This window comes from Callospermophilus lateralis, chromosome 11 (genome assembly GCF_048772815.1).
Source record: "Callospermophilus lateralis isolate mCalLat2 chromosome 11, mCalLat2.hap1, whole genome shotgun sequence".
Classification (NCBI taxonomy): domain Eukaryota; kingdom Metazoa; phylum Chordata; class Mammalia; order Rodentia; family Sciuridae; genus Callospermophilus; species Callospermophilus lateralis.
The window spans coordinates 118218313-118506670 of record NC_135315.1 but is presented as its reverse complement, the minus strand read 5'-3'; the positions used below and the strand labels follow the sequence as shown (position 1 = coordinate 118506670).

The window sequence follows — 288358 nt, the reverse complement described above, 5'->3', positions numbered from 1 at the left end:
CATTGCTACTAAATCAAATTCTGAATTCTATCCATTAGATTTAACAGGTAGGCAGAAAGAAAAGAAAATAATACCATCAAAAAATGTTATTAGATTATCAAGCCAAACACTACATTATTAATGTTGAATCTTAGAAAAATAAAATAAAAATTATAAAAAGATAGTGGGATTGCAATATTATGCCTAGTGGAAGGGAAAGGTTAATAAACATTTGAATGAATTAATGATGCAGCTGAGAGAGTCTTTATTAATTTAACCAACAAGAATATACATACAAAGGGAAGAATGTGACCACTTAGTTCCAAAAAGAAAAAAAAAATCCCACCTCTTTAACCACTTTGGCATAGGTTGTATAAATATTTGCCTGTCACAGCTTGCATCCTTCTTTTGAAAGCTTTAAATATTTTGTTCTAGTATGAGGAATCAACAGCTATTTTTAGAAAGGTAATTGAACCTATTGCACTTTGGGAATGGTTTGGTGAGTTCATTGCACATAAGTCAAAAGTGTGTTTTCTATGCTACCCATTTTGTATTTTCTCATAGATTCATCTTTTAATTCGAATTTTCCTATTCTGGACTCATGTTCCTGGGAAGAAGCTCAGCTTTCCTCACAGCTCTACAGAAATAAACAGGTATGTGTGGATAGTCAGAACATTGAGACTGGCCGTGCATCCTTCAGTCCATTCTCCACTTGCATCCTCCCTTAATTTCATGCTGCTACTTTTTCCTCTTAAAATTCACATTAACTCACTTTAGAACTAAAATGACCATATGTCGAGAGAGAGAGAGAGAGAGAGAGAGAGAGAGAGAGAGAGAGAGAGAGACACTTGGGAAGCCACTTGCTTCCCAAGACAATAGTGAGAATTAAATGAAGTCATAGTTAGCACTTAGTGCCTAGTGAGTGCTCCATAAGCCAGGGGGATGAAAAGCCTTTGTATTTTTTCTTTGTGGGCACCAAGCTTTAGCTCTTTAGGCAAAGCCTTGAAAAACTTAGCAAAACCCTGTTTCAAAAAAAAATACAAAAATAGGGGATGTTTCTCAATGGTGAAGCATGCTGAATTTCAGTCACTGGTACCAAGAATGTCATTTAATTTAGGACATTGTAATTATTTTATTAGTATGTTCATTTGAGACCTCTACATATATGGGCATAACATCATTGACCAGTCTCATTTCTCAGTGCCTGAATCATCTCTCTTATTATCTCTTCCATCAGTTTAAACTCAATTATTCTTCCTCTAATTTTTTTTGAGATCCACTTCTTTTTTAACTCCATTTTTCTTTTACCTTTCTCATATGAGAGAAAACACTTGACAATTGACTTTATGCATCTGATTTATTTCATTTAATTTGATGTTCTCCAGGTTCATTCATTTTCCACAAATGATATAATTCCATTCTTGTTTATGGCTGCATAGAATGAGTAAACTTGTGAAAATATGTGTAGATGCTATTTTCTGGGGATGTCACCTGCCAGCACACAGGACCTTCAGTGTCCAAGCTCAACCTGCCATTGTGTGAGCCAGGGAATGAAGATGCAGGAAGCAAAAGGTCTCATGTGAACCATTTGAGGTCTTCCAAACTGTGGCTCTGACTGCGTGTACATTCCACCAAACCGCCTGGTAACATCCAGAGTGTCCTTTATTGTCTGCATTGATGACTAACCTGTCTAGTGGGTCTGTTTTCAGTACACTTTTGTTCTCAAGAGAGTCAATATGAAGATAAAATCTTCTAATTCTCCAGGTGTCAGATGTAGGATTTGGCTCCTTCCCTCAATTCTTTCCTTTTTTTGTCCATTCATGAAACTGCCTTTATCCACTTTACATTAGTTCTCTCCTCATGTGGCACCTTTGTATTCATCCTGGCCCTGAGCTCTGGTTGGGGGCACAAAATCTAGAGTCAAAGCAGACCTGGGCCCATTGGCCCCATGAACTTAATTATTTTATTTATTTATTTATTTACTTTTCAAGGATTCATGTTTTCCATTTTGTGAAGTGGGATTGGCAGTTAGTAATGGTGACACTGTAATGATATCAGGAGCCATTGATGTCCATGTACTGGACTATTGTTTTTGAGAATTTTATCCCTGACCTCTTCAATGGCAATAAGAACTCCATGAGAAGAAGCCATGTTTACACCCATCTTGCAGGTCAGGAATGCTCAGCTGTGTCGAGTTAACTTGCTTAAGGTAACACAGCTAGCAAATGGCAGCTTCATTGTTACTGTGGGAACAGAGGAAAAAAATGCACAGATGAGCATGGTAAAGTGTTGGCAGATAATGATCAGATCATAGAGCAGGAAAATGAGGTACAGGTCCAATGGAAGGCCTGGCTTTAACCAGGATACAGACTGGGCCACTGAGGAGGTGAGAGCAGAGTCCATAGTAAAGAGTAGAAGGAGGCTTCTCTCCTATTTTAAAGAGGTCAGAGAGTAACACCACAGGAGGCCTGGGCCTGCCTTGCAGGGATGGGGCCAAGTGGGTGGTTCCCAAATTTGACATGAAAAAATGCAGAATATGAGGATTGGGCTTGGTGGAAAGCCCCAAGCTCCTTGCTGTTGTATGTGCATGTACATAGGCACATACATGGAGGGATGCCCAGAGAGTTAATAACCTGTGTAAAATTCAAAGAAGTGTTCATATTTGAGGAACAATTGAAAAGACAGAATTATCATTTAAATATATTTTAGTCTGTTTGGACTGCTCTAAGGGAGTACTAGAATCATATAACTTATAAGCAAAAAAAAAAATTCATTTGTGGACTTCTGAAAGTTCAGATGTCCAAGATCAAGTTTCCAACAGGTTTATTGAATATTGAGAACCTGCTTTTTTATAGACAGCTCTACTTTGAAGGTTTGTCCCCTGGGGTAACTTGGTTGAACTCCTCCCCATTAAGATGATGGTATTAGAATGTGAGTCTTTAGGGAGGTGTTGAGGTCCTGAGGCTGAAGACTTCATCAGTGGAGTTAATGCTCTAATGAACAGTGCTACAGGCTAGCTGGCTTCTTCCACCACATGATGACACAGCCAGAAGCTTCTACCTCTCAGAAATGTCCTATCCAAACATTGAATTGCCTTGTGCCTTGACCTTACATACTGTGAAAAATGAGTATCTGTGGCTTATAAACCATCTAGTCTACCATAAATTATTAAAGCAGCTTGATGAGAGTAAGAAAGTACACCATCTCTGTCCTCACAGGATAAATTGAGAAGTTTCTTTTCAGCTATCTTTTAATAAATGACAATAATTCTATTCCATGACTTAATAACCTGCAGGACCCCACCTTTGTCTGACTAGGCTCATGATAAACTACCACAACATTAAAATACATACTCACACAGGGTCTAGGACTGGTCATTTTCACCCAAGTGTGTATAGCCAAGCTTCTGAAACCTGGACCGGAAAGTAACTGTCAAGTGCTCTCTGTGTTCTTGGCATTAAACTTTCAAAGAATTCTTCAGTGTATATTAATAGTCATAACTATGTATTCACCAGGCTGCTCATACTAGATAAGAAGTGGCTGCTGCTCTTGTAAACTCCAGTCTAATGGAGAAAGCATAAAACCCATCTTGTCCCTTGCTGTGCTGACACTAAACATTGCATATGAATCCTATGATCCTTTATTGCCAATTACTGATCAGTAAATGTTACATCACAGCAAGCATTGCTACTTTAGGTAAACATTTTGTTCACATTGGAGAAAAGATCCTGGAAATCATGCAAGCTTAAGAAATTAATTAGTCACAGAATAGTATGGTTCATGTTTGTGTTGTCAGACTCTTACCTGTCTGTTGGGCTTGATTTTTGTCCTCTGATTTAATTGTATGTTTTGAGCATGGTTTTTGTTTATGTGGCTCAAATATAAACCCATGTTAAAATACACTGAAGACTCACCTATATTCCATCCCCACTAATCTTTAAACATTTCCCTTCATGAACAACTGATTTAATTGTTTCTAGTATATATTCTTACTGTTTCTTTTTTTGGTAGGAGGTAATAGCAATAATATGTTATTATGTAAATTTCTTTCTTACCCAAAAGGGAGTGTTCCTGTATATGCTTTCTTCCCCTTATTTTTCACTCAATGAAACAACCTGGAAAACACTCCACATATGCAAAAATCTTAACTTTCCATGAAATAGATAGACGAAAGTTGGAACTAAACAAATGATGGACATTCGGGATGTTTCTGAATTTCATTACTTAACAATATTTCTGTATTGAATAGCTGTGGGAATCTATTTTATAATCTTGCAAATGTACATTCAATGTTCAGTCCTGCAAGAAATATTGCTTTATCAATGGCTATTTTTATACTTTCAAACAATAAAGCTCAATTCACTGGAGGGTTGCAACATTTTTCTTTCTCCCAGCACGTATACAAGTTCATGCTTTCTGTAGATGCCCCATATACAGAGGCCACATTTTGGATATTCTGTGTATTATCACAATGTGCTTGTACTTTCTTTTTATTCTGAGAGAACCATTTCCTATTTCTGTTATTTTTTTTCTTTTTACATATGATTGATACCATGTCATGGTTACAGAAGAAAACAGCAGTGTCCTACCCAATGATGAAAACAATAATTTCTTCCCAGTACAAAGATCACCAAGGATACAATGCATTTTGGTATTCTGTGTCTACCACCAAATTGATCTATGTTATCTAAGTCCTTACACCTATGGCCTGAGAGTTTTAAATATTGTTTATTTATTTTAATGTTCATGTATTAATAGTGATAACATCAATTATTTTTTAGTTAGAGTTTTATCTATTTATTGACTTTTAGAAATACTGGAGGACATAAGCCTTAGAAAAAAGACTTCCTGGAACACCCCCAATATTTAAAATAAATGCCATAGAAAGTAATACATTGGTACAATTGTTCAGCATACAGTAGTGAATACAAGATCATGTTTGGTCACATTGATGATGGCAGTAGAAGAGAATGAGAATCAGGCATTCAAAAACATGTAGAATACCCACAAAGAACAGGGAATCACAGGGTCTGATGTGAGAATTGATGGTTGAACTTTGCCAAGCAGGAGCTTCTGGGACTGAAGGTGATGTCATAGAGAACACTCAGTGGGCAGGTGGTACAAATGGAGAAGCACCCCAAAAAAACTGTGAAAGTAGATTATTAATTTTTATTTGATGTCATCTCCAAAATTATGAGAAAAAAACATCTGTAACTATGAACCCCATAATTATTAGCAAACCTAAATGTATTAGGGCCAAGATACCGATGGTAAAGTTCTTGGGCTAGATCTTGTGCTAGAAAAGGAATGTAAAGTTTCAGAAGAAAATTATGATGTTAGCTGAAATCTCAAAATAAACTTCAGAGGAAAATGTTTCTTTTATTAATAAAATAATATAGTTTGTTGATCTTTTTCATCTTTTTTTCATTTTCCATATTAATAGTATATATCTTAGGAGAAAATGAAGAAGAAGCCTTTGTTTCTTCATCAATCTCAGCCTATCCTCTTACCAGGGATATATGTGGATTCACCCAAAACACATTTTTCTCACTTCAGTTATCAAGTCCCTCTAATATCCTCCAGGTGCCATTCCAATATTATTACCAAATTATGTCTGGATTATGTAATGGTAGTTGTGCTTCCACTGTACATAGGCTTTCTTATAGATTCAGAATTACCATATATTATCAAAATAGTTCTTGATATAATCTCATCTTGAGGTTCTCTGTGGTAGTGTGTTACTTTGATTTCATCTTTCTCTTCTTGATTAAGCAGTAGGAACATATTGAAAACTCTACAATTTTCAGTGAATTGAAATGGAAGGATTGCAAAAAAGTAAATAATTGCAACCTTCTCAAAAATGCATCTTAATGTAGTAGGTGTACACATAGATGCATTTTTCAGTGCTGACTTTTGACATTTATTACAAGAACTAATGCCTTTAATAAATTATCTAATATGACACTGAAAATCATGCCCTCTAGTGATTTTTTTTAATTTGTATTTATAATCTTTTATTGAGATAAAGTGTTACCTTGATGCTAAATCTGATCATCATGTATGACATATAAGGAGTCACATTACATATATTCTAGAGCTATTGTGTATGAAAGAATAACAAGTATCAAATATAGATGGGTTTCTGAAATAAAAAGTCCTCATTAGAAATGCTGGCCATTATGTTTTAATTATGCAATTCCTTATATATGTGATTTAATAAATTTAAATCTTTTCTTTTAATAATGGCTACATATGTTTTTGCTTCAAATTGTTTTCATAATGTTAAAATCTTATAGCAATTTGTGTAGAAAGCTCTTTGGCAGTATTTTAGGCCTGTCTTTGAATCCCCAATGTAGCTATCCTCCTTGCATATATGTTATTATTATGATCAGAAAAAAATATCTTAAGTGACCAAAGTCTAGCTATTGAATATCAGTAGAAATATATTATTATTGTCTTCTCCTCAATCATCTGGAATAAAGGATGGTAATTAAAGTCACAGTTCAGATAGACTCAAAGTCATTTCATTGTAATGTTATTAATTAAAGAACAAGAATTTGGCCCAAGCCTAAAAGATGAACTTCCATAAAATCCCAATATTCATCTGCTTGAAGGAAGCAATGTATTTCTTCAGTAAAAAAAAAAAAAACACACATAAAATTGATACAGAAAATTTGATGTTAATCTGATAGAACACTTTCTATACAAGGCATGTTGTGTTTTAAGTCAAGTGTCTGAAATAGTAGGTATGTACTTTAAATTTTTTCAAGCCACATATTAAAAAATACCAGGCATCAGGGCTAAGACTGTGGCTCAGTGGTATAGTGTTTGCCTAGCACATGTGAGAAACTGTGTTCAATCCTCAACACCATATAAAAAATAAAATAAGAAAATAAAGTGTAAACAAGTTTTGAAAAAAGAATAGCAGTCATCAGAAAACCATGTGGATGAGGCTAAATCATTCCATGACTATTTAGACCTTTTAGATATAAAAGACAGGATAGTAAGAAAAACCAAAATAGTAAAACATTTATGAACATAGGATACCATTTTAAAATCTGAGGTGATGCAGATATTTGGTTAAAACATCAAAGAGTTGATTTCTGTTTATTTAAATTTTTAACTGGAATCTACTATTTGTACTTGGATATGAGACCCATTATTGTAACGCAACATGTGTAAATAGTGTGTAATTATCAGATCAGGGTAATTTTCATCTAATTAAAATTATTATTTTTTTAAACCTGCAAATTTCTGGCTATTTTGATTTGTTTAAGAAGTTATTATAGAACGTAATCACCTTATTGTGCCATAAAACCTAAGAGTTACTTTTTGGTCTTAACTGATTTTGGCGCTCCTTACACACAATCTATCTCTCATTCTTATCATAAATCTGGGAAGCATTTCTGCTTCAGTTTATGTGTAATCAACTTTTTAGCTTTAACACATAAATGCCACATGCAGTATTTGTGGGAAAATAAATGTCATTACTAGGAAAAAAAATATTATCCTCAATTAATAATTTTGGAAATTGGCAAAATTCTTTGCATTCACTCATTCAGTGTTTTAAACTTGTCTATAATAATAAATCTGGAAAAAGAATAAAAATATATAAATCAAATATCCATGTTTTCAAGATATCATGGGTCACATTTGGTCAATGGGAGTAATTTTTGTGACACCTATTTTTATAAAAATGGCATATGCTAATTCTTAAAAATTTATTTATAATAAGTGAATATATTATATGTATTTTTTTGATTGTAAGTTTAAATAGATCCATGTTACCATGGAATAAATAACTTTAAAAATTGTATTAGAATTGGCTCAGTGGCACAGGCCTTTCATTCCAGTGGATGTGGAGGCTGAGGCAGGAGTATTGTGAGTCCAAAGCCAGCCTCATTAACTTAGTGAGTTCCTGAGAAATAATTTAACCCTTTATCAAAATAATAAAAAAATAAGAAAGAAAAGGGGACCCACACACAGTGGCACACACCTGTAATCCCAGTAGCTCAAGAGGCTGAGGCAGAAGGATTAAGAGTTCATAGTCAGTCTCAACAATGATGATGAACTAAGAAAATTAGTGAGACTCTAAATAAAATACAAAATGAGGCTGGTGATATTGCTCAGTGGTGAAGTATCCAAGAGTTCAATCCCAGAAGGGCAAAATCAAATAAATAAACAAAAGGTGCTAGGGATGAGGCTGGGCCTGTGGTTCAGTGGTAGCACAATTGAATTGCATGCCATGTGTGAGGCACTTGGTTTGATTCTCAGAACCACATAAAAATAAACAAAATAAAGATCTATCAACAATGAAAAAATATTTAAAAACTGGTGATGTATCTCAGAGGGTAACCACCCAAATGAACTCACTCTGTACCCCTTCTCTATCTGGGATGACCACCCTAACACATATGAAAGAACAATATCTCAGCCTGGCCACCTATCCAGCATTTCTCCTTTAACAGCCCATGAGGACCCATTCCTCACTTGATGCCCATTCTTTCATGCCACCGTGTGACTATGCACTGAGCCTGCACCAAGCCACCCGAGCACAATTGGTTGTTAAGGTCCAGGTCCAGGTATCACTAATTTATTTCACTGAGACCTTATATTTTATAAAATGGGTTTCTAATACTTCAAAATGACAGGTTTAGGGCTGAAAGTTCAGTTCAGTAGTACAACAAATATTTCCCATGTGACTGGCTCTGGGTTTCTCTGCCACATGACCAGCATGAGCTTCATGAAAGATTTGGTGCATAAGAAATTGCTAGTGAATTTTAAATTAAAGAGACTCTCATTACCTTTAGCACAGCTCCAAGAGGGTTTCTCCTAGTTCCTGCCTCCAGCCACCTAATATGGTGGTGAGGTTTACAGAAGAGACTAGCGAGAGAGTGCCAGGGAGTGAGCTTTTATTGGGGAAAAAAAAATTCAAGGGAAAATCCCATCCAATGAAGGATAAGGGGGGCAGCATCCCAAGTTCAGGGCCAGAAATTGGGTCTTCAGGTCAGTGGCCAGGCATGGCTCAGCACGGACAAGCCCTTGGACTAGGAAATCGTGGGGAAGGCTTTTTAACACAGGCTGTGTTTAAGCACCTCTCACCCAGGCAGGGAGGTAACTGAAATCACGTGTAAGGATGGCCTCCCACAGGATCCAACTGCAGCATGTAAAAAAAAAAAGTCAGGCAGGCCTGGTGGCACATGCTTATAATCCCAGTGACTATAGAGGCTGAGGCAGGGGGCTCCCAAGTCTAAGGACAGCTTCAGCAATGTAGTGAGGCGCTGTCTCTAAACTATAAAAAGGGTTGGGGATGGTTGTTCAGTGCTTAAGCAATCCAGGTTTAGTCCGCACAACCAAAAACAGAACCAAACCCAAACTAAAAGTGAAAAACAAACTGTATTCCCCAATATTCTTTGCAGGTAGGGGTCTGTATAATTCTGTGCTGGCCAATGAGATATCAGTGGAAGCAACTTGGCCTCTAGATCTTTGCTTTTTCCTTCTTCCCTTTCCCCTGATTGCTATATTGAATATATTGCAAAATGAAAAACAGAAAGGGTTCTGGGGCATGATGGCATAGCTGGATAGCCATAGCAGCCCAGAATACCAACCACTGGGCTTCTTTGACTTTCAAGTAAAAGGAAATCTTTTTCAGTATTTTATGGGTATATTTTTCTTGTAGTGGAAAGAGAGATGCATTGATTTTTCTTTTCTTTCTTGTTTTTTTACATTCTGTTCATTATCCTCAGGTACAGGAATAATGTATGCCAAGAGAACCAGCCATCTTGTTCACCAATTATTATTCAGGTCTCTGGGGATGGAAAGAAAGTACAAGACAAAACCTTGACTTTACCTAATTTGAGCCCTTGGGGCAGAGTTAGGCCTGAGTCATCTCCAGGATCTCTCACCTGCCCCAGAATATTCTCAGAGACTGAGTATCTTTTCTTTTTATGCCAACACTCAAGTCCAAAATCTCAGGGCTCCTATGGCTCTCCTGAGAACTGTTCCACAACAGGCTAACACTGGTCCCAATCTCAATTCCTGCCCTGATGGGCCATTGGGAAAGTGATTTTAAGCAAGCCTTACTGTTCCCATTTTTTGAAGTGGATCTTCTCCAAAAAAGACTTGAATCTAAATGAACACAGAAGGAAAAAGCCAGGGTCCAAGGACTGAAGATGAAAACTGCCTCCAGAGAAACCTAGGATTTGAAAAAAAATTCAATTAAAGTGAGGTGGCAGGTAAAGTATAGACCTTGACATAAAACAATAGCCTGACAGCAAAATGTCAGGTGTGGAAATGGACATATGTGTGAGAATGGAAATGGACATATGTGCTGACTTTTCACAGCCTCCACTATAGGTGAAAATGAATGCTAAAATTGCAATATGTAACATAAGAAAAAGAAACAACACTTTTTTTCTTTTTTTTTTTTTTTACAAGAGTTTGAATCTAGGGGCACATACTACTGAGCCTCAGCTTCAGATTTTTTTTATTGTTATTTTTTAACTTTTGAGACACACTGTTAAACACAATATAAGTGTATTCTTATATCAAACAAGCACTTTGGTCACAAAATAAATATGTCATGTTAGCAACTACTTCTATTTTACTGGCTTTTTTTCCTTAAATTCAAGTGAAAATGGTTTATTTTCATATTTAATAACTTTTTAAAAATTTTTGCCATTATTTAATTTATTTATTTTTATTTTTATATGGTGTTGATGGTATAACCCAGAACTTCATGTGCACTAGGCAAGCACTCCTCAGTGAGTCACAAACCCAGCCCACATTTAACCCCATTTTAATAAAATTCTTTTCATTCTTTCTACTCATCCTTGAATTTTTATTTACCTTCCAATGTATGTGACTAAAAAGGCCTGAGAAATGATACTACCTAATGTTAATTCTGGTGTTTGGGGCTCTGGGTTTTTTTCAAGATTCCCACTTTTTGGCCAGTTTTTCAGTATTCTAATGTATATTTTGAATTCTTTATAGGTGCCTTTAGCATTGTTGAAGAACAATGCAAACAGTTTCCCAAAATATGGCACTATTTTTGAAAGGTTTGTGGACATTGAATGACATGATGAGAAAAGCACCTGGCATGGTGTGGTTGTGTGATTCTGAAAAGACACAAATTTCATTATAAGGTCAAAAATGGTGTTTTTACCTATAATGTCCTTCCATTTGTTCTTTACCGTACTTCAACTCATCCTTCAATACCTACTTTAATGTGAAGAATTCATACTCTCAGCCAATACCTATACCCAGCCAACCAGACCCCTTCTCTGAAGACTAAGAATCTGAGCAGCACCAAAGCAACAGCAGAAAGGCTTCCAGTGTGCTCATATATCTGTGGGTTCCAGGAAAGACTATAAAGGGGTTTGGGGCACTGAGATTATCTGGCATAACCCAGCTCCTGGTTTTATTGAATTTTGCCATCAGGTTCCCTTGACCTCTCCAGTGTCATCTAGAGCATTTTTTTTAAAAGCACCCAGTCTATTCAAGTGATCAAAACTAGCAACACCAATAACAGGACATATCAATATGACCTGTCCCTAGTGTGATAAACCTAGAAAGACATAATTATTCCAAGGTATCCTGGCAAAACTTGTACACTCTGAATTCAGTCATGAACAAATATTAGAGAAGTCTAGATTGAGAGACATGCTACAAATTAAATGACCAGTATTTAACCAATGAGAAGGAAATACTGAAGAACTTAGTTTGGAAAAGACTAAGAGATACACAACTATATGGAGTGTGCAATCCTAGATAGTTTCCTGGATCATAAAAGGATAGTAGTGAAGAAAATGATGAAACTCTAATATAGACTTTAGTACAATAGTTTCATGCCAATGTTAATTTTATAGTTTTGATAACTGATAATTTCACAATTTCTTAACATTAATGTAATCATGGTGAAGTGTATATGTGAATTTTCTGCACTCGTTTTGCAAAATTTGAATTAGAAATGCATTGCAATATAATAAGAAAAAAAAGAAAAGCAGAAGGAAATAAAATTATTTCGCTCTTACATAAATACATTTAAGTGAATAAAACTGCTGGTTGGGCTGGGATTGTAGCTCTGGAGAAGCACCTTCCTAGCACATGTAAGGCACTGAGTTCAATCCTCAGCACCATATGAAAATTAAATAAAGAAAGATATTGTGTCCATCTACAAGGAAAACAAAACAAAAACTGCTGCTCAATAGATCTCCTTTGGGTCATCAGGCCTTTTGATAGAGCAGCATGAGGTAAACTTGAATGTGCTTTGTTTTATTTAACAAAGTCTCTATTCCCATCATAGTCACTCCATAGATATGTAAATGATAGATGTGAGATAGATAAAGTAAGCAAACAACTCTTTAATTGCTGACCAATTTTTAGAACAGACTTTCTCCCTCTTTTGCTCAATCCATTTGATCCCTGAACTCTTGATGATAAATCCAATCTTTTCTTTAATCATGGTTTGAGGCAATTGAGCAAAATATCCTTAGAGACAAATTGAGTTCTAACAAATTTATAATAATGGTTTTCTTATCTTTTTCCAATTATCAAAGAAGTAAAAATATAATTAAATATTTTTTTTTAAAAAATGAATGAAATGGATTCTATCAGAGTGAGACATGGCAACAGTCAGTTTCATAATGCTTTCAGGACCTTGATAACCGAATGCATGATGTTTCATTTTGCTTCAAGAAGATCACATCTTGAAATTGTCAGAAGAATTTCAATTTTGTCTCTCCAAAGTATTCTGCTTCAGACCAGATCACATGGGTCTGACCACATATTCATGTGACATGGTTCTCTGGGGAATCTTCCAAGGGACAAGTAGAAGCAGAAGTTTATAAGCCTCTCTCTGCTGCTGTTTTCCATGGCACTGTAGGATACAGGAAGCCATACTGATTTTAAGCACATGCATATGCTTAACTGCCACCAACTAACCAGGACTCCTAGACCCTCAAGTGACAAATGAAGTTTTTTTGCACAGCACACATCTCCTCACATGTTCATCTCTGAATGTCAATTTAGCAGGTGGTAATGATGAAGAAATTGATCTGGGCTCTTGAGATCTCAAGCACTGGATGGTCAATATAGTCTGAAGAAGGAGTAGCTGAAGATATTAATGCAAAAGAGCCATCAAAGTTAAAGTTCAGGCTGCTTTGGGACATAATCATTTTGTCATGGACCTGTGAGGGTTTTAACTGCATGTTCTCAGTAAAAACCAAGATTACCAAAGAATACAGAAAAATCTGATTGATGTCCCTTAATTTTAACTGCATCTGTTGTAACAATTTCACTCTATTTTAATTATTCAAAATCTTCCTGAACTAAGAACTTTAGCTGAAGTTCTTTTCAAGGAGCAAAACTAACAAAGCTATTGCATTGTTTCGAAGAGACACTCACTTATAATCAATTAATTTAATAGCACTTGAGTGTTTAATTTTTGTGATACATAATTTATATCATAATTCCAAGTAACTTATTTTACAATCCCTAGGCCTAACAAAATGACCTCTTAGAAGGCATTGCATGTTTTTGTTCTGTTTTGTTTGTGTGTGTTTGTGTGTTTTGCCAAGAACCAATTTGTCATTAAAAATATTTTTCAAGTGGGGCATGTGGCACATGCGTATAATTCCAATAACTCAGGATACTGAGGCAGGATGATTGTGAGTTCAAAGCCAAACTCACCAACTTAGTGAGGGCTTAAGCAACTTAGTTAGAAACTGTCTCAAAATTTAAAAAGTAAATATAAAAAGAACTGAAGACTTAGCTAATACACACACATGCACACACACACACACATATATAATTATATGTATATATAATTATATATATAATATATAATACACATATGTATAATACACATATATGTATTTTTAATACACTATAAAAACTTTTAGTAACTTCTCTACTTTAGTGTAATGTAAAATTAGTGTATTGGAATCTTTATAACCTTTTAAAATTAAGTATCTACCAGAACCAATCAAATGCTTTCCATTCATGGACTTATTTAATCCCACAGTGGTACCCAACTGCAGATCTACAGAGTATATATTTGCTCAAAGTTATACAGCTGGTCAGAATCAGAATCAACATCTTTTGCTACACTATCTCCTCTTTTTACTTTTCCCATGATTTCCTATCTACATATAAAAAGCTGTAAGACTTCTGGCTGAAACATTTTTTTTTCCTAGACAAAAAATGCAAAGAGCAAACAAAAGGCAAATGAAATTATTTTCATGCCAACAATATCCTATCTTCCTCCTTCCTCAATCAGTTTCTAGGACAAAGTACCACTCCATTCCAGAGTGTTTGTTTGTGTTGGGAGATTCTTATATCACTATCATACTCTGAGGTTTCCCAGAGTCCAGAGGATTTGGTTGGTGAAAAGAGTGCCTACTGAAATCTAATTGAGTCGTACAAGTTAAAGGCTTGCAGGTGACCATCTCTAAAAGTGTATACATTCTGGGCTAATGCTTCAAACTTCAGGAAGCAAGAGTAGGAAACAAAGAGCAGGCAAATTTTACCAGGCCATTGGACCCATTGCTTTCAATGTATAGTATCATTTCTCAAAAATTGTGTGTGGGAGAGGGGAAGGATTATTGAAGTCTACAGACTTTAGTCATAATAAGATGCAAGTGACTCTTCCTTTGTTCAATGACATTCATTGCCTTTTCTTTAACAAACACCTATTGTTACCTATTTCGGCCATATGATTGCTTGGGTAAGTTTCCTTTAAAAGGGTGTTTGATTCTAATAAATGTGCAAGTGGTAGATTAAAAAGCCTGATGTTGCAGTAAATAAATACTTCCTGGAGAATGAGCTGCCTTTATCTTTGCAACAAATGCATGTTTGCCCATAAAGCTTCACTCAGTGGGGTTTCTGGCATCTGGAATTGTTTAGTTCATTTAATACAAAAGCGCAGTTTACTGTCATGGAGGAGTTTACCCACCATGTGACTATAATCACTACATGATTCTGATTCCTTAAAATGGAAATAAGTACATATAATATACTGTGGTGGAATTTTCTGTGTAAATATAAATTCTCAATACTTATTGGCTATTTCAAAGACAATCATGTGGAAGAAAAGCCAGCAGCTATGATGATAAAGGTAGAAGCACTTACAATAAAGAGGTGCTTAGATTGAATATGCAGGAGCTGAACTGATGATTTAAAATTTATCAGAACATGATATGAGTTCTCATTAACCACTCTGAGCTATTTGTGATAAATAAACTGGAGTAAATTTTGTCCATGTTATGCTTCATCATGTTGCTTTAATTCCTGGCAAATCCTCTTTGATTGTTTTGCTTTGCAACATGTTTTATTAATGTCCCTGTTAACATTATCCACAATGCTAGTGGCAATGTAGACTTATTAAAAGGAATACATTTCCACTTTTAGCTTTTTACAGAAACTTAATATTTGGATTCTAAAATGATGTCTCTGTCTAAATCTGCAACTTTGACACCTTTATCTAATCTGTCCCATGAAAAAAAATCAATCAGCTGAATTAAATTACTCTTTACAGGAAAAATGAATTATTAAATTCATGAGATCCCTATGTTATAAGAAACTATATATCATATCTATATCTCTCTGTACAGATATGTCACTTATAAGCAAACAAGAAAATAATACACTGTATGCTTAGAAAATATTTAATGTCTTTGCCTCATATTATAACAATTTGATGACATGAGAATAATTAATCTTAAAGATTTGGGGACAAATTTTAACTCTACCACTAACAAACTTGGTAAATTTAGGTATTTATCTGTTTATTCATTTTTCTATTTTAAGCATCAGATTCTCTTATAAGATTAATATTAAGCTATAATGTACAGTAGTATCTATGAATTACAAAATGGCACGAAAAATGTCTAGCACAGTGATTAGAAAATAATACAGCTTAAATAAGCTATGTCTTCTTTTCTCCCATTTTCTATGACCGCATAGGATACATGTTTGTCACTATGAATACTTCTTAAATGGCTTTACATCATTTACTAATCAGTTAGGTATATATAAATTGACCAATTTATTTGAATATGTTGTAAACGCATTTTTGCAAAAGAAATTTAGAAAAATGTAATTTTAACTTTCAATTTATCTCCCAACATCTAGCTCATAATTAATATGTATTGTCAGGAATTAAATAAGGTATAAAACCATAGTAAAAATATATAACATATATACTTACTCAACATAGACTGCATTATTTATTGTTATATACATATATTTCATAAGTTAAACAAAAGATAGTTTTACTCAAGATGAGAAATATAAGAATGTTCATTTTGACATTTTTATTAACAGTGAAAAATTGAAAATAATCTTAATATGCCTACAAAAATAGTCACCTAGAAAAGTTAAAGAAATATTATGGAAGAAAACATATTTTTATAGTATGTAGAGAATAGAATCTATTTTCTGTCATGTTTTTGTTAATACTAAAGATGAAAATATGTATAGAAAATATGTATACATATATTAAATGAAAACAAATTGAAAACAGACTTTGGAGTTGGGAGGTGATTAAGAGCCACTTTATCTTTCCATATTATTTATTTTTCTAATGCTTAAACCTTGTATTACATTGTTTATTGAAGTTTATATTAATACCCTATAAGAAAAAAACATGATTTTTCTGACTAAAAATAAATGAAATAATTTGAAACCTTGTCCATTAAGGCAAGAAACCAAGGTAATTATGTTACATATCTCTCAATTTTCTCATCTGACAAATGTCTAATCTACTTTATAGAATTATAAAAATAATTTGAAATAATAAGTGAAACAAGACTGGAGCCCCAATTAAAATAAGTATATTCCCTGCATATATAACTATATCAAACTGGACTCTACTACTCTAAATAACTAAAAAGAACCAATAAAAAGATAAAAAGGAAAAAAAAGTGAGAGATTCTGTGCGATGTTTAGTCCCATCTTAGAATTTGAAATCTGAAGACAAATTTGCTTTGAACCATTGATAAGATTATCTTGCCACCTCTAATTCAAGGAAGAAGACAGTGCAGTAAATGGCTCTCACAGAGATAAAGCATTCCCTTCCTCTACAGCCTGACCTAACTCCTTCAGAAACAGGCTGTCACCACCAATTCTCACTGCAAAATAAATCTCTCCCACTTTCAGATAGAAAAGCTGATTCACCATATTGCTTAGAATTCTAAAGTGTAGAGTTCCATCCAACAGTGACCATCTGATTTTTCTTTGTTACTCAATTGCCTTATCACACAAATGTATGACACATAAATATTCACATTGATGATCTTGAAAACTGGACAGTCATTCTGTGCCATATAGTTATATAGTTATTATAAAGTTATCTATAAAAGCAGAGCTAGACAGTGAAGAGCTGTGTCAAAGTAGGTTAGCACATTTCCAATGAATAATGCTTTGTATCTGTGCAAATGAAAAAAATAAAACAGAGCTGATAGCTTCCTTAGTAGGTTTGTGGCAGATTGAGGCAGTTAGGACCTAATAAGTATGTATCACATTAGTTGTACTAATATTTGCTGCCCTTCACTCAAGAAAATTTCCATAATTATTATCACATATTTACATCATCAAATGAAGTTCACTATTTGCATTGTGATTTAAAACGCATACTTATTGGGATTTGATTAGTCATTAGCATACCAACTATAAAAAATCTGGGCTTTAGAAAGGTTGGAAGCTAGATTTCACTTTCCTCACACTGGATGATTTGTATATTTCTTACACAAATGTACTCCTGATGACCTCCAATGTGTACATTTCTTGGATTTGTGTCTCCATCAGTGACAGTCTAGGTCAAGACAATAAGATGTTCAACATTTTATTTCAATGATCAGAGCAAAATCTTCCATATGTCATAATTTATACTTCAAGGAAATCTCAATTATGATCAGGAAACCAATTATAGCTTCCTTGATAGGAGAATAAAATTTATAGTATTTTCTAACGTACTAATATTTAGATGCATGCTATTATAATTGTATAGTTTGTTTTCCCAATTTTTCTTTTAGGAACTGGTAGGTAGTAAAAACAGAATATTTCTTAGAAACTTGAGAAGAAATGAAAACCTAAATGTTTATTAAAATGAAATTGTATCTTAAAATTAAATTTAATATAGTGTACAATTTTTGAATTTTCTGCACACAGAATATTAGAGATAAAAAGGGAGAAAAATTATATGTATTTATGCTTATATTTATATACAAATAGCTACAATTTATTAACACATAATTTTTAATATAGTACTATTACTATAACTTCTAAAATACCAACTCAAAGAACAGTAATAAAATTTTTTCAAAATATGTACTATGTACTAGGCACCATCCAGGGACTCTAAATAGTATCATTTTTAGCATGTCCTCAAAGAAACCTATGAAGTTACACACCTTATAATGACAGAGAAAGCTGAGACTTTGAGATGTTACTTTAACTAGAAATATTTTTGAAATCTGATTCTAAGATCCTATTGGATACAAAAAAACTACAAAATTATATATATATATATATATATATATATATATATATATATGCAAAAAATGATATGTTGTGCAAGAGAATTCAAGCAAAATGTATAAGTACTAAAACAGCAGGCAGCTTTATCTGTTTTATTCACTGATTTATGCCAAATTCTTAGAGCTGTATCTCACAAATAAAAGATCCTCAATAAATATGCATGAAATTTAATTAAATCTCATGAAAATAAGTTGGTATTCATCACATGTAGAGTTAAGGTGGGAGGTGGGAAGGGATTTGGAATGAGTTCTGAAGGCAGTTTTGAAGATCTCCCTGGCAGGGAAATGCTGTTAGTTCCTTCTAGTTAAATCTCCTGTCCACTGCAGCAGGTATAATTTTAAGGTGACCTTCCAAGCTCTCTTCAGACACTTTTCATGTAAAAGTTATCTTTGAAATTCCTAAAAGTAGTTGTATTTAGATCAGCATGGTTAGATCCAGAGTAAGAACATGTTAGATATAAGATACTATAGAATTTCAGCGTTCATGAACTTGGCAGGTTATAAGGTTGTGCTTGTGGCTGGTAGAAATTAAATTACTGGAGTGGATGAGGTTAAAGAACTGTGAAGTGATTGAATTATACCATACAGCCATAAACTTTGCAAGAGAAAAGGCAGGGGGTGAAAATGCAGACCAGGTGCTGAAATCACTGAGGACAGAGAAAGAATGTTTGGGTAGCTTGGTAAGGACAGAAAACAAACCCTGCCAACATGCACTGAAGGAAACAAGAAGGTAAATTGAGTGTAGTCTGGCCACTTGCAAGGGAGCAAGGAATGTGCACATGACTTCTGTGGCTGTATATTTCTGGGGAGCATGTGAATCAGCTAGATGTAATACTTGGGAAAAATGAAAAAAGTAGAAATGATATTCAAGGAAAAGTCCAAGAATAATTTCCTTCAGCCTGTACATACTGCTTAAGTGCCTACATTATTCCAGTCTCTTTGCCAAGAGGAATGAATGTAGAAATGTTTCTATTCTCAAAATAACAAGTATTCCAAAGGGAACAGTTAAGAAGCATACAAAGGAACACATACAAACTACTCAATTGAAAATAGCGAAAGCAGGAAGAGGAAACAAGTGATATAGGAAATATGAGGGTATGGGATGGACATGTTGCAATGGAAAGTGTAGAATTTGAATTCAAAAATTATTTAATATTAGCCACTTTCATTTTGTAGTTGGATTGCTAGTAGATGTAATTATAAAATTATTATCCAGTAAATACTTATAAGGCATAGGTGTTCAACCATAACAATATGATTTTTTAGAAAGTTAGTCACCTCAGAACAATTTAATTCTCTTTGAGAGTGATGCATAAGAACGAGCTAGACTTGTAATATAATGAGGTCTTAGCTAAGGCACCCGATATGGACTCACATGCCATTTTTCACCAGAAACTTGAAATATTGTGTAAGGTTATTATATAACTGGTGGGAAGATTGTACCCATAGGTGATGATTAATGAGTATGTGAAAAAGAAAGGTCATGTATTGAGAGCTATCTCACCAGGTCAGTTCTAAGACTCTTGTGTTTTTCATATCAATGGTTTGGAAGATAATTTCACTCACTAGTTTAATGAGAACACTATCTGTTCTAATCTTGAAGACTGCCAATACTACAAGGTAGAAGAATGGAATTCAAGTGTTCTTGCTTAATTGGGGATTGGGCCATGAAAATTTAGTGACTTAACTCTTAGGAACAGATCCTTCAATTTAGGGGCTGACCGCTAGTCACTTGAGTATAAGCATTAACACATTATCATAGGCCCAGACAAAAAAGACAAGGGAAGTCCTTTATTGTCCACCATGTAGTACAATTGGAGTCACCTTAGTAAGGGTACTACAATGCCCACTATGTCCTAATTGAAGCTCAGATTCCTTTTCTCCTCTTCCCCTTCCTCTTCCACCTCCACCTATTCTTCCTCCTACTTCTTCTTTAAAAAAAAGTCTATACAAACAGAGATATTCAAAAAATTACTAATTGATAGAATATGAAAATTAAGGTCGGATTTTATATTCTAAATAAAATGTTCGTATTCCCTTGCTTTATGTTTTGCACTTAATAAGTTCAAGCAATATTTGTTAAATGAGTTAAGGATTTGAAAAAACAAACTTGAGGAACAATAGGTAAGGATTGAAGAGAAAATTCTTCCTTTATATTCTTTTATTCATTTAAATGGAACTATTGTGCTTTTATTATTTACCAGATATGTATTAGGCACTGGAATTACAGTAATGAGTGAGTCACAAAGTCTGCTCAGAGGAGCAAACAGCTCAGTTAACAAAGAATAAAAAGAAAGGAAAAATAAGTGAATGATATGGTAGAAATATTCTAAGAGCTGCATAGCAGGACATTATGGTACAAGAGAGAATGAGACATTCTCTAAATTGAGACAGCATTGGTATTAGGAATGATCTAACTAATTTAAATTTGAGTAAACTGAAGTTTCAAAAATGAGTCTCTGTGTGTGTGTATGTGTGAGTGTGTGTGTGTATGTGTGTGTGTGTGTGTGTGCATGTGTGCACATGCACACATGTGTGTTTCTGTGTGTTGAAGAAGAGGAGATTTTCTGGCACAGAACTGGGAAAGACACCTGAAGGACACAGAACTGGGAAAGACACCTGAAGAATTTTGCTGAGGGATTTAAAGACAATCTCTTCTATATCTTTAGAAAGCACTACAGAGATGTTGGCTGAAATGAAATTAAATGGAATTTAAGTTGGGCATCAGAGTTTCTCTCAGTATTTTAACATTGAAATGATGTTTAGAGAATGTTGATATTTATTCTTGGAAGTTATTAAAAATAGATTTTTAGCATATAAATTTGCCCATTTTATTAATGAAGAAAAGGATTTAGGACCTAGAATTGGTATCTAAAGTCTCCTCTTGTTTTGGAATGAAATATGTCGTTTGAATTATGAATGAGAAAATGCATTTATTGAACATTTATTTGAAGTCTGGCGTAAATACAAATTTTTACACTTAGGATACTTATTTTAGTTTTCAAGTACTATCAGTGGCTTAATCTCATGAAAGGTTATTTCTCTCTCATGTGACCCACTGTCTTTTGCAGGTTATTAGGGGATGTTACTCATTGTGTTTATTTAAGGATCTAGGCAGAAAAAAAATTTTCAAGGTCATGGCTAAGAAGACAACACAGTGAATTCAGCCCCAGTTTTTCTTCACACTTCACACTTCACTGCTGCTCATATCTTGAAGCAAGTCTCAAGGCCAAGCCTATTGTTAAAAAAAACCCACAGGTGAAAAGTACAGGCCTATGTCCAGAAATGAGAAATGGCAAGGCTGGAAATATTTGATGATCACAAATTTAGAATTCAGATTCCTTGATTCCTGGTTTAAAGAAATACCTAAAAATAATCTGGATCAATTCTCCCCCTCCACCATCACTACTGGTATTAAATTCAGGAGCACTCTACCATTGAGCTATGTAGCTAGCTCTTTTTAAATTTTTTCCAACTATTTTTTTTTCTTTTTTACTTTGAGATAGGGCCTTTTTAAGTTGACAAGGTTGGTCTTGAACTTGCAATCCTCTTGCCTCAGTCTCCCATGTCTTTGGCATCACAGTTGTGTGCCAGTGAGCCTAGGAGATTAAAATATTTCTTGATCATAATCTTACACATTCATTTTTTTTCCTGAAAGTCATGGTATAATAAAATCACCCAATGTTAACTAAGCAGTAGTGTCTACTTATATAGGTCCAACATTTCTATATTCCACAAGTCTGGAGTGGTTAATTGAATCAGATTTTTTAATGAGGATAATTAGCCTCAAACTCAGAAGAGTGAGAAAAAAATGGAGAGAGAGAGAGAAAAAAAAAAAACGGCACACCATGCGAAGGAAGTAGATTTTGATTGAAGAAAAAGTACAAGAAAATACAAAACTTATATCCTAAAAATGTTTAATAAAGTAAAATTAAAATGAAGGAAATATATAGCCTTTGAAGAAGAAAGGAGAAGACCTTACAGTAGAGATGCTTTCACAGTCCAAGAGCATCAGAACAGGGGCAAGGAAGTAGAGTTGACCTTGAGCAGCCAATCTCTCTGGAGTGTGCCCCCATGGGGACTGTCCTGTCTGGACTGCTCTGGTCCTCCTTTAACTTAGCACAGCTTCTGTTCCTGCCTCCTGAGATCTCTAGGAATCTCACGAGGCCACAGAAGGAATGGAGAAAACTAGGTGGAGGAAGCAGAAGAGAAACAGGGAAGATGGTAGAGAATGGGAGGGAGCTCTAATCTGCCTGCCTTGCTGTTTTGGCAATGATTTCTTCTTCTTAATAAAATTGGGGGAGATAAGAAAACACCTTCATTGGAGCTGACAAATGGGAACAACTGGGTCTCTTGATGGTTTTTCAACTGATCATCAATTGTTCATCATGCAACATCATCAAGGTTATCTCACAATCCAGTAAATATAACCTTGCAAGAACAGGGGAGTAAGGAGTTGGAACTGACCAAGTGAAAAATAAAAGACTCTATAATTAAATTATTAATAGATACATAAATAATTCAACTTTTAACTGGCAGGTCACAGAACAAGCTAGTTTGCAGGTAACACACCATATCTGTTCCTGACTCTTAAATCCATCATACCCCACATATACTGACAATTAGATGATGACCTTGTTAGGAATTAAACAGAGCAACCCATTGTTAAAAGGCAGAGAATAATTGCTTCTAACAACCTTAATTCTCTCATTCCTCATGTGCTTAAGTAAGCTTACGTAAAATTTAGCATAGAAAAAAATCCCATTATATTTATTATATACTATATGTTAACTAGAAATGTTATATGTTTTATGTACATGTGTTCTAATATACAAATATATATGTAAATGTATATTTTCTTAATTACATTTATATTTATATATAGATAATCTTTGGAAAATCATATTCATGCATACATTTTATAAACATATTAATATTTTCTGAATATCAGCTTATCCCAACAGTGAGGACAGCTTCCTCGGACTATTTATCAAATTGCAGACAGAATAATCTTGCTGTATATATCTACAGTCACTCTATTGCACAGCAGCACACCAAATATTCTTGCTTCTCTCTATCTGTGACTTAGTACCCTTTCATCTACCTTCTCCATGCTCATCACACTCTGTTCTCCCCAGCCTCTAAAGGCCATTGGTCTATTCTCAGCTTCTGTGAGACCAGCTATTTAGGTTTGGCATCTGAGGGAGACCATGCAGTACTTGTCTGTCTATGCCTGGCTTTACAAAGTTAATAACCTGTAGTGGAGAAAAGAGAGTCTATTTGATAAATGTGCAGGGAAAATTGGATACCCACATGCAGAAGAATGTCTGTCTCTCAACAATTACAAAAATCAACTCAAAATGTATTAAATAATTAAATGTAAGACATGAAACTACTGGAAGAAAACTAAGGAGGAAATATTTCTGGACATTGGAATGAGCAAAGATTTTTTTTTTATCAAGACTTCAAAAATATGGGAAACAGAAGCAAAGCTAGACAAATAGGATTACATAAAGCAAAATAATATTTAAATCAGGTTAAACATATCTATTTTCTTGAACGTTCATGGTTTACTTATGGAGAAAACTTCAAAAAATGCTGCCTTATAGCTTTTTGAAATGTATTGTTTTGTTATCTTAGTATCTAATATAATAGTCTTCAGTTCCATACAAATTGCTACACATGACAGAATTTCATTCTTTTCTATAGCTTAATATTATTCCATTGTGTGTATACACCCTATTTTCTTTATCCATTCTTACTTGATGGACACTTAGATTATTTCGCTGTATTGGCTATAGGGACTAGTACTGCAGTGAACACAGGAGTGTAGATGTCTCTTAGACATAGTGATGTCATTTCCTTTGAATATATTCCCAGTGAGATTACCAGATTTCATGGTAGTTCCATCTTTACTTTTTGGAGGAAGCTCCATATTGTTTTCTGTAGTGGCTGACCCAGGGTTCCCACAAACACTGTGCAAGGATTCCCTTTCTCCATGTCTTCACTAATTCTTATTATCTTTACTCTTAGATAGTAGCCATTTTTACTGGGGTGAAGTGATACCTCACTGTAGTTTTGATTTGCATTTCCCTAGTGATTTGTTAGGTTGACCATTTTTCATATATTTGTTTTCTATTTGTATGTCTTCCTTGGGAAGTGTCTATTTACATACATGGCCGACTTTATAATTGGGTTATTTTGAGTTATACTACTGAGTTTTGGGAGTTTCTTATACGTTCTAGATATCATCCCCTGGTTAAATACAGTTTCCAAATATTTTCTCCAAATCTGTAGGTTGTCTCTGCACCTCATTGACTGTTTCCAGCGCTGTGAAGAAGCTTTTGTTCTATGTAATCCCATTTGTCTACTTTTACTTTTGTTTCCTGTGCTTTAAGGGTCTTGTTAAAAATAAATAAATAATATTTTTTTAACCATTTCAATGTTCCATAATATTTCTTCTAAGTTTTATTGCAATAGTTTCAGGTCTCACATTTAAGCCTTCAATCCATTTTGAGTTGTTTTTTTTTTAACTGGTGAAAGATGGGTATCTAGTTTTATTTTGCTGCATGTGGCTATACAATTTTCCCTGAACATTTATTGAAAAGGTTGTCCTTTTTCCAATACAGGTTTTTAGAATCTTTGTCAAAAATCAGTTGATTGTAAACTCGTAGGTTTATTTATAGGCTCTCAATTCAGTACCATTGGTGTCTGTATCTCTTTTGATGATAATACTATACTGTTTTGATTACTACAGCTTTCTAGTATGTTTGGTGTTCAGGTAATATAATACATCCTGCTTTGTTCTTTTTACTCAAGATGGCTTTGTCTATCAGAGTTTTATTTGTTGTCATTGCTGTTGCTGCCTTGTGGTTCTATGTAAACTATATGATTTTTCCCCACTTTTGTGGAGAACGTCATTGGTATTTGGATATGGATCACACTGGATCTACAAATTGCTTTGGGTTGTGTGAACATTTTAATGATATTGATTCTTCTAATCCATGAAAACACTACATTTTTTTTCACTTTTTTTGTCTCATCTTCAATTTCTTTTATTAATGTTCTATAATTTACATTGTAGAGATTTTTGAGATCTGATAATTTTATTCCTAGCCTTTTTTTTGGTAACAATTACAAATGGTACAACATATATAGAATTGAATGTACTTATGTAGGAATACATGTGATTCATTAATTCTTACATCAAACAGTATTTTCAAAGACATTAATTGCAAGTAAATTTATAACACACTATGTTACAAAATAATTATAAGCAATCTTTTCTTCCTTACATTCTTATTCCCATTAAGTGACTTTTCATGTGGTAATATTTTATCTCCAATACTGTCTGGATTTTGTGGGAAGCAATTAAAATAATGGGAGTTAGGAAAACATGATTTATAGTTTCCCTAGTTTCAATCCTCTCCATTGATAATCAACTTAATATTTAGACATGATATCTGTGAAAAATGTTTTAGTATATATGCATTTTTGAAAATGGAAAATATCATAGAGGCATTAAAAGTTGAAGAAATTACATAAAGTTTATATCTGAAATGATTTGTTTTCTGAAGAATATAATTATATGAAATTAGGATTGTTCTAGACAATGGAAACATACCATAGCTCTATGTATAGTCACTTATATGTTCCAGTTACAAGGATGGCCATGGACAAGAGTGACCACATAGCCACACAAAGAGAAAAGTCTCCTATTTTGTAGGTGAGGTTAATTTTTTTTACATACTTCACTTTTCTTAACTTTCAAAAATAAACATGCATACATTAGTATCCAACCCATATGTCCCCAGCCCCTCTAAATGTCAGTCTAGAAACAAAAACTGGCTCTTCATAGCTGTGACTCTGAATAATTGGCAAGAATCATCCTGACAGAAAATCCCTTAACCTATATACATTAGCATTTATATTCTTGGTGACATGACCCAAGAAATAAAAATTTAGGGGGTTAAAAGACTGAGTGACCCTGGATCCTGCTTCTAACAATTAAGAATTATAATGTGATATCCTCTAGAGATTTTCCTTGTGACCTATTACAAGTAGGTTAATTGTTTTATGCCTCAGTTTTCTTACTTATGAAATGTATGAAAATGAAAACAATCTCATGGGGCAAGGCTGTGGTTAGGTTTATGTGATGAAGTGTGATGTGCATGCTGAGTGAATCCTCATTACTTACATTATGGTCCAATTATGGTCAGGTTAGAAAAGTCTAGCCCATTTATGCATATGCAGAGGTACTGATTCACACCTCTAAAAATCAAAGTCAAAAACATTTTTCAATTGTTGATTTTAAAGAATAATTAAGCACTACAATTATCTAAAACATAGTTTTCAATGTTCTCCATTTTCATACAGAAACAGGATATTAGCTAATAACACACAGGATATGAGTCTGACTTTAATTTGTAATAAATTTTTAATTTAGTTTAAATTTTGCTGGGAGCCACAGCCAATTAATATGATTCATGGCATTTTTGATTGAAAGGTGATGCCAGCTAGCCATTGAGATGATATGATTATGTTAAAAATTACATTCATATGGATACCGGACTCCTGCTGCGGGACTCCTGGAGAGTTCCCATTGGTTGGGAAAGTGCAGTAGGAGGGAATTCCGGGGAGGCGCTTGCGCTAGAGTTCCGGGAAGGAACCGGCAGGACGCCGCGTGGGTGGATCGGGAAGCTTCCCGGGCACGGACGTGTTATTGGCGGTTCTTTCAAATAAAGTTTGTTCCTGTTTGAGTGGCTCGTGATCTTGTGCCCAGCCAGAGACTGCGGCAACTGGTGGCCCTGTACGGGGAGCGCCTGAAGCTTGGAGGTGAGTAAAATTGCTCGCCCCTGAGGGAAGGCGACAGAATGGGTGACCATTTCAAAAAACAATGTGTTCTTCTTTTGATTTATTTTGTTTTTGTTTCAAGCTGCCTATCCCTAGAACTTTCTCAGGCAAACTGGGAAAAATGGTTGGCTCAAGGCTTGAAGTTGTTTGGCCCAGAGAAAGAGAAAATTGATACAACTATTCTTTGCTCTGTTTTTGTTTCATTCTGTTTCGGTTTCGTTTTATGCTACCTTACTGGGTTGCGTTACCTTTATAGTAGATTAGAAACTAGTAAAAAACAAACCGAAAAACTGTTAAGTAAATTGTTAGAGGTCCAAACTGTGGTAGAAAACATGTCAGGTCAAGCAAAAGAGAAGGTCTCTCCAGCTAGTCAGACAGAAGAAAATTTGAAGAAAGAAAGCTTAGAGGAAAAACGACCATCAAGTGGGGAGTTACAACAGGAGGCTGCTACTAACTCCGTTCTATCACCAGAGGGCGTAACAGCTGAGCGGCCCTCAACTCCCGTAGTTGATGCACAAAATCCTAAAGCAAGATCCCAAAGACTAGCATGCCCTGTACTTGAGCAGGCAGGAGGGCATCGAATCCACCGTGCTTTAGATTTCAAAACAGTAAAGCAATTAAAGGAGGCTGTAACAACCTATGGCCCGCAAGCACCCTTCACCATAAGCATGGTCGAATCTATTACCAACTTACACATGACACCAGAAGATTGGGCTAACATGTGTCGATCTGTGGTAAATGGAGGACAATATTTGTTATGGAAGGTTGCCAATGAGGAATTCTGCATGGAGACAGCTAGGCGAAATACAGCAGCCGGTTACCCTCAAAGAAATCTGGAGATGTTGTTAGGAAAGGGACCTTATGAGGGTCAACCGCAACAAATTGAATATGATCCTGGTGTATATGCACAAATTGCTGCAGATGCAGTTAGGGCATGGAAAACTTTACAGGGGCATGGAGATTTACAAGGACAGTTATCTAAGGTAATACAAGGAACTAACGAACCTTACGCTGAATTTGTAGATAGGCTTATTCAGACAGCTTCTAGAATATTTGGAGATGTAGAACAGGCAATGCCATTTATAAAACAACTGGCTTATGACCAAGCAAATCGTTGCTGCAGAGAGGTCATTAGACCATGGAAACATGAAGATTTAAACACATATATTAAATTATGTAGAGACATTAATGAACAAGGACAAGTCTTAGCAGCAGTACAACAGGCTTTAGATGCCAGGCCAAAAACATGCTACAATTGTGATCAGACAGGACATTTTAAAAGGAATTGCCCCATAGGAGGAGGGTTTAACAAAGCTAGGTATCAAAGGAATAGAATACCAGGTATTTGCCCACGATGCCGTAGAGGGAGACATTGGGCTAATGAATGCCGTTCTCAAACCACCATAGAGGGCACTCCGTTATCAAAAAACGGACAAGGATCAAGTGTTTACCCACGATATCCTGGAGAAAGGCATCAGGCTCCATTGCCAAAAAACGGACTGGAGGGCCCAATGCTCCGGGGCCCAAAACCACAAATATACGGGGCAATGGAGGAACCCAGCAGCACCATCAAGGTAGTGCCCAGGACACATTATCCGTTAAATCCCTCATCAGACAAACTAGAGGGAGCACAGGGCTGGACATCTGCGCCTCCGCAAGAGCAGTACTAACTCCAGAGATGGGATTTCAAATCATTCCCACAGGAGTAAAAGGACCTCTTCCCCAAGGAACGGTAGGCTTATTATTGGGACGCAGTTCTTCCACACTAAAAGGACTTATGATAAGTCCCGGGGTAATTGATCCCGATTATGAAGGTGAAATAAAAATTATAGCTAGTTCTCCAAGAGGCATATCAGTTATCTCACCAGGGGATAGAATAGCACAGTTACTAATAATACCCAGCCTACATGATAAATTTTCTAGTCGTACTGTAGAAAGAGGTACCAGGGGATTGGGCTCCACAGGTGTAGATTGGGCTATGCTGTCTTTAAATTTAGATTCTCGCCCCATGCTAAAACTAAATATTCAAGGATACGACTTTAATGGGCTACTGGACACAGGTGCAGACCTTAGCATCATATCTAGTCAGGAATGGCCAAAACATTGGCCATTACAACAAGCCACTCAAACGCTTCGAGGCCTAGGAGTGGCTACTAATCCCCATAGAAGTGCAATGGTATTAGATTGGAAGGATCCTGAAGGATGTGAGGGAACTATACAGCCATATGTATTGGATCATCTTCCTATAAATTTATGGGGACGAGATGTCCTAGATCAATTAGGTTTAACGTTAACAAATAACATCAATCCTAATGCGCCCACTACTAGGGCTAAACAAGGTTTTAAAAAAGAAAAAAGATTAGGAAAACAAAGACAAAATATAGCAGCACCAATTCAAATAGATCAAGGAACAGACAGACATGGGTTGGATTTTCAGAAAGGGCCACTGAGACAATAAAAATTACTTGGAAATCAGAAAGACCAGTGTGGGTTCCTCAGTGGCCCCTGACTAAAGAAAAGATACAAGTAGCCCATGATCTGGTTAAACAACAATTAGCGAAAGGACATATACAACCTTCCATATCTCCCCATAATACTCCCATTTTTGTTATTAAAAAGAAATCTGGTAAATGGAGATTATTACAAGATTTAAGAGCCATTAATAATGAGATGGTTATTATGGGACCTGCTCAATCAGGGATTCCCCAATTGTCTGCTTTACCAAAAACCTGGTATGTTTTAGCTATAGATATTAAAGATTGTTTTTTTTCAATTCCTATTCATCCTGAGGATAGTCCACATTTTGCATTTACTATCCCTGCACTAAATCATGAAGGTCCTGATCAGAGATATGAATGGAAAGTACTCCCTCAGGGGATGGCTAATAGTCCAACTATGTGTCAAATTTATGTTAACAAAGCAATCCAACCACTTAGAAATCAAAATCCTGAACTACAAATATTTCACTATATGGATGATATGTTATTGGCACATAAAGATAAAAACACACTGCTAGAATGTTATGCCACACTTACAAATTTATTAAAAGGTTATAATCTAGAGATAGCAATAGATAAAGTACAATTAAATCTTCCAATTAATTATCTAGGAGTGCTGTTATCCTCAACCATGGTCCGTCCACCAAAAATTCAAATACGAGTAGATCAACTCAAATCACTTAATGACTTTCAAAAGTTATTGGGAGACATAAATTGGATAAGGCCTTATCTAGGCATACCAACAGGAGAGCTAGGACCTTTATTTGATATCCTAAAAGGTCCATCAGATCCAAATTCACCCCGCATGTTAACGCCTGAAGCAAGAAAGGCATTAAAAATCATTGAAACATATATGGAAAATATGCACTTGGATAGAATTGATATAAGTTTGCCTTTATTATTTATTGTACTACCAACAAAAAATATTCCTACAGGAGTATTTTGGCAAGAAGGTCCATTATTGTGGATACATTTATCTTATTCTCCTAATACTATTCTTACTAGATATCCTGAGGCTGTAGGACAATTAATACTCAAAGGAATAAAAGCAGCAAAGGGAGTGTTTGGGATTTCTCCCAATAAAATTATTACTCCATATACTAGGGATCAAATTGATGAGTTAGCCAATGAGTTAAATACTTGGGCAATAATCATGTGTAAATCTAATGTTTCATTTGATAATCACTTGCCATCTAATCCTTTGTTGTCTTTTTGGTCTAAACATCCTGTAGTTTTTCCAAAAATGACAAGAAAGACCCCTATCATGAATGCTCCAAATATATTCACTGATGGGTCAAATAATGGTACAGCAGCAGTAGTTACCCCTGATCAAACTTTTACATTTTTAGTACCCAAACAATCAGCTCAAAAGGTAGAGCTTAATGCAGTATTACAAGCTTTTATGATGTTTAAAGATTCTGTATTTAATTTATTTTCTGATAGTCAATATGTAGTTAATGCTATAGTATCCCTTGAAGATGCAGGTAGGATTTCCCCTTCTTCTACTCTTTTCTCTTTGTTTTCCACTATACGAAGTCTAATCTGGGACAGAAAAGATCCATTCTTTATAGGACATATCAGGGCACATACAGGATTGCCTGGAGCCCTTAGTTTGGGCAATGAATTAGCAGATAAATCTACACATGACATACATATTTTCTCCACAATAGAAGAAGCTATAAATTTTCATAAAAGGTTCCATGTCAATGCTAATACTTTACAAAAACGTTTTAAAATAACTAAAGAACAAGCCAGACATATAATAAAACAATGTCAAAATTGTGTGACATTTTTACCACAAGTTAATCTTGGAGTCAATCCTAGAGGACTGATACCTAACCATATTTGGCAGATGGACGTCACACACTTGCCAGAATTTGGAAAATTAAAATATTTGCACGTTACAGTTGATACTTCTTCTGGATTTTTGATGGGCTCCCTTCATGCCGGAGAAAAAACTAAAGATGTTATAGCTCATTGCTTACAAAATTTTGCCACTGTGGGCGTTCCAAAACAGTTAAAAACAGATAACGGTCCCGGTTATGCTTCTACCTCTTTTAAACAATTCTGCTCATCATTTGGCATTACTCACATAACAGGAATTCCATACAATCCACAGGGACAAGGCATAGTTGAAAGAGCTCATCAAACTATTAAAATGTACTTATTAAAACAAAAGGAGGGAATTGGAAAGGGGTATATATCCCCCAAAGATAAACTTAAAATAACCCTCTTTACTCTAAACTTTTTAAATTTGGATTCATCAGGACTTAGTGCTGCGGAAAGGCATATGTATCCAAAAAATGTGCATAAGCCTAAAGTTCTTTGGAAAGATATTCTAACAGGACAATGGAAAGGTCCTGACCCAGTAATTGTCTGGAGTCGGGGCTCTGTTTGCGTGTTTCCACAGGGAGAACAGCAGCCGATTTGGATTCCAGAAAGACTAACCAAAACGATTTCTACAGATCAAAAAGAAGATGATTTGACTCAAATCCATAACAGCTGATATCCAGAACTCCAGCTTGGCCATTCTTACATCTGCGACAGTGATTAACCAGAATGCCGTTTTCAATATCTATTTTATTATTGCATTTTTCCATATCATAAGGTTCTATTTTATTTTTGAGCTCATACAGACCTAGGTTGATGTTTTTCTGATCAGTTTTATTTTTTAACTGTGGAGTTTTTAACATTGCAATGGAGATTTCACCTAGGTGAAACTACAAGGCCTTTACTATTGTATTATGTGTTGTATGTTATATGTGCACACTTCTGTTTTGTGTTATGTGTCTATATGTGCGTATGTCCATAGATCATATATGAGGAGTGCTCATAAAAAAATGGATCCAAGTACTTTTTATTATTCACGTAATTTTAATGGTTTAATTTAAATTGGGTAAACAGCTGTTAAAAATTATTTTAATATGTGTACAAATAAGCAGGTTAACAAATCTGTTTGTTTATTTTCATCTTTCCTTTTCATTATATTTAATAATTCTGTTCAAGATAATGTAAATTGTTCTAAAAAAAAATGTTTTCTTAGTACCTGTTAAAATGTTACATTTTTTTACTTTCTCTCTTTAACATCATTGTCAGAATTCCTATTTTTTATCCCAGTGCCAGTGAAGACAAAGATGAAACCAAACTACAACTTCTTCGATAATTATCACAACAAACTGTATAAACTGATACATCAATGATCTTGGGAGGAAATGGACATATTGATAGATTCCTCCACTTTGAACTGCTTACAAAACTTGCCTGGACTATGTATCACTTGTATGCACTGTGATCTATCTGTTGATACAACAAATTATGGTAATGCTGGCGTATCTTTGCTGATGTGTCACCAGTGATGCAATTTTCCCTAGGAGTCGTCAATTGATGTGGTGTTGTGGCATTTCTGTATCCTCCTCCCTTCTACTAGTGATGGTCTAATTTTGGGGGCCAACAGAGGTGAGGCAAAGAACCTCACCCCCCACTGGCACCAAGGCCAAATCTGGGGGCCAACAGAGGTGAGGCAAAGAACCTCACCCCCTCACTGGTGCATAGGCCTATCCACAAGTATGGCTATATGCTGGACCGGTAGTCAGTGACGGGTATGATCCAATTGCAGTGGTATCAACCTAAGACAGGAGGCTGACGCCTAAAGGTCAGTTTTCCAATGACGGGTAAGAACCATATGTTGAATTGGACAAACCTAACAGGCACGGTCCCTAGCCACATTACTTGTTACTTAATTAAACAGAAGGGGGGAGATGCTGGGAGCCACAGCCAATTAATATGATGCATGGCATTTTTGATTGAAAGGTGATGCCAGCTAGCCATTGAGATGATATGATTATGTTAAAAATTACATTCATATGGATACCGGACTCCTGCTGCGGGACTCCTGGAGAGTTCCCATTGGTTGGGAAAGTGCAGTAGGAGGGAATTCTGGGGAGGCGCTTGCGCTAGAGTTCCGGGAAGGAACCGGCAGAACGCCGCGTGGGTGGATCGGGAAGCTTCCCGGGCACGGACGTGTTATTGGCGGTTCTTTCAAATAAAGTTTGTTCCTGTTTGAGTGGCTCGTGATCTTGTGCCCAGCCAGAGACTGCGGCAAAATTTTATTCATAATATTTTTTGAAAATTGTATTTTTATTTTTATTGCAATATCTGCCACATGAATGTATTGATTTTGGTGCCAATACCTGTTTTTGTCACAATTTTGGTCATGCAAATTAGGTTTTCAAAATTCAGTACTCTTGTTATATTTTCCAATATACTTGGGCATCTATTACAATTTGAATTTTATATCTTCAAAGGAACTGGGGCATTTGGGGACTGAAAACTCTATGTTGCACTTGTTTTTTCTCATTCATTTTCAACTTATACCTTACGTAAAAGTCTCTTTTCATGTTGTCATTGAACAAAGGTAAATCTAATGCAGAATTTACATTTTGAAGCATGGCTAAATCATCTTTTACAGAATGGTTAAACTAAGGCCATTTATTTAAAAGACAAAAATGACTAAAGAGGAAAACTATATCACAAGTTGAATAAAATCCAGGAGTCCACTTGAAGATAAAATAATTATTTGCTGCCAGTTCAGAAAGGTTTTGATGTAGATCATATTTAAATTTTTATAGGAATTTAATGTTTACTGTTATCAGACAATTCAAAAAATGAGTGCATGTCCACAGTTTAATAAAGTGTATACTATTGATTATGTTGGTCTTAAATTAATAACTGGCTTGGAAGAATTAACCCACAATACATTGTTCCAGATTGTCTCAATCACCTGGTCCTCTCTGTTTTATTTAAAGATATTCACGAAGCAACAATGTTTGCTGTGCTCTGCTTATTTATTTTCACTTATTTCCTTTAATTATTATTAGTTTATGTTTTGGGGATCTCTGTAGTTTTAGACATGGAAGGTTTAATTATTGCTGTATTGCTTTGGGTTTTAAATACAATAGTGAAATTCTTGGGTTAAAATTTATTCAGATAAAACAAAATTCCAAAGGGATATTATATGTACCCTAAAGTGACTGATTTATTCTGTTGCATGATGTTTAAGTGTCTTGTAACTTTTTTTTGTCTATTTGGTCAGCACTTTTCTTTTACTGTCCTCAAAGCACATGGAATAAAATGTAATTTAGAATTTCAAAGAGCATATTTACCATAGTGTTTGCTTTATTTTTCCCTATTCAAACTAAAATGAAAACATGCCAGGTCATTTTATTTTCAAATTAAATCCCCAAATAGCAAAGTTCTAAAGCTAGAAGTAATTGCTCAATTATCAAAACAAAATATAGTTGCAAGTTTTTACTAAGAAATCAATATTCAAAATGAACTCTAAAAAGAATAAATATGCTTATGGTCATCCATTTCAAGCAAGAGTCCAGGTCTCAGATCCCAGGGGAAGGGACTTATTATGCATTGGGCTATAAGGCTTGCAATTACCAGATAAAAATAATACGCTTTCAGATCTCTCTTGCACTTGCTTGCTTGCTCTCTCTCTCTTAATATCTATCTCTCTCTCTCTCTCTCTCTCTCTCTCTCTTTTTCTCTCTCCCCCAGTTCAAAACACATCTGACCTTGTGCATTATGGAAAGAGATATTCTACCTGCATCCATATCATCCTTTATGTTCTTCCTTCGTTTATTTGCAGGGGTAGGACACCTTGTTCTCAAATCTACTTCTTGGACTTTTAAGGAGTAGGTACTTTTTCCTATCTCTTAAATTTTCATGGGTTTTGCTTTATGAATCACTAACCATCTCACCTGTGACTCCAAATTCCCCACCTTATATTTCTTCCCTCTCACGAATTAAACAGCTCCACATTTTCATCACTCTCTTCCCCCCCAAAAAAGAATCAATTAAAAACTTGTAAGCTACAAGAGCTGCACCATCTTTCTCTTTCATAGCCAAGGTTCCAGACATTATTTTCTCTTATTATTTCCCCCTTTTCATTTCACATTCTTATTCCCATTATTTTTGAACTCATTATGACTTGGCTTTCAGTTCAGCTACTCAAAAAAAAAGTACTTTTCAAAAATTTTATGTGTCTTCCAAGTTAATAAGTCTCAAGACCAGTTGGGGAGTCTTTCCATGGCATATGGTGCTGCTAGAGTACATCATATTACAACTATTAACATATATTCACCACTGGCTCTCATGACATCAGTGTCTCATGAAACCACTATCTCAATATTTTTCATGTACATTTCTAGACATTCTTTCTCAATTACTATTCTGGGCTCTTCTTCCACATGTCATTTTAGTTGGTGTCCACAAAATGTTCTCTTTTTGACTTAAATTTCTTCTTATCTGCCAAATTTTCCATAAGTGATTTATGAATATTTATATATTATAAATATATTATCTATATCCCATAACCTATTTCTTGAGTTTAAGAGCAGCATATGTATATGTGCATATGTGTGCAATTTGTGTACGTGTATATACACAAACACACAAACACACATATATATCATATAGCTATAATTGAATTTCTTAAAAAACAGCTCATCTTCAGAATGTCCCAAACTGAATCCATCACCCCTTTTCACTCTCACTGTCTTTTCTCTCTTTAATAATTTCCGTTGTCTGTGTTAATAAGTTGCCAAGAAGTTCATGTAGTAGTCATTGGGCATCAGGCTGCTTGTTTCCTCATCCTTTGCCCTGTAATACATAAGTCTATTAGTCACATAAACTCGATTCCTCCCTAAGCCTATGACCATTTCCTTACCTCAGATCCTCCCACTCATGCCCCAATTAGCTCTGCAGGCATCTTTTAGATACTGTTCCTCTTGCCCACACTCTTCTTAAAAATCTTCTGTTGACATTTAATTGTTGAGTCTTTAACTACTAAATCATCTTCCTGAAAAGAAATGGAAAATATGGAATTGGAATCCAGTTGAAACATTGGGGCTGAAAGAAACAACCCTTATTGACAAGCACCCATAACAAGGAGTCACTTTCATTATATGATCTCATTTTAATCCTCAAGACATCCCAATGGACAAGATATTACGATTTTCACGTTTTGTATAAAAGGAAACTGAGGTGTAAAAATGTTCATTTTCACAGCTATGAACACCATTTAATAAGTGAAAGGACTCAGGATTCTTGGAACTACATAGAATCATTGAAACCACCACAGGTAATACTTTTGTTTTCATGGTTAGATATAAGACAGCAAAAACTATTGTATTACACTGTGCTTTGAAATACAGCTGTGTTCAAGAAGGAGCAGAGAAAGGAATAGAGATGTAGAGGGACTAGAATAAAAACCACAAATAAATCATACAGGAAAAAATTTCTTTAGATAAGGATGTGGTCCATAATATTAAGGATTCTAAAATGGTGAATACACAAAGGCTATTTTTAAAGATTTTTCAATATCTCTTAAATAAAAATTGGTGGCATTTGAAATCATGGTATTTGTAGGCTTGTTAGTGTGGGAATAATTCTATAAACTCTGGGTAACAGCATTTTAATATTTTTGTCATAGTTGATTATCTGCCAAAACCAAATAAAACAATAAGATTACCAATATTTTCAACATGGCTCTTTAACAATAAAGTTTTTTATTTGCTACTAAAATAGAAAAAGTAAATAAAGAAAATAGAGAAGCTGTCTCATATTATTTTAATAGCTATTTCAATATGAATGGAATAAAATATAATAAAGAACACATGTTTGCTTGGTGCTAATGACAAAATGTTTTGCAGTTTTATAGATAAAGCAAAATGCATAATATGAACCAGATGCCAAAATAGTTTAGGATTAGTATCTGAAGACAAATATTTTAGAAAATATGTGGCAAGGTAGCCACACATTTGCTACTGGGAGTCTTTAATGAAAGTGTCTTATTTTAGACTTGGTTTCTCAAAATTAAATTGTGATCTGTCCTCAATATTCTATATTTTAAAAAATCCCATAGGAGAAGAAGCAGTTAAGCAAACTGGTTAACAACTCCAGTCCTGTAGGGTATTTTTAGCTTTATCATATCTTGACTGTTAACTTCTTGGAGCCTGAAATTTCTCATTTGATGAGAATGACAATAGTTAAAGCAACCTCACATGGTCATTGGGTTTAGACCAAGGTATTCCCTGCAAAGTACCTTCTCTAAAACTTGGTAAGTGCCCACTAAAAAGTAGCTAGTACTATTTTCATTTTTAATACTAATACTTCCAATTTTAGACTAATAATACACTTTTCAAAATTATTTTGCATTCAAATAGTTTTTTTAGTTTTACTTAGTGTATACTAAATGTACATATTCATGGGATTCAGAGTGATATTTTTACACATGTACACAATGTGCATGACCAATTATATCTAGCCTGCCTTTATTTGCCCACCCTTCCCATCCACAGTCCCTTCCCACTTTCTATTAGTCACTATTCTGTATTCAGCTTCCATACATAAGAGAAAATATGTAGTATGTGTCTTTCTATATCTGACTTATTCCACTTATTATAATATCCTCCAGTTCCATTCATTTTATTGTCAATGACCAGGATTTCATCCTTCTTTGTGGATAAATAATAGTACATTGTGTATATATGCCATATTTTCTTTATCCCTTTATATGTTGAGGGCTACCTAGGCTGTTTCTATATTTTAGCTATTGTGAATGTGTCATAGTAAACAAGGAAATGCAGGGATCTTTTAATGATATGGATATGTGCCCCAAAATGGGATAACTGGATCATATGATAGATCTAATTTTAATTTTTTAAAGAACATTCAACTGTTTTTCCTAAAGTCTGAATAAACTTACATTCCAAAGGCAGTCTTTTTCCCCTATATACTTCCTAGCTTTTGTTATTTTTATTCATTTATGTATTTTCTTGAAAATATCAAGTTGCAAACTGGAGTGATGCAGTATCTTGATATAGCTTTTTATTTTGAATTTTCCTAATGGCTATTGATATTGAGCATTTTTTATATATCTTTTGGCCACTTGTATTATTTCTTTCAAAAAGTATTTAGATAATTGGCCCAATTTTTATTGGATTTCTTTTGCCATTGGTTGTTGTTAGAGTTCCTTACATATTCTGGATACAAACCTCTGTCAGATAAATAGTTGGCAAATATTTTCTGTCATTCTGTATGTGGTCACTTCGCTCCATTAATTATCTCCTTTGCTGGGTATAAGTTTTAAGTTTGATTTAATCTCTTTGTCAACTTCTGCTTTTGTGACTTGTATTTTGGGGATTTTATCAAAATAATCCATTACTTGTGCCAATGTCTTATAGTGTTGTCTTCTGATAGTTTCAGAATTTCAGGTTTTGCATTTAGGGCTTTGATGCATTTTTGAGGTGATATTTGTATGGTATAAGAAATTGCATGTGGCTCTCCAGTTTTCTAGCACCATTTATTGAAGAGGCTAATCTTTTTACAATGTATGTTTTTTGCGGCCCTTGTTGAGAAGCAGTTGACTATAGATACCTGTGTTTTTTCCGGGATACCTGTTCTGTTTCACTGGTCTATGAGTCTATCTCTAAGATACTACCATGCTGTTTTAATTACTGTGGCTTTTTTATATGTCTTAGAATCTGGTGATGTGATGCTTTATTTTTTGTGTTAAAGATTGCTTTGACTATTTTGATTCCTTTTGTTTTTCCATATAAATTTAGAATTGTTACTGCTTGTTCTGTGAAGAATGTCATTAGTATTTTGTTGGGGATTTCATTAAATCTATAGATTCCTTGGGTAACATGGAAATTTTACAAATATTAAAAACAATGAACATGAGAAAATTTGTGGATATTTTTGTATGTATATTTTTTTTCAATTTCTTTCATAACTGTTTTGTAATTTTTTTTGTAAAGTTATTTTGCTTCCTTGGCTAGAATTATTCCTTGGCATGTTATTTTGTAGCTATTTACAATGGAATTATTTTCATGATGGTTTATTCAGCATGTTAGCTATTAGTAAAAATGCTTATTGTTACATGTTGATTTTATATTCTGCAACTTTGCTGAGTTCTTTTATCAGGTCCAAAATTTTTCTGATATAGTCTTTAGGTTTTTTTTTATATATAGAGAGAGAATCATAATCTGCCATTGAGTCATTTATTTCCTCCCTTCTTGCTTACTTTTTATTTTTCATAATTTTCATGGCTAAAATGTCTACTATTTACAAAATAATATCAGTGAAAGTGGTTTGTAGTGAGCTGTCCCACAAAAGCTCACTTGTGAGACAATGCAAGAAGATTTGGAGGAGAAATGACTGGATTATGACTTTGACCCAATCAGAGAATTAATTCCTGATGGGATTAACTGAGTGGTAACTGAATGTAAGTTGGCTGTGGCTGGAGAAAGTGGCTCATTGGCCGATGGCTATGGGGTTATATACTTTGTATCTGGAGAGTAGAGTTTCTCTCTCTCTCTGCTTCCCGCTGGTCATGTGAACGGCTTCCCTCTGCTGCCCTCTCTGGCCATGATATTCAGCTTCACTTTAAGCTCCAAAGAATGGAGCCAGCCTTCTATAGACTATGACCTCTGAAAGCATGAGTCCTATAATAAACTTTGCCTCCTCTATAGTTGTAGTGGTCTGGTCTTTTAGTCACAGAAGTGAAAAACCAGACTTTTACATGGACACACTTATATTGTCCCTGATCTTAGAGGCAGTGTTTTCAACTTTTCTCTATTCAGCATGACGCTGGCTGTGGGTTTGCCATGTGCAACTTTTAATATATTGAGGTTAAGATCCTTCTACACCAAATGTATACAGCTTTATTCATTAAAGGATGCTGAATTTTATCTAATGCTTTTTCTGTGTTTATTGACATATTTATATGATTTTCCTTATGCTGATTTGATATATTACATTTACTGATTTGTATATACTGACCCATTGTTACATCCAGGTATGAAACCTACTTGATCATGCTGGGTCATATTTCTTGATGTGCTGTTGAATTCAATATGCTTATATTTTGGTGAGAATTTTTTCATTTATGCTCATTATGGATATTGATCTACAGTTTTCTTTTTCTTTCCTTTTTTTCCTCTCTTGTGTCCTTGACTTGTTTGGTTTGCAGGGTAATACTGGCCTTATAGATGAGTTTGAAAGGGTTATCACTCATTCAGTTCTTTGAATCAGTGCAAGAACAATTGATCTTAGTTCCTCTTTACAGGGATGGTAAAATTCAGCAGTAAATCCATCTGTCCTGGCTTTTCCTTGTTGGAAGACATTTTATGTCCTTATGTTTCAATTTTGATAAGAAATCTATCCATTTCTTCAAGTTTTCCAATTACTTAGTGTACCAATTCTATAATAAGCCATGATTATCCTTTGGGTTTCTATGCCATGGGTTGTAAATTCTCTTTTGTCATCTCTAATTTTATGCATTTGAATCTCCTCTTTTTTTTCTTGATTAGTCTAGCTAAAGCCTGGTCCATTTTGTTTACTTTTCAAAATACAACTCTCCTTTTCACTGATTTTTTGTATTAGTGTGTGTGTGTGTGTGTGTGTTATATGGTGTGTTTGTGTGTGTGTGTGTGTGTGCACGCACTCTGATATTTGTATTTCTTTCCTTCTACTAATTCTAGGCTTTGTTCTAATTTTCTATGTCTTTGAGACATCTTGCTAGATTATTTGAAATCTTTCTGTTCTCTTGAAGTAGGGGCTTTCTGCCATAAACTTTCCTCTTAGTTTGCTGAATGTATTCTTTTGAAATCATCATGTTTGTTACCTGGTTTGTTCATAGTTGTTGTAATCCTACATGGAGACATGACGATAAGTTATCTCTACCACTTTTAAGGCGTGGTCTTCTTAGTAAGTTGCTGAAGATAAATTCAGGGCTCTCAGTTTGCTATTTAATGCTGGTTTCACTTCCCACTGGGCACCAAGGTGTTTTTCCTAGATATAATTGATGAATTTGGGCACAGTACACACTACAGCCAAGATGAAGAGACCCACTGTCTCCACGAGTGATGCAGGGGTGCAGATACTCCAGAAGCTCAGGCAGGTGTAATACTGAGAGCAGCGGAAGTGGGTGCTAACTGTGTGACCAATCCTATGATGGTAATGGTGACCCCAGCCATGTGTTGGAGGTGTGTTTCCTCAACACTTTTGGCCCTGGAAAGTTTGCATCCTTAGCAACAATAAGGGGCCTACAGTGCCTTTCCTTAGACCAGGCAGTGGTATGTGTCCAGACACTGTATAGAGAGAGGTGGTCATGGAAGCCATAGAACCCACATTGTTGTGCTTTACTGCATGTGCTCAGATGTGTTACAAGGCTAGGGAGTAGTAGGATAGGGTGCTGGTGGGAAACACATGGGTGGGATTTCACTGGAAACTGCAGTATTTCTCTCAGCTCCTTTGCTTAGAACATAAATCTGGGGTACATCAGTGACTAAGCTTCAGGCATTCAGGCTTTGGTTGAAGCTATAGAGTTCCTCACAGACTGTCTCAGCAAGAATCTAGGGAGTGAGAAGCAGGAACCATGATATTGCCTCTGAGCCCCATTATACCACCCCAGGCATGGTGGGTAAGAGAGAGGTGGTAGGAACCATGTGGGTACCAATATTCAGTTCTGGCTCTAGAGCTTGGTTTCAGAGAGCAAGCATACCAATCTCCTGTCTCTCATGGGTTGTACCCTCCATTCTATCCATGTTTCAACAATGAGTTCCTCCAATGCAGGGCACCCAGCTGGATTGAGTATAGGGGTCAGTCATTCTTCTGGATCAAGTGGGGTCTTAGAGGCAGTAAACCCCTGTTCCAGTGCAGTGGAATGTCAGTGGTATCCCAGAGGTGGGAATACAGAGGGATTTCTGACTCTTAGACAACATGAATTTAAACAGTAGCTCACTTTTCATGATGGCACCAAGCTAAGGCAGACTAGGAGTTTGCCATGAGGTGATTGATGTAAGTCCTTCACAACAGCAAAAATACTATGCAGATTTCAGGTTGCTCACCTATCTGGGTTGCAAGTTTGTGACTGAAAATTTCCAATAGCTAAGATTTTCCAATAGTTAGGACTGTCACAATAGAATGTTTTGGGTCTCTCTGTTCAACCTTACCCCAGCAAGAGGTAGTTTGGTGTCCCATAATTATGGAGCTTGGGTAGCAGTTGCAGAAGTGTTTGTTATTTTAGGTCTCTGAGTCTTAATAAATTCTAGCCTCTCCCTTGCTGATTTCCATCATTCTCCCATGGTCATTCACCGTAAAATTCAGCTATATGGGCTGGGGATGTGACTTAAGCGGTAGCGTGCTTGCCTAGCATGCATGAGGCAGGGGTTTGATCCTCAGCACCACATACAAACAAAGATTTTGTGTCCGCCAAAAACTAAAAAGTTGCCACAGCCCGGCTGCAGCAAAATAACCGGGGGGGGGGGGGGGTGACGAGCAACTTGTGTACGTTGATAGAGCAGGAATGGGAGCCGTTTATTGTAGAATAAGAGCGGTATTTATATATTCCACACAGATTATCTAATTAACATAAACTAGATACAGCAGTCAACCAATAAGGAATCTCCACACTTAATGGCTAACTGGTGTTACTTCACAAACCACTCCCTCTGGCATTTTGCCAGGTGCCATCCAGACTTGTTTACAGACTCTAACATTTCTCTGGCAAAATGCCAGGCACCATCCTGACTTGTTTACAGACTCTAAAAAAAAATAAATATTAAAATTCTCTCTCTTTCTCTCTCTCCCTCTCTTTAAAAAATTTAGCTATATACTTGTTACTTTGGTTGTTTGTAGAGTAGGTAAGTGTCATCCTCATACTCTTTCAAAATTATCTACTTTTAATATGAGCGTTATTTCAGTCTCTCTCAGTATCAGTGTAACTGTTTGTATCTAACAAGTGTGTAAATTGTCTCTTTTAAGTTCCATGGCACTGAATCACTTTGAGTTTTCTTTGGATGAATGGAACTTACTTTAACAATATTTGAGATTTGAGGACGTACAGAAAACTAAGTGGCCTTGGAAGCCACCCTGGATCTAAAATGTCATTTCTTACAGTTCCACCAACAACTTTAGCTCCATTGGTCACACGCCTACAACTTTAGCTCCATTGGTCTGACTGTACTGATTCAGTGGCATCTCTGCCCATCATTTCTGCAGAAACCATATTGTGTGCACTCTATGGAAATACTTCTGCCAATTCAATATGCTATTGTTGTGCCAAACCTGCTACACCTATACTGACTGGCTGACAGTAGATAAATTAATTTTAATTCAGTCTCACCTAGTAAAGGACAAACACATTGATGGCTTGGCTAACACTCTCTGCCACAGTGTGTCCCTAGCATGTGGCTTTCTCCTCTTGGTCACCTATCTCTAGGCAATAATACCTCATAAATCAACTATGTAGTCAACAAAAGAAAATAGAATATGGCAAGATCACTATAGAGTTTGAGGCTTCTCAAAGGGATTAATATAACTGGTAGGTGTGTTGCTTAGCATTCTGAAACTTAGAGGAAATATGTTGGGCATAATAAGGTTCTGTTTTTAACTTTTTGGCTTCTCTATGAAATTGTTCTGTTGTTTCAAAATGCACTATTTATATTTATAATGGGTTTCTCAAAGAATGTCATAACAGTCTGGTTTCTCTAGGGTACACTTGTTTGGGGACTGCTTTCCATGCTCTACCACAGGATGTCAGTTGTCAACTCAGGCAGCTGTTATTAGATGACCCTGTTCTTTCACCTAGCAAGGCCAGATGGGGCCATCAGATTCCATTACCCAAAGAGGATCACCTAGTTTAAGCTAGATACAGTTCAGTACCAAGAATTTCAAATTAGGAAGGAAAAAGAAATCTGCTCCAAGGTGCAACATGTCACTCTGGGTTCCTAAGTGGCTATGTTATATTGTTGTTTTGATGCACAATCAGGAAAATTAGTTTTTAAGTTGAACTTTGAGAGGAGGTAAATTGAAACAGATGCAAAGAGAGGTATAAAAGTTTCCAGTTAGTGTCTCCAAGTAGCTCCAGAGAACTAAATTGATATCTATAGTTCAGTCAAATAAAATTTTCTTGCATCATTATAATATATAACCCATAATGCTTAAGCTAGTGCCTCTAGTATCTGTAGCTATAATTTGAAAATTAGAGTTCTCACAACAGTACAATTTTTTTTTTCTCACAGGCACAATCATGAGGCACTAAGATGGCATAAATTATATATTAACATTCCAAAAAAAAAATGTTGCAATCTGCAGTTGTAAAAGAGGAAAACTTACTTTACTGATAAATTCTGGGAATAATATGGTTGGTATAACTTGTTACTGACAAGTATTTTTGTTTCATCATTTTATTGAAATGTTTTGTTTTAACATACATTCTTGGTGAAACATATAAATAAATAAATATTTAACTCTCAAGGACTTTGATAAAAAAGTATCAAATGTTATTATGTAAGATGGATGAATGGATAAAAAAATGTGGCATTTATACAATCATTGGAATTACTCAGCACTGAAAAATGACAAGATCATGGCACTTGCAGGGAAATGGATGGCATTAGAGCAGATTATGCTAAGTGAAGTTAGCCAATCCCAAAAAATCAAATGCTGAATGTCTTCTCTGATATAAGGGGGGGGGGTGACTCAAAATGGGGTAGGGAGGAAGAGCATGGGAAGAAGTTACCTGTAGATAGGGAAGAGAGGTGGGAGGGAAAGAGAGGGAGAATAAGAATTGCATGGATGGTGGAAGGGGATCCTCATTGATATACAAAATATTTATATGAAGATGTGAGGGAAAAAAGAATAGTGTTAGGTAGAGAGAAGTTATGGGAGGGGAGAGGAGGGGATAGGAGATAGGAAGGATAGTAGAATGAAATAGACATAATTATTACTGTGTGTATATATGTGACTGCATGACCAATATGATTCTGCAACCGGATACTCAGAAAAATGAGAAATTATATCCCATCTGATTCAAATGTATGATATGTCAAGGTCATTGTACTTCATGTGTAACTAATTAAAACAAATAAAAAATATATGGATAAAAGAATATATTAAAAAAAATTTCCACTCCTAAAAAAGAATATATGTTTAAACAATATAAGTCAAAATAAGTTTGTGCTAAATAATGGATATATGCATGAGTTTCTTTAGTTGAATATGAATTACTAAACCCAAATGCAGTATGAATGTATTTTCTTGCAATTTGCATTGTTTACTATATGCAATAATTTTTAAATTTCCTATAACTAATGTGGCATACATATATTTGCATTTTGGGAAACAAATGCATAGCAGGCCAGGTGGATAATACTTGTGTCTAATGACTACAATCTAGCCTCAATCATCCCCCAAATCATAATCTTGGTGCCACTTTTATCTCCCACTAATAGCTGGTTTTGAACAGTAGGAATTTAATTAGGAATGATCTATTATTGCTCTTTGGCTTTGGATGAGCCTTGAAAACCATGGAGGAGAACAAGAAACATTTGGAACAGAACTTCCCCATTAAACTAACCTAGCTAAATTCTGTCTAGATCAGAGCCCACAGGCCTGGGTCTCCCCATTCCTTATGCATTTGTATACTTCCAAGGACAATGATGGTATTCACTGGGGCAGCTTACCTTGCACACCTCTGCTCAGCATGCCATTTATCCTCGTTTTGGAAAGCTAACCTCAAGCATGTTTTGCATGAATGCTTAAAAGAAGTAGAAATGCATGTCAGCCTTTAAAGCCATTGCTTGGAAATGATAAACTCTGCATCATTCTATTAATCAAACCTTCTCAAATAAGTCTTAAAGGGAGAGATATTCTGCCTATAAGAAAAAAAAAACTGCAACCATTTGACAGAGGGCAAGGAAAAAAATAAAGATTTAGAATTATTAATAAAAATATACCCTCAGCCTTTTCCATACCCACCTATATCAAATAGCACTACAGAATTAGAATGTTGGAAGCCCTTCTCATGGTCTCCTTTAGTTATTCTTTTCACCTTCTTCTCAGTAACAAACCACCATCTTCAGTTCTACTGGCATAGATTTGTTTTCTAACCATTATAAGATTGAGTTGTGGAGGGCTGGGGGTTTGGCTCAGTGGAATAGAACTTGCCTAGCATGTGTGAGGCACTGGGTTTGATCCTTGGCACCACATAAAAATAAAATAAATACATTGTATCCATCTACAACTAAAACAAAAGATATTTTTATAAAATGGAGTGGTAGAGTATATGTTTTTCTGGAGAGGGCTATTGTTTTACCAGAATTCTAGAGAGATTTATGCATATTTTAGGTTGCACTACCGAGTTCCTTTCTGTTGGCTATTTAGTATCATATTTTTAGGGAAAAAGCCACTATTTGTTTGTTAACTATGTAATATTGATGAATAATTGGTTATTTTATATTTGGGACAGTTACAAATAGTGCGGTTATTAAAACATGGTTTAATCAACCATAAGTGTCTCTTTTGTGTATGTATTAGTAGTGTATTTGCCACACTTTCAATTGCATCACATCTTCTCTAACAGTTTAAACAGTATTTTACATTTTAGTTATTATAGTGGGTATTCATTAAATTTCTTAAGCTGTATTTAATTTTTATGGTAAACAAATGATATAATTTTAAACTAAATTTCACTTGTTCAATGCTGGTACAAAGAAGGATAATTTATTTTTATGTACTGATAGTGAAGCTACTGATCTTTTAAATGCACTCATTAGGTTTACGTTCATATTCAGACTTAGTCATATATTTTACGTAGACAATTGTGTTATCTATCAATAATGACAGTTTACTACTATTTCTTCATTTTTACCAGTGTTATTTTTTTAATGCACTAACTAGTACCTCTAAGATAATGTTGACTACATTTAATACAGTGTTTCAAAGAAATGATACTTGAAGATATTTTTGCTCATTCGCAAACTGATGGGAAAAATATTTCATTATTTTACCAATATCTGTGATAAATGATGGTTTGGGATAGCTACCCTTTATTGATTAATTCCATTTCCTCCTGTTAGCTTATAAGTCCTGTTACCTTATAATGTCTATTTAGTGTTACCTTAGTGATTACAACATTGTTTGGGCTTACTAAAGCCCAATATAAAATAATAACATTACTACTTCTGTAAAATTATACACACTTTGTATTACTTTAACTTCATTTATTCTCTCCCAACTTTTGTGCTATGCCCATCATGCGATATGTACATTGCCATAATATTTTAATCATTGCTTCATATGATTAATATAAATTTATATTCATCTGTCTGTTTTAATTAGAATTACTTGCACCCTCTTGGCTGCTGTTTTTAAATGAGTCAAAACTTCAGGGAGAAAAATACAGCAAATGTCTAGAAAGAGTGTCTTCTGGAGGACATGGACTTTACTAATCTTGAGGATCATATTATAAACAATGACTTGCTGTCATGATAGCCTTCTGATGTGCGCCAACAGGCACAATTTTATGTATGTTTTTGCATCTTATCTAGCTGTTGTTATTCTTAATGAAAGATTTGTCTAAATCAAACTAAGCTCCCCTCTGCTAGAAGCACAAAAATATAATTTGTTTCTTACCTTTTAAGTTTCTAAAGAGTAAGAATTTCCATTTTCAGCAACACTGCAGACCAGAATCCATGAACTCTACCAAAATTGACAACATGATGGATTTAATGAGATGCCCTTCTAGCATGGAATTCTCTGATTACCAACACTTAGTAGAAGTGGATTCTCTCAAAGAGATTAGTGTAACATTGAACCAGATTTCAACAAAGTATTTTATTTTGTCTAATTTGATGATATTATAAGTTAATCTTCTTAGTATAAATCCTAGATGGTGATCATAAGGTTTACCAACTAAAATAATATAAATAAAATAACATATATTATTGTTGTTTTTGATGTTTTGTGAAACTTTGTTTATTTGGTTGTACTATAAAATAAATTGCTTATTTTTTTGTTGTTCTGTGTTATTATCAAACATTTGGAAAACACTCACCTGGCAAACACCTGTATATAACCCAGAGAAAAGTATAAGAATTATCAAATAGCATTGTGTATATTAGAAAAAATAATTAAAATATCTAAATGTAAAAAAAATGGTAAATAAGTTGTGGTATATCCTGGTAATGGAACAACACGCAGCAAAGAGAACCAGTGAATAATGTCCAAATGAAATATTGTAAATTTTTTTAAGATATATATATATATATATATATATATATATATATATATATATATATAGAGAGAGAGAGAGAGAGAGAGAGAATTTTTTAATATATATTTTTTAGCTTTCAGTGAACACAACATCTTTATTTTATTTCTATGTGGTGCTGAGGATAGAACCCAGTGCCCCGCGCATGCAAGGCGAGTGCGTTACCACTTGAGCCACATCCCCAGCCCCCTGGAACATCATGAATTTAAGAGCATATTTCCTTTTCTAAATGTCTTTATTAATGCATTTTAATTATACATAGTAGTGGAGTTCATTTTGACATAATCATATACACATGCAATATAATTTGCCTTATTCCAGTGCCCAGCACTTCCTCTTTTCCTCCCCTCCTCTTCTGTCCTGTTTCCCTTCCTTTATGCTACTGTTCTTCCTTATATTTATTTATTTACTTTAAATTGGTGCTTAATAGATACACATGAAGTTTAAAGTCATTGTGATACATTCATACATGTGCATACCATAATTTCATTTTGTGGTTATTCCCTTTACCCATCCTGCCTTCGTCCCCCTATATCATCCTCTACATCATTCATCTTGCTCCTGTTTTCATGTCCCTCTTCCTTATTTTGCTCTAGCTTTCACATGCAAGAGAAAACACTAATCCTTGACTTTCTGAGTTTCGCATATTTCCCTTAGCAAGATGTTCTTCAGTTCCATCCATTTACCAGACAATGGCATAATTTCCTCCTTCTTTATGGCTCAAGAAAAAAAAAACCTCCATTGTGTACAGATGATATGTATTCTTTATCCATTCATCTATTTATTGGTACCTGAGATGATACCATGACTTGGCTTCTGTGAATTGCATTGTTTAAATATTGATGGGCATCTATCACTATAGTATTATGACTTTAGTTGTTTTGGATAAACACCAAGCTGGGTCATATAAGTGTTTCCTTTCTTAGTATTTTGAAGAATTGCCACACTTCTTTCCAAAGTGTTTTTAATAATTGCAGTCCCACCAACTATATATGAGGGGTTCTTTTGCCCCATATCCTTGCCAGAATTTATTATTACTTGTATTATTGATGGTTGGCATTATAACTGGAGTGATAGGAAATTTTAATGTAGTTTTAATTGGCAACACCCTGATTTCTAGAGATGTGTAACATTTTTTCACCTTTGTATTGCCTATTTGCATTTCTTTTCTTCTCTCTCTCTCTCTCTCTCTCTCTCTCTTTCTCTCTCTCTCTCTTCTTTCTTTTTTTTGAGAAGTATTTATTCAGTTATTTTGCCATTTGTTGATTGAGTTATTTGTTTTAATTAATTAATTTAATTTTTGGTGCTAAGTATTTCAAGTTCTTTATGTCTACTGGATAATAATCCTGTGTCAGTGGAGCATTTGGAAAAGATATTCTCAAATTCTGTATGCTCTCTCCTCATGCTTTAGAATATATATTGTGACATTTCATTTAAATGCACTCAAACACATTCAAATCTAAACAAAATATTTAGTAAGAAAAAATATGCAGTAAAACAATTATATGTAAGACAATTATAAGCAAAATTTTACAAGACTCAAAAGACCTGAATTTTCTCAGTTCATTGACTACTAGTAAAAAAACCTCATGTCTCTTAACACCAGCTACAACTACCTAATATGAGGCTGAAATTCAAAAATGCCATTTTGCTGATACTCAAGATTCTTCTTTTCTTATGCTGGGAATTGAAACCAGGATTTCATTCATGAGAGGTATGTGCTCTACCACTGGGCTATACCTTCAGCCCCACTGATGCCCAAATTTTAGATTCATCCAATGCAGTTGAATTTCAATTCATAGTTTTGTTCCATAGGAAACAGTCTTTATATATTTCTTCATGTTTCTGACTTGTGTATAAGGGTATGTAAACTTCAATATATACATAATATTTATATAAATAATGGAACATAGTTGTTGCAATAAGCACTAGGCATAAAAGGGAAATAAAATTAAGAAATTTTGAAGATACAAATGAAAAAGAAAGCCACATTAAATAATAATATCCTGGTGACTTATTGATAATTTTAGAAAAAAGTCAGTAACTTTCCTAGTGCCATTTATTTTTCAAGAGAAGCAATAGCATTATTGGTGATATTTTACCCAAAATAATAAAATTAGTTACCATGATTATTCCTGATAAGGAGATTTATGTCAATTGAGTTTAAGTGTCTGTCATGATCTTTCAGTTATGACTCTGAACAACTGCACATTAACAAAATAAAATCAAGATTGTTCACGTCTGTTCATTCTGCATCCTGTGGATGGTCTGATGCTCTTTCATTTTGACAAATTCCTTAATTCCAGGCACTAAATTTTTCTCAAATAACAGCTTATGGTTACAGAATTGCTACCTAGTTAGACCAAAATCAGGAACCCAGCCAGTCAGAATAGATAGCATGTTAATTACTATATTACAGAGAAATAGATTTTTCTGTGGAAATTTTTACTTTAAGGTTCAGTCCTTTCCCATCTAATGAAAGAAATAGCACTGATTATGTTTCAAAGCACTTTGATGTTATATGGATTTATTAGACATCAAATAGCTTTTAAAGGAAATTAAGAAAATGATGAGTCAGCTTCAAAAGTTCAGTGTTTTGGTTCAACTGAGTACAATCACTCAGATTTAATAATTCATTATAAATGCCAACCTCCATATCTCAGCTTTCTTCTAACTATTCAAATTTTATATTCATTCAACAGCTGTATTCAAGGTAAACTTGCCAAATGTTAATCATTTTCTATGCTGCTGGGTCCCAGTTGCTAGGAATGATGCTTCATTGTTTTTCTCTTCAATGGCATCATTAAAACTCTAGTCAGTTAATCATCAAAGGAATTACACAAACAACTTTTTCAATGCACCAAACATAACAAACTTCCCTATAGCATTCCTGGGAGTCTTTACTATGTTAATACGCATGTGCAATAGTAATAAGAAAAGATGAAGAATTTACCAAATTTATTTTCACATTGAACTTTTTCTTTTTGGAAGAACCTTATGGAAGCAATGCATTTCAAGATATATTTTGAAAAATGTTGATAAAATTAATTATTTGGAGAGAAAGAGAATCTAATTTATTTTGGAATATTGCATTTTTAGAGTGATATGACTAATTCCAACTTTATCAGTTCATAATTAGATTATGAAAAAGACCATTTTGAAAACCATAGGGGTAGTTGTGCTCAGGAGGACTCTATTCTGGTAGTGAAACTATATGAAGAAAAGGAGTGTCTGGAAAATAGAAATTGTGAATACTGAGGAACATCTTAGAGTCACAGCAAGGACCAGAACCAAAAGAGCAGAGGGGAGGAGAGCCTAACATGGAGTCAAGATGGCAGCAAATTGCCTCCAGACGTGCTGAGAAAGCCTTGTCAAGGTGACAGAAAACAGGTTGGCCCCTCAAGAGACAGACAGGGTCTGAAACTTCCATGGAGATACAAGAATCAGAGACCAATCCTGGGCAAAGAACTTAACCAATGAGTCAGGCAAACCTTGTTCTGCCTTGGTACTGAGGTGGCAATATCACCTGATCAAAGAAATGCATATCTATTTTTGTTCTAAAATATAAATTACTTTCCTAAAGTGATTAACTGGGACGTGTAGGCAAATAGATGTGAGCTTAGCCACATCTTAAAGGATCTCAGAGAAGAATGTGACCACAGGTTAGTGCAAGAAAGGACATGGATAGGCAGACCTACAGTTCTTGGGATATGTACCATGCAGGTGAACTGTGACAGCAGATAAAACAAATGAGACAGAAGAGATTTAATAGTTGCTTCACTGTGCCACGTTTCCTCAACAGAAATGTTAATTTATTAATAAATAGATAATGAATACAATATTTGGTATAAATAAATTATTTTAGTTTGACATTAGCTAACAAATACTTTATGAATGAGAGATATCTATAATACTGATTATAAGCAAAAGTGAATTACCTATTCATTACAGCATTGCTGGCTTTAAAGAAAAATTATGAAGGTCTCTAGGACAAAGCAAAGCATAGGAACCAGGTGAGTTTAACCATTATTAAGACTGCCAGATCAACATTCACTCAAATGCAATAAGTGCACAATAGGCACAATACTGGGTTGTAGGAAGGAAATATTAAAATTTCTCCTCCTGTTTTTTATTTGTTTTATTTAAATAAAAAAGAGTGGAATTGGGCTGGACAGGGTGGCATGTGCTTATAATCTCAGTGAATTAGTAGGCTAAGACAAGAGGCTTACAAGTTTGAGGCCATACCCTCAGCAACTTAGCAAAACCCTGTCTCAAAATAATAAATAAAAAGGAGTGGGAATGTATCAGTGGTAAAGTACCACTGGGTTCAATCCTCAGTATCAAAAAAATAAAAATAAACATAAATTGCATTTCTCATTTTTCAAATATTTAATATTGTGTAGGTATTCAATGTTGAATAATGCTGTAAAGGTTAAATTTTATAATAGGAAACCACAAATTAGTTGACCAGTAGGAGCTGCAGATATACCAGTTGCTCTCATCCAAGATAGGGTAAGTGGCTGGAACTGCATTGGCTAGGATTTGGCGATAGAAGGGATCCCTAATCCAATGGAAATCCTGAAGCAATTAGTCAGGACACTCACTAACTGGTCTAATAAGGATTGTGGTAAAAATTATCACACAAGCCACTTAGCCTGTGTTTTCTTCTTTCCACTATATCCTGGCCATGCAATCTTTAGCAAGCTTCTATGACTCTATGACCTCATTATGAAACAAACATAAGTTAGCTAACTTTGACGGCTGCTTTAAAGACAATGAGATCGGCAATCAAAATTGATTCCAGTTTTCTTTGAGAGTCTTTACAAAATTCTCATCTTATTTAAAAGGGTATTACCAAATTCTAATTTTTACTCACTGGCATATTTCTTTAATTCATATTTTTAGAAGAGAACAGTTTATCATTCTTGGAAACATATTTTGTTAGTGCAAAAGTATCTGATATGCAACAAATAAATAATCATTTGCACACAAAGAAATCAGAAGTCATTTAATGCTCATGATCATAAAAGCCTGAATGGGCCTGCTGTGCATATACAAATTCTGCTGTTCAGTTTTTCAGTGGTTTCAAATACAGCTTCTAAACAGAACCATACAACTTCCCTTATTTCTGTTTATTGCTTTTTCAATGTTGAATCTATGAAAAGTAGGGCATCAGTAACCATACATGCAGTTAAACACAATGTTGAATATGACTTTCTGTACCTTGCAACTGGCATTGTGTTTTGTTGGAGCAGGTGCCTCAAATATATTTATTTAAATTAAAAAATTATGAAGTCACTCAAAATAACTTCTGATCCACAAGGATTCCACCCAATTTTTATGCACCACCATTCTTATCTTTCCAAGGCTGTACCATTTTATCAAAACTCAATCTTTTTCCTGTTACCATGATGGTTTCCTTCAAATATTTTTCATGATTTTCTATATTTGTTTGTGTATTGGTACTTAATAATAGCATATATGTCTTCTTTCCCAGTCTTAGGGAGTTTTTAAAAGAGGTATTCTTTTTTTTTATTAGTTGCTCATGACAATACAATGATCTTGACATATCATACATTTGAATCAAATGGGGCATAATTTCTCATTTTTCCAAGTGTAAAAGAGCTATTCTTGAAGAGATATAACACACAAGTGACCAAAAATTTGAACTGATGGGGAGGTAAAAGCTACATATCAGAAATTAAGTAGATATGCTATGCATTATATAAAAGTTAACATTTCTGAAGTTAACATTTCTAAAGTTAGGTGGCTATTTCTGTGCCAATCACTAATTATGGTGTCTTTTTGTTAACTTCATGCTTAGATTTCATAATGGAGAAATAAGTTGGTTGTCCTTATAATTTTTATTTCTTTAGATTTAGTCAACTATCATATAGGTACTAGAATTTTATAGACACTAGATACTAGAGATGTGAGAGTTTTTAAAAGCAGAAATTATACCTGGAGGTGATCTCTTTTGTAATGTCTGCATCTTTAAAATAACAACAAGAAAAAGCTGAGTCCCAGAATATTGATGTGATTTATCTGCCGTCCAGTCCATATATCTGGATTTCAAATTATGATCTCAGTATAGTACATTATTCCTGGCTGAACTTTTCTTTGCCCTCTAAGTATTTCTACACAAATATCCTACTCCATTTTGTTTTGTTTATTAAAAGATCTATCTTTGAATTAGATAGTAGAGAATACCTTTGACAGCATAAAATTATGATAAAACTTTAAGGATGATTTATAGTCTATGTATGGCAGGGGCATTCTTTGATTCATTTAGTGTCATCCAGAATATATCAACACTATGAAAGCAGGGAATAAAGTGCACAAAATAAGGTGCACTGCTTGATCTCTTTCAGAACTTCTTTATTGGCCATCTTTCACATAGCTTACTGTTTACTCTCTATGAAAATACTTGAATTGTGAATTGAAAATCAGAATAATCCTTCACATTGACAAATAATTCCTAGAGGCCTAGTGATCACTTGATCCTTAAAAACCTTTCCTTCAACTGCCCTGTAAATAAATAGTCCATAGGGAAAGGGAAGTCACTGGCTTTTTAAAGAGTTGTGAATTTTGTGGCTAGAATATTCCCTTTTACAATTTTGAAATGAACTAAATTACATAAGGCTTATTTAATTTGAAAAGTTGAATTCAATTGCTTTTCTTCACGATTCTACAAAATCAGTATTGAAATGAGGCTCTGTGGGGTTACATGCAATTTTGATAAAGGTCAACATAAAATGTGCAGTCTAACAACTCTATTAATTCTACTAATTTGATTGAAATACTATGTAGACTGCCTTAAATTAACAAATGTCCTGTGAAATATACCAAAAGGCCATTTCCTAGGTTACACTGTAACATTTGCTTCCTGATGGTCATTTGTATTGTTACTCTCTGTGAATTTTTGCTAGATTTATTTATGGACAGTGATTTTCCATTTTCCATAGTCATCACCAATGAGACAGTAAATGCATACAAAGTGTATGCACTGTGAAAAACGTTAAAATAAGTTTTTAATCAATCCAGGTTCATTCTTAGAATGTCCTTGTTTAGCTTCATGCACCGCACCAAAATACATTAGTGTATTTCTTCATGATTTATGAGATAATCACAAGTGATGCCCCTCTTTCTGATAGAATTGCATTAAACATCTTAATTTCATAATTAATTTTGATCAGTTTGTTTACTCTAAGCATGAATAAAGGAAGAATTTACTGAATCTGTTAAGTCAGTGGTAGTGAATATAAAACACTTAACCATTCTAGTAAGATCAAAGTTTCAGTAGAGAATATTGGTAAATGGTAATAGTAAATTGGAAATACTCATTTTAAATTATTAATATCTATTATTACTACTTCCAGGTAAAGAAGTTGAAAAATCTGATACTACCAGATAAATACATTTCAAATATTTTGTTTACCAATGCCATGTCTTTTTTTTGTGTGTGTGTATGTGTGTGTGTATGTGTGTGTGTGTGTAATACTGGTGATTTAACCCAGGGGTACTCTATCACTATGCTACCTCCCTAGCTCCTTCTTATTTTTACTTTGAGACAGGGTTTTACTAGGTCACCAAGTGTGGCCCCCAACCTGTGATTCTCCTTCCTTCGCCTCCTAAGTAACTGGGATTGCAGGAGTGTGCCACCATGTGTGGCATACTAATGTCAATTTAGGTAATATATCTACATTATTGGCTATTTGCAGCCATTTTATTGTTTTATTGGAAATTCCATTTTGAATTGAAGAGTACACCCCCCTCACCCCCCCCCCCACATTTGCATTCTTAATTGGTGGTATCAAATGTTTTCATCTTAAAGTTACCCAAACCACCAGAAGAGAAAGAAAGGACTTCCCAGTACTGGATACATATACCATGAGCTTATTTAATCCATATAGCAATCTGACACAATTCCAAGCTTCTTTATAAAGAAAGTAACCAGAGAAGCCAATAGTTTGATCCTAAAAAATCTTTGTAAGTGAAATGTCATTTTATTTTTATAACAAGGTTTTAAATCTAATCCAATAATGTGTTGGGGATGACCAGCCATGAGTCAGGAATGAATGACTTAGTATTTTTCCAATTTAAATGTTGATAAGATTTTTGAGAGGCAAAAACTGCAATTTTAAGTTTTAGGAAGCTTTTGGTAAACACATTGTATGGCTTTTGGCTAAAAGTTTTGGTTGAATTTTAATGTTTTGGAGGACATCATAAACATCACAGTGATAGAACAACATTCTTTCAGAGTTCTGAAAAATGCCTCATCTAGGACTGCTGTGGATGTGACACATATTTTAACAAGTTCAGATAGAAGTAGCATAACACATTTATGACTAACAGTAACTCAGGGAAGCTAATCAGTTCCATATGCCCACTTCTTTTTTTGGCACTAGGGATTTAACCCAGGGGCACTTTACCACTGAACTACACTCTCAGTCCTTTTTATTTTTTACATTTTGAACAGGGTTTTGTTAAATTGTTGATGCTGGCTTTGAACTTGTGATTCTCCAATCTCAGCCTCCCAAGCACCACTGTGCCTGGCTGGTCCAGTTTTAAAAAATAACACAGTAGCCTTTAACTTTATAGAAGAGACTGGAATAAATACTAGAGTTGTAACGAGTATACAATGTTAAAATGTTAAAATGATTTGTGAGTACGTGGGAGTTAAAAAAAAAAAAAAAGAACAGAACAGTAAAACCCCAAACCAAAACTAAAATAATGATTCCTTCAAATATGTCACAGTTAGGTGTAAGAGTATATGAAGGGTTCATTTACAAAAAATATATCTGCAGATCTATTTGATTAGGTTTTGTCAAGCACATTAAACTGAAATAACAAAGGATCACATGTATAGTTGTTATATGGAAGAAATTTCTTAAAATTCAATCAGTAAGAAATTAATAATGAAAGAAAGGAATTTAAATGACAGAAATGTCTTTTCTTCTGAAGAGTGTATTTAAAAATATAACTAAATTTATAACTCCAAAAACCTCAATTAGCAATAAAAATTGATCTCTATATCAGCAGTTCCCAAACAAAATCACCCTATGCATTGTTATCTATAAAAATATTAATCTTATTTTAAACAAAGACACTAACAAGCACTAATGCCAACAATGCAGTTGAGCAGATTATATTCTCCTGAGGGGAAAATACTAAAAATAGTCACAATACTGGAGCTTTTTCTTGCATGAACTCAGAAAAAATAAATAAATTAAAAAGAAAGATGTCAATTTAATTTGTCTTGAGGAGTCTGAATATGTTTGACACAACAAAAATTAGACATCTACTGGAAGAACTGGTCCTTGAATTGACAGAAAATCTGTCATCAGCAGGATGAATCGATTCCAGCAGGCAAGAGACTTTAAGGAGACAGTTGAAAAGCCGTCTGAAACATAGTGATGGATAGAGGGTTTGCAATGAAAAAATCACACCCTGATTCATGTAAAATATTTGTTTTATTTTTATCTTTCTCAAGAAAATTTGCCACTGGCAATTGCTTTATGTGGATACATCTAGTCTACCAGCCTGAGTTACTTTTGGAGTGTAAAATGTTTTGTCTTATTCCAGAAGGCATTAAGACTCACAAATAATATTAGCTATACCAAGTTAGCATAAAATATAACTTGAATATTTACAATTTAAAAATAAATGATAGCAACAAAGAAGTTTAACTTTACCATTGTCAAGTCTAACAAATGGAAGATTTTTTTTTCATGATTTCTTCATAGTAAAAACTCAAAAGGTTATGTATTATTACAATTTAGCAGTTGTATTAAAATGACTGCTTTTTGATACAATATTTCAGATTTCTTTTGTATATGTCATTTTAAATTTTGAGAATATTGAGCTGGGGGTGTAGCTCAGGGTTGGAATGTTTGCATAGTATGTGTGAGGCTCTGGGTTCTATCCCTAGAACAACAACAACAAAAAAAAATGGGAAAAATATATGACAGTTGGGGACTCAAACTTATGTACTCTGTAGTCCCAAATATGCATCTTGAATTATTCTCTGAAATAATCAGTCACTCACTAAGTCAACAAATCTTTAAGGAGTACCTACAACATGCCATATATTGCTTCAAGTATTTCGTTAGGTACTGGACAACAAGATGAGGGAAGTAAACAATACAGGCAATGTCCTAGTCCTCCTAAAGCAAATGAACTAGGGCAAAAACACAATTTTTAATACAGTGTCATGATGTTACTGTGTGAAAATTATGGAGAATGCATGAATTTAGCCGCCTTACTTATCCCTGGCTTCACTTTCCACAGTATTAGTTACACAGTCAACCTTGGTTTGAAAATATTAAATGGAAATTTCCAAAATTAAATGGAAATTCTGTGTACTGTGATGAAATACTATGCTGTTCAGTCCTGTCCTGCTCAGGATGTGAGTCATCTCCTTGTCCAGTGTTTCCAACCCCTACCTGCCCACAGATCCATTAGCAGCCATCTTGGTTATAGAGTGACTGTCACAATATTCAAATGATTGTGTTCAAGTGACCTTTATTTTACTCAATACTGACCTCAAAGCTTGGGAGTAATAATGTAAAGGTGGCACTGTGGCATAAGGACAAACTAACTCTGGTAATTAGTGGCAATGCTACAGCCCACATAGGAAAATAAAGACAATATATGTAGGGTTCAATATTACCCAAGGATTCAGAGATCCACGGGGGATCTTGGAATATAACCCCCAAGGATAAAGAGAGACCATGGTATATGAGAAGGGATCTAAATCAGATGTGGGTAGGATGCAGCTGGCAGCCAAACCATCACAGAGAAAGGTAGATCCAAAGTGCTCTCCCTATTCTTTTTCTCTAGGAAGAGGATTTATGAAAGAATGGGAAGAGACAGACAGTGTTTCCTTTGAGAAACTAAAGTGAATTTAAAAGACTATCATAAAGACTAAATGGGGCCAAGTCATGCAAAGACATTTAGACTACATTAAGGAATCTTTACTTTATTCTGAGGCTGAAAGAAAGTATTTGATAGATTTTTAAATAAGGGGATAAGAGTAATATTTTCATATTAGATCACACACACACACACACACACACACACACACACACACACACACAGTAGTTACAGCTCCAGAAATAGATTTTTTTTTAAAGGACTCACATCAGAAACAAGAAAGCTGATTAAGAGACTTTCGAAGAAAAACAAAGTGAAAGGTTGGTTGTACAGATTATGACATGACAGTGGGGATGACAAGAAGTGATTTAGAGTACTTGAATCCTCTGTATAGTAATTGAAATTGCCAGGATTTTCTAAAAATGTTAATCTGAGTTGATAGAGTTAGTGAAAGAGACATCAGCAGGAGGGTAACAGCGTGGCCTGCAAAGAACACTGGGAAACATCAGCTAGGAGGAAAACAAAGTCTGGTGTCATATAAGTCAAATGAAAGATAGATTTTAAGAAATACATTTAAAGAGCAGGAACAGAGTTGTTGCTGGCTTGTGTGTCCTCACTATTTATCATTTGGTGTTGCCTGGGTGCATCATGAATAAACATTTGTGAAGCAAATGACTTAATTTAATAAACACTGTGACATGCAAGACAAAGATATCAGGTTGGGTGCTGGAAAGACAAAGAATACTTCCTACTTTCAAAACAGTTATAAATGCATAATAATACACAATGTGTGATAGCTAACATAAGGGTTTGATATAAGTGCAGATAAATAAAAATCCATGAAGAATATAAAGAGAAAGAAAGGAAACAGTGAATATTTCTTGTTCCACTTAAAAAAAAGTAAAACCAAGTAAAAAGACTTGAAAAGGGACTATTGCAAATTTCAAGTGGCCTGATTAAATTAGTTTCAGATTTGGCAAAGACTTTTAGAAGGGTAGTATTTGCTATTTTTAAAAATTTAACAATTTCCAGGCATACAATAATTATCACAAATTTTGAACTCATGCATATTGCATAACAATAAATAAGATTTGAACTCAGTTCTAGCAAGAAAAGTGATTATAAAATTGATCTCTCTCTCTTTGCCACAGAAGACATTAAAAAATTCCATGCACACTTAAAATTACTCCACAAATGAGTGCATTTCAAGGTTGTTTTAAAAAGCACTGTCAACTTATGTCATGTGCAAATGATAGAATGACTGTGGAATCTATGCTTTCCTTCTATAAGCAAGTTCTGTCAGGTGAGTATAATAAAATTGCTCCACTGCCTAGCAGTCACAGGTAAAAAGCTAATATGTCATGAGTAGTGATACTATGAGACTACTGCATGTCAGTGACATGATTTCAATGTCCTTTGGATTCCTGCCATCAAACTTTCAAAATCAGTGTTAACACAAAGCATTCAAAAAGATTCAAGTTAATGCAGAAGCTCTGCCATCTGCTACAGTCTGCAATATCAACCTGATAGCATCCATAAGTCAACACCAGAGTGAAAATGGTCCAGGGACATGACTTTATAAGGAATTTTTGTTTTACCAATTTAGGTAAGCCAAAGTCAAACAAAGGCAACTTAAAATTGTGTGAATGTGATGACTTCAATAGTCACCTAACCAACAGCAAATCTTGTAAGGCAGTGAATCATAGGTGGTGAAACAACTTAAAAATGTTACCTGTAACCATTGTGACTGGTCATTGTGGCCAGAGGTCCAGGCATTCACTTTGCCTTGCTTGTCCAGCCGAGCTTTCCTGGGTTCCCAAGTGAACATGTCCATGTTGAGCATTCTGAAGATGCTGGAGGCAGTGATCTGATAGTCTTGTATGTGTCCTGATTTCATCCCCAGAGGCTCAGAACAGCCTGAAAGAAAATGATAAAGGCTCTGTGAGAAAAATTATTTGTTATCCTGTAGCTTTTCTGCACTCATTTTCGATAGGCAAGAGAAGATTAAACATAATGCTATTCATTCCTCCAAAGAGAGAGCATCTAAATTAAAAAAAATGGGCCATAATCAGAAACAAATCTAGAACAAAATAGAAAAACAAGATAGCCAATTCAGGCTATTTTGTCTGAATATATTTTGGAAAAATTGGAAATAAGACAGACAATTTGAACTACTTTTGTGTGATAGATGATTTTGCAAAATGAAAACAATGCTGAAATGCTCTCTCCTATCTCATTACTGGAAGCCTTGTGACTGTTCCCTGGTTTTCAACAGTTTCATTGTGTCTTTAAAAATGGGACATTTTCTCATAAAGTATATTCGGTTTTCTTTTATTTGTTTTCATAATACTGCAAATGAAAATTCCCCCAGTACAAAATCATTTCCACAAACTGTTCTACTGTTATATTCTGAACTGGACAGCATTTTGTTGTCTAAGAAATATTTCCTAATTGTCACCACTGATTCTTACTGTACCAATATGGTTTCTACCCCAAGACAGGAAACTCATGTTTACTCAATGTTTAGCTTGTACAATATGGAATATAAACTAGTAAATGAGATAACAAAAGAAGATAAGCAAATTCTAGAAAAAGCCATTACTAGACACATCTTTTTATAAGTGCTAACATTTCAATCATACCCAATAAATTTTACTGTTAGAATATTCTTGGAAGATTCTCAAATCTACCACATTTTCCAGATTGATATGGTACAAAATTTATGTTTCTCCACCAATTAAGAATGTTTTTGTGTATATACATATATGTGTGTATATATATATATATATATATATATATATATACACACACATACATAATTTCCCAATCTCAAACTATGACTGACAAAATTTTATTAACAGAGTTTGTAATAGGAAGCATGATTCAATCATCTTTATCTAGTGACTGAGGCTTTCTTAAGTCAAATTGATATATTTTAGCCAAGATATTCACAAAGTAAGTTTGACCAAGGAAGCAAAGATAAAAGAACTGACTTATTCAATCTGATACCTTCTTCGTATATTCTACTGTCCCCCAGTTATTGGCTGTGTGGTCTTGTATTTTTATTATTTAGTCGCTTTCAGTTTTGTCATCTATAAAATGGTGATAATAATAGAAACTACATCAAGAAGTGTTCTAAGAAATTAGTTAATAAACATGAAACTTATAACCATTACTGGCACACTTAGCATTTAGTAAGGGTTGGCTATTTTTACTATTTCCATAAAACTTATTCCAACAAAAAACAATGTTAAAAGTCTCCAAATATCAGTTTATTAATGAGTACTAATGATGATCCTGTGACTGACTGAAGTTGCTAGAACTAGGCCATTTTATGTCTAGGTGCTGAGAGATTGGTTTAGAATTCTTCATTGATAATTCTTAAGCACAACCAACTGTCTTCTGTCTTGGTCAATCTAGGTCACTTGTCTTCCTTGGGTCTCCTCCAATTTCGTCTTGACCTCCACTGCCTAGGAATGGCCTATCCTTCCCCACCATGACAAAAAATGGCATGGAGGGTTGTTATCTTTACAGGAGTCTTGCTGAGGAGGAATACATCCTGAGTCCTATGGTAAAGATAGCACTAATAACTAAAAGCAAAATTTGAGTGAGAAAAATATCATAACAACTCTCAAAATTTTTATAAAGTCTTAATACCCCTGTTGGCATAATGCTTATCTAGTTCTAAAGTAATTTGCATTGTCTGCTATAAAGATTTTGGTTAGATTTCTATGCACGCCCCCACCCCACCACTATTTTCTAAGTCTTTGTAAAATGTTAGTTGTCATAGATACAAGGGAAAAGAAAAGTAGTTGTTTTCTCCCCTTCTGTTATATAGAATACCAATTTAGGGATTATATAGAAAAAGAATGCCTTTGACTAATTCTTCTTAGTCATAAAATTAAATTCATACTCATTATATTGTATAGTTCTTAGCCAGGCTGAAATGCTGAGTAATTATTTGCTTAAAGAATAAGTAGTTGAGTTTCATTCCTATAATTATGGTCTGGTCTATTTTATTCCAAACACATAAGTCATATCTCTTTCAGATAATTTAAAAGTTGTTATTTTCAAGGGTCTACAAAGAGATTAACTACTGATCTTCTTGACACGGTTAAAGGTTGTATGACAATTTATTGCAAAAAAGCAAAAAACAACAACAACAACAAAAGGAATTTACAGCATTGCATTCCACTAACGAAAATAGTTTGGGTTTTTATGTGTATGTTTCCAAGTATTGCAGCTAACTTCTCTGCCAATATACCCTCTATCACAAATTCCCATTTTGTATTATTTTCATGCATATAAAAATAATTAACTCTTTTGCCAGTGTGAACAGCAGCTGAGCAAATTAAGGTATTAACACAGAAACTGGTTATTTCTATAGTAAAATGCTCTAGTTTTTAAAAACAACTACTGCGAGGTATTATTCTCTGCATGCAAGTTAAAAATCAATTTGAAGAGTTGGAAAGTAGAGCATTACTTCTATTTCAGAAAACAAAATCTGTAAAGTGTCAGGTGTAACCTCTTGTCAAACTTGAAAGTAAAATATATTTACACCTTAAGGATGTATCCATGCCATGTACTAGAGACTGATCCTCATGAATCAGAAGACTGAAAAATTGGGGAAGGTGATGTTGAGCAACTAAAAATCACAGGGCTTATAGTGAACCTCATCATATTGAGGCTTCCCCCTGATTACTTTATGATGAATGGCTTAGGGATGGCACTGGCCTCTGGTGATATAGTGACATGCAACACAAACACTACACAGCAATGATTCAAAGATTTACTGACAGCCAATAAACTGACTGAAATTACCAAATAAGAAAAAAAATCTGTTAGAATAATTAATTGCACTAAAGCTGTGTATTGGTTGCTTCATAAAATATGCAGATACAGAATATGAAATGTAATTTTTAAAATAGATTCACTCATCTAGACTAATCAATCTAATTTCTTTAAATGCAATGGGCTAATTAAAAATTGTTCACATTTTAGTGCTGCTTTTTATTTGTTTAATAATTATTCCCTAGCCTGGAGTGGTGGCTTACTCCTGTAATCCCAGCTACCGAGGAGGCTGAAGCAGGAAGATTGTGAGTTTGACATCATCCTGGGAAACTTATAGAGATGTCATCTCAAGATAAAATAAAAACATTCCCTTTCTGGTATCACAAATAAGACTAAAAAGTGAAATGGATATAAAGTATGCACTTTAATAGATCAATCAAACCACACAGTTGTCTCTTTCCAAGGACTTAATTTCCTATTTTCTCAAAAGGTATTGTTTTAAGTTGATAAATATTTTTCCATATTTTTGAGGTTATGCTAAGAAGTGAACACACAAGAACTTCGAATTTTCTTCTCAGTTGCTTGAACAAAATAATTTGGTGCTTCTGTGGCAAAGATGGGAAAAGTTTGAGGCTAGAAACATAAGAACAACCACTAAAAATATATAACAGTGAAATACCTCTAGAAGATTTTATATTTTGTTCAGAATCTATCTATAATGAAATAGGACCACTGTGAGATCTACGCATTAAGTCTTCATCTTTACGTCTAGTATTGATGTTCCCAGAGGACAAGAATTACTTAACTCTGAGTCCTTTGATAGATTATTCTCGAGCTGGATAACCACTATTTGTACAATAATCAGGTTGCTACCTAAGAATGATCCCAGAATAAATTTATAGTAGCAATCTTGGTATTGAAGTACTGTTCCCTAGGGAGGAATGATAAATTTACATGTTTCATAAAATCTAAAAGAAGAAAAAAGCACCAAGTTCTTATGGTAGGTAGACAACGACAAAGCTTACTTTCCTCTACCATATATCGTATACTTAACTGCAATTTATGAGGTCAGACAGATTCCATTTTATGCTGAACTCCTGTCACAAAACATAAATCACCGTTTCTACCCAAAACAATGAGATACATCCAAATTTGACAAGTTTCCCATGAGGATTATTTGTACTTTATTTGGCCACTCCACAAAATACATTACTATTTCTATACTAATTCTATTCTGTAACATGCTTTTGAACTTGTTTATTTTATGCATAAGTGGCAAGCTGATTGAAACATGCCCTGGACATTTTGAAGCAGAAATTAATTTCCATGGGTATTTGGAAAGCTATAGGTTAGTAGCAGACTACATACAAATGTGCTTTTTATTTTCTTTAAAGACTGTACAGAAAGAGACAATATGAGACTCACCAGATAGTTCACAGCCAAGAAGTTCCATTCGCAGAGTGCAGTGCCTTCGACAAACTTGGGGATAGAGTCTTACATACTGAGCTTTTATGGGGGGTGTGAACGAGTTAGCATAGGGTGTGTTGTTATCAACATTTCCACGGAACACCTGGGCAAAGACATAATACAGAATTTTAACTTATTAAATGCAGTAGCTTCTTTACTTATTTTCATATGCTGACCTTTACCCTCATTGCACATAATTCTTAAAAGATTATATTAAATATTTTTGGGCCTGGAGCATTTAAGAAGTACCTTACCATCAGTAGTGAATATAAAACCCATAGATAAAAAACTAATTAAAGCTATAAACCACTGTGGCCTATGGCATACTTTCTTAGGATGGTCTTATCAATATTAAGGCCAGCCCTTAGAACTGGGAGACTACTTCTCTCTTTTTTGAGAAATGGCACCTTCAATAATTCAACTTAATCTGGGTCTGTCTGTTCATTTTGCAACTCAGTACATTTTTTTTGGAGTAAAGACTAGTTTCCAGTAGTGCTTCCTGATTACTTTGTCTTTCTAGTGCTATAATCAGATTTATGATGCTTAGGGTTTGACTAATAAAGATTACCTTTATCAACAAGTCCCAGATCACGGCAAAGAGGCTGACAATTCCTTATATGTATTCTCCAGTAAAAGCTACTTTCCTTTTAAAAATCAAGTAATTCCTTTATATCTCATTTTTTTAGTATACATTTTATATAACCTGGCAAACAGAAAATCTTATTTAAATTCACTTGAGAGCGTAACTTTAAAAAAATTTCAAAAAATTTCTTAGATTTTAATCTAATGCATGATTTTAAAATGGGATGATTTGCAGTTCTGATATCTCTAATTTTAAAATTTTTGAGAAACAATTAATTTCAAAATTCTGAATATCATATTATATTGCATATTATATCCATTTCCTGTAGAATATTTTTAAAGTAGTAGATTTGATCCACAGTTATTTGATTAAAGATGCATACTGTCTGTAAAATCAGTAATAATGAAATTGAAAGTTGACTTCTGGGAAAGTAAAAGCTTTGCTAATTTTGCAAAAAGTATTGGTTGGAACTCTAGTTAAAATCTAAGAACATCTTAAATAACAACTTTGTAAGTTTATAACTTGGAGAAACTCCTGCTCTTTTCACTTCACTAGCCTAATTAAAAGCAAAAATCACCAGAAACATTTTCAACATAGGCTTCTCCTGAAGGCTCATTTGTGATATAATCATCAGTGATAGAAAATAGCATTTTAATTTTACTTATGTGGGTTAAGGAGTCAGTCTTACCATGTCTTCATTGGAGCCTTTCACTTTGTACATTGTCCAAGTCTTTCCATCATTACTGTAGGCAATTTTGTAGGATTTTATATACTCTGGGCTCCCAATCCTCTTGGCCCCTTGGGTAATCACACCAGTAACTCTCATTTTTCTTTGCAAATTTATCTGAGGAAACAAAAAAGTCAACAATAATCTCATTGCTTCCAGGCTATTCATATTTTGGGAATGGAACATTTTTATTTATCCGTATAGATTTATAAACTTATGAAAAACTAATATTTATCTTAATTTTTTTCAGATAAACATATAAAATAGGCACATATTAAGTTTAACTTCATAATTGCTTTCTATAATGGAATAATATTTTTTTAAAAAGCAAAACAATGCATGTGAGCAGGCTTCAAAAAGTATAATGTGCCCATAAATAAAAGATAGAAAACTTTTGGTTGGTTCTAATGTGCAGGTGTGTCTTAGCAAACTGAAAAATGGGAATATTTTCTTGTCAAAATATCAGAATCATTACTGCTAAAGTGTCTCAACTGTCTTAAGTTTCGAGAAATATTCATTTAAAATAAAACATTCAAATCTCACTAAGATCTTTGAGTACTAGAATAAGGAAAGGTAAAAGAAATAATGATGATGAAACCAAACCCAAGTATCTTTGGCCTTTGCATTGCTACAGGGTAAATCTGTTGTGGGTTGTACAAATGGTCATGAGGGAACTACGATTTTTCATCAAATACTTGCTTTTTTCTTAATTTTATTATATGGAGACTTCCTAATTGGCATTTTCTATCCATTCCAAGTCAATTTTTAACAGTTTACAGCAGGAGAAATAAGTAACTAATAAAAATGTTAATGTTCTTTTAATATTTAAATAAGGATCTCTTTCTGATAGTTAAAATAAAATAATTAAATAATATAATGCAAAATATTTTATTTACATAGAGTAAACATCAAATTTTGTTTCATTCACTTTAGAGTGCATTTATACATTCTAAAATGTAAACAGTAAAACAGTCCTGTTTTAATATTCTTGATAAATTCTTTTTTTTTAGAGAGAGAGAGAGAGAGAGAGAGAGAGAGAGAATTTTTTAATATTTAGTTTTCAGTTCTCAGGGGACACAACATCTTTGTTTGTATGTGGTGCTGAGGATCGAATCCGGGCCGCATGCATGCCAGGCGAGCATGCTACCGCTTGAGCCACATCCCCAGCCCACTGATAAATTTTTATGAAGCATCCCTTTTGACCAACATAAACCAGGAAAATTTCAGTAGTTTACACTGTATTTTTAATAATTCAGAGACTATTTTCTGAGAAAGAAAAAATTTAAAAAAAGGAAAATCCTTAGGTTCATGTAAGTGACCAAGGTTTTCCACTCCATGATCTGACTTCAAGAATCAGCATATGAATGCACATGATTAGACAGTCTCTCTCTAGTCACTGTTTCTGAGTGTTCTAAAGCCCCACCTTCTCCTTCTAGATGTCTTGAGGTTCTTCCCAACTGCTGTTCACAAGGAAGTTTTCAGTTCTACTCTTGGACAAAGTCTGATCATGATGAGTTAGAGTCCCAGCCTCTCAACTGCTAAGCTGAGTTTACTCGATTCATGCTTTCAACACAGATCTTATAAACAACCTTTTAAAACAGAGATTTCATATTTAAAATTCTGGGTATTTGTCTCTTTTTTCCTCCAAAAATGCTGTGTGCATTGACTCAGATACTCAGGTTCAATTTTCTCACTTCAATGTTCAGATATCAAAATGTTTATAGACATGAATATATTTTAAGTCCCATTCTTTTTCGGAAGCTCAAAAAGAGTATATTCTTCATTAAGGTATACATTACTAATTTAATATTTATTTGCATTTATCTCAGCTAACAGCTGATTTTGGAGTTTTATGTGTGAAATTTGGAAAAGGGAACCTCTGAGAGACACTTGTTTTAGTGAGTTAGGTAAAGTAGCACGTTGCTATGGAAGAGCAACATTCTCTCAGTGTCTAATGAGTGATGTTATTTTTCTTTTTAATCTGAGACTCTTCAGAACCTAAACCTTCCCAATATGTACAACACAAGCAATGGGCACTCTGAATCACATTTCCTCCTATTTTGGAAGCCAAGTTCCACATTTCACATTGCTGAACATTCCTTTTTCAATTATCTTTTATCTCATTTCAATTATCTTGTTTATACCACTTGTAGACAGCCAAATTATCTTTGCTAGATTTTGGATGATCAGCTATACACTAATTTTCTAAAGCTTAGATTGTAAAAATATAACAATAAAAAATCAAAACCTGATTTCATGTTTTTCTCTATGTCATTAGAAATTATATCTTAAAAGATTCATATTTGCTCTAATACTTAGAAGTACCAAGTACACATTTTAGAAACTTCAGGTAGTAAAGCATTACCCAATTTGAGTTGTCTCTACTTTAAGAATTTGTAATTAAATATCAGCACTATTTTCATTAAACACAAAATAAAAACAAAAAATTGATTCACAAAATACAGATTTTGGGATCACTAAGTTTTAGTAATTACTAGGTTTTGGACTATTGACTTCTTATGCATCCAGCACCATTAAGCCTGGATAATAAAGAATTTAATATAAAGAGGATAGAATTTCACCTTCATAATCATACTTAAGTTTAATGTCAGAAATCTAAGTTGCTGTAAAAAATAAACTAGGCCTTAGAGGAAGGTTATAACATGATTTTAGAAACATCTCCACTTCAACCACCTCCTGTAAGTGATCTCCTTTCGTTATATTCCAACATCATTTTTGATTGCTCACAAAATAACAATGGCTAAAGGTAATCTTAGGTTTAGTCTACTTAACTGAACTGTATGAGACACTATGTTAAAGGTTTACTGGAAACTGCACTGGAAATGCCTATATTACTCAGTGGATGGATCTTGGATATAAAATAAAATACTTTCACTTATATACCTCATTTCAAAGAAATTATTGTTATACTGGATGGTAGGTACACTATGTAACCTTAAAATGATTCCTAAAATATTTTTTATCCCTTTATGGATATGAAGAAGAATCATTTAGATCTAGCATGCCTTAAACCTTTGCTTAGGCCAGGCAGAAACAGAAAGGACTGGGTATTTCCGATCGGTTTTGGCACTTCCTACCCAAGTAATCTTGGTCAATTTGCCTATACCTCTTGAAGTTTAATTTCCTCATAAGAAGGTTTTAATAAAATTATTATATGTGAAGATTATATGATATACACATGGAAAAATTTAACAGTATCTGCCTTCCCCCAAACTCTTAGAACATTCAATTTTTGGTTTGATGTTCAGCATGTTGTTATTGTTGTTTTAATTAATCAAGCAGTGATTCCAGTGGTTCTTTACCACTGAGCCACATACCTAACCCTTTATATTTATTTATTTTTGAGACAAGGTCTCATTAAGTTGCAGAGGCTGGCTTTGAATTTGTGATCCTCCTGCTTTAGCCTCCAAGGCCGTGTTTTTTTATTTGTAGTGAAAAGAAACATTCTGGAAAGGTTTATCCATAAGGTTTTATAATCATAATAATGATATAAACAGAAATTTGTAAAAAAAAATTCCAGAGCTACATACTGATATTCATTATGGTTATATAGGGCTACAGTAATCAAGTATGTGTATAAATCTGACCATTATCTTAAAAATAGTTAAGAGAAGGGAAAACTAATAGGTTCATGACCAAATAGCAAGTAACATGGACCAGTGTGCCTGCTCCCAAGAATCCTGGCACTAAGGACACTCCAATACAAGAAGTTGCTGAGAAGCTTTTGGGCTTTATTGAAGTGTACCACACACATGCATGTGAGTACACACACACACACATACACACACACACCCCAAATTATGAGAAACATTTCATGTAACAGGGGCTCTTTAGATCCCCAGTGCACATCAGTGTATTTGGAGTCTATGAAGGCAAACTCTAAAGGTTGATCATGGAAATTAGACTTGAGAATTTCCTAGATGCACTTTTTCTCATTCTCACTTTGCCTATCTGGGCTGTACTCAGTTGCAAACAGTATGAAAAGTGGTAAAACATGGAGCCAGGCTGGAATGGAAGCCTGTAGTTACCAGGAGATCCACTAGTTCTACCCTTTTCATCCCACATCCTTACTTTATGGACCTGGGAGGTGAAACAGTGATAGAGGTTCTTGTAACTTCTAGCTGTGTACAGGACTACCTGTAGAATCTAGTTTGGCTGTGAGAACTCTCAATGCCAAATAATCTACCTGCAGTAGCTCAAGCTAGGGTATGAGTTTTACCTCCGTTTTAGGTATACCACTAGCCAAGACATCAATATCAAACTCCTGGAAGAACGCAAGTCCCATGATCAAAAGGGGGAAAACAACAACAACAACACAGGACTAACCCTAGGAAAGCCTAATTTAATGGATCTGCCAGGTTAAAACCTTAAAACAACAAACAACATAATAAATTCTTAAAAAGAAAAAAAAAAGATTTTGAAGCATAAGAGAAGAACAATTATATAAATGAGAACTAACTGAAGATATTAAGAATGAAAAATATGGTTGCTTAAATAAAGCTTCTTATGAGGTAGTTTAGCAGCAAAAGAGCAAAAAGACATAGCTGGAGAACAAACCAGGGAGCAGCAAGACAGCATAGAGGACCTTTTCCAGAAAGAAAGAAGATGATACTGAAATTGTCCATATTGGCAGATGATAGAACAATTTATATCAGGAGTTAAAGTTCTGCAATTTGGCTTAATATAGATTAAAATATAATGTATTCCAGCAAGTAACAACTGACAAAATAATATAAATAATTAAAATAGTGGAATATTGACGTATGTAGAGATAGATGAACAGAAGAGAAAGTCAATAAATAGATCACAAAATGTAAAGAAATTTTATATATTAAATAAGTGACTTTAAAATCAATGTAGAAAATAAAGAGTATTAAACATCTGGGTTGGGAGAAATAGGTAGATGTCTTAAACAAAATTTAGATAATATCTGTTCCCTGGTCCCAGAATAAATTCCAGTTAAATTGAACACTTAGGTGGAAAAAAATGAAAATAAAGAAACCACAAAATTATCAGAGGAAAATATGGGATTTTAAATCTCTAAGGTAAAAATGGTTTTCTATTCATGACACAAAATTTAAAAATGTTGTTACATTAAATTAAAAAATTCCTTCAAGATAAAAGCTAAATAAAATCAATATACAAGTAATAATGAGGATTAATCTTTCATAAATCATAACAAAGAATTGATTAATTCAGTAAATTAGTAACTTTATATTTCAATAGATGAAACAAAAATAACTCAATAAGGTAATGGGCAAAGAATTTCATTAGGTGACATTAAATGAAATACATATACACATGAAAGAAACATGATCTCCTTCATAATATAAGTTAAATTTAATCTATTGAATCTGAATTGAATTATGATAAATATTATAATTCATCTATCCAAAGAAAAGATTAGAAAGTTTGATTACCCAGTGTTAGCAAGAATGTAGATAAACAAGTGCACTTAATGAATTTTTCTGACAGTATAAATGACACAGTCATTAGGAAGCACATTTGGTTACATGAAGCAAAACGAAAAGCATGCATTCTCTTTAACTCTGCAACTCTATTGTAGGAATGCAACCTACAAGTATAATCATAGCTACCTAAGTTGGCACAGGTTCCCAGTTGGTTCTGTAACACTTCATGTAATACAACACAATTTAAAACAATTTACAATGTTATTAATAGAGATGTAAGTCATTGCAATATGGGAAAGTCCAGAAAATAGATATTATTCAGTTATGAAACACAAGAGCAAGAACAATGCAGGGAGAGAGTGAGGAAGGGATGGAAGAAAGAGACCAATAGATCCTAGCACACCAATAAGAGCAATGAGACTACAGTGCAGGACAGTGTTTCATATACTTCCCTAAAATTGAAATAATAAGATTCCCTACTTGACCAAGAACATCACAGGTCAAGTTTATAGGACAGTAACTCCTGGGGGAAGGTATTTGCAACATCAAAAATTGGCATGGGCTTATTATTTAGGAAATCATTTTTCTTAAACTTTGGACACAGAACTCCTTCCCTTCTGAAAAATTATTAAAAGTCCCCAGAGCAAATATGTATACATACATGATATTGTGAGATATTTACCATAGGTATTATATATTCACATGATATATATAAATGTTTTCTGATTTAGAAATTGAAACTAATAAATTTTAGAAATATTTATTAATCCATTTCAAAATAATAAACCAATTAAAAGTTATCATATACAGCCAACTTCTATAAAATTCTATTGTTAGAAAACAAAAACTTACTGAGAAGGAAAGGCTATTTTTTACATTTCTGCACATCTCATTCATATATGGTTTAGGAAAAGGCAGGTTCTCATGTTTAATTCTGTAGTGAATACACTTTTATTTGCTGAAAAGAATCTAACTTTACACAGATTTGTAGCAGGAAAAGTATGGGTGTTTTAATATTATTTCTAGATAAATATGGATATTCTTTGTTACCATACCAAAACTTGAAAAGTTTGTTTCTTAATTATTTAATGCCTTTATTTATTTATTTATTTTTATGTGGTGCTGAGAATAGAACCCAGTGCCTCACACATGCTACACAAGTGCTCTACCACTAAGCCACAATCCAGCCCCTGTCATTTACTCTTTGAAATACACATGATGCTGCAAAAAGGAAGAGGGGGCTTTCATAGTAAAGTTCACACAATGTTGCAATAGCTTTTCCTGAAGATGATCATCACACACTCAGCAGAAGTGCTTTATGCATAATTCCCCTTTCATCACACAGAATATGAAAGACCTAATAAGGACTGGCATTTAATAACATTAACTATCATTACTGCTTCATCAAGGGCATTCTTAAACAAATTGGGTATTCTTTTCTTCACTCCCACATGGACATGATAGACACAATTCAATAACTAGTATGGTTTGGTGCCACCATTCAGATACTAAGACATAAGCAGTTTTATTCATCATTGCTGATGGCATCAGTACAAATGTTAGCACAGTGAAAATGGCAAAAACAGCCTTAGAAATATTATGGAAATAGCAATGATTTGTGAACCTCTTGAGTGGGTCCTTGGGACCCCCTACCTTTGCAAACTGTAGTTTTAATTGAGAACTACTGATATGAAATGTAAAAGGGTTATTATTTTGTAAATTATTCACACACACACACACATGCATATACTTACCCACACACCTAACTTTTGAGAAAATCAATTTTTAAAAATGGAGTAAAAAGAAAGGATATTAAAAATTAAGTCAGAGAAAATTAAATGGTAATCACTATAAATTATAAGGAGATACTAACATATAGTCAATAGAATGACAAAACAAAAATATCAGACAATATCAAGTACTGGTAAAATATTCTGCTGTTGATGGTGGGAGTATAAACTGGTACAGTCATTCCCATCTGTTAGTTATTAACAAAATTAAGCATTCTCATTTCTGGGCATTTCTTCTCAAAAAATTTTTGCATAGATGTTTATAGAGAAATGCATACACATAATTATTTGAAAATATATTTTATATTTGCAAAAAGGAACAGAATAAGTAGATTATCCCCAGAGAAAGAGAGAATTAAAATATAGAATGGTTTTGTGTGCATGGCATGTGTGTGTGTGTGTGTGTGAGTGTGTGTGTGTGTGTGTGCATGTATATATTTTAGAGCTCTTGCACAAGAACCAATATTCTCTAAAGACATGACATCTTGGGGCTGGGGATGTGGCTCAAGTGGTAGCACGCTCGCCTGGCATGCTCGCGGCCCAGGTTCGATCCTCAGCACCACATACAAAAAAACAAAGATGTTGTGTCTGCCGATAACTAAAAAATAAATATTAAAATTCTCTCTCTCTCTCTCTCTCCCCCTCTCTCTTTAAAGAAAAAAAGACATGAAATCTTGGCCTGAACTTACATTTGGATATCTAAAAAACATAAGAATATGTGAAAAAGTGTAGAATGAAATGCACACAATGGCACACATGTGCATTTTAAAACATATTGAAATATAAAATCATGTGTTTTCCAATAATTTGCTAGTCCACATAAACACAGGGAAGGTGAAATAAAAGGTCACAGGTCAACTGTGCTAGACTGGTTTCCTATAAAGGTTAGAGGAGTGGGAAGAAAGTTGGGAACAGGTAACAATTTCATATTCAATGGGAAGATATCTTGCTCAGACTGATAATAATTATGTGCCTCGAAATAAAGAGGTGCATCCTCAGGTCAGTGCTGGCACATGATATGCTAAGGGGTGGGAGGAGGAGTCTTTAGTTCCTCTCATTTAGAACTCTATTCTTAAGGATAATGACTTAATATGGCCCTCCGATGCAAGTACAGGTACCTACCTACAAAAGAAATTTCCTAGCCTTGTTCACTGATATCAGATATTGTACATAAGCATTTCAAAAATACTTACATACTAACATAAAATTATTCATTCAAATTTAGGAAAAAAGTGAAATAAGTAACTAATTTTATGAATAGTTCTGTTTTTCTCTAACTTGACATTGTTGCTGAAAGTTGGGATATATTCAGTACAGTTAAGTGTATGTCTGACAGGTAGTTGGTGTGACTACAAATAATTCCAATATCTGTGTGTGGTGCTACACACCTGTAATCGCAGGCACTTGGGAAGCAGAGGCAGGAGGATTGCAAATTCAAGGGCAGCCAAGGCAATTTAGGAAGCTGCTGTATCAAAGTTTTTTAGAAAATGCTAAATAGACTGAGTTGTTGCTAAGTAGTCGAGCACCCTGGGTTCATTCCCCAGAGCTGAAATAAATAATTAACCAAAATACATACACACACACACACACACACACACACACACACACAGAAATAATATGTAAAATGAAACTATACTTTCTAATTTTATATGGAAAAGGTTTTTAAATTCGGGTTTTTAAATTTTTTAATACTTAGGAATTGAAAGAGAAGTATTTCTTTTTCAAGAAATTCCAGGAATCACTGTCAGTTGAAGACCAATAAGAAAGGAAAAGAAATGCCTGATTCAGAATTTATTCTTTGGAGGAAAGTCAAGTTATAATCAAACACTCAGTGGTTATTTGCTTCTTTTCTTCATAAAAAGTATTTTGTAAGCTACTATTTCTTTAAAAAAATATGAATTTAAATAGAATGTTACATTAGAGCATTATGCAACTATATAGTATTCATATAATAATTGTAACTCCATAGCAATCATGATGCATATGAATATATTTTTAAAATATGTACAAAATCCAGGCAATTTGTTTAAATAGACTACTAAATGCCAGGAAATGGAGATTTTTTTAAAGTATTAATGTTTCTTTTTTAAGTTTGAGGTTGTGTATTACCCCATACATAATAAAGTATCAGATAAAGTAATACAATAATCTTCAAGATAGGATGAGTTTTAGTATATGTTCCATCATTAGAATTACCAAAAATATAACAGGCAATTTGCTATTACTGTAAGTAAGATATACACATATCATCAATGTTTAACCTAAAAGAAGAGTACATTGCATAAGGATAGAAAAAAACAAACTGTTAACTACCTTTAGATCAGTAAATAAATATTCCACTTGGACACCAGGTCTTTCTGTTGAGTTAAAATATTGTTTTTATATGAATGTTTTTAAAAATTTTGCATAATTAAAACACCTAAAATTATAAATCATTATCATTCAGGATACTTCCATCTTGATATAGAAAAAGTACACAACCCACAACACACACACACACACACACACACACTTGATTCCTATGACCCAAAACCCTTGTAGAAAAGGGTGGTTAATTGGGAGTTCATAACCATTTTGAATCTTATGTATGAAATATTATATGTCAAGAGCTTTATAATGTTTTGAACAATCAATAAAAAAAATAAAAGAAAAAAAGAAAAAAAAAAGAAAAGGTTGGTTAAGAGAATCTTTTGTTCTCACCTTTGGTTTTTGACACGGACAAAAGCTCTAAATACCTCTGTAATTTCTTCAGTGATAGGAGCATCTGACACAAAATTCCTAAAACCCTTATAATTTCCTGAGTCTTTTGTCCTAAGGTATTCTTGGTGGGCTCCTGCTAGCCTTAGGATGAGAGCTAGTTGCCAGGGAAACCAATTAAATGTGATTAGAGGTTTGGAACTTTCTGCACCACTTTCCAACGTTCAGGGAGGAGCTGAAGATTGAGTTGACCACCAATGGCCTGTGATGTAATCAATTACGTTTGTATAATGAAGCCTCCAAAGAAACCTCAAAGGACAGGTTACAGGTTGCTGAAGGTCCTGGACAGTGGTGCACCAGAGAGAGCAAGGAAGCTTCAAGCCCCTTCTCTCATACCTCACCCAAATCGTCTCTTCATCTGGCTACACATCTGTATCCTTTTTTAATATCCTTTATAACAAACTGATAAACATGAGTGTCTCATTGAGTTCTGTGAGCCTTCTTATTAAGTTAATCAAAACCAAGGAGGGGTAGTGGAAACCTTGATTTATAGCCAGGTAACAGTACAATTTATTGCTTGCAGTTGGTGTCTGAAGAGGTTTTGACAGCATTTAACTTGTGGCCACATGACTCAGGTTAGCATGAGAATTTAGTTAAATTATAGAAGACCCAGTTGGTGTCTCCAGTGGGAAGAAATCACCATACATATCAAAAAAACAGGAGATGGAGTGTTGTGTTGAGCATTAGAATAGGAAAAAGTTTTTCTACCTCAAATACATGTTTTCACCAGTCAGCATGAAAACAACCCTAGTGGGTGCCTTTGTTTAGCAGCTGGCAATGCGAACACACCTCAGGCAAAAAAAAAAAAAAAAAAAGGCAATCATTTGTTTTGTATGATGTGAGAAAACACTTGCGCTTCCAAGCCAATTGTAAATGGGACCCCTTATGACTCAGATTGCAAATAAGCTACTTCAGGGGTTAAAAAAATTATAAAGTTTCCACTTAAAATGATAAGTTAGGATTTAGGCACAGTGCTACACAACAGTAATCCCAACAATTCTGGAGGCTGAGGCAGGAAGATTGCAAATTCAAGGTTAACCTTAGCAATTTAGTGAGGCCCTAGGCAAATTTAGCAAGATTCTGCCTCAAAATAAAAATAAAAATATAAAAAGGTCTGGGGAATTTGGCTCTGTGGTTGAACAACCCTGGGCCAACCCTCCCAAAAAAGTTGTCAAAAAATTACAAAGAATCAAATTTCACTGTTCTGTTAGAAATCTGTTGCACCCCCAAACCCTGGTGCTCTCCACTTTTCCACACACTGGAGTATTCTTGGCCAGGTCCACTCTCCTTTGTTCTTGCCAGCTAAACTGTCCACTACCAAGAGTTAGTTCTGTTTTTACCAGTCTGTCCTGTTTTCTTTTTCTTTTTTTTAAATCTTAATATCTCGTGTTGTTATTCTAACAAGATAATTTAATTTAATTAAATATTCAGTAGCCTCTCCATTCATTTTTATATTTATTATTTTGGTTACCCATAGACACTTGCAATCTCAAAACATAAATGGAAAATTCCAGAAATAAATAATTCATGAATCTTAAATAGTGTTTATTATAATAATTATTGTAACTGCTCCATTTTATTATTTGTTATTGTTGTTAATATCTTATGGCACCTAAATTGTAAATTAAGTTTTATCAAAAGTATGTTTGAATAGGAACAAATCATGATACATGGGATCAATACTGTCCATGGTTTCAGGTATCTAATGAGAGTCTTGTAACATACCCTCTATGGACAAGGGAGGGAGCAACTGTAATTTAAAAAAAAAATGTGAAAAAGAAAGAAGAGGATTTTTTTTTTATGAAGACACATAAAACCTCTCTGAAAAATCTCAAAACAGCAAATTACTAAATACAATCTATAATATTGAGAATATGATTAACATCAAGGATTCTACACTGGAATAACTTCACCAATATGTTAAGAAAAGTAATAAACAATAAGGCATCAGTAATGCATTTGTTGGTGTGGTTTATCCAAGAATTATGACATGTAGTTTAAATACTTTTTATTTTAATCAAAGTTTTTATTAATTATCAAACGCTAGTTCTGAAACTCCAGATAAGAGGGGCTGCCCGTACCCTATACTGTCCCAAGCATGGATCAGTCTTCAACATGAGTTCAGTTAACTATCCTCTTTGAATAAAGATGGGAAGAGAACACACACATAAACATTAAAACCATCATCTCTTATGACTCCTTACATTTCGCAGAACTTCAAATTAAAGTGAAACACCCCCTTACTATATAGCATGAGGCAGAAAAAAGACCAGCAGGGGTGTACTTGGTTTGTTGTTCTAGAGTCTTGGCCAGGCATAGGTTTCCTCTGAATCTCCATCTGTTTTTTCGACTATACTATACTCATCTCTCTTGATTCTCACTGTTGTTAGAACTTCTTCACATGCTCCGTCATTTGAGAATGTGAACTCAGTGTGAATTGTGGCTACTTTAAATATTTCAGTTTGGATGCTAAGTTTGGAGGAATAGTATATATTAAGACAATCAACGACCCTAATAAATAAGTTATATTATCTGAGTCACAGATTTGAGTTCATATGCTCTGAATTTTGAATTTTCTTTTTTTTTTTTCTGGTTACCGCCTATGACCAGTGCAAAAACTAAGGAAATATTGGCTGTCAACACAAGCAGATTCAGAGAAATAAAGAAGAACTAAAAGGAGAAAAGCATCACTATTTTCTCTGCATAATAGACTATGAAGAACAAATTAGAAAATTTTGAGAACAAATAAGAATAAGAAGAAAATCATATAAGTGCATGAGTAGAAAAGAGAACCCCAATAAAATCACCTTAGAAACAATGAAAATAAGATTACCTTACTAGCATATATTTTTGAAATAAATAATTGGTGCTACTCAAAAGAAAATAAATCCCCTTGATGCACAAGTACAGGGCCAGTGAGTACTTTGAAAGAGAGAGGAAAGAGGAAGACTTTAAGGGACTTGGTCTTGTCAAATTGCTCAGGGGTCCATGCCAACAATCCATGTCCTTTGAGTGGATGTTTAGTGGACAACGTAAAGACGAATACCAAAAGAAATCATCACAAACCATTTCATCAAAAGAAATAAATGGAGTTTGAAAATGTTAAGTTTATCAATGTAAAAAATATTAAGAGAGATGTGAAGAGGTTCATTACTTCTAAGAGTCAGCCCAGGCAGGAGAGAGCGGAATCTCTCTGTAGGGTTCCTGTAAATATGGGCTTTTGCTTGGACCCTCTCACTGAGTGGTTTTCGAGTTAAAGTGACAGAGGACAGCACTTAGTGCATTGGAAAGGAAAAATAAACACACAATATCCTATTAGTCTGACTAGAATGTGTTACCCACTACCTCCTCCTCTGATTTTTCTTAATTCTATATATTGCTTTTATCATGCAAATAAAATCTATCAACAGAACAGTTTCTGAGTTTTACTATGAAAATACTTTAGACCTTTCCATGTGTGAAAATATTATTGGTAATGGCAACAAGTGTCCTGAAGTTCTAAATGCTGACTTGGGATCAATTAAACTTCAATACAGAAACAAATATCTCCTAATAAAAAGTTAAAAGGTACTTCTGGGAACCAGAAAACTGTGATGCTCTTCATTTTTATGCACTGAAGATAAAAGAAGTCTGCAAAGCAAAAATATCCTACCACAAAGGGTGGCAAGTTTTCTAGGATATTATTTTCTATTATTATGATATGAGTAAATGAACCAAAAAGGGAAAGAAGAAGACTGAATAGGAGGAAGGAATCTACAAAATACACAGTAACTATTACTAATAACTTCACATCCTACACTATGTTCTGGAATTGTTTTAATCTAAATGACTATACTCTTTTAACTGCATCTCAAAATTAAAGGTAAGATAATACATGTTAGGACTTAAATGGCATTATTGCTTTGTATGTATCAGTTCAGAAAAAAAAAGCATAAAGGACTTACACTTCATGGTTTTTCTTGAGAACTTATGTTTCTGATTAAAAATTTGTATAAACAGGTGAAACTACTGCTTGGATATTTCTTCTTATTATTAAATTTTTAATTTAGACCTAAAGGTAATAGCTAGGAATGTTATTAACTGGGATAACCAGATTATCTAATTTTAGCATAATTTTTTAATTGATACACATTAAATATACCAAATGGTGGGTCTTATTTGGCATATTCATGCATACATAAAAATAAAAACATAATCTGATTGATCTTATTCTACAGTACTTCTCCACCCATCTCTCTGATGCCCTTCCTTTACCTTGCTTGTCTCCCTTCAATTTTCACAGCATACCCCCACCACATTTTATTTTGACTTTTTTTTTTTCTTCCTTTTGGGCTTTACCATATGAGCGTTAGCATAACATTTGTCTAACTCACTTGCATCATTCAAAATTATGGACTCCAGTTCATTCCATTTTCATGCAAATGACATAATTTCATTCTTCTTTATGACTGAATAAAGTTCCATTGTGTATATATATCACCTTTTCAGTGAGTACTTTGAAAGGGAGAGGAAAGAGGGAGTCCATTAATCTGTTAATGGAAACCTAAACTGATTCCACAACTTGTTAACTCTGAATTTTTCTGATAAACATGTATATGCATGTATTTTTTTAGTATACTGACCTTAATTCTTTTTGATAAATGCTGAAGAATGGCATAGCTGGATTATGTGCTAGTTCCATTTTAAGCTTCTTGAGGACTATTCATACTGATTTTCATAGTGACTAAACTAATTTACATTCTAACCAACAGTGTGCAAGAGGTCCTTTCCTTAGTGTTTATTTGTATTCTTGATGATTGCCATTATAACGGGAGAGTGGTGGAATATCATTGTAGATTTTTACATGCATTTCCCTGATGCCTAAAGCCATGGAACAGTTTTTTTTCATGTAATTATTCATGCATACTTCTATTTCTGAGAAGTGTCTGTTCAACTAATTTGTCCACTTGTTGATTTGGTTACTTTTTAAATGCTGAGGGTTTTTTTTTTTAGTTCTTTGTATATTTAGGATATTGGTCTTTTGTGGAAGGAGTAGCTGGAAAAAATTTTCTCCCATATTGTTGATGGTCTCTTCAATTTGTTGTTTCCTTTGCTGCGCAGCTTTTTAATTTTTATGCTATCTTATTTATTGATTCTTTTTTTTTATTTCCTGAGCTGTAGATGTCCTCCTCAGGAATTCTTTGCCTGCATCTATGTCAAATATCAGAAACACAGAGATAATATTCCATAATATTTTAAAATGCCACCTGACATCACAGATTCAGTGCTGCTTATATTCAAGTTTCCCTGAAAGAAGTAAAAAAAGAATTTTTTTAAAAAAATCCTTCCAGGGCTGGGGATGTGGCTCAAGCGGTCGTGCGCTCGCCTGCCATGCGTGCGGCCCGGGTTCGATCCTCAGCACCACATACAAACAAAGATGTTGTGTCTGCCGAGAACTGAAAAATAAATATTAAAAAAAAAATTCTCTCTCTCTCTTTCTCTCTCTCTCTCTCTCCCCGTCTCCTCTTTCAAAAAAAAAAAAAAATCCTTCCACCCACTTATGCATTTCTATAGTAAGGATTAATTTATAATTTCATTGTATTCATATAACCTTTTTGGGTATTGCACTTAAATATCTGATTATGTTTTATTAAAATGGAAGATAAAATATCCTAAATTGTTTTAACATTTTGAACAAATTTGTGAGCAAAACATACTGAAATTTGAAGCCACAGTTTTTCACAACAAAAGGACTTCAGGAACTGCACATATTTTGGGACCTCACATTGTTAGAGGTGAGAGAGACAATCCTGGTGCTATGAGAACACTGGAAGATGGGAGGCAAAGAGGCAAATGCCTAGAATCAGGGTCCCATTCTAACTCTCTGTAGGGTATGCAAAGAGGCCCTACCTTTGTTGGTGCTGAGCAAAATGATGAACACTAACACACTTGCCTGTCTAGATGGAGAGATATGAAAGAAGAAAAATTAGTGGTGCTATCTCTTACGGCAGAACAGATCACTGTAGTTAGAGCCAAATGCTTATCTTAGGAAAACCTAGGATTATAATTGGCTGTGCTATACACTAGCTAACATGACCCTAGACAAGTTTTTAAATATTTATGAGCTAGAATTTCTGCATCTGTATAATAGAAATAAGACGCTGTGTAACTCTTGAGGTTGTCTGGGTAATAAAGGTGATGATGTCCCTCAGGTGCCTACCATGATTTATCTCTCAAGGACTGTTTTCTATTATTACCATTCATTTCCAGGAAAGAATAAAACCAAGTTCCTCATTTACGAATATAGAATAAAAATGAGCAACAAAATAATTACGTGATTCTTTAATTCACACTGATCAGAACCTTTGGCTGTATACATTTTACTTTTCAAAGTGCTTTTATATAGATGATATATTATTTCACTTGTTCTTTTTATTAAACCTAAGAAACAAATTGGGTAATTCTGATCTCCTGTATGGCCCTCAGGGAAAGATGATGGAGAATATGGGTGATCTATATTCTCTTGGAAGTAAGGAGAAAAGAATAATAATAAAAATAGAGAAGAAAGAAAAAACAAACAGAAAAAATTTCTACTTTCCTGACATGTCACTCCTGTGCAACATGAACTCATTACTTCCTAATGTGGAAATAAAATATTTTTACCCATTTTCAAAGGCATAGTTTAATCACTATCAAACAATTCTGTATAGTAAAATATTACATTTTTTGAAAATTTATGAATAATGTGATATTTGTCATAATTTTAATATGATTTTGCTGAACAGAAGTGGGCACCTCAAAAATCTTTTAAAAACTCAGATTGTATTTTAAATAGTTTTATTTCTACTTCCCCTAAGAAGAATAATATAATTTCATCTAACATTTTCTAAACCTCAAAGAACTAATTAATTTTAAATGAGAAAATATGTTCTTTCATTTTTATAATTTCATCAGAGTGTAACCAGAATTTATAAAACACATTATTTTTGATGATCAAAAAGTAACTCATACCACTAGATGTTTTTCGTATAAAATTATATCTATAATTCCATTTCACAGTTAATTTTATGAAAGGTGAACTTAAGTATTTATATGTTTTACATATTTACATTTAATCATATGACTCCAAAATTCTAAGATTCATATGATTTAAAAGTGATGTAAAAAAGTGATATAATAAGTGGTTGGTGGGTGATGTAGCTCAATACTGGAGTGGTTGTCTAGCATGTGTGAGGCTCTGGGTTCAATCCTCAGCATCACATAAAAAATAAATAAATAAAATAAAGGTATTGTGTCTATCTAAAACTAAAAATAGTGATATAACAAAATACTAAGATAATTTTATTAGGACATTCAAAATTATACAAATCAAATTACACTTGACCTTTTTAAAAAAATAAACTGAACTATAGATTCTCTAATTTTGGATAACTTCTCTGTGTTCAAATCTCCAATGATTTCTCTTTCCTACCAAACTTAAACACATACATCTTCCCCTTTGGATCACCAGTTTGTGCAGGATCACCACAACTTATTTTTTCAGCTGCATCATTATATCACACATGTATTGATTTATGCTCTGAATAATTCACTAAATATATTTAACTCATATGATATTTTTTGGATGTCTACAATCTATAAATACCATGATAAATGCAGAGCAAAATATAAAGACAAGAAAGATCTTTGTACTTGTCACACGTAATCTAAACAGGAAAATTCACACAAACAACAATCAAAGACATAAAGCAAAATATTATCAAGTTGTCAAGTGTTATCAAAAGGTCAAGTGTAATTTGATTTGTATAATTATCAATGATACCAAAAAAGGGGAAAAATGCCTTGCCATAGATATAAAGAAAAGATATTAATTAATAGTGACTGCAGACAGGAAGCCAAGATCTAAAAACATCAAGTAGCATAACTGAAGTTGCATGCCAACATTGATTGTTTGGTCATTCCAGTGGGGTAAGAGAAAATTCAGAAAGTAGAGTGTATGTCAGGATGGGGCATTGTGAAGAGTATTATCAAGCTAGAAAGAAGGGCAATTTTTTTCTTTTGCTATGGTAAGTCATCTTGAAGAACCCACTCACCTATTCTGGCAGACTGAAAACACATCTGCAATATAAGTTTCATTTTAAATTAGACTTTGCACTTAACAATCTACACTTAATAATTGTTGTGACACTGCTGCAATCCTCTTTGGATCTGATATAAAACCTGCTATTTTGCAGACTCACTTGAGGTACAATTAATTTCAGATTCTAGTAACTGAAAACCCAAATTAACAGTGGCTTAAAATGTAAAAGAAGTTGCATCCTACCTTGTGAGTAAACATGTGAGTAGGCAGAAGGGGCCAATATACCAGGACTCCAGATGCCTTCTAATTTATTTCCCACTGTATGTAACCTGATGTCATGGCCCAAGATGGAAGACTGAGTTCAGGGAAGGATAGAGAGATGGATGAAGAGGGGAAAAGAGGCCTCTGATTGCTGTGTCTCAGGAAAAGTTTCCCAAACCCACCATATGACTTTGTGTGAGTGCCTTTGGCCTTTTTGAAAATCCATTGACCATATCTATTGGAATGGGAGGTGGGGTAAAACATGCTTAGCTAATAATCCACTTACTATGGAAATAAGTTGAAAGGATATTGGGAGACAGTTAAAAGTCTTGGCTACAACTTTCAATAAATATTTGTTAAATTGATGAGAATGTGCTTTATTAATTACTGGCCAATCTGTGACTATATATCCATTGTATAATCCTCACAACCACTCTAAGAGGCTGAACTAATATTGTTGATGCTTTAAAGAAGCCCTACCTTAGAATAGTTCAATAACTTTGTTCAAGATGACAGTTAATGGCCAGCTGAATCCAGAACTACTGATCTTGAACATGATAGTGCTTTACAACAGAATAACAACTGCTTATGCAAATGTGATTCATCTGTATTATATTAAACACCAAGAGAACAGGTAATGTGGCTTATTTATCTTTGCACTATTTGTTAATTCATTTAATACATAGTGAGCAAATAAAATTTTCCTAAGTGTTAGGATACCAAAAATTATAATAGCATATATTTTTATTAATTAAAGTTTAGTCATTGGAATTGGTAAGAATACAAAGTAACCGCAACAAGTATTATGCATGAAAATAATAAGTTACAAGAACATATAAAGAAGGACCACATCTAGTCCAGGGTTGTGGGGTGATTGGGAAGGCTTCCCTGAGGAAGTAGTGCCTAGACTTCCTCAGGAAGGAATGACTGGTATATGGGAAATGCTGAATAAATATGTCATATGAATAAGTGAATTTGTGAATGTAAATGGAGTTATGAATCATTCTGGAAGATTCTTTTTCCAAGCCTGGAAAAGTTTTCTTCTTCAAGTCTGCTCAAAGAAGTCCCCTATGGCTGGAACTCATAGAGTAAATTCTCTTTATTTTCCAGAGCATAACTGTTGATCGAATTAAATCAAGTGGCTTTTTCCCTCTCCAATGTCACAGAATTAAGTAGAATGTTTTCACATAAGATGATTTGAAATGTTTTATCTATTCACATAATCCCTATGTGGACATACAAAACCTGTTTATTGTACAAATAACTCTACAAGTAGCAACTCAACAAATAGTAGTTCACATATCACAGATTTGAAACTAAGAAAAGCATTCTAAACTATATTAGATAATGTACCCTTCTTTCACAGTTTGTGTACATCTTTCCAAATCTAGGCTAATGCACCTATGAAAGGAAAAGCTAAGATCCATTGGCAATTATATTAAAATGCCTGTCTTGTTTGTTCTGCGAGATAATCACATTTCGATTTAAGAGCTTCTTGAAAGCTGCCATTATGTTCAAATACCAGCTTAGGTTAGGATCCAGCTAGGAAAAATCTAAGATAGTCACATCTACTTCTAAAATTCAGTACTTTATCTCTTAATGGCACTAATGATAGTAATAAACTAAAGAGACCTGAGTTTAATATAGTTGTTTAAATCTGAGAAATGAAAATATAAGTCACATATTATAAACACAGGGAAAAATGCTTCAAAGCTATTGAAGCATTAAGTATATAATAGAAGCAACAAATCTGATAGTCCATTTGTGTAAAAAAAAAAAAGGAGAGCTTTATTATTTTTTCAAGAACCCGAATCATAACAAAATAAAGCAATCTATACGAACTACACCAATGTTAGGCTGAACAGCTACGATTTTAATTAAATATATCAATTCTGGTGAAAAAAGCAGCAGCAACAACATTAAAAACAAATACATGAGAAAACGTAACCAACATGTGATATAAAAATAAAATGCTCTGGAAAACAAACTAATGGAGAATGGATTCATTTATTCATAAAGTCAAAGTTCAGTTCATTTCTTCCTGAGTCCCACACCAAGGTCCCCTCCTCCCTACCCAGGTAAGCTGTCTAAAAAAAGATTTTGGTAGAAATGAAAACAAGAGAAAACTAAATTCTATCTTGGGATTCCCATTTATTCTTTTAAATATCTCTTTCAACTCTATCTCAGGGCTCCGGTGTAGCTCAGCTGGTAGAGCATTTGTCTAGCGTGAACCAGGCCCTTGGTTCAATCCTCAGTAGCAAACATAAACAAACAAACAAACAAACAGAAACCCAACAACAACAACAACAAAATCCCCCCAAAACTCTAACTGACATTACCCACAGTCCCTTCCACTAGGTGTAGCCATGGGACACACAGAGGCCCTTGGCAAATAAGCAGAAGCAACATCTGGCAATGGTGCAGCATTGTAGTGTTATCTACTTTTAATCCACTTACACTCTATTCAAAGTATCATACTCACTTTTCCAACTTTATACTGAACACCATTATCAGGATTTTCTTCAACTGAATAAAAAAAGTGGGCCAACTCCTCCAGAGATTTATATCTGTGTCAATGATACCACCATCATTACCTGGAGCTGTGTTTAATTTTTCTTAATTTTTCTCCTTCCTCTAACGCACAATTTAACGAGTTGTTAATGCTGTACTCCCAAGCCCTTTACCATTTCATCTTTATTTTATTTAATATCTGCCAATCTAATTCAAGACCTTCTTACATCTATCTACCTCTGGGCAAGTCAGGCTGGTTGGTAAGCTCCCCTCTCTCTACTAAAGTTCAATTCAACATTTATTCAATGAAAATTTACTGAATTCTTCTTAGTACTAGGCATTGTGTTGGGTACTCATAATACAGACCACTAACAAGTCATTTTCTTAAACTGACAGTGAATATGCTGCTAAAATCCCATCAGTAGCCATCCCAAAACAACCTTAGTTTCAGTCTAACCATCATGTGTTTTCACACTTTTGCAGATGTTTCTTTTTCCAGAGTTCTTCCTCCTCTTGCTCCTACTTATGCCCAGCTTTTCAGTATAGTAAAGCTTGTCCTTGATGGTCCTGGAGCTTTCTTCCCTCTTCCTTGTAACTTGTTCATCCTGTTGTCTGCCTGGAATAACTTCTTCCTTAATGCCATTCTTAAAGATGCTGAATATGCTAAATTCACCTTTAATAATTAAAATGTAAATGACTTTTCAGTGTTTTCATTATAGTCTGATCACATGGAAAATAGCAACTTCTCCTTTAAAGACTCCTAAGACACAACAGAATTTAGCAATGAAACATTCAAAGCCTAGTCTTTAATGGGGATGTAGATACTTTTACAATCCTTTTGCTTTTTAATTATGACTTAATTATTGAAGGCCTTGTGTTACAGACAAAAACCTTTTAGAAACAATTAAACATTGCCATTTTCACTTTTTGGAGGAATATGAATTTCTAACTAAGGATGACACAAATATAGGCAGGTAAATAACAAAATAGCACCAAGACACCTCAGAAAGGTAGGTCTTGGATTTGTGATGTCTTGATGTCATTCACTCCCTTGAAATGTTTCACACTGCCAGATGTTGAGGCAAACACCTATAATCCCAGGGACTCTGGAGGTTGAGGCAGGCAAATCACAAAGCCAGCATCAGCAACTTAGAGTGGCCCTAAGCAATTTAGCAAGACCTTGTCTCAAAATAAAAGAGAAAAAGGGCTGAGAATATGACTGGGTGGTTAAGCACCAGTTGATGGTACATAGAAAATAAATAAATAAAGCTTCATACTGATATCTCATTTTGAAGAGCAATATGCTATTCTTCAATATCTTAGTTTATTTAATTAAATTTGCTTTTAATAATAAAAGAGAGACCCTCCAAGGTAAAGTGTGTCTCTTTTGCTATATTGTGAGCTTTATCAAGGCTATGATTATCACATTTTCTTATCAGGATCATTAACCTGATAAATTTCTTTGAGGTTTCAGCTTCACAGGTAATGAATGCCCAGAGTTACCACTCTTGACATACTAATTCAGAAACTCTGAGGATAAGGACCATGTTTAAAAAGCTCCTCAAGTAATTTTAATGTAAAGTTTAAGAACCATTGCTCCAGGCTAGAAGTGAACTACTTGTTTATGAACATGTATATATTTTATAGGATCGGATAGTTACTTTTACAAAATTTAAGAAAATTCAAGTCTCTTGCACACCCATTATATGCTAGCGTACAGTTCCCCCCAAAAGTATATGGGAACTACCAAAAGCTGTCAAAGAAAGGACATTGCAGAAGTTATAAATAGGGTAGAGATGGTCTCTCAGAACAGCTGCTAGAGTTGGAATCACAGCAGTGTAAAATAAATACCAGTTTAGTAAACTTAGCCAACTTATCTTTATATGCCCATTTTCCAAATCTGAATTATGGGGATAAGAATGATCCTGATTCAATGTAATTTCAGTCAAAACAGCTGAATTGGTACATAGTGCTAAGCATTAGCTGTTAGGTCATAAAGCTAACATGCAATACGGTAGGCAACAAAGCTAATTTCTAAGCTAAGTATAGGAAAATATATGTCTTTTTTGACAATTAAATCTAACTACACTCATTAGTTTTAAAAAACAGCATACTCCTACAGATAGAAATAGTTTCAAATTAATTGCTGCCTCAAGAAAATAAAGCTTTCAGAATCAGGCCAGGTGGCTTGGTACTGGGTCACATTTTCAACACAAGGAGGTTTTCAGGGAGGCATTGGGGCAGAACAAATTAGTTCAGTGTCTACTGTGGAAATAAGGAATTCCTTCAGCCCAATCCAAATAGTAATCCTACTAGTTCCCAGAAGATAAACATGAAAAGACAATCAAACCTTTAGTTCAGACTGGCACTTTTCTCATGCTTCTCAGCATTTCTCACCTCCAGGGACTTGAGGACAGGCTGTCAGTAAATCTACTGTGTTTCTGCAGGAGACACTATGCAGCTCTAATTGTTGCATTAGAGGCAGTGAGTGGGCGACTCTAATTCATTAGCCATGTCTCCCATAGGCAGGTCTCATAAGCAGATTTAATGCCTTAGGTTGAAGCTGGATTCAGAGTCACAGGGGAATACAGAAGAGTGCACTTAGATATATAGAAGAGTTGCAATAAGAAATACTGAATGATAACAGGAACTCAGAGTGCAATCTTTATTCCTGAGTGCCAGAAATGGGGCTATGTAGCCCAGAGGTTGCATAGCTGGTCCATGTAAAGAGACATGCAGAGGGAAACAGAGGAAATTTGCCATGAATACAGACAAGGTACATTGGAAATCCAGATTTTTTGGATTAAATTTTGGAATTTTGTGTTTTTTTTTTTCAGGGGGCGGTAAAAGAAGAGAGTTGCTATATTCAGTTAATCTTTTTTTTTCCCCATTTCACTCCAACAGTATCATAAAAAAATAACTTGTAATATTCATGAAACAATGGAAACTAACTGAAACACAGGCATCTAAAACTCAAACTTTTGTAAATACAAGTCAATTTAGAAAAGCTTTTTTCATGGTTAAAGTATATAGCAATAATAATGAAAGAGTGTTTTATCTAAGCATAGTTTAGTGAATTATCAAAGACTTTAGTAGAGGCAAAATATTGTGTTAAAGTAAGTCGCTATAAATCTATGTTCTGCATTTTATGAGTGATAATATAACATACGATTTGTTTGTCTTTGAAATTTTTGCAAGAGTAAAATTTCACTGAAAAGATACTACCATTTAAAAATATTAACTTTTTTTCTTGCCTTTTTTTTTTTTTAGGTACAGAGAATTGAACCCAGGGGTGCTTTACCACTGAGCTTCATCGCCATTTCCATTTATTTTTATATTTTTTTTTCCAAATTTTAGACAAGATATAAGTTGCTGAAGTTGGCCTTGAAATTGTGATCTTCTTGCCTCAGTCTCCTGAGTCCCTGAGGTTATAGGCTTGCACATACCAGACTAAAAAAATTTTGAATTAAATTCATTTTAGAGGGAGAAGATACATTTATATTAACAATAGTACTGTCCAACAATTCTAAACTATTAGAAGCTAATATAGAAAATTTTAATAACATTTTAGGAATGAAACAAAAGGGATAGGAGAAGGTGAACAGTGTGATGTCTTGTACACAGTCTGTGAGTAGCAGACGTCTTGACAAGCATTTTACAAATATTACACATTCCTGTCTAAGGTTACTTGTAAGAGTGTCTTGTAGTGATTAGGAGTCAAATGCAGGCCACTGGGATTTATAGAAGTGTGGTTCCTCTGTCCCTAGACAGGTGAGACATTCCCTGTGTTCAGATCATTATATTACATGTTGTATCAATAAATGTATACCAGCTGAACAGAGTGTCTGAATTCTTTGGCATTCAACTACTCAATACAGTATGATCGCCATGTGAAAACAATCCCCATCTTTTCCCTTTTCCTTTGTATCACATTCCTTATTCTCTTAATAGTCGATTACATCTATCCAACATAGATTTTATACAAGGTACTATTGTAATGAATTTAAATCAGGTTTAATCCTTACTATTAGTTGATTACAGGATAGGAGGCAAGGAAAAGGCAAACAATGACTGTGAAGATATTTTAGCTGCTATGATGGAAATATATAAATGACAGAGTGAGAAAATAAGAATGTAGGCACTTCTATCTGTGGAGTTAAGAGACAGGAATTGCTTCCTATAGAAGGCAATAATGGGATGAACTCAGAGAAGATTAGCAGATGATCAGTACAGGAACCATGTGGTGCATGTGCCCAAGCACAGCAGCATAATAAGTCACATGAATTTGAGGAACAGCAAGAAATCCAGGTCAGTGAGGCCTCTGGTGCTGCAAGTCAGGAAGGAGGCAGCTCAGAGCAGAGGAAAGATTCCAGGGGCAGCTCCTTTTCTACTAAAGCACAATTGCCATGCGGGTAATCATGCCCTGTAGCTCAAGGAATCTTGAGTTAAGATTCAAAACACATCTTTGAAGGCTGGTAAACAAGCAATATGAACTAGGATGGCATAACTGTGGTATGTGACTAGAAAATTCCAGAACAAATACATGATTTTTCAGTATAGAGACATCAAGTCATTTTTAATGCAAATGCTTTTTAATTAAACAAAAATGTTTGTTTTAAAAATGCATGACTATGGATGAAAATTCATTTCTAATGAAAAAAAACTTAAATGAAAATGGCAAATTTCCATTCAGGATCACAGTTTTTACAAAAAGATCATTAGAAGTAGCAATGTATTAAAGTCTAGATAAATTAGCCTTAGAGAGGCATTTATTATAACAGGACTACATTTGGGAAAGTAGTTTGTATTCAGGAAAAAAAGAATACATTCTAAAATATTTTTCAATTGAATGAGAAGATAATTTAGATGGATTAAATGCTAGGTGATGCTGGTTCTAGAACTAGGAAACAGCCGGAAAAATGAAAAAAAAAAACCACCTTTAATTCTGGACTTTACAAAAATTATTTGTGTACCTTGAGGAGCCCCAGGTATCTTTGAAAACCAAAAATTTTTCACACACATGTACAAACTTTTAAAATGAAACAGATGATTAGTCTATTTTTTGGTAGCATTCTCAATCCCACTCTGAATGCTTAAAAAAAACCCAAATTATTATTTGTTAAATAACAACAAATTATTAAGTATTATTTTGATAAAAATGCAAAAGTCAGATGATTTTGCTTTTGACTATTTTAAATTTTGTAACAAAGAGGAATCCAAGAGTCATTTAGGAACTTTAACTGACTCAAAACAACCATAAAACTTTCTTGTGAATTGCTACCAAACCTGAATGCACTTCTGATAAAGATACATAGCTTGGGGATATCTCTCCCTGGTTTAGAGACTTCATTGAGCTGCCTATTTTCCACTGTTCTTCCTTATTTTACTTCACTGTTCTTTCCTCTCTGCTTCCTAGTAGTTATTGGTATTTGTGGTTGGAACAACGAAGTGCCCAGATCACCAAGCAGAGTGCTTTTTACTTTGTTTATCTTTTTACTCTAACTCAGGCAGTACAAATCCATTGAGACAGGTTTTTACAGTGTAGTCTGAGGATGACCTGAAGGAGATCTGGGGAGCAATCCAGAAATTTCTATTTTTATCAAGTGACCTATGATTTCTGTGCACATTAAATTTTAAGACTTAGCTATCTTTTCCCCTCACAAACTCTGTGGTTTATAGAAAAGGGACATATTAAGAGCATAGCCACATTTTCTTAAAAAAAATTGAGAAATAATTTAAAACAGATCATTCAAACCCTATTTTTCCAGTGATAAAATACTACCAACAAAACTAATAGTAAATTAACTTTCAAATTAAAGTTTGATATGTATTACACTATATTATACCTACCAAATATATCAGCATGCAATCATCTAGTTATGTAATATTATAATGGAAATTTTGCTCTTTGTATTCCATAAATATTATGTTACTCTAACTTTAAATTTAATAAAGTTTTCACTAAAATATTATGATTCAAATGGAATAGTTAGCAGACCATGTAAGACAAAGCCAAACATTGTTTATGGTTATTTTTGCCCTGTTCATTTTTCTGTTTCCTACATTCAGCATATCTGAAGGCACTATTTATTTTTTCTAGTGACTAGTAGAGGGTAGAGAAAAGAACACACATTCATTTGGTAAAATTTTGTTAAATGTATAACGAAATGGATGGCTAGGTAGTCAATGCATATGCAACCAAAATCACCTTAGAGGTTAAAAAGAAAAAAAATTTAAAATTGCAACATATTGTTATAAAAGAAAAACCTCACTATTAGAAAATAGATAATAGTCATCTTAGCTAACTGTACTTAGCAAAACACCCAAAAGTTTTCAGTAATCTTTGTATTTTTCATATGAGATAATTAAAGATATATTTATGTCATTGGGTAAGGTTGATATTTCAAATCCCTGGGTCAGAAATAGAAACTTACATTCTAGAAAGCTAATGAACTAATGTTTAATGTGGTCATTATTTAATAGTTGGAAATAAATCTCAGGGAGAAAATAAAGTTCAGAAAAACTTTGAAAAAGAAAAAAGAAGTTTTGTATGACTGCATTTTCTCTACCAACTCTTTACACACAGAAACAACTTTGAGCATTACTATCAATAATCATATGTTGAGCATGTAAATTTAAAGTGGTAATTTCAATTTTCATTTTATCAACACAAAGAAGAAAATAAAGCTGAATACTGCTTAGTTAGTCAGTGTCAAACACCTGAAAGATTATAGGAATACTATGTTCATTACAAGTGAGTTTATATGAAGTTTGCAAATGTTTCATTTGAAAAACTAAATAGAGATAGAAGATTTAAGTGATAAGAGAAATTAATGATGAATGCTCCAATACTGAAAGTTTGGTACATGACTAGAATTCTGAATCTTTGAAATATGATTTTTCTTTTAAAAAATTGATAAAGTTTTTATTTTTAGGAAAATAACTAGGAAAATAAAAATTATTATTAAAGAATACAATAAAAACAATATTCCTTGAACATATCACTAAATAGTCATTGAGTAGCAATGACAAATTTTTAGTTTTTCATCCCACTATGTGTAATTTCTTCCTCTAATAAAATGTTTACATTTATTTTACTATTTTTCCTCTAAGAGTTCATTATCATCTTCAGAGAAAAAGCAAAATCATCATCATTGTTATCATTTTTGCCATCAACTCACAGCCCTTAAAAGGAAGTTTTTGTTCTGTTTACAATAATAAATTAAGTTAAACTACTTTTAGATTAAATGTCTCTGAGATGATCATTGTCTTATTTTCTTGAAATTATTTCCATATATTGTTTCTGGAATAAAGAAGACAATTACATACTTTGAAAGTCAGAATGATGTACTGTGTTATTGAACAATAAACCAAGGTGAGATAAAGTGAAAAATAAGGACATAAAATGTAATTTTTTTTTAATTCTATCATGAGTGTGATTCTGCAAATGCAGTTCAGAACTATCAACTAGATTCACTAGAAGTGTCTCTGGAATGATTATTTATTCTGTATCTCTTTTAATGCTGAATTGGGTTTTCAGTAGCCTATAATCAAAACTGTATATGGTTGGTGATTTAGCTCAGTGGTAGAGTGCTTGCCTAGGCAAGGTCTTTAGTATGTGTAAGGTTCATTCCCAGCACCAAAAAAAAAAAAAAAAAAAAAAAGAAAAGAAAAAGAAAAAGGACAACAACAACAAAAAAAACCCTGTAGATGTGCCATTTTCTATATCTGGAATTCTCTTTGCACACATGGGTATAGATTGAAAAAGTCAGGTGCAATATAGGAAGAAAATTCTGAAATGCATGCAAAAAAATTCATAAAGGACTTTAAGTAACTCTACATAGCTGTTTATATAAAATAATTTTATATATAAGGACACATACACATCATCATATACATATATGTGAACTACAAGCATTCCCAAGAAACTTCAACAAAAAAAGTTTATGAAGGAGATTTTGGTGCAGTTCCTAAAGTTTAGAAGTCTTGTTATTTTGTCAGGAATCAATTTTCCTTTCTATTAAAACAAACTGTAAAGCAAACTTCATGTTTTTTGCACTATTTATGTCACATCAGGGACTTCCATGTTTCTCTGACTCAAAATATGTAGTAGACAGAGAAACAGATAAGCCACCTAATCAAAACTCTGTAGCAGCTCCCCACTCCAGTGAAACAAAGCCAAAACCTTTTAGAATGATCCTGTGACAGAGCCAACTCACACTAAATTTGAACAAATCCCTCTAGCAACTTTTAGTTGTCATGAATTTCTACATGCTGCTCCCTGGACGCTCATGTAAGCCTTTGATCATGCTCTTTCCTGGTAATCTAATCTCTATTGAAAACACTTCCAAGGCCTTCCTCAAAAACTGTCTTCCCCATGTATCTTTATAAAGATAATTAATTACTTCTTCCTCTGACCTCACATATATTGGATTTTTCTTCCCTTCAGCACATATCAATGACTAGTTAGACAGTTATAAAAAGAGAGTGTCGAGGTATTATCATAGCCTATATATTTTATATTTTTACATGTGGAGATACTTCTTAGAAACAGAGAAGAAAAAAAGACATGTTTTAAAAAAAATTCTTGTAGTTTAAGGTGCTGCTAATATAGTGTGGATGAGAAGGCATCCATCTTAAATATGACTTAAGATAGTGCACTTATACCCAAGAGTTCTAACACTTTGAATCCCCTGAACACACTTTCAAGTGGAACATGTACTTTTCCTTCATTTTTAGAGTCTGTAACCAATTTATGCCCTTAATTACATCACCCTTTCCTCTGACTATTAGGAAGAGTCATGATGAATTCCTTCTTGTTTTCTCTGAACAGTGACCCAGGTCATTTGGACAATCACTGCCTCCCACATCATTGTTACCTGAATCCATGGCCATCTGTCATTTTCTGCAGCTGTCCAGGCATTTATAAGTCCCTTCTTATTTAGACGTGCATAGTAGGGATACCACTTCTGGAGACCAAAAAGAGCTCTGTGGGTGGATGAAGCTGTGATTTGCTGATTTGATATGATGCCACCTTCAATTCCCAATGGGCCTGAGCATTCTGGGAACAAATCAGAAAAAAAATGCAAATGTATTAGAAATAATAAATATGCAAAACATGGTTATGATTTGATAGGAAATATTTGAAAAGTAATTTTAATTTGTACATCCATGACATTTAAGTCCCAGTGGACTGATCTATATTGATTCCTACATTAAGGAAATAATTCTTGCTTCTCTTGAAGCTTTTTTTCCCTATGTTTTGGAAGTGGCCTTTAAATAGGCACTTTCTTTCTGTATTTCTATTCTGCTTGATGTACTGTTATCTTTTTGGTTGTTGATCACGTCAGCAAAAGCATAATGCTCTTAAAAGACGTATTTCTTGTCAATTATAAAAATAAAAAATGTAAGAGCCCCATCTCATATTTTATATTCTCAGAGATTCGTGTGCCTCATAAATCATAAGCCCTCAGCAAATATCTGTGCATCTATTATTTCCTGACCAGCATACAGCTGAGTTTTGGGTCAAAATGATTTTCGTACTAATAGCATATTTTCACTATTATAAGCTATTGACCTGAAATTTTACAACTATTCCAAGTTATCCTTTCACAAAAAGGCATTGTGTAAATTTATCAGTGTTTTGAAAGATTTGTTACCTATGATATATAATAAATTATAGAAGTACATAGAAAAAGTATTTTATAATGAGAGAAGATGATACTGCAATATAAATGACAGTGTGTGTACTCATCAATAAATGAAGATGCTAAAATATTTATTTTTCCAATATATTTAGTTCAAAATCCACAACTCGATGTGAAAGTATCTGCATTTACAACTTAAATTGTAAAATTTTCTCTATAAATTTTTGCCTTGGAAATTTGTGAAAATTTCCTAATAAAAATTGACAACACTATAATTAAATAATAATAGATACAAATGATATTTTTGATGATATCAGATGTGTTTAATTCCTAAAATTAGAAATGGAAGTAAATTCACCTAAAAATCATATGTATATATTATATACAGTTGTATATATTATGAATGTTGGATTTCTTAATCATTTTAGAAAATTTCACTAATTTTAAATTTAATTTTAAAACTTCATTGTAAGATTACAATATAACTAAACTAATACCTGATTTTCTTAATTTTACCAACATTTTAAACCTTATATTCAAAATTTTGCCATATTAGATTTGAATAATAAATATGAGAATCTTATTATAGAAAATCTATGACAATGTTTTTGGAATTCCTGAAAATATAAAAAGAGTGCATTGCTATCATTATCAGCATATGGGTGTCAACTGGATGGGTGATTGCTACCAGCACACATTAATTACTACTAAAGCCCAACATTATTCAGTAATTCAATGTTTGTGATTAGATTGAGTTTGAAACTATTAAATGAAGAATTCCTATGTTGGATTATAATATTTTTAGAAGTAGGAAATATTTCTCATTGATAACCATATTTTCATTGCTATATGCTTCCTTTTCCATTCCATGTTTAATAGTAAGCAGCTTTAGGCACATTATCAACATTTCTCTAGAGACTTTGACACCTTTAAATGTTTTTTTTTTTAAGAAAAGGATGGAAGCATGTGGATAAGTAGTCATCACATTCAGTTTGCATTAATGAAGATGATTAATATAGTAAACATTGTATCTTTTGAAGTTGACAAGAAATAATGTATATGCTCTATCTAGATAACAAAGTCTGTTTCAAAAGACTTTAAAACATGTACTTAGAACTTTTCAACACTTTACACAGTACTCTCTATCATTTTGAAGTCATTAAGAAGTCATTCATTTTCAGAATTGTACTATTAGTTGCAGATAATACTCTGATTTTCACATTTCAAAATACTTAACACTAAAATCTCAAATATTGATTCGTCAGATTCTTGTTCTGCTTCCCATTTTAAACTTCAAGATCTTTATAGACTTCATAAAAGCCCTAAGAAACTTTCATGATGACACTCAATCTGATTTTAAAAACTGTAGGAGACTGACCTTTTAAGAATATTGCCATTAAAGGAGTCTCAAGGATCCTTGTCCTTGCTTTGTGCAATGTTTGGATAGAAAAATGTAGCAGGCAGGGAGGTCATTTATCATGGGCCATTTATTGTAGGTCACTAAATAGACTGGCAGAGCTACAGAGTCGGGCTTGATCAATTAAACTGCTTGATAGCCTTAGCAAGGACTCAGTGCCATCAGGCAATGTGCATCTGAAGACCTCCTGCTGAACTGGACGTCTTCATTGAATTTGCAGCCAGTTGATAAGCAAAAGTAGATCTCAAACCACCATTATTCAGCAAGTCTACTTTGTCAATTCTCTTAACCTACCTTTTATTATCGAACACATCAGCAAACCTACTGGCTGTGGGCTGTAGCATTATCATGGAATCCAAACACAAAGAAGTGACTTTTACAAATTTGCATGATTTGTCTGCCATAAGGCTCCTCGTCTTTATAATGATCTCAATCATTAACATTCATTCATTTTAAAAACATTTAAAGGGCTGGGATTGTGGCTCAGTGGTAGAGCGCTTGCCTAGAATGTGGGAGGCACTGGGATCGATTCTCAGCACCACATAAAAATAAATAAATAAAATAAAGGTAGTGTGTCCAACTACAACAAAAAGAAATTTAAAAAAAATTGAAACATATACACTGACATGTTTTATTGATCTAGAGCTTTAACAGTGTATCACGTATTGTCCCATGAGGTTTCTCACTTCTTGTTAAATTTACAAGCACTAATGTCCCCAGTCCTGCATTCCATGTTGTAGTTGTTTTCCTTTAAACAAGCTATAACAATTCTACCTACATACTCTATCACCCACATACAGTCAGAAAAGCCCACCACAGAAAACACCACTGTGGCGGAGATTCTTGAATAAAGCCTGAGTCTGATGTATCAACTTCCTTATTGGCTAATGATCCTTGATTATTTACTTTTTAACAATCTGGGTTATTTTTTTTAAAGAGAGAGAGAGAGAGAGAGAATTTTAATATTTATTTTTTAGTTTTCGGCGAACACAACATCTTTGTTTTTATGTGGTGCTGAGGATTGAACCCGGGCCGCATGCATGCCAGGCGAGCGCGCTACCGCTTGAGCCACATCCCCAGCCCCAATCTGGGTTATAATAACACTTAATTCACCATTTGTGAGGAGGATAAAGATAAACTGGTTTTCCTTTGTAACTATAAATTACTTAAAAACAAGGAATATGGCTCTGTAAGTTCATTTTAAAGGACTTCAATTAAGGTGTTCCTGGCATTTTAGCCATTTCAGAGCAACACTGGGTTTATTTTACTGCTAAATGCTCATAGGCACAGTTAATAGTACACAGAAAGAGCTCAATAAATATGTTCTGAGCCTTGTTTTTGAGGCTTTTCTTTCTTACTTTTTTGGTAAGCAGTAAACTAATGTGCAAATTAAGCTTTATATTTACTTTACATTGGAAAGTTGTCACAACAGCATCTTTTCTTCACTAATCATGTGGACCACAATCAACTGGATGTCATCATAATAAAAGGTTCAAAATCTAATTTCCTTTTTGCCTGTGCTATCCACTTCCCCAGCGTCCTATTAAACCTAACAGTTATACAAACCAATGAAGGAGTTGCAATTCAGAGTGCGAATGATTATATACCTAAGAGTAAGTCACTTTAAACAATCAACAATAAGATGCTTAAAAAGAAATAACATGGAATTATTCTTTGCCATTACTATCAATAACTGAAGGAAGGAATATGAACAAATGATTAATGATATAATTAATATCAAATGAGAACTCTGAAGTTTGAAAAGAGCATCCAAATGAGTTTCTCACATATCTTCAAAATAATACTTTCAGGAAAAAAAAGGTTATCAACCCTATTTCATAAATGAGGACACTTGTGGGGAGGTAAGTTAACAATGTCAAAGATAAGCCTGCAATTCAGATGAAGTGTTCATGATTCTTCAATGGTCGACTCTGATATAAGTCTGCTGTTACTATATTTGGGGGGAATCTCCTACTACTGGAAGAGGGTGGGAGAATTAATATGGAGGGAATATGAAGAATATCATGAATGGCATTCAGGATAAACAAAGCATTCACAGATTGGGATGTATTAAAACTGTCACAAAAGTAAATATGGAGGATCTATGGTGTTCTACACCCCTTGAGATGTTAAAAATTCACCTGAGACCATTATTGGCCTATGTATTGCCAATTTAAGTGTGAGTTACTGTTTCAAACTCTTTTTATGTACCCAACCATCCATCAGTCTATTCATTCATCCATATTCCATTCATGTAATTCAGTTTTAAAAATACATATTTATTGAAAGTCTGCTATATAATAGGCACTTTCTAGGCAGTGGTGATACCAAGGGATAAATAAGACAGAAGTGTCTTTGTTGGCAAGGAATTAGTATTTTAGTTGGGAGACAAATTAAAAATACTTAAATAAACAAGAAAAGACCATTAAGTTGTAAGTACTATGAAAGGGGAAAAAAAAATTTAAAGGAAGGTGGGTCAAGCAGTCATAGATGGCTTTCTTGAGAGGTGATATTAAATCTGATCTCTGAGTGGGAAGCGAAAGCTGCCTACTATGCTACATTTATAGTATTCATTTCCCCAAAGCACTTTCAGTTCAGTAGGGAAGACACCCAGAACAATAACTTTTTTTTTTTTAAATAGGATATAGCCAATGATTGTGGATTGGTAGATGCACAGAGATCAATGTGAGAATGGAATGAAAATCAAGTCTTAGGTTCATGGAAAAAAAATTTCAAAAAAGAACGGGGACTAGCAGAGTAGAGAAGAAACATAAAACAGATACAAGTGGGAAACAAGCTGGTATCATGGGGGTAGAGGTAGTTCAGTGTCATTAGACCAACATGGTTCTACAGTGGAAGTTCAGAAACAGTGTGAAGAAGCAGAGATAGTTTAGATGATTTTGCTGAAGAGATTGTTGATACCACTTAATTCTGTCACTTATGGAGAGTTTTTGAAAGATTGTAATGATGGCCACATTACCATTTATTATAGATCATACTCACTGTACCATGAAAGGGAGAATTAAAAGGGAATAAACTATCACCCCAAACACATAGAAATAGCAGTTGTCTAGGTAAAAAAATGATGTGAGTATAAAAGAAGAGTAAGAGTTAAAAAAAATATTTAGGAAGTAAGAATAGGCAGTCCTAGTAATGATTAGTTGTAGGGTAGAGGAAGGAAATGAAGTATGAGCTTCAAAAACTGCAGGCAGCTCAGAGAATGCGCCCTTTAATCGACATTGGTCAATTGGTGTGTCTAACAAATAATAACAGTGAACCTAATTCCTCCCTTAAAAATCTGTCAAGAGTCATTCTTATTGCTGGTTTGAACATTGTTCCATGAGTTTGTGATAACCACTACCCTGGGCCTGACAGGCTCTATCAACCAGGTTTCAGGGACAGGACTGAAAAGTGAAAATTGTTTCTGCTCTCAAGCTGCCCTCAGTATGTTCCTGACCTGCAACTTCTATTGCTCCATAAGATGGGAACCCCTTTGCAGGGAGGAATTATATTCCTCATTATCTCTAACATCAAACTTCAATTTTAGAAGGCTTTTAGAAAGTATCTGTAGAAGGAATTAATTAAAAAAATACAAATGTAAGCAAACGGTACAGATTACAGGTGACATCGTAACATTTTATATAATTCATTTTAAACTTTTTAAAAATCATTTTTCATCTGTACTCTCTAAAGAGTTCAAGGATGCAGACGACTTCTATGGAAATTGTGCTGAAAAAGGGGAAGTGCATTTGTTTACTAATGAAAAACAATGAGACTGAGAGTGGAGTGGATCTATTTTTCAACTACCTGCCACATGGCATTACCAGGTATTTCTGAAATACCTCTTCTTTACTCCCACAGTGGACACAGTGGTAATTTGATCAGTGCTGAGTTCAACAGTGGAAGGTAGTAGTGGAATAGAGTGGCAGAACATAACAGTTCTATATTTGTTGGCTGTGAGATCATGTTTATGCACCTTTGGTATTGGCCTTGTTTCTGTCAGGTATGACAATAATCCTAAATTAATGAGTCCATTTAACATTGATTAGCAGAGGCTTTAGGCATCATTTACAGAGTCACTTAACAAAACTGCTTTATCTGAATTGTCTGGGTGGACTGGAAATGCCTTCTGACCTGAGACCTGCTGTTCAGACTAAAACTGAATGAACAATGTCACCTGGGAGGTTGGGCTGGAGCAGCTGGGCCAGCTGGTGCCAAGCCCCAAATGCCCTCCTCAAAGTAACTTTGCATGTGAATAAATTAGCTTCAGAGTGAAGTCCTTCCGACTCTGCAAACTCATTCTTTGGAGTGTGGCAAAGAATAGTGTCTGCATTTTATTGATCTTGCAGCTGACAAGTAAGCAGCGCCACAAGATGCCTCACATCTTGCTCCTGAGTGTGCTGATTAAGCCTTTCAAATAAGTAAGATGCACGGCTGAATCTGTAACAGGAATCCACTGCTTTCATTTGCTCTATCTCAGTATCCAGACATCTTCAGAATGAAACGATTTCAAATTAAAACCATGTAAGAAACAAATCTCCTTTAAACATCTCCAGTCCTCCCTTTCTCTGAGCATCTCATCTTCTTATGGGAGTGAGTCCTCTGCTGGTGTTTAGCATAGCGTGATAATTGTGCTGAACATGAAGATTGGTGAATGAAATACTGATGACCTCCAATACTGCAGAAATTAATGCTGATTCAAATGTAAGCTTCCCTCTGTGTTGTCTAGATCATGCCTTGGCTTCATTTTCCTAATGTTTGTTTTGTGTGAGAGCAGTCTTCAGATCAAGTTTTACATTGGTAAGGGAGGATCAAGGCCACCATCTCTCACACTGTTCCCATAAAAGGAGTCCTGAAGATTTTTTTCTCATCTAAATCGTCATGCATTTGATCTGATTTCTCTCTAGGCAATTGTTTTTCTAGTGTGAGGAAGTTGTATTAGAAGAGGGTCAGGGATGGAATGATGACAGGAATTTAAAAAATTTTTAAATTTAAAAAATTTAAATTTAAAAAAAATCAGAAAGATTGATCTCAGGGAAAGGACCTGAATGTTCCAGTGTAACTGGAATGGGGAGATGGTAAAGGAGGCTCTGGGATATAGAATGCAAATGTGAAGGTGAAGGCACACACAGCCTTCCCAGTTCCCACTCATTTACACATTTCTACAGAGCATCCTCTTAGGTGTCAGCCTTTGGTCATAGCATTGAGCGTGATCTCCCTAAAAGAACCTGGAGTAGAAATCCAGATATTTGTTTCCCTCCATCCTGGAGACTACTTCTTTGTACCAGGGTACAAATTCAACACAGAGCCATAGCCACCTTGCTTAGGGAAAACTAGCAATTGAAAAGTTAGCAATGTTCTTCCAAAACATCCATTAAGCTTATTTGGATTGCACATAAAATGTATATGCACCTTAGGAAAAAAAAAGTCTATTTATTTATATCAAATGGGCTTCTCAGTTTAGATAAATGCTAATTTTCTTCATAAACATGAAGGCTTTTTTTCTGTAATATGTGGCCAGGAAAGCATTTCTGCCATTCTGTTGGAAATTGTGTTCTACTAATTTTCCATATTGGAAGTCTCAGAAGGTGTTCAGGTTAAAAAATGAGAAACAACTACTTGTGCATATTTTTTTTTTCTGTTAGATGACAAACTTCTTGAAGTTATTCCCTTTGCATCATTTGTTTCCAGAGCACTTAGAACAGTGTTCTACAAACTAGCAGTTTTCAGTATTATAGGTTAATGTAGATTAAAACAAATAACAGTATTTCGGAGTTACTTCTCTTCCTTATTTGAAACTGAATTAATCTTTTGAATATAAATATTGTCACTCTAAGGATTTATCATACTTAAAAAAATCTTTTTTGGTATGCTGAAATACTTATAAACATGAGTCAATTCTTAGAGGTAGAGGAAATATCATGATTAAAATGAAAATTGCATTTATAATGTTACTAATTCAATTATCAGCAATCTAGCTACTTTCCTATAAAATGTGGTTATGCTTTTCTTCACACTTTGTTATCTCAATTCAATTATGAAACATTATCAGTTTAAATTAATTGATTTGAATTCAGGAAAAGTTAAATTTATGAATAAGCTAAATTACAATAGGAAATTATCCACTATTATTTCCCCAAGCTGACTTATAAGAATATTGCTGCAGAATATCAATGTTATTTAAGTAGTAGGGCCTTTGCATTCTAGTGTTCAAAGGCCATAATTCTTATTGAGATAATTCACAAAAGTCAACACAATCTAATAAGATTATCATTCTAGCACAGTGAACAGTGCTCCTGGAGGACAAGAGAAAAGAGTGTTTTAGTTTGCTTAAGATGCAATTTTTTTTTTTTTCAAAAACAGAAGAGCATATGGGGTTTTCAAGTGCTAAGTGCACTTTTGCAGCCAGGCAAGATTTCAGTAACTTGTACTCAGGATTCCACTTAAACTGCACATCCATCTTCTACCAACTATGAAGATAACAACATGGTTTGATGAAACATTTGTCTGTATAGTCAAAAGCCTGCAATTCAAAACCAGTAGCTGTATATCTATTCTTGCTTTCTGACAAAACAGGAAAGAGCTAAAAAGGGGTTTAATGCCAAGGTAAAATGCTAAAGAAGGGATTCAGTTGCTTGAAGAAGCATGAACTGAATACCAAATGTAAATATTCAAGCATTGCTATGCAGAAGACTCCTTTTTGTGCTTTTAAGTTATTTATATCTTTTAAGATTTTTTGGCAAATGCATATCTGGGTAAATGATACAAGGCATTTCCTCTGATGTTTTGTTATAAAGCAATATTACTGGCATGTCAGACACTGATTTTTATTTTTGAGATAAATCATAGTTTCAAATTCAATTACCAGCTCTATCTATCCATCTTTTCCATACAATATTGTTATACTTTTCTTCACACAGGATGTCATGTCAGGGTGAGTTTGAATTCTCAGTGTTCCAGAGGTCAAAAGAAATCCAAGAGGTGAAACAGAAAGCCATTGCAGATGACAAGGTATAGCATAATGAGCCCTCTCTAATGTTAGAACGTGTTGAAAACTCATGGGACAAATGATGAAGAGCCAAATGGATCCTGAAAATGTGTAGAGGATGATTGGTTCATTTGAACTGTAAACACATGTATACTACATATTTCCTCTTAAAAATGTAAGGACATATTTGTTTAATTTAGAAGATAAACACAAAAACTGTACAAAGAGAGAATTAAAATTTTCTCTTTCTCTCTTTCTCTGTTTCTTTTTTGGGGGGGCAGGGGGATGCTGAAGATTGAACTTAGGGCTTCACGTATATTAGGTGTTCACCCTTCCACTGAGCTATTTAACTAAACCCACAGCCTAAGGGACTCAATATTTTTGTAAATGATTTTTACATCTGCCCTTTAAGTCACAATCTGAGCTATTTATTGTTAATTAAAACATCTCTCTCTCTCTCTAATTATATTCAGGATTTTCAGAATAGAGCTGGAACATAAGATAAATTTTTGATAATATTAATTTTAGAAAATGAACATGCCTACAGACAAAAAATATCACAAAGTTTCTGCATATTGTATTCATAAATGGCTTTTGTTGTCCTGAAAGGGATAATTCAGTATAGTATTCTGAATGATACTGAATGTAAAGCTGCTAACACAAAGGATATTTTAGTAGTTTTGTGGGAAAAACTTTCTAGGAGAATTTAATAGAATAACATATTAATTATGAATTTGTAGAAGTTGAGCCAGTTTTTCATACATTATCTCTCATTCAACAAAGACTCATACCAGATCTGTTTTACAATGTAAAGAATATGAAATATCCTAGAGAAATAGTAAATATGACTCCGGATTCTTTTTAAACTTATAAAGTATATTAAAATAAACCTTGATATTATGTCATGTCCAAGTTAAATGCTTATTTTTCTTGGAAAACATTTGCAGAAAAAAACAGTATCTAGAATTTGTATCAGCACTACTAAATAATATAGACAAGTAAAGCCATTTAAAAACCTCAAGTCTGTATTTACATTTTCAGTTGCTGAAATAAGTATGAAATGTTAGCTATGTTGAATAAAATATACATAATGGAATAAATTGCTATTTTCTGACATATCATAATAGAATACATTACTCTATATAACTCAGCATAATTATTAAAAAGACAAACAATATGTTTCTTATAAATATATTAAATATAATACAGATGCAAATTTTTAAACTACAAATAGTCTTATGTATGCTCATCATGAAGTTGTAAGTTTTGAAAAAAATTAGTCAAAATTAGAATTCTATGCTTTTTAAAAACTTACAGAAAAGAGAACTTCATGTTTCTCTCACTTTGGAATTACAGAAAATATGAGGTTCTCCAGAAGTTTGCATCTTGTAAATGTTGAATGAGCTCACCACCCTCATATGTTAATTTCTATCAGGATTCAAGAATCAGGTAAGACCATCAGCCTCAAACATAAGATATTGCATGTCATTAAACCAAAATGGAGATAGGAGAATTAATTTCACTTCTGAAATAATCTTGTATAACTGAAAATAATAGTGACTTGCTTTTCTTGGAAATATTTTTTTTTTGTAGTCAAGTGTTTAAAAATAGTAAACACAACTATTTTCTAATTTAATAATCACAAGGACACAGTAGGACATAGTGACTGTTTCTAATATAAAGAAAAGATAAATTGGATAAAATATACAGAACTAGAGAAATAAATTCTACTTTACATTAATAAGAAAATATTTAATCAGTTGAAAAATTTTCCTCAATTACCATTAACTGTGTGAACCATAAATTGCTCAGGCAGGGGGTAAGGACAACATATCCCTCACATCTTAGTAGCTTGAAAAATTATCAGTTCATTTTAATAAAAGTGGCAAAGATAAAAGAAATAATAGAAACATTCATTTTAAGTTTGGTTGTTTAAAGTGCATGACTTCATTAGATCATAAAATTTTCAAATGTAGGCAATATTTTACGAAATAACTAAGATAACAAGTATAATGTTATGCAACTTATTAAGTCTTAGCAAATTTTTAATTGTGTCAGTTCGTGGAAACTGCTCTTCATTTTAATTTTGGTTATGGGTGTGAAGGTAAATATAGTTCTAGAAGTCTCCACTTTGAATAGTACTGAACACCACCAACAAGATGCCCTGCTTCATTGAAGACTGAGTTATGAAATGAAGAATGTTTGGGTTTGAATTCCTATACCAACCCTTACTAGCTACGTGGGCTTGGGGAATTTGCTTAACGTTTCAGCAGTTTCAGATGAATCCAGTTTCCAAAATTTGCTGCACATTAGGATTACATAGGAGGCTTTTAAACATCCCAAGGCCAAGATGAATCTCAGACTGATTTAATCAAACTTCCTTGGAGTTGGAGCCAGATAACTTTATTTTTAAAAGGTCTGAATAATGCCAATAGAACACAAAGCATGTGAACTGTGGGGCTAATCATGAGTATTGCAGGGACTATAATATTCATCTCATAGGTTTTTTTCAACAAGTTATGAACAGCACAACATGACATTGACACACAATACATGATACCCAATGTGCCTAGCATGAATAGGAGCCCTGTTTATCTGTTACAAAACAAAAGTAAAAGATAAAAATTCATGGTTGGTAAAGTCTGACTTCTACCATAACTACCTGGAGCTAATGATTAAACAAATGCCACTGGTTTAGACAGGTTTTGCATGTATTCATTTCTTTTCAGAGGAAAATTGAAAAAAGAAATAGAACACCTATGCCCATTTCCCATGCAAAAAAAAATGTCCTTTAATAAAAATTTAAGTATACACATAAGCAAACTTATTAATCCTGTACAGTTACTGAAAATGATCCAAAATATCATGTCACTTGCCATCTCCTTTATTCGTATCCGTCATCAGATGTTTCTGTCACCAAAGCATTCAAGTTGTCAGATAAAACTCATTGCCTGGGGGAAATATAAGCTATGGCTCTTGTAATGAATGAAAATGAAATGATTCTCCATAGTGTATTGCCAGACTGACTGGAAAGAAAAATAACTAATTAAATAACCTCCTTTTAAAATAGGTTTGTGTCTGGCAGGCCCTTTTCTTCACTGGGACACAAAATGGGGGTCTCCTCTAGAAAGCTCCTGTTAACCCTTTGACAAGCCAGCTTACAACTCTGAAAACATCTTTATGATCATGCTTTTCCCCCAGTTTAACATCTGAGCAATTTTATCTTTAGGATAAATGGAAATGAAACTTTAGCTGCTGGCAATTTTGTTGGAATAATCAAAGAAGTCTCATTTCCTCAAGTACATAACTGAGAAAAGTAACAAGACGTTTCTGCCCAAATGGAACCCCCTGGATCCCATATCTTCAGCATTGCCTTTTCTGTTTCATCCTGACTCATATGTCCAATTAACATGAGGAAAAAATGTTAATATTCATTCTATTTTAGGTTTCCAAGGGCATAAAGAGGATATATTGGGGAAAAATGATCATGCAAAACTCATTAGCACCCAACCGACTCTTTTCATGATCCAATTGGGAGAGATAAGAAAACCATGCACACATACTGGTTTCTTAAGATTAGTCATGCAGAGAAAGTAAAGTGAAGAGACAGTTTCAGGGGAAAAAATAACTTTGTGATAAATTCAAAAAACACTTTGCACAGTGTTTGTTAGAAGAACATGGTTAAAACACAAGTAAATGTTAGGGTCTGTAAACAAGTCAAGATGGTGCCTGGCATTTTGCCAGAGGGAGTGGTTTGTGAAGTAACACCAGGGAGCCATTAAGTGTGGAGATTCCTTATTGGTTGACTGCTGTATCTAGTTTATGTTAATTGAGATAAGCTGTGTGGAATGTCCTACAATAAACTGTCCTACAATAAACGGCTGTACTACAATAAACAGCTGTCCTACAATAAACGGCTCCCATTCCTGCTGTATCAATCTACACAAGTTGCTCGTCACCCCCTGGTTATTTTGCTGCAGCCGGACTGCGGCAAATAAACAAACGAACAAAACTTCAGAAAGTCAATAAAACATTCTTGTGGAGTGACTTCAGTCTGTGCTCTGGGTGCATATGTGCTGAGCAATCCTAAGAACATGGATGGAACCCTCCAATTTTCTTGTTTCTTTACTGTCTTTATATAGTTGCTAAAAGTTATAGATTAAATATTGATAAATAATCCACTAATTTCTGTCTTTAAATTACTCCAAAATACCACAAATTAATGTTTTGAAATCGAGCTGTAAATAAATGTTACTGGTTAGTTATTAAATTCCATGTGTGCTTTAGCTATTTAAATGATTCTTTTTCTCATCTAGCTAGTACCGCCATACACAGTACCCATTGCTTGCATGAGCCTCTTTGTTTCTCAGCTAATTCCCTCACTGATCCTATACCTTGAGTTTAGAGTAAATCTTTAGAAAATCTGACTTTTTCACTCTTCTGGTAATATGTAGTTTTTCCTGGGTTCCCATTGCTCAGAGGGTAAAGGTTATCCTCCTGGATGTTGGAAACTTTCTTTCTAGCAATACCAAACTACACACCTTAGAACAGATTTTACTCACATGGCAGAAAAAGAAATACTTTTGGCAGTTCGTGTCTCTGACTTTTTCTTTCCTCTCCAATCTTCCTCCAAGCTTAACTAATTGTTACTATTCTAAGTACAAAAAGATCCTAAGCATACTTGTAATCACAGATAGAAGCACTTGGCATTTAAGTATAATTTGATGTGAATTTCATAATTTATTTACTTAATTAATTTTATTTAAGCCTATCTTTCACCTTTTCCAAACAATAATTATATCAGGATTTTGTTTGGTGAAACAATACATTTCCCACATCTTTCATGGCGACTGTCACCAACAGTGCTCCCAAACTTTATTGAGCCATTCAATTAAGGCTCAACATAATAAAAAGTATAATCCTCTGGGGTGGTTCTGTACCTGGAAATGCATACATTATCAATTCAAGCTCACTCACCCTTTTTTTATCTCTTTCAATATCTTTCACTCCTCCAACTGAGACAAGTAACAGCTAAATAAGCTGAATTCTTCTAGATGAACTTTCAATACATTTTCTCTGCTCTGTCATCCCCTATCCTGCATTGCCCCAAAGGTATGAATCTATTTTATCTCAGAGACCTCCCTGGAGATTACAAATGAAATCTATACAGAGAAAAACAAAATTGTTGGACATTTCAACATAACCTCATGAATAGTATTTTTATTCTCAGTTTTAATTGAGGCAACTGAGGCCCACCAAAAGTCAACACCCCCTCTACAGTCACAGAACAAGGGTTTGGAGTCAGGCACATTCATTAGGAGTGGGTCATTACTAACAGTTTGATATGATGGGTTGGCATTCTTGGAGCAGCATATGCTTTAAGGAGTGCAGAGAAGCTACAAAAAGGGTGAATGGGATTCTTGGCCATCATGTTTATAAAGATGTAGACCAGTGGCTAGCTCATTGTGTTTCTGCTATGGCTTAGGGACTGAAGGATCAACATAGGCTGTCACTCCTTCACCTCTGACCAAATATTCCTGGAGCCTCTTCTCTGTACAAGGCAGAGTTAAAACTTTATACTTAGTCTTTTAATGTTAAATTCCTTTATACCTGGGAACCGCTTAGTAGGACCTAGTTTAAATTTAGCATTATTTTATAACTAGATATCCATAAAAAAAGAAATATGGTAAACTGCCTTGCCCAAGGATTTCCATAGCTTTCTTCTTCCTCTCTTTAGCTTTTTATCTTCTCACTATAAAAGATGAGTTTCATATGTCCTCTTATAAGAAAGCTGGTTATCATTGTGCATTCTTCTCTGTTTAACAAATGCCTCAAGATAACTTGTGGAGGCAATCATTTTCAATGTTAACACATTTTAAATATGAAGTCAGCACCTGTGCAAAAATCATAACACTAGTCTATCTACGAATGAAAAGATAAAAGTTTATGTATAATTTTCAACATTACCTTATGGAGAATGCTGTGTATTAACCTAGAATTGTTTTTGAAGTTGTCATTTTTTTTTTATTCTAGTAGCTTTGTATTATAGGTACACAACAATCCATAGAATGAATAAGCAAAGGCCAGTTAAACATTCATGTGCACAGAACTTTGAATTTTCCCAAGATATTTTTCTTTTTCTATGATGTTCACTTTAATCTGGATTTAAGGTCCATTATCTGTGTTAACAAATTTAAAAGTAAATGTGAGTAAAATGAGTCAATTGATTATATTTACCCCCTAAATCTTGTAATCATTTTAAAAGTCAGTTTCTACTCTTAAGTCTTATAAGCATGACTAATTAATAACTTGAATTATTAACTGAAGCATAATTTTTATGGGTTTTAACTTCTATCATGTACTGTCTGGTTAAGGTAGAATACTAAAAAAAAATTCACTTCAGTCAGTAATAAAAGCAGCCTTGTTGAAAATATACTTGGCTAGCCAGCTCCTGAAATTTCAAAAACTGTATGTACTGTTATATTCTTGGGAGTAGAGAGGCTGTGACTCGAATGTAAAACAGTAGTTCCTTTTTACTTCTGTGTTGCTAAAAAGTGTCAGACTAATATTATAAATTTTCTAATATTTTTCTTTTAAAACTTCAGTTTAAATTTGGATTCAATGAATCTGGTTGTCTCTTCATATGTTTAAATAAATGACAGTCTGCTTCCATTTTTAAATCAATTAAAGTAGATGAAAGCAACTCTCTAGAGAATTGTTATTAAACTAAAAAAATCTTAGTTACCCACTCAGCTGACCAAATTTGTCAAGTGTCCAATTTTTTCCATTTAGTTATTTTAGGTGTTGTGGAGTGGAGGACAGTAAATACATTGAAGAACAAGGCCTCTTCCTGAGCATGATGAGATCTGAAAGAGATCTGTGCTTCAGACAGAGGGGCACACACTGGGAAAGAAGGAGTGACTCAAGTCAATGTCATGTACATTGCTGTTGGTGGTATGTTGCAGGTGGTGGATTTAGCAGATTCCATTTCAAAAGGAAAGGAAATTAAAACATTAATTTCGTGTCTTCCAAGTGCTCTTTTAAAGGTATTTATTGCTTTTTTAATTAGAAAAAAAAGTTATAAGGAAAATATTAAAGGGCCATTCAAAACAAGGGTCCCTTAGCAATTCCCCAAGCGAAGCTCTCACACTTCATGAAGTAGAACAGAGATACTCACTAGAAATTACTGGGTGTGAACTCTACCTTAGGAAAAAAACTCCCCTCCCATTACACTCATTTATCAATTTCATTGAACAAAATTTTACATATTATTTTACAATATTTTCAGGATAGCAATGCCATCAATTACAGTATAAAAAATAGTTTTGCTTATTATGATTAGACTAAATAACAGAAGTTCATAGTTAATAGTTGTGTGGGGACTTTTATAGTGTTTTGCATAATGAACAAATTTACAGAAGCTTCCATGACAGAATCCACCTAACTACTCCAAAAGGTTAAATGTGTATAAACAGCTGGTATTTTCCCATACTGATGAAAGGAGTTGAGAAATACCAAACAAATTGTTTTCCTTCTCAGGTACACTTGTAGGATGACTGTTTTTCTTGTTTTATAAGTAAGATTTTCTAGTACAGTCTATAGAACTACTTATTGTGCATCACAAGAAGCAACTTCAAATTAAAATATTGTTATAAATGAGAAGTATCATTAAGTTAACTTCATCATTCATGCAGAGAAGGGAGTACGAAAATAAGGAGAAACAATAATTTTCTGAGACCATATGACCTAGACATGGGATCAAAGAGAGAAAGACAGAACTACACAGAACACCAAGTAGTGAACAAGACTTCTTCATAGTTCTGATTCATGGTTCTGGCCATCTTTTTACCTAGGTAAATTGAGGGGCTCTTTTGGTAAAAGGCAAACTGAGTATGCTCAGCTTCATGGGCAGTGCATAGGGGCAAGGGATGAGGAGGGAGGAGAATTGGAGGTAGTTACTTAATTTGGCTCTTTCTCTTGTCTTTTAAATACAGGTTAGTGTTCACAGGGTAGGTACCTTAGAATACATCACATCTCCAGAGTTTAAAAACTTTTTACATCTGTGCTCTTGACTAGAAGTAGAAATGGGTTCAATCATAAAACCTCGATCTTGTTAATAAAACTTCTGTGAACACAGTGACAAAAATGTGGCTTAACAATGTGGTCTTCTGCTGTTGAACCTTACATGTTTTTAACACATAGATCTAGAGAACAAAACTCAATAGACAGGCCAGGAATAAAGGTTAAATAAAATTTGCTTATTGATTGCTTTCATTTCTAAAAGTTTCAAGCATATTATAGGGGGAAAATCATATTTTCAGACAGATAAAGCATTAACTTGGGGTTATTAATCATTTCTATGGATGAAACTCTTTGTCAGTTTGGGGAAGCCTAGGGACCTATTTCAGAATAACACATTTAAATGAGTAAAATGAAATGTAAGGAAATACAAACAATTGAAATACTTTAAAATGTATGATATGTTAATATATGCATTTATCTACTAATGCATTAAATAAAAGGCAGATCTACTAGTGAAAAAATGTAAATTAAATTTTTAGATATTTGCAACAAATTACAGTATTTGTGATTTCTGTTAGTCATAGGTATTGCTAATTCTAAAGTTGTCATTGCCTATATTTGCAATTGATAGAAATTCTAAATTTTAGGCAGTCCTTAATAAAAACGAACGTTTTATTTTTGTTTTCTCATCACACAGCCACCTTCATCCTTCCATTGAGAGTCTTATACCTTGGTTGAAAATCTTGCATTGAACACTTAAAGATTAGGATTGAGAACACTCTTAAATCCTTGTAAAAAAGCACTCATGCTCTGTTAAACTAAAGACTATTAACAATGGTAAAATCCAGGAATAATTCTAGTGGAAAAGGAAATGGCATTATTAAGATTCTGCCAAGTAAATATAAAGAAATATTTATATTCCAAATAGTCATTTTATGAATGTTTAAAAAATTGTGTCTGTGAAAGTGTTCCAGAGAAAATATGAAATGAATTTCATTTTGAACAAACCACCATGATATCTCTGGATTCTCTGAGCTAAAAGCTGCAGTTTCCATTCCTTGGTGTTTTGTAGTTAGATAATAGTGCTGAGTATTTATAGGTTTCCTTATATAACTATAGTTCTTACCATTTTTTCTTGTCAGAATAGTTTATTTTCTGTCCATGCTCCTGTTTTCCTTGAATTTTAGTATTGGATTTACTGACTTTTCTCTGGCTGTACTCTTTTTATAGAACCATATTCCTCAAGTTCAATTTATTTTTAAGTTGGATACTTTATGTATCTATTCCCTTTAGAGCTCTAAAAAGAAAGTGCATTATCGACTAGATAAAGCTATTAAAGTAACTATTATGAAATTTATTTTTAGGACCTTGGTCACCTCAGTGGCTCTTTAGGGTTTAAGATATGCTCCAAGTAGCATGTACCATAACTTGGGAGGTATGGTCTGTGGTTTTCATTGCTTACTCTGCACCTGCTCAACATGAGCACTTGCAATCCGTCATATTTCTCCTCCACCCACTACAATTATGTAAGGACCATTAAGGGTTTGAGCCTCCAAATTAAGACATCTTTTTTTTTAGTCTCCATTTCCTGTCCAGCTCCTATTCCAGAAGCACCCTTTACCTTGCTTTCTCAGTCTTTATGCTCTATTTCTCAGATTACTGCTATTCTATTTTTGAAACTTTGCAGATAAACAATGATTTTATCTGATGTAAACTCTATTCTTAGCAATCTTCCACTCTTTTCATTTTTTTTTTCTCTTGGCAATGCCACCCCATTTTGTCACTTTACCAGTCTCATCTGACTTTATCAAATCTGAATCTTCATCACCAAGGCATCCCTGAACTACCATCTGCATTTTAGTAATCAGCAGCATTACCTCATCTGAGTATCTCCAATGCACCAATAATTCCACCAGCCTAAATAGGAAAGCAGTCTGTTGTGCCCTGATTCTTCAGTTGATGAAGACAGCTCTGACAATAAAACTCAAAATGTGGACTTGGCTCTTTGTCTTACATGCTGCTGGAAGCCATCACTTCCAAGTGTGCCGATTCAGTTGAAAACTGTGGGCAAGGGTCATGCCAGTTGTTGCTGTCACTGCCAAACTTAGCCCCAGGTTGCCAGTAAAATTTTATTGCAACCATTTGAAACCCTTGAGAGCTCAGGAAATCATGTCATCATTTGGAAAACTGTGCACATTCAGAGAAGATCAGGAACCATCTTTATCCTATCTGAGAAAGGCATTTATCTCTGCTGTTCTTGAATATTATAGAAGCAGAAATCACTGTGATTTGTGCTGTAATTTTTTCATTATAAAATATCTATTTCAGGCTCACATTGATGGTTGGATCCCAAATTTCACCTTACTATCCAAGAATGCTATGTTAGCATTTATAGGATAATTGTCTATCCCATAAATTTCACTTGAACCAAGTTCTGAGTGTCCATTTCTAGAATGACTTATTTTCTTTTTTCTTTCTGTTTTTCTTTTATAAACTATAAAAACTTTAAGTTTCCCCATTTTCTGCAAGGGTGGGGACTGTGAAGATGTTTGAAAATATTGGTATTTTCAGTGAGAAAAATACAATAATTTTCAAGGATTCACTATAGTTCTAAATTTTATGAGCACTAAATCAAGTTATGCTATTCCCCAAATCCTTTCTCTGAGTACTTAATCTTTCTTTGAATTGGGAAACATTAGGGTACATTTTTTGAAAAAAACCAAGAGAATAAATTTAAGGTTAACTTACAGACATACATGTTTTAACATGCATTGGGAATGCTGATATAATTTGAAAATCAAGAATACATAAGAATGTCTTACTTATAAATTATTTTGCAATCAAATAAAAAAAAACTACCAGGTAATAAGAATCCTATTCAATTTGTTAGAGGTATTTAATAAATCCTAGAAAGTCTATTTGAGCATTTTTTTCTGATATTTTCCTCTTTCTTTTATTACATTATCATTTTAAGGTACAGCAGGTGAACTTTCAAAACATGATATGTCTGCACAAAACTGTTGGGTAACATTTGAAAAGATATAGCCAGAGGCATCTGACTGAAGATGGAACTTATGTGTCAGACACAGAAAATCCAATTCAGTTTTGTCACCAAGTCAGTTTTTTCTGTTTATTGTTGCAAAGGCTTCACCCTGCAGTAATGTAGGAATCATTTATTTTCTTGAGAACTACTGATACATTTGCACAGCATTGTTTTCAAACTTCCTGTCATACTCTTTAAAAGAATGTGAGAAGTTGAAATAATTATATGTATTTGAGAATATATCCCTGTGGTTATTTATATGTGTAGACCTGCATATTCATTGGTAGACTTGAAATATTATGTATCTTGGATTTAATATTTATGTGCTTAGTGCTGAGTATACATCAACTCACAATTTTATTTTTTCTCTTATGTTCATAAAAGGTGGAAGCCTAGGAAAATAGTCCTTTTTCTATTATACTGGAGTGCCAGATTAATATTTTTTTTATTTTTAATTTGTTCTTTTAGGTACACATGACAGTATAGTGTATGTTGACATACTGTACATACATGGACTATCACTTATTCTAATTAGGATTCCATTCTTGAGGTTGTACACGATGTGGAGATTCACTGTGGCATATTCATATATGAACATAGAAAAGTTATGTCAAATTCGTTCTACTGTCTTTCCTATTCCTGTCCCTTCTCCCTTCCCTTCATTCCAGTTTGTCTAGTCCACTGAACTTCTTTTCTTCCCTTCCCCACCCTTGTTATGTGTTAGTATTTGCATATCAGAGAGAACATTCAGTCTTTGGATTTTTGGGATTCGCTTATTTCTATATTATATGTTTCAAGGAAATAAAGCAATCTTAAAATAAACTAGGACATGTTTTCAAAGACATCATTACTAAAGAATTGCTTCTAAATTTCTAAAATATATCAAATATTAATTACCTGAAATAAAACAAGGATCAATGGTAAATGGTTATTTTTCTGTTTCTATTTGATTTCTTGCTATATTTCTCAGACAGTAACATTTACTGTTTGAGTTAAACTCTATTTAGTGTTTTACAAATCCTTTCTGGTTGTAAAATATGTAGTTTAAAATGTTAATTTTGGAGTGCATAAATATTGTTTTATCTTGATCTCCAAATGAAATTTCTTGACTCCATATTATTTAGACCTAAAAATTAGGTGATCCTTCCACAGATGCTATCACATGATGATTACAGATCATTCTTAACTCATCACTGAATTTTAGAATTCTCAAGGAGAAGTAGGTTGTTTATCCCTGAGGATATTATCCTTCCCTTTGTAAAACTCTCATCTCCACCACCTCCCCCTTTGTTAAGGTACAGACTACACATTCTTCTGCTCTCAGTTCAAATGTCTCTTCTTTAAACCCTCAACCAAAACAGGTATCCCATCATAACTTTCTCTTCTCCTCTGCCTTCATGGCACTCATTAGATTTTATAATTAGGTATTATGTCACTCTTGCTCTTTTATTCCATTAATCTGTGTAATGCATGAGAATAGAAACTGGATGTAATCTAATGACATTTTTGCCCCAGCTTTAGACATGGTAGCTAAAGTTTGATGTAAGTTGGTGAATGAATACATTCATTCACATGTGTCCTAAAAACCTTGTACATAGTTATGCTAAGAAAAGCTCAATACACATTTGTGGCTAGTTTATTTAATCACAGAGTTTGATATATTCACTTATGTGTGCTTCAATTTGCTTTTTCACTTCTTAATTAAAAAAAACTCTTGATTTAAAGCTATTTTATATCAGATTTTATTTTTAATTTATTTTAAATGACAAAATTATAAAATTATACATATTCATATAGGGTGCCATGTGCTGTTTCTATACATGTACACATCATGTAATATCTGAATAAAGCTAAACATATCTCTCTTCCCATATTATCTTCCTGGAAAAAATTTTCAAGATCCTTTGTTTCTAGCTTTTTGAAGTATGCAGTTATTGTTATAATTGTTATCTACAGCCATCCTACTGTGCAAGAGGACACCAGAACTGTATTCTCTCTTCTAAATATAAGTTAGTACCAATTGATCAACTTCTTCTCTCCCTCCCTTCTCCTTCCTCTTGAAGCCTCTGGTAACAAACATTTTACTCTGCACTTATCTGAGATTAATATTCTTATACTCCACACATGTGAGATGGTGGGTCTCTATGCCTGGCTTATTTCACTGGCAAATTTCTTTCATATTTTGTTTTTGGGTCTATGTCCTACCTGGATAGAGAAGAGTAGGAAATTAGTGTTGTATTGTAAACTTCCATAAAAATTATTGTCAATTATGTATTCTCAGTTACAAAAGATAAGTGAGCTGTTTGACCATATAAAATATCTAAATTATACAAAAAGCAAATGTAGGGGTACACTGGTTTTAGCTTTTCACACAACTCCAAAATGTGTATTTACTTACCCATTAATTTACTTACAATATTTATTGACCTAGGTATTTTACATCTACTATTAATTTTAACCTGTTCATCAATATGAATCAAATTAAATTGTTAAGTTCGCTTACAGATAAGGAACCCGAGGAACAGAAAAGGCAACTAATTTGTTCAGGATATAAAGATAGAAATAGAAAATTCATAGTTCTCTTTAAATGCCAAGACTGTGTTTTTCCCTCTAATGCTGCTGACACTCACCAAGACCACTCATCACGTGCAAGTGTTTTTAATATATGCAGTGTAATAAACAGTTTCCTTTTACCCTGTAAGAGACAGGATCATATCATACTTAGAACTGCAGGCTCTGCAGCTGCAATGACTGGGACTGAGGCCAAGCTCTGCAGTTTACTAGCCATGTGAACCTAAGCAAATTATTTAATCACTCAGTAGCTCAATTTTCTCTGTAAAATGGAACCAGTAATAAATAGCACCTATTCCAAAGACTGCTGAGAGGATTAAATGAATTAATATTTAAAGTACTTAGGACAATTCTTGGCACACAGTGAAGTCTAAAATTAAAATCAACATTATAATATGACAATTGGTGGCAAGACAGTCTAGCAATGTGTTTGCCATTACTTATAAATTCATCTTTATAAAGCAACAATTGCATTGAATATATACAATACATATCACATTATTTACTTATGTATTTTCATTGAATAAGCCTATACTTACATAAAGATATAAGGTAGTACACACTGACATTAAAAAGAATATATATACATGTATATATATTCTTTATATATATCACACACATATACTACACATATATGTGCATTTGTAAATACTTGTTCATTTTTATTATGCTTAAAGAGTTATGAGTGCTCAAAAATGAAGATAAGAAAATATTAATTTACAGTTTTCAAGAAAAGCATGAATATTTTTGCTATTTTGAAACCTCACTTTGTTTTCAGTTGAAGATTTTAGTTTTTATTTTTAATAAAGCCCTCTGAACTCATCCAAGTCTTAATTCATTTTGGCATAATAGTTTGGCAATGCATTTTAAGAGCTCCCTTGGTAACTATCTTAATTTCCAGAAATAGTGTCAGTGATGAAAATGTATTTGAGTGCCATTCCTGAAATTTAATCATGTCACATTTAAGCAGCCAGGAGGGAATTGTATATGGCTATTGTGGGCCATATAGCCTGATAAATTAAAACAATTCTAGTTATTTTTAGATTAGTTAACTAATGAGCTATCAATTTCCATTGTACTTACTATGGTTTAACCACCACATGCTGTTAAACATACATGGCAAGGGGCCGGGTTGTGGCTCAGCAGCAGAGTGCTCACCTCGCAGGTGCGAGGAGTTGGGTTCTTTTCTCAGCATCACATAAAAATAAATAAAAATTAAGGTATTGTGCCCAACTACAACATATATACATATATATAAAACATACATGACAAGACATATCTGTTCTTATGAGAATACATTTCTCATTCCAGTCATCATTTTCCTTTCAAGCTGTTTATGGAAATGACTGTCTGGACACTTGAGCTTTAATCATTTAAAAGAATCAAGGGAGTCTAAATGAGGACTTTAATTAGAAGAATTATTGTAATGCTGTAATAAATATGGTAGGAACACCTAAATGACTTTCACATATCAATCAATAGCAATTTCATTTAAAATGAAATATAAAACTGAAAGATAATTAAGATCTTTCAAAGGAGACGAGTAAATTATATAGGCCATATCTAAAAATCTGATGTGAACTTAAAGTTTCCTTTCCTTAATACACCTATAAATGTAATTATTTACTAATTACTGGAACCTTTACCTGCAAATTTTATGGCAAAAATTAAAGGGTTAATTGTCAAATCAAAGAAAAGCAATTCAATTTGCATCAATATTCATTGAGTACAATGAATGCTAGAGTACCAATATGTATCAATGGTGTACCAAGTAAGTACCAAAGTGCTGAATTACATTTTATTATATTGCCAAAGGCAGTTTTATAATGCTGCTTTAAAAAGGAAAGTCAAATAAAAATAACTTGATAGTAGTTGAAGACACTGAGAAAAATAATATCTCATTCCTATTCTTAAGGAAATAAAAATGCTAGGTTCATTCATTCATGAGCAGATTTTTTATTGAACACACACTATGTGCCAACACTCTTCTGGCAATTATAAAATCTCATGGAGCACAAACTCAATTGAGGGAATAATCAATAAACAACATATAAATCTGAAAATAATTGTTAGTGATTAATGTTAAGGAGAAAAAAAACAAAGCAGAAAGTGTGTTCCACTATGCTGAGGTCAAGAGGAAGGCTTCATTGAGTTTGGTGGTTTTTTTCTTTTTCTTTCTTCCTTTCTTTTTTTTCCCCAATTACCTGAAGGCAGGATGGGGATGTGTCACAATATCAAATACCGCAGGGGGGAAAAAAGGAATGGGAAAAGAAATATTCTAGGGCAATAATACCCTAGGTATATGCTAGAAACAGCTAGGAGATCAGTGTGGGTACAGTTGTGCATAAGAGTGACCAGAAATGGTGTTGGAGAGAGAGGAGTGAGCAATGTTGGGTAGAGATGGGTCCTGTGAATCTCAGAAAAGAGGACTATAGCTTTTACTCTGCCTGACATCAGCAAAGTGAGAGACTGGGCTGTGAGTTGGTGCTTTCTCAACTATTTGTTTTGTTTTGTTTTGTTTTTTAAAGGTTGCTTCTAACAGCTGGATTGAGAATAGATTGGAAGGAGCACATGTAGAAGCAAGGAAATACTCCTTTAAGTAAATTTGCAAAATGAGGGTTCTTTATATCTTTGAAAAAACATTTTTTGTCACCTCCTTTGTTAATAATTTCCCTCCATGATAAAGAACACATTCCTTCCTGGCATCTGTGCTTGTGAGTGTGGACATATAAGCATGTGTGAAGGTGTGAGGAGCTTGTGGATCCCTGTAGAAGAGTGTGTGCCCCTATCAGAACTTCCTCCTGAGCCTCCTGCTCAGCATGCGATCCTAGCTTAAAACTCCCACCCTCTCCTCTTCTCACTCCCAAATGAGAGGGAGTAGATACAAGGCAGGGGAATAGGCAATGAGAGAGGTGAAGTCAGTCTTCATTTTTCACATAGTGCTCTCTCTTTAAATTTCATTTAAAATGTAATTACACTTTCCAGATTATAAAGGTAATATAGGAAAGTTTCAGAAAATTCAAAATACACCAACTGTAAGATGAAGACACAATTCAACTCTAAATATTAAATTGCTTCCTTTATGGAAATTTTTTTTTCATATTTTTGCCATTTGTTTCCTGCTGTTATGTTTAATTGTATGAACTGAAAGATATAATAAACTGAGGATAATTGATACTCCTCTTCTGTCTTTATTTTAAATGTTCCACAGTTTATTTTTGGCTTTTACTATTTTATAGTTATTATTATTATTATTGTTAATTATTATTTTATTTGGTACTTGGTATTGAACCAAGGTGAACTTAACCACTGAGCCACATCCCCAGCCATTTTAAAAAATATTTTACTAGAGACATGGTCTCACTGAGTTGCTAAGTGTCTTGCTAATGTGCTGAGGCTGGCTTTGAAATTGTGATCCTCCTGCCTTAGCCTCCCTAGCTGCTAGGATTACAGGCATATGCCTCCACGCCCAGATAATTATACTATTTTAAAGTCAGTTCTAGTCCTTTGCAGTTTCTTCTATTATTTACTATTTTTGAGGGTGTTGAAATGATTTCACAATGAATGATTTTAAAAATAAATCACAAATGCAAAATTCCACCAAAATAAATTGAACTTAAGCCATTGATAGAAATATGAAAGAAGTAAAGCAAAGAAATGGAGTACACAAGCCCAAGATTAAACTAACAACCGTTGGGTTTGAACACAAGAGCAGCCATGTTTTAGTACAGGTATCCTCTGACACTAAGTACCTAGCAGTTAGTCTTCCTTCTTTGTGACTTATCCCAAACAAATAGCTTCTCGGCCATTCTTACAGGTGTAAGCTGGTCAATGGTAACACTCTGGGAGTGATGCAAAACACAGATGAAAATTTATCAATTTTGCTGCAGGATGAAAGTTGTCACATTAGGTATAATCTATCTAATGTCAATTCCCAAGATCCTAACCTCAAGCAGCAAAGAGTTAGTGCCATCTGTAACATGAAGGTGCTTCTCTGTGGTGAATTTTCAATGTTCTCAATGTGTAGAACTAAATCTTCAGGTCAAGGAAGACAATTCACTATCGTGTCCATGTTCAAAGGAAAGTCTTAAATATAGTGTATAAATACAAAACCAAGTCAAAGAAAAATAGAATGTTTCACTAAACACAATATCAAAAACTGATTGGATGACACCAGGTACAAACTGATGGCAAGTAAATGGACAGCTGATTTCAAAATATGCTTTCCATAATCTATCAGTCATCTTTTTTCTCAAGGGCAGTTTCAGATGCAGTAACCTCAACAAAAGTCTCTTGTGACAGTATAAACAGGTTTTAGCTCTTGGTTTCAAGATCCAGCTCACACCAAGTCTTCTTTGATTTCAACATGTTGGCAGCCAGTTGTGTGTTTAGTTGATCTTTGGGCAGCAAAGGCATCTTTCCCTCTTTCCTGATGTTAGTGTTTATTTCATAAGCTCCACCTCCCCTAGCTATCAATTCTGAGCTCTACCCCAACTCCTTAATGCTCTACGGCTTGGTCTAGAATGTTCATATCTTCAGAGGCTAGTTCTTCTGAATCTGATTCAGAGAGCTAGGAATGGATCAACTCAGAGTGACAGTCGTCCCAAGGCAGTTCTCATGAGTCCATTAAAGAAAATGGGAAGCCTCTCCCTCCAGTTGCTAACTGTCCAGTCTTCCTATGAATCAGAAGTGTGGCCTTAGCATGCCTGGATGAGCTAAGCCAGGTGCCATTTTAAGCTCTGCTTAGTTCCAGTGCTTCTCGGAAGATACTCTATTCTGGTCCCAGAACTATTTTTGCTACACGAATGTAATATAGTTCACTGACATTGGTTTGTTCATTCTTCACCATCTTAGTAAAGTGTTCATTTGTAGACATCATAGAGGTAGCTCTTTAGCACAATTATCAGCACTGACCAGGCAGCCATCTTCATTTTCCATGAAACAAAAAAACAAAGGATCAAAGTTCTGTGCCTGGGGTTGGCCAAGAGCTGAATCTGCATCTGAGTTAATGAACGTGGTCAGGTAAGTGCTCTATGGGAAGGTTGCTAGACTAGCTGCTTGGCTGGCTACTGGTCTCTGGTTGGATGGTCTATCTGTCCTCAAGGTGCCCTTTCATCCCTGTGGCTTTCCTCATCAACCCATGCTCATTATCCTTCTCCAATCATTTGGAGCCAAGAAAAATTTCCCCCTCAGTCCATCACTTTGTACCTGGTGTCTTCCAATCAGTTTTTTTTTTATATTGTTTAGTGAAACATTCTATTTCTCTTTGACTTGGTTTGTATTTATACACTATATTTAAGACTTTCCTTTGAATATGGACATGATAGTGAATTGTCTTTGATATTAATAACTTGACTATTTTAGTGTAATTTTTCAGGTTTGGATGATGGGTATGTAGCTTTTAGATGATCATTTGTTTGTACATATAACTCAAATAAATTGTTCAATATAATTCCCTATTTTTTTTTATAAAGACCATTTTGGAAGGGAAAGGAAGAAGGAGGAAGTGGGAAATGTGTGACCGTGTCCAAAGAGAGAAAAAGAGGGAGAGAAGTAATGGTTTTATTGTATGTTCATTTTGATCATCTGTATCCGAAGAAATATCTCAGGTCAGAGGAAAATGCACTGAATTGGGAATACAAAGCCTGCATTTTTATTAGTTCTGCTTCTACAACTAACTAATTGACTAATTGTGAAAGCTTGGACAAACCACATCACATATGTATCTAAGTTTCTACATCTGAATTCTTTATTCTGAGTTTGATATTGTTGTGATGCTCAGATAGTATAATTCACATAAAATCTGTAGCATATGAAGTTTCCTAAGTATCCAACAATTATAAAGTGATATCATTAGTGCTCTTATTTACCTGTGTTTCTGCCTAATTTAAGTCCCACACCATTGATGATAGCCCTGTTACTACTTTTAGCCTCCTTTTTTTCTATTTTTAAGGAGATTAAAACTTTCTGCCTCTTTTTAAACATTTCACACAAATTATTGTCCTGACATTTGATAGACTATCTCAAAATGTGACTGTGTTAGGCTTCCAAGAAGACAAATAAATTAGATATAAAATCCTTGCTGATGTAAGGGAGGCCAACTAAATCCTTCTTTATCTCTACCTTTATTTGTGATAGAAGCTCTTTGGTTCCAATGTCTATCAAATCCAAAGTAACCACTCTGTTGGTACTGATCTAGGTTATACACACTTTCAAAATAAAAATGGGATTATTTGGAAAAACAGATTTGAGTATCTTCAGGACTGTTGCCATTCTTTTCTGACCACAATGCTACTTCTCTGCATACTGTGAACTGGAAAATATGTGTGTGCTAATAATATTATGTCAATAAATATGGAATGTGCCATTTTGACCAATTATGAACTCTGAAAGGAATGGTATTGATTTTGGCCAGATTCCATAATAAATGAAGGATACATAAATAAAATCATTCATGTATGTGTATGTATATATCCACATATGCATATAAATGGATATACATATATAATATATATACACATGAAAATACTTACTATATTGACAATTTCTTCCCATAAATTCTCCTGGGCACTCACAGGAATAGTTAGCAACAAGGTCCGTACATATACCACCATTTTTGCAAGGTTCAGCTTCACATTCATTTATATCTAAGGAAACAAGAATAAAGGAAGAGGGTTATTGGTAAAAAAAATGATTAGATATTAGAAAGTTTTACACATTTCAAATTAAAAAGTCTCAGTGATGCTATATCCTTTGGTGTTTGTACTTATACACGTCAGTGATACAAATTCTGCTTAAACCAACAGTTCATTAAAATCAAATTTAATCAAATTCAAATAGAATTGAAAAATCCAGATGAAGGATCAACAGAACTAAACCATTCTCAAATTCTAAAAATACATATGATAGTTTGGGGAAATATTCAGTATATCCTTAGAATTAAATCAAACAAATTAACCCTCATGGAGAGATGAATTGGTTTTACTTATAAGATCTAGAAACCACCCCACAGCAACTGCCAATTAACACTGTCTCATTTCATCTTAATTCATTAAAATTCTAACTGACGGAGATGTTTTAGTTTTTAAATAGTTTGCCTTTGATGAATACGATGAGAAGCAAATTAGAGCTAATCGCTAAAGCTCATTACATGCAAAGTATAATAAATGTAAATGATGATCACTTCCTAATCTCATTCAAGAGTTTCTAAAGTTAGGATGACTAAGGGGACTTACCTTTCATATACCATTATCACACATGATACAAAACTGTATGTAATAACATTCATCAAATTATACTAATTTCCATGCTAATTTTAGACAACAGAGAAAATGAATATGAATTGAATGCAAAAGGGAAAAATGACTAATTGAGTCAAATATCAATCACTGATATTTCCAAATAATTCCCTGTAGTACAACACAGGGTTCTGTAGAGCTAGTAAGGTAGGTGGAGAGCAGGCTGCTCTCTCATCTCTTTTTCCTCCTATCATCTACTCCAGTCAACTCCCTGTTGGTCCTGAATCTGATAACTCTGTTGCTGTTTTATGTTTAACCAGTTTAAGACATAAACAGTATTAGTTAGTAGTCCTCTAGGTATATGCCTTTCACCCTTCCCCTAGTCAGATGGCAAACTTTCCACATGCAGCTCCTGTACTCCCTGTTCTTTATACTCCTGAAATATTACACTCTACTTGAAGACCACTGGTGCCCATAAGTGTTTCCTGCTACACTTCTAGCAAAATAATAGAAATAGTGACATGTGCAACCTAAAAATATAGTTTAGATTTTATGTGCCTTCTTATCAACTATATTAAAAGGTGTATCTGAAGTCCTAGGTTATCACAGTTGCTTAAAGCAATTTGATCACTAAATTATCCCCTCAAGACCAAACAAGGAAACAAGTACCAATTTCTGTCTTCTAAACACTATCCCCTTCTGAAAATTGAGTTTGTCACATTCCCATTCATGGTGCACTATTGAAAGTGAGGTCTTATATTCCTTAAGCGACTCATGACTTTCTCTGAAGGCAGCTCTTTTTTGTTGTTGTTTTTAGGTGTCCCAAACTTAAAGCAGAGATAATTCATGACTATGTTGAAAATAATCTCAATAATTTCAGTATTCAGAAATGCAAAATACAATAAATGTAGGATCTGACAATGTCTAAAAAGAACTGTGTGCTGAAAATTATGACAAGCTCTCAAATATTTGATACTGAAACTCTCCTGAGAGAGAGAAGAGGGGAGGGAGGGAAGGAAAAGAGAGTAAAAAGAAGGGGAAAGAATGAACCTAAGTCATTTCTTCACTTTTCTAGCTGATGAAATGTTCAATTCTTCTTGTTATTATCAAAACTTCAGTTACTCTAAGTGGTATGAAAATCTCTGTGTTATTTATTTTGTTGCAATTCAATTTAAGACAATGGCAAAGTTTGCTTACTTTGGAACATGCCCACTATGCCTTTTCCTAGACCACATTTCCTGTAATTTGTTTTAGATAAAAACATGTTATGGCTGATAAATTAAATCTTCATTTCTCAGAAAAAGCATTTCCTTATTTTATGAAGCTATTCATAAAAAGGTTATTTGTTTACATATGCATATAGAAGAAACTGAGTACTGATGCCTGAAGAACACATAGGGAATATACCTTGATTTTCACCTTGAAGGAAAGTTTTAATCAGGATTAATAAGGACAAGTTGGACAGTGTGGTGTACTTCCAAGCAGGGAACTGGAATTGATGACAACTTTGAAGATCTGATGGTCGGTTTAGATACATGAATAGTCCACTTTGGAGCAGAGAATGTGAGGGGGAGTATTGACATCCCAAGTCTGAAGATGCAGGAAAGGGATCAAATTACAATGAACCCTTAGCTCCAGTGGAAGGAATTGCAGTTTGTCTTTTGGCACTGAAGAGGTGGAGCAGGATAGGAGGATATCCCCTTTATCCTCCTGCTTTAGAAGGACCCAGTGAGGCCATAGTGAGATAGACTTGAGAAATGAATAGAAGGCAGGAGAGAAACCTACACTAGATTTGGTGTTAATAGTACAAAATATGACTTAGTACTCAGGTAAAAAGCCCTAAGAAATTTCTCATTTTAAGAACGAAATACATCATGACCAAAATCAAATCCAACTCTTGCCCCTTTGAAATCTTAGTAGAACGAAGTTCCCTAGTCAATAATGTGAGAACAACCAAGAATTGTATGTACTGTTATTAATATGCAGACACAGTTGTTCTTCCCTAAATCATCCATGTCTTTACACAATAAATAGTGTTTAAAAATATGTGAATGTGCATCTAGGACAAATCAACCTTTGAACCTTTTAGCTATAGGTCCATAAGACAAATCTAGAGTCATCAACAAGCAAGTTATAATTAAGGAATTCTGGTTCCAAAAAAATCAAGCGTTAACACCTTTAGCCAGTGTTAACATGAGGTGGAGTGAATTGGAATTACATTTGCTGAAGTGGAAAGGCTTTATAGACATACTTAATTTATGTTAAAAAATAACCTCTTCATTGTTTAAATATTCACTTTGCAATGTTTATTTTTAAAACTCAAACTACTTAAATCTAAATTTATAAAATGTAAATGTTATTTTAAATGAATTATATATATTCTGTAGTTCAGTATCATATTTAGCAAAACATTTTTACATGTGCACATATCCAGTAACATGCGGGCTCAGAGAACATATGCAAATTACAGAGAGGCGTTTATATATTAGTATAATGCAATTCTTTCAGCAGTAAAGGCTATTCACACTGTGATTAACACTGCAAGCAATCTAAATGGAAAATGACCTCAATTTGTATAAATCATGCTTAATTAAAGTCTTATAAATGTTCACACACTATAATGTAATGAAATGAAAATTAAACATCTTCATAATAAATTGTACATATTAGTTTTTGTCACAGATCAAGTCATTATAATTTCCAGGAAAAAAGGGTCATATCTATTCTAAATATAGTGGAATACAGCAGAATATTTTTTAAATCTTAGAACAATTTCACACAGTAGTCCTATATTTAAGAATTTCTATATTTAATCAATCTTATAGCTCATTTGTAATAATAGTAATGATAGTCTTAAGGTCTGAAGGTCAATGGGTATACTTATTTCTTTGGAAGTTTACTTAATATACATCTGCATTCAGAAAATTATTTACTTATGCATTGTCTTTGTTCTGGAATTTTGTCAAACCTAATATTGTGCAAATTATAGCCCAAAGTCATGACTTGCAACAGCAGACTGTCAAAAAAATTTTTTGAAGTCAAAATTGCATTGCTTGTTTCTTATTTGGGTCTTTGAAAAGCAAGGCATAATCTTTGCTATGGAAGACATTTTGCTTCTTTTCAGAGAATTATATTTAAATATGCATTTATCCCATTCTTCCTTAGACTGCATGATATCTAGACTAATTCTCTGGAGCCTCCTCTAGAAATTAAAACAATAATAATAATAATTAACCAATTAATCAGCTAATTAATTCATGACTTTTTCTCTAAGTCACCTTTGTACTAGGATCACAGCAGTTTTTATTCTTGGGTTATCATTGTCTTAATTCTTCCTTGAATTCCCTCAGAACTCCTTAGGTGGATGCTGAAATCCTAGTAGTTGAGGTACATTTCCTCTTTCAGTTTGGCTTACAATATTTTAAGTATTGAATACCTTTTACACTAGGATAGCTAAACCTCTGGGAACAGAAGTCCATTTATCCTTTCTGTCAGTCAATCTATCCTCTTATCACAGCCAAGTATGTACCAAGCCCCAACAGCATCAAGAAGTAATACTTTGAGTGTTATGGTTTAAACAAAGGTGTTCTCCCAAAAGCTTATGTTTAGCCAATTTTGAAAGAATTTTCAGAGGGAAATTATTGGTTATAAGAGTCATAAGCTAAGTAGTGGATTAATCCATTAATATGGATTTACTGTGTGGTATCCTTGGGCAGGCAGGGTGTAGCTGGAGGATGTCGGTCACTTGAGGCATGCCTTTGGTGTTAATATTTTGTCCCTGGTGATTGGAGCTATCTCTCTGCTTCCTTGTTCCCATATTCTGAGCTGCTTCCCTCTACCATGATGTTCTGCCTTGCCTTGGGCCCAGAGCTATGGAGTCAACCTTTTGTAGACTGAGAAATCTGAAACCATGAGGCAAAATAAACTTTTCCTCCTTTATCTTGGTCAGATTTTTGGTAACATAAATGAAAAAGCTGAGTAAAGCACTGAGACTTTGGCTTAGCACCTTGTTTTGATACTAAAAGGACACCACTGTAGCATGTTTTTGCTTTTTTTTTCCATTTTGCAAAGATATGATTTTTTGGTTTCCTTATTCTTTCTCTTGGGTTATCTTTCCCTGAAATATTGTTATTGACTGCTAATTAACTGGTGAAAGCTTATTTTCAAGGGTCTACTATTTTTGATCCTTAACAACACATCTTCCCTGAACTCCCCATTAGCTGTTAAATATTATCCAGACCTCCTGTGAGTGATTACCTTTAAAGTTTGACCTTTAATTTTTTTTTTTTTTTTACTTATCTAAAGCCTATGGTTTTTCATTTTCTCTTTTAAGTCTGAATGACTTTATGATGAATTTCTAGAATACTGTTCTTCCACTGTAATATAGAATGTAACTATGCCATAATCAGAATTACCTATAGAATTTCCCAGTCATTTCAGGGACAAGTTCAGTATATTTTTCATCTCATAAACTTGAATTCCCTTTTGATATAGCTTTGTTCTATGTTACCTGTCATTTATTTTTCAGTATCAAATTAAGATCAACATTCTCCAATCACATCAGTACACGTATAATATTTTTATAATGACTTGTTGGTAACTTTTACTTACTAAGAACAGTAAGGTAACAAAAGTTCAAAATCCAAGAGATATTCACCTATCACCTCTTTCAAACAAAAGAGCTGTATTCTCTGCCCATCTCTCTCTTGGCATCCTAGCACTTATTTTAATATCTCAATTTTGATGCAAATGCCTTTTCTATTTGTATCAAAGTGGTATCCATTCCAATTCTTTGGAATACTTCCACATAAAATTATTTTATTAATGCTTAAGGCTTATTTGCTCATAATCAGATATTTGGCTGGTGAGATAAGACAGCTGTTCCAAGGTACTTGTAAAGCCAAAACCAGCTGAGAATCAGGTTAAGGAAGGGATAACTGAGAGGGGTTGTGATGTCTCCATAATTGAAATATTTGATGACTTGAGGGCATTCCTAAATAAAAGCATACAATATAAGCAAAAAAAGAAAAAATCAAACAAAACAAGAAACCCAAATGCATCCTTCACTGAAAATTTTCATTAGAGTGCAAACTGTCTTCAGGGATGTGGGCATGCAGCATAATGACTTGTCCACAGTAAATATTTGTCGATTGGTAAGAATGAACCGGGAATACTGGAGATGCGTAGACCTAAGTACTATAACAAGGAGTTCACTGATGAAGATTGGGAAAGCAATTAGGGATATAGCCTCTTTCTAAAGGCATTATATTAGGGAAATAATGGAAATTGAGTAATTTTTTTTTCAATTGATGTGAACTGAGTGACTTCTCTTTTGAAATCAGAAAAGTCACACAAAAAAATGTCAGAGAAATATTTCAAATGTCTTTCTTTTGTAATAATATGGCATCTCATGCATGATATAGCATGTGTTATGTATTTCAATATTTGTCTCAAGATGTAGCATACCTACATAATCAGAACTTCTGATTCTTGTGTGAAATGGAGGTAAACATGTTATTTTAAAAGGAGTTCAGGTGATGCTGAAGGATAAGCCAGGTTAGAAAATGTTGAAAAGAACTTCTTCTTCTTATGAAGTTCATTCTTGCACTCATCCATCAATTTATCTATCCATCTATCTAACCACCAGTCAGTCCTTCCATCCATCCATCCATCCATCCATCCATCCATCCATCCATCCTTCTTTGGTTCTGTGCTAGGTACTCAGAATGCAGCTAATGATTTATATGTCATGGTCCCTTATTTTTTTTACTACCTTACAGCTGACTAAATATAGAAGGGAATAAATAATTAGCTGCAGTCCAAAATGATAAGTGCTACACAGTAAAATGCAATCCCTCAAAACAACTCCTAATATTGGAAACTAAATTGGTTTTGCAGGCTAGGAAATGTTTAGTTTTGCAGTTTAGTAGAATTAGGAAAATTTTGGGGGGTATTCTCTTATACATACTATACTCTATGAATTATTTTTCTCCATGAACATGTGCTTCATTATTATTCATATAAGCAATCTGTAGGTCTAAGTGTGACTTCTCAATATCTCATTGTTCTTTGATCAAAGTATGAAAAGCATATATTCCCTGGTTCCCTACTTTTATTATGGTATATTATCACTTATTCATTTTTGCACTTTCTAGTGCCTTATCCAAAATAAATCCCTCCATCCTATCTGCTGAACCAAATTATTTCACTTGCTCCTCTTTCTAGTTTTAGCAGTCAACTTTGATTAACCATTCTGAATTTTTTATAGAGAATTATCACAAACCCATAACAGGATAGGTGAAATGGGATTCATATTGGAAGCAAAGCTCTGATTCATATAATCTGCCTTCATCCTTTCATTCACTCATTCAGTTATTAAAATTCTATGAGTACCATCTATGAATTGGGCACTAAAATACATAATTGGGTGCATCAGTGAATTGGAATGGTTCCTGTTCTAAGAGACAGCATTTCTACCCTTTTATTTAAGAAGAAGATAATTATAATGCTATATAGTGAAATATATGCCTTAGAGTATTAAGCACAAAATGTTCTGTGATTATAGCAGGGAACTTTGTCTACAGGAGATGTGGAAGATTGTTTGAAGGAGGTAATAACTGTGGATGGTGTTTAAAGAATGAGCTGGAGCTTTTTTTTAAGATTGTTAAATTAATAAAGAACATAAAAGCACACAATGTTTTCTGAAAGAACTGAACACCTTAAGTGTCTAGGGCATGTAATTTGACTGTGGGGAGGGGACATGGATTACAGGGGATCATGGTTACTAAGAAGATAGGAACCAGATTTCGGCTTTATAAATCAGGTTAAGAATTTTAAACTTTATTCCTGTGTACTGGGGAGTTAATAAAGAACTTAACAAATGTGGAATGGGGCATGATTTTATACAAATGTTTGTTTTAGAGAGCTCATTAATGTACTCTAGAATTACATTTTTTTGGCAACATTTTGGAAATGTATGCTGAGTCTATATAACTTGGGTTATGTATGATCTAGAGTGTTTGGATTTTTAAGGTGGTTTGGAAATTGCATATAGACTTCCTAATATTGAGGGTTGCTACATAAAGCAAATAAAAACAGAGGATACCCATGAAATATTTGTGATATGCTTACAAAAATTAGTATGAACTTGAAATTCACATTTACCTTGGCATCTTTTATTTTATTCAGGAACTTCATTTAAATTGTCAACTAGAATGTGATTTGCTCATGTTTTATTTCTTTTTCTTTCTATAAGCATTTTAATTTTTAGCATATGGTCATGTTTTCCATTTTGCATTTTCAGCAGACTCCAAGGAAAACCACCTACAGCAGAAAATCCTTCATAACAAAGAATTTTCCCTAGGCGCTTGCTCAAACTAAAATTTGTTGCTTGCATTCTGTAAAGAATTTCATAATCTTTTGAGTTTACCTCTATGGAATCTCTAATAATAACATTATGGCCAAACAGCACTTCAAGATAAAAGCTGATTGATAACACTTAGCACAACCCCAGAGTTACAATTTCTGATCTACATACCAAACATTATGGTAAGCCTTTTATATGTATTAGTGCATGCTATGAACTAGTTACTGTTATTACAATTCTTTAGGAGATGAAGAAAGAAAGGGAAGAGAGACAGAATGGGAGAGGTTATTAGCTCCTTTTCCAGCAGGGGATTAATGTCCAGGATATGCAAAGAATCAAAAAATCTTAACACCAAAAAAGCAAATAACATAATCAATAAATGAACAAAAGAACTAAACAGATACTTCTCAAAAAAGAAAGAAAGAAAGAAATACAAACAGCTTGCAAATAGATGAAAAAATCTTCCAGATCCCTGGGAATCAGGGAAATGCAAATTAAAAACTACATTGAGATTTCATCTCACATCAGTTATAAAGGCAATCATTAAGAATACAAATAAAAATAAATGCTGTTGAGTATGTGGGGAAAAACACACTAATACATTGTTGGTGAGATTGCAAGTTGTTATAACCACTCTGGAAAGCAGTATGGAGATTCCTCAAAAAAGTAGAAATGGAAACACCATACAATCATGCTCTTCCACTCCTTGGTTTGTATCCTGAAGAACTCAAATTAACATACCATAGAAATACAGGTACACCAATATTTTTAATAGTGCAATTCATAATAACCAACTTATGCAAATGGCACAGGTACCTATTAACAGAAAATGGATAAAGAAGAGACTCTGCATCTAATAGAAGAAAACAGTGGCCCTAATCTCCATCTCGTGGGGTCGGGCTCCAAATTCCTTAATAGGACACCAATAGCACAAGAGTTAAAATCAAGAATCAACAAATGTGACATATTCAAGCTAAAAAGTTTTTTCTCAGCAAGAGAAATAATAAGTGAGATAAATAGGGAGCCGAAATCCTGGGAACATATTTTTACCCCTCACACTTCAGATAGAATGCTACAAAGAACTCAAAAAGTTAAACAACCAAAAAACAAATAACCCAATCAACAAATGGGCCAAAGATCTAAATAGACACTTCACAGAGGAGGATATGCAATCAATCAACAAGTACACACACACACAAAAAAAAAATTCTCACCATCTCTAGCTATCAGAGAAATGCAAATTAAACCACTCTAAGACACCATCTCACTCCAGTAAGAAAGGCAGCCATTATGAAGTCAAACAACAAGTGCTGGCAAGGATGTGGAGAAAAAGGTACACTTGTACATTGCTGGTGGGACTGCAAACTGGTGCAGCCAATTTGAAGGGCAGTATGGAGATTCCTTGGAAAGCTTGGAATGAAACCACCATTTGACCCAGCTATTCCCCTTCTTAGACTATACCCAAAAGAACTAAAAAGAGCATACTACAGGGACATAGCTACATCAATGTTCATAGCAGCACAATTCACAATAGCTAGACTGTGGAACCAACCCAGATGCAATGGATCAAAAAATGTGGCATTTATACACAATGGAATATTACTCAGCATTAAAAAATAACAAGACCATGGCATTTGCAGGGAAATGGATGGCACTAGAGCAGATCATGCTAAGCGAAGTTCGCCAATCCCTAAAAGACAAATGCCGAATGTCTTCTCTGATATAAGGGAGGTGACTCAAAGCAGAGTAGGAAGGAAGAGCATGAGAAGAAGACTACCATGAACCAAAGAAAAGAGGAGGGAGGGAAGGGAGGGAGAAGAGGAATTGCACAGAAGACGGAAGGAGACACTCATAGGTCCACAAAATACATATATGATGGTGTGAGGGGGAAGGGAAGAAAAAAAGAGAGAGAGAGAGATAAGTGTCACAGTAGAATGAGTACAGAATAGTGATGGGAGGGGAGGGGAGGGGAGGGGGGATAGGGAGGGAAGCAGAATACAACTGACACTAGTATTGCTGTATGTATACACATGGATGTATAACCAATGTGATCCTGCAATCTGTACACGTGGAAAAATGAGAATTCATACCCTATTTGAATCAAATGTATGATATGTCAAGATCATTGTATTGTCTTGAGCAACTAATAAAAAAAAGAAAATGTGGCATGTATATACAACGGAGTTTCAATCAGACATAAAGAAGAATGAAATTATGTTATTTGCTGGTAAGTGGATGAAACTGGAGATCATCAAGCTCATTGAAATAAACCAGATTCAGAAAGTCAAGGGTCAATTATTTTTTCTCATATGCAGAAGCTAAACCAAAATAAGAGGGAAAAAAGAAGGGACCATCCTCATGAAAATAGATATCTGTGGAGTAAAGGAAGGGGATTGAGGGGGAGTGAGAAGGAATGGGAAGAGGGAGGAATTCTGGAATGAAAATGACTAAATTAGGCTATGTACATATATGAATAGGCTTCAGGGAATTTCATCCTTATGTATATCTGTACAACACTAATTTTTAAAACTATAAATAAATAGAAGGAAGATCAATAGAGTAGAGAAGAGGAATTTAGTAAGAGAAGGGAAAGAGGAAGTATGGGTGACTAAAGTGAAGCAAATTATAGTTTATGCTTGCATGATTATATGAAAAAAGAACTCCAAAACTATAATGCACTAATAAAGACATAAAAAAATACAAATATATTTCTCAGAGTAATACTGGTGATAAAACTGAGATCAAAACTCAGATCATTTGTCTCTAAAGTCTTTGCTATTCATCAGTGTGCTTCATGACCACCAGGTCAGACTAGCATTCCTTCTCCACCAGTACTTCACATTTGCCTTCAAGGTACTGCATGCTAAGGGGAACACATAAGGGACACTCCACCATCTTTTTTTCAAGTTATCATCATAACCTAACAATATTAGTATTTTTCTTCTAGGTCAAAGACTCCACTCCTCAAGTTTTAATTTGGAATACCCCCACCAAACACTTTATCATTCTTAATAATTTTCCTAAAATCTTGAGTGGACATTTGTTCTAACATTACTTTCCAAATCCACAACTGCTTTTCTATGTAGAAATGTATTTATTTGGCTATTACATTCTTTATTACATGCCTCTTAGTTTTATATTTAGATAAAAAGAATACATTTGTCTTGAAGTTTCCTTCTTTATAGGGGACAGGGATACATTTTATATCTATGTAATTAAACTAACTGTTTTTCCTGAGAGACAATCCACATAACATAAAAAAATCTTTATTTGAAAGATAACATTCATACAGAAAAGTATACAAAATAATAAATTAAATGAATAATTATTAAGAGACAACCTGTGCAAAAAGTACCATAGTCAAGCACTAGAATCCTGCCAGAACATCACAAGTCCTCACACTCCCCTTCCATTCACAACTTCTCCTTCACCCTCACAAAGGTAACTGGTTTCCTGCATTTTATGGGGTTCACAGTTTTGCTCTTTGTATAGTTTACAGTTTTGCCACTTAAATATATATTCCTAAACAGCATCTTTAACTTTTACCTGTATTTGCATGTCACAGTTAAAAGGCAGCTAGCTATTCTGTATGTACTTTTCTCTTTGTGGCTTCCTTCCCATCCCTGTTGCAGGAGGCCATGGGTTCATTTCAATTGTTGTATAGTTTGGCACTATGAGAATAGACAACAGGAATTTTTCTTTTCTAATGTTAATGGTCTTTGTGTTTTTGGAAGTAAAATTATCAGAGAATATGCTTATAAATGTCTCTTGATGCACAAATGTAGTGAATTTTTCCTGGTTATACTGAGGAATGAAATGACTGAGAAATAAAGATGCATCTATTCCACTTTAGGAGAGAATGTCAAACTGGTTTTTAAAGGGGTTGCAACAATTTGCACTCCTATCAGCAATTTATTTTATAATGTTTTTGAAGATATGAGCTGTATGAAACCTGCAGGTAACCACTTATTTCATTTTACATGCATATTGTTAAGAAGAGAGGCATAACACCAACATACCTTCTAAATATACATTTTTACCAAGAGGGACTTTTAAGGGGATGCTTTCAAACCCTCAATTTGCCAAACTAAATTACAACTTTATTTTCAAGGACCTTGATATTTGTAAACATAGATAGAAACTTATACTAAAAATGTTGAACCAAAGAAAATTTGCAAGTGATGTTACATTTAAAGAATAGGCAGTCACTGATACACATACAGTCACATATTAATATACACAGAAAAATAATTTTCCTTAACCCTTGAATTAACTTCCTAAAAAGAATGCTATCAATCAACTCTCACATACAGATACATGAAGATTCAGAGAATATAGAAAAAGAATATGTCAGGTTTCCACATTTGATATCTTTAAAATTTTGTGTTATAGCTATAATTAACTACAACAATGTTCCCAAGTGAAGAATTATATCATACTTTCAGGGCTACTGTGAAGAGTAAATAAGGTACTTGATGGTAAAAAAAAAAAAAAAAAATCTTTTCAACTTTGAAGACTATAAAAAGAACTAACTATTCATATTATTATGAGTTAAACCATATTCATATCATTCCATAAAATGTTTCTTGATTATGTCACTGGAGGAAAATACAGATAAATTTCTGGTGAGGCTTTAACATACACGGAAAATTCTACTTTGGGAGTATTGTCAGAGTCAATCATGGGGAAAATTTTTATAAACACTGTATGTAAAAGTGGCTCTGCCTTAGAGTGGAATGACCAACAAAATTGTAAAGCCCATAGAAATTCAACCCACTGAATGGGATAATTCAAGAAACACTCTTGTCTCTTTTCAAAATGGTGACCTTTACTTAAAAAAAATAGCTCATCAGTTCTCCATAAATTCTGGCAGATAGACCTCTGAGAGCTATACCTGGTAGATATAAATTATGGCTGGTAAATATAGAAAAGACTGCTTTTGAAACTCTTAGGTATTTCAGTCCCCATAAAAGTGAAAGAGCTGGCTGGTTAGATTTCTCTCATTTCAGAATCTCATCTACATAATATTAGGATATTTTGTGGGTTCCTGATTCCTGGCAGAGATAGAGGCAATGAAACATCTGCCACGGAAGAATCAGCTTCAAGCAACCAACTCATTACTCAGTGCCAAAAAGCACTGCTTACAAGCCATTGCTTCTTGTATTTTATTTTGTCTCCCATATTCATTCTTAAGCATGCCAAATTGGCTTATTTTCTTCATTAAAAGTGATAATGTTGAAATTTGAGAGAAGTCTGTTTTTGGCCAAGACACTGGTACCAGGGACCAAATTTTTCAGGTAGGTTGCTCCTGCCTGAAAAACAATGTGTGGGAGACAACAATGTTCAAGATTTTGGACGTTAAGATGTAAAAGACCACCATAAACCAGGTGACTTCTATCACTTACTGTCCTGAGAGGGATTTCAGACTATGGGATTAGGAGGAAGAATCCAAGTGGAGCCTGGTTAACTACCTGGGCTAAAGAGAATTGTGAATGTAAGTTAGTACTTCTACTGTGAAAATAGTATGGAGGTTCCTGAAATAAATAATAGTATTATTATATGACCCAGAAGTCCCACTACTGGTAAATATTCTAAAGAAACAAATTCAGTAGGTCAAAGAGACACCTTCATTCCATGTTCATTACAGCACCATTCAGAAAAGCTAATGAATGGAAGCAACATAAATATCCATTGACTGATTAATGGATAAAGAAAATGTGATATATTATACACACACACACACATACATACATATACATACATACATGCACACTCATACCATAGAATACTAATCAATTATGAAAAAGCGTGAAATCATATTCATGTGACATCATGGATAGAACTGGAGATCACTGTGTTAAGTGTGTTAAGTAAAGTGAGTCAGATGTAGAAAATCAAGTACCACACTGGCTCACTCAAATGTGTAACCTAAAATCATTGAAATCATAAACGTTGACAGTAGCATAGTAGTTACCAGAAGCTAGAGAGAGAAGTGATAGGAATAGGCATAGATTGATGATGGATACTACGTTATAGTTAGACAGAAGTAAGAAATTCTGGTGTGCTGTTGTACAGTAGGGTGACTAAGATAACAATTATGTATTATCTATATTTCAAAAAGCTGGAAGAAAGGATTTTGAATCCTTTCACCGTACAAAAGAATGTTTGAGTAGATATGTTTACCCTGATTTAAACATTGCATGATTTATATATGTGTTGAAATATCAAATGATACTTATGATACACATGTGTATGAAACATCAAACATACTTATGATACCCTATAAGTATGTAAAAAAAAAAACACTTATGTTTTAATGTATCAATTAAAAAAAATTTTGTAGTACTTGGGTTCAAACCTAGGGGCTTGTGTATGTTAGGCAAGCACTCTATCACAGAGTTATACCTGCCTCCAATATATTGAATTACAAAACAAGGGAGATGAGAAAGAGCTGTGAGTCTAAAGAGGTCACGGAGACTATGGTTTATAGGATAGAATAATGTTACAGGCAATGACTACCCAGAGAGAACCCACAGAGATCTGGGGGGCATGTCCTAACATTGGAGTGTCCGTCATTCATTTAGGAGAACGCTCCTAAGCACTGGCTTTTGAGTGACCTATTGGTGAGAGACCCATCTGAATTGACCAGAGGGAACAAGAGTTGAAGCTCATTCTGGGTCAGGAAAATGACAGTTCCGCCACTCAGCCTGGAAAATCAACGAACATATGCAGTTGGGCAGAAGACAAGGAAGGGTCTTACTTCAGTTGTGGGAAATAATAAGACTTGGACTAAATCCCCTAATTGGTCCCACCTCAAACATCTAAAGCAAGACCAGAATGATCAAGCTGTTTCCATGTAAGGAAACTATATGAAACTACTAAATTGAAGAGAATATATAGGACCACAAGGCAGCCAGCACTCAACAAGGCAAATATCATGTCATGATCATTGAACCAAGATCAATAGGTATGCCTAAAATCAGAAGAAAATCTGTATGTTAGAATGAGCCAAAAAGAAAATTATAACTGTGTTTCAAATGTTGAAAGTGTTAGAGACATGGAAAATATAAAAGGAGAGCCAATTAATCTTGTAGAGATGAAATTACAATGCATAAAATAAAAAAAAAATATATTAGAAGGGAATAGTTTGGACACTTCAGAAGAAAAGATGTGTGAATTTTTAGGAATACCACTAGAAAATGCACAAAGTAAAACGGAGAGTGAAAAACAAAACAAAACTAGACAGAAAACCTGTGCATTGGTGAGTTGTAGAACACAGGCAGATGACCTAAAATAGACGTGACTGAAGATTCTGAGAGTGAGAAGGAAAAATATATTTTAATAGGTAATACCTAAAATTTTTCCAAATATGATGAAAATTGCACTTGTAGATCAAAGAATCTTAACAAATGCTAAACACATAGGAAGGTACATCATAATTTCAAAATATACAAAACTATTTCTCTAAATATATAAATAAATATGACTTTTCAATAAATGATGGGTATTTATATGTTAAAAAAAAAGAAATTTAAAGAAGTATCTTACCCTTCACAGAAAATTCACTCAAACTAGATTGTAAACCATAACACAAATCCTAAAACTGTTTCAAAAAATCTAGAAAAATCATAAAAGAATATCTGTTTGAACTCAGTTTGGGCAAATATTTTGTAGGTCCATTAAAAGTGTGAGTCAGTAAACACTGATAAACTGTACTTTGCCAAAATTATAAACTTGTGCTCTTTAAAATCAATTTTAAGTAAAACAATTTAAAGTGAATTCCAATTGCAATTTGGAAGAATATATTTGCAAATCAAATATCTAATAAAGCATTGTATCTCTAACATATACGTAATTCTTACAGTTCAATAATGAGAAAACTACTGATCTGATTAAAATGGGGCAAAATATCTAAAAGTATGTATTTAAGAATGGTCAATAAGGCTGGGATTATAGCTCAGCGATACAGTGCTTATCTCGCACATGTGAAGCACTGGGTTCAATCCTCAGCACCACATAAAAATGAACAAAATAAATAAAGTAAAGATATTATGTTCATCTTAAAGTAATCTTTAAAAACAGAATGGTCAATAAACTTATGAAAAGATGATCAACATCATTTGTCATTAGAGTAATACAAATTAAAACCAAAATATCACTACACAACTATTACTATGGCTAAAATGCCCATATCCCTGCTGATGAGAAAAAGGAGAAATTTAACACTTATGAACTGATGGTTTAATATAAAATAATACAATCAGTTTGGAAAATAACTTGACAGTTTCTCAAAATCTTACACATGTGTCTCTCCTTCAATCTAGCCCTTAAATCCACTCCTATGTCTTTACCCAGAACAAGCCAGAGTATGTCCACATAGACTTCTGCAGATATTCATAACAGCTTTATCTACATTAGCTAAAAGCTTGTTGTTCATCAATTAGTGAATGGACAAACCAGCTGTAGCACATTCATGAAAATGTGCACTATCTATCCATAAGAAGGAATAAACTATTGATACGAGCAACATCATTGCAGGAGTCTCAGAATAATTATGCTGAATGAAAGAAACCAGACAACAAGAATGTCATCTGATTCTATGTAAAATATCTAGAAATATAGCTAATCTGTAGTGACAGAACATAGATCAGTGGTGTGTGGGATGAAGTTACAGGGGCGGAAGGGAGGGATTACAATAGGGGCAAGAAAATGCTAAAGGTGAAGACAATATTAACTATTAAGGATGATAGTTTCACAGGAGCATATACAGGTCAAAACATATCACACTATATATTTTAAATATGTGTACTTTATCAATTTTACCTCAACAAGGCTGCTAAAGAAGGAATTTCTTGAGGATTCTTTTGATAATTCACATACTTACAAACTGTGAACACAGAACTACACACAAACAAACATGCCTATGCATGGTCACACATAGAACCGCAACCCACAGACAAAGCATAACAATAACTGACCCATAAAAATAATGAGGAATATCAGCCTTTTCAAAGTAACAACAGAGAGGGTTCCCCTCCACCAAGATAAATTTTAACTAGAAGTAAAACCATTCAGTCCAAATGAAATGAGGCAGGCTGTATAGGAAAGACTTCAATAAAGCATACTAATAGGAGGAGCTGTATTCATAAAAATGAAAAGATACCATTTTTTTTCAAGGCAGTTGTCCCACTGCTTTGCAGGTTACTTTCATCACTCAAGAAAAGATTTCCAAGAAGCTTTAAATGCAGATGAAGGAAAACATAACTGCTAGACTTTCTATTGCTTTTGTATTTTTGGTTTTAGATTGAATTCCTTTCTGGTAAGATTGACTACAAGAAATCTAAAGTACATTAAAGTATAACAGTGGCTAGTGAAACTTTTAAGTTTTCTGAGATAAGTTTATGAAATATATTGATGTGTATGTTTCCTGTGCTTTATGATTTATTTAAAAGACTTTAGTTTCCCTATAGGAACCATGAACTGATTTACTCTATGTCTCTTTGCTCCTATGAAAAGTACAACTTTCAAAAATATATATATCTGTGTAAGAGAAGACATTTATGATCAATTTCTCTTCATATACATTAAGATGGGACTCTCAATTCCATTAATTACTCACCATGTAACTTTACATTGGAAAAGTAAGCCTTGAGGGCAATGATTTCCATCATATCTAGTGAAACCTGATTAAAATAATTGGTTGTTTCCATAACAAGTGCTTTCTGTTAGTGAGGAATGGGTTTTATTAGAAACTTCATTGTTATAGAAAGCTACTACAAGATTAATGTATAAAAATGAAGTTTAGTTCCTTTTAATAAAATTCAATGACTTGTGAATTAGACTAAGTATCAGTAAAGACTAAGTGTAAGTATAGCCCCATCCACTTAATTTGGCTATTTAATTTGGCCCTGAGTATAATTATTTTAGTTTATGTGGCATCTTACTTCCCCACAGTTATTAAACTTTCTACTGTTGTTCAGAGGACAAAGAGAACTTAATGTAGTCACAATTAAAAGAGCTACAGAGCCATCTTTAGAGATGATATTAATATTTTCCCAAAGTAGAATCCTTCCACAATGTACTGCAAAATTTAAAATCTTTGAGTTGACATGCAGTGATAGAGAAAACCTAAAAGTTTTTGATCAACTCATTTTACTAACTATGCAAATGAATTTTTAAAAAATCTGCAGGACAGTGTTCAGGTACTACCACTAAAACTGTACTAAATTCACATATTATGGAATTATAGAAATCATTATAGTTTTGTATAGTTAAGCATAAATTACATCTTATTTTCATCTGTTAAACACACATATATACACACATCCAGATCTACACTCATATATATAAAATTCACATATACATATAAAATTCTGTTGAGTTTGTACTTATTTACCTCATGGCTTTTATTCTATTTAATTCATTATTTTCAATAGATAACTCACTATACAAATGAGAAAATAATCCCCCCAAACCCTTCCTGCTATTAACCCCACTAAAATCTTTGTTATATAATTATTTTAGTATTTGCACTGATCTCCTTTCCAACCTTAAATACGATAACATTTTTAAACTTACTGTTTGCTCATCAGCTTTAGACATTAAATCTGCTATGCTACCCTTCACATTTCTTTCTTGCCTCTAAAGCTGTATTGCTATTTATCATTTGTGTTTTTACAAGTTCTGTTTCATAAATGTATGTCAGTCTTAACTAAAGCTACAATCACAAACCCTCCATTCTTACTACAACAATATGTGTGTATTTATTTCTCAGACTTCTGAGAGTCATTGGGGCTGGTGGCCTGCAAACTAGTGCTTCACAGAGAAGCTTGTTCTCCTGAGGTCTGTGCTCAAGTCTATGCCCTGTGGGATCATCTGTGAGGTCTAAGCTGAAGGGGAAGCAACTATCATTTGTACCTCCAATGTGACAATAACAGAAGTTCAAACAAGCAAGTGAAATATGGGTGACTTAAGTTGGCTTAGAAGTGACTCATTGTCTTTTGCTCCATTCAATGGCCAAATCATGACCTATCTCCAAACCCAAAGCCAAGGGGTGAAGAAATGCATTCCTCCTTCACAGGATAATTTCAAAGTTATATGACAAAGAATGTAGACATAATTTGGTGTGAAGAATTTGAGCAATAAAATCATCTGTACATTGATTCTTCAATAGTAGGGTTTATAACCGATTGCAAACATTAGCAAAAAAAAAAAGAATATTTACCATACTATGATTTAAAAATTATTCTTCATTGTAGAATAAAGTATAAAAAATGTCCTTGTTCTTCACCAATAATGTATCAAACTATTGAGGTTATTTTAGTATCACAGTCAAATGAACTTTCTTTTAACATATTTTCTTAATTGTATTCTCTTAATTATGACTCATTTACATATTTGGCTTTATACAGTTTTTATTGCTTTTCCTGGAACATCAAATTATTTTTTTAATGAAAGAAGTACATGTTTCTGCACCATGTGATCATGATCTTTCCATATTTGAAGTGTATTAACAATCTCTGGAAGAGTTGCCTTGAACTCTTTGACTTCTTGCTCTGAGTTGAGCTGTAAGCTACATCCTGGCATGTCTTTTTCTCTTTCCCCTGGGTTTATTCTACTCTTCATTGATTCTAGATTTCTTCTTCTTACATCCTCTTTTCATATGCCTTAGGATATTTTCAGGTAATTTTCATGAAAAAAGCAAGGAAAAGGTCATTTTGAGCCTTTGTCTTAAAAACTGCCACCACATTTGCATGAAATTCGCCTTCTAATAGAAGTCTAAGTACAAATTCATGTATTCCCAGAAAGTAAATAGTACAAGAATTCATTTTCTTATCTTCTAGTGTACACAATTGCTACCTAGAATGTTTGAAGCCAATATAGTGTTTGCTTCAAGTTAATCTGTTACATCTTGTGATGGCATCAACTTGAATGGAGTAAGAGATAAACAAATAAATGGTAAATCATTATTTCTGAGTATATCTGGGATCAGGTTGGCAAAAGAAATTGGAACTTTAACAGTAGATGGAGTAAGGAAGAGCCCTTCTCTATGTGGGCAGGCAAAACCTAGTTGTTTGAGGGCCTGGAGAAGACCCTAAAGTAGAGGAATGGTGAATTCTCTTTCTGCCTTCTTGAGCTGGAAGACCTTTATTCTTGTGCTTTGGAAATTAGGACTTCAAGTTCCCCAGCCTTTGGACTATGGGACTTGCACACCCTTCCCACCCAACTGATCCTAACCTTTTTGTCTTGGACTAATGGTGGTACTACTGAATTCCCTGGTTCTGAGGCTTTTGGACTAGAACTGAGCCATACAACTGGGATTCTCTGGAACCCTGAAAAACCTTATTTTCATAGGACCATGGAACTTCTCAGCCTCCCCATAATGATGTAAGCTAATTCCTCTAAAAAAATCCTGTCTATCTTATCTACTTATCTATGTAGATATGTCTTACTGATTATTTTCTCTCTGGAGAACAATAGCATTCATTTTGGGGGGGATTATGAGATTTTATCTACATACAGATTTCTTTTTAAAAAAATTATTTGTTCTTTTTAGAGAGACATGATAGTAGAAGTAGAATTTGATATATTTATATAAACATGAGGTATAACTTATACTAATTAGGATTCCAGTCTTATAGCTAGACATGATGTGGAGATTCATTGTGATGTATTCATATATAGACATAGAAAAGTTATGTCAGATTCATTCCACTGTCTTTCCTAATCCTATTCCGCTCCTCTTCATTCCCCTCTGTCTAATCCATTGACTTCTAGTCTCACCCACTCCTTATTATATGTTAGTATCCACATATCAGAAGACCTTAGATTTGGGGGATTGGCTTATTTCACTTAGCATGATAGTCTCTAGATCCATCCATTTATGAGCAAATGTCAGAATTCTTTAGAATTTGTTTTAAAATGTCTTTTGTCATTCACTGTGTCTGCACTCATGTATTTATTTCACACAAGGATTTAATTATTATTGCCTCCAATTTTTCTATTTTCTTATAAATAAAATATAGTTCTGTGTGGAATTTCTTAAATCAATAACCCATTGTTTATTAAGCATATAACTCATATTTTCCATTTATTTATATTTTCATCTAGGTTTTTAAGGTGTCTCTGAATTTTACTTCTTACTATACTAAAAAATTCCTCCAATCCAATTTTTCATATTCAAGAACTCTTTTTCAAAGTGGCATATTTTTGTTATATAAACATCCTATTTTCTTTATCTTTATAATTAAGATGTGTTGATGAGGTCTCTCTATTCCATGAACCATACTTTATTCCTCTTGCATCAAGTATTTTATGTATTCATTTTGGATTTTCTGTTTTGTGTAGTTTACCTTAAATGTCTGGTGAAGCTTAATTGTCTACTTATATATATATGAGAGAGGAGATTAAGAGATATTCTTAAATTATTTCTCTTCTTCAATACTTTTACGGGTTTATTTTCACCAACAGGCTTCTCCCCTGTATGAGAAGATTGACTGCCAATGCTTAGTCCAGGACCCATAGGCAGAGTGCAGATATCAAGGCTCATCCCATCTTGCAAGAGAAGATTCTCTTAGTGTTTTCAAATTCCACATTTGGAACCCAAGCTCATTCCTAGGAAACCTTAATTTTTTTTAGACAGAACTATTAATAGTTTTAATGGTGAAAATTGTGCTGTTTTGGGAGAGGGCATAGAGAGGGAAAGGAGGGGCAACCAGAGCAGCCATTTAAAGAAAGCTGTTAGTTGACTAACCTGATTTCTGTCAGGTCTCTTCTCTGAACTTAGCTAGGACCTGTTCTACTATGTGAAGAACAGCCTTGTCTCCATTTCAGCCTTTGCTGTGTCAGGGATGTAGGCTCTGGGTGGCCTTCTTTATTTATGACGTAATGGTCTCCCACACTCCTTCATCCAGGAAGATAAAGGTCCCTCTCACTGATTTTAGATCATTAAATATTATATTATCTTTATTTTATTTAGAATTCACTGTCACTTCAGTGAGCTTTCAGGGTAAAGAGATCAAAATACATATGTCCAATTTGGCTTATTAAACACACACATAACACATACACACACACACACACACACACACACACACACAAAGAGAGAGAGAGAGAGAGAGAGAGAGAGAGAGAGAGAGAGACAATTCACTGTTCATCCTATTTTCAAACATTTCAAACAATGAAACTAAAATGTTCACTATTTATTCCAAGTTTCCTAATGGAGAGCCTTTTTTAAGACTTCAAATTCAACCTCTTACCACATTCCCTCTAGGGAGGCTACCAGCTCAAACAAACAATTTCTTCTGACTGCTCAGTAAAATTAAGAAGAGTGTATTTCCTGTGAGAGCAACAATCTTGGTCCTAAAGATTGTTAAGGAAAGCATCAAGAGAAGTTATTATGTTTTATATTTGGCATCCACTAGATAAAAATCTTTCTCTAGTATATATGCTTTTGAGACATCAGGCCAGAGTAGCATTGGCACATAGTATAGACAGAATGAGAAGGAGAGAGTAAATACTGGAGTTTCCTCATTCTCCAGTATCATATTTATCAAAAATTTTTATGTCAGAAGTTAGTATCCATAATTTTTTAAGAAAATTTATTAGTAGAGAAAAATAGTTTCTTAAAAATATCAGAGACTATATTTTTCATTTTGTTTAAAGAGTATTTCTTTTACCTCTATTTTCACTTAAAGGTTACAAAAATCTCTATATAATATTTTAGCTTTTTCTTTAAAAAGAAGCAGGGGATTTACTCACATCATTGATTGTGAAAAAGTCTTACATATATTCCAGATGTGAAATGAGAAGCCCATTAAATAACATTCAAATCTTTCTAAAGAAACAAGATGGAGAAAAGGTTGGCGGTGGGTCATAGGATATAGAACCAAACTTTTCAAATTTAAAAAAAAATGTAAATTATACACATATAATGTTTGGCATTTTTGCAGATCAATTTTTAAAAACATAAATTCTGGTTCTATATTTTCTCAAAATCTATTTTTAGGCCCTTTTCGATCTGCCCACCATGTGCCCACAGAACTTAGTGTTCCTGATAATGATAGAGCTCCCAATCTGTCTGATCTTTGTAAAAAGTCTTTGGAGAGAATAATGGAGAAGAAAGTGATGAGGATTTTTAATCTTTCTGAATACTTTATGGCAAATTTGCTTTTCCCTTGTAATTATTTCTTATACAGATGTATTATGAATTTAAAAATAAGATCATATAGAAAGCTAAATGCATAATTTACTAAATGCATAAATATTCAAGAGATAATTAAAATATAGCAATACTTCAGCCTTAGAACATTGAATATTTTGGTTCCAATGAAAGGGGATGTTCTGAAAATTTCTAGACAATGATAGCTAGAATATATTACTGAATAAAGAAGTGTTTCTATAACAAAGCAGCATGCTGCATACAATTAAAGCATTAGAACAGCATACAGACAAAACTGTTAGGCACAACAAGCTTCATTGAATATGAGGAAAGACATAAAAGAAAACGTTTATAAAACCAGATGTCCTAATGATGGAAAATAAAAGTAAATTGAAATCTGACTGGTTTATAAATTTATCAATTATATTGGACAGAGTCAAGTAACATTTTGGCATTCTCATTTCACCACTCTCATCTAGCAATTCACAAGAATAGGCAATCTTCAGGGTCTTACAATGTACTTCTTAATTCTACAAGTGAAAACTGCTCTGAGATTTTAAAGAATAATATCTGCACTAAAAGAAATTACAGTGAATAATGGGAAAATATCCAATTACCACTAGCAAAATAGACATACATATCTAAATATGTCTACTTTTATTTTACAGACACTTTCCCTGAATTATGCTACAAAATAGAATACCTGGGAATGGAAAGGACATTCAGAATCTCAGAAGAGATATACATGCATTACTGAAGCATATTTTTAAAGTGTTTCTAGCATGTACAAGATATATTTATATCCCTCAATTGCAGGGGGAAATTGAATAGTTAAAAATAGAAGAACATATAAATATAAAAATCTTTCATTTAATGTCTTGAAACCCTCTATCTAAGATGCTTACAAAAATTCTCACACAAAAAAATTGTATTTGTGATGAATTCTTTCATTTACCTTTATTTTTTGGAACTTTCAGGTTAGGGGATTCACTTTCATAATTCCATGCTTTTACATTTCAGTTCCATTCTCAACATATAGAGTATTGATCTAGTAATCATACTCCTTCAGATTTCTATTTTTTTATGTTCCCCCCAAACTCATTTATTACAAAATCCATAAAATCATTCCCTGTGGTGCCTATAAAAAAAGGAACAAACAGAACAATAAAATGAAACAATGTACATTTTTATTATGTTTTAATGATATCCTCATTGCCTGTACATGAAACCAAGTGGAAACATTTTGGCCACAGGCATCTCCAGAGATTCACTTTCTGCCATTCTGCAATACAAACTAATGGGTAGAAATTTCCATTAATAAAAATGTTGAAAGTCAGCTAGGTATTTATTTTAAATAAATAGTGAATTTTTGAGTTAACTCATCTTAAATTACTATAGGAGAGTAAGGGCAAAGACACAGCCATAGATATTTTTCCAAGGGCTTCAAATATCCCTTTGATTGAATCTTTATCTTTATGTTGTTTCAATAATCATAAGTAGACTGCAACTTTGTAGGCATAAAATAGTGTCTTTAGGGTTAGATAGAAGCAGAGGAAAATGGTTAATATAAATATAATAAAACATCTGTTTATTGGTTACTTTTACAACTTCAAGCTTAAATCAGCTTCTATATTGTAAGTACATCTTTTCTTTCAAAAACTCTAAACGCCTTCTAGGTCCCACTAGTCATGCCCACAAAACACTTGTGCATACATCTCTATAATCTTAATTATGATATGCACTTCTAATAAATATATAGTTAAGTAGTTATAAACTATGTGAGTATTACATAAAAGATTGCTAATATATTGGATACATAACTGAATGTATATAGGAAATGCAAATCAATAACATATATCAACGTGTTATATATCATAATGAAAGTTTCAATATGAGGAGCCAATTTCTTATTGGAAACAATTAGTTTGACACACTTTGTCTCATAACATTTTGTTTAGCTCATAATAGAAGAAACATTAGCTTCCATTTTCTTCTTTGCTTGCATTATTGGTATTTTCTCAACTTGACATTTCTGTGCAGAATTTTTAAGCCAATTGTGGATTTGGAGAGAGAACATTTTATTTTAAATAGATAATATAACTGCCACATTGTGCCTGGAGTGTTCTTCTTTGTAAAACTCCTGCTCTATCCTGAGCACCTCTGCACTGGTATATTTTGACAGGTAATCCAGACTAGGTGCATCCTTCATGTGATTAAATAACTTCTCACTTAGTGTATCTAATTTTTAACAATTCAAAAACATAAAAGTAAGTCCTCTTATTTTCTTCCTCTCATAGTCCTGTCTCTTACACTCTCCTGTAACACATGCAGCCCAACATGGAAACACCATAGCTCTATAAGTAAAGTATGTAGGGAAATGATGTAGGGATTTAAACTATGTCCTATTTATTTTGGACATAAAATGAAGCTCAGTTACTTACAGTTCCCAGATAATAATTAATGGTTGATAGAATTGCATATTCCATATTTCAATCCTAGATCTAAGGAAATACTCCTGATGTAAGGTAAGGGTAAAGGAGACATTTCTTTGTCTAGCTTCAGGGTGACTGCCTTTGTAAAGCCTAGGGATTTTTTATGACTAATTCTTTTCTCAGGTCCAGATATCTTGGATAGATGTAAGATCATAGGATCACAGGATGCCTGTAAGAAAATGAATCACCAGAGCAAACATAATGAACACTGTATTCTTTGTGAACTAGATTTTCTCAGTCTATAAGACTTAAATCAAAACAAAAATCTTTCACCTAAGATTAGATATTTGTTTTTTTCTGATACTGAATCAAGTCTTGAAACAACTTTCCTGGTTTTTCTTGTTACTTTTAGGTAAGAAAAATACCTTTATCTGAGTTACAGTTAATAAACATTTGCATATATCTCACACCCTAAAACAAGTCTTGTCTTGGGCATGTAGAAATCCATGATTTCTAGTTTGGATCTTCTCCTCCTCAACTCAGGCCTGCTGAACAGTGGAAATGAAGTGGGCCAGAAGCAGAAGTAGGTTCTCTCCTAATAGGGGCAGATCTGGATGAAAATAGCAGCCATCTTACAAATCTACCTAATTAAAAGTTACAAATAAGATGAACAAATATTTAAAACATTTCCGAACATATGGAAGGCTGGGTTCAAAATTAGAACTCTCAGACATCTCAGGGTTCCATAAAATACAGTGGGGACTGTATTTTTAAAAATTCTCATCTCACACTTCTTTAAAAATATTCCAACCCAAATACCTAAGCTCTGCCTCCTCCATACAGAAAACTGAAGCCCCAGGTTTTGTCACCAAGATGAGCATTGTAGACACTAATGTCATGGTCATCCGTGGAGGACAGACATGGAGAAGAGGCCCATTTAGGACCTGGACCTATTTTCAGCATCATTTGACCAGAATATTCTGGCATCAGGAGTTCCTTGAGCATTGTCTCAAAGAGACCACAGATCTCTAAATGAGTATGACCCCCTATACCTGCAAACTCCTAGCCCCATAGAAGGGATGATGCTAGAGGAAGTCAGAGAAAAGTCTCCAATGTGAGACTCAGGGCAGAGTTCCCTCCAGGCAGTGACTTAGGAAGAAACTGGGAAGGAAGTTATGGACTCACTCTTTTAAACCCATCTAATCCTCTTCAAGACAATAGCAGTATTTTGATGTGTTCTATATCAGAGTAGATGAAATGAAAAATCTTGCTTGGTGGTTGGGTTGAAAGATAGTATTGGTAACCCCTTGGATTAAGAAGATATACAACTGTGTGCTTTTCTTCTCCTGGAAGCAAGTTTGAAGATTCTTGAATGCCATTTTAGCTCTGGGAATTCCTCATCTGTATCTGCCTTCACTCTTTTGGGACACCCCGTACATCCACCATGCACTATCCATCCCTCCTAAGATAATATAGCTGCTTGGTTTTGAGAGTCCCACATGGCCCACAGAAAATCCATCCACATTCTTTTCTTGTTACATTCTGGAACTTCAGCCCTGTCCCTAAACATTTTCCTGTCCTTGCTCTGTATCAGCCACAGCTTCTTGTATTCAACCTCTCTAGGCAGGCATTTAATCACCAGTCTATATATAATTGACCTCAAGAAATCATAATAAATAACAAAAGGAAAACTCAGTTTTTAAATTTCATTCTGAACTCTTAGCCATCTTATTTTCCCTTTATTGCTAATTATGTACTTACCATCAATCATAGTTTAAATAAAATATTTGGAGAAAACAAGATGGTTTGCTTTCAAAATCCATCAAAGCTCTCGAATTTGTATTGAGAACGCTTGAGAAAAATTGGGCAAGAAATGTGAACTTCAAAGAATGCATCTACTGTCAAATGACAAAACCACATCATGTCCAAAGTCCCCGAGAAACAGGAAATGACCAGGAGGTTCATTTTAAATATACTCTCTGAGCCATTTGAGAATGGCAGGCCATAAACTACAGCAGATAGATAGGTGGCAATAAATATTTTTCTTCAATTCAACTACTCTGAAGAGAAAAGAAAAATACTATGTTCTCAGATAAAAACGTCCTCTATACTCTTACAAGAGTGCACTCAAGAGAATTTGAAATAAGTTTTATTTCTAAAACTCTCAGAGACAAATTAAAATTTATGACCTATTATTAAGAATTAAGCTATTTCAAGGAAAAAAGGCAAGTCCATGTTTGTTTAGTTTTTAGTGTAGAAGACTAGCAGTGGAAATATATACTAGATATCATAGATGGCTTCATAAATTTTTAAAAAGGCATCATTAGTCCAGGAAACTATCTAATCAGATTACCACTAGGACTAAACAATTCATTTATAGAATTTAGGGCAAAATTGATTGGAATGTGTGTCATCATTTATAGGAAAAGAAATGCGCATGTTAAATTACACAAATACATAATATATACGTGTGTGTGTGTGTGTGTGTGTGTGTGTGTGTGTATTCACATTTCATTGGGCTTTACTTAGATGAAGATACAAGAAAAAATGATTATTGGAGCCAAGGTTGTGGGCTCAGTGGTAAAATGCTTGCCTATCATGTGTAAGGCCTTGAGTTAGATCTTCAGCACCACATAAAACAAATAAATAAAGGTATTGTCTCCATCTACAACTAAAAACAATTTTTTAAAATTGATTATCCATATTGAAAAATATCATCCATACTGTCATCAAAATAATACCTCATCCACTTCAAAATAGATTCCATTGCTTACTCCCTTCAAATATGGTGACTATTTTATATGTAGCTCCTTAGAAACTTGGAATAATTTCCTGCCTCTAAAAGGCTGCCTGGGACTTCTGCAGCTATCCATAGAGACATAACTTTATTGCTGTGCATACATTGTTTTGCTATCATTATCAATTCAGAGCCAACTGGGAAGAATTGGGAATATTTATCTATTTTTGATGTATACTATGTTTTTCAACAAATCAATTGAAAAAGTTTGAAGTAAAATCCCTACATATTAAAATACTCAAAACTAAAAACAGACATCAAAAACCGCAGATTAAAATGGGAGCTATAGGAACCTAGGACAGGTTACTTATTAGATTTTAATATTAAGCTTTTTTATGCCAGACAAAATAGCTTTTATAGGTCTCATTCCTAATAACACGGAATATTCCTGTACTTTAAAGTTGATAAATATGTGTGTCATTATGGTTAGATATGGAATTATCTCCAAAGGCTCATGTGTTGAAAGCTTGCTCCCCGTAGCAATGTTCAAAGGTAGGCTTTGGGGATGTGAGTAGATAATGAAGGCTCTTGTCACAAGAATTGATTAAATCCACTGAGGGATTCATAACTGAAGGGATTGTTGGGCTCCTCTCCTTGGGGACTATATCTTGTGCCTGCCCCCTTCCTCTCTGGTAGGTTTTTTTTCAGCTTGCTGAAAGCTACCATGAGCTGAGCAACTTTCCACCACCACATCCTTCCACCATAATGTTCTGTCTTGTTGCAGTCTATAGCAATAGATCAAATTGATCATAGATGAAAACCTCTGAAACCATGAGCCAGATAAATATTTTCTCTTTTAAGTCTCAGGTATTTTATCACATTGACAAAGAGGTAATACAATGTGCTACCTTATATTTAGTAAAAATGAAAAAATAGAATCCAGATAACAGATACCCTCACATTGATTCATTCAACAAATGCTTACAGTACATTGACCATGTGATAGAAACCTTGCTGAACATAAGGGATCATTTTGTATGTCACACAGCCATATAACCTGTTCAGTAAGGGCAAGCAAGCCCAGAGGTCTGGTCCAAGAGACCAGAAAATTGCAAAGATTTCCATGCAGTTCACCATTTTTTTTCTAGATTTCTATTTTAGTAGTCAAATAATAAGCAAGTATTTACTAAGCCCTACTACTCATTAATTTGTCAAATATATTTTCATTACCTACTATATGCAAACAGTATTCTAGGTTATGATCATGAATCAAATATGAGTCAGGTAGAAATTGCCTTTAAGCTACCTGGGGTGATGAGAAATATACAAATAAATACAAAACAAGTTAGAAGGAAAAAGAATAAGTGTTGTATAAGGTAGAAATTAGGAGATTCTTTTTGCCTGATAATGAGTGGGAAGGGTAGAAGTGTTCATGGATGATCTGCATCTGACATTTGTATACAAGAGAAGAAGAGAAAGGGCTTTACCAGCACAAAAAGCACAAAATCAAAAGCAGTACCTGGGGAATCACAGAGTGTGGAGGGGGCATGGACAGTGGCATACATGGGTGAAGCATTTGGTATACAAACGGGGATGTGGAAATAAACTTGGAATGTTGGGTCAGTAATAGATTTTAGTAAGACATGAGGTTCAGAATATGAGATTCATCTGGTGCCTCTAACTATGCCTTTGCTATGAAAAATGCAAAGGACATAGATTTCATGATTTAAAATATACATGACTGGACAGTTGCAAGATGCTCGCATTGAATGCTTCCTGTACACCTTTCTTAATCTGACATATAGGGTCCTAAAAAGAAAGCAACTACATACTCAGTACAGCTGTGAGAAGGGGACATATTCAGAGCTGTCTGATATGAGGAAGAATCACCTCTGATATTTACCTTTCACATGCGACTGTGGGTTCAGAAGTGTAGTTCCTCTGCTGCATGTCCCTCTTAGGTGCCACTAGTCCTGACTTACAATATTGCTCTTGAAGGATTTACTGCCTGGCTACAAGAATGCAGCTCACAGGAGCCCTCTGTTCACTCTGTGGAGATGCAGCTTCCAGGCATAGACAACTGGGAAAAGGCAGCTGAAAATGGACTGAGGGTATACAAAGAAAAGTGACTCCAAGAAAAACAGTATGCTGACTGTACACCACACATGATGGAACAGATTCGAGCACCAAGAGTGGCATAGGATGTGTAGATAATCTTGATGGAAAGCATTGTTCATTGCTCCTTCTTCTCTCAGACAAAGGAAGTTGCTTCACAAAGAGCAATATTAACATGTCAACATAGTCACTATATCTCTGGGGACAGCCATAGCACTGACTGGATGCTGTAGTTACGTATGTATGGGTGATTCTTCCTCCTAGTGTGAATTTGTAATAAGACATGCATTTGTGCTGATACAAAGAAACCCTTTATTAGTCTTTAGTCTCACCTCTGCCTCCAACATGCTAATCACTCCTTTAACAATAACTCCCTCAACTTTTCATGTCTCTGTCTCAATTTTGTTTTCTGTCCTTTCTTCTTTATATAATGATTGAGCTCTCCCTCTGAGATTTCCACGCCACTCCTACTTCTATCTCTTTTAGGCAATTAAGTTAAATGATATTAAACTCATTTTCAAAATTATCCAACAATTACTTACCTATAATTCTTTATCAACTGGAGAACTCCTGTTACTCCTGAGAACCATCAATAAGCCAATTAACACTGACTATCTCCAGAAGAAGAAAGGCAATGTACACTGTTCCCAAACTCATTTGGCCCATTAGGTGAACTACTATTTTATTCTACATTAATTTCATAAGCTCTTAAAGGCACATATTATTTCTTAAAAGTATTTTTGTTGTTTTTGTCTTTCTCAGAGTCTATTACCATGGAAGGTAAAATGTTATCAGAAGATACATTTATGGAATTACTGTTTACCAGACTGATGATTCATTCATTCATTTATTTATCAAATATTTATGAGCTGGGTACTTTTAATCATTTTGAATATAGCAAAACATAAATGAAAAAAGTCTTGGCTATAGAAAGGAAGCTTATTTTCTACAGAGGAAAAAAAACAGTAAGAAATAAATGTATTATACGGCATCAGGTGAGAAATTCTAAAATAACGGAAGGTAGAAGAAGGGAAAGCAAAGTGAAGAAGGTGTTACAGAACTCCATTTCATTTGAGGCAGTCAGAAAATGTGCCTCTGGAAATTTATCACTTGAGCCAAGATCTAAGAAGAAAATGAGCACATACTATGGTAATGTGTGTGTGTGTGTGTGTGTGTGTGTGTGTGTGTGTGTGCAAGGTCCCCAGACTGATATCAGGCTCAGTATGTTTGAGGACAGCAAGGGAACAGAGTGAATACAGTACAAGCAGCAGGAGGTAAGGTCAAGAGCAATGGACAGGAAAAGACATGATTTAGTCAGTTTCATTCCCCTGTTCCTCCCTTTTCTGTCCCTCTCTCCTTCCTCTCTACCCTCTTCCTTTACTCCACTGGTTGTTCTTCTATTTTCAAGAGTTCCCCTAGACACATAGTACCCAGCTCATAAATATTTGATGAATGAATGAATGAATGAATCATTAGTCTGGTAAACAGTAAGTCCATTAATGTATTATCTGATAACATTTTATGCCACATGGTAATAGACTCTGAGAAAGACAATAGCAACAAAAATACTTTTTCTCCTTATTTAGGGCTACCTTCTGCATATAAGAGAAAACATTCATCCCTAAACTCTTTGGAGCCTGGCTTCTTTCACTTAGCATTATGTTCTCTAGTTCTATTTAGTGAACAGCAAATGCCATAATTTCATTCTTCTTCATGACTGATTATAAAACTCCATGGTGTATATACAGCACATTTTCTTTGATTTTCATCTGCTTCTAATTTGTGTGTGTGCATGCGTGTGCGTGTGTGTGTGTGTGTGTGTGTGTGTGTATGCGTGGTACTGGAAGAGACCACAGGGGTGCTTTACTAATTAATTCTTCTCCAGCCCATTTTATTTTTTATTTTGAGACAAGGACTCCCTAAGTCGCTCAGACTAATAGTAAACTTGTAATCCTTCAGACACAGCTTCCCAAGTAGCTTGATTACAGGCATGTGCCACTGTACCCAGCTAGAAGATAATACTTTTTAAATCGAGGCATCTGATGTTCCTAACCTTTCTGCCATATAATTAGGTGAGATAAAAATCAGTGTTTATTTTAATGTCAATTTCTTCTGCCATGATTAAAGTATTTTGAAAATCAATAATAGAAAAAATAATAAATTTATGAAAATACAGAATTTCTAATTATACAAAACACTTTCATATATTTTAAATTGCGTTGGCATAATGAACTAGAACCTAACTGGGAGAATGGCCCAGTTACTTATATTTGAAAGACAAGGAAAACAGGGCTTCAATCAGCACTTGTTGAAGTTCATTTGACTTGTTAAGAGCATACAAGGAATCAAGGTTCAGGTCCCTTGCATTTTAGTTTTCAATTGTGTTAATAATCACACCTTCATTATCCAAATAAACTATTAACTTATTTAAAAAATGGCAGAAGTAGTTCCTTTACCACTAAATGGTTTTTGTTTTTTTTCGGGTGGTCAGGTTGGTAAATTTTACATTAGAAGTATTCTAATTTAAGATGTACCTTAAAAATGACTGAAACCTCCTCACAGCAATGACTAATTTAAAGATGTATATGGTGCCTTAAAGTTCTCAAAAAACTTTAATTAGCCTAGGGTACAATAGTGTTTTGCTCCCTGATAAGCTTCCTGAGTCTCAAATGTCAATTTGAGGTCTGAGGAAACTTCTTTGGCCATGTTACAAAATAATACCCCTGAATTACATGTCCCATCCTGATAAACACACATGGATACTAGATATTACATATTAATGCTTTATGTTCTTTAATTAAAATTTTCATTAGTTACACTCATATTCATTATAAAAATAATACAAAGAGATCCATGTACACTTTGCCAATTTTTGCAAGTGAATAATAAAAGTATAACCAAAATATTATTGACATTATTAAAAATATGGCAATATTATCCAGATGTAAAGAGTTTTACTTATTTGCATATGTAATTAGTTCTATACAATTTTATCATGTGCATACATTTGTGAATCTATCATGGCAGTATGCTGAACAGTTTCAGCACCACAAAGATACCTCATGTTGCCCTTTAATAAACCACACTCACCTTCCTCCCTTTCTATAATATCTGGAAACCACTAGAATATTCTCCATTTCTAAAACTTGGTCATCTCAAAAATGTTATAGAAGTGAAGTATTTAGTATACAGCCTCTTGAAATTGACTTTTTTTTTTCTTTTCACTCAGCTAATTTCCTGGAGATTTATCTAAGTTTTTATAAGTATCAATAAATAGTTCCTACCTTTCTATTTTGAGTAACAGGTATGCATGTACCAAAGTTTGTTTAACCAATTACCTGTTGAAGGACATCTAGGTCAATTCCAATTTTAAGCCATTACAAATAAAACTGTAATGGACATCCATGAACAGATATTTGGGTGAACTTAAACTTTTAGTTCTCTGAGATAAGTGCCCAGGAGTTTAATTGCTTGACTTTATGGTAAAGCAAGTGTTGCTATTTTTTTATTATAATTTTTCCCATTAGAATAAAAGCCCTGAAACAGCAGGGATTTGGTTGTTTTGGTTCAGTGCTGTAATCAACATACAGAACATTGCTTGGTTCAAAGTAGGCATTAATCCATACCTGCTGGATAAATAGGCTTCAGATCCATAAGGAGATTTATCCTTGTGTGCATAGATGCTTTCAGATCTAAGGAGAAATGAGTCTGCAAAATAGCTTTGGGGGAAGATGATAGATATAGGGATAAGAGGTATAGACATATTGCCTTCTGACCCTAACAAGCCTGGGGCATCTGCTTGTGCCCTGAATGATAGAGCAGCTCCAGCAAGAAGGTTGAGTTCATAAAAAGATTTGTGATGTTCTGAAAATAGCCAACACCAAGGAACACAGTAGGACCCAATGTGGCTAAAATGACTAGACTCCTGCTGCTTCTTCAGACCATGTACACTTTAGCTGGTGAGGTAATCATTTAGCTGGGGACAGAGTAGCTTGCCCCTGAGCAATATGTTCCAGGAGGGGTCAATGGCAGAGCTAAGTACATGACACATATTCACCAAAAAGTAAGTTCTCAATAAATACTTCCTAAATGTGTGAATATATAATTTCCTGATGTGGCTGGGGGATACTCTAGGAAAGAATGAGGTCCCATGGGAGCTACAGGGAAGTTCAGAAGGTAGCAGCAAAGAGCAACAGTGATCAGAAAATCAATGTTAACATCACTGGGAGACTGTGTAAATTCAGATTAATCACATTATTTTTAAAAACTGCTTTTGTGGTTTTATTTGTGTTCCTTTAGAGAATCTTCATAAAACATGAGTGAACCCATTCTAGAAGCTCGAGCCTATTAGTATAAATATGCTCTCTTTATGAGTATAATCTTGTGGCAAAATTTTTAAAAGATATTTCTGTTCAGAGTTTATTATTTTGGAACAACCAGGTTTCTTTTAATAAGTAAAAGGATAAAAATGTTTTTCCTATTATCTAAAATAGCCATTTTAAAATATGAGTTTTATCAATATCAGAGTTTGTTTACATATTTGAGTAGTGTTTCTGTGCAAATATCTATTATCTATGTTGTCCAAGACCATGTTCTTTGTTGGCCTCTAGCCAAAAAAGGAAAATAAGAAAATAAAAATGTTTTGGAACTCTGGCTAATATAGATAGATTAAAGAATGATGAATTATAAGAAGAATAAGCTAACAACTTCTTCTGTCTTGATTCTTTCACTTAGTTAGGAATTCTTTCTGTAAGATGATTTGCATGATTTTAAACAAAGGTTAAATGTCACAATTCAATAAGGTTTTGAGAAGCTCATTCTGTGTGAGCTTTTAATTAAGTATACTAAATTTAGTTTCCCTTTGAGTGTATCTCTGCTTATTGGGCTTAGATTCTGCAATTCCTCACAAGATGGTTCCAGAACACTGATTTCCAGCTTTGGTTGCACATTAGAATCATCAGGGGAGGTTTTAAAACCCCTAATGCCTAAACCACACCCTGGACCAATTAAAAATCAGATTCTGGGGTAGAAGTCAGCCGTTACTATTTTTTATAGGTCCCCAGGCAGTTGTAATGTGCAGCCAAGGTTGAGAACCAGAGTTCTAGGAACATTTGTGTCACTTTTACTGGGGGACTTGTTAAATACACCTGGGTCCAAAACTAGGACTATTAAACTGGAATCTCTGTGGATGAACAAAAGAAATCTGTGTATTTCTTTGGACGTCCACATGATTCAATGTTTAGTGAGTTCCAGGACCTCTGGTTTATATACTTAAGGGGCCTCACACTGACCTGAAAAGTCATCAGTGAGCAGGAATATTTCAAATCTTGACCTCAGCTTTTGGGATTGGAAACAAGTCTATTTTGAAAGTCTTCTTGGAGATATTTATTTAACCAATGGAGTTACATAGTTTGCATGTATAAGTAATACCTCCAGGTAAAAGTTTTTACAAAATTTGGAAGTGAATTCTTTGTTAGGACAAATGGACTCTGTCGTGAAAAAGCTAAACTAAAGAAGCCAGGAAGATAAAAATTATTAAAAATTGATTTAAAAATAATAAGAATTATCTTTAATTAGGATGTTAAGAAAAATTTTTATAGAAAAGCATAAAGTTCTCTTTATCCCACAATACAGTTTTTTTTCTTAAAAAAATAAAACATTTTTAAAGGAAAGAAAAATTCACAATCAATAGGAATCAGTATTAGATTGTAAAACATTAGACCATCAGGCATATCTAATTCTTCCAATTTTGTAAAGTATGTTTTGAAACACCTCATGTGACTCTAATGAACATTTTTTTTAAGCAAGCAGGTTAAAGGGCTATTAAATCCAGTTTTTGCAGACATGTTATTTTGAGCATACAACACAGTAAGCTCTCAGTAAATGTCAATTGCATTGAATTATTAAATGAGAAACCTGTAGCACAGAAGCATTAAGTGCCAGCTGACCCTTCCTCTATAGATCAAGATAGAGCTGCATCAAAATCCAGGTCTTATCCAGAATCCTGCCCCTTACATTATGCCTCCTCCAGTATAATTAAGATACTTAAGGTTAATGGTCAGTCTTTAAGCCAATGGTCCTTACGTTTAGTGTACCTCAAGATCATATGGGTATTTTTAAGTCCTAAAGCATTAAATCCAAGGCATTGACCAAAGATTCCAATTCAACAGGGCTTAGGTAGACTATGAGTCTGCATGTTTAACAAGTATAAAGTATCAGAGAAAACACAAAATTGCCAAATATGCAATTAATCCTATTAACAATGATTATTGAAACAGCAAATATCATTATCTAATTCTAAGAAAAGTGGAACATGTAATTTACACAAGTGAAAAAATTCAAGGCCCCAGTAGATTTTTATTTGTTGAATGTATGAATCCATTAATCAATAACATAAATCTAAGACCAAACTGATTTACAGTATTTAGCAGAATAAAGAGGAAAGCCTTAGGTCTGTTTTCCTGACTACCTTTTACAATGAGGAAAAGGGCTAGTGAGAATTTTATCTTTCCTGAGCCAGTCTGATCACATGGACCACTTCTTTAAACCATTCCTTTTGCTTATAGGACTTGGTGGGCTCCTAGACCAGCTATTCTTCACCAAAAAATAGAAAATGACAATTTGTTCTTGAAGGAAATAATGGCTGTGAAGTTGTGCACTGACTGGGAGGGAAGAATGCATAGAGAGTCTGCAGTGGGAAGACAGGCAGAGTCCTGGGAATGAAGCAATAGTCCTTCTCTAAGGCATTAGAGTTGTTACTAGGCAACGAAGACAATATGATTACTTCTAGCATGCCCCAAATGCAGCTCCCAGTAGAAAGCTGCCTGCTTACAAATGCCTTTCAAATCTTAACCTCTGGACCATTTTGGTGCTCAATTTATTCTACAATGTATATCCTTAATTTATATACATACATACAGTGTGTATGTGTGTTTCAAATTATTCTATGGCATTTTCAAAACAAATACAATTTGATAAATCTATATGAGATCCCTAATGATTATTATAAAATTATTATAGAGTTATAATCTCATGCTATTTTTATTATGACTAATGTTGATGAGTATGTTGAAAAACAGGGACTCTCATTAATTGCCAACAAGCAGGTAAAATGGTACAGTCCCCATAGGAGGCATTTTGGCAGTCTCTTATAAAACTGAAGGCACATTCCCAGATATTGCTCTCCTAGGTATTACCCAAATAAATTAAAGACTTATGTTCACATAAAACCTTGCATGTGAATATTTATAGAAGCTTTATTTATCATTGCCAAAATTTGAAAGTAACCAAGGTATCCTACAAATGGTGAGTAAACTGTGATAAAACTATAGAATGAAATATTAAGTGTAAAAACTAATGAGCTACCAAGTCCTAGAAAGATAAGGAAGGACCTTAAATGCATATTGTTCAGTGAAAGCAATCAATGTGAAAAGGTTACATTCTGGGGGATTCTAATTATTTGAATTTCTGGAAAAGGAAAAACTATAGAGATAGTGAAAGATCAATGGCTGTCAAAGGTTGGGGCAGGGGAAGGAAAGCATAAATGGATAGAGTACAGGGGGTGGTTATGTCAATGAACCTATTTTGTGTGATTCTATAATGGAGAACACCTGAGCTTATCCATTTTTAAAATCCCAGGTAATTATAAAATAAAAAAGAAATCAACCTAATGTAAATTATGGGCTTTAGTTAATAATGTTGTATTAATACTTGCTTACAATTGTAATAAATGTATTGCAGTTCAATATGTTAATGCTAGGGGAAACTGTGTATGGATGTGAAAGAAAGCTAGATGGGAACCATATATTTCATGCTCAGTTTTTCTATAAACTTTATACTAAAATAAAACTTATACCATTAAAAAATCCAAAAGGCATATGTAGATATTAATTATGGAAATAATTTTCCTAATTTGTAAAACATTGGTAACATAGTTGTTAAACTGAAATGATTACCTGTATATTCATCACTGGGTATCATAAAACTTAATTAAGTGTCTAACTATATTCTAGAATATTTAGTGAATATTCTATCACATAGAACTGATTTAGTAAGCATTCCCCCAATGTCTATCTGCAGGATTTTTTTCTATTCTTTTTCCAAATGAAATATTCATATTAAATTAATACATCTCTAATTTTTAGTAACTTTCAATGAAGTCTTGCCTTTCAAAAACCTTTAACATTTTGCTCTCATCTATTTTATGCAACTGAATTCAACAGTTGCTATCAGTGTAGGATATGATCATACTTAGCTATTCAAAACTTTGTATAGTAGTTCTCAAACTTTCTGATATGCAAGAGTCACCTGGGGATTGTTATGGAGTGCAGATTCTGATTCAGTTGACTTGAGGTGATGTTTGATAATCTGCATTTCTAAAAATCTCCTAGGGACATTCTGAGTAGCAAGGCTCTAGAGAATATCTCGGTCATGAAACTGTTACCAGTGTGAAAAATAAACCCAAACACATAGCAGTTCTTGCTGGGGATTAAAGAGTTGTATTTCTGTTTCTCCTACAGAAAGATTTCCAGAGCTACCAGCACTTCTTAATCTGCTTTCCCAATTTATAATCCTTTTCAATTTCATCTATAAAGTGGAAGGCTTGATAACCTTTATACAGTGAGTAAGCAACCCATTTAGTCATAATATTTTCCTGGTTCATGTGAACCAAAGGTCATCTATTTCTAGTTCAATTCCTCAATTTATGTGTCTTTGGTCACAGAAAGGTCAAATGACTAGCTCAAGGTCACTTATCCAATAACTTTAAAGGTCAGGTCTCAAATCTAGATTTCTAATTCCAAATCCAAACATAGTCTTCTTCCTTCCATTGACTCTTGCAACTAATAATGATGCAATCTACAGAATAGAGGCAGGTGATTTGACAATAAAATTCTAGTTCTGAATTGAATCTCTCAACCTCAGGTTTTCTACTGCAATACCTAAGATGAATTTAAGGTCTTGGGGAAGGGGTCAGTTGCAGAAAGGGGAGCAGTTATTTGGTCTCCAAAATAAGCTTTGAAATTTAATGAATTTTCAGTGTGATGCAAGGGTATAAGGCAAAAGACTGGGACATACAAAAGATGACTTGATTTTTTTTTCTGAGTTGCTTAGGGCATCATTAAGTGGCTGAGAGTAACTTTGATCCTCCTGCCTAAGCCTCCTGAGGTGTTGGGATTATAGGCATTTGCCACCACACCTGGCTGACTTGATATATTTGATGGAACTTCTAAGTGCTTAAAAACAACTGAAATGAAATGGAACTGCTCAAAATGAAGAAATTTAGGCCTAGAGATAATGAAAATAATTTTGTATTACTGTATAAATATTATTTGTCAGAACTAAGATTTTGAGTTTTCCAATCTCTGGCTTAAAGGCAGGCCCCAACTTCATGCTGCCTTCAACAGTAGGTTGAGGAAAAAGAATGAATTAATGTGGAATACATGTGACATTAGGGGTCTATACATGCCTTCCAAATATAATCCTTCCAAGCTCTAAGGATTTCTTGTAACAGTAAGAATCTGCTTGTATATACTCTCAGTTTCTAAAAAAGGAAATCAGAATAATTTGACCTTACATTTAAGGCCCATGTCTGAACACCAGAAAACAGTCCATCATGAAAATCTGGTTCCAGGTGGGTCTTCAGTGTGTATGTGTACAGGTTACTCTGAACTGAATTGAAGGAGGTGGGCAGATTGTCTCCTCTGGGCACAGCTCTGACACTGTATCTCAAGGCATTGTGATTAAGGATTGCCAATATTCTCTTCATTGGATTAAGTGAATATCTAGGCACCTTGGATGCTGGGTTCCCATCTTCAGAAATTCTACAAACTCTTGGACATGGGAAATGTCCAGAAAAGTACAAGATGCTCCCAAAGATTCAGGTTTGGGGGACCCTATGCTTGATGCTATTGGGTGGAAATCAGGCTCTGGCTGACATATCCAGATTTGCCTTACTTATTTTTAAAACCATCACTTAACTGTCACTCTGATATTCATGGCTCACATAATCCCTCTCTAATCTTCCTACCACCTCCCTCTGATCAATATCCAGTCCCTTCTCCAATACTCAGCTTGCATGTGACACCCCTATAAAAACTTTCCTTGAGAGCTTGCCTGCTGGGATCCTGTGGTAATCTGAAGTCCACACCACTCATTTGACATTTTTGTTCAGTTCTGCTTCTAAGAAGAAATCATCACAAATGAATTTATTTTGATGAAATTTCCAGGATAAATAAGATTAGAGATAAAAGAAAGAAGTGCAGATGGCATGCTTGTTGACTTTTCAAAGATTTACATGCTAAAATGACAATAAGAAAGAAGGAGATCCCTGTCTTATAGATAGGGCAGAGTGGACAGTGCTCTTTTCTGGGTATCATCTCTGAACTTAATCACCAGGATAATTCTGGGAAGCTTGAAAAATGTAGCTTTAATGTGAATGTGAAAGGGAGACAAATATCAGTTTTACAGGAACAGGAATATTTTGCAATTATGGTTGAACAATGATGAAAAGGGCAAACCAGGATATTACGAACCCCCCACATCCCTGGAAGGACTGCAACATAGTCGAGTCCTCAGCTGAGGACCTGGTGTATTCAGTGGGAGAGAAGCAGTATAGCCAAGTGCTAGGGCTCTTTGCTGCTCAAACTGCTCAAAGAATCTATGATTCTACTACAAACAAAGAATGGTAATGACTTGTACACTTTAGATCAATAATAATAAAAGCACAATGACTAGAAATAACTTACTGTGCTGACAGTGAATCCCATTAAATCCTCGGGGACATTTACAAACATAGCCTATGAAAGTGTCCCCTCTGTATGCTTCACTTATTTCACAGGTTCCTCCATTATGGCATGGATTCGGAATGCAGGGACCTGAAAGAAAAATAAATATCGCTGCATGATGCATATGCTTAAAAGTAGATCAACATTTTGCAATTAACAATTTTATAGAAAAAGTACTTTAGATATTAACATACAGGAAATGTACTTGTTGTGTAAACTCTGAAGACCTGGGTTGGAATTCTGGTTTTACCACATTATAGTCCATGTCACCTTGAAATTTATTTATTTTCTCTGTTGCCTCAGTTTACTCTTGTGTTAAATATTAATATTAATAATATTTATCTCAATGGGTTCTGTTACCAATGAAAAGAGTTCAGGTACATACAAAATATCAATGAAAGTCTTTACCACATATTAAGAACTCAAAAAATATAGCACTAAGTTAAATTTTCAAGGCATCTGAATTGTAGAATAGCTTTTGCATATTTAAAAATTAATATCAAATAGTAATTTTTTGAAGTTATGAACACTGAAGAGTTTTGTCCTCTGTTATAGCATAAGACTGTAACCACAGAGACCAAGAAAAAATTTATAGACTACTTTTGAATTTAAGGTAGAACATGCCTCTGGAAAAGCATGTTTCTTGCCAACCTAAAAGGGGCAGTTAACCAAAAGTTGCACCTTTGGAGAAAAAGAGTTTAATCATCACTTAGGAGCTTTCAGGAAGTAACTTCAACAGAGTGACCAATACCTGTGGCAAGTGACAAGGTTGTGCTCAGATCTCCCTTGGAGAGAACCAGACTGCCAGCAATGTGGTTAGTTGACAGCAGCCAGGTACTGAATGGCAGGATCTGCTACAGTAGCATTCATTCCAGGTCACACTCCTTAGCTGAGCACCATGGGGCGTGTCAAGCTGGGCCAGTCCCACTAACCTAAGACCTTTCAAGTGCACGTTTTGTACTCTGGAGTGCTCCACTAGTGAATCTGAGGTTTTCTTTGAACCCTGGGTGTCTGAGGGTTTTTCTACGCAATGCTCTTTCTTTCCTTTTTCTTTCTTCAGAAATGTCAGGGAATGTCACCATCTGAGTACTCTACCCTTTGTCCATTATAGACTTTCTCCCTGAAAATTTTTTTCTACTTATTCTGTATTATAGTCTGCTTTCTGGAGAATATTCTTTGATGACAGAATCCAGACTCGAGATTTTGAAGAAGGGTAGAGTCTAGTTGAGGAAAGAAAAATTCTCTCTGTGAGATAAAGAAAGACCAAACAACAAAAACAATGTTGTTTTTTTTCCTACTTTTTTTCTTTTCTTATTTTTTTTTAACCATGGAGACTAAAGCACATTTCAAAGTGAGAAAAAATATCATGTGTATGCATGAATGCATGAAGACAAATCCCAATATTATGTATGGTTGCAATGCATCAATAAAAATATATGGAAAAAAAGAGAAAATAAAGTTAAGGTGTACATATTAGCAAAGGAGAGTACATATACGAATGTACTGGTGAATTTTACCTTTATGTATATCTAGAAAGCATCAATTTCAAAACAACAAATAAATAGAAGAAGACCAGAAGAATAGAAGAAGAACAGGGATGAGAAGGAGGGAAAGGAAGTATTGGACGCTGAAACAGAGCAAATTATATGGAATCGTGAATGTATGATATGTCAAAATGAACTCCGCTACTATGTATAACTATAATGTACTAATAAAACAAAAAAAAGCAAAGTAAGATTAATAAAAAACTAAGTGTCTATGAATAAAAAGTGGATTCCAGAGTCCTGAAGGAAGATGCACTGAGAAAAGGAGCTAATGCTTTCAATTGAGACAGGAAGGAAGGCACAGGGTTGGACACAAGAGGCCCCAACAGGGAGGACTAGTCAAGGAGTGCAAAAGATAATGGCTACTTGAATATGGGTCTGTCGAGAGCCAGCCATGGGCTATGTATGTGAGCTATGCTCATTTGAGTGTATGAGGGAACTGGACTGATGTTGCTGCTCTGACTGGACTATGTAATATATGTGTCCTTTTCACTAGCTCTGCCTATAATCCCCACACAGCACCTGAGATGGGTGTGACTTTTCAAGATGACAGTCAAATTGCTGACAAGAAGACATCACCAAGCAAGACTCTACCCTCCAAAACCTGACCCTTGGCCCTATTAGAATAAAATGTTCTATTGAACAGCTCTCCCCAAATAAAACTGGGATTTGGGATATGCTTGCTCTCTCTTTTGCCTGCCTCTCTGGCCTCCCTTGTGAGAGCTGAGGTAGAGGAGCCATCTCTGAACCCCAAAATAGTTACTTTCTGTTTCTGTGTGGTTATTTAGTAGCCAGCCCAATTCACCTGGAGCGACCCTGACTGATTTATTCACATGTCATGACATGGGTCAAAGTCCTTTTTGGAACTATGGAGAGGTAATGAAATTTATTATCATCATTTTGCAATAGGACTTCAACAACAGGTAGCAAGTCCTTAGTCCTTAGCAATGTCACTCATTGCCCTGCCATTGGAGCAAAACTTCATGATTGTATTCCTTCGACCAGCAGCTTTATATCTGAAAGTATCTTTGATGATCCATTCCTTTCAGTTTTAACTTGTGTGAAGTTCAATGACTCTAGAGTCTAATAAAGGTACAGTTAGACTAGGAAACAGCATGGCTGGATTGTAAAAAAATAAGTAGAAATCATGGGAGCTGTCATTCCCCACCCCCAGCTGTCCCATTTTAATTACAAAGAATGACCAAGTCTAGAGACTTAGCAAAAAGACTAAAATTAATAAGTTATATTAGAAATTTTGGTGAAGTATATTTTAGCTGCTTGCTAACAAAAAAGAATTTATGTGAGATGATAGTTATGTTAATATACTTTATTATGATAAAACATTTTATTATCTCTATGTACCATAACATCATGTTGTAAACCTTAACTATACATAATAAAATTTATTTTTGAAAAATCAATATATTTATTTAAGTAGGCAGTTTTATGCCATTCAGTACATATCACAAATAAATTATCTAACCTCTGCCCTTAAAGTGATGTATTGCCAATATTGGAGACAGAGAAGAAAGTGCAAGACCAATGACTAGCTTGAGAGGAATTTGAATCATTTTCTTCCATTGCTAAAATGTATAAATTGTGCTAAAAATCCAGATCTATTATTTCTCAGTTTTCACTTTTGTCCTCACTAATTAATTACTATATGGTAGTGTCTTACAATTTCCAAATTCTTTCTATATAAATGTTCTCAAATATTCCTCAAAGCAATTTGGCAAAGTAGTCACTGTCATTTTCTTTTGTGGTTATAAAAAAAAAAAACAACTGAAGATCAGAAAGATTAGATATTTCTCAAATCCACATCTCCTACACACCTTTAGGCCTTGAACAAAGAATATATGATTTCAGAAAGGGATGATGAAATAAATTGGGTGTTAGAGGTTTTACTCATTGATTCATTTCAATATCAGATAAAAAAGACTTAGATATTTTTAACTGATAACCATACAGATAATAATTGTTAGAGAAAGGTAGAAATAGATTCAAATAAATAAATACTTTTAAACTAATAAGGAACTTTTAAAATTACCTTATGCAATCTCTCAATTTTACAGTTGAGAAAGCAAAACCTAATAGGAATATATCTAGAAAACACTTAAGATGAAGAAAATTGAGTTTAACAAATTATATCTAGGAGGAAAAAATAGTTATTAATACCAAAATTAATGAAGCTATTCCTGTCCTCTCAAGAGAGTGCTGTGATTTACATCAGAGAGAAAATATTTTTCCATGCTCCCTTAAACTTTCAGAGTTCTATTAGTGATGACTAAAAAATACTGAATAAAGGTACTTCTACCAGTTCTTGGGTGAGTTAGAACATAGATTTCCAGGAAAGTGGTCAGTGGAAGTCACTCTAAGGAACACAGGGTGAATCCAAGCCTGGAAGAGATGGCTACCTTATGCATACCTACATCTTAGCAAAATAGACTCATGAGACAGCAAACACAGGGAGATGAGCTACATGAACCTGTGTAACAAAGGGAAGAACTGAGGAAGGGATTGGGAAGACCCAGGAGAGGAGATCTTCAAAGGAAAGCTGAAAGTAAAGTAAGTCTTCAAGGAGAGAGGTGGGTCAAGCAATAGACTGGGATGCTGTAATATTTTGGAAAAAGTGGCTGGTAACAAACGTAATGTCTCAAATTCCAGTTTAAGTTGTTTTCACTGATGCTATGTGAAAAGTCTTTGCAGGAGAATCCAGCTCTACACAGACATTGGCTAACCATCCATGCCTGTGAGTTGTACCTAGGGAAAATAAAGGGAAGCGGCTGTGCTCTCCATCCATCTGGTCCTGCCAGGAGGGGAGAAATGCTCTCCATTCAGTTCATCCTGCCAGAAGTAGAGAAGTGCTGCTGCACACAAAGCCCCAGGGGTTCCAGTGGAGACAGGAATCTGAAGGTAGAGTTGACTGGGGTATGTTAAGTCCCAGGCACTCTGGGCGCTTCCTGAGGGCATAGGCGAAACTTGCCCAGCAATCCTGGTGTAGCCTCTCGCATTCCTAAAAGATGAGAGCTAGTGAGTTGGAACTCATTTCATTCACATCCCAGAGGACATCAGACCTCAGCTGACATATGGGTTTTAGAAAAGACTAAAATAGAGACTGCTGCTATTATTTTTCCCATCCCAAGGTATTCAGTGACTTTCATTTAAAGTAGGATGAAATAAAGCCAACAGTATAAAGATTTAATCTTTCTAGAGTCTTTACAAGCTAGCAACAGGAAGTATACATTTTTCTTTATATTACTTTCTAAGAATATATTCTTGTTTTAGAGATTTAAAAAAAAGCAGGCTTGGAGAGGTTAAAGTAAATAACGTGTCTAACTATAAAAGCAACAATTTTAACACATTCTTCCTAACTGCAAAGTCCACATCCTTTCCATCAAGCCAGGTTGACAATCTATATACTAATATGTTAGCTATGACAAATGTAAACAGAATTAGCATGAATTCACCAAGCACATTCCTATAAATAGTATAGCACTGCAAAGCCTCCCCACATGAGAACATCTCAGAGTATTTTCAACAATTGTGTCACGAGGTATTACATATACAGGCTCTACTATGCTAACAATACTGTTTCATTTCAGCTATGTTCAAAATCAACTGTCAAACACAAAAATTTCCCCAGTATTGTTACTCAATAAATATATGTAAAACTGATAAAATGCTAAATGCCTTGTCTTCTTTTGGAGTGGTCATAACAGAGCTGAAGTGAATGGTTCCTTGTCACTTTTCCCCAGTATATCATAAATGTCACTTGGGAAGAGTCATGGTCAGCACACAGCAGGTGTTTGGTACATTTTTGAATTAACAAGTATATGACAATAATGAGTAATAACAACTATATCTATTGCTTAAACCCTATTTTAATTTTAGGTTTATAGGGGGTCAATAGCTTTAGGCTTTTCACTCAATAATTACTATGGATACTTCCTGTAAATTTTCTACATCTTTCAATCATTAAGTCCTTTAAAATTTAATTAGGTTCCAATGTTTTTGTCACTAATATGGTTTCATCTTCAAGAATGTTAAACAGAATTGTAAATAACAGACTGTTTGAATGTGTACTTTTACATAATGATTGCATGTATCTTAATTCTTAGGCAAATATACAATCAAGAACAACATAAATTTTCACAATCTCATTAACAGTGTTTTACTCTCCCAATTTAACAATTCTTATTAAATAAAGACATTCACTTTAAAAATGAGCAAAATGAAATAATGAGAAAATAAGTTATTACATAAATAAAACAATAAATGAAGTACCAGGAATCAACTCAAAAAATGTGTTTGATAGCCAAAAGTGTTTTGGGTTTTGTGTATGATTAAAATGCATATCAACAGTTTCTTTTTTCTCCAAGCAATAAAGGTATGTAATCATAAGAAAAATAGAGGCCTAGAAAACTTCTATTTTTCTTTGTTTTTTCCCCACAACATAATTCTCAGCTCTATTTTGATATTGAAAGTATCATATTAAAGTCCCACTCTGACAAATGATAATAATCATCTACAGTATAAATGATGCTACTACAATGAGGATAAGAAATAAACAGACCCTGACAGACATAGAAGGATTTTCCCACTAATTTTAGGCTAAGTACTATTTATTAATTAGGTACCTAATGTACTAGTAATATACGACAAATACTTTGAGTGGAATTAAAATTGTTGGCAAAGACTAAACTTGCAATATCATAATATGTGTAGTTTTCCAGTTTATATGATTAATTTTTAAGGTGAATTTAGAAGCTTTCCTTCACTTGTGAATGTGGTACAGATGATATAAACAAAGTTCCTTGTTTGTATAGTGGTGTCTGGAAATGCATTCTAAAATCTCTCAATGCCCTCATATTAATAAGTTTTTAATAGGTTATGTTTTTAACTTTAGCAGTCAAAACTGCTAAAGGTATTCAATATCCTGAAGATATTCAATATCATTTCTGTAGCATGTCAGCACTAATATAAATATCTTACCTATAGCTTTGAAAACAATTTAACAGCAGAGCAAAGTTTGAAAACAAATTAATATTACTCAATCAGAGCAAATAAAAACAAAAAGAAGGCAGTCAAGGGTGATCTTACCTCCTTTCTACTTTGATAGTCTCTTAAAAGAAGTTTGCATCTTCTTGTATTATAAATGTGCAGAAGAAGTATACAGACTGGTGGGTATCTTTATTTCTTATTAGTATTTATAAATTACAGATTATCTGATTAGACAACAAGGTTTGGTGATATCACTCTTAAAAAAAGCATAAGTGGAGTTTCAAGAGGCTTTAGGGAATTTTAAAATCGATAGTGCTGTTAATACTTTTGTAGGTAATCTTTAAGTAGTTCCAAACGCAAATGGGGACAGCATATGATCAATATTAATGAACAACAGAATTCAACAGCATGTTTTCCAGGCATTTTTATGCAAGTTTATATAAGTATGTCAACAAGATTAATTGCTCACAAAAGCAATAGATCTATACAATTTACTACTTTTCTACATCTACCTCCTCACAATTCCAATAGTAAAGTTATTATGTGTAACATGGTTAGATTCTCACACATTTGGAGATTGTGCTCCAAATCATGAATACTTTATGGTATATACCCCTATTATTAAGAAGTGAATCCTCTCCTGTGATAATGTGTATCAAGATTGTGTTAATTATGCAAAGTACACCTTCCAATCATTGGCAGTTAGATATTAAAAATGAAGATACACTCACTTTAGATTATGCAGTAGAGAAATGCCAATAGGACAATTGCAAGAGCACAGTTTCCCTATTCTAGCAGAACAAATACATAAGAATAATTATGACCCACGTCTACTCTAAATTCTGGTTTTGAAAGCACACTGAAATTCTCTCATAGCATTGCCTTTACATTTAATAATGTCTGAACACTTTGGCAGTTGCCAGTTTGAGCTATTGCCACTCTATTTTAAAACTAGTTGAAAAGAAGAAATTATTCTGGGCACATTCATATGACTGATGCTTTAAAATTTTTTTATACTATTTACTTCTTTTTCTCCTCTTTTCCTTCCCTCCTCCTTTATTCTGTTCTTCCACGATAAATGTAAATGTGCAAGATTCCGTCATTTGAGGAGAAAAATTGTCTATGGATATTTTATATTTAAAAAGAGAGATAAAATATTCTAATACAATATCTAAACATCACTTTCATAGAGGGATAATTAACTTTTTTCTTTAAACTATGAATACATTTAGAAAGATTATGAAAATTAACATCTGGATAATTATGAAAATTAACATCTGGGGCTAAACAGATTTTTTTCATACCTATTTATAACTTTTTCCCTCAAGTATTAAGGCTGAGTATAACTAATTAGAACAAATTTAAAAAAGAATGAATGATGGGCTGTCTTTATAACTGTCTGTAGGAAGGCATGGAGGTGATAGAGTCTAGAAAGGTTACTTCAGAGCACTTGAATTCACTTTTCAGTATTGCTATGTCAAATTATCACAAATTTTGTAGCTTTAAACAACAGAAATTTTTTTTCTTCATAGGCATAGAAGCTAGAATTCTGAAGCCAAAGAGTTAACAGGGCCACACTCTCTCTGAATATTTTATAGGAAAAATGCCTTTCTTGTCTATTTCAGCTGCGGGCAGTTTCTGGCATTCCTGGGTGTGTAGCACCACAACGCCAATCTCTGACTGCCTTCATATGCTCTCTTTCCTGGATTTTCGGTGTCCTTTCCTTTTCTGATAAGGACACTGGTCACTGAATCTGGGGCCCTCTCTACTGCCAGTAGGATTACATTTAGATATCCTTCACAATTCACATCCACAAAGTCCTTGTGAACAGGTGAACTGTGCTCAGCTCAAATTCACATGTTGATGACTGAGCTTCAGTACCTCAGAATGGCACTCTCTTAGGAGACAGCACCTTGAAAGAAGTAATTGAGGTTAAATGAGGTCATACCAGAGCGCCCTAACCCAATCCAACTGGCAACCTTGTGGGAGCAGGAAATTTAGGCACACAAAGAAACCCAGTGATTCTGTCACACAGAAAATAGCCATGTGAGGACACAGACAGAAGGTGGCCATCTGCAAGCCAAGGAGAGAGACCTCAGAAGAAATCCAACCTGCCAACACTGAAGTTGCTTTCCTTTCAGAAAAGAAGTTAATTAAGGAAACCAGAGTCTTATTTTATAGCCAGAATTGGATGGTAATATGCTCATATTTATCAATGTTAACATCTTAGCTAAAATTAATTGCTCTTGGTTGTCACATAGCAGTGGCAGATAAGTTTGATTGGTGGTGGAAATGAAGAGAGAAGTCTATGTTAGAGCCTGTGATTAGGAAGAATACAGAAATACCTATGTAGGTGGACAGAAGGAAGTATCAAAGAAGGAATAAAGATTCCTTGGAGTTGATCTTTATTCATTTGAAACTTTCATCTGAGCTAGGTTTGCTGATAGTAAGTCATCAACTTTTTGAAAGAGTCATGGTGTGTGTTAATTCTACAAACACAAGTAATAATGGTGGCACAGTTGTCAATACCTTCCCCCCCAGTGGATGAATATTGGTATGACTTTTTAAAAATGAGTTAACATATTAGAGCAAAAAAAGCTATTGATTTACACAGTGATGACTGTATCTTAGTATGACTCACTCCTACATTCTCTTTCCTGTCCATTCATCTTGCACACTGCTTCCCAAACAAGCTTTCTATAATACTAAGGGCATCATGGAAATTCTCAGCTCAGAAAGCTTAATTTCCCCAATACTAATATATAGTCACATTACATATATGTGTGTATTTTCTTTTATCCTTTATAACATTATATCACTTGGGGCATATTATGGTTTACCATTAATATTTGTTGATTGTTTGATATTATCATTGCAGAGCAAATACAGTGATTACAAGACAAAAACAATGTCATCCCTTTCAAAGACTAAGAAATCTAGATCTGATATAATGTGCTTAGGAATAGAAAAAATAGTATATAGAAATCTTTTATTATAAATTGATGAATGTTATGAAAATAAGCTTTATCATTATTAAATTTAGTAAATATAAGGTACAGATGCAATTCAAGGTGTTGGGTCAATGAGATAAACATTCCCAAAGTCTAAAACAGACATTTTTTTCAATGCATAGACTATCACAATAACCAATATTTTAAATGCTTTAATTAGTGCATTTGTCATATATAAAATTGGGTTTATTTTGACATACTCATACAGGCATGGAATATATTTGTCTTCTCCTCAGTCCCCAGGGATTTCTCTTTCACTCCTTCCTCCCCACTTCCCTTCCTCTATTCCACTGGTCTTTCTTCTACTTATTTATAGTTTAATTTAATTGGTGTTTCATAGATATAAAGGCAGAATTCACTGTAGTATATTTATTTATGTACATAGAATGATTTGGTCAATTTTATTCCACCATTCCTCCCTTTTTCCATCTCTCCTCCCTCTACATCTCCTTCTTCTGATTACTATTTCACTTTCATGGTGTCCTCCCATCCCCTTTCCCCTCTTATTTTGCTCTAGCAGTCACATATGAGAGAAAACACATGACCCTTGACTTTCTGAGTCTGAGTCTGGCTTATTTCACTTGGTTTAGTGTTTTCCAGTTCCATTCATTTACCAACAAATGCCACAATTTCATTCTTTCTGGCTGAATAAAATTTCATTGTATATATAAACCACATTCTCTTTATCCATTCATCTGTTCATGGGTAACTGGGCTGGTTCCACAATGTAGGTATTGTGAATTGTGCTGCTATACACATTGGTGTGCCTGTAAAGTTTCTATACAATAAGGGGAAACAAGAGCATGGAGAGAGAGCCTACAGATGGGAGGATCTTTGTCAGCTACTCTTATGAAAGGGAATTAATATCTAAAATATATAAAGAACTAAAAACTTAACAACAAAAATTAAATAACCCAGTCAATAAATGGGTAAAATAACTAAGCAAACACTCTCAAAAGAAGAAATACAAATGGCCAACAAATATATGAAGAATGTTCAACATACCTAGAAATCAGGGGATTTGAAAATCAAAACTACACTGAGATTTCGTCTTACTTTATTTAGAGTGGCAATAATCAATAATACAAATAATAATAAGTGTTGGGGAGGATGTGAGCAAAAAATCACACTCACACTTTGTTAGTGATACTGCAAATTAGAATAATCACTCTGGAAAGCAATGTGAAGATTTTCAAAAGACTAGGAATAAAATGAATATCTGATCCATCTATTCCACTCCATAGTATTTATGCTAAACAACTAAAATAAACATTTTTATATTATTTTGATGGCTACTATAATAATCATGTGAAAATATTTTCCATGTGAAAATTCCTATGAAAAATTCAGAAAACATAAATGAAATATAAGCTGATTGATATAAAAAAAGAAAAAAGAGAAAAAAATTAAAAGAAAAATTAAAAAGATACTCCATAATTTTGAAGCAATCTAAGAAAATTCTTTTAAAAACTCTTCTTTAATCAGGGAACCAAACAAAGATATTTTCCATGTGCAAATAACTAGTTTAAAATGCATATAATTCAGAATTCACAAGCCATTCCCTGCAAAATACAGTTCAGTCTTGAGGATACACACCAGTGAAGGGGTGTAAAATGGTTAGATATCATCCAAATTTGCCTTTAGCTATCATAGTTTGGTTCATGTAAATGTAATAGGACATAGATAAAGACAGAATAGACACCACTGTTTTCTATATACATTTTATAAGAAAATATCTGAGCCTAAGTTTCAGCAACATCAGGCAATCTCACTCTATCACATGGTGTCTCTAAGCAACTACAAAATTTCCATGTTCTTCATCAATCTTTTTCTGACAGCTCTTCACCTTTTTCAGGTTCCTCCTCAACTTGCTGTCTATGCAGCATAATTAGCATCTCACTGTACACTGCTTTGTTCTTTCATTATTCTATGGGTCTCTTTTATTCCCTGACTGGATTATAAACTATTTGTGCACATGCATGCTGACTTCTTATATTTTTGTACCCCTATAGACTGTAAAATGCTAGGTATCTGGATATTACTTCATACATTTGTACTCATTGACATATAGTTTTGGAAATGTCAACATATAACCAAAAATACTAACCATAATCTATAACAAAAAACAAAGTTCAGAGATTAGAAACATTTTTTAACTGTACCCCTTTTAATTTGCATTAGTAAATTGTGACAACCCAATTTTAAGCCTATAGCCTAGCCAAACTTTCTTTGCCAAATGCTGTAGCAATCTATAATAGATTGTGACTAGTCTTCTAATATAAATAAAGGGGCACACTATTGCAACAAAACTAGAGTTCTTTCTCTTAAAATTGGCTAGGTGATTTTGATCTTGGAGACAGTGATAGGAGGTGAGGGGGGTTTCTATTTCTACTTTTGGAATCAGTCCTCCAGGACCACTATCTTAATCATGAGGTGGAGAGATCCCTGCTGGAGCTGTTTCAGCTATGCTTGGGTGGGAACTGCCCCCACTCCAGACTTCACAGATGAGAACACTGGAAGCACAGCTGGACAGGCAAATTGCTGTTTGCATTCCCTCCTCAGTCTTTGCATGTGGCTTATTTGTGGCTGACTTCAGAAGGCATAAAACAAAGCAGGCATGGATTCTGGCCAGCTGGCCATCTGTTGCTTCACCCACTGTGATAATTTGGTCTTGTAGAATTTTGTTAAGTGAGCATTAAGTAATGACCATGTCAAACAGGGTACATACTGACTATTTCTTAATCACTGGATGAAAGCTTAGGGAATGTTTGCACAAACACAGAAAAGGTCACTAAAGCTTAGAGGGAAAAAAAAGCACTGAAATAGATGCATAACAGCAACAATTAACTTCATCTACATTTTTACTTTCCACCATGTTGAATCCATGTCAAATAGAACCGGGTAAATGTGGTATGAGGAAGCTTTGTAAATATCATCAAAGTTCCTAATGATCCACTATGCATGTGGCAATGTGTACAAACTAAAGAAAGAATTTTAAAACCAAGAAAATATGGGAGGGACTTTATCATCCTGACTGAATTAAAGGCATTTATAGTCATTGACATCAAACGTTTCAAAATCATTCCCAAGAATAACAGCAAGTAGTCACTTATTGGCCAGAATACTTCCTGTGCTGGTGTTTTTTAAAAGATCATTTGCAGGATCTCACTCTGAGACAGCAGTTTTTTTCTCATATATAATTGAACTGCAAAACCATAAGCTTTTTAAATCCCCTGAATGGATACTTACTGATACATTCAATGACCTATATATTTGGGATCCTTTTCCTAACTGATCTTAAACAATATTAATCCAAAATTTCTGTTGGCTCATACTGCCTGGTATTGCAAAGTCTATACATTGGGATGAATCTGAGATGTTATCACCACTGTTTGCAAAAATTAACCAAATGCTTCACCTCGTTATGTTGCCTTGAACTTCTATGACATAAAGGAAATATCTTCTCCCAGAATTCTATTCAAGTAGTTCTCCAGTTCAGAATACCTTTCTTTACAACCTTACTTTGACTACTCTAAGTTTCATATCCTCCATCAATTCTTCCCTATCATTTATTCTTATTTTCTTCAATGCATTTCTATTACTTTCTGTTATATACTCCTTCCACTCATTCACTCATTTATTTACCAATATAATCATTTAGTTCATATTTGGAGCTTGCTCCTATTGAGTTCTAGAAGTAGCTTGGTACCAAGGTTCAAAGCAGAGCAGTTGCATGTTCTAATCTCAGGTAATTTTAGTCATATGGGAGGACTGAAACTAATCAATCATATTTAAAAAAAAAAAGAAGGAAGGAAATTGTCCAAATTACATTTTGTGCATGTGTGAATATGTAACAAATCCCATTAATAGGTGTAGTTACAATGTACCAATAAATACCTTTTAAAACTGAAATGTAATTATTCAAGGAGTCATAAAGGAAAGGCATATTATGTCCTAAGAAACTATTAATGGGAAATTTCCTGAAAACTTAACATAAACTAGAAGTTTAACACCAAGTAAGGCCAGGTAAGGGAAAGAATAAACGGAGAAACAGTGGAAAGTCAGGGATTAAATCGTGAAGGCCTTCAAAATCCATGTGTGTAAAAAAATCCTGTTTTGTGAACTGCATTCACATCTTTCAACAATAGAACAACAGACCTGGATTTCAAAACTTTACAGAAAATCTGTTTGTTCTATAGAGTACTCTTGAAAAGGATCAGCATAGATAAAAGCAGACCAGTTAAGATCACCCTGCTAGACCAGGTAAATTGTGACAGTCTGGTAGATACAGACCAAAATGGGGCAGATTTCAGAGAAAATGTTCAAGAATGACTACACCGTGTCTCGATTTCACATCCCAGTGATAAAAGCACCTATTGGTGATGTTTGCTGACACTGCCATACAGGAAGAGTTTCTAGGTTGGGAGGGATGATCATGAGTAATCTTTGCTGACATGTTATTCAAGAGGTAGTATCGAGTAGCAGAGGATAACATGGCCTGGAAACAAAAATGGTGGTGTTCCTGGGAATAGATGGTAGTTTATGGGCAGGGATATTGCTATCTGATGAAAGCTAAAAATAGCAGAGGGAAAAAAGCTGAGTGTGGCGGCACATGCCTGTAATCTCTGAGATTTGGCAATCTAAGGCTATAGGATCACAAGATCAAAGCCAGCCTCAGCAACTTTGTGAGGTCCTAAGCAACTTAGCAAGATCCTGTGTCAATCAATCAATTTTTAAAAAGGGCTGGGGATGTGGCTCAATAGTTTAATGCCCCTGGGTTCAAAACCCTATACCACACACACACACACACACACACACACACACACACACATACACACAGAGAGAGAGAAAAGGACAGAGAATCCAAGACCATGCCTTAAGAAATGCTGTCATTTGATGGCCAGATAGATCATACAGTAAAAGCAGTGGCCAGAGAAGTGAAAACAATTAGTAGGAACAATGTATCACTGTGGCAGTTCAACTGTTCAAGATATTCATATCTCATCATTGAGAATAGATGCTCAGCATCTGTAGCTGTGGGATTTCTGTTTTATGCTTCTTTGTAAGCCACTTTGTTTTGTAAACCTCACAGCACACAACAAATATGCGCTGAATGAATGTGCTTATGATTCATAGACCAAGTACACTGGCAATGCCTATTAAGAAAATCTTCTCTGTAGGTGACATTATTTCATACCACAGGACATTCTGGTTGATCCCTTTGCTTACAAAGAATCACATTCCCATAAACAAAGAAACACCAAGTTGGAGAACTAGCCAATGCTTTCTGCTCCCAAAAGAAGTCTTATTTGGCCTATAGGAGGAAAAGCAAAAACATGGGAACAAAAAGAGAAATATCTGACCACAGGGAAAAAGACAGAGAGAACATGTGGAGTGACGATTCATGTTTTCAGATTTGCTGAAAGTGTTTCTGGCCATTTTTGTTTTGCTGAAATCTCTCTCTCTGGTGCTGCTGCTGCTCATTGTGGACTCTCCTTTACTAAGCTGGATGCCTTTTGTTTGATGGTATATCTAAGACTGGTTCCTGTGAGATCATTCTGACTATGGAGCTGATTATACTGATCTATCCTGAGGATAAGAAAACATCTAGAAAACTTTGCCTACAGGGTTAGACAAAGCATCGGGAAAAAAAAAATTAGGAATGATAACTGCACACCAGCATACTTTATGCAGAGTACTTGTCTGTACGCTTCCCAGTAGGCATGAAAATGTAAGAATTAAATATTTGAAAAGTCTTGAAATTCACTTAAAATACATATAACAATTTATTATCATTGCAAACCAAATTAAAAATGTTCAACTATTAAACACAATTAACTTTCTAAACCCACAAAAGTATTAAGTGTATACAGCCAGATTTGTATTACTATAAAAATTTTATTTCTACTTTTCCAGTATTATGCATTTAAATTTGTAAATTCTATGTTACATTAATCACATGAATATAGATGGGCAAATTTTAGATGAAGCTATAGTAATTACTGTATTCCCCATAAAAGAAATCATTCCTGCTGACAATTTTTGTGGTGGATATTGTTAAAGATTGACTGTAGTCCATAAAATGGCAAGGCTTCTTTCATGAAAGTTATTAGACATTTAAGCTCTCCTCAGTTTGATCAAAATGATAAAGCAATTAAATAGGATACTTTAATATCACTATCTTTAGACTCTGACACTGTATTTAATACTACATAGAATATGCTCATTGAACCATTAAAAGAAGTGGCAATAATCCAGGTTTGACTGAAATTTAATATTTATAATGTTTTAACATTCTAAGTAAAATACACTGATTGAAATTATCAAGATGTCACCATCTCGGGATCAATAAGAAACTTGAATTCAGGGAAAAATACCTCGCGTTATTTCTGCCCATTGTATTTTCTTATTTCCAATAAATTTATCTTTGGTTAAATTTTTTATAGTATAAATAAATATTACACAAAAGAGAAACCTTTAGTCAATAAACAAATATATCAAGGAATTAATTAGACATGTTATTACCAACAATCTATTAAATAGAGTAGGTCTGGACTATCACTCTTTATGACCAGGATAAAAAAAAAAAGGTATAAGTTTTTTAGAGTATCCAATAATTTACTGCAAGTGGCAGCATTTGTGTTTTTCACTTGGTTAATACTGAAGATTTTAGTGTGATTTTTTTTTCCTGCAAAAAGGTTTTTTAAAAGTTATTGATAAGTCTAATTGTGGTAGGTCAAACAAAATAAGGAGATTTGTGATTATTTAGTGCTAAAATAATCAGCATAAATACATAGACAAATAATTTCCATGGATTCAACTAAACTGTGACCTCACATAGTTGTGTAAGACATGATGGTAGCTTTTATTGATATGTTGAATTCTAACAGAAGATTGGTAAGCAGCAAAAATATCTTTAAATAGAAATTTGAAAGATAATATACTTTTCAGGATTAAATATCTATATATGTGCTCTGAGGCTCACCCATGTATTATTATACTTGTTTTCAGGATGAAATAATTTTAACTATCTGTATATCATAAAACTTGAGGGCTCACATTCTTTTTGATCTATGCGCTTGAAGGAAACCAGAAAAATCTCAAGGTTAAATTTAGCTCTTCCCATAGGAGCTACCTCAGTTCACCTGAACTAAAATGTGCAATCTTTGATGTAGATACCTGTGTTTGCAAGGCCATTCATTTTCTTTTCTTTTCTTTCTTTTTTTTTTTTTTTTTTTTTTTGGTTATGGGGGCAGGGTATGATGCTGGGGATTGATCCCACAGCCTCATGCATGCTAGGCAAATACTCTACCACTGAGCTAAATCTCCAATACAGGCCTCTCAATTTTCATTAAGTGGATGCCATTACTACCTCTGCCTATGCTGCCTTTCAGAGAATAAGGGAACATATGTGTTCATCTTGCACCCAACTCATTAGGAAATGCTTTGAACTTTGCCTTCCAAATACTGCAAGGCCAATAAGTCAGAAAATACATGAATGCCAACAATAAATAATTCATTAATATTGCATTGCAGATACAAATAGTTTGAGTACATGACCCTTGTTGCTGTGCAGAACATGCAAGAAAGACTTTGTATTCCAAAAACTACACTGGCTGCTCCCTCTAAAGAGCTGTTCTCTAATTCCTTCATCTCTATTGAGCCTTTGTTCAAAAACATCTTCTCAACAATGGTTATCATGAAGCAGACTACTTAAAATGACTAACCCTACCCCCAACCCAATATTTCTGTTTCTCCCTTACTGAACCTTGTTTACTTAGTAGTATTTATAAGCTTTTAACGTCAAATATAATTTACTTATCATGCTTTTGGGGTGGTGTTTATTTTCTGACTCCTCCAGATAGAATATAAGTTCCATGAAGACACGGGTTTTGTTTTGTTCACTGATGTTTTCAAAGTGCCTAGAAATGATGTATTTATCTCATCCTTTTATTTTTCTTAAAGTATTTTTTTTTCTTTAGATATTGATGGACTTTAATTTAACTCATTTATTTATAGGTGGTGCTGAGAATCTAACTCAGTGCCTCACTCATGCTAAGCAAGCACTCTACCACTGGGCCACAATCCCAGCCCTTGTCCATCCTTGACTGAATATGTCTCTGCAGGAAATAGAACCTTAAACTTGCTCAATATTAATCAAATGGTGAATTTAGCCCTGCGTTATGCCAAAATCATCTAGTCATGTACATTATATCATTTTGGCAAATACAGAAATGCTTTACAGGATTCTGTTTTAGTATTTTCCCATGAAACCATAAAAATCAGGAAAAAAAATACCCTGCTTTAATTTATTTACTTCAATTGAATTATATTAACTAGGTAACAAGGAGAGGTATCTCTGAACTTAAGACCAAGAATATTCTTGTTTCTTATGAGCAACAGGTCTACTTTATTCTTATGGACAATTTGATCTTATAGCATGGGGTCATTAGTAACTTGTTAAGCATCTCCTGTGGTTAGTGATCAACATCAGAATATAGCCAATGGCCTCAAGAATCTTATATTCCAATAAATAGTAGTACAGACAAATAAATATGTAACCTAAATATAATAAAATTAGTGCTAAAACAGAGTAAATACAGAGAGTTATGATAGTGCCAACACTCCCTATATACTTGATAACCTATATCTTATACTTAGTGAATTAATATATTTTTCTGGATTAGAAAGCCTGTGACCAAAGCACAGATATAAAGGCTCTGAGAAGATGTTATCATTGTTCTAGAACTCACCCTCCTTTACCTACACTTTTTTATATTATTACCAAATTCTGATATTGGATAAAATCTCTGATTTATATAAGGCTAATCTGACAATCCAAGTTTTTTAATTAGCTCAATTCCATTAAGTTAGACTTAACATAAACCAATTCCAATGCTCACAAATTAAGGAATGACTAGATAATCTACAATATAACTCTGAAAGGGAATAGTATGGTGACAGTTACATTTAAAAAATTAATATATGCTAAAATCACATAGAATTCTATGTAATACAAAAAAAGCACAGTATATGGTGTGATTAAACAAAATCATACCAAAATCGAGGATATATCATTGCAGTATCACCCAATGACAGGCATTAGAAAAAGTAAGCAGGTTTTGAAAACAGGATTAAGATGGAGAATTGCATTATAAAGAGTTTGATAAAAGAGAAGGTCAACATTGTCAAGGAAATCATTCCTAAAGTCCTTGTAATTGCTAGGTAATAGTCTACATCACCAATGTTCCAGCTCTCATGGACACAAGGAAGCATAGCATATCATCCCTTTTTGTCTCAGAAGTATGTATGTGAAATTCTTTGGCCAATCTCCACTGTGAGAAGAAATAATGTGTGCCACTTCCAATAGAAGTTTTAAGAGCTTACAAATGATTAACCATGTGTTTTCCCCACTGCTTTGGTAACTGTGGGAAGTTGAGTTGTATCTTTGTTAATCTGTCCCTAGGTGTTCACAGTGAACAGAAATCCTCTACTGACTCGGGCCAAAACTTTTGTGTTTTAAGCCTCTGGTATCTGGATATAGCTCACTCGTAGGGCACAACCAAGTTCATCCTGACTGATTAAGCATGAGAGGGGAATTGGGAGTCTGAGGAATCTCTTCTGTTGTATTTTTTAAACTATAAAAGTAAAGCAAAGTTTGTGTAGGCACAGAGGTTTAATACTATGTCAGTCGGGAGTACACAAAGGAGAGTGAACTTGACAGTATTGGAAACAAGAACCAAATGAATATAGAAGGTAAGGGTTGAAGAAGAGAGAGAATAAAAGGTGACTTGGGATTTTTATCCTGACATAGCTATTAGTTATGCCATGTACTGAGAAAAGAAATGTATAAAGGCAGAAGTTAAGAATATTCAGTTTTTGCATAGAGGCCATTAGACATATGTAGCTGTGACTGAAAATGGAAGTTTAAAATTTAAGAGAAGGGTCAGCAATATAGAAGGGAGAGAGGAGAAAGTAGATTCCTATATACTGTGAACTGACAATTCTTGTAGGTCTTCTACATATAGTATCCCTAACAATTTTATTTTTACCATCTTGCTGAAAGAGCTGAAAGTCTAAGATGTTTAGCTACCTAGATTTGGGAGTGCTATTCATAAAAGAGTTAATGAAACCTGAGATAAATTACACAAAGAGGAACAAGGAGACCATAAGACAATATCCAAGAAGCAGCAAAGTAAGTGGGAAACAAAGTGTAAGAGACATTCTTAATAGCAAAGGTACAGTACAATGCCACTTAAGCTAAGGAAAGAAAATGTAAGTAAGACATGGATTGTTGATCATGTTGAATGCTGCAAACAAAACCAACTACATTCATCATCTTTAAATTACTTGATTTTGAGGGCTGGGTTGTGGCTTAGTGGTAGAGTGCTCACCTAGCATGTGCGAGGCTCTGGGTTCGAATCTCAGCACCACATTAAAAAAAATACTGGATTTTGCCTTTCAATGGTTAATTTGTGAGGCACAAAAGCTGAGAAGGACTCTTTTTATTGTATATTAATAGTTTGCACAATATTAATCTGGACAAATCTCAGATGTGTGGTTTATGAGCATTACACCTCATGTTTGCCTAAATTAAAATCTAGGGAATTAAACAGATACTACCACTAGGAATATATATATATATATATATATATATATATATATATATATATATATATATATATTATTTCTTTAGGTAAAAGACCTCTAGGAAAGATGACCCAACAGATGTTGAATGAACCCCTTAACAGGACTAAATAAAATAGGTAAATTAATTCCACAAATTGCTCTCAAAAGGAATTTGAATCTCAGTGCTGATTTTGGTATGCCAACAGCACATGTGTCTGGTGGGTCATAACACTTAATGAGATGCATGGGAACCTCTGAATTGGATGAAGTTTAAAGTGATGTTCAGGGAATCCTGAATTAGAATGCACTCTGGTAATTTATTTGAAAAGTCATATAGGTGAATGGCTTTTATAAAATCTATAGCATAAGGGAAGTACTGTATTCTCAGGAGACAGTTAAGAACTTTAGTTCAAGGGCTCATCTCATTTTTAGACTTGTAATAAGACAATGCTCTTTACTTTAAAAAAATATCAACTTTTCTCCAAGGAAACAAAATTCCACTCTTCTTACATAAATTAAGAGAAAGTATTTGCATTTTTTCTTTTACAAACTCTCTCAGAGGAAAGGCAGAATTTTAAGTAAGAAGGGTAAACATTTATAGATAATTTTTTAAAAATTGGTGATAAATGCTTTTGCCATTTGCTTAGAAACAATAATTCTTGAATACAATGTTTTCATCATTTAAAAATATAGCTTTGATTTGCTGTTTCAAAGAGTTCTCCACTTTGTTTTTTATTTTTGATATACTTATTCTAAAAAAGCCAAAGAAACCAGACTTCAAACAAAACCTCAATTTAGTGAAGAATATTTACAGAATTTTTTAAAATTTTGTAATACCAAAATTATGAAAATTATTTTAAATGTTTTACTAGAAAGTGATGGTTTACAAAAAAAAAAAAAAAAAAAAAAACTCCACATTTATAGAGTCCTGTTAGTCAAATTCACTTTCACATACACCACAGAATAAACTCCATTGCTTGTCATTTGAAACTAACAATATAGAACACAACCATTTTAAAATTAAAATACTTTAAACACTGTCTACTCTGATTATATGTTACTGAAATTCCTTTTTTTTCATCAAAATGTACATAAAAATAAAAGAGAATTCAGGCATCAATATAATATATTTTTTACAATCAAGTTCCATGTCTTTGATGTTCAGCCTCTTCTTCATATGTAATTAAAAAATTCTTCCCTTTTCTTCAATTATATTTTTAAATTTTCCTGCATCCACTAAACCCCCAGACTTAGTCATTATCCACTTATTGTCTTTCTTATTCTACATATAACTTCTCCTTCTCTCTTCTGCTTGTGTTCCAATTAACTTGGAAATTCTGCAGGTCCTTTATGACTGTACATCAGCATCCTTCAAAGAGTCTTCTGCTCTTCTTTGAAGTAACATATTAGTGATCTCAAAATCGTTCTTAAAATTCTCTTTTCTATTATGCCCATTTATGAGCATAAGTTAATTGGCCTGATACAAATTTTCAAAAAAATACGTCAATTAAAAGTGAAGTGTTATTTTTGGGTGGCTTTTAAATGCAGTGTGTCCTATAAGCAGGCCTAATCATTAAAATAGTAACTATTGGGGCATGCATATATGTTTGTACTTATCTACATCACTTTTTTTTTTCAGAAACAATCTTAAGCAGTCCCCAAATGCTTCATGTTTAAGCTACAAATATTCAAATATTTGTAGCTTAAACATTTCAATAGCGATGGATGGTAATCTTATAAGGAGAAGAAAAACAATAAATTCATATATATTATTTTAAAAGAACCTCACAGGAGCAATTTACAATGTGTAATAGTTATAATATTTAAGATTGTATAAAGAAGCTGTGTCTACTGGAAGAACTTGACTGTTTAATGACAGGTGGTGAACAGTAAGGTTATTCTCAACTTCCATCAATCACTGGGTAGAGAAATTAGGAGTGTTGTAACACTCAGCAATAGAAATACATGCATTTATTAAGTATCCAGTTCACTGGTAAATAAAGTGGAAGAAATCCCATTAAAATGTTTTCTTGACATATTTTTCACAGCAATCCATTGGTATTTTCTCCTCTATCCCTCCAGTTACTCTACATGATGATTTCCCAAGGGTCATATTCACATTGCATTGAGATACTTGGCTCTTGTATCTGAATTTGGAAAGAGGTTAGTCGTGTGTCTAAGCACGTTATACTTTGCCCTTTATCATCATGTCCTTCAAAGGAGATTTTCAAAGCATAAGAAATTTACTAAATTATCCAAAAAAAGTGTGTTTAAATTAGCCTGAAAGTAAAATTTAAAATAACAATAGTAATTAAATTCATAATTAAGCTTCCACTCCCAATTGTTAAAATGAATTTAAACAATTAACAGTTCTCATGTACTACGGAAAGTATGTGTTTTCAATTCAAAATGGATAAGCTATACTGAGTTGATTTTATACACCACTGATAACATTGAAATGGAAGTAAGATTGGGTTTAGTTTTATGTTTTACAACTCTGTCACTCTAGTTAAGATTACTAGATAAAATAAATGCACTTATTTTATTTTTCTGCAGTCTGATGATCTGTGTTTATTGTTTTGCAATGACTGAATCTATAATTAAAGAACCTATAAAACATGAAATAGTTATAAAATCATGTTAAAATAGTTAAGAATAAATTTGTGAACTTCAATTTTTTTCTTTATAAAACAGAAAGGAGCTAGCTTATAATGTGCTTAAAACATTGTTTATCTCTGTGTTTTCCTTGCCAGATGTTTTCTAGGCATATGTTTAAAGTAATATAAACACTATCATAGTCGCTGCCTAATTTTTTATCTAGGACTCACTTCTAAAAATATACAGTTGTCACTGAATAAAGGATTGCTTCATTATTATTAAATTGTGTTGGTTAAGGCACTGAAAATAACTGTAGGCTTTTTTTTCAGTTTACTCCTTTTAATATTTAAATATTTATATATTCTTTGGGTTTTATGTATGGAATCGGTGATGCCTCATTGAGTAAACCATTGATTCCATCATTATATTTTATAACTAATTTTCATCTAGGAAATGCAAACCATGAAAGTTACAAAAATAATCTCACCCATTCTTATGAATGTTTCAATACACGTTAACATGTTTATTTACTTAAAAATTGCATATGCAGAAAATACCAACCTAATTCATTGTAGGTTTACTTAGCACACCTACTTTTATTGTTGTAGTAGTTTGAATGGACCCCCCACCTCCCACCCCACCCCATCCCACCCCTATTCACAAAGTATACCCATCTCCAAATGTTGGAAACTATGAATGTTCTTATTATAAAAATGTTTGTTTCAGATATAATTAAGGATGTTGAGATGGGATGTTCCAAAATTATACAGATGAGCCTTACATCCAATAAGAAGCACCCTTCTGAGGCAGTAAAAGATATTGACAAAAGAGAAGGTGATGTGAAACTAGCGGTATAGGTTGCAGTGATGTGTTGGCTTCAAGGCAGTGGAGCCAAGGAATGCCAGTAGCCACCATGAACTGGAAGAATAAAGAAAGTCTCTATAGAGACTACAAAGGGAACATGGCCTCTTTGACACCTCGATTTCAGAAACTCTGGTCTCAAAAACTGAGAAAATAAATTTATTTTAAACCACCCCAGTGGTACAACAGTCTTCCTTTAACAGCAGATTTGCTTTCTTGGTTTCAATTACCTCAGTCAAATGCAGATAAAAAATATTAAATGAAAAATTTTAGAAATAATTCACAAATTTTAAATTGCATGCAGTTCTGAAGTCTCATGAATCTTGTGCCACATTGCTCCATTCAGGCTGGGAAGTGAATCATTCATTTTTCCATTGTGTATCAATGCTATATATGCTACCCACCCATTAGTCACTTAGTAACTATTGATTATCAAATCAACTGATTCAGTGTCACAGTCTGTGTTCAAGTAACCCTTATTTTACTTAATAATGTCCCCGGTATAAGAGTGGTGATTCTGGCAATTCAAATATGCCAAAGAGAAGTTGTAAAGGGCAGCCTCAGAAAACTAATAAATCAGTAGACATCAAAAGGTTTAGGGGATGATATAAGTCAAGGAATGTGACTAACATGAATATAATTTGTACAACTCAAGAAAATATACTACCTTTCCCTCTCACTGTCTTTCCTATCTCTTCAGTCTCTGTCTCTCTCTTTCACCTTATAGGATGCCAAGAGATGATCTTACTTTACATATATTAGCCTGTTGGTCAAAACATATATACATATTCTGTCCTCAACATTGCTGGGAATGCAATGGAAGGATGAGTCACAGTCAAGAATGAATTCCAAGTCTAGGTGGAGAAACAATTCCAATCATATTGTATGTGATAAAGAAACTCAAACCCCTTTGGACAAAGAAACTATTGCTTCCCTTAACCTCTGTCCTATTCTTCTTTCATATTCACAGAAACATGATTTACTTGGAAAGCAATAGTAGAGATCCTGTGATCTTACAGAGAACAGAACCCTTTCCCAGTCATGCTAATCTTTGTTAACTATCACAGAAAACATTCCTAACAGTTATACAAGTTAAACTTTGGAAAGTGAGAAATCAGTGTGGTTTATAGCAGATAGGGGTAGGATGTGAGATAAGTGTGAAAGGACTGAGAGATTCTGCAGAACCGAAAGGAAAAGAAAAGCTCATTCTAGACAAATATAAACAGAAGCTTCGAGGGGAGAATGAACAGAGCATATACAACCTGGCATACAGGAGGCTGTGCTGCCTCTCTGGAGAAGAAGCATGGATGTGAAGGGTCATTTAAACTAGGCAAAGGTTTCATGTACTGAAATTAAAGAATAATTTAAAGGACTCATTTTTATTGATTTTCACATTCTCAGAATAAGAATAAAATTTTAAATGGCTAACAAATACAAGAGAAAATGTTCAACATTCCTAGCAATCAAGAAAATGCAGATCAAAACTATACTGATATTTCATCTTATCCCAGTTCAAACGGTAATCATCAAGAATACAAGTATCAATAAATTCTAGCAAGGATGTGGGGGAAAGGTACACTCATACATTTTTGGTGGGACTGCAAATTAATACAACCACTTTGAAAGCAGTATGAAGATTCTTCAGAAGACTGGGAATGGAACCAACACATGACTCAGCTATCCCACTCTTGGTATTTATCCCAAAGAACTAAAATCAGTGTACTACAGTGATACAAGTACATTAAAGTTTATAGCAGTGTAATTCACCATAGTCAGGTGACAGAACTAGCCCATCTGCCTGTCAAAAATGAAGTGATTAAGAAACAGTGGTGTATAGGAGAATAAAGAGAAGGGAAGTGGAAAGGAATAGGAAAGACAGTGGAATGAATCAAACATAACTTTCCTATGCACAAAATATATGAATACACCACAGTGAATTTCACAGCATGTACAACCACAAGAATGGGATCGTAATCAGAATAAGTTATACTCCAAGTATGTATAATATATCAAAACTTACTCTACTGTCATGTACTTCTAAAAGGAACAAATAAAAAAGCAAAGAAGAAGGAAATATGGTATATATATACACAACAGACTTTTACTTAGTCATAAAGAAGAATGAAACTATAGCATGTGCAGGTAAAGGAATGGAAATGGAGACTGTCATACTAAATAAAATAAACCAGACTCTGAAAGTCAGGGGTCAAATGTTTTCTCTTGTATGTGAAAGCTAGAGCAAAAAGGGGTTTAAGAGTTTCTAGTAAACTTCTATTTATTTAAAGGGTGGGAGGAGAAATGGGAAAAGTGAGAAACTTCAAAATGAAATTGACCAAATTATGCTAAGTTATACATATGACTATAACACAGTGAATTTTGCCTTTAGGTATAACTATAAAACACCAGTTTTAAAAAAATAAATAAATAGAAGAATGACCAGTAGAGTAGAGGAAGGCAGCAAGGCAGGGAGGAGAGGAAGGAAACAGGAAATATTGAGAACTAAATGGAAAAAATTATATTCCATATGGGTATGATTATGTCAAAATGAATCCCACTATTATGTATAACTATAATACATTAGTTTAAAAACTAAAAAAAAAAAAAAAAAAAAAAAACTAAGACGAGTCAGTAGTTTAATCTTAACCTTCTACCAGTTTCACAAGGGTCAAGGAACACCAGTCACTGGGTGATACAAAAACAAAAATCACATTCTGAAAACTTGAGGTACTTCAGACTATGCTAAACTCTCCAATCTGTTGCTCTATAAATTCCTAAAAAACTTAAAATATGACAAAAGTGTTTGAATATTCTGGCTAAAGAATACCAGATTAAGGGTTTATCGTGCCTTAAGAACTTAACGTGGATCTGATTTTTCAGTGGTTTCTTGACAATCATATAAATAAGACTTAGTATAAAGCTCCTGTGTTTACATAGGCAAAGATGTGGAATGTTCAAATGTTTCTGAAAAAATCCTTACTCCCTTACTCTCCAGACAATATTATTTTAGCTTTGTTCTTAGCAGCTGAGCACTTGCCCAATTCCTTCCAAGGCATTGATACACTAAGGCCTGAAAGAAAAGGGGCTCAGAGGGCTTCAGTCTCAGGTAGGTTTCACAAAATCCTCTGGACAACATTTCAAGCTGCCTCACAAACCATTGGCTAAAATGTACCTTGGTTTTTATTCCTCACTTTTGTTATTGAGAACTGTATTGTTTGTTCTTTTTCAAGAGCTTCTAGTAAACTTTCAAAACAATCAACAGATTCTTCCTCATTTAAATTTATTTCTAGGGAAGCAGAAAACTGAATAGATATGGCATATCCAATGTTACTTAGTTCTAACACTTGAATAACTGCTTTGAATAAATGTAATTTTCCTTAAAAATAATATCCCTGAGAATATGCTACCTATGTACATTTTATTTTATTTTGAAATATATTCCTAAATGTATTAATCAAGGTTTTTTTTTTAAAAAATGGACTATTCATGTAACCTTGAAAAAGAGATAATGCAATAAATCATAAAATATTGTTAAAAAGTACCAGCCTTTATATTATTAATCCTGGACCTAAGGCTAAGGAAGCCTGGTCGATCCTCAAGTCTGTCTTCTTGGAGTCTGCCAGGTGCTCTGCACTGAGCTATGTCCTTGCTCTGACCCTGCTCACACTCTAAAGCCAGCACTAAGTAGATGGTGTACCTAACATGCCTGAGGCTTCTTACAATCACCTTTGTGGTTTCCAGCTATTAGTTACCATCAATGGCTAAATTTTTGGCATTGTTAGCTGAAAGAGTTACTGAGCAAAAAAGTACTTTATTCTATGGCAACAAAAGTAGAAAGATGAAGATCAAACTAAAGGCCCCTTTATTTCTGCCAAGGAATCCAAATAATAATTCAAAAAATCCTTAATACTCTATCAAATAGTCAGTGTTATCCTTTTATTTCTTTCTTTCTTCAGTTGGGAAATATCTATGATCATTCTTGTCTTTATACCACTCTCCTAGATGGAAAAAAAATGATATGGGCCCTTTGGTTAACAAGAAAAATCCGCATAAAATAAGTATGGCTTAATTTATTCATTAATGTAGCCATACAGCAATGTTCATGATCTGCTATGTATCAAACACTTATTGTAGCAGTGGAGACTCCAGTAGTTAATAAACTAGATTAAAAAAATCCCAGCCATTGGGGGGCATGTGTACTCAACCTAAACAGAAATAAATAAACTACATAAACATTATGTGCAGACATTAAAAGATAAACATTAATATCATAATATAAGGGAAGGGGGCAATGAAAGGTAAATAATGGTCTGAAATTTTTAGCCATGAAGAAGAACAGGTGTTTTTTGGTCAAAATATGAAGGATGTGAAGAAGTAGCAGGCAGAAACCTGCCAGAGAATTCCACAAGGCAAAGGATTTGAGTGCTCAGTAGGGCCTGAGGCAGGGGAATGCCTGGAACTTGTGTTTGTGTTTATTTTACAGAGAAGGAAGGGCCACATAGCAACAGGAGGAAATGAAGTCAAAGACTAAGGGAGAAAAGGTGCAAATAATAGTCCACCTTACATCTACTGGAGGAATAGATGAAAGATGGGGAGGCCCTGAGGCAGAAAATTCATGCAATCTCACAGCCTTGTAAAAATATCACCTTGGCAGCTCTGTTGGAAAAGACTGAATAGATGCAAAGGGCACAGCAAGGTCAGTTGTGTAGTACTAAAAGTGTAGGAGAATGGAGTCTTAGACTAGGGTATGGGCAGAGATGATGGCAGGAAAGGATTATATTTTGGATTTATTTTGAAGATAGACCTAAGAGGATCTGGAGAGGACTGAATGTGCAGTAGACCTTAATGAGTTTGGCATTGAGATCCTGACATGGTGAGGACTTTAAGAGAAGACTGAAGCAGTGTAAGAGGCTGTATATTTTTAAAATGTGTGTGTGATGTGGATGAAGGCAATCAAGGGATTTTTCCATTCCCTGCTTCATTCTTTCCCAAAGTGTCTACATGGTCCAGAAACTACAATAGTAATATGGTAATCATTTAAAATATATAAAATTTTCTTCATGTTATTACATATAATTTTATACTACATGCATAAAAAACTGAAAAATTCTGTAGCTTTTACAATTAAAAAATATGATATTTAAAACTCTTTGAAAGGGAAAGGTAGAATTTAGCGCATTAGAATAAGAACAAGTTTTTTAAAAATTTTTTCCCCAGAGAAACTGAATTGACTTCAAGTAAAACAGATGAAATGGGACAATTAGATGTGGACTTCCTTCAATTAGTTGAAGACCCATAAGTTCAAAAGCTGAGATTCCCCAATAAAGTAGACACTTTGGTTCAAGACTATAATTTAGAAGTCCTGCCTGAGTTTCCAGCTCCTCTGCCGTACAGATCTCAGACTCATCAGCTCTCACAATCAGTGCATACACACACACACATATAATAGGTTCTGTTTCTTGGAAGAACTAGAGAAATCTCAGAAGCTCTCCTTTTGCCTTTATAAACTTTTCCATTAATATTCCTTTATAACTACTAATAAAACCATCTTTATTATTATTATTTTAAACTTTAATTCTTTTCATACTTGATTTTAACTTTAAGCAAGTTTAATTTTTGGCCCTTCTCCTAGTATTCTAGAGGTAAACAACACAAAGTCTAATCATCAACGATGTACTATCATGAAATTTCTACAAATATTTAATAAATATTTAATTTACATCTCTGGGGGCAATCTTTCTACACTATAACATATGTTTCATAAAGTTGAATTGAATACACACACCCACACACACACACAAAGATTATTACTTATTTTTCTTTCAGGTTTAAAAATTTGACTAAATTGGAATGACCATTCTTTACTATTTTAAACATAAAATTGTTATATTTCGGCTGTAGTTTCTTGAAAGCTTTTTAAATCTCTCATATAATAATAATAACAACAACCTGACATAGACTGTGAATATCTAATAGTATTAGATAATGACCAACATTATCTAATACTATTAGAAAAGGTGTAGAAGATACAGTCAGGTATTGAAATGTGAGAGAGGAGGGCTATATTCAACCATATCTAGGAAACAGGAACACTTAAACTTGGTAGTTCCTGTAAAAACAAATCATTAAAATTAAAAGGGAAAGATCAGGTCAGTATTGATGAGGCACATGAAGATCTTGGACAAGGATGAAAAATGTGTTTATGAACTTGAGGAAAGACTAAACATTACAGTAGGTAGGATTTTAAGAGTCACAATGTGTAACACTGCACCTAAGAATATACACTTTAATAATACTGAGATGTGCACCAAATTTATTTGGCAGCAATCAGATTTCTAAAGTCTCATAGGATATTTTATAAACTGCCATGGAAAGCATGCCAAGGTGTAGAATATCTATGAAGATATATAGAATATACCATGAAGCAACAAAGGTGATACATCTGTTAATTCCAGTTGGCTTTGCTAGTTGTTGCATTGACCTATCATGCACTTCCCATTTCTGTTCTAAAGGAGTACCCTCAATGTTATTCATGTATTCACACCTCAGTGTGAATATAGTTCATGATCTTCATGAAAGCTGACATAAACCTCATGCTTCAGCAGAGGGTCTATTTTTTTTTTGCCTTATTGGTGTATTATTGTTGTACATAATGGTGGGATTTGTTATTATATATTAACACATGCTCATAATATAATAATATAATTTGGCAAATATCTCTCAGTGGAGAATCTTGACTCACTTTCTGCTTCAGGGGTGGCAGGAGGAAGCTAAGCCTATCCCATTAGAATGGTCTCAGGACTTTTGCTTTGAATTCAAGAGAACACATGCAATCTTTGCCCTCTTATGGACTAGGTAAGGATTCATACAACCTCAGTAGCTGTTGTCAGATATATCATAGCCACAAGGAAAGCCTTTTAATATAAAGATAAACTTTAGAGTACAGAACACAGCACAGAAAAAATAGGAGAAAGTAAAACAAAAATAAGACTTTCATCATCATCATGGAGTCATCCATTCTTAATTCTTCAAGTCAACTAAAACCCTAACTATTTAACCAAGATCAAAGTTTCTGATATTTGCAACTCAAAAATTATGTCACAATACATAACAACTCTTTTTGAATGTATGTATTTCTAGATACTTATATATCCTACTTAATTTATGATGACTTCAAGCTGTACAAAGAGGGACTTTAGCTAATTTACTTAAAAATAAGATTTTAATCTGTTTACTTCGGTTTTATACCTTGAGGGACTATAATAGATTATGTAATTACATATATGTTCAGAGATATATAGGTGAAGACACATACAGATCTTAATAGTATAAAGACACTATTTTTCCCTCCTTTGATTATTTCATTCTCAAGCCTAAAGAGAAAGATGTAGAATATACAATCTTCCAAATTCCCTACTGGTATCACAATCTTGTTGTTCAACAAATTTTATCTTGTTAAAAATGTGAAAAACACCAGGTACACAAAACAAGGATTTAAATTATAATCACCTTTTCCTACAGTTCAATATCACTGATACCTATCAATAAGGAAGTTTTATTTTGTAAAAAAGAAAAAAAAGAAAAGTAAACACTAATTTGATCACTATATTCATGTTTTAGAAAACTAACCAGGCCAGCTCTTCAGGGGTAATGATTTCTTCCCTATTACACTGAGGATCTACTCATTTTTTCTTTTTTGGATATTGTAGGAATAAACTTGTGTTTTTTATGTATTAAGTTTTAATGTTTAAGACTACATAAGATATATTATGAACAAGAGTATACTTGATAAAATAATTAGCAAAATTGATCAATGCAAAACGGGAAAAATAAGCATTTCTGTACAAGAGAAGGGAAATTTGTAACAAATGTAAGACAAACAAGAATAAGGATGCACAGCTCTATTTCAGACCCCGAGGAAATAAAGTACTAACATCAAAATGCAGAGCAACTCTTATTCATTAGAAAATAATAGGGTAAGACATCATTCCTTTTCAAAATGCATGAGTTGTAGAATAATTGAACATAGTCGGCCTTGCAGAATTAAATTCCACAAGAAAATGGGAATGAGAGCTAAAAGAAATCTGCAGCATAGTTAAGGGGAAAAAAAACATAAACAAAAGTCATAATTTTTATAGGAGTAACAATGAATATTTCAAAAGTTAGAGAAAAATATCTAATCACTGTGTCCTGTTTGTAGCTGTACAGAATATACCTTGTTTTATTACTGGTTTTTATCTGCTAACCTACAAACAACTGCAGCATCAGATCTTTACTAGTGCTAGCCAGCATTCTATTATCTTTTTTAATGTGTAGATTATTAGTGTTCTTAGGTGTATTTCCTCAATGGCCAAACTGGTGCTTTAAATTATTAAAAATTTATTAAAAACTTTACAAGAAACTGTTTAAAAATTCTGGAACAGTGGTATACTCAATTACAATTATCTCCATTTGTTTGCATATCATAGAGTTCACAAGAAGTCTTTCTTTTTTTGTTTTTGTTTGTGTTTTTGTTTTCTGGCACTGGGGATTGAACCAGGGGTACTTAACCAGTGAGCCACATTCCCAGCCTTATTATTTATTTTTGCAACAATGTCTCACTAAATTGCTTACAGCTCTGCTAAATTTCTGAGGCTGGCTTTGAACTCACAATCCTCATGCCTCAGCCTCCGGAGCTGCTGGGATTGCAGGTATGTGCCATCATGCCTGACTAAGAAGTCTTTTATACACTATTGTATCTGGGTGGTGACCTCTACCATCATGAATCATTGGGATCAAATTCATACACACAATTTTGTATATTAGAAAATTACTAACATTTTAATATTATAATTATATGCAGACTAGTACACTTTTTATAGTTTCATAGTTTAATACAGCTGTGATTGCCAGAAAGATTTTACCTTTTTAACAACAGCCATCCTAAAAGATGTGAAATAATATTTCACTGTGGTCTAAATTTTTACTTCCTTAATGATTAGTGATGCTTAGCACTTTTTCATATGCCTGTTGACCATTTTCTTGTCTTCTTTGTAGGAGATTCTATACAAATCCTTTGCTTACTTTTTTTAACTGTTTTTTTTTTTATTGATTGATTGATTGATTGATTGTTACTGCATTGGAAGAATCCTATTTATATTTTGGATATTGTCCATAGTTTGGACATGAGATGCCCCTCAAAAGCTCATGTGTTAAGGAAGGAATGTTCAGACATAAAATTACTAGACGGAGAGTTGTAATCTCATTGGTAGATTACACCATGTGATGAATTAATAATTTTAATGTACTACTCTGTGGTAACGGCAGGTAAGTGGGTCATGACTACAAAAAGTAGGGTCACTAGGGAGGTTTCCTTGGGGATTATACATGTTCCAACCCCTTTCTCTTTGTCTTTTTATGTCTTGGTCTCTCTTTTTCTGCATCGTGGCTGCCATGAGCTGAGCAAGTTTCTTACTTGTTTGCTTCCAGACCCTTCCATAATGACATTCTGCCTCACCTCAGGACCAGAGCAATGGAGTCCATCAATCATGAAATCTCTAAAAGCATAAGCACACAATAAACTTTTCCTCCTTTATGTGGTCCTTCCCAGGTTCACAGAGGTAACACAGAGGTTAACCTTGTATCAGATATATGGTTCATAAATATTTTGTCCCAATCAGTAGCCTTTTTATTTTGTTTATTGTTTTCTTTGCTATTCAGAAGTTGTTTAGTTTGATAAAATCTTACTTGTTTATTTTTGTTTTCATTGCCTGAGATTTTTATTGCAATACCCCCCAAAATCATTGTCAGTGTCAATTAGCTTTTGCTCTTTTTATTTCCAGGAGTTTTATGGTTTTAGAACTTATATTTAAATCTTTATTTAAAATTGATTTTTTGAATATGGTGTAAGATAAGTGTCTAGGGAACCCTTGCACATTGTTGATGGGTATGCAAACTCGTGCAGCCATATGCAACAGTATAGAATTTCCTCAATAAATTAAAGGTAACACTATTATACCCATGGATCCTCCTCTGGGTATATAAAATTTAAACTTAATAAGATCACTTTCAAAAACACATAGAAATATCTGTACTATCATTATTAACAATAGCCACCATATGGAAACTACTTAGTGACTATACACAGATAAATAGGGAAGTAACTTACAGAATATGCAAATATATGGCATATATTAGAATGTAATGTAATATTATTCAGCCTTAAAAAAATGGATCCTGCCACTTGTATCAACACAAATGAATCTAATTTGAAAAGCTGAATTCAAAAAGAGTAGAACAGTGATTATTGGGTATGAGTGTGGAGTTGAGAAATGGGGAGATATGTCACAGAGTATGAAATTGCACTTATATAAGAAGAATAAATCTAAAGTTCTAACATACAGTCTGAGGATAATAGTCAATAATATTGAATAGTGTACTGAAAAATTGCTATGAGGGTAGAATATAGATGTTCTTATTACATTCCAACACGTAGTAATGATATGAAGTAAAGAATGCTGATTTGATAATAAAATGATTTCATCATTTATATATATATATATATATATATATATATATATATATATATATGAAACATACCTAAGTATGTTTCATATATATATATATGAAACATACCTAAGTATGTTTAAGTATATAAACAATATAGAACATAAAAGATTTTAACTTTTACCTATGTCTGAAAGATTCCACTTTCTCCATACATATTTTTCATTATTATAAAAGTTAATCCAGTATTAATAGTGACTACATTTTATGGAAACTGAAACTCAGTCCCTTGCCTGATATAAAAAAAAAGACTAACTAACTAAAAATTTCCCTCAAGCAAGAGATAAGAATAAAAAATAAGTGTTTTTTTTTTTTTTTTTAAATTTGAGGTGATATAAACAAGTAAATTGTAGTTAAGTTAATTTTAACTATAGACACTGTTTATCTACAAGATCTACACTGTGTCATTTTCAGACTGATTTTGGTTTCATTTAATAATATTTTCTTGTTCTTGCCCTATTCTAAATGTCATAATAATTTTCTCAATTTGATAAATAAATGACATTTCTCAAGATGTAAAACTAATAAAACCATAGAAGTTAAGAACACTTTGAAAATTTAATTGGGAATAAGCTTCATTTAGTATACCTTATAGTTAATAAATTATATTTTATATAGATTATTTTAGCTTTAGCAATCAATTTTCTAATATAAATTACTTGATTTCTTAAAGAACATAGAATAAGTTTTGAAAAATGAAATAAAAGATAAATAAAAATTGTTTTTGTGCTGCTTAGAAGCAGCCACTGATTTAGCTTCATTGAAGAATGTTATTTACTGAAATTTAAACTTAATATGATCACTTTAAAAAAAATGAAGATCAGATATTCAAGTGAAAGTTGTTAATGTCAAACTTGTAAACCTAGCATTTCACATGAAAATACTTCTCCCTTCTCTCTCTCTCTCTCTCTCTCTCTCTCTCTCTCTCTCTCTCTCTTTAAAAAAAAATATGAATCTCAGTGTGGAGCAAGGGCAGGCCGAGTTGGCCCAGCCAATAAACGCAGAGCCTGCACTGGGTCTGAGCTGCATCTTTAAACACACTGCACAACACCATCCCCCTATCACTCCATCGCTGAAAGCATCTGCCTCCATCTTGGAACACCATAGTCACCATCTTTAGTTGTGGCAATTCTCAGCTTGGAATACTGGCTGGCCAGTATAGTGTCTTCAACCATGCAGGGACCCTATAAGTCTAAAGCATAAAAAACAGTAACGCTGCATATCCTCAGTGCTAGAAGGAAAGACACACGAACAGCATGAACAAACAAGGGAAAAAGGTTCCTCAAACAAATCAAGATACTACATTATTAGAATCCATGGTTAGCACAATAGAAGAAATGACACAGGAGTTCAGGATGCACATAATTAAAATGTTCTGTGAATTAAAAGAAGAGAACAAATATAGGCAGCAAAAGATCATTTCAATAAAGAGCTACATAAGCAAATACAGGAAGCCAATTATTACTTTAATAATGAGATGAAGGGTCTGAAAAACAAAACAAAAAAAAAAACAGAAATCTTTGAAATGAAAAAAACAATAAACCAAATTAAAAGCTCAACAGAAAGCACCACCAACAGATTAGACCACTTGGAAGATAAGACATCAGACAATGAAAGCATATTTTATAATCTCAAAAAGATTGTAGATCACCCAGTGAAGATAGTAAGAAAATCATGAGCAGAACATTCAAGAAATATGGGATATTATAAAAAGACCAAATTTAAGAGTTATTGGGATAGAGGAAGGCATAGAGTTCCAAACCAAAGGAATTACCAATCTATTCAATGAAATAATATTAGAAAAATTTCCAAACATGACAAATGAATTGGAAAACCAAGTGCAAGAGGCTTACAAGACACCAAATGCACAAAATCACAACATATTCACACCAAGGCACATTTTAATGAAAAAGCCTAGCATACAGAATAAGGAGAGAACCTTAAAATCCATGAGAGAGAGGAATCAGATTACATATAGGGGAAAACAATTAGGATATCTGCAGATTTTTCAGCCCAGACCCTGAAAGCTAGAAGATACTGGAACAACTTATACCAAGCTTTGAAAAGAAAATGGGTGAAAATCAAGAATCTTATATCCAACAAAATTAAGCTTTAGATTTGATGATGAGATAAAAACCTTCCATGATAAACAAAAGTAAAAGAATTTACAGCTAGAAAGCTGGCACTACAGAACAGCCTCAGCAAAATATTCTATGAGAAGGAAATGAAAAACCAACAATGAAAATCAGCAGAGGGAGGTATTATACTAAAGGAAAAACTAATCAAAGGATGAACCAAGTCAGTTAAAAACCAAAAGTAAACAAGAATGGCTGGATAAAAATCATGTCTCAATAATAACCCTGAATATTAATGGCCTAAACTTACCAATCAAAAGACATAGACTGGCAGATTGGATTTAAAAATATACCCAACAATAGGCTGCCGACAAGAGACTAATTTCATAGGAAAAAACATCCATAGGAAATGTTGGGAAATATCATACCACTCACATGGACTGTGGAAGCAAGCAGGGATTTTCATCCTCATATCAGATAAAGTAGACTTCAAACCAAAATTAATCAAAAGGGATAAAGAGGGACATTTCATACTGCTTGAGGGAACCATACATCAACAAGACATAACAATTATAAATATATATGCCCCAAACAATGAAGCATCTACATTCATAAAACAAAAACTTGTCAAGTTCAAGAGTCAAACAGACCACAACACAATAATTCTGAGTGACTTTAACACACCTCTGTCACCACTGGATAGAATTTCCAAACAAAAGCTGATAGATTAGCTATACCCTAATCTAAAGATACTATTAGCTATTATTCTAATCTAAAGAAACTATAGAATTCAATAAAACAATCAATAATAGACTTAACTGACATGCATACAATATTTCATCCATCAACAAGTGACCACACTTTATTCTCAGGAACACTTCTCTAAAATAGATCATATATTATGCCACAAAGTAATTCTTAGCAAATACAAAAAAAAAATAGATTCTACTCTGCATTCTATAAGATCATAATGGATTGAAATTAGAAATCAATGATAAAATAAAAAATAAAAACTACTTCAACACCTGGAGACTAGATAATATGCTATTGAATGAGCAATGGGTTGCAAAAGACATTAAAGAACAGATTTAAAAAAAAATTCTTAGAGATAAATTAGAACACTGATACAACATTTCAAAATCTCTGGGACATTATGAAGGCAGTATTAAGAGGAAAACTCATTGCATGGAGTTCATTCCTTAAAAGAAGAAAAAGTCAACAAATAAATGAACTAACATTACATCTCAAAGCCCTAGAAAAAAATTTTAAGAGCCAAAAGCCGTAGAAGACAGGAAATATTTAAAATTAGAGCTGAAATCCATGAAATTGAAACAAAAGAAACAATTGAAAAAATTGACAAAACAAACAGTTGGTTCTTTAAAAAAATAATAAAGTGGATAAACCTATAGCCATGATAACAAAAAAAAGGAGAAAGCAAACTCAAATTACTAACATCCACAATGAAAAAGGAAACATCACCACAGACAATACAGAAATATAGAAGGTAATTAGAAACTACTTTGAAAATTTGTACTCTAATAAAATAGAAAAATACTGAAGGCATCCACAAATTTCCAGAGTCATATGATTTGCCCATACTGAATTAGGATGATATACACAATTTAAATAGATCAATTTCAAGCAAGGATATTGGAAGACACCATCAGAAGCCTACCAACCAAGAAAAGTACAGGACCAGATGGATACACAGCTGAGTTCTATATGAACTTTAAAGAAAAACTAAAACCAATACTCCTCAAATTATTTCATGAAATAGAAAAAGAGGGAACACTTTCAAACTCATTCTATTAGGCCAATATCACCCTGATTCCAAAACCAGGCAAAGATATATCTAAGAAATAAAACTTCAGACCAAGATCTCTAAAGAACATGGATGCAAAAATTCTCAATTTAAATTATAATTGTAAAAATTAAAATTTTAAATGAGTATTTGAGGAAAGAACAACTTTTTTATTTTTAAACCTGAATATATACCTAATACTGGTCTCATAGTTGCTATAGCAGTATTCTATCATAGATGGTTACATTTCTGGATGTTTACTTTATCATTTTTCTTTTTTTGATATTTTTATCATCCTCATATTATTTTTCTGTTTTATCTCAATGTTTTCATTTTCCAATTTTTCTCATTCTTTAATAATGATGTGCCATTTTTATTTATTTTTTTGTATTAGTTATTTTTTTATCTATTTCTTTTTATTCAGAAGTTTTAATCAACATCATTCTGTCTGGCACAGCATACTGGGTCCAAGACACAAAAAAGTAAATATGCTTTGCCCATTTTGGTTGAAGTATATATTATTGAAGTCATTAAATTAAAAAATGGCCTTTAATTTGTAACATAAGAACTTTACCTGCTGAAGTTGGCTCTTCTTCATCTGATGCTATGTTAACAGGAAAAGAGGTGAAGTTGTGGCAGGTAGAGAATTGAGGTAAGGGAAAAAAGGGGAAGAGAGAAAAAGAGATTGAACATAAATGTGTTTTACATATTCAAAAATAATCCCCTGACTTATAATTTTTTGCATACATTATAAATCATTCATTATTTAAGGACAGATTCCTGAGTATCTGTATCAAATTAAAATGTATACACACTTATTCTTTAATATACATATTTATTAGAAAAGACCACTGTGTTGTCTGAAATTTATTTTCATTTTTCTTTGAAAACAAGACTGATGTTAGTTAATATACATGTATAATCATAAACAATGTTGTTTAAAATATACATTGTATGTGGTACCCCCAACCATCAATTTTTTTTTGAGAGAGAGAATTTTTTTTTATATGTATTTTTCAGTTTTTGGTGGAAATAACATCTTTATTTTATTTTTATGTGATGCTGAGGATGGAACCCAGAACCCTGTGCATGCTAGGCAAGCGCGTTACCACTTGAGCCACTTTCCCAGCCCATCATCAATTTTTTTATTAGCAAAGAGTAATTAAAAGACATTGTCAATGGTCAAAAAATTAGGTATTATCTGAGAGAGAGTCAAAATCACTTTGGTTTTTTGTTAAATATGCAGATTCTAGCACACATACTCTCCTTTTCTCTTTCTCCTCTGTATCCTCTTTTGTTCTTCTCCCCAACCCTCTCCCACCAAAAAAAGAATTCACACACATACACCACATACTTTAAGATTCAGTGAGGATGATTCCATGATAAGGACACAGGAACATTATATTTTAAAGGTTGACCCTAGGTGGTTTTCACTTATGTGTTCTGCAGCCCACACACACACACAGATAAATATGGATCTTAGAAAAGCAGAGGCCACAATGTGAGTATACAATTTATCCTAGAGTAGTGTTTCACAGCCCTGGTGTTGACAGAATGCCAAATTCTGTTGTCTACCTCAAACTAATTAAGTCTGAATCTCTTTAAATGGTACCAATTTGTAACCAAGATTGAGACATTACTAGATAATATCAACATAAGGTAAAATTAACTAACTCATTCAATAGTGAATCATTTGGGTTCCAGTTTTCAAACTAGAGATGTTTGAGAGCAGCAGGACTCCAAGGACAATAACCTTCCACTGCATGTACGTGTGAGATGGTGCAAGGCAATTGCTAGAGTGAAAAACACAGTTTAACTTTGCAGTGTTGCCTAAAACCCACCTATTCACCTTTCCACTTCCACCCATCCTCCAGGAGGAAGGCTTTCTGCTCTGGACACAAGCGCACTTTCCTGGAATATTACTGCTGAATTACATGATATGAGCCACTCCTATTTCACTTGATTCATGAAGTTTTAAAATAAAAATCGGTTAGCTGACTTGCTTACAAAGGAACTTTGTTCCCAGCTGATTTGTTAATCAAGGCATCCCTGTGCAGCCAGGGAGCGGTCTTCAGTCTTTTCCATTAAGGTTACATCTGCACAGAGCACACACTAGACAAGCTTACTTTGTGTCCTGACAGTATTTTCCTCTCACACTGTTTGGCTTGTCTCCTTGGCACATAAAGAAATAAAGAGAGCAAACACAGTTGGCATACATGGCGTAGAGAACATAAATATTTAAAAAGCTCTTTGCTGCTTTATCGTGTCCAAAATATATCATAACATGTTCGAAGAGGAAAGTCATTGGTAGCTTCCAGGAATTCCCTTTTAGGAAAATACCAAAGAGGCTTGCACAAGTGCTGAAATAGATGGGTCATTATAAAAGTCTGGAGATTCAAAATGGAAAAAATTAATAAACTTACAGTTATGATTGATCACTTTAAAATTTGAACTCATGTACTTCACAAAGCAATCAATGACCAACGGGACACAAATTAATAGAGGAAGTTACAAAGTTTGAGTGACCAAATACTTTGTCAAAAGTCAAAATGAATTTGAGATTACGTCAGTTTGACTTTAAAATCAAACTCTTACCATTATGCCTAACTCACCAAAACAGTGCTGATTCTGTGAATGCTTAAACAGGGAAATCTAAATGACAAAGAATTTATTAGGATTTGGGTACTGCTATTTACAAGTGTTGCCTCAGGATGGAAACTGGCCAAATCCCTGATAATGTTAGTTTTTTGTTGTTGTTGTGTTTTTAATTTTTTTTAGTTGTAGATGGACACAATACATTTATTATTATTATTTTTAATGTGCTGCTGAGTATCAGTGCCTTACACATGCAAGACAAGCGCTCTACCACTGAGCTACAACCATAGCCCCTGATAATGTTAGTTTGATAAACAAAACAGCAAAAAGAAAGAGAAAATAAGCAAAAGAACAAAATTCTGATGGAGGGCTTGAGGAAAGAACTCTCTTCAAGTAATAAAGATATTTGGAAACTCCTCCAGATTTCTTACAATTCAGATATAGAACTATGCGGGTGAGATCCTGACTACTGATTAATAAAGCTCCCTCAGGACACAATAGCTAAGAAATGAAGGTAACAAATGCCAAAACTTTACTTTTCACTGTGGATATATAAGCAAGAATACTTAGATAGGAGGTAGCAAGCCCAAAATAAGGACAATTATAAACATATAGAAGTTATAGCAATCAGATCCTTTTAAATCCAAAGCCTATAGAGCATGAAGTGTTCTAAGTCATGGTTGAGCTTGCAATACTGGAAAGCATCTTTGTAACAAATTAACAAGATTAGAGTCAGCAGGTACACAAGTTTTCAGAGTCCTATTTTTGTACAGCATGTCCTTAATAATGCTTCCTTATAATATGAACATGTCACTAACTACTACTATTTATTCTATTAAATTATGCACACAGTCTCAAAACCACATACATTCCCAAGGGTTAGTAGTGGTATTAATTCTCAGCTTTAACTGTGTGGCAAAGACAGTAAACTATAATACTGAATGAAAACCTCTCGAACAATTAACAGGTGGCAACTAGAGCCCCAGAGTAATAATAAACCTCAAAGTGGGCACTAGTGGCCCATATAATGACATTTCAGTGAAACAAGAATCACAGAAGACATCGTCTTACTACCCAAATGATTCTTAACTCTTCCTATTTGCTGCTTAGAAGTCATGAAATCAACAATTAAAAGAAAAAACAAACCCTGAGTCTACACCACTGGGACTTCCTTTAATTCAGGCAACTAAAGCACAGGTACAAAGCAAAACAAAAATAAACAATCTAAAAAAAATGTTGTGCTGTACAAATTCAGCATTTAGAAGGATGTACTGAAATTTCTACAATGGAGGGAAAGAGACAGCAAAGACATGTAGCTGATGCATAGGATTTAACTAAATATAGCTCTCCCATCTCCCAAAACAGAATCTCCCTGGGTATTTATTAAAATGCTATAGATGTACTTGCTTGAATTTTGGGTGGAAGCCCAGGCTTCTGCATTTTTAAAAAGCTCTTCAGGTGATTGTTATAAACAATAAATGTTGAAAAATATGACTGCAGCCCATCAAAGTTTTGTATCACTAGGAAAGAACTTTGGATCCAGCTGTTAGAACTATAGCAGCAAATGAGGAAGCTTACAAAAGCCCTTTGCAGTATATGCTGTAGTGGCTTCACCAACTTTTAATGCTTTTCATCTTGCTAATCTTTAGGTTTTATTGGATATCTCCATCAATACTCTGGGAGAAGATGACTCTCTTTGAGTTAGAGAGAGGCCTATATCTCAGAACTAACTAAATCTATTTCTTTTTGTTGACCATAGTCATTGGTCAACATATAGGTAGAAAATTATTTGCAAATTGGTTACAAGAGTCCCTCAGATACCAAAATCATGGATGCTCACATCCTTTATATAAAATGGCATAATGTTTGCATATAATCTGTGCACAACCTTCCTATACTTTGAGTACAATTTCTCTAGATCAATTATTATACCGAACATGATGATTCTTAACTATGTAAATAGTTGTGACAAGGAAAAATCTGTTCATGTTCAGGTCAGAAGCAATTTTCTGTCTGTGGCTGGTTGAATTCACAGAGGCAGAACCCACAGATGTGAAGGCCAACTGTATCCTGGTGGAGCTATATGTAAGGGGTGGGGGTTGGTGTGTTTGTATTGTGAAAGGCAACTGCAAAGGAAGAGCCTCCATTCTTCTGAGAAAGTGTCTGGAAAATTACTGCTTTTCTCTCTTTTTATATGTAGACAAGTAATCCTGTGACCCAGGAAGTAACTGGCAAACACCTTGTAAAAAAAACTGGGAACCAGCTTTCAAAGAAAGCTGATCCTGTTCAAAGGCAAGGTTCAAAAACAGAAAGAAATTGGATTCCTGATATTATTGAGCCATTGAATCATAGTCATGAGTTAAGACCTCTGGACTTATAGTTCTGATGAAAAATAATTCACTTTACTGTTTACCTAGTGTGAGCTGGCCTTTCTGTGATTTGCAACCAGGTGGAATTCTGCTACGACCTTAATCAGTTTTGTCTTTCCCTTTTATAATATATTAGGATACATAAGAAATTGATTATTTGAGGCAATTGAGACCAAAAGTACACACGGCCTGGGACTGAGCTTTCAGAGGGCAGATGGGACTCCAGGGCTTTGCTGCACTGCACTCCCCATCCTGCTTTGATACAATAGTCTGTCTTGTGACTTCAAAGTTAGTCACCACCTTTTCAGCCAGCCTAGCTGTGCTCATGTTCAAGAAGTGTGAAGGTGCTTGGAAGGAAAAAGCACTATGCAGACTCTTGTCTCATTCTTCATTTCTCCCCTTCCCCCTTTCTTCTATAGATTTCAACTCTGAAATGCAGCAACTACCCAAACCCAGTGGTCTGTATATTGCCCTGACTTCCATAAGATGCAAAACTCCATTAGCATCTTTGTTGGACAAACTTCTATCTGTGTGGTCTCAAGAATTTTTATATATTCTGTTTTTTTTTCTTTTTCATCCTTGTATGTTTTAAGTAAATTTGTATAACTTGGATATTCAACCTATTAAAAATAATTCTGTACCCAGTGTAGCCTATTATCATATAGGAAAAGCTCATTATGAAATATAAAATATACATTTCTTACTATGTTATACTCTTTTATATATGGCTATTACTCAGTTTTTAGTGACTGATCATTTTATTGATTACATCATACATTTAGTTAATTGTATACCAAATATGCTTTACAGTATACAATTATCTATGCAATTGTTTCTAAAGCAAAGTAACAATAAATATGTAATACTATATCATGACATATATTTTGGAATGCTTTTATTCAACTGCAGTGAAACAAAAATAACAATTATGATATGTGTGCATGATAGATTATGCCTTCTGAGTTGTTAAATGCTATAAAAGTGTGTATGTATGCATGTATATATTTTCAAGACAAAAAAAGCAAACAATCATTTCAAATTTGTGATCTCAGTCATTAAAATAGGTTGTGGAGCTGCCTCTGGAAGTATTCAGAAAAGTGTTCAGAAAAAGGTTTAAATTATTTGGTCCTGTTTTCTTGTTTCTTGACTAAGGATTTAAATGTTTAGATTACCAACTTCTTACATGTCAAAGTATGACAAAAACAGTGATTTTCCTCCTGGTTGAGATCTTAGACATCATAGGATGTAGTTGATTGTTCAGCCTCAGAATTGCAGAGTATAGGTCACAGTGAGACACAGCAGACGTTATATTTGTTCAAATATTATTCAGAGAATAAAAAAATTCTCTTCTTTATCAGACTTTTATGCATTTTTTGTTACTGTACTAGATTTGGGGGGTATCACCTATTTAAGTATACTTGATACTATATAATATATACAATATAGTCATGTATGCATGCAATTAGTATGTAGGTCTATTTGTATGTCTATTTTTGTTACTGTACTATATTTGGGGGTAGCATCTATTTAAGTACACTTGATACTATATAATATATACAATATAGTCATGTATGCATGCAATTAGTATGTAGGTCTATTTGTTTGTCTATCAATCTGTCTCTTTAGACTCAGTTTTATGAAAACAGGGATGAACTTTCTTTGCTCACCAGTTGATCTATAGTTTTTAGAACAGTTCCTGGAACAATGTAGGGATTCAAGGAATATGTGTTAAAAGAAAGTAAATTTGGACATATTTTTAATACAGTCCTATTACTTAATAAAGTTCAACTGCTCCATTATGCAACATTACTAAATATCTCAAAAGAGATGACCTTCTATTTTTATCTCTTTCATGCTATAAATCTAGGAAAAATTGTATATATTGTTATAATTTATATAAAAATATGTAGGGACTGGGATTGTGGCTCAGTGGTAGAGCACTCACCTAGCATGTGCAAGACCTTGATCTTCAGGGTCTGGAAATTCAGCACCACATAAAAATAAATAAATAAAATAAAGATATTGTATCCAACTACAACTAAAAAATAAATATTTAAGAAATATATAATTTTCTTTCTTGATGCAGCAAGAAAAGGAATAATATTTAAAAAGACAATGTTATTCTAACAACCATTTGATCATTTCATAAAGAATTAAATCTGTAATTGTTAAACTTATTTTTACTTATTGTTTAACTTATTACTAAATTATAATTGTTAAAATCATCAAACTATAGTTTAATAATTACATAAATTCATTGCAATGTTCAGTAGTGACACAGCTTACACAGGTTTTATAAGCTACTTATACCATGAATCATTTTAACAGCAATTAGTAGTACATTTGTGATTTTCTCATTTTAGAAAGAGATACAAATGAGTGAATGGAAGCTTTCATTTTATTCTTTTGCCAATGAGTAAAAAATGTAAAAGTTACAGATATGGTAAAACTGAGCCAAGAAAGCTGGAAAGAAAGTCGGCTCATGTAACCTGCTTTCATAACTTATTTGATATTAAAGGTCTTTGGAAACATAATTGGGACATATTTTGCTACTTAAAGGAAGGATTAATTATCCTTCATCTAGATGATTTGACATCAAAAAGAAAGCTATAACTCAATATTTTGATAGCTCTCAAGTATCTCTTATTTATTCCAGCTACCTTCCTTTCCTATCCAAATTCATTTCATCCTTGTAGACTAAATTCAAACCTCACCACCTTCAATTATTTAATACCCATGTCAGTCTCCAGTTTTATGTAGTTATCCCCTTCTGCTGGGAGCCATCAGCCAAGTAGGTATGACAATTTCCTTGCCAGCGTACCCCCATGTTTCTTTAGTGGAAGGACTCATGGAAATAGGACATTTTGCAGCAACATTGCATGTAAGGTGACCTTGCTCAAGGACCAGGGTGGATCCCTGTTTAGGGTGTTCCCGGTTTATCATAATACAAGATTAGGGCATTCCCCATTTAGAATAGGGCGTATCCTGCTGCCTGAGTTCCTCTTGAGTTCTTAGGGTCAGAGAGTATATTTGGGAGACAGAAGCCCAGTGGATATGGATTTGAGCAGAGAACGTGGATTTCCCCAGAACATGTTTGTAGATGGCCGGTGTGAGATCGGGAATAAAGAATTGCTATTTGAATCTACAAGCTGTGTGGAGGCTGGTGATTTGTGCCCAGCCATAGACTGCGGCACCCTTCCATCCTCAGCTAACTTTTAAACTATCACCTAAAGCCTGTAATAAACAAAAACAGCACATAATATTTTCTGGTCTTGTTTCCCAAGCTGGACATTATCCTTCTTTCAAGGGCAAATGGTTATGTTTTAATTTTGAGCCATGTATATAATTGGTACTGGGTAATATTTTTGGAAAGTTATCCAATTTTAGAGATGAGAAAATTAAGTCCAGTATGTGAATTTAATGACTGTTTTTACATTATTATTAGCCATGTAAAGTTGGGATTGGAAATTAAACCCAAGGTATCCTAAGAGAATTCATAAGCAAATAAAAAGAAGAAACTTGCAAGGGATAAAATAGACCAGAAGTTAATATAAAGGTTTTCTCAGATTTATCCATTTTCAATAAAATTAATAAGTTCATAATCTTTGTGAAAATTTAATACAGGAAAAGAGGAATCATTTTACAATGAGAATGCTGCCTAACATGCCTAGAGAAGACAGAGCCTGTGGTTGCCTGCCTGCTACATGTGAGTTGGGGATGGTCCCAGTACCACAGCATTTCCTTCCACCTGAGAGTGAGGAGCTAAGACCATCAGATTCATGTTCCAAGGATTTCTATTTTATTTCTCTGTGGGAAATTGGTCTTTTCAACCTCAATTCATTTTCCTAAGTCTAGACAAATGAGCTAATCTAAAAAGCCAATCTGTTAAAACCAAAGGAACAAAAAACTAAAAAATAATGGATAGATCAGCAATATTGGCACAAGTCTCAGTGAGTGCGTCCACATAAGAAAACCACAGGGTGAGTGTACATAGAATGTTAATGCTAGAAGAGACTTAGTAATTAAGATTGTTGGCAAAATATCCATTGTTAAAATAGGTGAAGGTCTGCATTAGAAAACAGAAGTATATTCATTAAATCATCTAAATTGCCAACTAAGACCTCACCATGAAAGGAATTTTTAAGAAAATTTATATAAACATCAGAACACATATACTTGTATGTAATAATAATTGTGTTTATGGCATAATGAATAAAAATACACTGCACATACTTTTCTATTATAATCAATGAATATGGATAATACTGAATAATATGTTATTTATGGACATAGCATACTATTTTTAACTAAGCCTTTAGTGAATATTACTTGGATGGATTCCAGGGTTCTTCTCTCCCAAATGAGGTTTGAATAAATAATCAGATTTCATTTGAATCATGGTAGAAATATGAAATAAGAAAGTATTATCAAATTATTTCATTAAATAAACAGAAACCCATGATCCTAACAAAATATATGATATTCTTTTTGTATGTTAAGGTTTTTAATGATTTATCTATGCCACTAGGCTGTCTTTAGTGACATGCATCTTAAAAATATTGAATAATATTACATTTCTGCCTTTTCCTATGAGAATTACTTTTTGCTTTAACAAAGTTTTCATAATGGAGATTGAGTCAAATTCTCAATGTCTTCCATCAAGTAGCATAAAGCAGATAAAAATAATTGAACCATTTGCCTTGGCAGACACAGACTTTAACATCCCTGTCCATCACCATCATCTTGGGGTGGGGGAGAACATAAGAAAAAATAAAGGTTGAAAAGCTACTCTAACTCCCATAAGATCTCATGAAAAATGTAATTTGTACACTAAACAAAAAATCAAAGCATAATTTATTAAGTAAATACAGTCATTAAAATAAAGGAATAGGGACATTTAGAGTTAAATACTGAATATTTTACATCCTCTGGGATATGTGTGTGTGTGTGTGTGTGTGTGTGTGTGTGTGTGTAATGAAATTTCAATAGTTTTAAAAACTAAATGGTGACTACAGACAAGAACTCATTTCAGTGCAAAATCATGGCATTCTTTGTGTGTATGTGTGTGAGATCACAAGCAAGTATTTAATATCATAGTTATTTCAAAGTTTATTTAGCACTTTTAAAATTTATGAAGCTTTCTTAGTAAAATATCATTTTAATGTTTATATTCCAAAGAGGAATTCAGAAATTTTAAGATTACTTTGAAATGATGGCTTTCCAGAATGCAGACCCACACATTTGGTTTAATTAAAATACCTTTTGACTCATTCTACAGTCCTTCCTATCTCCACAGCCTCACCCCTCCCCTCACTCCCCTCTAATTAGAACAATTTTTTTTTAAATGGGAGATCAGTAGAATAGAATAAGGGGATCAAGGTGAGAGAGGGGGAGAAAGGGGAGATACTGGGGAATAAAATTAATCAAATTATATTGTTTTATCATGTGTATGTATGAATATGTTATAATAAATCCTACTGTTATATATGATTATAATGCACCAATAAAAAGGAAAAAATAAAATATCTGTTGAAACACAAAAGATGAAGGTTAAAAGAGTGGGAAGAAAAAATTGGGGGAGGTAAGACATTTCTGTTGTATCTGTTTCCTTTTGTGAAAAGGAATTATTTTCTGCATGTAGTTTTAATTCATCCCAAGCACACTAACTGTAAAAGAAGATAAAACACAGCCTCTATTTGCCTACATAGAGTTTGACTAATCTAATGTGCCCCTGCACTGAGTTAATGATTGCTATAGAAGATTTTTTCTGCTTATTAAAAAAGAGTTAAAATTAAATGCTTTCTTTTCAGAATCATTAGGACCTTCTTTAAAAGAAAATAATCAGTGTATATGTATCCAGATGTTAATCAAATGACATTGACAATGTAATTTCCCTCTCTGCCAAACTTGTCTCCCGAAGCTAAATTTTTCCTTAATTGGAATGTCTTTAAGAACTCAACTGATAAAAAAGTAGATGGGTCTAACTTTAAGACAATGGAATTACATAAAGGTGGAGGGTTAACCAGGGAGGACCCGAGCCTCATTTTTTTCTGATCTTTTAGATTGTTTTCTTTAGAGCTCCAGATGTAGCTTAGTAGTAGAGCATATGCCTAGTATGCACTAAGCCCTGGGTTTGATCTCCAGTATTGTGAAATGAATAAATAATTTTCAAGTTGTAAATGCATGTTATTAATTTCTATTCTTTCAAACCTTCAAGAAACATTGAAGAAAACAAACTGTTCAGAATAAAGGATGTTGCAACTTTTAAAAATAAAACTTAAAACCCAAAGCAAATTTAAAGGTCACAGTACAAATTGACAACCAAAAATACAGATATCATTCAAAATTTCCAGCACAGGAGGAACTCATAATCTCACAAAGGAACAGGTCACATCTCTCCCAGAGTTAGTTTCTGGAGAACAATGGAATAATGTGAATCTTTCTTTGATATTCCAGCCTCTCGAATTAATTTTGACAGCTATCATAACCCCATAATTCTTTTCTTAACTGATACACACATCCTCACATAATTTTATATGTCATGGTTTTATATGTCCTGATCATCATTTTAGGTGACCTACTCTAGAAAAAGCCAAATTTCTTAAGTTATTTTAAAATAACTTAAGGGGCACTAAGTAGCCCTAAATACAACTGTGTTCATAACATGTTGAGGCTGCTCTAACCCAATAAGCAATCAAATCTTACACACACACACACACACACACACACAAACACACACACACACACACACACATACACTACTAAAAGAGTAGGAATTATTTTCTTTTCCCTTCTTCCTTCAGTTTCATGGACAAATTCTTTTTTTTTTAAGAGACAGAGAGAGAGAGAGAGAGAGAGAGAGAGAGAGAGAGAGAGAGAGAGAGAGAATTTTTTAAAATTTATTTTTTAGTGGTTTTTTTTTTTGGCGGACACAACATCTCTGTTTGTATGTGGTGCTCAGGATCAAACCCGGGCCACATGCATGCCAGGCGAGCGCGCTACCGCTTGAGCCACATCCCCAGCCCACATGGACCAATTCTTACAGTACTGGATACTAGTAATCTTATCCCCTCTTGCCTGGAGACAGGTTGGGGGAAGAGGGGAAAAGAAGATGAGGTCATGCCTTTCCCAGGAAGGTGGAGGAACAAATGAATGGCATGCAATAATGTCATATAAATATAGATAATTAGAAACTATTTTGAAAATTTATACTCCAATAGAAGAAAATTTTGAAGACATCAACAAATTTCTAGAGACACATGACTGACCAAAATTTAATCAGGAGACATAGAAAATTTAAACAGATCAATTTCAAGCAATGAAGTTGAAGATGCCATCAAAAGCCTATCAATAAAGAAAAGACCAGGACCAGATGGATTCTCAGCCAAGTTTTAGCATATCTCCCCAAAATGACTAACAAAAATCCTCAAATTATTCCATGAAATAGAAAAAGAGGGAACCCTTCCAAACTCATTCTATGAAATTAGTATAGCCATCATTCCAAAACCAGAAAAAATACATATCAAGAAAAGAAAACTTCAGACAAATAAATACACCTTTTGAACATAGATGCTAACCATTCTTAATAAAATACTAGCAAATCACATACAAAAATAATGTCAAAGGTATCTTGATAATGGGAAAGAGATATAAAATTTGAAACCAAACTAAGCTTTGAAGATAATCTTCCAATCTTTCAGCAAAATATCTAGTTTGCATGTATCTTGTATGTAGGTGACAAAAGTCCACAGACAGGAACAGCACACATTTGTTCTCACAAAAACATTGTCCTTAATGTCCAGGATGAGGTGGCCATCTAGCTGAATAAAAATATTTTGTGGCTTTTCATGGGATTTTCCATATCAGCTGACATTTCTAGTTGTAATGGGGTCTCTTGAAAAATGTCTTTAAACTTTTATAGTTGTTCCCTCTAATAATTATTTTCTGTTTAGAAACTGGAAGTTAGAAATCAGCACTTATTTCAGTCAATGAGCCACATTCAGCTCTTTTCAGCTCAATTATTTATTAGACCAAGTCCTATTGAAAACAATTGCAATAATTAATGGATTGAAAAATAGACTTATCTTGAAGGCAGAATAAAAATGCAAGAGAAAGAAAGTACAATTTCAACAATTTAATCCTCAAAAGAAAAGCCTGAGGTAGTACTTAAAAATTACCCCAAATACTGTTCAGTTGAGATTTGTATTATTTTGTTTTTCTAATGATTATATGCCTCAATAATGTATTATTAAGAGAGGTTATGAAATCATGTCCCTGGGTTAATTTTGATATTAAGAAAGAAAACTATATTATGGGAACAGTTAATATAGATGTCTAGAGGTTCTATAAATCTTTGAAAACTTCTTTCCCAATCTTGTTCCCAATCCTTCCCATAAACACCTTATATTCTGAGCAACCACTAATACTAATTCTCCCTGAAAGATCCTGCCCTTTCTATCTGTTGTGCTTTTTAAAATTTTGTTTTGCTTACAATATTCCCATTGAATAACTTGCTCTATGGAAATGCATTTCTGCTTCAGGGTATCTCAGAAATCACCTCAGCCATAAAATCTGAACTATAGTACTAGAAGTGATCTTTTCTCCACTTGATACTCAAACACTTTGTTACTGTCTTATAATTATTATTTTCTGCATTGTGTAATGATTATTGATGTGTCTATTTTTTCTCAACTATAAGTATCCCAATAGCAGGCTCTTCATCTTGGGGTCATTGTGAAGGGTATATTACCCTTTGGGGTGAGGAAAAGCCATTCTGGGAAGCTCAAAATACATTTGTTAAATGGAAGATTCTAGTGGATCCCCGCTCTCACAGAGACTATTCTTTCTGCAAAGCCACAAAGAGCTTAATGTTGACCTATCACACACAAGAATCTAACATTAATATGTCATCATAAATTACAACTTGGTATTTCTTATTCCTTTACAGGATTCCTGTTCTACAATCTTACAAAGAAAAATCAGTTCCTAAGTTATTTGTAGTAAGCATAAGGAAAGCTATTTTCCTAAAGGGTTGATTCCTAATCATGCAAACATTACTTATATTACTCACAATTTCCAAGTAATAAAATACAGGGTTCTCTTTTTTCCATACCAAATGAGGTGATTTGTCAAATTATATGTTGAACTCAAAAGCTGACAGATAAATTATCCGTAGTTTGCATAGTCAAACAAAAGCAGAAAAAATCCTGCCATAAAAATAAAAGGTCAGGATTTATTGGACACTTCAGTAATGTTATTAGTAACTGAAATGATGAAAAAATATTCAAGACTTATATGTTTGATTTCTGCATGTAGCTTTTGAATTGTATATTAGGTTTAATTATTTATATTACTTGATAACTTCTAGCTGGCTCTATAAATTAGGCATTGTTCTAGAACGTTACATGTGTTGATTCAGTGAATTTACACAAAATCCTTTTGAAGTTGATACTGTTGCTGTATTTTTACAGATGCGGAAACTCAGACACAGAAAGATTAAGTAACTTTTCTAGTCACAGATATAGCATAGTTTTCCGTTGGTGTCCAAGGTTCCAGGGCCCCCTGCAAATAACAAAATGTGAAGATTTTCAAGTTCCTTACATAAAATAGCATAGTATTTTCAGTTACATGGCACAAAGAACTTTGTGGCTAGGCACACTGATATACTTTAAATCACATCTAAATTACTGATAATAAATAGCAATGCAAATACTATGTAAATAATTGTTATACTGCATTGTTTCAGGAATAATAACAAGGAAAATCTTACAGTACAGTTGCAATTTTTAAAATTTTTTTTCTCTTTGTATTTGTTTGAATCCATGAGAAGTGCAAATACTGAGGATGAACTGCAGATAGAAGAGCCAAGATTTGAACACAGTCTGGCTGGGTTCTTAACCACAACACTGTGATGAATTCTTTAGAGAATGGGTTTCTCCAGATCTCTACAAACTATAGAATTCCAAAAGAGTGTGTGATAAACACTGGGATTAAATGGATGATGATGATGATGATGGTGATGAATATGATGATGGTGATTTTCAGGTTCAATTAATGTGTGTGTGTGTGTGTGTGTGTGTGTGTGTGTGTGTGTGTGTGTAAATGATAGTATACTATAAATATACAAGGCAGTATTAAGAAGAGAATTAATTTCATGGCAATCTGGTGATCAGTAAACTGCATAGAAAGAGCATCTGCCCACACCTTTCCTACTCCTTACATGACGCTTGACAACCACCAAGCTGGTTGTGAGGTGAGACTCACCAAGAGTTTTGTGTCCGGAAATCAATATGGAGAGTAATGCTTCGGACCTCCATAGCTGAACAATTAATGAATTATGACCTTTGAAGCCAGAGGCTATTCTGTGATGGACCTCAATTCATCTATTGGTTTGGGAGGCAAAACCATTGATTAAGGCTGAGTTAACATGTAAAGTGTCTGACTTGTTCTTGAAAATGTTTGTAGTTTCTCAGGTAACTGAGGAACAATGAGTTCTGTACCCAATAGTTCTCTGTGATTTGAATGAAGCAATTGGGCTTACTTTTGCAAGGCAAACCTCAATGGATAAAAATGCTGTAGGACTTTATCAAATGCAAAGAAGATGCTAACTCTTATTTGAAATTTGTTATATTTTCTATGAATTGGTACTTAAGAACACAGATATCCTTATCTTGGTTCTGTCTTTCACTGAAATATGTAACTTATACTCTATTTTAGTTTTCAAGCTTTGACTAAAATAAAAGAAAGATAATAAATATGAATCGTTGTCCACTTTAAAGTGTAGCTTGATGAATTTTATAATATAAAGAGAAAAATATGCTCTGAGGATGATTCAGCCCAAATTCTCTCTCATTATAATTCATTTAAAAGTTATGTGTTGCCACTGTACTTTAAGTAATATGGATTATAGAACTTTTCTTCATATAAGTACTTTGATATATGTTGGATAATAAATTTTCTAAAAGCATAAATTCACCCCTGGTTTTCCCTTAGCTTTAGGGAATGTGGTCAAATAAGCCTTCAAAACAATGGAATCTACTTTAAACCCCTTTATAAAAGATTCATGCCTTGTTTATTATTTCAGTAATGCTTTATTCTAGTAATTTCTCATAACAAATAGCACAATTCTAGAACTTAGTAAGTACCAATAAGATTATGTTAAATGCTACAGAAGTTTCTAAAATTTTCAACTGGTCAAAATACTTTTAATGAATTCTTAATGTTTCATCTCTTTTTCTTCATTCCATCTTCTGTGTCACTAATGCATGTTTCTGAAGAGGAGAGCAAATCTTGTCACTCATCCAATAGCCTTCCTTCCCATCAGAGTGATATTAATCATGTTCCCACTTCTTGTCTTTATCTAATTTTCTTATGCTCTCTATCAGTTATCTTAAGCCTCTCCATAACCTAGATGCTCTAGAATGCTTTAAGTTTTGATTAAATGCCTTTCCTCTCTTACTGGTTTTAATTTTATACAACTGTTCTTTCCTTGCAGGTTTCATCAATCAAACTAGACTATACAGATGCCTGGTTTTAGTCATTTCAAAATAATTTATGCCCTATAATAATAAAGTATTTAAGGGACAATAAAAAGGGATGGAATCTTTATATGTTATTTTAAAGCTATATTTGATAAGATAACATTCTTTTCTTGCAGATAGGGTATCACTATGTTTCCCACGTTGGCCTCAAACTATGAGATTCTAGTACTGTTGAATCCATGTTTCCAGAAATTATCATAATGAGAAGTATCCTGCAAGGACTGAAATAATTTCTCAAAATCTGTTAGCTATAGAAGACTGAGCTTCTGGTAGCCTACAAAATCAGCCACCAATCCCTTCCCGACTGTCATTCTCATCTTTGCTATACAAAATGGTGTATCTTCCCATTAAAATTTTTGTTAGCTACTGTGATACAAGCTAAGATTTGAAAAATGCTTGTAATTAGGATTTGTTATTCCTCACTACTTTCGTCCTTGTCTCTGCCACCATGTAAGGAAATGCAGTCCAGTAGAGATCGCTACCTAGCACCAGGGAATCATTTAGCTGACTTGGCTGATGCAGGAATGAGAGCACTAAAGACATACAAGTTGTCCCAGATAAGGTCACTCACTTAATTAATTACATCACAAAATTTTACAATTCTTTGTTAAGTAGTAAAAGCTTACTGATACATGTCCAATGTCATTTCATACACAAAAGTATCCCTAATTAATCAGAAAGGTAAACTATAAAAAAGAACAGTCATATAAATGGTATACACCAAAATTTTTAATGCCTATATTGTCTTTTGCTATAAATGAAAGTTTTAGTACAAACTGGTTCTTGTGTTTCAACTGAGCAAGAATAGCTTTCTGTATTCCTAATTTCTAAGGTTCTCTGATGTTCAACTTTCCCCCCTCTGAGTTAACACATAATTGCTAGAGCTTGGAATTGCAAACAAATTCTAATCATTATAATTAATGATAAATTAGAAATACTTTAAAATCAATGAGATTATGAGTTGATAAGCCATATTACAGGAATACATATAGAACAAAATTACTTTCCTGTAGTATGCACAAAATGAACACAAAAATCATGCATTAAATTATTGGCTGCCACTTAACTGTATAATTCTTTTTATAAACACATTTCATTTTCTTACTTTTTGGAAAGAAATAATAACTTTGAGAATAATTTCCTTTAGCTCTAGTTAGACTGGGAAATCTCTTAGCAATCTTCTATGGCTAGCAGATTTGGAGAAATTATTTCAGTCTATGCAGAACAGCTCTCATTATGATAATTTCTAGAAAGATGGATTCAATCATGAGTTATCCTTCCTTAGTCCAAGAAGTAATCTTAAGAGGGAAGAAAACCTGACAAGTACTCATAATTTCACCTACTGTATGAATAAGTGAAATTTTGAATCCTTCATTTGGTAACCAAACTCTGGAAATCTAAAAATAACCTCACAATACCCAAGATAGTTTGCTAACATTCTGATATTTCATGATCACTAACAAGAACTATTTTAGACAGAGTCAGACTGTTAACACTTCTTGATATTCTGACACTGATCACTTTTTAAAAGATAAACATGAATATGGTTATTCACAAGACAGCCACATGTACAGTCAATCTGTAATTTTACTTCCAATTTCTTCAATAGTCTTTATGTTTCTGAGATAAGCATAATCATTTTTTTTCATAATGAAATGGGAGCAGGGGAACAGATTATCAGTGATGAGACTGAAAAGTCACAAATTTAATAGAATCTGGGAAATAGGTTTGGATGTGAATAAGATAGAAGAATATAGGGAAGAATACAATAGGATAATGTACCATCATGTTTATTTATTTATTTACTAGTAATTTATGGGTATTATCACATCTAATTCTTATAACACCCCTATGAGAAAACTTGCTGATATTATTAATAAATCTGATTTTATATATGGAAATATTGATATTTATTAAAGTTGTTACTGACCAAAGGTAAATAACCAATGGCAAAATTGGAATTGATTTGCAGGCAGCATGGCTTCACATATAAGAAACTATGTGTGTTGGGATGGTTTCTCTTGCCACTATTCTCTTTTACCTTCTCCCTTCACCTCTTCAAGTTCTTCACCATCGGAGATCTTTGCATTCTCTGCCTGGTGACCAGTTATTTAGCTGTGTGCTGCCCAGCCTTCTCATCCTTAGTAAAACAGAGCCTCTTGGATAATTCCTCTCAACATTTGCACATCCAAACCTCCATTTGCTAAAATGATAATAATTTTATCATTTCTTGCTGCAGTTCACATAGCTGTCGCCTTTAGAATGGCATTTTGTCATCCTCATGTGGCAGGTATATAACATGAGGAGAGTAACTAAAATTGAACTAGTTGCAAAAATATGTCAAGCTACTGATTCCTTAAAGACACATTTATTGACTATTAAGTATATATTAAGTATTATTATTAACTAGTATTAAGCAAATATCTCTCTGGAATTTGAGTATTATAAAAGGAACCCATCTTCCAATCTTACCTTCAAAGGCTTGTAAATGACCAAAGCATAGAAAATTGGATTTAGAACAAGGATGACAAGTCCTAGAACAATATTGGGTCCATAGCAGGTTCAACAAACCTCTGGGCAAGGTATGTCTCACATATACTTGAGTGTATTTGAGCATGTGCTCATGTCTAAAGAAGGGCTGTGATAAACATACAATCCTGTGGAAAATAACACCTTTAGTGGAAATACCACTTTCCAAAGTTTGAGGTAGTGCATCTTAGTAATAATTCAGAGTTTACTGCCCTCTGTAATAATCCTGTGAAACTACATATATAAATCACTAAATAAAATAGAGCTATTAGGAGAAGTAATGAACAACTTCTCTACTATGTGGCTTGTGACTGCTTTTTTTTTTCAGTTGTAAAGGATACTTTAAGAAACAGTAAATGATATTCTCTCTGTGAAAACACACACACACAAAAAAAGCCAGCTCATTCATGATGGAAAAATGAAATAATTCCTCATGACAAAAGTAAGAGCATTACGACTTACAATAATAAGAACATTCCAGACATAGATATGAATACCATTTTAATTCTGTTACCTACTTCTCTTTACTTCACTTTGTAATTAACTTAATCTATGTTGCACATAAAGCTGCTCAGACCATCAACATTTTTCTCCTAAGTTTTTAGGTAAACATAACAATGACATATCTGTTTTACTGCATATCTAAGATGATTCAACCACTATTATTATTAGAAAAAAATTAATAAATTGCCTTTATTCACAGTGTTTGAATCCTATCAGCATAATTCAGGAGCATGTACTATAAATCACCACTTCCATTTTTAAATTCAACATTTTCTCTAATTCTAAAAATAGTATGTGCTCATAGTAAATAATCCAGACAATAAATGAAAGAAAGCAGAAAAGTTCTCCATAATTTCATTCCCTAGTTAACAAGCATTACGAATTTGAATTGTACCCCACAAAACCTTGCCCTCTTTAGCCTATTGATTCTAATCCAATATTTTCAACTATAAAAGAAATCTAGACACAACTTTGTTTAAAAGCTAAAAAGTTATTACCTGAACATCGAATATCCCCTTTTCCTACTTTTCATTCTCTCTGCCTATAAATAGACCTTGTTAGTTCTTTCTTATATATTTATTTATATGTAAATATTTTTATGTCTGTTTAACATAAGTGGACAGATATGAGACATTGTCCTGTACCTCTTTTTCTTTCTTTACCACATATTCCAGAAGTCTTCAACATAGGTATTTCATTTTGCTTAACATGAACGTGGTATCCAAAAATATGAATACACTATAATTTATATGCAGCTACATACTATTGGACATTTAAGAGATTTCAAATTTTTCCTATCCCCAAACATCATGAAGCAATCACTCATATAAACATCTCTGTGAACTTTTACCTGTACTGGAAATATAAACAGAGAAGTCAACACTGCCTAATACCCTTTTGGAAATATTATTCTAATTTAGAGTACTACTAATAGTCTATAAGTCTTTTATGTTTGGAGGTATTGTGTTGTGACTGTTTCTGAACTTATTTACATTACTACAATTACTAGTACATATGATTTGGTTTGCTCCTCATTTGGGGTAATTTACAAGATCATTTTGAACAAGATAAACCCTGAGTTCTTTTCTCCTGGGAAGAAACAATGAAAGATGATTTGCTTTACTTCCTTACTAATCCAAACTATACACAAATTTAGGGGGTCTTAATGCTTTAATTCTATTCTGAGTGTCAGCTACAAAGTTAATGTGATTTTTGTTGGCAATTTTCCCAGACCTAGGGTTAGGAAACTCAAGAGACATATCAGAGGACATGAAAGATCCTGCCATCTTTCCTTCTTACGCTCCTGCCCTCCACCTTGGGTTGGGGATAACCCTACAGGAGATGATTAGAATTGTATCGCAGGATCAATGCACCATACAGCAGGATCTTGTCAAACATGACTAAAACAGTGTAAGCTCTATGACCTCTCTCTAGAGTTGGAGAGAGGAAAAGATATGTAAAGATATATCTGGAAGGAGACATGTAAAGATATCCATAGGGGTAATCTCTGAATAGTGAGTAATAGGAATAATTAAATATTCTATATTGTGGTATTTTAATGTTTTCTATGTTTCATGCATGCACTATTTTTCAGTAATAAAAAACAATTTAATTGAAAGACTCATGATATTTTAAAAAACCAATTAGCAGTTATTTAGAAGCAGAAATGATAACTATCAAGGTCGAACTGAAAGAAACAGAGGTTAGTGAATATCCTGATGGGCCATGAATATTTAATGTTTACTTAATGCAGGGAATACTAAAAATGTGATCTTCAGGAACTCAGCACATTCTCATCACACACACATTACAGGTGTGAACTGCCAAGTCTATCATAGCTGTCGGAGCCTGAGGATAGGCAGATATTTGTCAGCAAAATGTTGGTCTTGTTTGCTTACCAGATGTAGTGTTCTTTGTCAACTGCAACTCTTCTTTGTCAAAATTAGTGCAAAATACAATTCTCAAAAAAATTTTCCTTACACTGATATATATCCTGAGAGGGTAAAATTTTTATTCACACTTCACTTAATGTTATAGTTTGAATCTGGAATGTTCTCCAAAAGTTCATGTGTTGAGGAATTTGTCCTTAATACAGCAATATCCAGAGGTGAGGCTTTGGGAAAGTTATTGAATCATGAGGGCTTTAACCTCATCTATGTGTTAATCCATTTGAATGGATTATTGGGATTTTGTACCTTATTAGTTACTGGACAGCGTGCCTTAGAAGGGTTTATCTTGTCCCCAGCCACTTCTACTCTCTCTCTGTGCTTCCCAGGTGCCATGAGCTTAACAGCTTTCCTTTGCCACGTCCTTCTACCATGATGGTTGTGCCTTGAAATCAGCCATCCATGGAGTGAATATTTTAAAACTGTGAGCTAAAATAAATCTTTTCTCCTCTAAGTTGTTCTTGTCAGGTATATTAGTCAGAACAATGAAAACCTGACTGACACACCTAATTTGCAAAATTAACAATAATACCAACAACTATAAAAGCAAACCATTAATAAATAATTTTATGCCAAGGACTGATTTAACACTTTCTTGATTTTATCTTTTATTAACTCCACAATAATTGTAGGGCATAAATGTTAGTGTTACTCTTAGAAGAAACAGTTATTATTAGTGTTATTATTAGTGTTATTAAAGAAACAGTAAATGTCAAGGTTCAGTATCACACTCAAGATTCCACATCTAATAAGAAATGTCACTATATTTAAAATTATTCCATCTGATATCTTATTCCCTGAACTTGCAAATGACAGAAAGAATGAAAAGATATCCATGGAGAAGTCCATGCATAAACATACCACTATGAAATCTGACTTATATACATAATTATAATGTACCAATTAAAATAATAATAATAATAATAATAATAATAATAATAATAATAATGAAAGGGATATAAGTAGTAGAGCAAGTAGATCAAGGGAAGGAGGGAAAAGGAGCATACTAAGGAATGAGATTAATCAAATTATGTGTGTATATGAATATGGCACAAATGAATCCCACAATTATGTATAATTCTAAGACACTGAAAAACTAAATTAAAAAAAGACCTAAACCACAAACTTGTGAAGCAAATTTTCTCTATACAATCTATACTTAAAACTTTATAGATGTAATTTAAAATTTTTTTCTGAGTCTCTCTTAGAAGGGAAGTAGGAAAATTGACTCTTTGAAAATATCACATTATTAATGTACAATTTAATGTGGAATTATATGGGGAATGAAACACTCCCTTTAACTGTCATTTAAAGGACTTAGTTTGCTACAGAAAGAAAACTATGTTCACAGGGTCCCTTATGAATGAATGATTTATGTGCCTTCAATTTTCTCCATGAAGCCCCCAGTTACCAATATATGGTAAGCTTGATATTTACTTACTTCTGGAACAGAAACCTACTTTATGTTCACTCAAGATGCAATCTTTTAACTTTGACTAATGAAATTATGCTTCATACTTTTTAATTTAATTACTTAATTACTCAATCAGCTACACTCTAATACTCCTAGGAATAAAATTCAATTTTATTGAATTTATTAGTAGGGTAAAATCTAGAAGCATTTCCAGAGTCTTTATAGAAACTCTTCTGGAAAGCTAATATGATTGACAGGAGCCAAAGGAATTCCAGAATATAGACTCAACCCCACAGTCTCAGGTCCTCTGCGACTGCTATTTTCCCAGAAGAGTTTCTTGGAGATTTTCTCTTCCTTGGCAAAACTTTTACAAATTTTATTTTGTTCCTTAGTAACAAATAGAAAATCTGGAACTCCTTACAATTTATATGACCTAGGAACATGGAGTTCATTGCTCAGAAAGCACCCAAGCATATAGAAATGACATCACTCACACTTGAGCTGGTCTTCGTACATTTTTTTAAATTTTTAAAAATTTTTTTTTAGTTGTAGATGAACACACTATCTTTATTTTATTTATTTATGTTTATGTAGTGCTGAGAATTGAACCCAGGGCCTGATACATTTTAGGCAAGTGCTCTACCACTAGGCTAACTCCCTAGCCCCATGGTCTTTGTATGTTTACACTCAACATTGTTTTTTGATGTTAAGAAGAAAATATGATTATTTACATTTTGAATCAAAATATGGTGGTTTTCTATAAGGATGAAAATCAATTTAGAAACTTGGAAATGCATGAAATCAATTTGAATTTGCAATCTTCTAGTTAACATCTAGGGAAATAATTTTTCCAAATCCACGTTTTACAAGTAAGGAAACTAAGGCTTTACAGATTAAGAATCTTGCCCAACAAAAACAATTCATAAATAGTGTAACTGAGTTTCAAACACCAGGCTGAAGGAGCTATTCAACACTTTAATGTTCAGGTGCCAGTTCCTCTGAAACAAAGAACTTGAATATTCAGAGAGAGAAGCAGCTTCCATTGGAACACCTTTTTAAATAGCATGAAAATTATTATTAACTTAGGAATTATAAAATGAAAGAATACATTAGTTTGTTTTTCTGGAAGTCAGACACTATGAATGTCTTGTTTATTTCCTAAAGAAAATGGAGTGTAGGATTGCTGCATGTGTTAATGTCATCTTATTTCAGAAACTCCTCTGGGAATTCAGAGGTGGGGTGACTTGAGGCAGCCAGTGTCTTAGCTTCTGTTTATCTATAGTTCTCTTGGCCTCTGGTACCTAGTTAGGATCAGAAGATTACTTATATACTGCTTCAAAGACCAAAGTTGTCAATAGGATCCACCATCATGCCCCATGAACTCCAGAGGACTGCTTCACAAACACCCTCTCTAGTAAGAGCAAGAGGATGTCTTTCCCAGAAAGTTTACTGGACCTGCATTCTTGATCTGTTTCCTGTCTTTGGGGGGCTGCCTTATGCTGCTGGCCTTAAGTCTTCAGTTTCAGAGCTTCTAAATCACACTCTCTGCAGAAGAGGATGGGTTTTCTTTAAAAACAATCAGTCTCACTCACTAGTGTGATAGGCAGAGCAACAGGGATCTGCTAATGATGACTTCAGTCACCTTACCATATACTAGGGTAAGTCCCCTCATCATCACAGAGAAAAATGGAAATAATAATAGTACCTAATGTTAAGTAAAATATGAGATCATTTAAAGAAAAGGTAAATTTTTACTTAGAATTTGTGATAAATGAATATTCTAGAAATCAAAAGAAATGACTGATTTTTAGAAACACTTCACCAATAAAAATAAACAACAGTAATAGCTATACATACACATAAGGAAAAAGACTTTCAGAGCACAATAGTGTTCAGTGTGAATAATAAAGAGTTTGCTGAATTTTATAAAAAATTATTCTTTCAGTGAATTCTCACAAATGTTTATTTCCAATATTGAAAAATAACTCTTTAATTTAGTATAATTTATAGTCCTAAAATTTCAGGGACAAAAAAAAATTCCTGAGAATGTATAATCCATCTCCCTTGATCATTAAATGAGGTGAGGGGAGGTCTAGAAACATAATGACAAGCCGCCCAACCAGAGGGTGACATGTTTTGGATTGAAATCTTAATCTCCTGATCCCCAAATCAATTTGTTGATTTGTTGTCTTATGGTCCTATGCCACCTATTCCATAGTAGGTTTGTTTTGTTTTGTCTTGTTTATTGAGGATGGGAAAAAATGAGATCCTAGTGCTAATGAGTAACTAGAAACCAATTTTCATGAGTCAAGCCCCATACCATTTCAAGAGTTCACAAGGTCTCACAGATGAGAATGTAAGAGGGCTGGGATTGTGGCTCAGTGGTAGAGCACTTGCCTAGTAAGTGCGAGGCACTGGTTCAATCCTCAGCACCACATAAAAAGACATAAGTATTGTGTTCATCTTCAACTAAAAAAATTTAAAAAAAGAGAATGTAAGGAAGTCCATATTCCAGTTTACATTTAGTAGAGCTTTCATACTGTCAAATGTGCGAAATAATTTATTTTCGTAAATGCTTTCTACCAGTTTTTATTTTCTACCTAAAACATTCTTATTTATAATACTCTGTTCTGTTAGCAAAACAAGAAGAAAATCAGAGGGATCAATGTGAAATGCATTAACACATTCTTAACAATCAATCTCACAAGAATAACTTTTAATTTATTGATTTCATTTACAAACTGAATTCCCATTGAATGGTTTCTCTCTTATTCCCAACTGAATTGGCTTTACAGTGGGGTATGTGTTAGATCTTAAAAAAAAATGCTCTGAGAATTCTTTAGTTTTATTACTGAAGCAATATAAAGAATCATAGAAGTGATGATTTAGAATAACTGTAGCTCAAATGTGTGATTAAAGAACCATCATTATTCATTGACAGTGGATATGAAAGGATTATAACAACTTGGCAAACATATTAACTGAGTCCCTAGAGGGAGGCAGTGAATGATTTTGATAAATGCATGCTCCAAAATAAAGATCTGATAGGTAAAATGCAAAAGGAAATTTTAAGCATGAACATTTTTCATGTCAAATAGAACTATTAATAGTAGCTCAGGGCCTCATTATGGCAATACCAAATTACTTTTTATTCATTGAATTTATATATTTGCTGCAGGGTGGTTTCCTTGTTTGCATTTTTCATTGCATGATTATTCAGTAAGTTTTCCCTTTGTATTGATAGGATCTCACTTACTTTCTGACTGAAGTATTTGGAAGGCAGCCTGATTTCCCACACTCCTATTTGAGTGTTTATGGGGTGGTCCTTTACCACCTTATCCAATTGTAAGGAACACTGAAGTTGGCTGTTTATTCATGTGCTTCTCTCTTTGGGAATTTCAGTTTCCTTCAAGTTACAGAGGAAGTCCCAAGATGAAAATAAGTCTCTCTAGTTTGAATCTAGTTTTAGAACATTACATTTTGAGACTATGTCTAAACTTACAGACAGTAAGTTTATGAATTTGAGAAAATATTTACATGCTTTTGTTTATAAATTCAAACAAAAATTCAAGATGTGTTTTCAGATCTGTCAGTTCTGATTGTTAAATCTCCCCATATATTTAATCTCTATCTGTGCTTTAGTTGCTTTTTCTGCAACTTTTAAAGATTTTCTTTCATAATCTGTCCACGCTAATTTATTTGCTTTGGGATCTATTTTGTTCACCAATATTTCCTCTTGTTGTTCCTTTAATGATATACCTCATGACTTCATGTCAAGTAGTTTTAGTAGTGTATAGCACACTCTAAAATAAATAAACCAACTGAAGAATTTTTTAATATTTAAATGCTTCAAGTATAAGACACATAACCATCAGTACTGTATCATTCTCTAATTTTGGTCCTTTAATGTCAGTAGTCACTAAGACACTGTCTATCTGACACAAAATAAAGAAAAATTCAAAATTCAAAAAGCTGTTTACTTTTGGTCTAAACATTTCAAACACTGACCACAATGAACTTATTTTTTATTTTCCTCCCAAATTCACATTTTGAAATTCTAATTCCCAAGGTGATGGTATTAAGAGGTGTGGCTTTTATGATATGATTAATGTCCTCATAAAAGAGACCCCAGAGACTATCTCCTCGTTCTATGATATAAGGTTACAGTGAAAAAAAGGGTTATGAATGAAGAAGCAGCCCTGACCTGCTAATGCTTAGATCTTGCACTTCCTAGTCTCCAGAACTGTCAGATATAAATGTCTGTTATTTGTAAGCCACCCAGTCTATGATATTTTGTCAAAGTCATCTGAAAAGAATTATAACATGATAATTTGCTATTTTTTGTAATATAAAATTTTATTTATTCTTAAAAATATTATAATTTATCCTGACTCTTAAGTATGTGGATATAAAATTTGAGGTCAGTGTTTGAAATAACTTACACTGTTTACTTCCTAATATTTCATAACATAGTTCAGTATAATTGTCATAACATTTTCATTCATTCATTCAGCATATATTTTAAGAGTCCCTGCCTATCTCTCATATAATGAAACAGCAATTTATAAAATTACAAGTATACTATTTGCATGAGGACTTTGCTAAATATTTTTTTTCCTGAGAACATTGGACTAATATATGTTAAATTAAAACTGGTTCTTTTAAGGCAAAATTCCTTTTTGATGAAATTCAACCCTAGCTTTGAAAGTTAGTTTACATCATAATATACTTATTGAAAATAACGCATGTTCTTCTTTTGGTATTAGATCCTCTCAAGTACTGTCCCTACAGACTCAACTTTTAATGTCTCCATTAGTACAGCTGAAATTCTAATTATATATGTTTGTTTCTAGCATATTTCTCTAAATAACTCAAAGCAGTTATACAAATACCTCTTTTTTCTGTCACATCATACCGATCCAAAAGTCTAAGTTGATGTCTCTATTTTATAGGTGGAAAGGAATATGCAAGTAGAGAGCAAATATATGCCTAATGAAGATTTTAAGGATAAGTTAAGAGCTTATGAAAAATGGATAGATGGAGGGGGAGAGGATTAAAAAAAATGTGAAAAAATGAAAGTATAGTATCACATCAGGTGTGTCTGTCTCATGTTTCACTGTGCATTTCATTTATTCATCCATTCAAATTACTGTCTGTATTGCTAGTAGAGTGTATAGCTTGAATATATGGGATGAGTCTATTTTTGTGTTTCTAGAATCAAACCTGGTATGAAATAGGAATTCAAAAATTATGCAGATTTCCACAGAATCAAACAAATAAAATTACTGCCTCAAAGTTACAAACGTATGCTGTAAGGTTGAAAACTCTGAACAACTTATTTTCATTCTTTCAACACAAATCAGCAATATTAAGACCTACTATGCTCCTGATAGTTTATTAGGCATATGGAACAATAAAGACTGCCCAAGAGTCCTCAGGATTGAAAAAAGGGGGCTGATAACAAGTGCAAGTTCACTGTTAACTTTAGATTCTAACCTTACCTTAAGGAGAACTAATTTTTCTTCAAGCATTGAAAAAGGACAGTGCAAACTGTCAGTGAATAACTCACTTGCCATGCTGAAATGCCTTTGTATGAGAAACTGCAGATCTGTCAGCCTTTCTCTTGGAAGAGCAGGGATTCTCTATCCTGTCTTTTAGTGTTCTCTAAAAGACATACAGTGGCCAATGCTGCTGTTCCTTATATTCCCATCTGCTCTTGAGAGCATGCAAATGGTAGTGTGATGTAATTTAAGGGATATTGGCTTTTAAGAGTCAGATCAATCTTATTTTCCATCCCAGCTTGACTACCTGTAGCCAAGTTACCTTGGAAAAATCCCCACTTCCTCAATTTCTTCTTCATTCTTAAATTGAGAGGCTTAATTGGGCTAGCAGGATAAAGCGTGTAAAGCTACACACACAATGCCTGGTACAATTGCTATAAATTTCTCTCTTTTCCTTTTTCATGAATGAAGAGCTATTCAAATTTGCATTATAATAAAAGTCATTAAGTCCAACCACCTACAGAAAGAATAAGTAAATACATAGGGGTAATCACATTAAAACACTTTCTTATCTATTAGACAACCCTATTAATTAAAGAAAACCTATACTCCTCTTAGAGAAGGTCCTTCAGCATCCCACTGACATGCTCAAAACCAAAAATATAAGAAAATTATATTTTCCTTAGACACCTGCCATATAGATTACCATAAATACTGTAATCTGCATTCTACATTGGGATTCTTTACTGGTATGCAATGGTATTTACAGAGATTACTCTCGTTGCATGCTACTAAATTTAAAACTGGTGGATGTTTTATGTTCAGAGTATGTGGCACTGCACATATCTTAAAATTGTTTCATTGTTATTTGGAATTAAAGCTACTATTTAAAGAATATTTTGCTCTTAGTAACCCTGCCTCTCAGGATCTAATTTGGACAGATGCATTGGAATGAAAAGAACTTTGATCTTTCCTATTGCCTTGTCCTTTTGCCACTACTGTGACCCACTGCCCAGAGCATAATACAGAGGAGATACGTCTCTAAGATATTTCTCCTGCCCTCTGCTGACACTTTCTCGTAACCAACTCCCACTCCAAAATTATCTGCATGCTGTACTGCTGCACATTCTCCCGAGACATCCAAGAATTCTGGACAACAATAAGCATTTCTTTATTGTCAATGTATAGATACACCCCAGTGTTAAATCCCTGGGGTCTCTTTTCTGCTATTTAATGTACCACTGCTTAAGAAGTGATGCTGTCCAGCTTTCACCAGAGACTGAAAGCTGAACATTGCCTTTGCTTTATGGTGCTTGACGCTTTGGTTGTATTTGCTTTTCACTCTTCCCACATGACTGGCATCACTGAAGGGCAAGGGGCTGGGTGAGATAAAGGTAAAATGTAATGTTTCTCTGCCTTCACTCTCTACAAAATGCCTGGCAAAGATTAATTCCTTGTGATGCCCTAGCACTCTGTCCCTCATTGTTCTTTCCTCTCCTTCACCTTTACCGAGTAGAGTGTTAGAAATGTAAAGGATGACAGGACAGCAACTCTCAACAATCTTATCAGACATAGTGAGACTGTTAATGCCCAGATAGTATATGCTGTGGCAAAATGATATGGATTTAGCGTCCAGAGATTTGTGCTCAAATTCCAGTTGCACCAAGCATGAGGTCTAAAATTTGAATTGATTCATTACTTTTTCTAGTGTTCAGTTTCATCTCCTTGAAAATGATCATCTAGCAGCTTTCGTTCAATAAAGGCTGCTCTTTTACATCCTGATGATCCAGTTTTCTACAGTGTTTCCTGTTACTCTTCATTTTGTACCTCCTTGTATTTTTCTTGGTAGCCTATATTCTTATAGCTATTAGATTATGATTTTTGTCTTGTCTTTGTTCAGAATCCATAATCTGCAAATATGTATATTTTATCACTTTTTATATTATATCTGTCAGCACTGAATGGTGTCTAAGAATCTGAGCTTTGGAAGTCTGTCCTCATCACAATCCGGTTTTGTGACTTTGGTAAATTTATTTGAAATCTTTGCTTTGGTACTTGCTTCAGAAAAGGAGAGAAATCTGTCCACATTACTCACAAAATCATTACAAGTGTTGGGAGAGTAAATATTTGGAAAATCCAGAGAACAGTGGCTCACTCACAAAAAATATGCAGTAAATGACCAGTGTCATCATCAACTACAAATTTGCTGAACTCTATTTAAGGGATTTGGTATGTTCCTTACATGTTTTCTTATCAGTTCATTTTCATTCAATTCTATATCTTACTTCACTGTGATCAACAAAATTCAGAAAGTGTTTCAAGAATTCTGATATTTATGCATCAGATACCAGCGAAATTAGTTGAAAGTGATAAAATTTTTAGACTACAGAGTAGTGTGGGGTCTCCTATGTCTGACATCCCTTCATCCCCACGTGCATTTCTCATTTATTTTTGAATAACTTTTAATATCAACATTCTCTTTCAATAATGGGCAATCAATTATAATGAATTCTAGATCTTATTTAAATTTGACTAATGATTCCATTTTATCCTAATGCCATAATCCACATAAAACACTCTGCAAAATATCTAATCAGTGCTTTAAAATGTTAACTATTAATATGATTTGTGGGCAACAGCTGTGATCACAGTGTAGAAATGGAAAGTGCACACTGTTTTTTCTGCATGGGCAGTTGTGTATCCACACTTGACTCCAGCCTGTTCGCTTTTGATTATGACAACCAGATGCTCTCTCTACTGGCTTATTAATAAAGAACTATAATGCCAGGAAGTCTAAGCACTTTCCCAAATTATGACACATTTGAAAAATACAGGGATGTATGGAGAATACCTTAATTAATACACACATACCTGTGTCCTAAATGCCATATTTTAGCATTTTTGTCTTTCATTACATTTTTTAAAGGAAACAGAGTTTTAAAGACATAATTTTGAGTCTACATGCCTCTTTCATCCCTTTCCTTTTACTCTTTCTGCACAGGAAACCATCAATACAATTTCTGTATTTAGCATTTTAGTACATGATTTATACTTTTGCAACATAAGTACATATCCAGACATATCTAGATGTTTATTTTACCTTCAGAATTTTACATACAGTACCATAACATAATGTATCCTTCCACATTTTGCTTTTTATCTGAAAATATTTTTGATATGTACCCCTGTTTATCCACAAACTCTGTCTTGTGCATTTTTATTTCTTGTAGCATCCTTTTATATAAATGTGGTATAGTTCACTTATTCATTCTCTTGTTCATGGATATTAAGTTTTGAAGTATTTTCTCGTTTTCACTATTATATTTTGGTATGTCTCTCCTTTTACACAATGCAAAAATGTTTTTAAGATGTACACCTAGAGGTGATTGTTGTGCATGAATGATAGGCATTTACTAAACTATTCTCAAATCACCTCTTCAAAGCAGTGATGGCTACTTATATTCCTAGTATAATGTGTTAAAAAGTCTCTACCTCTCTATATCCTATGCAACACTTAGGATTGTCAGGCTTTGTATTCTGTGCAAATCAGTAAATATAATGTCAAATCACTGGATGGCTCTAGTTTGTAAATTCCTGACTACTCTTCAGTTTTTATTTTGTTTAAATTGTGGAAACTGACATCTGTAGTTAAATGTCCAATATTAATGTCCAAGGACTGCCTCTCTGTTATATACTTTTCCATCAATTTTATACTTTTTGAAAAAAAAAGTACATATAGATCATATTTTAGCAATAAATTGTTTGGGGAATTATTTAATAAATGTCATGTAGGAAATATAAAAGGGTAAAAATAGATTACATCTAATTCGTGATTTTTTTTTTTAACAAACATTCATGCAAAATTTTGCATTTGGCTGGTGTGTTTGGTTTCGTATGTTGGAGTGTATACGGTATTGTGATTTGGATCTGCAGTGTCCCCCAAAGGTCCATACGCTAGTGTTGATGACCAGCCTGTGTCACTATTGAGGGGTGGTGAAACCTTCAGGAGGTGAACCTACTGAAGGAATTTAGGTCATAGGCGGCATGCCTTTTAAAGGGATATTGGGACCTTGTCCCCTTCCTCTGTCACTTTTCTTTCCATTTACCATAAGCTGAGTGGCTTTGCTCCAACACACACTTTCTGCAGTGATGTTCTAACCTCACCACAGGCCAAAAAGAATGGAGCTAAAGGACCAATGCCCAAAATGTCTGAGAACATGAGCCAAAATATGAGTCTCTTTTTAATTTAATTTTCTCAGGTATTTTGCCCTAATGATAGAAAGCTGACTAACACTTATGGAGTATGAGAAGTGTAAAAAACTCTGACTATTAATGTCCACTAAGCAAGTGATAATTTCTTCCCAAATGTGCTGCCCCATGTGAGTATTTAATAAATGGCTGCTGATGATACAATAATTACAGCATCCTGGTAATAATTATCAAGCTATTCATGATTATTAATTAGGCTTAGAAACCACTGAGATACTTTGAATTTCTCTCTTTAAAAGCATTTTTCTTTATTTTGATTTCATTTTTATTCCATGTAAATAAATTAGACAATTGGTTTTGCTATGATATTGTTAAAAGATTGGAACATCCTCTGCCAACATTGGCCTTATCTACCTCCAGGCCCAGCTTGTGGACACCCAGAAAGGCTCTCCAAGCCTGATGTCAGCTCTGGTATACATAAGGAACATAAAAAGGAATCTCTCAGAAGGGACACTTGGCAGTAACTGTTAAGAGTCTGTAAACAAGTCAGGATGGCGCCTGGCATTTTGCCAGAGAAATGTTAGAGTCTGTAAACAAGTCTGGATGGTGCCTGGCAAAATGCCAGAGGGAGTAATGTATGAGGTGGTGCCAGGGAGCCATTAAATGTGGAGATTCCTTATTGATTGACTGATGTATCTAGTTTATGTTAATTAAGATAAGCTGTGTGGAATGTATAAATACTGCTCCTGTCCTACAATAAAGGGCTCCTACTCCTGCTGCTGTATCAATCTACACAAGTTGCTCGTCACACCCCCTCCCCTCCCCCCCCTCCTGGCTAATTTGCTGCAGCCGGACTGCGGCAAGTAACTTTAAAGATATTTTTAAAGCTAAATGTGATTCTAGGTTTTCCTTCAAAGGCCATTTTAAATTAAACCAGTTTATTGCTTAAAGTCCTTCAGTGGTGCATCATTGACCTTAAAACAAAATTTCAATTATTGTGAACTGCACATACATTCCTGCCCACATTTCTGACCTTATTAAACTACTGTTTGTAACTCTCAGATCTTTTTCAATGTCTCATCGCTGTTCAGCACCACAGTACATCATCTCCTCTGTAAAGGAATATATGTAAGCTCTTACATGTATTCCCAATTTCTTACTATATATTCCTAGATTTTTTCCAAGGCCAATTTTTCTTTGTTTTCTTTACCAGCTATATATCTCAGTTCATAAGTCCCTTTGGCACCACAAATTGGTTTTATTCAAAAGTGAACATCTGCTTTCTCTAATCATCCCCCACAACTCTTCAGTGAAGAGTACACCACTCATCCACTTGGACAAAGCAGAACCTTGCAGATGTGCTCTTCCTTCCCTCATCCCCAGAGTTTAATCTATTACCAAATGCTTTTCATTCTGAACCTCCTAAGTCATCTTGGGATCTATCTCGCTTCAATATCATCATCAGACTGTACTTCTGCTTTAGGTGATCCCTTTGCCAAGATTCTCCACCCCTCCTTAAAGTTTTCTATTTTATTTTAATTTTTTTGGTGCATTATTGCTTTAATTTGCATTTATGTGATTTTTAAATTAATACAGAGATAGTATATCTTTTTACTTTCATGAGTCATTTGGGTAATTTAATGTGGCTATTTTAAAGACCAAATACTTCGTCAACATTTGTAAATAAATATTCAACATGTAAATATCCTACTTTTAATCTCCTTTTCAAACTGTAGACTAACCTTGTCAAATCCCTGCTGCCATCCATACCATTAGTGGTACCACTTCTCAGACACCACATAGCATTTCTCCAACGATATTGCTAGCCACATCTGTGCCCACCTCTGTTTACTGCTCTCCTTCCCCACTGAACCATGAAATATTTGAAGACAAAAGCCTAGCTTTCATCACTTTATTGCTAGCACTAACCATGGTACACAGAGCCATCATGATTATTCAAAATATACTTGCTATAAGAATTGATAATAGACCCAATGAGACAGACATTTCTAAAGAAAGTAGCTTTAGAGTCACTTGGTTGGTTTTCTTCTTTTGTTGCTTTTGACTAATTTTTCCACTTAATAGAACAAAATGCAAACTTCTAAAAATCTTTAATACTTTTGGCCCAACATCAAAATTAAGAGTGATGCAATAAAACAAATGACTGAAGGAATTCAAAAACCAAAAAAGCATAATTGAAAATAGATAACTCAGCATACTGCTGTAAAGCTATCTTTGTTTTTATATAACAAAGAAAATGCTGTCCTATTCCTTTCTGAAAGATATATATTTTTTGATTTGCAGTTAAGTATCAGTTACCATCTAGAAGACACTGTGAAAAAAATCTATAAAAACTATTATTTTCAGTGACATCCTGTGTATCAGAGAAAGCTCTGTGATGGGATGGAATTTCGTTTAACAAACAAACCAAACAATTGTCACAAGAAGTCAATACCTACAAGAATGTTTCTAAAGGCAGGTGTTAGTGAATCTGTGTTAAAATAGCACTACAATTAGAATACATTTAAACTATATACATAAATAAGTATAAATGTGAACTTGAACATTCCTAAGTAGGTCCTTTCTAAATTTCAAGTAATCATTAACTCCCACATAATCTGAGTCATACTTTTGAAATACATTGATTTTTTAAGGACAAGATTACTGGTTAAATGCTATCATTAATTAAGCACCATAACTAAATTTTCACATTCCAACAGATAAATGTAAGTATATTAACTATATTGTACATGTGTGTGTACATGCCACTTTGCCTACATAGAGATTTGCTAATCTGAAAGCCCATTAGGAATTTCTAATTATCTCATGTATAAGAAGTTCTTACTCAGTGGGCACCGTGCTGGGAGCCTTTCATCTCTCATGCATAGCACAACATCTGGTATATAGTTGATATGCAGTAAATGGTCAGTTGAATGAATGAAACTGTTTGTTTTTACAACACTATAAAATTAATGTTACTCATATTACCTGAGACAATGCACACATAAAAGAAAACCATAATTGAAAGGTTAGCTTATGTTAGACTGAGGTTTCCAGGTTAGTGAAAATAAACTCACATGTGGCTACTGAGATGTTTGGCCCCACTTGGTATGCATTACTGCACTTCCAGTGCTAGCTTCTGCTTTCACCATAGATTTAATGAAGGGAAGTGATGGACGGTGGAAGGCCTCAGATAGAAAGCCTTTAAAGAAAAAAGTGTCAGGGTGACTGTTCTGTCAGTGGAATGAGGGATCCAGTAGCACTGATTAATTTCAGTGCCAGTACTTTATATGGAAATGGGGAGGCACTCAGAGCACAGGATTGAAAATATACATGTAGTCCCTTTTGAACATTATTGCTGGCAGCCAGAATCTCAACCTATATAATTCCATGGGAATTTTTTTCCATGGATTTACCTAAGATGAAACTCTTGTTCTGTATTTTTAAATTCTTGCTTTAGCTTTAGGCTCACTGTGAGCTCTGTAGTCAGGCTGCATAAATATTCTTGAGCTTTGCTTTGTGCACCAAGCTCTCCAGAGAATAGCACAGGCAGTGGATTGTAGTTAAGGATTTTAAAAATGTTTTTAATTCTCTGATATCGTGTATTCTCACAAAAACTGATTTGTGTTTCAGCTTGTTGAACTCCCTCCACCCTGTACTCTTAAGATGGAAGAGATAGCAGGGAGTAATAATGTCTGCCCTCAATTTAAAAGGAAAAGACATAGATGTCCACAGGAAGAACAGAAGATTTATTAATGGAAAACAGAATAAATAAAATACTCTCTAAAGTATAAAAAGACTATTCAGCAATAAATCTTGCAGTACAGGCTGATATGCTGTGCTTAAGTTCTTATCAAGCCGAGATGGAAGGAATTCAGTAGACAGCCACACTGTGGATCAAGACAATATGTGTAGTTCTATTGGTTTAAGCCTATTTTCATCCATTTGTCTTATTTCTATGAGCTATATGTAATAATCTCATTTCTAAAGAAAAGGAACTATTTTAATCCCTTATATATGAATAGTAGCTTATTTTAGATGTAATAAAATATATGAAATTACTTTTAAAAATATATTAAGAATGTAAAATGTGGATGCTTGACTTCTATCAATAGCATATCTCCATATCATCATGTAAGAGAACCGAGTTCAACAAGACTGAATAAGACAATGTTCTTTTTCAGATTCTGTGTATTTCCAATACTAATTATAGGTCAAATCAGCATTTAAATTTTGCCAAAATGGTTTATGATACTGCTTAAGAATCCAGGTTGAATTCTGAAATTAGTCAACAAAATTACACACATGCTTAATGAACAATTGTGATTAAAATGCAAGAATTTCTGTATAATAGAAGGACACATACATAGGCCTGATTTTTACATGGTGATAAAGGAACTAAAGTAAACTCTTTAAGCACTGTTTAATTCAGCTGTCAATTCTTAATCCTCATTATATTAGACCAATCAGCAGCATTTGACCCAGTTGAGTACTTCCTACACTCTAAAATATTTTCTCTATTGGCTTTCAATACACTTTTCCCCTTAGTTTCCTTCTGACTTTTACAGCTATTCCTCCACACCACCTGTTACTCTCAGTACTGAAGGTTGAACCTCAGGTTTTAAACTTGCAAGGTAAGCACTCTACTACTGTGCTACATCCACAGCCCTGGCTATGCCTTCTTTGCAGTTTCTTTCTTTTTACTCAAATTCTTAATTTTAGAGTGCTGCAGGGTTCCGTACCTGGACTTCTTGTCTTTTCTATCTTTACTCACTCCCTTTGTAATTTCAAGCAGTGTCCTGGCCTTTAATACTTTCTATAAACTGATGACTCTAAACATTTCAATCTCCAATCTAAGATATCCCCTAAAACTCCAAATCTATAATTACAGACTCATTTGAATGACTAATGGACATCTGAAATTTAACAAGTCCAAGCTCCTGAACATTTCACCAGACCTACTTTTCCTGCTGTCTTTCTCATCTCAATTAATGTCAACTTCATTCTTCCAGTTATTCAGGCCAAATGCCCAAGGGGCATTCATGACTCATTACTTTCTTTATACTGATCCTCTCAGTCATCAGTTCCTCTGAGCTCTACCTTCAAAATACACCCAGAATATGCCCATGTCTCACCCCTGCACTGCTAATACCAAAGAGCAATCCATACTCCTCCTTTGCCTCAATGATTTCAATAATCTCTTATCTGGTTTTTCTGTTTTACTCATGACACTTTCCGGATCTTCTCAAGATCAGCTGCAGTGATGCTATAAAAGCATTTCAGATTATGCTACCCGCTGCTCAAAATTCTCAGTTTAAGGACAACACTCCAAAAATTTAACCCAATTGAAACATATTCCAGCATCAACAGGTGAGATTGGTCCTGTACCTACCAACTATCTATCAACTGTTCTCCAATGGCTTCCTATCTTCCTGTCATTTCTCTAACCATATCTCCCAAACTTCCTTCCATCTCCATTTACTCCAATCATTGTCTCCTTGGTATTTCTTCTGGTATTTCATACACCCATGTGAAACACTTCTCTGTACCTGCAATGTTCTTGCTTTGAGTATGAGAAGACCTTGTACCACTGTGTTCTCTAGGTCTTGAATCAGAAATTCCCTGCTTAGAAAGGCTTTCCCTGACTTCTCAACTGAAACTTGTTGATCTTTAAACCCCCATACCCTGCCACTTTTTTCATAGCACTTATCACCAACTATCATCCCACAAAATTTATTTAAATATTTTGTTTATGTCTTTCTTTCACACTAGAATCTCCATGTGGGTAGGATTCTTTGTTGTTGTTGTTTAAACTTCTAATCTTACTACTTAGACATGATTTTCACATAATTGATGCTCTAGAACTTTTGTTGAATGAAAATTAGATGAATGAACAAAAGAAAGAAAAACTATATACAATGTAGACCTGAGAAATACACATTAAGACTTGTAGATTATGATATAAACATCCCTATACTGGTGGAGAATGCTACATTTTAAAATGGGTTTGTTATGTTCAGAGAAATTGCTAAATACAGCAACTTCCATCCTCTAGATTTCTAAATAGAGCTGAGAATATAGAAACAAACAAACAAATAGAATGTCAAAAATGTTAAGTTTGACTTATTGGTTTTAATGTGATATATTTAGTGTCCTGTTCCCTTAAACAAGCATTTTAATTTAAAAAAATTTAGTTGTAGATGGACACAATACCTTTATTTTATTTATTTATTTTTTTGTGGTGCTGAGAATCAAACTGAGTGCTTCACACATGCTAGGCATGCACTCTATCATGGAGCTACAACACTAGCCACAGCACTTTAAATTTTAAAACAATAACAGAGGTTTTGTTTTGTTTTGTTTTTACTTTAAATTAGCAATTACAGATTCTTTAATTTGTATACCATGTATCCTATAGAGAACTTACCCCTTTCTACCTCCTCCATTGGGGGAACATGTCACCATCTTCAGTACTCTATAATTTTAGTTTTGCATTCACAAGCTCTTTCTGTCGACAGATACATGCTCAATTGTCAAATACACTACTCTTTTATTATCATCTTGTTCACTTCTTCATTCCTTTTAGTCTGTGTCTGTCCTCTGCTTATCACCTAACAAGGAATCAAGGACCCCTTGTTGGTGAATGTAGTGGATGTTTCTCAGCCTTTATCCTACCTGATTTTCTCAGCAGATGATATGGCTGACCACTCTCTGATTCTGAAGACACTTTCCTTCTTGGTAGCTTTCATTCCTTTTTTCTTCCTCCATCTCTCTGACTAAACTCCCTAGCTATTCTTTCTGACATTACCAGAAACAAACATTATTAATAATAATTCAGATACTTCCAATTTTTAAGTTGAGAAATTGTTTGCATACTACACTGTATTGAAGAAACAAAAACCTGATTAAATTTGTTGTATACTCTTCTGCAGATATAGCCTGTTGATCTTAAGTAATAAAATTTTCATCCCCCAGTGCCTACTCAAAAAAATTAAAATATCCTCTTCCTGCCTTCTGAGTAGGACTTTGTGGAAAATGCTGTAGTAAGATTCTCAGGTGCCTCTTCTGGAACACAGCATTAATTTTCCCAGCCAGGAGTATCAGCTCCTGAAAATACAAAAAAAGGTACTTCTTCCCCACTAACTTTTCTAGCCATGAGACATGCCTCATCAGAGGCTTTAGCCCTCCCATGGAGACAAACCACATCCAATGGCTGCTTGGTTCTAGGATAAAAAACACATCTCCTTCGCCTCAATACCCAACAACTCAGAAGAGCCATTCCAGCCTCACATGATGTTACCTGAGATCTCCCACAATGACATCATAGCAAACCTCTCCATCTATCTGCCCAGTCCTGCTTTCCTTATTCTTTCCAAATATGCTTCCTACGATGTGAATCTCCCTTTCAGACTCTGGTTCCTGCAGTATCCTATATACGGGATACTTAACATACTGAACTTTTATACTATTGAAGAATGGCAGAATATGCCACTGCAAAATTTTGGCATAAGGATTATTTTTAGCTAAAGAAACTTGATAAATAGAAAATGGAGAACAAATCTTCTAACCTCCCTTTTTCTATGTACAAGGAGAAAATAAACATTGCTACCAGAGACAGGGAGTTGAGCCCAAGAAATACCTGTACAAACAGAGTTTGTTGAAATAACTTATTTTCCTTAGCCTTTCCATACATTTTATTGCTATCTCATAGTTGTCATTTTTCGTTCAACCTAGTATACCATAAAGGATTTGGGCTTTGCCACTGTTTTGGGTCCTCTCTATTTTGTGGGGATTTCCATGTTCATGAAAAATAAAATCTGTATGTTTTTCTCCTATTAGTTTGTCTTATGTCATATTCATCCAGTCCCAGTAAAAGAACCTAAGGTAAAGTTTTACTTTACCTGCATTATTTCAAGTTGTTCAGTTTCAGTCCTTCAACAGACTGCCACTAAACACTCGCCAGTTTGGCTTTACTCTGACTGCAATCTTCAAACTAAAAATATACTACACCATGGAACATTATAACCAAGAAAGCTTGATTATATTGTAATCTGCCCAACAATTTTCTTTAAAATTTAAATATATGATACTAGAAAAAAGATGCATGGTAAAACCTTCTCAACAGCAAGAGAATGTAGAATCATATTAAGGTCTGGGGCTGTAGCTCAGTGGTAAAGCTCTTGCCTGGCATGTGTGAGGCACTGGGTTCAATCCTCAGCACCACATAAAAATAAATAAAGATAGAATCATATTTATTACTGAGTAGCTGCTTGTAGAACTGAACAGAACTAAAGGAAGAAAAGATCTCATAGTTTTTTAATTCAGCTAAATCATTTAAGTCATATAGTTTCTGCTTACCAAATTGATTTTAATTATCTGCACAAGAATTTTAGCCAAATGATATTGAGACACTTAATTATATTTTAGTTATATTCATACACACACATGCACATGAACTGGCTTGTCTGAATATAATCTCACTTTCTAAGAGGAGTTATCAGGTTCTATTTTTGAGCTCAGGTACATTATTTTTCCAAAATGTACATTTATTTAAAGGAAAATAACCCTGAAAGAAAACAAAATAATGCAGTATATAGAGAAAAAAATTCCAATTCCAGAAAATAAATATAAATATCAAACTGCCACCATGATCTTGGACACTGTCCTCCAAAATTATGAAAAAAAAAAAAAAGTTTCTGTTGCTGAAGTCACCCAGTTGGTGGTACTTTGCTATAGTAGTTCAAGCACACTAATACCTCAGGCTTGACTTTTGTTATAATGTTCTCTCTCCTACAGGTCTATTGAAAACACTTGGAAATATCAATAATAAGGATGATTATTTTAAAAAGTCAAACTCCTGATATTCAAAATTTAGAGCTTATTTTCAGGGGAAAAAAACTTTTACAAGGCATTGAGAATTTCAGAACTTATTTCATGCTGAATGGAATGTAGTGTTATGCAGCCAGGAAAGCATTCACTTTTATAAATACTCTTTTGTTTAGTTTGCTCAGCTGTGTGCAGAAGAAACAGAACAAGAGAAAGGCACAATTGTCAAGCCAATAGCAATGACATGGCAGAGGAGAGGGTGCTATGAGGATTATCACTGATGGCTGCAGAGAGAAAGTTAAAAAAATAATGCAATAATTGCATACTTACTATTTTTATACATTTGAAAATAGATTTCAATAGATTTGAAAATAAACTACCATTAAAATATGTGGCTCTGAGACTAAACACTTTTAGTGATTTTAGACTGAAAAGTATATGAGCTACATGAAATGCATGTGTATATTAAATAAACCCAGATATTAGAAATATACAATATAGTTGTTGACATTTTTACCTAATGAACAGAAGCACTTTCCAAGGTCAATTAACTTAATTTTCCTAACTCTGTAAACTAATACTATTATACCAATTTTACAGTTGAAGATCTGAAGTGCAGAGAAGGTAAAGAACTTTCTCAAGGTAACTCAGCCATAGTCAGTGTTTCAATCCAAGTTTTAACAACGTGAAATACTTGAGTTTACAGGTGACTCTGCCAACTCCTGTTTTCAAGCACAGACTGACCCACATGTAGGCATATGCAGGGGAAAATGAATCACATCAAGTTCAATCCACATGCATTCCAGCTAAGTGTTTACATATAAGTAAAATCCTAAAGCTGGCAAATCTATAGCTTTTAGGGGTACATTTTTGGGTTGTAATTTGATGATACAAGTGACAAAGTGACTACTATAATCAGGAAGATCAGTGTTCTTCTCTGTCAGTGTGGGAAGGTCATGGAGGGGAGACTATGGTTGGGAATGCCTCTCAAATACAGAAATTTGACCAAAAGAGTGGTTTTATGAATTTCCTCTTTAAAGCAATCTATTATGATGTAAATTCATTTTTATCACTTTTCTGTTTGTAACTTTTCCATAACAAAATCAATATATTTTTATGGATACATAATTACATCTTTGGGTTTGTTTGAAATAATGCCATATTTCCAACCCATCTTCTTCTAGTGTTGATATGAAATATGTGAGGTATGGTAGTATACAGAAAGGAAGTCAGACTCACAGATTCTTTCTCAAAACTTCATGCACTGTAATGATCATAAAGTTAAATCATTATCCAGATGGAAGTGATCATACAGATGGAAATGCTGTGAAAATTATCAACTAGCCATGTGTACTTCACAAATATTCCTGAGAAATAAAATGTCCTGAACCTAATTCATTATAAAATTTTAGTCTTTGCCTAAAGTATGTGTGTGTGTGTGTGTGTATGTATGTTTATCTTACTCAAGTATTAAGTAAAGGGACTCCAACATTAAAAAATATATAAACCCAAACCTATTCATATTGGCTGAAAGCATTTTGAAGAGCTATGTAGGCTCTTGGTTAGGAAATCTATCAGCCAACATTTACTATTTAATCTTTACTCAGGGCTTACAAAGTGTCAGCGGTTGTGATAAAACATTATGTCCATTATCTTTGTAAACCCAAACAGTAAATCCAACACCATCCTGGTCCTCCTCTTACAGAGTCCAGATATTAGTTACTTGAGCAAGTTACACTGCTGATATATTTAGAGTCTAGGTCTAGATCAAAGCAGCCCCACTTCAAAGGTACAACATTCCTACACTGAAGCAATGTCAACATGAAATGTGTCAGTAAATTGTATGTATGTATATTGGAGCACAGTGCAGTTTCATATTGCTACATTTCAACACGGTATCTGTAGCATTTATCTAGTTCCCTTAGATGAATACAAGACATATAAAAGAATAAAGACTCAATGTTCACAAAAAATAGAAAATTTAATACTCTTCCTTTTACCACACATCATAAAATAGAGGAAAATACTGTTTTATATGTGTGTGCATGTACATGCATGTGACATTTTTAAATAACATCTTTGTACGTATGAATATGTAGAAGTACCTATTTTAAGCAGTTTATCTGGTTAATATGTTATTGGAAGCAAGGATATTACTTCACCTAAAATAATGTTAGAACTCATTCATGCTAAGAATATGAATCACAAAAGGGAATAATCTAAAGTAATTCACACAGTAGTATTTATACACAAAGACAGTTAGCAATATTACCACGGGAAGTCTGCCATCATAACAGTAGGGTATTAAAGCATACCCATCAGAAAAATTAACTCAATTAAATTGTTAAGACTTTATGTATTCTTTTGAATACTCAACAAAAAAGTAATTTGTAAAGGCAGACATACAGTTTTCTAAATTTAATGACTAATTTCTAAAAGCTATAATAAGAGTTCATTGCTTCATTTAAAAAATAGCAATGAGTAGTAATTAACAATATGACTCCTTACTTTAAATATATTATACCTAAAAGACACAACTACAAAACTGTGCCATATAACTTACAAAACAGTAACACAGACTCATATTCACTAATCTTGTTTATACATAATACTTGGGTTGAAATCTCCCTGTCGCTTTACTACAATATAAGCACTACCTACTATATTGTAACAGAAATATTTTGAATTCCCAAAGACATTATCTTCATCTGATAAATAGTAACTCAAACTGTCAGCAGGAGTTACTACCTCTTATTACAGGCATGTGACATGCATTAGTATGCCTTTACTCCTGAGTCAGATGCTACCATTTTTTCATTTTGGCCATATTTATAATAACTATCTCTCCTAATCATAGTTTCATGACTAAAATAGGGAAATTAAAGTTACAACTTAATTTGTTGTAAGGATAAATTCATACTTCACCAAAGGAGCAAACTTTGTATCTGACACATAGTAGGTATTTTATACATGTCAAGTACTTACTTTTTGCCAACTTTAGCACTATGTTGTTGCAGAAAAGACACTTCCTTCCCAAGTGCACCAATCTTTCTTCCAACTCTCTACATGGAATTCCAGGCACTAAAGTTCAGACCAGCTAAATAGTTACCTTATTACTAATGTACCAGCATTCAATTTTACTGTAGTTATTTTGTGGATAAGTCAATAAGTCAATTTTATTCTGAATTCCTATAGGACCTAGGAAAGTGACGTATATTTAAGGAACTTTGATACATATTTTCAAATTAAAATGAAGTTGTATTTACATTTGAGGCACACAAGGTATTATTTGTTTTTAGAAATTTAATGTGTATTTAAACAGATCACACCAATATAAATGTAAAATTTTTATACCACCTAAAATTTGAACAATTTCCTTTCTCACCCACTGAGAAAGGCACCTAGCTACGGGGCTTTTTGAAATCCGCTCTTGCTAAGTCCATACATAATCTCTGCACTGTGAAAGTAATGGTTACAACTTTGCTCACCTTTTAAATTAAATGTGATTCATCCCTCCATCCCTGAAACCACTCACTTCTCTTGGCTACCACTGTCCACTGGCCTGTTTTCTTTTCTCATTGAATATTGCTTCCCAGTCTTTTGGGGTTGAATCATAGCAGGGATCAGCCCTGTGATGATTCCTTTACCCTCTACTGCTTCCTTTCTAGGCCACCCCAAATAGCTTCATTTGCGAATTTCTCACTGATTACTATATCATTTCATAACATTATAGCTTCTTGATGATTTACTATAACATCTGCCTTCAAATGCAGACAGTTTCATTTCAATTTTACTTTCATAGACCCTGTGGGAAATGCAGAATCAAACTGACTTATTCTGCAATATAACTTTTATCCACAAACTTGCCAACAAAATCTCTAACAAAGATCAAGGGGGTGTGGGGGGTGGGCTATAACCAATACATGAAATCTTTAACAACTCTCAGGAAAACCAATAATCCCATGTTGAGCAGTGAAAGGTTGTGAAGGACAAATTGGTAAAGAATATTCTTTTAATGATTTGTAAAACCGTCAAGAGAGGACCATCTTCTTGAATCTATTAATAGGCAGTGTGCAGAAAAACAGGTATAAGTCTGGAGTGGTGGCACATGTCTTTAATTCCAGCAGTTCAGAAGGCTGAGTGTTATGGTTTAGATGTGAGTTGTCCTCCAAAAGCTCACATGGGAGACATGCCAGAGGTTTAGATGTGAAATGATTGAGTTGTGAGATTCTTAACCCAATCAGTGAATTAATCTCCATATAGAAATTGACTGAGATGTGACTCTAGGCAAGTAAAGTGTGGCTGAAGGAGGTGGGTTTTGGGGACTGGGACTTTGGGCTATAAATTTTGTCCTTGTTGAGTAGAGCTCTCTCTGCTTCCTGGTAATTCCTAAGCTACTTCCCTTCACCACATTCTTCCGACATTATGTTCTGCCTCAACTTGAGCCCTGAGGAATGGAGACAGCCTTCTATGGACTGAGAGCTGTGAAACAGTGAGCTCCCCAAAAAACTCCTCTAGATCTAATTCACCCCAAATTAGATCCTCCTCTAATTGTCATTGTCAGGTCTTTTGTTTGCAGCAACAAAAAATCTTACTAAAACACTGAGGCAGAAGGATCAGAAGTTCAAGACCAGTCTTGGGAACTTTATGAGACCTGTCTCAAAATAATAAATATAAGGGGATAGGGATGTAGTAGTAGAATGTAGTGGTAGAATGCCCATGGGTTCAATTGTCAGTACAAATAAATAAATAAAAATAACAAAAGAAGAAAGAAAAAGAGACACAGACAGATCTAGATGTAATCCTTATTAAAAATAATAAGAATTTGATGTCCGTAGCTATTGAAAGATGGTGGTATACATACATTTAAAAGAAATTATGTAATCTAATACAAGAAGAAGGAGATAAAACAGGTAAGAACAGCAATATATCCAGAAGTAGGATGGGGGTAGTAGCAAAGGACTGTTTTCCTCTGATAGGACTTTTACTGTTATAAGATATAGTTTAAAAACAACACATGCTATTGCTTGGAAGTAAAAAAAAAGAAAAAATATATATATACACACACACATATATATATACACATGCACACATATATGTACCTATGCATGTGTGTGTGTAAAATCAGTTAGTGTAAGTATAATAATTTCTTGAAATTCTGTCCCTTTGAGATCCATACTTCCTAATTATCCTTATAAAATTTTATGTTTCCAATACAGCTGGCCCAACAGTTCCTCCTTTTTTTAATTGGCTTTTTGTTCATGACAGGAATTTTAATTTTTACTTTTGTTTGAGTCATTTTTCCATTATCCAAGTACAAATTCAAACCCATTTGTTTCATTTTTGTGACTGTAATTTGTTTTCTGCTGTTCCAAGTAGCCCCAACTTACTCTATCTCATTTTGTGTACAAAGTCCAGTTTTTCCTGGAGTTAGTAATTAGTTTTTAAACACATCGACACCTTTTTTGGTATCTTTATTTCAATTATATGTTCACAGTGGACAAAATTTGAACACAGACAATTTGTTAGGCACCTTGACACCAAAGATCCAATGTGTTATTTCCCTCTACATTAATCATTATTAGCCAATAAATTTGGAAAAAACTTGTATGTCGTATTTGAAACTCATTGTGTTACCACATAAAATATACTTAAATTTCTCCTTCCTAGTCTGAATTTTCCAACATTACTCAGTGTATTAGTTTTCTATTGATGTCATAACAAATTACCACACACTTAGTGATTAAAAAAACATCAATTTAATTTCTTTTAGTTGTATTGGTTAGAAGTTCACTCTAGTTCTTATTGGATTAAAATCAAGGTATCCCTAGGGATGCAATCCATTCTAGAAACAAAGGGAAGAATGTGTTTCAACCTCTACCCAGATTCTACAGGCTGCCTACATTCATTGGCTCTTGACTGTCTTTGCATCAAAAACCTTGCATTTCTCTGACCACTGTTCTGTAATCACATGATCTCTCTCCTGATTTCAGGTGGAAAGGATTTCTGATTACATATGCACATGAGTTCATTGGGTCAGCCTGGATAATTCAAGATAGTGTCCTCATTTCAAATATTTCAACTTTGACCTGATATGCAAAATATCTTTTGTGAAGGAGGGAAAGATATATACAGACATGTAGTATTAGGAAGGATACAAACATCTTTGAGAGGCCACTATTCTTCCTAATACTCAAAGTATCAGTGATGTAATCTAATTCATAAAAACACTTAGCAATTCTGTTTTATTTCCTCAGTTAAATGTCTATATCAAATAAGTAATTATTATTGTATAGAAAATGAAATATTATTATAACCAATAGCACACAAATTTATCCTCAACAAACATTTCTTAATTAAAGAGGAGTATACATAATAACTCAGTTCCATAATACTTGTATTTGCAAAGTAATTTTACATTTTATCTTGAACAAAACTACATTCTCAGGTAAACTGTATCTTAATTCATAGATAAGAATGCAATCAAGTTTACTTAATGTAGTTATAGTCATAAAATGATTAGATTGCAAGAGTTCTGTACTATCAAGAAGTGGTAGAACCCAAACTAGATATAGAATTCAAGTATGTTGGTTATGTTTTCCTCATTGTGACTAAAACACCTGATATTCTTAAAGGAGGTAAAGTTGATTTGGAGAACATGGTTTCAGATGTCTCATTCCATAGTCATCCAACTCCATTGCTCTAGGCCTGAGGTGAGGCAGAAAAATATGGCAGAAGTATGTGGTGGAAGAAACCTGCGCAGGTCATGAAAGCCAGGAAGCAGAGAGAAGGAGGAACCAGGAAGGCAAGACAGAATCCCCAAGGTATCTCCCCTGAGACTGACTTACTCCAACCATGCTCCACCTGCCTACTGTTACCACCCAGTATAGTAGTTCTTTCAAATTATTAATACATAAAATGGATTAATCCACTGATCAGGTTACAGGACTCATAATCAAATCATTTCACTTCCTGCATTAACACAGATACTTTTGGGGACACCTCACAACATCCATACCATGACACCAGGTATGTTGACTCCAAGTCAAGCATACATGTGCATATGTATACACATCCACATACACGCAGATAGAGGTTTCATAAAATGGTATCGAAATTTTACAGAATAATGTGGACCCAAAAGAACAAAAAGTCAAATGAAAACTCATGAAGCAAAATGAATCTAACAGCATGAACTATAAAAGACAGTTACTATGACAGCATGAATTTTAGACTTGCCAATCTCAAACTAATACTATTACATCAAGTCATATGTAATACAGCATACTCTTATTCTTGCCAGGCCTAGTGTTGCTTGCTACAGTAGGCCAAATACAGAAATAGAATGGTCAGATCCTTTCCTGCTAAAATATGTCAGCCTCCATCTTGTCATATAAATCACAATTATCCCGATTTTGAAAAAGACCTGTCATAATTTTATTGCAGGGTAAAACTCCAACTGTACATCATCAAGTGGCAAGCCACTGTGACTTATGGCCTAGCAAAGCAATCATCAATCAAATTCTGTATCAAAATAAAATACCAAGAAGCAAGATTTTGCTTGTGATAATTTTGCTATTTTTTAAAAAGCAAATTTTCTTTTTCTTTTTTTTCTTTGCATTGATTGGTCAAAAGCAGATAGAGAAAGTAAGAAAAATGTAAACAAAACAGGAATTCTATGTGTTTCTTCATTAGAATTCAGATGTTTGTGTGTTTGTGTGATATGTTTTTCCTGATCAGAGGTACCATACATTTTATTATATAATCAAAAGTGATATGAAATAAGGCTAGTTAAAAATCCATCCTAGGATGAGGGCAACATGAAAATAATAGTCATTTAGTACAATTACAATTCTTATTGGTAATTGCCTAAGGAATTTAATATTAATCAGAGAGCATTCATTTTATTCTTCCATCTGTTCCATTTTAATGTTTTATTAGTTTTTTTCCCTGAAGCTTAAATTATCACATTGACAATGATATGTAAGAAATACTTCACAATCATGACTAACTTTTAAATTTTATTTATTTGTTTGTTTATTGATACTGGGTATTGAATCCAGGGTGGCTTAACCACTGAGTCATATCCGCTGGCCCTTTTGTTGTTCTTTTTTAATCTTGAAGTAGGGTCTCATTAAATTTCTGAGGCTGACTTTGAACTTGCAATCCTCCTGCCTCAGCCTCCCAAACCTCTGGGATTACAGGCATATGCCACCTTGCCCAGCATGACTACTTTATTTTAAATAAAACCCTAGTGATGTATACAAGGTTTTGTATAAATGGATCCCCTTCATTTCTCGGAAATACCCATGAAATATTATTTTCCAAAGCCTTTTCTGCATGATATATTATGTGTCTTTTATTCTAGATAATATCCTCACCTTACATGCTGTGATTTTGAACCACAGGGACGACAGTAAAAAAGCAAATAATTCAATTAAGATAGAAAGTGTTCAGTTCCTCAAATTTATGAACAAGACCAAGATAATATATCAAAAAATCAATGAATATCATTTATTTTTACTTGAGGCAATTTCTTTCTGGTCTTCTGATGTGATTTTAACTGTGTTCTTCAAACTTTATATGTAAGAATCTCCTTATTGAGCCACCGAAAGGGAGAGAAAAGTGTTTTCTGCTCAAAAGAGAATCCCTGTACCTGCGTTCTGGGTCTCACCTCTTACCTACCTGTCAGACTTTTACTTCTGCCATCAGCACACCCAGACCTTCCATTGTTCTCTTATCAGGAATTCTTTTTATCTTGAGCCTTTCACATGTGGTCTCTCTTAACTTTAAAAATAAAGTATTTTACTTAAGTCCCATTACACATTCAGTTTCTTTGTAAACAACCTTAAAACAGAAGTCTGTATCATCATCACATCCAGGCTCCATTTCAGGGTTTGTGTGAAGTTCAATCACTGAATCAACTGTTAATTTACTTTGCCCAGCGAATAGGCTAGACTTTGTGTCTATTACAGCCACTTCCTTCCTAGTTTGTGGTATGAGCCATGACGTCTCAAAACACAAGTGAAAGGTGTTGTGACACTTTATTTGAAGTGACTGTGATCCAGACTGCTGATCTTCAGGACAGTGTGAACCACTGCAGTCTGTAACCATACAGCTCTGGCAAGCCACACATCTGGTGTGAACAGTGCTCGAGGCAGCTGCATGCAGTGGTGTGACCACCCTGTTCTCATTAGACTTCGGCTTGTGTAACTTCTCCCTCTGCCTTTCATAAGTCCATCCTGGTCAGGTCTATCTATATTAAGTATTTTCTGTCTTACCCTCACTGTGCTGGACCACAAAACATTTTGTCTAATGTCCGTCTTTGAGTCTTTCTCATGGAACTTCAGAGTAGGCCTGTGTTCTATCCAAGTTGACATTTTCCATTTTCCTTGATATCCATTCTCTTTTCTCTTCTTTAGATGTTTTTCCAATATACCCCTTACTCCTTTTTTTTCCTTTTTAGATGACCCATTAATACAGAAGACAGAGCTGTACTATGCTCAAAATGTGCTTTCTGCCACTTCTCTCTTAGCTTCATAGTCATCCCTCCCACCTGGATGTAAAGCAGTAAGAACTAGAGAACTGAGAACTGCCACCACACTTGTCAAGCTAACCATACTATCGCCAGAGCCTGGCTACTCCTATCCCATCTCATGGCCATCTGAAACATGCTGATCACAAGTTTTGAAGAACTCTGAACTCTGTTTTCTCCATTTTACAAACTGCTAATCTGAAATTCTGAACTCCATTCACCAGTTGTCATTTATTGCATTCTGGTTTTGTGTATGCTAGTCTGTTCTCCCTAATGTAGTGATGAGCATCAATGCGGGCACACAAAAAGTATTCATTATCTTCATTATCTTTTACATCTTTACTGACTCATTTTTATTCCAAAAGTTAGCCATTAAAAAATATAAATCTGTAACAGAAAAAATATTCAGTACCATGTCAAATTCCCACTTGTTTTCTTCTAGCTCTTAAATCTGACTTCCCAGAAGTAAGCATAGTTGAATAGTTGTTTGTGTGTGGGGGTGGGGTGGGGTGAGTTTTTGTGTGCATGTGTCTATATGTAAGTACTTGGGATAAAGTGGATCATGTCATATATACTACTTTACAACTAGTTTTTCTATTCTACAATATGTCATGGCATCTTTACAAGTCTATCCATATAAATTTATCCCATAATTTTTAATGAGCACAGAGTAATATATTCATTATAATGGTCTAACCATATTCTAAACAGTTTATGACTCTAAATGATTTCCCAAAAAAATATAGTTATGAGAATGGTAAATATATAAATGGTAAACAGAAGTTGATGGTCCAATAATCAACACAGGTCATCTTTAATGCTTTCACCATTAAGTAATGGTGTTTTCTATGTAAAACCTGAATTGATAACAGAGCACTGGTTTTAACAGAATGCAACAAGCCTGACTACCTTTTTTGGTACATGTCAATGGAGTGGTAAGAATGTCAAACTTAGAATTTTTTGACTCACAATCACCTAGGATACACCAAAATTGTGATATTTGTAGAATGTATCTTTGTCAGTGTGTTACAGAACATCTGTGGCATTTCTGTCATTTAGCTGACATGCACGGCAGACCATAACATGCTCAATGCCAGCTTGCATCATGTAGTTTTAAATAGACAGTCTCTATTTCACTGTTTTTGCTTTGGTGGGGTTGACACAAGAATTTTAGGAGAAAAAAGTTCATATTTCATGCATCCTAAATGTATGTTTGAGGGCCAGTCATAGAATATTTTGCTAAAATGATCAATTAAGTGTTCAAGGTAAAACTATGCTTTGAGCATAATACTGGGAATCTGATCAATGATGCATATTTTCTTGATATAACCTCACTGAAACCTATTAAATCTCTGAAAAGTTATTTCAACATAAACAAATATAAGTAGTCAAAAAAATGCAACTAGGGCTGGAGTTGTGGCTCAATGGTACAGCATTTGCCGGGCATGGATGAAGCCCTATGTTTGATCCTCAGCACCACATATAAATAAATAAAGTTTAGAAAAGATCCATTGACAACTAAAAACTTATTTTAAAAACATGCAACCAGTGGACACAGGCCAGAGAATCTTAAACATGGTGAAAACCATCATTTTAAACTTATTTTAAAAACATGCAACCAGTGGACACAGGCCAGAGAATCTTAAACATGGTGAAAATCATCAATTTTTTTGAAAACACAAAACTAAATCCCTCATTTTATATGAGGTAACATACTTTCAATGTCTATAAAAAGCAACAGTTTTCTTCATTTAAAATAAATAAATACAAACACCATTAATATAACTCACAAATGAGGAAATTGTTATTTTAGTGTAATTAATTATCTTAAGCTAAAGTGGAAGTATTGGGAGGGCAAACAACTGTACTGTGACAGCGGCTTGAAACATTTTGGATGAACCAACAAAATTAAATTTACTCTTAGTATCTAATAAGGTGAATAAAATAGACAAAAATAAAGTAAATCTAGAATTAACAAATCTGGAGCTTAAACAGTAATTATATAATCCAGACTTCATCGTTCTTTAGAATAGCAAAGGTATATTTAACTGCTATTACAATTTTTGTTTTTTTAATTCCCGTGATTGCCCCGTGGGTACATATGTGAACAATTACTTTAACTACCTCCTACTTCTCGGATGGTGATGCTGTTTCTTTGGACCACCTTGCAACCATTTTCTGTGCCTACTTTGTATATAATTTGTTCTGCAAAATTGAGCTCTTACCAATTTTTGTGTAATTGCTCCCAGAGGCTCATATTAGCTCTGCTGCCCTTGGTCCCAGGAGTCTTTTTAGATCCAGGCTGTAATCCACCAGCTAAATGAAGCAAGGTCTCTCTCAGGCTCTAACAGAGCTTGATTTGGAGTTATGTTGTACAATTCCAAGCTGTGAGTTCTACTGCTCATTAATTAAATATTAACTTCAAGATACAATGTGTGCTATGCAGGTGTTTCTTACTTTCATCTTGTGTCCCCTAGACTCTCTGATCTGTGAATGTGAAGAATTCTACTTCAGTCTTATTTCAGGAGTAGGATGTCTTCCTTTTTGTGTAAGAGATGTTGTCTTCCACTTAACTTTCTACTTTTTCAGACAAAAGCATCAAAGTGTGCTATAGAAACTATCCTAAAAAATAGTCACCAGGCACAAATAAGCCCTTTCCTTTCTACATTGCTTTCATTTTGTTGGCAGAGAAGTATTAGAATCAACTGCCAGGTTTACAAAAGTCTTAGGTTAAGATCTGGCTTAAATTATACAGAGGAGAGTAATCACAACAGCAACCAACCTGGTAATGCACTTGGGATAGTACTACTTTAAAGTCATAAAATGTGGCTAGTTTTAAGATGGGCTAAGTGGCACATGCCTGTAATCCCAGGGGATAGGGAGGATGAAGCAGGATGATAGGAATTCAAAGCCAGTCTCCACAAAAAGTGAGGACTAAGCAACTGACCAAGGCCCTATCTCTAAATAAAATACAAAATAGGGCTGGAGATGTGGCTCAGTGGTTGAGTGGCCCCTAGTTCAATCCCAAGAACCAAATAAATAAATAAATAAATAAATAAACAAAAAAAAAAAAACACCAGATGTGGTTAATTTTAAAAACAATAACAGGAACTAATTGAAGTCTAGTGTTCGTAAACATATTTCTATAATTAGGGCACACTTTACTAATAAGCATATGTACCAATATTTCCCAAAATATTTCCTACAGACAAAGAGGAATTTTCCTTCCTTGAGTTCTTGAATTTGGCAAATGGGTGAATTATGTTCTACTATCAAAGTATCAACAATTCTCTCTTGAGCAATACCACTCCGATCATATCAATAATTTTTGGAGTTTCCCAGTTAGTGCTAAATCATAAGTCAAGTTTCAAACACAAATCAATCTCTAGTGAAAGCAATTTTTTTTCCAGTGTACCTACTGTTTTATTATTGAGTATTTAAAAGTTGGTGACAAAACTTCAGAGTAGACAGTTACACTTCCTCAGCAAGTCCTTTCCTAAAAAGACTGAAGTACCCTATGTAACCCTTTCAAGTCGCATTTCCTGTACCGAGTTAAGTGATCCTGTGGATGCAGAAATCGCAAACCCCAGCATCACTATTCACCAGCTATGTGACATAAGACAACTCATTTTATCTTCCTGTGCCTTAGATTCCCTATATATGAGAGTAATAAAGTACTAGTTCAGAAAGACTTCATGGGAAATATATAAAATAAGTCATGCAAAATGGTTCATACAGATCATGACGCACTGAGCAGTCAATAAGGTTGAACTATCAATCATATATTCTCTGGTTAGTACCAACTATGCACCCATCAGTGGCACATTAGGTGCTAGAGATACAGAGGACCAAAATAACAGGGTCATAACAGACATATCTAGTGAGGGAGGTACAACTGAAGAATAAAAAGAAATGTACAGATTTTAAAACAAATGATAACAAATTCAAAGTGAGAAAGAGGAGAGAAGGTAATCAGTCAAAGGTTTCATGGAATAAATGAATCCAATCTTTGAGTTCAATGAATTCTGGAAGTCAATAAAAAATACGGGAAAGAAAGTTCTAGGCTGAAATCAATAGAAAAAGTTACAGAAAAAAAAATTATCCTCATTGGAAAAAATGGCCCACAAAAATAGAAGAGACATTTGATAAAGAAACCAAATGAAAAAAGAGGGGTCAATTGTAGGAATGTTATACAGCTGCAGTTAATTAAAAAAAAAAAAAAAAAAAAAAACTAGGTTTATCTTTACATATAAATGAGAAATGTACAAGTCACTATAATTTCAAAGAGAAAAATAACTTGCTAAAGATTATGTTTTAGAAAGGTTTTAGAAAGGTTATGCCAGAGCTCTAGGCTGTATACACTGGTGGAGGAAATACCAGAAACACAGAGGTGGCAGTGAAATCTTTGAGAGCAAATTAACTCTCTCCAAGGGAGTTATTAGAGTGAAAATAAGCAGAGGCCAAGGCCAAACTTGACAAAAGCCCACAATTAGCTACAGCTTGGAGAAGAGATGCATGTAAGTCACACAGGAGGAGAAATCTGAAGAAGGTACAGTACCTAGAAAGTTTGGTTTCCAGTGCACAGAGAAGAGGTAGAGGGTATGCATTAAGAGTAGGGAAAATGGGCTGGGGCTGGGGCTCAGTTGTAGGGTGCTTCCCTGGCACGTGTGAGACACTGGGTTTGATTCTCATATAATAAATAAACATATAAATAAATAAAGGTCTATCAACAACTAAAAAGGTATTTTTAAAAATATTTTTTAAAAAAGAGTGGGGAAAATGCAAATGTGGGTTCAAAAGAGGATACTAGGGTAGAAAGTGAAGCCAGGTCATGTACAAGCATAGGACTCCTTCCTTATCCTTTTACCCACTAAGAGATTTGAGTAATCATGATTTCATCTATATTTTAGAACAATAATTCTGGCTTATAGTACAAAGAAAATAATGAGGCCAGAGAAATTTGAAGGAAGAGAGATAATTCAGGGATCACCAAAAATACTTCATTGTGAGAGATGTGGACTTAGAAATGACTCAGAGAGGAATTTAAGGGACAATGAGGCTTAGAATCAATATGACCTAGTGGTCAAGAGGCCTCCTAACTTTCTGGGCTTTGTTACAAATAAATGATTCAGTCTAGGCAGAGAGAGGAGAGATCAGAAAGCATGTGTTTTAAAAATGCTGAGTGTGAAGGGCTACAGGAAATTCAAGCAGGCAGGTAGTAGCTTGCATTTGGAATTTTGAAGAGAATAGCAACAGCTATATAAAAAGCATCGATGTAATACTGAGTGTGACTTAGGCATATGAATATTCCTAATGAGTCTTGTGCTAGCTCTCCAAATGAAGTATTTTCCTAATCAGCTGCAGGGTGTCTAAACTAGTAACCATTATAACTGTAAATGGCTTTTATATGATGGGTACATGCCTTCTATTGTATTTCAAGTTAATTCAGTATTATTTGGAAAAAAATGTTATTTCCTTGATCATTTATAATGTTAAATTTAGTACTCTGCTAATGGCTAGTAATTTTAAGAAATAGCAAAATATAATAAACATTAAATTTTTAATTTAGAATCCAGAATTTCAGATTTTTTAAAAACAGAAATTTTGGATATTCCATCAGTAGAAAATGGCTCATAATATTTTTATATAACTAGAAGCATACCTCTTATAATTACTATCACCTGTAAAAAGAGACCATTGTTATCTCAGCCTGACACATATTTGATGGTGATTTTTAAAAATTAAATTGATTTGTTTTATAGAGATATAAATTCTCTGTTAAATAAAGATTCCATAGGAGATTCAGTACAGTCTTATGATCATGTAAGTGAACAAAATTCTATCACCCATTATTCAGTTGTTTCATTTTGGACCCATGAGAATTGGTAAATGATCCTTTATATAAGCTGAGTATTGTTTATTGTGGGACACACAAAAGGAGATACTATATTTATATTTTTCTCAAATAATTTTTCATAGTTTATATGAAGATATAAGATCAGATATATGATGTTTGCATTACCTTTCATGAGTTACAATTCTGTTGCTACATACTGAGCACAGAAACTTCAATCTTAGCTCAAACTTCTATGGCACTGACGATTAGCATTTCCCAAAAAATTTCCCCACATATACTTTTTTCATGTACATGTAAGTGAATTATTTTTAAAAATTAATTACTAAGTTTTTGTTTGCTTGTTTGTTTTTCAAGCAAACAATTTGTACTTTTGTGGTAGTCATAAATAGTTTTACTTCATCTCTTCAACCCAGTGTCACTCCATGTGATCACTGACTCCTCTCAATTCCAGAAATGTATAACAAATCTGAAATAGGAAACCTCTATTGAAAGTAACAATATCTAAGCTGGGAGAAGTGGTGCAGACCTGTAATCCTAGTGACTCAGGGGGCTGAGGTAGGAGGATCACAAGTTCAAAGCCAGCCTTAGCAATATAGTGAGATCCTAAGTAACTTAGTGAGACTCTGTCTCAAATAAATAAATAAATAAAAATGGCTGAGAGTGTGGCTCAGTGGTTGAGTACCCCTGGGTTCAATCACAGGTGCCAAAAACAAAGAAACAAACAAAAAGATTTCCTTGTAAAACTAATAAATGCATTCTGACACAGATACTATCACTTTAAAATGATACTGTGGAATCATTTTGATGATAAAGAAAATGACCAAACCTTGAAATGTACACCTTATTTTAGAAAACACTTCTTAGTTCAGAGTATACGTTTGTATGGGATGCTAATGATGAACACAGGGTCATATTATTATAAACCTTCATATGAATGTTGGTAAGTGATTTATTCAAACTATTGGAAAAAAATTATTTCTAAATGTGAGGGACACTACATTAGGGCAATGTTAATTTTCAAGCTCCGCTGTCATTATGTGAAAACCATGTATTCTAGGAATTGTTTGCTCCTTTTCCTTTATGCTAAAGTACCAATTTAATATCATTTGAAGATTTCACATGCAAAAAAAAATAATAACTTTAAAAACTTAACTCTATTGCATTGTGGAACATAGGCAAATGTTGAAAAAATAGATTTCCTATCTAAGCACTATGGTGAGTGACACAGCCATCTGGACTCCTAGTTGTGAATCTTCAGAGGCCACAAAAACATTCTCCTCATACAAACATTCACTGTGTCCAAAGGTCTTGGCTTTTCATAGCCTCTATCCTTTTAGATTAAAAATTTAAACACACACACACACACACACACACACACACACACACACACCAGTTAACTATACTCTGATCAATTTATAATTTGCATTCAGTAAGTTGCACAAACCACAAGTGTGCATCTCCATGTTTATAGAGGTATGCACCTTCAGAAGCTCCAGATGAAAACCCAAGTAATTTCCTGCATCCCAGCATGCTTTCTTATGTCCTTACTCAGTTAATACTTATCTCCAAAGATAACCACTCTCAGTTTTGCTTGCTCCTGGATTTCATGTACTTGAAATGCATTCTTTTGTGTCTGATTTCTTTCACTCAATATTGTCTGTGAAATGTAGCCATATTCTTGCACAAAGTATTTTTTATTGCTGTATTTTCTTGATGAATATACCAATTTATTATTAGTCCTTTCCAATGCTGATAGACATTTGGTTGTTCCCGGTTTTTTTCATATTATAAATAATGTCACTATAAACATTATTTTATAAGCAAACCATATATTTTTAAATGTTTAGTTATGCATGTGTTTAAGTAGTTGGTCTATTTACTTACTAGATTCAGTAGATAATGACAAACAGCTTTCCAAGAAATGGTAAAAAGTATCTTTTCACTATTCAATGTAATTTCTATTTAGCATCTTAATACTCTTGGTAGGATGAATCGTTTTTTGCTATTAAGTAATACTTTTTATCAACTGTGCCTAAAATAATCCATCAAAGTGCTTTTCTTCAAGTTAGAATGCCTCTTTTCTCAACAAACAGATGATTTAAATATAAGTGATAATTTTAGCATGTAGGATAGAGAGAAGGAAATCCATAATTTAAAATAATTATCAAATGTAATTAAGTATACTTTAAAAGAAAAATATAATTTTAACCAGTCACAGAAGTGTTTTGAGTGGTATTCTGTTTCTGCCATAACATAATGTGAATTACTATGTGTTAAGGGGTGGATTTTATTACTGGCCCTCAATATTGAAAATACATGCATATTTTCTAATGCATAACTAAAATCAAATATGAGCAGATTAGAATTTCATGTCACAAAGTAAAATATATAAAATATCAAATGAATATCTTGGCCTGCTGGTCAGGCTAAAAGAACAAACCAATTTACATTGAAATGGACCACTGCAATTCCACATTTAATTAAGGGAAAAACTAACCTGAATAATTCTACCATAACAGATACAGGAACTTGGTATTATACATAAGTAAATAATGCTTCTTTAACATCTTATGAAGATAATTGTTTTTAAAATATTTTGATATAGCAAGAAAAGAAACCATAGCACACAACATAAAATTAGGCCTACTTCAAAAAGAAAGGGAAAAAGCAAACCTGCAATGATGTAACAAAGATGGGATCTCATAGCTACCTGTGTGGTGCTAACCTTAGGCGAGTTCCTCAGTCTTTCTGATAGTTCAGTCCCTTTCCTCTGCAATATAAATAATATCTTCCTAGAAGAATATTTGGAATATTAAATTAAGTGATCATTGTGAAGAGCCAAATAGGATTTCTGGTACATTCTGAGGAGTTAGAATTATACATTAGTCACCTGGAAATATTGAAGAACTCCCAATAACCAGGCCATAACCCAAAAGCAATGAAATTAGAATCTCTAAGAGTAGGATTCAGGTACCAGTATTTATCAAATCTCCCAAATAATTTGTAGACATATTGTAGATACTTATAACAGATGCATATACTAAAGGTTTAGGAGGAGAACATAAGGTAGGTACCACTTAGTGGACTCTGGAAGTCCAGAAAGGAATGGATGATCCAGTGGGAACCAGAAGTAAGTCCACACTAGGATATGGTGCATCATATGGAGAAGGGGGTTGGAACAGCAGGCAGAGAGACTCCAGTGACAAATCTCTCCCATCACAACTTTGACTCACTCTGCCAGGCCTTTACAGCATCAGAAACATCTGCTTCATCTTCATGCCCAATTTAATTTATTCCTTTTCCTTTTTAATTTAGCTTTGACTTTTATATAGTGAATGAATGCAAAGGAAAGACTATTTTAGGCTAGGGGGAATTCTTTTTATCAATACAGATGTACGGAAATATATGTTAAAAGGTTTCTTAAATTTCCTAAACTCACCATGCTAAAATTATTAGGTCAATTTACCTTTGCAGGAAAGAACATTAATCTTCCTTCCAAAACACTTTGAAGAAAAAGTGGTCATCATTTAATCCTTTCCAATATAGCTTTCCTACTATATAATATGAAATATTTTACATACATAAACTATAATTTCTTAAAATCATCCGTAATAAAACATTATAGCATATAAATTTTTACAAAGCCTTCAGTATTATGAACTTTAAAATTCAGTCCCAGTTTAAGATACATGTATTCTTATTTAGTCTTGAACAAATGAACAAATCCCAGGAATCAAAAAAATTACAAGACATTTATTATGGTAACCCTATTATTTCAAGAAGTTCAAATGATTTAATGTTAAGGTCTGTAAACAAGTCAGATTGGCACCTGTTATTTTGCCAGAGAAATGTTAAGAGTCTGTAAACAAGTCTGGATGGTGCCTGGCCAAATGTCAGAGGGAATGGTTTGTAAAGTAACAAAAGCAAGCCATTAAGTGTGGAGATTCCTTATTGGTTGACTGCTGTATCTATTTTATGCTAATTAGAAAGGCTGTGTAAAATGTATAAATATCACTCAGATCCTACAATAAAGGGCTTCCATTCCTGCTACATCAATGTACACAAGTTATTCGTCACCCCCCCGGCAATTTAATTTAAAATATAGTGCAGAAATAGGCTAATAGGACTTGTTACTAAATGTTCATAATATATGAATGTTTTTTATTGCGATTGTTTTTTATTTACTTACTGGTCCAACAAAACTGTGATGATAAGTGCGAAAAACAGATGAACTGATCCATTTCTTGTTAGTGTGATGAACCAAAGCATTTAATACTGATGATATAACAGAAAATACTTGTGCTTTTAAGTGACTGAGATAATTGCCTGGACTCACCTCTGCACTTGGCTGCTCATGATATGCATAAAATATTTGAAATTTCCTATATAAGCTATCTCAAAACTCCTAGAACTATGAAAGTTTTATAATCATATCTGTTTAGGGAAAGAGCATTCAGAGAAATCATGAGACTCCTGTTTTCCCAGATGAAGAATCAGAGATCTAGATATTTTAGATCGTAATCAATGAGCTATATAGCTTGCAGGTCTCATGATTTCCAAATCCAAAGTTGTCCATTTGTTTGAATTCCATTATACCATGATTTCTTTTCATGACAGAATTTTTAAAAATAGATTAAACACTTCACTGACTTCAGTGTGTCTGTGAGATCAACTATATCAAGGAGGTAATTCAAGGAATTCACTATAATTAATACTGCTGGAAAAAATGCCTGAAAGTCATTTTCTAACTGAATCTCTTTATGTTTAGTAAATAAAATGTACAGATTGAAATAATTATTCTATAAGTACTTTAAAAACACACATTTTGCTGTTTAAAACATATTACTTAAAAATTGTGTGGGTCATTATGTAATTATGCTAAATACAATTTGGTCAGTAGTTCTCATTGATGAGACACGGAAGTTGGGACCACTGGACTCTCTGAAGATATGACAGCTATCTGAGGCTTCATTGGAATGAAGATATTCTATCTCTTTCTATTCCAAAATGTTAAAGCTCTATGCAATACTGACTGCTTCTGAACAGGTCCATTCCACCATATTGACAGTCGAAGTGGGGCCCTCTGAACGTTGTAAATGCTCTGGTTGCAAGATATCTCACACCAACCACAGGAGAGAACAAATGAACTTCCATCAAGGTTTCTTCCATATAGTAACATCATCAGGAAGAAAAAGTAAATGCAACATGACGTTTTTGTACAGGGGGTTGAATTCAGGGGCACTTGACCACTGAGCCACATCCCCAGTCTTATTTTGTACTTTATTTAGAGACAGGGTCTTATTCAGTCTTGAACAAATGAACAAATCCCAGGAATCAAGAAAATTATTATACTTAGCATCTCGCTTTTCCTGAAGCTGGCTTTGAACTCGCCATCCTCCTGCCTCAGCCTCTGGAGCTGCTGGGATTACAGGCATGCACTAGCACACCTGGCTGCGACATGACCTTTTTTTTTTTTTTTTTTGGTTTGTTGAAAGTTTTGGTAGAGAGTCCTTATCAATGTAAGAAAGGAATTTGTTTCTGTTCTACTTGGCTGAGAATTTTGGTCATGAATAATCGTTGAATATTATTAAATGATTGTCTTCAACTATTTTAGATAATTATTTTTTTCTTGTTAACATATTAATATGGTGACATGATTTTCAAAGTGTCAGCCAGATTGCATACACAGAATAAACCCAGTTTGGTTACACTTTATTATATTTTATTCCCACATTACTTCAATTTTTTAAAATTTGTTCATGGTTTTTGAATTTATTTTTATGAATAAAAATAATTTATAATTTTTCAATTGTTTTTTGTTGGGTTTAGAGATCAAAATGATAAAAGCCTCATAATATAAAAAGTACATTCTATTTCTGGCTTAGAATTTTCTTCATAGTTATGTATTTCCCTTTAATTATTTTTAATAATTTGGGATGTATTCAGATTTTCTATGACTCAATGGATTTTTGCACTTGTATTTTTGTAGAAATTTGCTATTTTATATCTCTAATTATCTTTTTATTCTGTATAATATTTGCTGTATGTCTATATCATTTCTTTTAATATTGTATATTTAAGCCTTTCCTCTTTTATCATGATGAATCTTGACAGAGGTTTTGAAACTTTACCATACCAATTTTGAAAAGCTAGTTTTTTATCTTGTTGATCTTAATTATATTTTTTCCATTTTTAAATTTGGGTTCTCGTCTTTATTAACTCCTTAATTTTATTTGGCTTATACTCTTATTTTTTACTATTTTTTTTTAAATTTCACTTCTAAAATATAATACATAGTGTCAATATTTTTCTTTCTTTTTTGTGGAGATTCTGGGAATTGAACTCACGGGCACCTGTTCACTGAGGAACACTACCAGCCCTATTTTGTATTTTAGTTAGAGACAGGGTCTCACTGAATTGCTTAGCACCTTACTTTTTGGCTGAGGCTGGCTTTGAATTTAAGATCCTCTTGTCTTAACCTTCTGAACTGCTGAGATTACAGGTGTACACCATGCCACCTGCCTAATAGTTTTCTTTCTTAATGTAAGCCCTAATAGTTATACATTTGCCTCTAATTTATTGTTTTATTGTATGCTTCAGCAGAAATGTATTATTTCCATTATCATTCACTTCAAATCATTTTATAAATTCAACTATGAATTCTTTGATTCATGGGCATTTTATTAATGTGTATTTTTTAAGTAACAACCTTACAGAGTTTTCTAGTTATTTCATTCCCTTTTGGCTAAACTTATGTATTAAGAATAAAATCTCAATCTCTGAAAAATGTTGAGATTTTTTTTTAATTATCTAGATCTAGCGCAATCTGAGATAATCTTAAAAATAGAATGTATTCTCCATGTGTTGACAGAACTGTTCTATATATGAATCTATTGAATTAAGTTTGGGTTATTCATATTTCCCTTTTACAGACACACTTTTTTCCATTTTATTCTATCTACTACCAGAATATGAGTAATTATACAATTACCACAATGTTCCTTGACAGTTCATTTACCAGTCTACTTTTTAATTTTGATTTCAAGTATTTTAAACTGTTATTAGCTGATACAAGATCAGAAATGGCATATGTTACAGGAGACTTAAACATTTTATAAACATGTAATCACTAAATCTCTAGTATTGCTTTTTTCCTTTGTGTCTATTTTGTGTAATTAAACACTTTTATTTTGGTACTTAATTGTTTCCCATTATTTTTCTTTCAAACTTTGTATCCTTATCTTTCAAAGTATCATTGATAAATATTTTGTTTTATTATTTTATTTCATCTTTTCTTTGAAATAGAAAGTACATTCACACTGATTGAGATTACTAATTTTTTTTACTTAATTCTACCATCTTACTTAACACATTCAATAAAATCCACATATTAAAATTTCATATCAATCATCATACTCCATGGCTGAAGGTTAAAAGCTTGTCTTCTAAGGCCATGAACAAGACTCACTTAGCTTACTTGTACCTTATTTATGCAACTTAGTACTGAAAGATCTAGCCAAGCCAATTAGGCAAGCTAAAGAATTTCAGGCATTCAAATTAGAAAGGAAGGAGTAAAATGTCCCTCTTTAAAGGTAATATGATCCAATATGCAGAAATTCCTAAAGATTCCACAGTAAATTAGAACTAATAAATGGATTCTTTAAGACATCAAAACACAAAGTAAACACACAAATATCTATCATGTTTCAAAAAAAAACACAAAAAAAATCTGAAGGAGAAATTATGAAAACAATCCCATATATAATGGGATCAAAGAATAAAGTATTGGGGAATTAATTAAGGAGGTGAACTAGTTATACAATGACAATTTCAAGACATTCATAGTGAAATTAAAAATGACATTAAATAAATAGAATCATATTCCATGTTCATGAAAAGGAAGACATAATGTTGTTACAATGTCAGTACTTAGTCATGTACATGTAAAAAGAACAAGTAAAAATTAATTTAAAAATGCGTTCTGTAGATTCATTGTAATTTTGATCAATGTCCCGATGTGGTTTTTGCTAAAAGTAAACCTCTTCTTAAATTTCAATAATTTTTTTTTAAGTTAAATTCTTAAGTTGGCCCCCCAAAACCAAAACAATCTTGGAAGGTAAGAACAAAGCCAAAGAACTCAATCTACTAGTTTTCAACACTTACTAAAAAGCTGTAATAATCAATAGACTGTGGTACTAATAAAAAGTCAGACATACACAAAAGTGTAATGAAATAGAGTGTCTAGAAATTAACCCTCACACAAACAGCTGAATGATTTTTGACAAAGGTGCCAAAATCATTAAATGGACAAAGGACAGTCTTTTCAACAAATGGTACTAAGAAAACACCACATCCTCATACAAAAGAATGAAATGAGACCCTACCTAGCACTATACATAAAAATTAAATCAAAATGGGTCAAATTTAAGTCCAAGATCCAAAAAAACATAAAGTATTTACTAGAAAACTGCATGATCTCGTGATATTAGATTTGGCTATGGTTTTTTGATATGACATAAAAGATATAGGCAAAAAAATACCAAATAAACAAAATGAATTATATGAGATTTCAAAAGCATTTTTTTATCAATAGACATTATCAATGAAGAATTTTAGCCACAGAAGGAGAATAAATATTTATAAGTCATGTCTGATTAATATCCAGAATTTATAGATAGTTCATAAACCACAATAACAAGAAGAAGAAAAATACTCAACTAACCTGATTCGAAAATGAACAAAAGATTTATACAGGCATGTCTCCAGATAAAAAATACTAATAACTAACAAGTTCATGGAAAGAAGGTCAACATCAACAATCATTGCAGAAAAAGGAAAGTAAATGAAATCAGATATTACTTCATGACTACTAGGAACGGAACTTTCAGAAAACAAACACACACAAAGTAGGAAAAAAAGTGTTTGAGAGGATGTAGAGTAAATAGAACTCTTGTTCACTCTTAGCAGGAATGTAAAAGAGGATTGCAATCATGGAAAATAGTTTAGTGGGTCCTCAAAAAAATTAAAGTAAAAATAAGTTACAATGTCTTCCTAAAATTCTACTTGTGATGAAGTATAGAACTGAAATCAGGTCCTGAAAGGTCCATTTGCAAAACCATGTCCACAGCAGCATTATTAACAATAGATAATAATTAGAAGCATCCCAAGTATTCATCCACGTATGAATGGATAAGGAAAATGTGGTATATAAAAGCACCAGAAGATCTTCAGCATTAAACAGAAGAAGTTCTAACATGTGCTACAACAGGAATAAACCTTGAGGATATTGTGCTTAGTGAAATAAGCCAGCATCATAAAACAAACATTACAAGATTCCACTATATGACAAAGTTGGAGCAGCCAGAAATATAGGCAGAAAGAGTAGAATGGTGATTGCCATAGGTTTGGGGCAAGGGCAAATGAAGAATTATTGTTTAATATCTAGGGCTTCAGTTTTACAAGATGAAAAGAATTCTGGAGATGCACTGCAATAATGTTTGCACCACATTATAAAAATATTTAACACCATATAACTGTATACCTAATTCTGGCTAAGTTAGCCAATATTGTTATCTTCATTTTACTGTAAAAACAGCAATATATAACAACAACATCTAGGGGAAAACCAAACATAAATCTAGATTTCACTGTTTTAGCAGTCTTGTTATTTTCTCTACAATTCCATTATAAGATCTCTTTGCCATTATCATTCAGCAGTTTCATGGTGTTCCATCAAATGTGGATTTTTTTAATTCTTCTTCCTTTCATTTTGTGTGTGAACCAAATTTTTCATTATTTCTAGAAAATATTTTAGATTTATCTCGACTTTTAAAAAAGTCATTTTCTATATTGTCTTTTTGAAAGTTGAATTAGATATATGTTAGAATGTATTTATCTTTTATTCTTCTTAATATCTCTTTTAAGCTTTTTTTCCATCTCATTTTCTCTCTATGTCACAATATGATTCATTCCTTAAATGTCTCTTCTTGTGAACCAAATGTCTTTTTATTCTGGTTTTATTGATATACATGTACATAAAAATTATGTATTTAAGGAATATTTTGAGATATGTATGCATTCTGAAATGAAATCAAGATCATTAATACATCTATCACCTCATGTAATTACTTTCTTTTTTGTTGAAAGAACATTTAAGATCTATTCTCAGTAAATTTCAAGAACAAAGTACAGTTGTGCTTGATATCTGTGGATTCTGCTGTTTCAACCAACTTCAAATTGAAAATATTCAGAAAAACACTGCATCCATACAGACTTTTCCTTTGTCATTTACCAACAAATAATAAAGTATAACACTATTCACATGGCATTTTGATTAGGTATTATTAGCAATGCAAAGATAATTTAAAGTATACAGGAGGGCTATGTAGAGTATGTACAAACACTTCATCATTTTACACTAGGGGCATGAAGGTGTTGGGATTTGGGTATTCACTAGGGTTCCTGGAACCAGTATTCCACAGCTACAAAAAGATGACTACACACAGGAGCAACTAAGCTACAACCTAAGTCTCCAGAACATATTTATTCTGTTACTAAAACTCCATACCCATTCACAAATAGCTCTTCATGGACTTTTAATTCTACCTATTCTTTAGTTTTCCATTTAATACATTTGTTTCTAAAAGATTTGCTGTTATTATGGCTTTCATTTTCAGCAATTCAATTTTGTTTCATTTCCAATGTAACAGGAAAATATTTACCATCACCTGTGCCTTTGTCATATTTCAACCTCAACTTTCCTGGCTTTTTCCTGATTGTTATTGTTGTTTAAAGAGAATAATGTAATTATTTTATATTCTGTGTTTAACAATTTTATTATGTACAGTCCTTGCAAATTTGATCTGCACTTCTAAATCTTTTTTATAGTGGCTTAATTCTCTATATATTTAGTTATTATTTCATTTGTTTTTTTGATTCATGTACTTTGGCATTTTTTTTCTGTGAGAATGACTTTAGTTATGTATTTCATTTTTCATGTAGAGAGACATTTTTCACCTACATCAGTTAATGTACCTGGGACATCGACTTTCCAAGATGACTTACGTTAAGTTTTGTGTTTGCAGTGTTTGGATCCATACAGTCCAAGTTAAGTGTGGTCTCATATGCATGGAAACTATGACACCTGATAACGAATTCTTAGGGAGACATTTTATTTTTATTATTTTTACCTCTTCTATTTTCTGGCAAGGATAAGAAAGCAGGGGTTCCTTCAACTTCTTCCTCTGAGGGAGAAACTCTAATTCATTTCAGTTTTATATGGAGGTAGGGTGTGAAGGACTTGTCAGTACATAAAAGGTTGACTGTATCATTTTGGCAAATGAATGACTGAATTGTTTTCAAAGAATAGTTGTTTGTCTTTTTTGAAGAGTCTTTTTATTAGTGCATTATAATAATATATGATATTGAAGTTTATTTTGACATAATCACACATGCATGAAATAAAATTGATTCCATTCCAGTCTCCAATTCTTCCTCTCTCCCTCCCCTTCTCCATCCCTCTGTTCCCTTTCCTCTACTCCACTGGACATCCTTCTATTATTGGTTTGTTTTTTAACTGGTGCTTTGTAGTATACATAAAGGTGAAATTCACTGAGATATATTCATATATGCACACCACATAATTTGGTCAATTTCAAAGAGTAGTAGTAGTTTTTGTTATTAAATTTATCACCTTAATAACATTCATTAATGTTCTTTAGAAGTAACATTCCCATTGCTTCATTAGAGTTGGAAAGAAGTCATCAGTGCACAAGAGTTTTAGCAAAGGATGGATAACAGGAAGCATTTTTGGAAGCATAACTATAGAAGCATATCATATGCAATTAAACATTTGATCCTTTCTCAGTAATCCTCTTTTACGGAACCAGAAGTTCTATATTTAGAACTTGTTTCTTAAAGCTGTGCCTGAAGATGGAATAAATCCAAGCATATAACATTTTGTGAACATTTGTGTCATGATGATTTTGGCTATACAATATTACCCCCACCTCCCCTCTTTCTCTATGTTACTAATTTTAAAAGAAAGATGTGGCTATTACCATAAGAGAATGAGCTTTAACATTCCCAAGGGAATAAATCTTTGCATGTCCACACTGAACAGTGCAATCCATCTAACAATAAATGCTTTAGGTGACTCTTGATTGCTAAACCTTGAATCAAATAATTCTAAAATGGATAGATGATTTCTATGTGCCTAGGGTTTCCTCGTGTATATTATAAATCACTCGACAGAAATATGAAGCTCACCCCAATCTCTCTCTGCAATGACTCTGCTTCAGTGCAGTAAATGGCAAACTTCCTCAGCTCATAGAACACCAGAACTTAGCTTTAGTAAAATGCTTCCTATCATTCCATCAGTAAAAGAAGTGCAGGACCCTGACTGAAGTAAAATTCAAGTAACTGTTTGTGTTTCAAGTTATCTTTCACTGCTACTGTAAGATATTTCTGTTGGGAGGAGGAGAGGCATATACTTAAAATTTTTCTTTAAAATGCTTGGAATTCTCCTCAGGGTACTTTCAACTTCATTGTGTGACACTTGAGGGTGGGGATATACTAAAAGAACTCAGTTCTATACATTTATTTTCTATGAGAAATGCAAAAAAGCATGTCTGCTTTGAGAACAAGCAAATTTATATGAAATTTCTTCTTTTCTTATCAAGATGGGGAATGCATGAATAGGAAAAATGACCTTGCTTTTCATCTGTCAATGCAAATGCTACTTTTGAAAACCAAAACACTGTATCTACTATCTGAACGTTATCACTTGCCACAGTCCGGCTGCAGCAAAATAATGGGGGGGGGGGGGTGATGAAAAACTTGTGTACGTTGATACAGCAGGAGTAGGAGCCGTTTATTGTAGAACAGGAGCGGTATTTATACATTCCACACAGCTTATCTAATTAACATGAACTAGATACAGCAGTCAACCAATCAGGAATCTCCACACTTAATGGTTCATTGGCCATTGGCGTTACTTCACAAACCACTCCCTCTGGCATTTTGCCAGGCGCCATCCAGACTTGTTTACAGACTCTAACATTTCTCTGGCAAAATGCCAGGCGCCATCCTGACTTGTTTACAGATTCTAACAATCACTCTACAATGAAGGCAAGAAAAGCAAATTAAAGTTGGACAAATTCTATTAAATGTGCTGAAGTATTTCTGTAATACTGTTTTCCCAGGAATATTCAAAATAGTGATTTTCCTCTATTTCCCTATTTTATAAATGTAAGATGCTTGCTCTTTAGATGTTTTACTATAAAGAATACATTTGTTCCCATTACACAGGGCTTGCCAGGAAAGGCTTAGAGTTGTATAACTTATTTCACTGTATTCTATGACACTATGCCATATTACTAATTTATGTAATTTTCTGGAAGTTGGCACACTGATTATACCACCTCTTGTGAGAACTTCTTGTCTTTGTTTCTGTGTTTGATATTTTCTTGCCACCTTAAGATTAATAAGGTATTACTGGTATTTTTTTCTTACTTCTATTGTATAAGTTATTTGGAAATTTCTTCTAGTAATTGCTACTTATCACTATTTAATAACGGCTAAGACAATTTTACCATAATAAAAAATCAACATAAAAATAAAGTTTTTCAAAGTATTTTAGCAAATACGATTTCTAATACTGGCAAATAAAATGAGAGGTCATATCATGTCCTCGAAACAACAGAAAAATAAGGGACTAGGAATTATCAGATGGCCTGTATAATATTATATAATCTGTAATTTTTAAAACAGTAAACTCAGATTTATAGGAGAAACTTCATTTCTCAAATTATCTTCTTACTGATTTCAAATATCTTATTTAAACAGCTAAATACCTAGATACCTAATATACTTAGAAAGAGAGCACATCATTTTCCAGAGGCATATATTATAGATATTAAATTCTAAAATCTCAAATAACTACTTCATCCCAAATAAAAGTGAAATGAATAAGATAAGCAAAGACTAGAATTTTCCCCAAACGAATGTTTTTCCTAGAGAAACCAGTTGCTCTCCCCTTTACTGAAAAAAGAAAAGGTGTTGAGTGTTAAACCTGGTCTGTAATGATTGGGATTCAGAAATGAATCCCTTTGATTCTGACAGCAAAGAACAGTCAAAGGAAGACAAAGCCATAGGATCTAACTACTGTGCACACCTTACCAACTTGCCAAAAGGCTTTGGAAAGGTGTAACTTGTTACATTTTAAGTACTCAAATAACTCATTACAATAGAGTCTCAGGATAGTTTATTTCACTGCTTTACAGACACAATCTAAACTTTATATGCATGAGATTTTCCTCTCCTCAAAGTCAGAAAACTTTACAAAAAACAAAAATGGAATTTACTCTAAGCAATTATTATGTTAGAAACAGTATAATTATAGGTTCCAAACTTATACACAGAAAAATTTTAATTAAATTAAAGATATGTACTTTATCTATATAATCAGTCTTGCCCATCCTTTGCAGGAAAAAGTGAAAAGAAAATTTAAATAGCATCTTTGTTGATAAGATACTTCTTCACCCTCAGCCATCTTTCTTTATCTGTCTTTAATAAGCAGAGCAACAAAAACATTGTCTATTTTACAAGATTATAAGAAGATTAGTCAGCATTTAGAATTGCGCTGAATTATAAATGAAATTTTATAGTTGTTTTGGTTTTATGCATAATCCAGATCCTCAGTTCATAAAAGAAGGGCCACTAGGGGGCCTCCTGCAGTGCTAGTAACCTGTCTGTACTCAAACTGGCCCCCACCCCCACCACAGGAAACAGATCTTAGAACAGCTCAGAACAGTATTCTCAAATTCTGTGGGGAAAGGAAAAGGTTGGCACTTCAGCCCTTACAACATATCTGCTGTTTATTTTATTTAATTTCCTCACTGATATTGATATTATTTTTTTCTTAAATGAGAGCAGTCAAATAAATGTTTCTCTGCGTACTTTTTTTTTCCCCTGTAGCAGTAGGATCGACTTGGGTACAGGGGCTATTCATTTACGTTCTTTTTAATGCCTTTCATATATATTCAGAATGAGAACAAAGTATCCTCAATCAATACTTGATGAATAAATAAGTAAATTCATTATATACAGTCTTAGGAAATTATTGAATTATTCATTCTTAGAGTTAGGGGCAAGTTGGTAAAGATGGTGTGTGAGGTGGAATACATTCATCCCATTAGAAAACTCGCTGAAATCCTCTGTAGCCAATCTGTGGAAGGGTATTATTTGACTGATAGAAGGAGGAATATAATAGCAGACTCATTCTGGGAAAATAAAGTGAACTAAGTACTACAAAGGTTGATTTCTTAACTCAGGTGAAAGTCATTTTAGACATTTCAAGATGATGTTCTGAATATAGAATTTTAGCTTTCAGTGCAAGATTTCATAAGCTCAAGTAGCTGTCTCCCTTACTGGACTTAAGAGCACCCCTTTCTCTTTCATGTATATAGAAGACATGTCAGGATCATAACTGGTGGAGACGTAAGTCCTGAGAAAGGAGAGTCCAGAGAAAGTGTCACTAAATTAGCATTACTGACATTTGTCAGTGATACCAGGAAAATGTGATTCAGAGATACACAACTTAAATTGTAACCTGACAGTTCCTCAATGGCTATGATGGACACAAAGAGCTTCCTCTGAGTAGGATCATCTTGAAATTCCATCCCATGAGCATACTGCAGTATAGGGGAAAAACCAAATGTTTAGTAGCTTTTATTACCCAGAAGAGAGGGAAAATTGGGCTATCTTAAATGTACATGGATGGATGGATGATGGATACATAGTCACAGAAAGATAAATGAAGGATGACTAGTAAGAAAATATGCAGTTGACTTCAAAAAAATGTGCAAGGAGAGTCGGGCATGGTGGCACATGCCTATAATTCCAAAGCTGAGGCAGGTGGATCTTGAGTTCAAAGCCAGGCTCAGCAAAAGCAAGGCACTAAGCAACTCATTGAGAACTTGTCTGTATATAAAATACAAAATAGGGCTGGGGATGTGGCTCAGTGGTTGAGTGTCCCTCAGTTCAATCCCTGGAACCCCACCCCCCCCAAATAATTGTGAAGAACACAGAATTAAACTGATGTTCAGAGGTAAAATTCCTACTAATGCTATCATCAAGTAGTTTGTCACTTCTTCTCACTTTGATTTTGTGAATTAGTAAATTATAACTGATTTCTTATATTTATATTGCAAAGATGATGGCTGATCACTAAGAATTAAAGCTATAAAGTATAAAGAACTTTACACCAACTAATATATTTTATTTGCTAAAATTCTACAACTTGTACACAGTTGAAAATGAACATAATTTATCATTTGATTGTTTAAATTTGGAGACTGAACTCAGGGCCTATCACTTGTTATGTGAGTGACCCTAAGCTATATCCTTAGTCCATAATTTGTCTTTTGAAATCAGGATTCAGAGAAATTTGTAGTTTTAGATAGAGTAAACAATAAGTATAAAATCTTCTTAGATGAAAATCTAAACAAAATATCAAGTAGTAAGCACATACACTAATATACTCCATTTGTTTAATTTCAAAGGGCCAAGTTAATGCAGAATGACAAATACAAAAGGAGAAAACTTGGACAATACCCTTAGGTCTCAATCTTTTTATTAAAAAAATATTTTTTAAGAGTCATACCACTAAGCACCATTTTTTTAAAGTTGTTCATTTTTTTTATTTTTTAGTTGACACATAATAATTACATTTATTTATGAGGTATGGTGTGTGTGTGTGTGTGTGTGTGTATGTGTGTGTGTGTATTCAGAACATGTACACAATGTCTAATGATTAAATTGGTATAATTAGCATTTCTTTCTCTTTAAATATTTAGCATTCCTTTGTGTTGGGAACCTTCAAATTGCCCTTTTCTAGTTCTTTATAATGTGGATGATAAATTGTTAAAAGTTATTGTCACTCTGTTGTGATGTAAACACTAGAATTTTTATCTCTGTATTCTTTCTCTGTTCTCTCTCCCTCCTGCCCTTTCTGGCTTCTAACAACTATTACTATTCTCTATTTATATATTAATTCTTTGAGATTTCACATATGGATGAGAGTATGCAGTACTTGTTCTTCTGTGTTTAGCTTATTTCACTTAGCACAACAATACCGCTTTCATCCCTGTTGCCACAAAAGATAGGATTTCATTACTTTTATAGCTAAAAAATATTCCATTCTGTATACACACTATATTTTCTTTATCCTTTCATCTATCAAGAGGCGCCTTGGTTAATTCCATACCTTGGTCACTGTGAATAGTTCTGCAATAAACAGGGCAGTAAAAATAGTCTGAATAGCCAAACGAATTTTTTTTTTTGCATTACAATCCTTATTACATATATTGAGCACAATTTTTCATATATCTGGTTGTATACATAGTATATTCACACCAATTCGTGTCTTCATACATGTACTTTGGATAGTAATGATTATCACATTCCACCATCATTAATTACCCCATGACCCCTCCCTTTCCCTCCAACCCCTCTGTCCTATCTAGAGTTAGTGTATTCCTCCCATGCTCCGTCTCCCTATCCCACTATGAATCAGCCTCCTTATATCAAAGAAAACGTTCAGCATTTGGTTTTAGGGGATTGGCTAACTTTCCTTAGCATTATCTTCTCTAACTCCATCCATTTACCTTGAAAATGCCATGATTTTATTCTCTTTATTGCTGAGTAATATTCCATTGTGTATATATGCCATATATATTTTTTATCCATTCATCTATTGAAGGACATCTAGGTTGGTTTCACAGTTTAGCCAACTTCCTTAATAATACTCCTGTGGCACAAGAATTAAAATCAAGATTCAATAAATGGGATGGACTCAAACTAAAAAGTTTCTTCTCAGCAACAGAAACAATCTGTGAGGTGAATAGAGAGCCTACATCTTTACCCCTCATACATCAGATAGAGCACTAATCACTGGGTTATATAAAGAACTCCAAAAGCTAAACACCAAAAAAACAAATAATCCAATCAATAAATGGGCCAAGGACCTGAAGAGACACTTCTCAGAAGATGATACACAATCAATCAACAAATACATGAAAAAATGTTCATCATCACTAGAAATTAGAGAAATGCAAATCAAAACCACTCTAATATTTAATCTCACTCCAGTCAGAATGGCAGCTATTATCTTCATAAAACAACAGTAAGTGTTGACAAGGATGTGGGGGAAAAGGTACACTCAAACACTGCAAATTGTTGCAGCCAATATAAAAAAGCAGTATGGAGATTTCTTGGAAAATTGGGAATGGAACCACTATTTGACCCAGCTGTCCCTTTCCTCAGTCTATACCCAAAGGAGTTAAAACAGCATACTACAGGGACACAGCCATATCGATGTTTCTAGCAGCACAATTCACAATAGCTAAATTGTGGAAACAAACAAATCTTAAGCAAAAGAACAAAGCTGGAGGCAATATGCTATATGATCTCAAAACACACTGTAAAGCTACAGTAGTCAAAACATCATAGTATTGCACTAAAAATCAATACAGAGATCAAAAGATCAGAACAGAGGACCCAGAAATAAGTCCATGTGTCTCTACCCAACTGATTTTGACAAAGCAACCAAAAACATACATGAGCAAAGAAATAATCTCTTTAATAAATGATGCTGGGAAAACTGAATATCTTTATGCATAAGAATGAAACTAGACACTCATCTGTCCTTACATACAAAAATCAACTCAAATTGGATAACAAGCCCAAATGTTAAGACCTGACACTGAGATTTCTAGAAGAAAATGATAGAGGAAAAACTTTAAGATACCAGTTTAGGCAATGATTTTTGGATAAGATGCCCAAAGCACAAAAATTAAAAGTATACAAATGGGATTATATCAAACTAAAGCTCCTACAAAGGAAACAATCAACAAACTGAAGAAACAATCTAAAATATAGGAGAACATATTTGCAAACACTGAATTTGAAAAGAGATTAATATCCAGGTATATAAAGATTCATAAAACTGACAGAAATAACCCTAAATAATTTCATTTTAAAAATAGGCAAAAGGTCTAAATAAACATTTCTCTGAAGAAGATATACTATGAACTATATAGTACATATAGAACATGTCTGTAGAGATTTAAAAAGTAATTATTATATACATTCAAAAACTATGAAAATCAAGAAATTAAATAGTTATAAATATTAGAATATTACTAATTTTATATATTATATATTATACATGCAAATTAACATTTGAATATATATTAAATGAGATAATTAAAAGATAATGAATACCTTCCTACAAAGAAACAAATGAGAGGTTTTTATGGGTATGAAATGAACATTTCACTAAAAAGTACTATTAGAAAAATAGTCCTAGGAAACTGAAATAGTCACAATGATGTAATCATCTTTTAGATTTTTCACAATAAACCTCCAATTAATAAGGGATGAAAAGCAAGAACATAATGGAAGAACTGTTTGGAACTGAAAGGGATTTCTGTGTCAAAGGTAAAAAATAACTTTTCCTTGGTTGATCAGACTACAATGCCTTAAGATAAACTAATAATCAAATATAATATCAATATCCAGAGAGATAATAACAATATATTCTATTTCTGACGATAGCATACCTAATAGAATAAAAACTTCCCCTAAAAATCATGATCAACAAAAAAATAATTAATTTGCTATATTCACAATTCATATATGGAAGAATTTCTCAGCAGTGCCTTGTGGAAACAGAGATACCAAAGACACCAAGGATGCAGCATTTTTGACATTTGGGTAAATGGGTGAAGACCATAATCAGAAGGTAGAGTAATGGTATGAAATGTTCCTTCCTGCACAAAACAGAACTAGGTATTGGCAGACACTGAATTTCTTTCATACTGAATCTTTTTATGTACAAGTAATGCATGCCCAGGGGGCACATGGGAGCAATGAAATATTTTATTCTTCAAATGCTGCAACTGAAATAAAAAGGAAAGATTTTTCTTAAAGTATGAAATGTACTTCTACTATCGTCTTCATTTTAAATTTAGTCAAACCTCCTTTTATGGAATTTTTTGCGGATTTGCCCAGATTCATTGTGCTTTTCAGTGTATGGTTTCCAATTCCCTGTCTTCTCTTTCAGAGTCACAATGTTTTAGTCAGCTTTTGAATCACTGTGCCCAAAATACCCAACAAGAACCATTTAGAGTAGGAAAGTTTATTTGGAGCTCACAGTTCCAGAGGTCTCAGTGCATAAAGGGTCAACTCCATTGCTCTGGACCCACAGTGAGGCAAAGGAGGGAAGGGAGGGAAGGGCCAGCAGAGGAAAGCTGCACAGCTTAAGGCAAGGTCAGGAGACAGAGAGAGTGCCAAGGGAGGGCTGTAAAGAAGAAACACCCTTCCAGGATGTGTCCTCAGTGTGCTCTGTCCTACAGCCATGGCCCACCTGTCTACAGTTACCACCCAGTCTGTCCATTCAAATTAGGATGGATTGATTAGCTTAAAGTTCTCATAACACAATCATTTTACCTCTGAATATTGCTGCATTCACACAGGAGCTTCTGGAGGACACTTCATATCCAAATCATAACCCATACCTATTGGTTAATTTGGCAGATACTTACTGAAGGTATTTCATGTACTAGGTAAAAGTAGTGGGAAAAAAAAAACTGGTTCCTACACTCTGTGGGCTAAAGTCTCATCAAAATTATGACATTCCATTATTTTTAATGACACTCTTAAAGTCATATGTATTTCTTTATCTTTTGGCTTAAATATTATTTTATCAATATGCCTAAAATAATTTCTTCCTACAATCTTTTAAATACTCTCTCAAAAATATTACTTTCTTAAACCACTCTAGCTAACCACTGATGAATATTTGGCTCACATACCTTTTTGTGCAATAAAATTTTAAAATAAATCTGGGTCAGAGGACTCTTAAATCCTTTTCAGTTCTATATTCCAGGTCAGAGAACATTAAATAATTGTAATACTAGTCAAATAAGAATTTTATAGGAAGCAATTCTCATTACTTTTCACTGAAATTCTAACTTCATAATCCTCTCAATCATATCAAAATTGAGGAAGTGTCACATAATTTCCTGGTAAGAAGAGTCTTATATTGGTCCTTCCTCTTTGGGAACCACAGCAGTATATTAGCCCCAGGAGATGATCAGCATCAGGAGCTGTAATCGAAAGAGACCCTTCAGACCACAGTGCCTTAAAAAACTCACTTTGAAATCACAGCAGTTATTTTCTCCAACTGCACAAGGCAGCCCACACTCCCCAGAGCCACAATGCCAAAGGGGTTTCCGCACATCTTTTGGGGCTCAATCAAATAATCACTTCATTCACTGATGTATGGTTTCCCAGAACAGCATAATGGTTAATAGGACAGGCTCACTGTGAAGATTTGAATCTTTTTCTGCTTACTAATGTATATTTGGGTACAAAAATATCTTTGCTAACTTCAGCTTCCTCTTCAGACAGATTAGAATAATAAACTTACTCTGGAGAAATGTTATGAAATTTATGAGAATAAATATATAAATATCTAAGTGCAGTTGTAACATTTAAGTAAGCCACTGGTAACTATCTGCCTTTATCTTTGCAGTGTGACATGATTTTAGGGAGAAGCAATATGTCTTGGGACATTTGTCCTATAGAATCCACTGAACTAGACATTTATACAACAAATGGTAATTGTTGTATAGTATCTGAACCATCTATCATGTGCAAAATTACTTCACTGTAAGAACAATAATAGTGACCAGCACTCAACTGCTGAACCACCATTCAGTCATAACCGGTTAACCAGCAATTCAGTGAAGTCTCTAAAATGTGGTTATAAATGATGTGACATTTATGAGCAGCAGAGATCTATTTTAAAATGAATTCTTTTGGATATTGATTTAAAAATTTAAAAACTTAAGCCCATGACAAAAATCCTCCTGTGTGGGAGAAAGTGCAAGAAGGTGGGAGAAGGGAACTACGTAAACGTAGAGAAATAATCCTAGTCTTCCTAGTCTTACCTCCTCCCAAGACCTTCTGAAGCATTTTCTGCATATTCAGTTGGCCCTGCCATTGGAGTAATGGAGCTCCAGCCATAGAAATCCATTAAAGTCTCTGATGAATCTTAAACCTGGGCTCAAGGGTACTGTAACTGCCAGAGAGGTTCCTTTTCCCTCTTCTAAGTACCACCTAAAGTTGGGCATCTCTAGAGTCCTGCTATGGTGGAGGACACACCAATGCTGAGGGCTCCTCACACATTTCACCTTACACTCGGTCTCTTTTGAGTTACCTTCTTCCATGTTATCATTCATTGCCAGGATGCAAGAGCTGGATCTTTTGTCCTGATAACCAACAGCAAACGTGCATTAAAGAGCAAACTAAGAGCACAATGCATCTTCTATTCAATCCTGTTAGTAATTGTGCAACTTTAATCAGATTTCAGATATAATTGTAAAAAGGAACTCATTTTTCTTATAATTGCAAACTGCCTGTAGTGACAACATATTTGTTTTAATTTTTTGAGTTTTTTCCTTTTTTCCCCACATTTTTTATTAGTGCACTATACTTGTGAATATTGATGGCATTGGTTGTTACATATTTGATACATGCATACAATAAAGAATATAACAATATGATTTGACAATATCACTCCCCAGCACTTCTCCCACTCTCTTCTCACCTCACACCCCTTGGTCCCTTTCCCCTAGTGATCTCTTTTTGATTTTCATGAGATCCATCCCGACCTTTCTTTTCCTTTTTCCTCTCTAGCTTCCACATATGAGAAAAAAACATGATCCTTAACCTTCTGAGTTTGACTCATTTCACTTAACATAATAGTCTCTGATTCTATTTCTGCAAATGACATAGTTTCTTTATGACTGAATAAAACTCCACTGTGTGTGTATATGTATGTGCACATACATATACTGCATTTTTTATACATTTGTCTGTTTGTTGAAAAATACTAAGTTCTATAGCTTGGCTATCATGAATTGTGCTGCTATAAACATGATGGGTATGCATGTATCACTATAGTATCATGACTTTAATTCCTAAGACAAACAATAAGAAGTGGTACAGGTGGATCATGTGGTGGTTCCATGCTACTCTTTCAAGGAGCCTCTATACTGATTTCCATAGTCGTTGAACTAATTTACAATCCCACCAATAGTGTGAAAGTGCTCCTTTCCCCACAGCCTCTCCACATTCATTACTGTTCGTATTGTAGATGACCGCCATTCTGACTGTGACACCATACTTCAATAAACACTTTACACTAAGTGTTCATTTCAGCTCTTAGTTTATACAGAGATAAATTCCATTTCCTCCATCGATAAAAGTCGCCTCAGAACTTAGGCCTGTGACTCTATGTCTTCATTCCTTATATTCTAAATGTGTAGTGTGAGATTCCCTGTCCCTTCTACACCTCTTTGCAATAATTTTTTTCAACTATTGCAGGTCTTCCCCCTCACTATTCTTGGCAAGGACACTGCAGCCAACCTATCCATTAACTCATGCCTGCTTTGCAGACCTGTTCTCCCTGCCCTCTCATCACTGGACTTTTTGCTTTCTCCTTTTCATTCTCCTTTTACCAGCATCACCACGCCCTTCATTTTTTACCCCCAGGTTATTTTTCCTTTTATTCTATATGTTTATACTGACTAGGCAGTGATGTGTTCAGCAGTGCCACTGTACCAAAAATCACTTCTGGAATAACGGCTTTGAGTTATGCTTTAAATAAAAATCTGAGTCTATTAAGAAAGACTATGGCCCCATTTTTTATCCTAATACATACACAATCAAAAGGAGACTACAAATTTGAAATACATAATTACAAAAAATATTGGCACTAATTGTTATAAGTAAGAAAGTGTGTATGCCTTAGCAAGAGAGTAAACAAAAGGGGAAGGAACTAGGGACTGGGAGAACGGTATGACAGTCTGCCTGTGCTGCTATAACAAAACACAAGACTGAGGGCTATATCAACAGCAAAAATTTAGTTCTTAGTCCTGGACGCTGGAAACATCATCCAGACAACAGCAGATTCAATGACTAGTGAGGGCCCATTCTCTTCTTTATAGAGGACACCTTTCTTTGTGCCCTCACATAGCAGAAGAAAGAAGGTCAAAGGGATGACCAGCTCCCTCACATTCCGTTTATAGATCACTAATCTCACTGGAATTGTTCTGCCCTCGTGATTTTTAAAATTTTTAAATATATATTTTGTGTTTTTGTGGTGTTGCAGATTGAATCTTGGGCTTCATGCATACTAAGCATGAAGGACAGGGTGTGGCTCAGTGGTAGGGTACTTGCTTAGTATGCATGAAGCCCAAGATTTAATCACCTTCCAAAGTTCCTATCTCTGTATAGGATCACACTGGTTACTAAGTTTCAACAAACAAATTTTAGGAAACATTTAATTTTTTTTTCTTAGTTGTTGATGGACCTTTATTTTATTTATTTGCTGAGAATTGAATCCAGTGCCTCACAAGTGCCAGGCACAGAGGATATCTGCCATGTAAAGGGAACCATTGGGATGATGGAGAATGGACTGGAGAAGGCTGAGATATTGTTCAGAATTAATCAAAGTAATTATTATAATACAAGGGAAAATGATGGGCATCTGGATCAAGGTAGTGATAGTAGTGATGGGAAAGCAATAAAATGTGACAGTATTAGAGAGGACATAAATAAGATTTAGTAATCACAGATGGACAGGGCGAAGAAGGAAGTCCATAATGAATTCTTGGATTCAGGTTTGGTCCCCAGGATGGGTGATATCTATATCTATTTGAAAAAATTTTCAATATCATTAAAAATTAACCATTTCCTATAATTTTATTTCTCTTTGGTAAAAACATACAGCTTCAAAATAAGATGCCAAGAACTTATCATTCTTATTCTCCCTTGAAATGAGATCTTATATCATAAATCTGAGATAAATTTATTGAAAAGTGTTCAAAGATTAAGAGACCTGCTCAAATTCATTTACCTAGTAACAGATGTGGACTCTAGTACAAGTTATTCACTGCCCAAAGGCACAAGACCATTTGACTAAGTGGAGACTGAAATCTAACCTGTGCTCCACAGGTCACATCCCGAGCACTGCTCCATGCCTGAATATAAAACATGGGAAAGTTGCCTTTTCCCAATCCATAGAAAAGTTCTAATAACCAAGCTGTGCACCCTCAGAACTTTGTCTTTATGCATGTGATCAATTGTTAGAATTTGCAGGAAGGTATCAAAACCACTTATGGTCTTGAGGTAGCCTTCTTTATGCACTATATTTTAAGGACTTTCAATAGAGGTTAAACTGCTTTGGTAAACAACAAAGGAAAACTACACCAAAACTAGAAGCAATAGAGAAAGAGTAGAAGCAGTAGTAATGTAAGTTATAATTTCCATGCAGAGAACAACAGAAATTGTCGTGTACTAAGTTTTAAATGGTAGTTATATCCTCAAACTTGAGAACATAGATAACTAATAAGGGAAAACTGTTGTTATTATACTGTGTCATATATGTATATGTATATGTGTGTGTGTGTATATATATATATATATATATATATATATATATATATATGCACAAACATATATATATATATATATATATATATATATATATATATATATATCTCCTTATGATACGGCTCTTCTAAAATAATTATAGAAGTGATTTCTTCTATAATGGAGCAAAAACTTCATTGTTA

General features: G+C 33.9%; 1 protein-coding gene across 1 annotated transcript; it reads right to left on the bottom strand.

Annotated features, from left to right (window-relative positions):
- Window positions 1–61297: 61297 nt before the first annotated feature.
- LOC143410781 (EGF-like repeat and discoidin I-like domain-containing protein 3) lies at window positions 61298–285887 on the bottom strand. Its single transcript, XM_076871505.1, has 8 exons — window positions 285806–285887; window positions 167727–167855; window positions 126467–126580; window positions 97125–97306; window positions 67397–67552; window positions 66084–66228; window positions 61600–61784; window positions 61298–61390 (listed from the first exon to the last, which is right to left on the bottom strand). Exons 1-8 carry the CDS (start codon window positions 285885–285887, stop codon window positions 61298–61300), a joined length of 1086 nt encoding a protein of 361 aa, XP_076727620.1.
- Between the last annotated feature and the right edge of the window lie 2471 nt (window positions 285888–288358).

Coding starts and splice junctions, on each gene's coding strand:
- LOC143410781 (XM_076871505.1), bottom strand. CDS start 285,887: ATGGCGGTCATCTACAATACGAACAGTAATGAATGTGGAGAGGCTGTG. Junction 97,307..126,466: donor GGGAAGAAATTGTCAATATA/GTAAGTATTTTC, acceptor ATTTGTTCCCAG/AATGCTCAGGCCCATTGGGA. Junction 66,229..67,396: donor AAGGCTCCAATGAAGACATG/GTAAGACTGACT, acceptor GTCTTTGCCCAG/GTGTTCCGTGGAAATGTTGA.